Genomic DNA, 288,358 nt, shown 5'->3' with positions numbered 1-288,358 from the left:
ATCCTCATTCCGCTGACATTATTAACCAAGACAAACGTGGCCCTGCAGCTTTATTTCATGGGGCAGATAACCTATTAAACCAAGAACAATATCATTGTCTTTTGCAGCACTTCCAAAATTGTTTCCTGTCTCTAAGAGGTTTCCTGGGGTTTTTTCCTTTACCATCAAAATAGACACCATCCATCTCCTATATGCTGTTAAATGGCCAAGGTCTGTTTTGCATTTCCCAGTTTATTCCCACAATACTCACTCAGGTAAAAGGCGTGCAACAGTTGTAAAATGAAATCATTATGAAATCGTCAACATGCTCTTTAGCAATCTCATTTAGATACGTACAGAGTGAATCAGTCCCTTAAGATGCCCAAAATTTATCAGGCTATTTTTTCCCTCTGACCAAACATGCACGGGTCAGGATCCATTAGTGAAATTTATCACAGAACTTGAGAGTGTGCTCCCTTAATCTGGAGAAAAAGATCAAATCTCAGAGAGTATGAGTGATCGAACCAAGAGGATGTGGATATATGTGACTGGACAGAGACTGAAACTGAGGTCATCTACACATATTCTCACCTGTTTAGTTAGGGGAAATGGCTACTCTTTTTGAAACAAGAATGCAGATCATTATTTGCTATGTGGGTGATGAACTAAAATTCAAACACCTTCATTGAGCTTATGAGTTAGGCTGATTTTTACATGACACTTTTCCTCATTTAATTATACCTTTCTTACCTCAATTAATTCACTGAGTAAATGTAAATATCATTTCCACACTCCATGTGCCTTAGATTTATTTAAATCTGATAATGTTCCCTTCCTGTCAAAAGGGGAACAAATCCCCTGTAAGCATTGATGTCCCTAGAACTGGCATTAGTGACTATTTTTTTGATGGAGTCTTGGGTGCACTGAGAATTATAATATACAAACCTAGACAGAAATAGTTACGGTAATCATTCAACAGCATCCTCTGTTCTCTTGTGAATGGTAACCTCAAGAGTCAGGGTCCAACAAGAAGTTCAGGACAATCTCATCCTTAAGAAAAGGGAAATAGCTTTTAGGTTTTGTGAAACGCCACATAATGAAGTCTGTCCAAGGAGATTCGCCATATGGTTTGGGCTTTTGCACGCTTTTTCTTGAATTTTCTTCCCTAATAAAATACACAGACGTGTCACTGTTGAACAACAAGAAAATAGCAGGACTCAACGTTTCACTGACATCAAGGTCGAGAGCTTGAGCTGCAAGGGCCTCTGTGGTCTGTCTCTCCCGTGGCCTCCACTTTGGCGCGACAACCAGGCCGATGGCAGAAGAGATGAGTGGAGGCAGAGCCCTGTTGTCTCCGTGGTTTCTCTGGTCTGTGGGCAGTCGGACTGATGCAGGGCCAGACCTGGCTCCCCAGCTCTTTGCCTTTTGGCGACCAGCCACCTGGAGTCTGTTCAAATGAACAAGCTGCCTTTTCTTCCTACATATTGGTTTCTCCTCCATTTGAAAACAAAACTCTTCCCCATCTGCTTGCTTCTGGGATCGCCATAATTGCATGGAGGATAATTGGCGGCAACTCAATCTGAGGAAAACCCTGTTGATTCGAAGCACAGTCTCAATAAACGTTTGTGTTTCATCGTTTAGCTAAATGGAGCCTGCATCTCAGCCAGCTCTGCTAACGCAAAAGTGGAAATTAATAGGAGGCATATGAGAAGGAGGGGAAGCATTAAACAATGCTCTGCCATGACCTCTTTGTTTCTAAGGAGCCTGTATTATCAGGGGATCCATTGATTTGTCTGGATTACGTCCCCCAGACCCATAAAACACCAAACTAAATGATGCACCCATAAAACCAATGAGACTGTCAAGAGTAGGACCATTTTCCTGACTCTATGTACTAAGCTATGGCTCTGGATCAGAGAATTGTGCCAGTCAACCCCCACACATAGGAAAAGAGCATTGCTTCCATACCTGACATTTGCCTTCTAAAATGGTCATTGCTTGCTATGAAAGAAGCCACTAGAGTTTGTGCACAATTTACGAGCTGAGTGCATTGAAGCAAGAGAGCAAGCTTGTCATTCACATACCTGGGTTCGAGTCCTACCTCTGATACTTACTAGTTATGTAACCTTGAACACGTCCTTCAATCTCTTTCAGCTTTAGTGTCTCATCTCTGACATGCGGATGAAGAATCAAACACTGTGCCAGGCTGGCAGGGTGGAGTGGTGGAAAGTTCCCTGAACTTTTAGTCAAAAGAACCAAGAATGAGCTGGGCTCTGCCACCCACCAGCTGTGTCACTTTGATCAGGCACTCAACAATCAGCCTCAGTTTCCTCATCTGTGAAATACAGGGATTCTTACCAAACTCATAGAATGGTGAAGCTAATACACATGAAAACTCTTCTGTGAACTTCAACATTATATTGGAATATAGGAAAGTATTTCTAAACAGAGAGCTGGAACAGATGCTTCTGCTGTTCTTGATGTCCCCAGCCCAACCATAAGGGCTGACTGGGATTCATTCTGTTTGAGTTTCTGTATCGGTTTCCTATAGCCATGGTAACAAATTTCACAATTCTCTCACAGTTCTGGAAGCTACAATCCCAATATTGAGATGTGAACAGAACCAAGCTTCTTCCAAATCCTCTAGGGAAGAATCCTTCCTTGCCTCTTGGAGTTTCCATAAGTTCCAGGTGTTCCCTGGCTTTTAGCAGCATGATGCCAGCCTTGGCTCCATCTTCCCAAGGCCACCTTCCTGTGTGTCTGTGTGTCTCTGTAGCTTCACCTGACATTCCTCTTTCTATTTCTCTGGTTTCTCTTCTTAATGGGACATCCGTTATATTGGATCAGGGTCCACCCTAATTAAGGATGATCTCATCTTCACTTGATTACATCTGCAAAAAGTCTATTTCTAAATAAGGGCACCAAATACCAAAAGTTAAGACATTGGCCAGGCACAGTGGCTCATGCCTGTAATTCCAGCACTTTGGGAGGCTGAGGCAGGCAGATCACTTGAGTCCAGGAGTTCAAGATCACCCTGGGTAACATGGCAACACCCTTCTCTACAAAAAATACAAAATTTAGCCAGGGATGGTGGCATGCACCTGTAGTCCTAGCTACATAGGAAGCTGGGGTGGGAGGATAACCTGAGCCCGAGAGGAGGAGGTTGTAGTGAGCCAAGACTGTGCCACTACACTCCAGCCAGTGTGGCAGAGTGAGACCCCGTCTCAAAAAACAAACAAACAAAACAAAGTTAGGAATTTAACATTTCTCTTTGGGCAGAAGTATTCAGATATTTAGATCTGTACTGCCCTGGTGTCTTGCTAAAGAGAAGAGCAATAACCAGTTTTAAGTTTCAGGAGGTGTCTTGGCAAAAGGGCAAAATCAAGAATCCAAAGGATAGAATCATAAGGAGATGGGATGAGATGGGCTAAGTATTATGTTGAAACCTAAAATTAAGCTGGAGCCATCTGGTGGCCCCAGGATGCGAGGTTCAAGGTGGAAGAAATATGGAAAGAAGAGATCAGAGAACAAGTCATCACTGGTATTGGGAAATAAGGTATTAAACTGGTACTACTAGGAGCAGTGGGGGCAGTGGTAGTGCTGTTGGCACACACAATGGATACTGCCTGGGCATTTCATTTGCCCAGCAAAGAGTAGGTTGCCCAATAAGAAACAAAGGAAATGATTCAAAGAAAGTAGGTTTCACGTTCTGCGGGTTCTTAATTGAGCACAGGTGGAAGCCCTAAAGAAATTAGGTGGTAAGTCACTCCGAATCATTTGTGTGTTTGACAGTGGCTCAGCCCGGCAGATAGCCACATTCCCAGGCAGACAAGTTGAAGAATTAGAAGTATCTTCTTTTGTTGGTTTCCTTTTTGTTTGTTTTAATAAAACTTCAATTTAAACCTTTCATTAATATATAATTTTATAAAACAGAGATAGTAGGTAATAATTCCAAATTCTTAACAGTTTTCTTCCTTAGCTAGAGGAGGGACTCTAATCCTGGGATTAATCAGGTACACTTAAAAAAATAATACTCAAATGGAGCTTTGTGGGATGTCATCTGAAAGAAATTAATTCAAAGAATGTTGAATTTTGTGTAGAAAGGAAATAATCAGAATATTCTCTTTCCACAAGAAATCATAGTGGTTTCCAGGGATCAAAGCAGAAGGCAAATCAATATCCTAGAGCTGGTGAAATGAAATGTGGACTTCGAATCCATAACGTGGAACTGATAGTGCTTCTTTTATGGCATCAAGTACTGCTACGTGAATTTCACTATATACTATTTCCCTCACATACGTCACATAAAACCACATTAGCAGACATGCATTAGCACCAACCCTGTGCTGCACTCTTAGAGATATATAAATATGTTAACGTAGTTGTGTGTCTCTGAGTTTATATATTTACTCATTTAGCACCCACACTTGGCTGAAAGCACCCCAAAATCAGGGACTCTTTTTCATGTCCATATCTGTGGACCATTGTGTAATCATAGCCCCCAAAATATATGTATCTAAGATACAAATAGCTCACTTTTCCTTAAATCTATGAGGAAAAGAACTCTCTGGGTGAGTGACATTTGAACAGAAGCTAGACAGAAGAATAGAAGGGCATTCTAAGCAGAGAAAATGAATGCATGAAAGTAGGGAGTCATTCAGAAAAAAATTAGAAAATGGCAATTTTGATGGTAAGTTTAAAGTTAGCTGGAGCCACATGGTAGCCCCAAGAGAATGATCTCAACTCTCCTTTCCGGAACTCAGTGCCAGTCAGGGTTTAATCTAGAAAGAGAAATAACACCAGGTATTCACTTAGGAAGATATTTAATATAGGTAATTGGGAGCCTAGAGAATTTCAGGAGCTGCTGAAGAGATGGTTCCAGGCTGATCCTCCAGGAACAGCTGGATCAGCATAGAATTGAGCCACCAGGAGAGCTACTGCATCAGAGAGCAGTGGGGCTGTGCCAGGATCAAGAAGGCACTCATTTCTGATGTCCCACAATAATGGCCTCCAGATGTCCAGGAAGCTGACAGTGGACAATGGATGCAGCTGCAGAAACACCTACCTATCCATGCCTTTGGCCCAAGAAGAAGGACAGAAAGATGCCCTCCACTTCATTGGCACCTCCCAGATATTACACAAAACCACTCATTGGTGGAAGCCAATTCAAATCCAGAGCCCAATCTAGAAAGAATCCTGGGAAACACAGTTTAAGGTAGTTTTCACCTTTTTAACGTCTCCAACTAGAAAGGAGGTGTAGGTTTAAATTATTCAAACCAAAATATCCACAAAAACTGTATTATAGAATGAAAGTGAAGACGATAAATGTGATGGTTTGGGAATTTTCACCTGACTGTCATATGTGCAAGGAATTAAGCAGAGTCTGAAAACAGAGAAACCAATGTAAACAAATGAAAGAGTTTAATTTATATTGTCAATAAATATTAAACAGATATTTTATTAGTTACCAAAAATGTTTTAATATTTTTTTCCTGCTTTGGAGAGTGTGTGTGTGTGTGTGTGTGTGTGTGTGTGTGTGTGTGTATTTTAAGAAAACTGCTTTGTGACTGATAAGGGCATTTATCAGTAGGGAACAATGAAATACTGATAAGGAAAAAGCATCTCTGGGCTCAGAAGAGCTAGCCACAGTTGTCATCTTACACTGTGCCTTGTTGAATCTTGGAGCCATCCACGGGATTTCTTGAATTAATTTGGCATTTTAAACATTAGCTGCAGTTTTAGGTCAAGCAGTGGTTTATATTTCTGTGGGGCTGGTTCAGTACGGTGCCTTAGGTTTGGGTATTGGCAAACTATCATTATAATTGTGTATCTAATTTGATGTGACTTCAGTATGTACCTTACACTAAAACCACCCATGCAGCTTTCAGAATCCCTTATTAGTTTAGGGGGAAAATAAAATCTCCATTAAAAGAAAGAAATATCATGCCTGTAATCCCAGCACTTTGGGAGGCTCAGGCGGGCAGATCACAAGGTCAGGAGATTGAGACCAGCCTGACCAACATGATGAAACCCCGTCTCTGCTAAAAAATACAAAAATTAGCCAAGTGTAGTGGCATGCGCCTGTAATCCCAGCTACTCAGGAAGCTGAGGCAGGAGAATCTCTTGAACCTGGGAGACGGAGGTTGCAGTGAACCGAGATCGCACCACTGCATTCCAGCCTCGGTGACAGAGTGGCATTCCATCTCAAAAACTAAATTAATTAATTAATTAAATGGCCACATTAGGCCATTAGTAAGGCTGTCAAGATATGTGACTGTGAGAAAACAAAGCTTCAATCACTTTTTTTTTTTTTTTTTTGAGACGGAGTTTCGCTCTTGTTACCCAGGCTGGAGCGCAATGGCGCGATCTCGGCTCACCGCAATCTCCGCCTCCTGGGTTCAGGCAATTCTCCTGCCTCAGCCTCCTGAGTAGCTGGGATTACAGGCACGCGCCACCGTGCCCAGCTAATTTTTTGTATTAGTAGAGACGGGGTTTCACCATGTTGACCAGGATGGTCTCGATCTCTTGACCTCGTGATCCACCCGCCTCGGCCTCCCAAAGTGCTGGGATTACAGGCTTGAGCCACCGCGCCCGGCCAGCTTCAATCACTTTATGGCTACTAACTAAGCTTCTCTCTAATGTACCATTAAGGCAACAAGGACATATGTATTCAAACTGAGCCAAATCCAGGTTCTGTTCCTTATGAGCTGTGTGACCTTGAGCTAGTTATTTAACAATTCTAAATCTCAGTTTCATTGTCTGTGAAATGGACACTTGATAAAGTGGTTGAAGAACTTCATAAGATATTAATTTCTGGGTCGAGGCACAGTAGCTTACACCTGTAATCCCAGCGTTTGGAAGGCTGAGGCAGTTGGATGGCCTGAGGCCAGGAGTTCAGGACCAGCCTGCGCAACATAGCAAGACCCTGTCTCTAAAAAAATAATGATAATTTTAAAAAGAGATATAATTTCTGGCCTATGGTATAGTTCTAATAGATGTTACTTCTCTCTCTCTCTCTCTCTCTTCTCTTTCTTTCACATTTTCTACTCAAGCATATGTTTAAGAAGCATACCTTGTGTCTTCTGTTCCTTATACCTATGTGTTTACCTGGCACATAGTAGGTTCTCAATAACTGTTTTTTTGGATAATGAATGAATGCCAGGATGGGTTGATGAATTGATGGATGTGTGCATTGTTCATAATGCCACTCTTACTATGATCTATTGCTGGATGATAACCTGGGCTGGGCTCACAGTTCTGTAATGCCGTGTTGAGGTTACACTGCACACGCTAGCCGATACTGTGCAGTAAAAGCAACAGTCATTTTCACTCCTGAATAAAACCGAATGGGACCCACCCTCTTACTGCCACGGGAGACTTGACTTGCATTTGAGGATCCAGGAGTAATTGTCCTTTCCAAGGGGCTTATTTCACAGTCGATTATGCTGTGACAGCCCCAGACATACCATTTTAAACATGGATAGCATGTCCTTGAAGAGCTCAATTGCTTCGACAAGATGCAGTCACTCAAAATATTAAATATCACTCAATCTTCAAAGCAACTTATCATATCGGCGCACCCCTCCTGTGGCAGGATTTGCCATTGTCACAACATAAAATAAAATAAAAATAGCCTGACTTAAATACTAGGCTTGGAGATGCAGTCAGTCAATTATTGAGCCACAGTATCCACAATGCCAGACACTATCAAGGAAACATCACCTGGTGAAAGGCTCAGCATGGCTGTTTGTCCGGCAACAATCAAGCAAGTCCTCAAAACCAGGTGAATGTAGGGCTCCGGTTTTCTGCAGGCCTGAAGGACATCAGTGTGCCACCTCATCCTCTGGTGATCTCATCTCTCAGTCCCTCCACGTTCTGTTGTTGTTGTTGTTTAGATGGAGTCTCTCTCTGTCACTCAGGCTGGAGTACAGTGGTGTGATCTTGGCTCACTGCAACCTCCGCCTCCCAGGTTCAAGGGATTCTCCTGCCTCAGCCTCCCAAGTAGCTGGGACTACAGGCGTGTGTCACCACACCTAGCCAATTTTTTTGTATTTTTAGTAGAAACAGGGTTTCACCATGTTAGCCAGGAGGGTCTCCATCTCCTGACCTCATGATCCACCCGCCTTGGCCTCCCAACAAGCTGGAATTACAGGTATAAGTCACCTAGCTGGGCCTCCAAGTAGTTTTTTATCTCGGCTGCCTAAGCCACTGCTGGTATTATTAGTGACTGCAGGAAGAAACACCAAGTCTCTTCCTTGCTTCTAACTCATTGTGGACAATAGAGGCAGAGTGATTTGGATAACTCCTGAAAAGCAGGCTGCTAGCAGAGGCTTTCTCTCCCCGTGAGAAGTGAAATTATATGAGCCTTTGATCTCTCTTTTATTTTCCTTCTCTGAAGTGAATTTTAGGCCTGTGGAAAGGTTGTACTTGCCAATGAGAGAGGTCAGAGAGCAAAAGGAATCCAGCCCTTAAAGGTCAATTTTGTCCTCCAGTGTCCAGGGTGTTTAGGAGACAGCAGTCCAAGAATCTGATTGTTTCTTGTCTCTGCTGCAGTCTAATTTGAAAGCTTAGTAGACTTCCTTGCTCTGCCTTGGTCTTCCCTTCTGTTGAGTGGGCAGGGTCATGAGATCCCTTTTTCTTCATCAGACAGAGATTTGAGAGTAAAGGTGTTTGCAGATCTGCAATGCTTCTGAGCTTACCAGACTCTAAGCATGATTCAATCAAGTCCATCAACTGAGAACCAACGCAACTGGGCAATGATGAATATGCAAGTGCTTGTAAAGTTTCCACCATGCCCTCCAGACTGTGCCGACCTCTGTGTGAAGCAGATAGAGATGCAGAATGGGATCACACCCTCACTCAAGCATTACCTCTGCAGTTTCTGGATTTCTCTGGCAATGAAAACACAGAACTATTCAGGAAAACAAAAGCAAGCCAATGTATAATTGAGTTTTTTTAAAAAATGTAAAACTGACCACAGCCACTTCTGCCTTCTAAAGGAGTGGAGAGTGGGGAGAGATTTAGTGTAACTTAGTAACTGTAAAGTATCATGGAAGTGTCAAGTGCACCAAGGGTCTACCACCTCTAGGACTGGGAAAATTAAGGGGGAAAGTTGACATCATTAAAACAAAACAGTGGAAGATACAGGGGAGCTGAAACTCAGACTTTGGAGGAGGGGGTGCTACTTGGCTGAGGGTACATAAGGAGGGTGTTCTTGCAACTGAAGGCATGTTGGAAAAACTTCAACACGCCTTCAGCTGCTGGGGTGAAGAAGCATCCCCTGAGTGATACTGACATGAACTGGAAGTTGAATAAGCAAAGGAGAAAGAAATAGGAAGAAGCGAATCCCTTCTCCCCTCCTCCATAGCTCCAATCTCTCTCTAGCATCTCCTCTTGGCAGGACTTAGGGAGCAGCAGGCAAAGCCAAAGGTGGTGGCTGAGTCCAGGTCCAGCCCCAGCATCACAAAAAGGAATAGAGAAGGGTCAGTTTGGAGTGGAGAGAAAATTACTTAATAACTGACACGGGGTGGAGAGTATCATCAAGGAGAGATAAAGGTGTGTACCATGTTGGAGCTAGTGCTATAAAGATACAAGGTAGAGAATAAAACTCGAGGGAAGCAGAAAACTGAAATGAGAGGTGAGTAGTTTAAAAAAAAATTGCAAGTCCTTGGAATTTACAAGCAAAATTTGAAATAGGATTAAACATAACACAGACCACAAAATCAGGGTGAGGCAGTTGGGGTGCTGGGGGCAGGTGGTAGTGAGCCAGAGCATAGACTTTGACTTAAATACAAGTTCTACTAATGGCTCGGTGTATGACCTTGGGCAACTTGCTTCAACCTTTTTTATTTATTTGTTTTGAGACAGAGTTTTGGTCTTGTTGCCCAGGCTTGAATGCAATGGCATGCAACCTCGGCTCACTGCAACCTCTGCCTCCCAGATTCAAGTGATTCTTCTGCCTCAGCATCCTGAGTAGCTGGGATTACTGGTGTCTGCCACCACATCCAGCTAATTTTTTTTTTAACTTTTAGTAGAAATGGAGTTTCACCATGTTGGCCAGGATGGTCTTGAATTCCTGACCTCAGGTAATCCACCCGCCTCCATCTCCCAACTGCTGGGATTATAGACGTGAGCCACCACACCTGGTCAACTTGCTCGAACTCCTCAGGCTTTATTGTCCACATTTGTGAAGTGGGATCTATAATGTTCTCTATGTCGTAAGGTTATTGTGATGAGTAATTCAGATAATTTTGTAAAAGAGCTTAGTGAAATGCCTGCATAAAACAAATACTAAATTTTTAAAATCCTTTCAAGTCTGTTTATATGTACTATTTATACTTATTAATGATGCTATGGCAGAAACTTATTTGCTCCCCAGTATCTGCTTTTACTTTCAAGCACAATAGTGGAAATTTTAGCTGGGCATACAGCTGCAAAGTAAATACTTTATTTCCCAGCTATCCTTGTCCTTATAGCCAGGTGACTAAGTTGTGACCAATAAGATATTAAGCCAAGTAATGTGTGGAACTTCTGGGTGGTACCTTTAAAAGGAAGTTGCCTCCTCTGCTTCCCCCACCTCTTTCCTGCAGGTTGGGATGCAGACACTGGGGGGAACCATCTTGGATTTATGGATGAGGACAGAACCCCATGGATGGCAAAGCAACATGATAAGAGAAATCAGTTCACATGACAATATCACAGAGCCATCACAGGAGCCCAGATTGTGTGTAAGAATGAAAAAAATTTCCATCATGTTGAAGTCACTATAATTTGGAGCGACCTAAACTTAATCTCTGCCCTCATGGAGCTTATATTCTAAGAAAACAAAAGTGTAATTTTTAGAAAGATATATCCAATAGAATGTTTTTGGTTTCAAGAAACACTTTAACAAAAAAACCAAGAGACTTTGAGATAAACGTTTGCTTGTCTCACATTTAAAAAAAGGCTGGGTGTATGCAGGCTTCATTCAACAGCTCAGTAATACCAAGGCTCTGTGTCAGCTTCTCTGTGATGCTCTTGGATCCTCATCCTCATGGTCTAATGATAGTTGCCATAACTTCAAGCATCACAGCCTCTGACACGGTTTTGCTCTGTGTCCCCACACCAATCGCATGTTGAGTTGTAATCCCCAATACTGGGGGAAGGACCTGGTGGGAGGTATTAGTTAGGGTTCTCTAGAGGGACATAACTAATAAGATATATGTATATATGAAAGGGAGTTTAGTTTTTTATTTTTTGAGACAGAGTTTCACTCCTGTTGCCCAGGCTGGAGTGTAATGGTGTGCTCTCGGCTCACTGCTACCTCCACCTACCAGTTTTAAGCAATTCTCCTGCCTCAGCCTCCCTAGTATCTGGGATTACAGGTACTTATCACCACACCCAGCTAATTTTTTGTATTTTTAGTAGAGACAGGTTTCACCATGTTGGCCAGGCTGGTCTCGAACTCCCCACTTCAGGTGGTCCAACCACCTCAGCCTCCCAAAGTGCTGGAATTACAGGCATGAGCCACTGTGCCTGGCTGAAAGGAATTTATCAAGGAAAGTTGACTCACACGATCACAAGGTGAAGCCCTATAGTAGGTCATCTGCAAGTTGAGGAGCAAGAAATCAGTGGCGGATCAGTCTGAGTCCCAAAACCTCAAAAGTCAAGAAGTCAACAGTGCAGCCTTCAGTCTGTGGCTAAAGGCCCAACAGCCTCTGGTAAACCACTGGTGTAAGTTCAAGAGTCCAAAAGCTAAAGAACTTGAAGTCTGATGTTCAAGGGCAGGAAGCATCCAGCACTGGAGAAAGATGAAGAATGGAAGACAGCAAGTTCGCTCTTCCATGTTCTCCTGCCTGCTTTATTCTAGCTCTGCTGGCAGCTGATTAGAAGGTACCCGCTCAGACTGAAGGTGGGTCTGCCACTCCCAGTCTACTGATTCAAATATTAATCTCTGGCACTCTGGAAGAGTTTTGTTCCTTGGTAACGGGGCTCTGAGTTCAGTTTCTGTCTCCTTTGTTCTGTCTCCTCTGCTGCAGAAGCTCCTAGGTGTCTCTACCACAGCCCCTGTTATCCTGTGACCTGCAGGTACTGGGATATCCTTAGGGAGGATGTGGGAACATCCAGAGGCTGGAAAATTACCATATGAAACCCCACATTTAGGTACAGTTGAAAAGAAGACCAGTGGAGACAGCCAAATAGGAACAGCTGCAACGTGCAACTCCTGGCGAGAGATGCAGAAGGCTAGTGATCTCTGCATTTTCAACTGAGATCAGGAGATCTCTGCCAGGCTGAAAAGTGCCACGAATTACCAACAGATTTGAGCAGCAGCTCCAGCAGACACCACGGGTTGTCGGCACAGATCAGGGCAAACATTTTGACTAGCACCCAGAGCGCCTGCAGGATGGAGCTATCTGCTCCCCAGAAAGAGAGGGAGCTGAAAGCAGGGAGATAGGTGATATGGCTGAGTGGGTCCCACCCTACAAAGACCAGCAAGCTGAAGCCCTCTTGCTTGAGAGTTTCACAGCCAGCACATCAGTTCGAGCTGGACCAGGGACAATCGAACTCGGTGGAGGGAAGGATGTCTGCCATAGCTGATCTTACCTGTGTAGACAAAAGCTAAAGGAAGCTTACACAGCAGGTGAACTGAGTCCGTGACAGCCCAGCAGCTCCTCTGCAGGCAAACGAGGGACAGACTGCATCCTCAAGCAGCTCCCTGACCCCTGTATAACCAAAAAGACACCTCATACAGGAGAGCTCTGACTGCCACTGGGATGAAGCTACCAGAGGAAAGATGAGGCAGCAATACTTGCTGTTCTGCAACCCCCACAGGTGATTCCCAGGCAAACAAAGTCTAGAGTGGACCTCCAGCAGTCCTACAGCAGAGGAATCTGACTGTTAGAAGGAAAACTGAAAAACAAAAAGAAATCACTTCACATCAACAGAAAGAATGTCTACTCAGAGACCCCCAACCGAAATTGCCAACTTCAAAGATCAAAGGTAGATAAATCCTATGAAGATGGGAAGAAACCATTGCAAAAAGGATGAAACCATCAAAAGCCAGAATGCCTCTCCTCCTCCAAGGGATCACAACTCCTCACCCGCAAGGAAACAAAACAGGATGGAGAATGAGTTTGACAAATTGACAGAAGCAGACTTCAGAAGGTGGGTAATAACAAACTTCTCTGAGCTAAAGAAACATGTTCTAACCCAATGCAAAGAAACTAAAAACCTTGAAAAAAGGTTAGACAAAATGCTAACTAGAATAACCAGCTTAGAGAAGAACATAAATGACTTGATGGAGCTGAAAAACACAGCATGAGAACTTCATGAAGCATACACAAGTTTCAATAGCCTAATCCATCAAGCAGAAGAAAGGATAACAGAGATTGAAGATGAACTCAATGAAATAAAATGAGAAGGCAAGATTAGAGAAAAAAGAGTGAAAAGAAATGAACAAAGACTCCAAGAAATATATGATTATGTGAAAAGACCTAATCTATGCTTGATCGGTGTACCTGAATGTGATGGGGAGAATGAATCCAAGCTGGAAAACACTCTTCAGGATATTATCCAGGAGAACTGCCCCAACCTAGCAAGGCAGGCTGACATTCAAATCCAGGAAATACAGAGAACACCACAAAGACACTCCTCAAGAAGAGCAACCCCAAGGCACATGATAGTCAGATTCATCAGGGTTGAAATGAATGAAAAAATGCTAAGGGCAGCAGAGAGAAAGGCTGGGTCACCCACAAAGGGAAGCCCATCAGACTCACGGTGGATCTCTTGGCAGAAACCCTACAAGCCAGAAGGGAGTAGGGACCAATATTCAACATCCTTAAAGAAAAGGACTTCCAACACAGAATTTCATATCCAGCCAAACTAAGCTTCATAAGTGAAGGAGAAATAAAAATTCTTTATGGACAAGCAAGTGCTGAGAGATTTTGCTACCACCAGGTCTGCCTTACAAGAGGTTCAAAAGGAAACACTAAACATGGAAAGGAACAACCAGTACCAGCCACTGCAAAAAACGTACCAAATGGTAAAGACCAATGATGCAATAAAGAAACTGAGTCAACTAACAGGCAAAACAACCAGCCAGTAACAAAATGGCAGGATCAAATTCACACATAACAATATTAACATTAAATGTAAATGGTCTAAATGCCCCAATCATAAGACACAGACTGGCAAATTAGGTAAAAAGTCAAAACCTATCTGTATGCTGTATTCAGGAGACCCATCTCACATGCAAGGACACATATAAACTCAAAATAGAGGGATGGAAGAAGATTTACCAAGTAAATAGAGAGCAAAAAGAAGGAGGGGTTCCAATCCTAGTCTCTGATAAAATAGACTTTAAACTAACAAAGATCAAAGAAACAAAGAAGGGTACTACATAATGGTAAAAGGACCAATGCAACAAGAAGAGCAAATGATCATAAACATATATGCACCCAATACAAGAGCACCCAGATACATAAAGCAAGTTCTTAATGATTTCAAAAGAGACATAGACTCCCACACAACAATAGTTGGAGACTTTAACACCCCACTGTCAATATTAGACAGATCAACAAGACAGAAAATCAACAAGGATATCCAGGACTTGAACACAGATCTGGACCAGGTGGACCTAATAGACATCTACAGAACAATGCACACCAAATCCAAATATATACATTCTTTTCAGCACCACATCACACTTACTCTAAAATTGACCACATAATTGGAAGTAAATCACTCCTCAGCAAATGCAAAAGAATGGAAAGCATAACAGTCTCTCAGACCACAGTGCAATCAAATTAGAACTCAGGATTAAGAAACTCACCCAAAACTGCACAACTACATGGAAACTGAACAACTGGCTCCTGAATGATGACTGGATAAAAAATGAAATGAAGACAGAAATAAAGAAGTTCTTCAAAACCAATGAGAATGAAAACACAACATACCAGAATCTCTGGGACACATTTAAAGCCGTGTCTAAAGGGAAATTTATAGCAATAAATGCCCACATGAGAAGTGAGGAAAGATCTAAAATTGACACCCTATCATCAAAATTGAAAGAGCTAGAGGAGCAAGATGAAAAAAACTCAAAAGCTAGCAGAAGACAAGAAATAACTAAGATCAGAGCAGAACTGAAGGTGATAGAGATACAAAAAAACACTTTAAAAAATCAACAAATCCAAGAGCTGATTTTTTTTAAAAAAAATCAACAAAATAGACAGAATGCTAGCCAGACTAATTAAAAAAGAGAGAGAGAGAGAAGAATCAGATATATGCAAGAAAAAGTGGTGTAGGGGATATCATCACTACTGATTCCACAGAATTACAAACTACTATCAGAGATTACTACAAACAACTCTATGCACATAAACCAGTAAACCTGGAAGAAATGGATAAACTCCTGGACACTTACATATTCTCAATACTAAACCAGGAAGAAGTTGAAACCCTGAATAGACCAGTAACAAGGACTGAAGTTGAGACAGCAATTAATAGCCTACCAACCAAAAGAAGTCCAGGTCCAGATGGCTTTACAGCTGAATGCTACCAGATGTACAAAGAGGAGCTAGTACCATTTCTTCTGAAACTGTTCCAAACAATATAAAAAGAGGGAATCCTCCCTAACTCATTTTATGAGACCAACATCATCCTGATACCAAAATCTGGCAGAGACACAACTAAAAATGAAATCTTCAGGTCAATATCCATGATGAACATAAATGCAAAAATCTTCAACAAAATACTGACAAACTGATTGCAACAGCACATCAAAAAGCTTATCCATCATGATCAAGTAGGCTTCAACCCAGTGATACAAGTCTGGTTCAACATATGCAAGTCTATAAATGTAATCTACCACATAAACAGAACCAAAGACAAAATCCACATGATTATCTCAAAAGATACAGAGATGGTCTTCAACAAAATTCAACAGCCCTTTATGCTAAAAATTCTGAAGAAACTACATATCAACAGAATATATCTCAAAATAATAAAAGCTATTTAGGACAAACCCACAGCCAATATCTTACCGAATGGGCAAAAACTGGAATCATTCTCTTTGAAATCTGGCACTAGACAAGGATTCCCTCTCTCACCACTCCTATTCAATATAGTATGGGACGTTCTAGCTGGAGCAATCAGGCAAGAAAAAGAAATAAAGGGTATTCAATTAGGAAAAGAAGAAGTCAAATTGTCTCTATTTGCAGACGACATGATAGTGTATTTAGAAGGCCCCATCATCTCAGCCCAAAATCTCCTTAAACTGATAAGCAACTTCAACAAAGTGTCAGGATACAAAATCAATGTGCAGAAATCACAAGCATTCCTATACACCAATACCAGACTACATAAGAGAGCCAAATCATGTACAAACTCCCATTCACAATTGCTACAAAGAGAATAAAGTACTTAGAAATACAACTAACAAAGGATGTGAAAGACCTCTTCAAGGCGAGCTATAAACCACTGCTCAAGGAAATAAGAGAAGACACAAACAGATGGAAAAACATCCCATGCTTATGGTTAGGAAGAACCAATATCATGAAAATGGCCATACTGCCCTAAGTAATTTATAGATTCAACACTATCCCCATTAAGCTACCATTGACCTTCTTCACAGAACTGGGAAAAAAAACACCTTAAACTTCATATGGAACCAAAAGAGAGCCCACATAGCCAAGACATTCCTAAGCAAAAAGAACAAAGCTAGAGGCGTCAAGCTACCTGACTTCAAAATATACCAAAAGGCTACAGTAATCAAAACAGCATGGCATTGGTACCAAAACAGAGATATAGACCAATGGAACAGAACAGAGACCTTGGAAGCAACACCACATATCTACAACCATCTGATCTTTGACAAACCTGACAAAAACAAGCAATGGGGAAAGGATTCCCTGTTTAATAAATGGTGTTGAAAAAACTGGCTAGCCATGTGCAGAAAGCAGAAACTGGACCCTTTCCTGACACCTTACACTAAAATTAACTCCAGATGTATTAAAGATTTAAACATAAAACCTAACATTATAAAAACGCTAGAAGAAAACCTAGGCAAAACCATTCAGGACATAGCAAGGACTTCATGACTAAAACACCAAAAGCAATGGCAACAAAAGCCAAAATAGACAAATGGGATCAAATTAAACTCCAGAGTTTCTGCACAGCAAAAGAAACAATCATCAGAGTCAACTGGCAACCAATAGAATGGGAAAAAATTTTTGCAAGCTACCCATCTGACAAAGGCCTAATATCCAGAATGTACAAAGAACTAAAACAGATTTACAAGACAAAAAACAAACAAATCCATTCAAAAATGGGTGAAAGATATGAACAGATACTTTTCAAAAGAAGACATATATGAGACCAACAAACATATGAATAAATGCTCATCATCATTGGTCATTAGAGAAATGCAAATCAAAACCATATTGAGATACCATCTCACACCAGTTAGAATGGAGATCATTAAAAAATCTGTAGACAACAGATACTGAAGAGGATGTAGAGAAATATGAACACTTTTACACTGTTGGTGGGAGTATAAATTAGTTCAACCATGTGGAAGATGGTGTGATGATTCCTCAGGGATCTAGAAATAGAAATTCCATTTTACCCAGCAAACCCCTTACTGGGTATATACCCAAAGGATTATAAATTTTTCTATTATAAAGACACATGCACACATATGTTCATTGTGGCACTCTTTACAATAGCAAAGACCTGGAACCAACACAAATGCTCATTGATGATAGACTGGACAAAGAAAATGTGGCACATATACACCATTGAATACTATGCAGCCATTAAAAAAGGATAAGTTCATGTCCTTTGTAGGGACATGGATGAATCTGGAAATCATCATTCTCAGCAAACTGACACAAAATCAGAAAACCAAACACTGCATGTTCTCACTCATAGACTGGTGTTGAACAATGAGAACACATGGGCACAGGGAGGGGAACATCATACACTGGGGTCTGTTGGGAGATGGGGGGCTAGGGGAGGGATTGCAGGGGGTGGGGAGGTTGGGGAGGGATAACATTGGGAGAAATGCCTGATGTAGGTGACGGGGGATGGAGACAGCAAACCATCATGACATGTGTGTACCTATGCAACAATCCTGCAAAATCTGCACGTGTACACCAGCACTTACAGTAAAATTTTAAAAAATCTTCTTTGGCAACACCCTCACAGAGATACCCAGGAACAATACTTTGCATCCTTCAATGCAATCACGTTGACACTCAATATTAACTATCACAGGGTGGATTTCCCTTATGCTGTTCTCGTGGTAGTGAATCAGTTCTCATGAGATCTGATGGTTTACAAGTGTCTGGCAGGTTCCCCTTCACTCTCTCTCCTGCCACCGTGAAAGACATACTTTGCTTACCACCATGCCATGCCTCTCCTTCCGCCATGATTGCAGGTTTCCTGAGGCCTCCCCAGTCATGCTTTTGGTACAGTATGCAGAACCACGAACTAATTAAATTTTTTCATAAATTACCCAGTCTCAGGTAGAAATTACTCAGTCTCAGTTAGTTCTTTCTTTTTCTGAGATGGAGTTTCACTCTTGTTGCCCAGGCTGGAGTGCAATGGAATGGCATCGGCTCACCGTAACCTCTGCCACCTGGTTCAAGTGATTCTCCTGCCTCAGCCTCCTGAGTAGCTGGGATTACAGGCATGTGCCACCATGCCCCACTAATTATGTATCGTTAGTAGATAGACATGGGGTTTCTCCATGCTGGTCAGGCTGATCTCGAACTCCTAACCTCAGGTGATCCACCTGCCTCAGCCAACCAAAGTGCTGGAATTACAGGCATGAGCCACCATGCGCAGCCCTCAGGTAGTTTTTTATTGCAATGTGAGAACAGCCTAATACACCCTTACACACATACAAAAATATGAAAAAGCAGGGAAAATGGAAAAAGCTGTGTTCCCTGTTTGTCTTTCTTTTATATTAGGATGGAAAGTCTTTGACAATCTTGTCAACTGGTTTGGTCTTAGGTGCTACTGGTCAGGATTTGAACACAAGCCAATGCCCTGGCAGCAAGGGAGGCCAGGTAAGCAAGGAACTGGCATTTCAGTCTCTGTAGGCTTTGGAAGGGCGGCTGTACAGGATAGGAAGGAGGTTGGCGATGTTGTTGGGTAGGCTCCAGTCTTTTCAGGAGCCCTCCTTCACTTTCTGTAATTTTCATGTGGTCATGTTAGTGCTGAAATTCTTCTCCAAACATACATATTTAACTCCTGACTTCCTGTTGAATTGTCACTTTGTATTACAGAGGTAGTAGGATAAGGTTAATTATTTTTTAGAAAACATAGTTGTAACTACTATTTAAATTCTACCGAGTGTCAGGTTCTGTGTTGAGTACCTGATATACATTATACTATTTAATAAAGCATTGTTTCTGAAAATTGCTGATGATCGTCTTGTTACCTTCCAAAGCACTGCATTTTAGTATGAATAAAAATAAAGCTGGATGATAGAAGCCACTGTGAATCAATTTTCAATATGCTCAAGAATCAACATTACAGAAAGCAGACATCTTATTATCTTAGCCAAACTACATAAAGTGTTGGCTTAGCTTTTAGCTATGTCTTCAAATCGATTCTGATAATGGTGACAGAAAACACAATGGAAAACTAAAACATATCTGGCATTTTCCTGTCAAATGAAGCAAACACTCCTTGGGAAATGAAACATTGGTCAAGAATTTAGATAAATTCACCAGGACTGTTCCAAGACTTATCGAAATCTCTCCAACTTCTTCTAATTTGCTTAAATATTTGCTGCAGAAGTTGTGCACTCTGCCAGTTATCTGTAATGCATAAATTGCTGTATTTTCTACTTTGGAACATGGGCTTGCCTGTAAATCTGCTGAGCTTACGGAATTAATATTTGGAAACTTTACTAAAACTGCCACCACCCTCAAGCAAATGGCCAGACTACAGATACAATAGAAGCTACTGTGGATGTAGTAAAGAAAGTTATTGAGGCCGGGCGCAGTGGCTCACGCCTATAATCCTAGCACGTTGGGAGGCTGAGGCAGGTGGATCACGAGGTCAAGAGATCAAGACCATCCTGCTCAACATGGTGAAATCCCGTCTCTACTAAAAAATACAAAAATTAGCTGGGCGTGGTGGTGTGTGCCTGTAGTCCCAGCTACTCAGGAGGCTGAGGCAGGAGAATTGCTTGAACCCAGGAGGTGGAGGTTGTGGTGAGCCGAGATCGCGCCATTGCACTCCAGTCTGGGTAACAAGAGTGAAACTCTGTCTCAAAAAAAAAAAAAAAAGAAAGTTATTGAAAGAATTGTCCAATGAAACTAGACAGATGCCACATCACACACATGGCCAGAGATGGAGTCAGGTCTGTTCTTTAACCAATTGTGCAGGATTTCTCAATACTTGGCGACATCTATGCTTCTAGATGTATAGGCTCAGCAGACTATAGTATCATTTGTTATCAAACTTGGGTGGCCAAATAAATAACATAAGGAGCCTGTGAAAAATAAAGCTTCTTGTAATTTTTTTCAAAATGTCTAGTCAATTGATCCACGTTAAAGTAAACAAATCTACATTTTTAACCCATCTCCATGTCCTTTTGATGTAGATAGTCCACAAACCACAATTTGAGGAACATTAGCCTAGATGCTGCTTGCTTGACGTTTGCTTTGCAACTTTAAGTTATAAAATTTTGTCTTTTCAAGTAATAATGAATTTGGCCTAAAAGAGGACTCTTTTAAAACTGAGAGTACAGAGGCTAAGTTATACAATAGTCAAAAATCAGATAAATGAAGGTGACATTACCATGTTGACTGGCATGAGGTTTGTATCTACATGTACACACACACCAGCCAGGTGACTTAACGGAGGCAGAGGCTTGTATTTGTCCATATTCACATTGCTAATACACACTTGAGACTGGGAAGAAAAAGAGGTTTAATTGGTGTTACAGTTTCACACGGCTGAGGAGCCCTCAGAATCATGGTGGGAGACGAAAGGCACTTCTTCTGTGGTGGCAGCAAGAGAAAATGAAGAAGAAGCAAAAACAGAAACCACTGATAAACCCATCAGATCTCGTGAGATTTATTCACTATCATGAGAATAGCATGGGCAAGACCGGCCCCCATGATTCAATTACCTCCCCGTGGATCCCTCTCACAATGTGTGAATTCTGGGAGATACAATTCAAGTTGAGTTTTGGATGGGGACACAGCCAAACCATATCAGGCTTTAAGAAAAATTTCAGCTTCATCACTTAGCAAATGAATTATCCAATGTAAAAGAGACACAGTTTAAAGAAAATTATACCTACCTTAATACCACCCCAAACTTCTGTAATCAAGCCACCTAATGGTTCTTTACCTACTGGCGTAGCAAAGATAAACTGAAGGTACTCTCTTTCAGAACATTTTATATTAATGTTAGGGTAAATGTTGAATAGCCAGGGACTTAAGAATGCTTATATATTGCCCTGACAAATAACCCTGTCTTCCCATAAGATTTCCAAGAAAGATATGCTTACACATTGCCCTGACAAACAACCCTGTCTTTCCGTAAGATTTCCAAGAAAGATACATGCAAAATAGAGGAGGAGGATGCTTGGAATAAAAGAATCACTAAGTTAATGGCAGCATGAGAGCCTCATTCCATTTCACTCTGTTACATGACAGAACAGGAACAAGTATGCTTTTGTCTGGAGACATAAACTGGACATTCAGTTCCCTTCCTGTAAATAAAAAATGTTGAGACAATTATATTTGCTAAATGCATAAGGGGAGGGAGGGAGGAAGAGATGGAAGACGGAGAGGAGGTTACAGAGAAGAGAGAAAATGAATGAGTGGTAAAATGGAGAGCAGGCCCTGACCTGAAATACTCGCCCTAGTCTAGGGGAAATTGAAAAATAAGGAACCTAATTATTTAGGATGGCAGGCTCTTCCTAGAATAAATCTACTTAGTATATAAAGAGAAATCACAGGGGAGAGGGGCAGATGCCATTTCCACCTTTAAGGACTTTAGCCATGCCTGTAACAACAGTATGGCCCAAGGAGAACATTAGAATCTCAACAGTCTTATCAGCACCTGTCTATTGGCAGCAAGTTCAAAAGAATTGGAAAGTGGAAGAGAAGTGCAAGTTTGTTCCTGTTATGGTTTTCTTGATAATTGGTTTTGACATTGAGAGGGAATGTCCCATCTCTTTCTTCACCTCTATTCACCTTTCTAAAACATATCCATCTTTAAAGGTTCAACTCAAACCCCTTATCCTACCTGACATGTTCATACACTTTTTTCCAGCCTGATTTTATGGCACACATCTATGCCACTCATTTGCCAGCTCACCATTGGACAGATTTTGAGCATTATACTTCTGTCAAAGCAATCTAACCCTTGTATGAATTCACAGGACAATCAGAAGAGGATCTTGGAAATGTTATTATGTCTTGTCTCTTAACTGAAGTCTCTATTTCTTAAACAGGGCAACTATGCTTTGAATATTTTGGTCATCTTTGTGTCACCCATAATGTATAGTTTAGAGATTTCCTTTCTTATGAACATTCAATTTACAAACTTTCATAGTCAGAAAGGTTCTCATGAAAAGTGAAGGAATTTGCCAACCAACCACAGCTCTTTGGGTGTGTTCTCCTGAGATGTGACCATCAAGTCTCTTATTAAATTATAGCATATCTAAAGTATGATCACATTGCAACTTACTTGTGATCGTAAAAAATGAAAAAGAAAGAATATTTAGAAATGTCTCAGAGGATTAAAAATCAGAAATTTCAAATAGTCACAGTTCTTTTACAAGATTTATCTTTATATAAATTGGCTCATAAAGATTGCTTGTAAAGTATTCCAAAACATTTTAATTTAATTTTCTTAAATTTTCATTTATTTATTTCTGAGACAGCGTCTCCCTCTGTCACCCAGGCTGGAGCGCAGTAGTGCAATCTGTGTTCACTGCAACCTCTGCCTCTTGGGTTCAAGTGATTCTCGGGCAACAGCCTTCTAAGTAGCTAGGGCTGCAAGCACACGCCACCATGCCTGACTAAGTTTTGTATTTTTAATAGGGACAAGGTTTTGCCATGTTGGCCAGGCCGATCTTGACCTCCTAGCCTCAAAAGATCCAACCACCTCAGCCTCCCAAACTGTTGGGATTACAGGAGTGAGCCACTACCCCTGACCTCAGTATTCCAGGACTTTTTAATAAACAAACTAAAAACTAGCCATTTGGATCCTAATTGGACCACAAGTTAATGAATATTTAGTACCCTGTACTCCATACAATAATTACTCAGTGCATTTAATTTGATTTTAACTGCTTTGACTCTACAACCACATTTTAATATTTTCAAACCTAAGCATCACATTCCCTGTTCCTTTTATAAACCCCTCAAAAGACCAAGCCCTGTGCTAAACAACATTGTCAGCCTTGGACAGAAAACCAGTTAACAAATCAGCATCTAAACAAGCCCACAGCACATACATGTGTGTGTGACCCTACATGTGAATGCAAACATTCAGATTGGTATTTAACACATTTCAATAGTCCTGAAAATTCAGATTGGTCCTTAATGCAATTCACAAGTCTGAGTGCTGCAAATAGCCACCACCTTTTGGGGCCATTTGGAGACCCAGAGTATCAGGTAAGCAGCAGAATCTCGTACAGATTGGTGTTTCTGGAAACACCTTGTCATAAGGAACAGGAAAGCAATGTTGAGTGGCCAATACTTCTGAGAAAGCATTCTGGGAAAAGGGAAGGAACAAACTTTGTGAAGACCCTCGGGCACTTGAATGCAGCAGAATGTGCAGGTTCAGATCCAACAACCCGGATTATTCAGCTAGAGGCACCCAGGAAGTGCATCACTTTGGGTACGTACCCTAGACTCTCTGTGCCTCAGTTTATTATGTTTATTCTGTTTTTGTGACTTTCTGTGCTTCAGTTTACTCTACTATGAAATGGGGGTGACAAGAATAGCAAGACCTATCTCGTACAGACACTCTGAGGCTTAAGAGTGTTCGTGCATTCGAAGTGTGCAGAGCTTTGTCTGTCACCTAGCAAATGCTCGGTGTCAGCTATTGTTTTTGTGGTGCTGGGTCTAGACTCTAGTCCTGGTTCCGCTGATATGGTGCCTTGTGACTGTATTTTACCTCATCTGAGAAATGAAAATATTTAAACTAGATGAACTCTAGTGCTAATTCTAACTTGGGTTGTTCAAAAAAGACAATACATATGGTACTTGGGAGAAGAATACAGGTAAGAAAAAAACCAGAGCAGAATAGATTAATTGACAGAAACGATCCTGCTTCCCTTTCCATAGCCAAAATGCACAGCAACTAAGAGAGGGAATAGGATACAGGAAGGGTTAGTAACAATATAAAAAGAAAGAAGAGGCCATACTTCATTTAGGGCTCTATTACTTTTATTAACAGGGAGACAAATTCACTCAGAACTTTTAATTCTTCAAATAGTAAGAGCATCATAAACACCATTATCTGTTTGCTTGTGCCTGTATCATTTGCTGTAATTCCTTAGATTAAAACAACAGCCTCTAACATTACAGGAAAAAGATGGAGTGAGAAAGACTTAATGCAATGCAAGATATTCAAAGGTAAAAAGCTGCAAATGAAAATTATCACAATGAGCAAGAGTAAAATTATTATAAAGCTGTCACATTTCTAAAATTTCATATCACTTCTGACCATAAGCTCTGCAGCTATAAAAGCAATATCTTTTCCTCCCCAGTGTGCAGCAGTGATGGTTTGCATTCTTCAAGGCTTATGATGTTAAAATGCCTTTAATTATGTTCTGGATAGCTATTCGTAAGGCATTCTTAAACCTCTCCAAGGTCAGTGTCTTTCTTCTCACTGATTCTCAGATCATCACTCTATGATTCTAGCTTCACTGACACAGTTTTGATTTTATCCCTGGGAAAGACACAATTGCTGAATTGGTCACACTGGCATCCGGGACGGGAGCAACTATTGTCCCGAAAGGTTGCTTTGCTGGGCACTTGATGTCTGCATTGGTCTCCTCTGTCATTCTTTAGAGGTCAGCCAAATAGAAAATTCAGATTGGTACTTAATGCAATTCAAAAGTCCAAGCGCTGCAAACAGCCACCACCTTTTGGGGCCATTTGGAGACCCTGAGTATCAAGCAGATGGTAAGCGGCAGAGTCCCTTACAGATTTGCGTTCTGGCGACTCCTTGTAATGCGGAATGGGAAAGCAATGCCAATCACAATGCTTGTTAGGCACCTTGAAAACTGAAAGTGTAACTCTATCCATAGTTTATTCTGAATTTAAACAATTGCTAGCTATGCTGCATACAGTAATAGACTTTACTCTCTCAAACCATTAATTTAAATGCTCAGGCACCAAAACCCAAAAAAGAATCAACTTCATGGATCGCTGGCCTTGTTAGCAAGTAGAAAATGGGATAAGTTATATTTCAGAAGCACTGGCATACCAAGTTCTGTGATAAGTCAGGGATTTCCTTTTTATTCACTTACACACACACACACACGACCCATACATCTGTTTTCCCTGCGTGAAATTTCTGAAAGGCTGTGAAAAGCTCAAAGTCACACAGAAAAACCATGTACAGAGTGGGGTATAGATGCATCATTTCCAGGGGCTACCGAGGTAGTAAGGAACGACTTCTTTTTCTTTTAGTAATTTTTAATAATAATCATAATGTGATTTTTCTGATTAAGAAAAGTTTATGCTGACTATAGGAAATTTAGAAAATACAGAAATATTATGGAATAAGTTCTTCTACCCAGAAACCCCCCGATAACCTTCCGATTTATCTTTAAGGAGTCACTTTTCTAAGTGTTGCTGCATTGTTAATTTGTTTTACACCTGTTCATTTCTAGCCTAGCTCTAATAATAACTATTAATTACTTTGCTTATTTATTTGTTGGTTGTCTGTTACCCAGCCCTGTCCCAAAACCCTCTTCCTTCACTAGAATATACACTCCCAAGAGGAAAAGAGTTTGGTCCTATTCCTTGATTTCACAGAACCAGGAACATATCTGGCACTCAATAGATTACTGAATGTATGAATTAATTGAGATACTATTGAGCATGTAACCTCAGCTCTTAGCTTTCCCTCACAACATTGTAACAATATAATGAGTGCATCTTGGAATTAATGGAGAATCTACATCAGTCCACTATCCCATCAATCTCACCACTAACTCCAAGCACTGCAAGAGTGGCCTGTTCCATGCAAGTTTTGATGGGCTTCAGGCAGGCACAGTTGGAGAGGGTCTCATGCAGACTTTTGCTTCCAGCCTGAAGGCTTCTCTGATTCTACAAACAGGGGCACTCATGGGGACCCTATGTACAACCTGGAGTTGTGCACATGAGGCCACTCTCGACCAAAGAGAGGCAGGATCTCCCCATTTTGTTACTGAGAAAGATACTTACGACCTCTGTTTTATAAGACCCCTCTGAAGGTCCTGCTGGGTTTGAACTCCAGTCAGCCATGAACAACACAAAAACACATCCTTTTGTTGGCTATTTCTCTGTCACTCTCTTGTGTTCTCCATACCTGCACCATGGAATCTCACCCTAAAAAACAAAGACCTGCACACAAGCCATCATCTCAGATTCTCCTTCCAAAAGGACCAGCCTAAGAAAAATAGCATTTTACATATTATGATAAGTTATTCTAAGCATAATTTAGATGGATGTATAGTATTCTACTAATAAGAATTACTATAGTCTATGTAATCATATTTTAATATTTCTGGACATTTAGGTGGTCGATGGCTTCTTAAAAATAAAGCTGTGATGATCATCTTCATATGTAAAGACTTTTCTTCATTTAGAAAAGTAAGTCAGCAGTAAGAATGCTTTTTCAGCTTTTGATTACATTGACAAATTACTTTCGAACAAAGACTGTCCGACTTTATGGTCTCAGTAGCAAAAAGGAGCTTGTTCCTTTCATTGCACCCTTGCCAGGACCAAGTACTGCCTTAATTTTATTTCTGATAAAGTGGGAGATAGAAATAATTTTTATTTTAATTTTCACTGCTTTTATTCCTATTATTTCTCACTTAGTAATTCTGTTGTCTCTTCTCAAAGAACAATACTTTTAGAAATTTGTGAGACTCGGATTTAGACATACTCTATGACTTGAGCCACATCACCTAAGAGATGACCATCAGAGTACCTGAGCGTTGGAGATGAAATCTGAGGGAAGTTGTAGGTTGCAACAAAAATGAGAAAAGAGTTCTTCGATGTAATAAATACAGATGCCTACTGCATGCTGAGCATATTGGGAGATGTTAGAGATCCACAGGTGAAAAATGCACAAAACTGTCATTTTGAAGCTAATAGTCTAATGATCATGCTGAAGAGAGAACTGGATGTCTGAATCAAAATCATTTTAGAGGAAAATTACAGAGGAGCTTTCATTGTGTTTGGTTTGACTGGATAGGGGAAAAACTAGTCCACAATCTGCCCCCCAATCCTAGTAGATTAGAAAAAGTGGATTTTCCGTTTCCATTTAGTTTAGCATTGGAAGAAATTAGATAATGTTGGTGGTTTAGAGCTGGATATAGCTGAAGCTTAAGTGATAACAAAAAGGATAGACAGCAATGTGATATTATAATAGGAAAGCATGAGCATAGGAGTCAGGCAGTTCTGGTTTCAAGGCAAAATTTAACCACTTCTAGCTTATGGCCTTGGGCAAGTTAATTTCTCTAGTTTTCAGTTTTCTTATCTGTGAAATGAAAATTATAATACCTTCCTGCTAAGGTTGTTATGAGGCTTTAAATAAGATATTATGTGGAAAAGACTGGCAAATTATGTCACAAAATAACCAATAAAAACCATTAAGAAAAACAGTTAATTTTTTGAATCAAAGACAAAAAATTCCTCCTAAGATTATGGACTGCCAGGAAACTGGCTAGCCATATGCAGAAAGCTGAAATTGGATCCCTTCTTTACACCTTATACAAAAATTAACTCCAGATGGATTAAAGGTTTAAACATAAGACCTAACACCATAAAAACCCTAGAAGAAAACCTAGGCAATACCATTTAGGACATAGGCATAGGCAAGGACTTCATGACTAAAATATCAAAAGCAATGGCAACAAAAACCAAAATAGACAAATGGGATCTAATTAAACTTAAGAGCTTCTGCACAGAAAAGAAAACAAAAACCTACCATTAGAGTGAACTGACAACCAATAGAATGGGAAAAATTTTTTGCAATCTGCCCATCTGACAACGGGCTAATATCTAGAATCTAAAAAGAACTTAAACAAATTTACAAGAAAAAACAAACCCCATCAAAAAGTGGGCAAAGGATATGAACAGACACTTCTCAAAAAAAGATATTTATGCAGCCAACAAACCTATGAACAAAAGCTCATCATCACTGATCGTCAGAGAAATGCAAATCAAAACCACATTGAGCTACCATCTAACTCCAATTAGAATGGCGATCATTGAAAAAATCAGGAGACAACAGATGCTGGAGAGGATGTCGAGAAATAGGAACACTTTTATACTGTTGGTGGGAGTGTAAATTAGTTCAACCATTGTGGAAGACAGTATGGCGATTCCTCAAGGACCTAGAACTAGAAATATCATTTGGCCCAGCAATCCCATTACTGGGTATATACCCAAAGAACTATAAAACATTCAACCAAACACATGCACATGTATGTTTATTGCGGCACTGTTCACAATAGCAAAGACTTGGAACCAACGCAAATGCCCATCAAAGATAGAGTGGATAAAGAAAATGTGGCACATATACACCAGGGAATACTATTAGCCATAAAAAAAAGATGATTTCACGTCCTTTGCAGGGACATGGATGAAGCTGGAAACCATCATTTTCAGCAAACTGACACAGAAACAGAAAATCAAACACCACATGTTCTCATTCATAAGTGGGAGTTGAACAATGAGAATACATGGACGCAGGGAGGGGAACATCACACACTGAGGCCTGATGGGGGGGTACGGGAGCTAGGGGAGGGATATCAGCGGGTGGGGGGATTGGGGAGGGCTAACATTAGGAGAAATACCTAATGTATACGATTGGGGGATGGATGTAACAAACCACCATGGCACGTATATACCTACGTAACAAACCTGCACATTCTGCACATCGGGAGACAACAGATGCTGGAGAGGATGAGCTTAAAGTATAATACCCCAGAACTTAAAGTATAATTTAAAAAAATAGATCAATACCATATTTAGTATAAGAAAATAGACCTAAATCCAGAGTCTAAAAGATGGGGGAAAGGCTGCAGAAGACAGAAGCAATGAAGAAGGTAAGAAGTAGAAACAGAATTAAAAAGGGTTGACTAAAGAGAAATTACCCAACAACTTTTTCAAGAATGAAAGATGTAAAACAGCCACTTAAAAGTTATATGCTTGGCAATGCTGAGATATAACCCTGCCTTCTTATCCCAAACTACAACAAAATTAACACCTCCAAAAAATATTCTATATATGTCATGTACTGTAAGTTAACTAAAAGGTACACATAGATTGAAGGTGATTAGAAGATCCCTTTTCTTCCACAGTCAGGACCAGTTCACTGAAAAATGTGTTTTATTGAGTAATTATAAAAGTGATGCATACATACCTAAGATATCAGTAGCTACACATCTTTGGATGTGAATCAATGTCTTCTCTTCAAATTAAGTTTCTCAAGTTGACTTCCTTGTCATCTCTCTTACATAAACAATACTGGTAATGCAGCATTAACTTCCATTCTGGTTTCCTCAAAGAGCTTATAGAAAGTTGAAATCCAAGCATTGTTTTAAATGCTAGAAGCATATATTTTTTTAAATCCAGGTTCATATTTCCTTTGCCAATAAAAGTTTCCTACAAATTTAATAAACTTCCGATTTATTTGCATCTAGTCATTTACTTGTGCTGATAATGATATCATAAGTACTCTTAGAAACTTTGTTTTCAGATATAATTTACTTCTTTGTTTTCTTGCCCCCCCCATGTCTCTCTCTCTCAGTTTAATGGTAGACACTTTAATATTATCTGGAACAATGAATGTGGTGGCCACACATTAATGTGATTTTTATCCTGAGTCATTTTATCTATTGACAGGCTTTGCTAGTTGCTGCTTTTAGATCTTTTGTCTTTCCCAGTTCTGCAATGTTATGAGTTTCTAGAACCTCTATATTCCCTTTTATTGTGCTTTGAAGGTAATCCTATCTCTCTTGAACAAATTGTATTTTTTTAAATATTGTCATAGGCCTCCGCCTACCTAGAGGAGAACTGGGCCCTGGAAGGAAGAAGGATGAGGAAGAAGAAAGACCATATGATAGGCCACAAAATAAGTCTCAGTAAATTTTAGAAAATCAAAATTATATCAAGTACTCTCTCAGACCACAGTGAAATAAAATTGGAAATCAAATCCTCTTCAAAGAAGGCAATCAGATATGCATTTATCTCTGTGAGCAGAGGGGTGACTTTGAATAGCATGGGAGGCAGGTTGGCCATAAACAGTTCCTAGCTTGACTTTTCCATTTAGTTTAGTGATTTGGGAGCCCCATGATTTATTTTCCTTTCACAGTATACGCATCTATCTGGATGCGTTCTCTCTGAGCAGGAGAGGAGAGAAGAGAAGACCTAGTAGAATTGAGTGCTCCTGATTTGATTTCTTGTAGGCTGCTCTGGATCTTGGATATGGATTTGTCTGACAGCAATGCCTGCATTGTTAAGAGTGTATGTGTTAACTGCCTTAGTACTTGTGAGCACACAAAATTTCATTCTTTATGGGCTATATCTCTTCCCATACAGCATTTTCCACCATGAAAAGCAAAGCAACAGGTTACTTTTTAACAAAAAGATGAGAGTTAATAAGGCTTGCATTTATTTTAAAGTTGCCTGAATAGTGTCTGCTCAGCTCCCTGAAGAAAGTAGGATAAAATAATGGTATACTGTTTAATAAAATATGCAATGAGTTAAAACATTAAAATTGCTATTATCAGTATTACCATTATCAGTAGGGAAGTTGTATACCTAATTCTCCACACATTATGTAAAAAAATTAAAGCATTATGTGTAATACAATGTCAAAGACAATGTTAATAAAAAAATTAACTACAGGAAATTGAAAAAGTGAAAGAATGGAATTCTACAAGGACAGATTTGAAAGATGGTAGCAAGCAATAAAATATTGTCAGCTTCTAGAATTAATACCGAGTTCTCTACTATAGAGATCTGAAAATTTTCATTCATGGAAATTCTACCTATGGTCATTTGCATTTTCATAAGTGATATGTAAAATGACCAGTTTTTAAAATGGAAGTTTGTCTTTAGCTTGATGACAAATCAACAAGTAAGAGATGTCCAAAGACGTATTCATGCAAATGATCACAACTTGCCAGACACTCTACTGGGCCAAAGAGAAATATAAGAACAAAATGATGAGGATTCCTGCTCGGCTGGATGAGTGAGGGAAGTAAGTAAAGAGGTTCTATGTTTGCATAGTGAGTCTTTGTCCTCAGTTTGTCTCATATTACTTGCACAATGAAATTTTAGTTGAATGATGACTATGAGGTTGATGGGTCCAAGTATTTTTTGAAATACCAAGGAGTAGGTAATATCTGAGCTAAATATTGAAGAAAAAAATGAAGGCATTTCCAAGTGGAGAAATATTTATGTAACCGGGATGAAAGAAGAGAAAGATTGCTTTCTCCACTGAAAATTTAAGGTAACACATGAGTTATGGATACGTAAATCCTGAGAAGTTCCGAGTGCCTGCAATGAGGGTGGAGATCAGACTTGGAGGTAGATTGAGACATATTATGAAAGATATCTATTCCAAAATGAAGAGCTTGCATTTTCTCCTACAGAAGATCCTGAGCCTTCAGGGGTTTTTTTTTGCAGGGACATGCTTGATGCAGGTTTGTTTCTATCAGGAGGAGAGCTCATGTGGCAGCCTGGAGGATGAATTGGGAGAAGGGTACCACATCCCAGGCCCTGTGTTTGTAGCCACAGAAGGAAAAGACACGGTCACTGCCTTCTAGGTACTTACAGCCTAGTGGAAGAAGCAGGTAAAATCAGAGGACAAAAAAAAAAAAGTGTTATGATAAAGGTATGCACAGTAGTGCTTTGGAGCTACGGATGAGAAACACCTACCTTCTTCTTTTTACTTTTTTTGTTAAAATCATTTTTTTATTGTACTTTAGGTTCTGGGCTACATGTGCAGATCATGCAGGATTGTTGCGTAGGTACATATATGGCAAGGTGGTTTGCTGCCTCCATCCCCCCATCACCTATACCTGGCATTTCTCCCCACTTTATCCCTCTGCACCCTCCCCACCCCCCACTGTCTGTCCCCTAGCCTCCCCCCACAGATCCCAGTGTGTGATGCTCCCCACCTTGTGTCCACGTGTTCTCATTGTTCAACAACACCCACCCATGAGTGAGAACATGTGTTGGAGAAACACCTACCTTCTAATGGAGAAGTTGTGGAGGGCTTCCAGGAGAAAACGTCAACTAAACTGCATCTTGGAATTTAAATAAGGGCATATATGATGGACTTTAATTTACTACTCCAGCCACACCAGGGGTTTAAGAGATCATAACTGAATTGTATTGAACTGCATGCATTTTTTGGAATATAGCAGGGTATAAATACAAGAATAATTAATTTAATACATGATTAAAGTCACAAGAACAGTATTTAATCTTGTTAAACACGGGAATGCTTAATTGTTAGTCATGCACAGCAAGTGCTTATCAAGGTCTGGACACCAAAGAAACTTCAAGAGAATTAACAGAAGTGCCTGAACTGTGGCAGGTGGAAGTCCCACATTGGGAAAATGGTTAGAATGGGTGATATATCTCTAAGCCCCTTTGAGTGCTGATACCTTCCAACTCAAGAAGCTTATAGCTTAATTGGTGAAGCAGATTTTTCATGCCAGAAAAAACTAAAGGACTAAAGCAAGGTTCAAAAACAGCAGGAATAGGTGGGTTGGTACAAACTGAAACTTCCATGAGGGTTCTGAGAAACAAACCTAGAAATATAAGCCAAAGGGTTTTGGGCAGAGAGAACAGTCTGTACTGAAGATAATGAAACAAGCTAAAGCATGGTTTCTCTTTTTCTCCCTCCTTTTATTCCTTCTTTCCTTCCAATTGATATTCACTGAGCTTAGAAATTTTTTAAAAAAATCGAAACATAATTTCTTCCCTGGAAGTGTTTGCAGTTGAGTGAAAGAACACCAAAGGGAAATCTTCCTTCCCCTCTTAAGTCTCATTCTACCTTCTGGAGGCAGGGATAGGGGTCGATCAGGGAATACATCCCAAAAGATGTAATGCCCAAGCTAAATCCTGAAGGAGCTTAGAAAGTATTCCAGACAGAAAAATAGCTTATGCCAAAGCAGGATCCAGAGTGTGGTGTCTTCAAGAAACTGCAAGGATTTGCCTATAGCAGAAACTTGGAGTGTGTTGGAGAGGGACGAGGGGTAACATCAGAGGGGCGTTCTAATGATAACTCTCAAGACAGGGCACTGACCTGGCTTGTATGAGAGAACAGTAGGAAATCAGGTTGAATAGGTCATTTAAGGTCATGCTAGCTAGAGGACAGCAGATGGACTTTACATAAAAATGATTCCTGATAGTCCTTCAGAACTGTGTTTGCTAAGCAATTTTGCACACTTGAAAGCAATCTGGGTACATTTAAGCCTTCCGACTATAGTTCGTGTTACCTGTAATTATTATTAATTAATGCAGAGGCTCGTGTATATGAAAGGAGTCTGAAAATCTACAGGGTTCATTTTTGTATTTGTCAACTTTTATTTGAAAACAGCAGGTGAAATTCTGATTTGAGCAATGTTTAGCCTCAAACTATCATGCAGATTGTTTTGGTAACTATGTAATTGCAAAAGACTGCTTTGGTCGAAGCTCCTGAACACTTTTTATTGCTAATTTTGGCAATAAACCTGTTAATTAGTTAATTGTAAAACATTAGTGAATCAAGCAAAAAGAATCCATCTGTTTATAAAATTTCAAAGATCTCTTCTGGGCATAACATTTAAAAACAAGAGCTGGCTTGCACCGTATTGCCTACTAACTGCAAACCATCGCTTTGGAATATTTGCACAGTCTCCTCCTAGGGCTAAAAGGTGATATTTTAATGCAATCATTTGCTGTACTTCAAGGTAATTTTGTAGGCTCATGGTGCTGCATACAATTTGTTCGGGGACTGTTGGAAACTGGAAAATTGGTAAGAGATATACAACTTTTTCATCTATTTCCCAAGCTGAAACGAGAAATAATTAGTCAAGCAGAAAGGAAGCAGGAGGGCATTCAACATAGAGAAAAAACAATTTTAAAAGAAAGGAGAAAAAAAGTCAAAGAACTGTACAAATTCCTAAGCAAATAGTACGTCCATCTAGGAGAAGGACAAGAGAAGGCAGGTGAGCCTGGTAGGAACCAGACTGTGAAAAAGTGAAATTTCCATACAAAAACTAGTTGGGTGTGGTGTCAGGCGCTGGTATTTCCAGTTACTCAGGAGGCTGAGGCAGGAGAATTGCTTGAACCTGGGAGGTGGAGGTTGCAGTGAGCCAAGAGAGCACCACTGCACTCCAGCCTAGGCGACCGAGTGAGACTCCATCTCAAATTAATTAATTAATTAATTAAATATAGATTAGACTTCTGAACAGCAGCATCCAAGGGTTGAAAACCTTTAAACATCCCACCTCTTATTCATGCTTTCCCTTTCTGTGGACCTTTTTGTGTCTTAACGCCACCACTCGTGTCAACACCGTGGGGGACTGAGTCATCACTAACTCCCAGGTTCATATCTCTGACTTTACTAATGCAGACCTACCTACAAGTTGTGGGTCAAAATTATATTTATTTCATGATTTTAAGGTCTTTTTTGCTTTAATATTCCTACTGGGGTTCCAAATGGGCAATTACTAAGAACTGTGATCTGTTCACAAAGTTCTCACTTAACTACTCAGGAAAACTTAAGAAAGAAGAGGTACCATGATGTGATGAGTTGGAAAGAGCACTGAGTTGGGAGTCAGGAAATCTAGCCTCTAGCAAGTATTGAGAGCCATGCAGCTTTTAATTTTATTTAATGTCTTTAAGTCCTAGTAACTTCAACTATGAAAACAGAGAGTCGGGCGAGATATCATTTTAGGTTTCTTCCAGTTGAAGTATTCTGGATTTTATTTCCCAGGTTGCTTTGCGGGCATCATTTGCTTCCAGCCCAGGCAAGCAGAGGCCAATGCTATTATGACTTGACAGCTGGAGCAATAGACAAAGAATTAAAGCTTCCCTAAGTGCTCTTGATCCTCCTTTTTTTGTAAATAAATGAAAAGACTTCATTTTCCAAAGCAAATCCTAAGTCGCAGATGTCATTTTTTCTTTCATGGGAAGGTTAAAAAAATAGCATTTAAAAATATATCAGCATGTAACATTCATTTGTTTCCATACTGTCTGATTTAAGGATAAAGATCTTATTTCAACATTGAAAGCAAAACCTCCTAAATTCATCTAGCTTACAGGATCATTTACATATCCAATGAAACATTTATTTTATCTGACCAGAAATGAAGATGATACAACATTCTTGGTTGAGATTAAAAATATATAAGGATGGAATATTGATGGCAATACACAATATAGAGAAGAACAGCCCAGATGAAGCACTGTGGATGCTGATAAGAATGAAATGCTTCCTAGCTAAAGTGAAATGATAACCTCAAAAGATATAGATTAATGACAGTAGTCTCCAAGATTGAAAAAGGAGACGCAAGGATAAAAGAGGAATAAATTTAAGCATTTCAACAAAGGATGGAGAAATTTAAAGGATAATGTTAATTGAATTATGTGTTGTAACCAGATAATACTCTATTATACAAAGATGAAAGCCACAGTCATATCAAACCATCTAGTGGAAAGACGTCAACTTGAATCCACAAGGGTTATTTTTAAAGTGGCAGACTCTAATATAAGTCTGAATTTCAGAAGAACAATTCTAGTTTAATCTCCTTAATTTATAATGGTAATAAACTTAGTTTGATTGCTCAGGAACATGTATCTAGATTTATGGCAACATTGGGAAAACTGATTGTATTGTTGCTTTTCATCCAGAATTCATTGAGTCACTCTCTCTCTTCATATATATTTGGGATTATAAACTCAGAGGGAAATTCTCTCTCCCCATGAGAGAAAGAGAGAGAGAGTCAGAGACAAACAGAGATAATTCTCGTCTGTGTCCATAATCCGAAATGGCTCAAAGGATTCAAACAGCTCTGTTTTGCTTGGCCTTCATTCATTCAATAAATTGTTCCTGAATACTTTCTATGTGAGAAGCACTGTGCTAAAGTTCAGAGACTAGGAGAAATCAATATGCTTTTTGAGGACATGAGCTATAACACCTTTACCTTTCCATGCCTAGCGAGAGTGCACAGCCTCATGCATGTACTTGGTAAATGTCTGTTAAAATCAACTAAACATTGTAGGGAGATAGACATATATGAAAATATTAACCGTTAGTTAATGAAACCACATACCATCTTACATGTCTAGAATCATTAACCCCAAAAGTCAGAAGAGATCTTACATATCAGTTAATCTGTTGTTTCCTAACTTTGTTCCATGGAACAAAAGTAAGGATGCTACTAAAACCAAAGGGAATGGGAGATTCCTTGGTCAGACAAGGTTGGAGAAAACAAAATTAAACACGTTTTCTTACTTCTCAGAGACTTTGATATGCTAATCATTTGTGTTTCTCTCAAAATGAAATACAGTAAATAAATTTCCAGCTTTGTTTATCCAGAAGGTACTTTTATTGAGTCATATCTTTTGAAACTCATTATCTGGGAAAACTCAACTGGTACCTTTTTTTCTTGCTGTGTCTCTCAATTCTAACTATCCTTCATCCAGTGTAAGAGAACTAGATAAGTCTGCTTCAATAATCCTGTGGATAAGGGAATCATCTTATTTTGGGGACTAACTAGTTCTATCATTAGATAGCCTTAATTGTTAGAGTTCTTTTGAATTCTGAGCTAAAATTTGCCTCACAGTCCACTAGAACAGGTATTGCCAAACTATGGTCTCTGGATAAATCTGGCCTGTTCCCTAATTTTGTTTGGCTTTCAAGCTAAGAATGATTTTATGTTTTTTATAGGCTGTTAAAAATATATTCAACAGAGACTACATGTGGTCCATAAAGCCTAAATATTTATAATGTGGACTTTTACAGAAAAGAGGGAGCCAATTTATCCCCTAGGGAAGGGGTCTCCAGACTTTTTGATTACTTGCTGTGTGGTGAGCAGCCTCAAAAATATTCATCAATATAAAGATGAGGCCTGGTGTGGTGACTCACTTCTGTAATCCCAGCACTTTGGGAAGCCGAGGTGGGAAGATCACTTGAGGTCAGGATTTCGAGACCAGCCTGGCCAACATGGCAAAAATACTAAACGTGTTTACTAAAAATACAAAAATTAGCTGGGTATGGTGGTGAGCACCTGTGGTCCAAGATACTCAGGAGGTTGAGGCATGAGAATCACTTGAACCCGGGAGGTGAAGGTTGCAGTAAGCTGAGATTGTACCACTGCACTCCAGGCTGGGTGACAGAGTGAGATCCTGTCTTACAACAAAACCAAAAAAGATGAATCCATCCTTTTATTCACACCCTTGTATAATCCACTTCCCTCGAGCATGGGCTGGGTTTAGTGACACATAAACCCAATAGAATAATTATTCTATCCCATCCCATCCCATCCCATCCCATCCCATCCCATCCCATCCCATCCCATCCCATCCCATCCCATCTTACTCTATTTCTATTCAAATTGCTTCTATTTGATTCTGCTGAATAGAATATGACAAACGTGATGTATGCCTCTTCTAAGATTAGTTATTAAAAGACTTCAGCTTGTGAGTTGGATGCACGCTCTCATTCTCTCTCTCTCTCTCCTCTCTTTTACTCACCCACTCTGAGGGAAGCCAGCTGCCATATTGTAAGCTGCCCTATAAAAAGGCAAGGAAAGGGGGAAGGCCTCCAGCCAATACCAGTGAAGAACTGAGGTTCTCAGTCTCATCAACAACCAGGTGGGTGAACTTGAAACAGATCCTCCCTGATTGAGCCTTCAGTGTGACCACAGCCCTGGCCAGGATTTTATGAGAAGCACTGAGCTGGAGGCAGCCAACTAAACTGCATTCAGAGTCCCGACCAGTAGAAACTGTGAGATAATACCTGCTGTTTGTAAGCTGTTACGTGGAGTCAGGGGGCGGTGGGGCAGCAATTGTTATACAGCAATAGATAACTAATACATATTCCCAACAGTAAAAATTTTTGGAGTATTCATTTTCCCTCCTTCATTCTGTCTCTCTTTATATATATGTTTGTGAATTAAATATGTGCTAAATATTCAAACTAAATATTAGTAAAACTTGCATCTTTTCTTACTCTTGTTTTGTTCAGCTCTATTAAGGTCCATTTGGAAAATAAAATTGTGTAAATTTAAAGTGTACAATGCGATGATTCGATATATGTATATATTGTGAAAAGATTGCCACAATAAAATTAGCACATCTACTACTTAATTTAATTACCATTGTGTTTGTGTGCATTAAGAACATTTTGGATCTACTCTTTTAGCATATTTCAAGCATATAATACAGTATTGTGACTACAGTTATTGATGCTGTACGTTAGATCCTCAGAACCCTTTCAATCTTGTAACTGTAAATTTGTACCCATTTCCTCCAACCCCCATCCCCTGGAAAACCACCATTCTACATAGTTTCTGTGAGTTTCACTTTCTTATATTCCACATTAAATCGTTTATTGTGAAGTATTTGTCTTTCTCAGTCTATGTCACTTCACTTAGCATAATGTCCTCGAGGTTCATCCACGTTGCAAATGGCAGGATTTCTGTCTTGTTTCCTTTGGATATATATATATATACACCCACAAGTGGGATTGCTGTATCATATGGCAGTCATATTTTTAATATTTTGAGGAACTGCCATACATTTTTGCATAATGGCTGTACCAATTTGCACTCTTGCCAGCAGTGGACAAGGGTTCCTTTTTCTCCACATCCTCACCAACACTTGTTGTCTCTTGTCTTTTTGATAATAGGCATTCTAACAGGTACAAGGTGATATCTCATTGTGGTTTTCACTTGCATTTCAGTAATGATTAGTGATGTTGAGCACTCTTTCATACACCTGTTGGGCATTTGCATATCTTCATTTTTAAAAAGTCAGTTCAAGTTATTTTCCCATATTTTAATTAGATTTTTTTCTGCTATTGAGTTGTATAAGTTACTTACTATTTTCTTAATTATTAGATAAAAATGAATATAGAGAGATGTTTTAATAACTTGTTCTCATATCCACTAAATTGCTTTGTCCATCCCCTGATGTAACCACATTTTACTTTGGAGAACACTGTGACAGAGAAACATACAAAATTATAACACCCAACCTGGAGTGCAGTGGTACAATCTCAGCTTACTGCAACCTCCACCTCCTGGGTTCAAGAGATTATCATGCCTCTTGGAAAAAATTGTAAACATAGGATAATCTTATTTATCTGATTACTATAGCCTTCCAATAGAGTCAGATCTCTTTGTCTGAAATACTTTATTTGTTCAGAAGTGTTAGCTCTTCATTTATATTAATCAATGAACAACTTATCACAGATGTCTCCTTGGAAGCCTATACTTAGGTCTGCAGAAAATTTTCAGATGTCTCAGAGAGTTTCTTTCTGTCTTAAGGGTTGCTTGGCTACTGAAGAGAAATGTTAACAGCTGTGGGAGAAGCAATTAGTGTCCATTCTGTCCTGATTGACAATTCTGTAAAATGCCCAGTAGCATTTTCTCTGGTTTTACAAAATGGCGACCTTCTGTTTCAGAGTGCTGGGTAGCTATTGAGTTCTGGTATAGTTATCATCACGCGGATGCCCCATGTGGCTCCCAATTAGGGAATCAGGCTTAATTTCACTCCCCGACCATATTGAAATATAAAAGAGAAAGATAAGACCTTCATAGTGAGGTATGAACAGAGATTTCTGGCAAGCAGAATACATGAATATAAACTTTTAGGGGCATTCAATTAAAAATGCAAAGGCAGAGCTCTCTGAGAAACTGGGAGGCACTGGATGAAAGGAGAGAGATTAGTGAGAACCCAGCAATGAATGCACTGTTTTCACACAATGCCTTAATCAGGAGGACAAGTAGTAGTTATTATGAAGCCGTAAGATTCAGAACAATGCCTTTCCTGGGAAAGCAGTCACCACAAAACAAGGGCTACAGTCACTGCAAAACAAGACAACACTCACTTGAAGACATGAAAGAGAATAATTCCTTAAAGACGTTATGCCTGACATGTGCTGAGCCTCCTCAGCCCAGAAACAAAAATAGTAAGAACTGGAAAATAGTGGGTTATTTTTCCTTTGGCTTCCAGACTTTCTACCTTTCTATGTATTTCATATTATCCCAATTATCTTCGTTAGTGTATTAATATAGAAACACTATGGTTTTCTATTTTCCCTAATTAAGACTATTAGGAAGACATTTATGCTCTTATTTTTTAATGAAATTCAATTTAAAGTCACTGTATCAGATCTTATTAACAACTACATTATAATATATAATATTTCATTGGGGGCAAAGTGCCTAAATCAAAAATTAGATCCAAACTTCAAGAATATAAACTATGATAGTGACATAGCCATGGTGCTTTGCATGTATTTTACCCTGTATAAAATAAAAACTTCGCTCAAGTCAACTTTTAATCAAGTATGTCTACAGGAAATACTAAGATGTGGAAGGCCTGTGAAGAAATTCTGCCATTTTATTTTTTAAATCCAAGGGAGTCCAAATTAAAAGTTGCATAATATATTTTAGGGGAGAATGAGAAGTGAATAAAGGAGTTGACCCACATTGTACCATTTTATTTTAAAGAAGCTAAATTAGAAGTGTTTATGCAATTAATTAATCAAGTATATGTAAACCATGCTGACCATGGAACTATTCATACTGGGATGGCGTAGGTAGTTGGAGGCAGATAGCCCTAGTCTCCAGCACATTGTAACTTTTTCAAACAATATGTATTAATAAATGGACAAAGACCTTGTTCTCTTCTTTAAAGGAATAATCTATTTGAAACTAACAGAATCTTCATCATACATATGTGAGGAAGGAAATATTTTAAGCTAATTTTGTAAAGGAGGAAACTGAGGCTCTGAAAGTTTATTTACTCGCAGTCAGAGAACTAGAGAGCGACAGAACAAAGAATTCAGCCCCATCTGTCTGACTCTAGAGTCCCAGTATTGATTTAGACTTGCATCTTACAGTTGCTGATGGGTCTCTGTTCTAAGATCTGGAGACTGCTTTCAAGGATCTCCTGTTAGTCCTTCAGTCCTGTACCCTTTTAAATATGTTTTCTTCCTTTATCTGTTATTCTCCCCTAGAAATGCTATTGAACAACAATTCAGCCTCCTATGGGAAATCTTCCAGCTATAATTATGAAAACACAAGAAAGCATGTACCCGCAAAGCTTGAGGGAAAGCCATATTTCAAGTCAAACCTTGAGGACTACCTGGCAAGCCATTTGGCATGCACCCAGGGCTCAGAAAAGCCATGACCAAGACAACCAATATGCAGGGATGTTTTCCTTGTCATTGCTGGACAGCAGAAACCTCTCTCAATGATTTTCTGTCACCACTTGAAATGATAAGTGTTATGAACAGTTTAACGGCCAAATAAAGGATTTCAGGATACCCCATGGAAGGGATTCTCAATTTTGCAGTTCTCCCAGGACATTTCACAGATTTGCTTCGAGGACACATTGATGTTCCAATTCTCACCAGGGTTCAGAGTTGCCCATTTCTCCCAGAACAGCTCAAGTCCGGGAGGGCCCAGCTGAGACTAGAGATAAAACACATTAGATAGTTGATAGTCAATAAAATATGGGACCTTGATTTTAGCTGATGATAATAGAAAGATTCTTGGTATACAGTTTAATTGTTTTTCAAAACCCAAATACATTTGGATAAAAGTAACTGTACAGTAGATAAATATACCAGAAAATAAGAATGGCAACTGGTATTTTTAAAGCTCATCAGTAAAAGTGAGTTGTTTCACAAAGTCAAAATAACTTGCGATTTGTTTTTGTTCTTGTTTTTGTTTTTACATCATTTAACACTTAAACAATACCATTCTTTCTTAATACCCTATCATGCTTGTAGGATGTTCGATCATACTTGGCCAGGAGGCTTCATCCATTCACCTGAACTTGGATCAGACAGCTCTGATTTCTAAAAAAAGAAAAAAACTGACATATTTCCAAAAGCAACAATGACAGGAGCTTCCGGAAGCACCACAGAATTGGTCACACGTAAATTTTTCAGGAATGTCTAATTCGTAGCATATCAACAGTCACTGCAGTCCTCCTGTTACCCTGCCTATTGGAGATCAGAGATTTACTCTTGCAGCCCTCTAGGACACCCCCAATTTTTGAACAATTGTTCATGACAGACACTATTCAATCATATGATCATGATGAAAGCTAAGAAAAAGGTTTTAATCTCATAGGTTTTTTTTTAAGTTTACAAAACACTTACAGACATATTGTATAATTTAGCCCTTATATATACAACTTGTTTAATGACAAGTTTTTATAAAACATGTATCCTACAGTTGAGGGAAGACATTTGGAGAAATTTAATGACAAGATTAAGATTGTCAAGACATTTATACAGTGGAGCTTAAATCTCTACTCAGGTCTTCTGATTTTTAGGGCGATCCTCTTTCACCTCTCATGATTAGAGTTACTTGACTCATTGGCATATACCAAGGACTCTCAAATGGGCAGAAACAGCAGCAGCAGCACCTGGGAACTTAGACATGCAAATCCTCAGGCCCCACTCCAGACCTCGTGAATCAAAAACTCCTGGTGGGCCCAGTGATCCATGTTTTAACAAGCCCTCCAAGTGACACTGATTCCCACTGGAACTGAAGACCATGGCATATGCTAAATGCAGTAGCTTAGAGCATACTGTGATTGACACACAATTTTGAGGACCCTCTAATATCTTCCTGCTTTGGTACCATGAAGCTATCATAGAAATAGTTCCTATAATCAAGCCTCCCAAGACCTCAAAGTCACAAGGAGTAAAATGTTCCAAGCTTATCCATACAATGTGAAGTGGCCATTGCCTGCAGCTTCTCTTCCCTATATTCCTACCAATGGAAGGGAAAGGAAATAATTTTTCCTTCTTAAAATTAAGATGTCCAACTCTTCAATTTTTTTAGAGTAAAACATCTTTATCATATCCAAGTCCTGTTTCAAGGGCTTTCAATTTTTTGTTCAGTTCACGGGCAGCCAGATGGGGTGATTCCTACCCCTAACCCTTCACGCAGATCAGGCTTCTGAACACCAACTCTTTCAAGAGCTTTCTTGCACTACAGCTAAAAATGTGTAGGTCTTGGACTTCATACAGAAAAGGAAAGGAATGTTAGGGTTCTCTTGTCATATGTCCCATAGCACTCTGTATTTCTCCGTTACAGTACTCATCACACTTCTAATTACTTGTTCAATGTCACTGTCTAATTGCTTGTTCCCCACATGTTCTCTGTTAAGACTTTAGAGGCCCTAAGCTCTGACAAGATAATGGTGTGTCTCTTCCAACACCAGATGGATTTTGAAATTTTTTAAAAAATCAAAACTTTAGAATGAGTTTAAGAAATCCAATAAGGTTTCAATTTTACCCATCGTGAGTGTTTCTCTGCTTTGCTCCAAATATCGTATGGTAAACTTTAATTTTTAAAATAAATTTTAGTGTGTGTAATTGACATATCACATTATGTTATAAGCTATGCATAGATAGTAAAAAGGTTACTATCATGAAGCAAGTTAACATATCCATCATCTCACAGTTACCCATTTTTAAAAATTTAATGGCAAAGAGCAGCTACAACCTACTCATTTAGTGTGAATCCCATACGCGATACAATTTTATTACCTGTGGTCCCCATGCTGCATATTTGATTTCTAGACTTTTTCATGCCATGTGCCAGCTACTTTGTATTCTCTGACCTTCATCTCTCCATTTCTTCTCCTCATCCCCCACTCCTAGCATTTTTTTTTTTTTTTTTTTTTTTTTTTTTTTAGATTTCACATATAAATTTGAGACCATCATGAAATAGTTTTATTTCCGGATCTGGGTTATTTCACTCAGCAAAATGTCCTCCAGGTTTATCCATGTTGTGGCAAATAGCAAGATTTTATCTTTTAAGGCCTGAATAATATTCCATTATGTATACATGTACTACAGTTTCTTTATCCATTTGTCTATTGGCAGATACTTAGGTTGTTTCTATATCTCGGCTATTATGAACAATGCCACAATAAATATGAGAGTGAAGGTATTTTTATGAAGGGGTGATTTCATTTCCTTTGGGTATATTCCCAGAAGAGAGATTACTGGATCATATGGTTGTTCTGTTTTTAATTTCTTTAGTCTATGCTATTTTCCATAATGGCTGTAACAATCTACATTCCTACGGACAGTAGATAAGTGTTCCCCTTTACACTCTCGCCAACATTTATTATCTTTTGACTTTTTGTTAATAGTCATTCTAAAGAGTATGAGGTTGTATTTCATAGTGTTTTTTGACTTGCATTTCCCTGATGATTAATGATGAGGAGCATCTTTTTATATATGTTGGTCATTTGCATGTCCTCTTGGTAGAAACTTCTATTCAGGTCTTTTGCCCATTTTTTATCCATGTTATTTGTTTCTTGACTATTGGGTTGAGTTCTATGAGTTTTTGATAAATTCTGGATGTTAACCCCTTATAAGATACATGGTTTGCAAATATGTATTTTTTCAGTTCATAGGCTAATGTTTTATTTCATTAATAGTTTATTTTTCTGTGCAGAAGCTTTTTGGTTCAATATAGTCCCATTTATTTACTTTTGCTTTTGTGGCCTGAGCTTTTTGTAATGACATCCGAAGTATCATTGCCAAGGCCAATGTCCAGGAGCAGGAGTTTTATAGATTTTGGTCTTATATTTAGCTCATTTATTTATTTTTTGATTTAATTTTTGTGTATGGTATAAAGGTCCAATTTCATTCTTTTGCTTGTAAAAATTCAGTTTTCCCAGCAGCTTCCATTGAAGAGACACTATCTTTTTCTCATTGTGTCCATTTGGTATCTTTGTCAAAATTAGTTAACATTTTCATTTTTGGGTTCTCCATCCTGTTCCATTAGTCTATGTGTCTGTTTTTATGCCACTACCATTCTGTTTTAATTACTATAGCTTTGTGATGTAATTTTAAATCAAGAACTGTAATGACTCCAACTTTGTTTTTCTTTCTCAGATTATTTTGGCTATTTATGGTGTTTTATGCAGTAATACAATTTTAGAATTGTTTTTTATATTTTTGTGAAGAATGCTACTTGGATTTTGATAGGGATTGTATTAAATCTGTATATTGCTTTGGCTGTATAAACATTTTAAAAATACCAATTCTAATCCATAAGCCATGAATTTTTTCATTTCTGTTTCTTCTTCGATTTTTTTCCATCCATGTTTTATTGTGCTCAATGCATGGATCTTTCACTTCTTTGGTTAAATTTACTCCTAGGAGATTTTTTTTTATACTATCATAAATAGGATTGATTTTTTGATTTATTTTTTAGTTAGATATTTCTGTATTAATGCTATTGGTTATTGTATATTTATTTTTTATCCTACTATTTACAGAATTTATTTTTCAGTTCTAAAATTTTTCGTGGAATATTTAGGTTTTTTGTGTATAGAATTCTGTCATCTACAAATAGAGGTGATTTCATTTCTTCCTTTCCAATTTGTATACTTTTCATTTCTTTTTCTTGTCTGATTTTAGTGAGTATAGTTGACACCTGAACAACACAGGTTTGAACTGCACAGATCCACTTATATGTGTGTTTCCCACTTCTGCCACCCCGAGACAGCAAAATCAACCTCTATTCTTTCTCTTCCTCCTCAGCTTACTCTATGAAAGATGACAAGTATAAAGACTTTTATGGTGATATATTTCATTTAATATGTAGCAAGTATACTTTTTCTTCCTTATCATTGTCTCAATAATGTATTCTTTTCTCTAGCTTACATTATTGTAAGATGTATATAACATATATATATAACATACAAAATATGTGCTAATCAACCATTTATATTATCTGTAAAGCTTCCAGTTAACAGTAAGCTATTACTAGTTAAGTATGTGTGAAGTCAAAAGTTATATATGGATTTTCAACTGTATGGAAATTTGTGCCTATAACCTTGACATTGTTTAAAAGTCAACTGTCTACTTCCAGCACTATGTTGAATAGAAATAGTGAGAGTGGGTATACTTCACTTCTACCAGATCTTAGTGGAAAGCTTCTAATTTTTTCCCCATTTATTTTAATACTTGCTATGGATTTTTTCATAAATGACCTTTCTTATATTGAGAAACTTTTCTTCTATACCTAAACTGTTGAGAAATTTTATCAAGAATGGGTGATGGGCTTTGTCTAATGTTTTTTCTGCATTGATTGGAATGATAAGTGAATTTAAAAATTCTATTAAAATGATGAATCACATTAACAGAATGAATCTCATTTGGTCATGATGTACAATCTTTTTAATGTGTTGTTGGATTCAGTTTGCTAATATTTTATTGAGAATTTTACATCAATGTCCATTAAAGAAATTAGCCTACAGTTTTCATTTCTTACTTCATTCCTTATTTCATTTCATTTCTTATGGTATCTTTGTCTGTCTTAAGCATTGATATAGTTCGGATATTTGTCCCCACCCAATCTCATGCTGAATTATAATCTCCAGTGCTGGATGTGGGGTCTAGTGGGAGGTGTTTGGATCATGGGAGCAGATCCATTGGGACTTGGTGTTGTATTCATGATAGTGAGTTCTCACAAGATCTGGTCATTTAAAAGTGTATGGCACCTCTCCTCTACTCTTTCTGTCTTGCTCCGGCTTTTGTCATGAGACATGTCTGTTTCCTCTTTGCCTTCTGCTGGAATTGAAGGCTCCCTAAAGCTTAACCAGATATTGAGCAGATGCCAGCACCATGCTTCTTGTACAGCCTACTAAACCATGAGCCAATTTCACCTCTTTATTTACAAACTACCGAGTCTCAGGTATTTCTTTATAGCCATGCAAGAATGGACTAATACAGGCATCAAGGTGATACTGGCCTTGTAACTATGTTTAGAAGTCTTTTCTTTAACTCCATTTTTCAAAAGAGTTTGAGAATTGGTGTCAATTCTTTGAATTTTTGGGAGATTTTTACTACTTCTTTAATCTCTTTTATTTGTTATTGGTCTCTTTTTTTTTTTTTTTTTTTTTGAGATGGAGTCTCGCTCTGACACCAGGCTGGAGTGCAGTTGTGCAATCTGCAACCTCCAGGATAACTTTTGTATTTTTTAGTAGAGACAGGGTTTCACCATCTTGGTCAGGATGGTTTCGATCTCTTGACCTCGTGATCCACCCGCCTCAGGCCTCCCAAAGTGCTGGAATTACAGGCGTGAGCCACTGCGCCTGGCCTGTCATTGGTCTCTTCAGGCTTTCTGTTTATTCCTGACTCAATCTTGGTAGGCTGTATTTTTCTAGGAATTTATCCATTCTCTCTTAGTTAGCTGATTTGTTAGCATATGCTTATTTGTAATAGTCCCTAATAATCCACTTACTTCTCAGGTGTCTGCTGTAACATCTTCATCTTCATTTTTGCTTTATTTATTTTGGTCACTCTTTTTTTCTTAGGATAATTGAAGTTTTGTCAGTTTTATTTATTTTATAGAAATAACTCAGTTTTATCAATTCTTTCTATGGTTTTTCCATTATTTGATTTGTTTCTGTTCTAATGCTTATTATTTCCTTCCTTCAACTAATTTTTGGCTTAGTTTTTTCTTTTTATATTTTCTTGAGGCATAATGTTGGACTATTTATTTGGAATTTTTATTATTTTCTAATATAGGCATTAATTGCAATAAACTGTCCCTTTAGAACTCTTTTTGCTGCATTATAGAAGTTTTTATTCATTGCTATTTGTCTCAAGTTATTTTTTAATTTCTCTTTTGATTTTTTAATCCACTGATTGTTTGGAAGCATGTTGTTTAATTTCTGCATATTTGTAAACTTAAGATTTCTCCTGTTATTGATTTCCATAACATTGTGGTCTGAAACAACAGTAGGTATGGTTTCAATTTTCTTAAATTTGTTAAAACTTGTTTTGTGAACTAGCATGTAGTATATTCTGAAGAACATTCCATGTACACTGGAGAAAAATATTCATTCTACTGCTATTGAATGTAAAGATTTTTTATATATCTGTTAGGTCCATTTGGTCAAAAGTGAAATTTAAGTTCTGTGTTTTCTTATTAATGTTCCATCTAGTTGATCTATTCATTGTTGACAGTGGAGTATTGAAGTCTCCTATTATTGTATTGCTCTCTATTTCTCCCTTCATTCCCTTAGTATTTCTTGATGTATTTTGGTACCCCAATGTTGGGTGCATACATATTTACAATGGTTATTCTCTCTTGATAACACAACCCCTTTATTATCAAATAATAACCTTCTTTGCTTCTTGTGAAGTTTTTGACTTAAAGTCTATCTCATGAGATATAAGCATAGTCAATCCTACTCTTTTTTGGTTACTATTTGCACAGAATATCTTCTTCTATTCCTTCACTTTAAGTCTGTGTGTTCCCGTACAGCTTAAACGGATCTCTAGTAGACAGCATATAATTATATCTACTGTTTTTGTTCATTTGGCCACTCTATGTCTTTTGATTAAATAATTTAATGTATTTACATTCAAGGTTATTATTGATAGATAAGGACTTACTATTCCATTTTGCTGATTGTTTTGACGTTGTTTTTTACTTTATTTCAACTTAATTTCTGAATCACATCTTTGCTGAATATAATACTCTTGGTTGGCAGTTTTCTTCTTTCAGCATTTTGAATATATTATCACATTCTCTAGTGGTCTGCAAGATTTTTACTGAAAAATCTACTGATAGTGTAATGAAGATTTCCTTATATGTAACTTGATACTTTTACTTCTTTAAAAATTCTCTTTCCCTTTGACTTCGGACAATTTATTAAAATCTACCTTAGAGAAGATCTTTTTGGGTTGAATTTATTTGTGGACCTACAGACTTCATGGATCTGGGTCTTCATATCTGTTTCCAAACCTAAGAAGCTTTCAATAATTATTTTACTAAATAAGCTATGTTTTACTTTCTCTCTTTTCCTCATAAAATTATTATAATGCAAAATTTGCTTGATTAATGGTGTTTCAGAAGTACTGTAGGGTGTCTTCATTCTTTTTCATTCCTTTTTTCTTTTTTATCTTCTAACTGAATCATTTTGAAAGACCTGTCTTCAAGTTCATAGATCCTTTCATATGCTTGATCTTGTCTGTTGAAGTTCTCTTTTTATTTAGTTAATTGAATTCCTCAGTTCTAACATTTGCTCTTGTTTCTTTTTTATTATATTCATTTCTTTGTTGAATTTCAGTCAGATCATGAATTGTTTTCCTGACTTTACTGAATCGTCTGTTTGTACTCTCTTGTGTCTCACTGAGTTTCGTCGAGATTATTATTTTGAATTTCTCTTCAGGCAATTCATAAAGTTTCATTTTTTTGAGGTCAGTTACTAGAAAATTACTTTATTCTTTTGGTGGTATTATATTTCCTTACATTTTTGCTTTTCTTGTGTCCTTGTATTAATGTCTGTACATCTGGTGGTGTGGTCACCTCTTTCAAACTTTACAAAGTGGCTTTCATAGAGGAAGACTCCCCTGAAGATGAGCCTGAGGGTGCTGATCTGGCAGGGTGCAGTGGCTCTGGTTCTATGTGGGCATAGTGGTGTAGTCTCTATGCAGCTTCTTCAGTTGGGATCAACATTAGTCATGACTGTGGGAGTGTCAGTGGTCTAGGCTGTAGGAGCTGTGGCTGTGACAGTAGCTACATAGGTTATTAGGGTAAGGTCTTTAGGGATCTTTTTGTTTTTATTTCCTCACAGTGAAGCATCTTAGCTGATGATACGTCTCTTTGTGTTGAGTCTGACACAGCTTGAGGGAAAGTGTTCTTTTTCCAGGTCCACAAGGGGGCATAGTTTTAAGGGCAAGAACTTCCCAGTGCCATGCCCCCCTCCCATCTCTCTCCATCCAGGAGATTTAACTGTCTTTGTTTAAATTTTCGCCAGCCCGGGAAGGTGTCAAAAGTCAATCACTCCAGTGAAAGTTCTAAGGAACTTCTTTCATTGGCCAAGGGACTTGGAGATGGAGGGAATTCCTCTCAGGTTAAAAGTCCTCTTCTTCCACACCCCTTTGGGACTCTATGTTTGGACCCCATTCCATGAATACTCCCTTCATGGAAGCTTTCTTTCTCTTTCCTGGGTTTCCCCTCTGGGGTTCCCTTCCACATATTCTCTCTCGTGGAAGCTTTCTCTCTTCTTCCCCCTTTTCTCTTTCTCTACCTAAATAAATCACTTTTCTGCAAAAACTTTTTGAATCTGATATTTTCTTTACAAATGCACCTGCTGTGGTCCCCTTTCTCATTCTTGAGAGAGCAGGAGACCAAAAACCTTGGAGAAACATCCTCTCAGGGGAGCTAAGGGCTCCCCTGAACCCCTGAACCTGGAAACAAGCTCATAGGGAGCTACATGAGTACCAGAATCCAGGGCACAGGTGCTCAGAGCAGCTGCAGAGTCAGGTTCCTGGGCTCAGAGTCTTGTGAAACTATTGTTATATCTGGGACTTGAAGCATAGTTTTGCTTTCCAAGGCACAAATGGGTGCAATTCAACCACTAAGTTAGGGTCTGTTGCTCTAAGGCACATTGCAGCAGCTTAGACCCGGGGGGCAAGAATGCAGCTGTAGTTCTAACTCTGGGGTCAGGACACATCATTGGCATGACTCCTGGGTGTAAGGGGTGTTCCAGAGGCTCAAGCCACAGGGAGTAGAGCACAACTACAATTCAGGACCCAAAACCAACAGGGCACAGCAGTAGCTCAGGCTCCAGGGAATAATAAACCATGTAGTGGTGACTCCAGACTCTGGGATGATGGGATGCAGAAGTAGTCCAGGTTCTGTGAGGTCAGGGGCAATAGCAGCAAGGACCCTGAAACAGCATGATCCCATTGTGGCTTGGACTTCAAGGGGCAGAAAGCAGTGCAACAATGACTCAAATCCCCAGAAAGGCAGGTGGCTTTCTTCAATAGCTTGGACCGCAGGCGACTAGTTAAGTTCCATATAGAAAAGGAACATGGATGTTTGGCCTAGAGGCCAGGGTGGCACAGCTCACCCATCTCTGATTTCCCAGAATGTAAGGCACTGCATCTGTTTGGCCATACAAAGTGCAGCTACATGGGTCAGCAGAGCCTCTGGATCCTTTGGGGGTGGAGGGGGGCATCATGTAAGCTGTGGTGTTAGGAGGTGCAAGTGCTTAGGTGTGCCAGAATATCAGAGCCCTGAAGGGGTGGAGGAATAGGGTGTTACTTTGACTGTGGTACCAGGGGCATGGCTGCTCCAGTAATTTGAGGCTCTGGATCCCTGGGAGCAGGGCACCATTTCAGCTTGGCCCTAGTGGGAGGGTGTACTAGTGACTGGGATGGGAAAATGAAGCATGGGAAAATGAAGGGGATGGGGATAGCAGTAGCTCTCCTTGGAAATGATGTGTTTGGGTGGGTGTAGTGAGGCAACGGCTGCATCTCAGGGGTGGATGGACGGATGCAATGGGTCCTCATCCTCAGTCAGGATGCACTGTAACAGTGGATCCTCTTGCAAGATGGTCATGGGCTGCAAGCATGTGGGGCACAGCTTCAGCTCTTTCTCTGGGGGTAGCTCAACATGTTGAATCAAGAGAGCTCTCTTAGATGGGCTCCAAGTCTCTGAGGACTGTAGGATTCTCCAGTAGCAAAGATTGCAGGTGTCCGCAGTGGTGATGGGAGCTCCTGGGGTCCTCTTGTTTACCTTTTCTCTACAGGGAGAAGTTCCTCCCGGTTCTGAGCTGCCGTGATTAGGGGAAAGAAGTGGTAGAGGCATGATGCTTCCTCCTCTTCTCCATGCAGCCATCCTGGGTTTCTGTGGTCTTCGGAATTTTGCTGCCTCCTTGCTGTTCTCCGGTGCTCTCCTTTAGTTATTTTGATCAAAATGTAGTTTTTTAATTTTTTTTTTTGTTTTTTTTTTTTGTTTTGGCAGTGAGGGAAGGGGGGCAGGGAGAGCACTACTGGGAACTTCTAGCGGACCTTCTTGCTAACACTTTCAAAGTTAATTTTTAACACATGAGAGAAGAATGGATACTTTTTTGCTATTACTGTAAGCACAGGCTTGGTCTTCCTACTGGACAGTCCAGCAATGTTTTCACATAAATTGTAAGTTTCATGAGGACTGAAACTATTTCAGTCTTTTAGAGATGGAGTTTCACTCTTGTTGCCCAGGCTGGAGTGCAATGGCGTGATTTTGGGTCACCGCAACCTCTGCCTCCTGGGTTCAAGCGATTTTCCTGCCTCAGCCCCTGAGTAGCTCAGATTATAGGCATGCACCACAATGCCTGGTTAATTTTGTATTTTTAGTAGAGATGGGATTTCTCCATGTTGGTCAGGCTGGTCTCGAACTCCCGACCTCAGGTGATCCACCCACCTTGGCCCAAAGTGCTGAAATTACAGGCATGAGCCACCACGTCTGGCCAACTATTTCAGTCTTAGTCACAATGTATTATCAGTGCCAGCACAATGTCTGAACCAAGATGGGTTCTTAAATAAATGTCTGATTAAAGAATGAGTGGGTGAGTGGATGGAGAGAAATAGAATGAGTAAAAAAGATAAAGTAATGGAGAAGAAAGGGAAAAGAGAAGAAAAAGAGAGGAGAGATAAAAGTAAAGAAGGAGGGAGAGAGGAAAAGCAGGAGAAAATAAACCAGTTGGGGCTGGGTGTGGTGGCTCATACCTGTAATCCCAGCACTTTTGGAGGCCAAGGTGGGCAGATCACTATCAAGTGACAGGAGTTCGAGACCAGACCAGCCAATCTTGTGGAACCCCATCTTTACTAAAAATACAAAAATTAGCTGGGCACGGTGGCAGATGCCTGTAATCCCAGCTACTGGGGAGGTCAAGACAGAATTGCTTGAACCCGGGAGATGGAGGTAGCAGTGAGCAAAGATTGCACCACTGCACTCCAGCCCAGCCTGGGTGATAGAGCGAGACTCAGTATCAAAAAAAAAAAAAAAAGTTGGTTACTATCTTAATTTTGCTATAGGTTAGGAAAGAGATGTGTTGGTCTTAAACTTCTTGGTTCATTGCTAGAGCTCAAAGAATCATCTGTTTTATTATTGCTTAATTCTGGAATAAATGTCGCCATCATCCTTTTGTGGAATTGTGAACTGGATCTTTATTTACTTACATGACATCATTTGCAAATACATGAGAGCCCATTGCTCATGTTGTCTTTTTCATGGAATTAGGAAAATGTAGCCTAAGTCTTAAACTTGCAGCTGCCATCCAGTGAATGAGTAAGGCCTGCTTTGTGGCTAGGGCTGTGATATGTGACATTAGCTACCCAACCGTTATAATCCTTGGGACTTCTGAATTCTGTCACCCTAGAAAATGAACATCATTTGTGCTGACAGCTTTTTTTCTCCCTACTCAGCCCTTTCTAATGAATCTATTCTAAACTAAGGTATGTATTTAAGTACATTTTATATAGTATATTGAAACAGCTATATTAACTTGTGCCTACAAAATCCCACACAAATTACAGGAAGCTTACACATTTGAAAAAATTTAGCCAAAATGGAGCTTTTAGATGGCATCAATCTTATAAGGTGCCAATAAATGACATTGATGCAGACCTTATTTTCTACTTTCTTGATAAGAAATAACACAATGCTTTGACATAACATCCAAATTCATAAAATAAGCAGCCAAGAATAGATTTATCTCATAGGCTGAAGTAGAGAAAAGAAGGCTCACATGCTGTGAAAACAACAACAATTACAATGAACAAAAAAAAACTCCTCCTATATCTTTAGGTCCCCAGATCCTAATGTGACAAGGATATTATTATCCACTGGAGTCATAAAGCCTTTTATAGAGATATTTCCTGCCTTAGTCCTGTTATTTTAATTTGTGCACAGATTTTAACACAGGCAATTTCCCTCTGCAAGGGCTTTTCGCTAATAGAATTATACTGTCTAAGCTCAAAATGGCCTTTGGTTCTTAGTCCACTGGGCTCAAAAGATTATTTTCTTGTGGTGGAGAGCTCTCCACACTGCCTGGGAGCCCACTATTATCTGCACTGAGAACCCCAATCCTCTACATCCTTCAAGAGGCTACACAGCTGGACTCAGCATGAAAATGACAAGCATTAGAAAGCTCCAAGAGTTTATTTTCCTCTGGCTGGGCATCACGGCTTCTGGATTCCTGTCAATGCCATCACAATTCATGCCTTTCAATAAGAAGTGATCCTAACAGGATTAAATGTAATTTAGAGTCAATAAGGAGAAGTTTGCCATCAGGCAGAATTATAATAGACAGTATGATCAGAAGGTAGAGAATCTGGAAGGTTTTCAGGGATGCATTCTATTGTAAAAATATGAAACACAGAGGGGAAAATATGTTCATGCTCAGCCAAACCTTTCACTAGTTTCCTCTTGCACACAAATCCATTCACGGTTTGTGTTACTCCATTCTCACACTGCTATAAAGAAATACCCAAGACTGGGTCATCTATAAAGGAAAGAGGTTTAATTGACTCAATGTTCAGCATGGCTGGGAGGCCTCAGGAAACTTATAATCATGGTAGAAGGGGAAGCAAACATGTCCTTCTTCACGTGGCAGCAAGAGAGACAAGCCCAAAGACAAGGGGAGAAAGCCCCTTATTAAACCATCAGATCTTGTGAAAACTCACTCACTATCAAGAGAACAGCATGGGGTACTGCCCCCATGATCTAATCACCTCCCACAAGTTCCCTCCCCCAACACATGGGGATTACAATTAAGATTACAATTAAAGATTAGATTTGGGTGGGTACACAGAGCCAAACCATTTCTCAGTCTATTTCAGTAATAAGAACTGTGTATTGCACTTACAGAGAGGAAAAAGGGAGAAAGGCATTTGAAGGAAAAGGAAGAACACAGTGTGATTTCGCTAGAGTCGTCTTCATTGCTATACAAATGCTAAATAAAATGTTTTCACTTTTGCATGTTGTGGAACTCAAACCCACAAAAGGCACATGGAGCCCACTACAGAATTATACTTCATTTAGGATAGCTCTTAAATCATCACTCAACAGGCAGTAGCTTTGGGAGGTGGCCACTCTTCTGGAAGGCAGCTCTCCACCTTCTGGGCAGAGTGGATCTGAAAAAGTAGCAGAGGGATTGAGAAACTCTAATCCAAGGAAGAACAAGCCCACACTGCAAGAAGAATAAGATGCTTTCGTGGAGCTACCAGTGAATGTCCTTCACTGGAGTCAATTGCTCTGTAATAATGCAATGGATAAGAAAGTTAGGTGGGCGTGTAGCAAGAGTTGGTTGTCTATGATTAGTTCCATAATGTTAGAGGCTTTACAATAAAATTAATGGGAAATAATTCCAGAATCTACAAAGAACTAAAACAGATTTACAAGAAACAAACACACAAGCCCATTCAAAGTGGGCAAAGGATATGAACAGACATTTTACAAAAGAAGACATACATGAGGCCAACAAACATATGAAAAAATGCTCATCATCACTGGTCATTAGAGAAATGCAAATCAAAACTACATTGAGATACCATCTTACGCCAGTTAGAATGGCGATCATTAAAAAATCTGGAGACAACAGATGCTGGAGAGGATGTGGAAAAATAGGAAGACTTTTACACTGTTGGTGGGAGTGTAAATTGTTTGACCACTGTGGAAGACAGTGTGGTGATTCCTCAAGGACCTAGAAATAGAAATTCCATTTGACTCAGCAATCCCACTACTGGGTATATATCCAAAGGATAAGGACACATGCACACGAATGTTCATTGCAGCACTGTTTACAATAGCAAAGACTTGGAACCAACCCAAATGCCCATCGATGATAGACTGGACAGGGAAAATGTGGCACATATACACCATGGAATACTATGCAGCCATAAAAAACAATGAGTTTGTGTCCTTTGTAGGGACATGGATGAACCTGGAAACCATCATTCTCAGCAAACTGACACAAGAACAGAAAATCAAACACCGCATGTTCTCACTCATAGGTGGGTGTTGAACAATGAGAACACATGGACACAGAGAGGGGAGCATCATACACTGGGGTCTGTCGGGGGGAACTAGGGGAGGGACAGTGGGGAGTGGGGAGTTGAGGAGGGATAACATGGGGAGAAATACCAGATATAGGTGATGGGGAGGAAGGCAGCAAACCACATTGCCATGTATGTACCTATGCAACAATCTTGCAGGTTCTTCACATGTACCCCAAAGACTAAAACACAATAAAATTATATATATATATACACACACACATATATATGTATATATAGACAAATGAATGGGAAATAATAATAGCTACCACTCAATAGGCATTATAACGAGCATTTAGTGGACAACGTTCTAAGTTATTTTACGTATATCATCTCATTTAATTCTTACTGCAGTTTTATAAAGTATTGTTTTTTAACTCTCACTTTACAAATGGTGAAAATAAAAGCAAAGATATGAGTAAGTTACTTGAGGTCACATGTTCCATGAGATGTGGCGCTACAATCACATCCTGGGTTATGTGATACTATCTTTGTGCTTAACCATCTGTTCAACTGGTGACTGGAAATGCAAAGCTTTAATCATGGGGATAATTTTAGTTTGGTCCATATCATTGCTGGGAAGAGTAACGAGCTTATTAGAAGACAAGATTCAAAAACCGAATGGCCTGGGTGAAGGTAGAAACAAAGAAAATAATTTTTGACGTGGACAATTGTAATCTTAGGAGAAAAGAAACTATACCTCCACTACTCTGTGAAATGACTAGCTGTGAGGTATAGAAAATTGGCTGAAGTTTCAGAGACATAGCATCTTATGTTGCAGTGTGGCTGTCTCAGGGCAGCCCACTGAAAATAACCGGAGGTCAAGCCCTGGTTCCAGGCCTGGTTCTGCCACAACCTTGTGGGGAAAGAATACAAGGCAGCATATTAATGTCTATAGTTAGAGTGTATGGATCTCAGTACTGGCTTGCCACTTCCCAGCTCCATGGTTGACACAAGTTACTAATTTCTGCTCTGCCTCAATTTACACATCTATAAAATAGGGAAAATAATTGTAGAATTTACCTTATAAAGTTTTTGTGAGGTTTAAGTGAATCAATCCACATCTTAAGTTTCTGTTGCAAATAAGAACTTGACTACTTAATATCTACTCCATCAATGGCTTAATATGCATTTATAAATTACTTAGATATGCCAAATATTGTGCTAGGTACTGGAAATACAAATATGAATATGACTTCAAGTTGTTCATTTGGAAGAACAAAGTATCTCAAAGCCACAAAAACATTGAAAACATTATGTGTGTATCATGTTACACATGTAAGAATGGTTATTATCTAAAAGACAAAACATAAGTGCTGGTGAGGATGGGAAGGGAAGGAAACCCTTACCCACTGTTGTTGGAAATGTAAGTTAGTACAGCTATTCTGGAAAACGGCATGGGGATTTCTCAAAAATTAAAAATAGAACTGCTATATGATCCAGCAATCCCACTACTGGGCATATATCCAAAGAAAATGAAATCAGAAGCTCAAAGGAACATATGCACTCCCATGCTCCTTATAACATTATTCACAACAGCCAGGATATGGAATCAAGCTAGGTGTCTATCAACAGATGAACAAATAAATAAAACGTAGGAAATACAGACACATATATATGTATGAATATATGTATATATATGGATGAACTATATGTAAACTAATATATGTATATACATAAAAATACACACAATAGAATACTATTCAGCCTTTAAAAAGAACAAAATTCTGTCATTTGGGCAACATGAATGCCTGACAGGTTAATGGAAATATGTCAGGCATAGAAACACAAATACCAAGTTATCTCACTTATATGTTGAATCTAGACAAGTGGGTCTCATAGAAGTAGAAAGTAAAATGGTGGTTACCCGGGACTGGGGTGAGAGTAGGAAGAGTTGGGGAGATGTTGAATAAAAAGAATTATGTGTGACAGAAATATAAATTAGTGATTATAGACTAGAGGAAGGAGTTAATTTTTAAGTATCTCAAAACTGTAACAAGTACTTTTAAAATATGTTACAAAGAAAAGATAAATGTGTGAGGTAATGGATACTCCATGACCTGAATTTGGTCATTGCATATTGTATTATATGGGTATCAAAATATCACATGTACTAAAAATTACAATTATTGCATATCAATTTAAAAATTATTAAAATGGAAAAAAATATCTGTTGTCTTAATGTGCACCTGGATGAAGTAATGTATATACTGGCCAATTTCTATCAATGTTATCATTGTTTGTATTCAGATCCATTGCTGACCTATCCATTTCCATTCTCCAAATATCCAGTAAATTTTCTTGACCACTGAAGTTTGTCTTTAAATGTGTTTTTCTAATAGTAAAAGAAAACAGAAGCTAAGTATGAAAAACATGGGAATAAATTATAAAGAAGAAAGAAAAATTAACTATAACACCACAACCTAGAAAATGACCAAAAATATCTAGATATTCATAGTGGTTATTTCTTTCCATCTGTTCTCTTTGTCTGTCTATCTATCTATCTATCTACCTAGATAGATAGATAGATAGAGAGATAGAGATAGAGAGAGAGAGAGCAATTATAATATATATCCTATATGTAAAGTATTGCATGAATATATTATTAACTCTTCCATATATGTTTTTAATTTTTCATTTTGAGAAATTTTGAGATAATTTTGTATTTACAGCAGATTTTCAAGAGAGTACACAGACTTCTATATATTCTGCACCAAACATTCCCTAATGGTAACTGTCATATATTTATCAAAACTAATGAGTTAACACTGATAAAGCAGTATTAATCAAACTGCAGGCTTTATCTGGATTTCCCAGTTTTTCCACTAATGTCCTTTCTTCTGTTCCAGGATCTAATCCAAAAAGCCATCTTGCATTTCAGTTCCCATGTACTTGAGATACATTAATTACAATTATAAATTAGCTTTCCATGTATGTATTTCCCACCCCACATAGGGCTCTGCCATAGAAGCTTTAAATCTGGTTCCTATATCCCACTTCCTTTACTATTCCTCAAAATCTTACTTTTAAATAATCACCATCCTGCTCAGAAACCTTCAACCTTACTCTGAGAGAAAAACGGAGGTTCTTTGGAGAATGTTAGAGACTCTCCACATTCAAGTCCCAGCCTGCCTGCTCTCTTTCCTGAGGGGAACTGGCCTGGGCATTGCCCGCAGGCTTTATGCTTTCTACTTCCATATTTTCACATATATTACTTGTATTATTACTCAGATTATTTTTTAATTGTATTATTTTCCCTTGCCCACGAAAGCCATCCCCACCCACCTCATTCTCCTCTGCTTATACACAGTCATGCATCCCTTAATGACAAGGATACATTCTGAGAAATGCATTGTTAGGTGATGTCATCACTGTGCAAACTTACACAAATCTAGGTGGTGTAGCCTACCACACACCTAGGCTTTGTGGGGAGCCAATTGCTCCTAGCCTACAAACCTGTACAGCATGTGACTGTACTCTAGGCAATTGGAACACAAGACCAAGTTTTTATGGGGCTAAACATATCTAAGCACAGAAAAGATATGGGAAACATACAGTATAAAAGATTTTTTTTAAAGACAAAAAATGATAGGACACTTACCACGAATAGATCTTGCAAGATTGGAAGTTGCTCTGGGTGAGTGAGTGAGTGAGTGAGTAATGAGTGAAAGAGAAGGCCTAGGACATTACTGTACACTAAGACTTTACAAACACTGTACACTCAGGTTATACTCAATTTAGAAAAAGAAATTTTCTTTCTTCAATCATAAATTAATCTCAGCTTAAAATAATTAATTTCCTTAATTTTTGACTCTCGTAATAACAGCTAAAAACACAAATAACTTTTACAGATGTGCAAGAATATTTTTCTATCCTTTTTCTGTGAGCGTTTTTCTATTTTTATTTATTTTATTTGACTTTTTTTCAATTTTTTGTTAAAAACTGTGACACAAACACACTCATTGGCCTAGGCCTACACAGTGTCAGGATCATCAATATCACTGTCTTCCATCTCCACACCTTGTACCACTGGAAGGTTTTCAGGGGCCATGAGAGGCATGGAAATGTCATCTCCTGTGATAACAATGTCTTCTTCTGGAAGACCTCCTAACGAATCCTCCAGAGGCTATTTTACAGTTAACTTTTTTTCATAATGAGCACACTTAAAAAATGATTAAAAGTATAGTAAACACATAAAACCATATCAGTCGGTTATGATCATTAGCAAATATTATGTATCATACATACTTGTATATGCTAGAGTTTTATGCAACTGGTAGCACAGTAGGTTTTACACGAGCATCACCACAAACACATCTTAGCACAATGATGGCTGTGGTGTCATGAGGTGATAGGGATTTTTCAGCTCTATTACAATTTTATGGGACCATCACCATGTATGTGGTTTGTCATTGACCTAAATGTTGTTATGTGACACATAACTGTAGAATTCTGATTCTCTGAAAATTGACTCAGCATTGTTTGCTATCATTTTAGTCTCTATCCTACTTCCCCAACCAGTTCATGATCTTCTTTGGAGAACTGTCTTGCCTTCAGTATTGCACTCTATAAAGTATTGCACAATTTGGTTCAATCAATATGTACTGATTCAGCAGCTGGACAACTTCAACTCTAATGATATAAATAATGCCATCTCTCGATGTCCAGTCCAGCACTTAAGGAGCTTGGAAGTTGTCACTCCCATCATTTAAGGAGCTCAGAACTTGTCACTCTCATCCTAACACAAGCAAAAAAGCCAAAAAGAAAATTAACATCTCCTTTTAGAGGCATCATAGAATTAAGTCATAGAAGAAACCACTGCCACCAAAATTAGAGGCACAGACAGGCAAAACAGTGAGTCTCAACTTAGCAGAACAGAAACTCACAGTTACCTCTGCGGGAACTAGAGATAGTCCCAGAACAGGAAAACCAAAACTATCACTGATAAATTGCTAGGGACTCAGTTTGGGCAAGTTTGAGAGTTTAAAATAATAGCTCGACACTGACTGTGCCTTTACCATGCTCCAGGATATAAACATATTATATGTATCAGCTTAATCAACACTGACAACAGTCTTATAAGGAAGTCTGGTGCAGCAGGTGGGGAAAGGCTCTTAAGATAGGATTTTGTGTCACCTCCTCATTCCATCACTAGATACCCTCCACTACATCTATTCTAATGTGTATTAGTATATATGTGTTTAGAAAATAATATTTATATTGCAAATATATAGCCATATGTGGGTGCATCAAGTTACCCTCTTCAAATTATTTGGACCCTGTTCATTAGAAATAAGTCCCTGTATTTGAGAACCTGATAAATTAATAATTATGTAGACTCAAAAAAAAAAAAAAAAGGAAGTCTATCTCCATTTTACAGATAGGGAAACTGAGGCATGGGAAACTTCAGTAAGGTACTTAACGTCACTTGGATAATAAACACGGAACCAGGGTTTGAATTCAGGCAAGTTGGCTCAGGAGCCCAGATTCTTTTTTTTTTTTTTTTTTTTTTTTTTGAGACAGGGTCTGGCTCTGTCGCCCAGGCTGGAGTGTAGTGGTGCGATCTTGGCTCACTGCGGCCTCCGCCTCCTGCATTCAAGCGATTCTCCTGCCTCAGTCTCCGGAGTAGCTGCGATCACAGGCACAGGCCACCATGCTTGGCTAATTTTTGTGTTTTTAGTAGAGACGGGGTTTCACCATGTTGGCCATACTGGTCTTGATTTCCTGACCTCGTGATCCACCCTCCCAAAGTGCTGGGATTACAGGCATGCGCCACCACGCCCGGCTGAGCCCACACTCTTAATGATGACATTGCATTTGCCTGATACCAGACAGAAACAACCACTCTGGCAAGGTCATGTAAGTCGGTTGTTGGTCAGGTATCACATTCAGACACTGGGAAAGCCTGGGATCAAAGGCCTTGTCTACTCTCTTCAAGACGTACTCAGCAACTCACACAGTTGGGGGTTGTTTTTTCCTATGGCTGGCCCTAACCAGGCACTTCAACCTCCACCTCCCCGTCTTACCTACTGCCTCAGTTAATAAGGTTTATTCTCTCTTCCCATTGCCATAGCCCATATTATGAAAGATCATCATCAAATGCCTCTATGCCAGTTTTTTTTCTAATTTCATTCTTTTGGGCTCATCGTGCTTTGTACTCTCTACCATGTCCCTTCTAGGACAACAAGAGCCTAAAATATTCTGATCGGTGATGAACATGTGTTCTCCAGGTGAGGCGTATTGCTAGTAACTAAACATTATTAATTCTACCAGCTTCAATTATACTCTGCTCTCTCAGTAACAAGGGTCAGTATTCTATTTTCATTCTGCCTAGTATTGAGTAATAGAATTGGTGTTTAAGAATTATCATATAAATCTACTTTTTGGTCAGCCAATGTTAGAGATTTTTTTTTCAATATATTACAAATGTATTCATTATTCCCTAGTTCATAAAAATAATTAAAAGCCACAGGCCAAACACAAATTCCCAGAATGCAAAAACCTGACTGGCATTCCACTGCCAAACACCAAGGTTGCCAGCTTCTGGAGTTTATGGGTTTCTTAATGAGAAATTCTACCTCCTCATTCGATAATGGGCTTAGGTGGACAATTCCTCCTGGTGTTCCTAGCATAATTCCTGGCATAACCAGGAGCTATAAAACTGAAACCCTACACATCTAAAATGAAACAGGGCTACGGTTATTTTTATATATGTTTTTAGAAATTCAGAAACGACTTGCCCTAAAATAAAAACTGTCAAAAAAAAATCTCTTAACAGTGATTCCCAGAATGTAAATAACATGTGTTCCTACTCTTCTGAAAAAGAAAGGAGGGAAATAATAGAGAAATACAAATAGATCCAATTCATCGTTGTGATATCTAAGCTTCTCCTTAGATAAAACAGACATAAAACGTGCTTTACAAGTCTCAGTTGACCTTCAAGACATCTAAGTACAGTATCTGTGAATTTTTAAGTGTAATTAACAACTCTTATTTTTCTATTTAAAGAATTTTAGTTCTGTTTCCTTGACAGGCAAAAGTCAATCAATCTTGTTCTCAAATGCTAATGCAAGCAATTAAAAATAACATTAATTGAAATACTGCAGGGGCTGTTAGGTTTTCGGATGGTGAGTTATTTTTTTTTCCATCTTAACCTATGGCAATACTAATTTATAAGACCAATTAGGGAAGCACCCTTTGTATGATCCATCTCTAGGACAAAGAGCTGGCCTTTAAAACCCAGCAAAGAACTGCAGAAGGCCACCGCACTGTGAGTAAGCTTGGACGCTAGCAGCTAGAACGTTTATTTCACCTGATAGACCAAACATGACAGATCATCTTATTTACAGTGTGAATATTAATTTTTTGGTTTTGGTAACGAAAATACAGTGCTCATTTGTATTGCTGGAAAACTTGTAAATATGCCCTGTAGGATAAGTAATATTCACAGCAACATCCTAATTAAAAGGAAAACTCAGTTGTCTTGCAAGATAATATAAAAGGGCACATAAATTGTAAATAAGATACATGGTAAAAATGAAAAAGACAGCCTGGATAGGAGAGGAATGAAATAAGATTTGGAAATGTGCTTCTTAAATGAACACAAATTGTGAGATAATGTCTCATTGAACAATAAAAATAACAAACCAGTGGCAAAGATGTAATAGAATTTCCTCTGTATACCATTTTAATCTTAATATAATTTTCCCCAGTGCATCCACATTTATTGAACTACTACATCCGTTTCTTTCTCACTCTGTCCAAAGTTAGTGAGAGTGTGTTTTTCTGCTGTAAATAATTCCCTGATTATGAACGTGAAAACGATCCAGAAATTGACCACAGTTTATAAAAGAAAAAAATGACAGAGCAGCTGCTCAGGGCCAAAAGCCTTAAGAGAATGCCAAAAGCCTGTGCAGTTTCCTCCAGGAAGCAGAGGCTGAATGCAAAAAACCATCTTCCCTTCCTCCTGCATAAGGCAACTCCACACCTCTGTTCCTTTGTTCCTCTCTTCAAAAAATGCAGAGAAGACTTCCATGGTACCTCAAATTACAGTTTGCCTCAATGTGAGAATAGGGCTGATGCCAAGGAAGTGCCAAGTCCAGTTAATCAGAACCAAAATGGCTTGAGAAAGATGCACATCAGTATGGCCTCAGTTTCTCAGTCTGCAAAATGGGGTTGATCATAGTTAAATCTCTTAACTTCGAGTCTAATATGTAAGTGGGTGCCTAGTATGTACTACTCAAATATGGATGTGAGAGGCCAAACTCCACATATGTGAAAGGTTTGCTGGAGGGGAAACACAGAGTCCAAAAGGAGCCCTGCATCTCCTCCTGACCCCTGCCTTAGGAAGTTCAGCAAAATCTCCAACTCTAGTCAACCCCATACTAATCTTAGATGTTTCAACTACCAGGGTAATAAATCCCCACCCCACCTTTGCTTACACTGAGGTTGCTCATTCACTTTATGTATTTTTTCACAGGGTTCTTAAGGTTCTAAAATTTAAAGAAATATTCAAAAGTGGAGATTATGCCCCGCTTATCACTAGGCTTTTAATTCGGCACCACTCTGCAGTCGGAATCTGTTTTTGACTGAACAGCAACACTCAAATACTTTTTCTGCCATTTAAAGTCTAATTTATTCTATTATTTTATTATATTTCAAAAGTTCATTGAGCAAGAGGGAGATGTACTTGTTCAAACACATAAAATACATTTCCAATATATTAACAAATAGATTATCAATTCACTCTTTTGTTGAACAGAATGTATAACTGTATAATGTGACTAACTTTTAACTTTGATTTTTTTATGTAGAAAATTATGGATCACATGACAGTGGATCTTCTAAGCCAAAAATAGCTTATGGAACCAGAATAAGTAAGTTCACAAACAAGTACTCTTATAATAAGTGGTCTGCGGTTACAGCTGCAAATCATGCGCATGTTATCTTTATAAACTTTGCATTATTTTTTCCTAGGAAAATGTCTAAGGATTTAAATTTATGTTTCCAGGTCTATCTGATTTTGTAATATAAAAATCAAGGTTAGTGGTTTTCTCTTCTACTTCTTTTTAAAAACCTCAATGATCCAAATACAAATAAAGTAAAGACCACGATTAAATACTTCACCAGGCATTACATAGTCAGACTTTATAATCACAGATCCACTGATATTAGATGTTGAGTACAGAAGTAAGTAGAGATTGCCTGAAAGATCATCAGCAAAGCAGATTTCCTTTCCAAAAGCAGAGGCCTCTCCTGTATTTCTCAGCCATTTTACCTATAGATGTTCTTCTAGGCCATTGTTTCGGATGATCTTGGCATATTCCTTGGCCGATGTGTAAGGGACTCGGGGTCTAGCTGGGTCTTCAAAATCGACGTGGAAGAGACCAAATCTGCTGCTGTATCCTTGGTTCCACTCAAAGTTATCCAGAAGAGACCATGCACAGTATACTTGAAGATTGACTTTATCAAGTTGGATCGCTGAAATTAAAAAAAAGAAAACCATCATTTCTGGGAAGGTCTTATGAGAACACAGACAAAATTACTGATGAGCAGTCTGTGTCTCTTTCTCCTTCTCTGCAGGAGACCACAGTGGGAGAAGACAAAACCTGTTTTCCATCCCCTTTTCCACAAAAAAAGAAATAAGTGCATAAGATAATGCATGCTAATTAGCTTGATACAGCCATTCTACAACGCTGTACTTATTTCCAAGCATCATGTTGTACACCTTAAATATATCCGATTTTTATTTGTCAATTTTAAAATCCTCTTTTCCAGTTTTCTGCTTGAATCAAGCAGGGGCTTAATTCGATAAGTTATTATATTCTATTCCAATTATTTGGCTATTCATTCATTTTGAATGTGTTTTATTCATTTATTTACTCAATGAACAATTTTTCAGTACCTATCACTGTTCAGGCACAAAGACACACGTACAAGTTCCTCTCTGGTACCCAGAAGGGTATTCAGTAAAGACGCTGTGCAGTTTCTAAGTACAGCCTCCAGATGTTACAGAAAGTCCATTAGAAAATTGGAAGAGAAAATAGTAGCATGCCTCAGGAAGTCTCAGAGCTCACCTGTTGTCCCCCCATGGCCAAACTGAGACATGTCTCACAATTCTGGTGACAGAGCCTCCAAAATGAAAAGGATCAAGAGTCAGCACGCAGCTTTAGCCATGACTGTATCCTATACCGAGTGAGTACAGAAATGCTACGACATCCTTTCTTAGTCTGATAGAGTAGCTATAATAGCACACCATACACTTGGTGGCTTATAAAGAGAAAAAAAATATTTCTGATAGTTCTGAAGGCTGAAAAGTCCAAGATCAAGGTGGCAACAGATTTGGTGTCTTGTGAGGGACTGCATCCTGTTCATAGATGAGTGTCTTCTTGCTGTGCCCTCATATGGCAGAAGGGACCAGGGAGCTCTTTCATATCACTAATCCCATTTATGAGAACTCCATCCACATGACTTAATCACCACCCAAAGGCCCCATCTTTGGGATTCTGGGAGCTAGGATGTCAATATGAATTTGTGGGGGGTGGGGGTTGGGGACAAAACTTTTCATCTATAGCATATCCCCTTTACCCCATGTCTAAACTCAGAATGGTGCTTACGCCCTATAAAAGCCAAAGCAACAGAATATCTCTCCCCTAAGCGTATCCATATATAAATATTCAGTATGATTTTATTTGTGGATGCTCAGAAGCCCATCCACAGACTCCATGTTAAGATATCAAAATGTGGATTCCATGCATATAACTATTCTCCACATAGTTTTACACTGATTTCCATCACTTTAATCAGGGAATTTAGCTTACATTTTCTTAGTATTTTAAGCTTGGCAAAGCTCTGAGGTCTTGTTAGTCTTTGCATTGTGCATTTTCTTTTTTAAAACCAGAATAAATAATTCCAACCTATGGGATACACTTCCAAAAACACCAAATATCCATTTCTCAGTGCAGAAATTAAATGAAAAGGCCAGTTGCTTTACAAGGGGGATATGTTTCTAAATAAGCTGGGCAAGAATAAACATTCATATGCTAAATCATATTTTAATTGTTTCAGAGATTGCTTTCAACCAAAATAACTCCTCATGCGAAATATTCAGCTAAGCAACACCTAACCTTTAATTTTTTCATTTGTGTCCATTTTGTCTTTCAGGTCTCTTAAAAGCTCTACATCTATATTCCACCACACATGTGTTGGTCTCCAAATATTCTTGGGATATTTTTCTATGGATATTTCATAGACAAAAGACCCCTCCACATTTGTCCATGGAGGTGGAGGATTTGCTTTGCTTAGAATTTTTTATAAATATCCTTGAGCCAGAAATTAAGCCAAGCTGAGTTGACTCCTTTAATATTTTTTAATTTTTAATTTTTGTGAGTGTGCAGTAGGCGTATATATTTATGCAGTACATGAGAGACTTTGATATAGCCATGCAATGTGTAATAATGACATCATGGTAAGTGGGCCAGGGCACACCATCAGCCATAAGGCTGTCCTCACTGTGACACCAACCATGACGACATGGTAAATGATGTGATTTACCATGATGCTGTTATTACACATTGCATGCCTATGTCAAAGTATCTCATGTATCCATCTCCTTAAGCATTTATGTTTTATGTTATAAACAACTCAATTATACTTTTATTTTTAAATGTACAATTATATTTTTATTGACTATTGTCACCCCATTGTGCTATAAAATACTAGGTTTTATACATTCTTTCTAACTAATTTTTATACCCATTAACCATTGCCACTTTTCCTCCCCTACAAACCCTGCATTACCCTTCACAGCCTCTGGTAACTATCATTCTACTCTCTATCTCCATGAGTTCAATTGTTTTAATTTTTAGCTCCCAAATATAAGCGAGAACATGTGAAGTCTGTCTTTTTGGGCCTGGCTTATTTCACTTAATATAATGTCCTCCAGTTCCATCCATGTTTTTGCAAGTAACAGGATCTCATCTTTTTTACGGCTGAATAGTACTCCATTTGTATATGTACCACATTTTCTTTAACCATTCATTGGTTGACAAACACTTGGTTGCTTCCAAATCTTGGCTATTGTGAACAGTGTTATAACAAACACGGGAGTGCATATATCCCTTCAATACACTGATTTATTTTCTTTAAAGCATATACCCAGCAATGGGATGACTGGATGATAGCTCTATTTTTAGCTTTTTAAAGAACCTCTGTGCTGTCCTCCATAATGATTGTACTAATTTACATATTGTCTCTTTTAAAATAAATATTGTTGATAAATAAGAAATATAGCAATAAGCACATTACTCTGTGCAGGAATAAAAACATTATTAGATATCCCTTTTTCCCCTACCTGTCCACATCTGCTATGTGTGCCTCCTCCCCACTCTGTCTGTTATAATCTGGAAAATCCATTTTTTATATAATTTATTTTTAAGGGCCCAGTTTAACTACTGTATCACATATCTCTAAGGATCAAAATGATCTGGCCAGTTGCAGTGGTGACTCATGCTTTAATCCCAGCACTTTGGGAGGCCGAGGTGGGCAGATCACCTGAGGTCAGGAGTTTGAGACCAACCTGGCCAACATGGTGAAACCCCATCTTTACAAAAAATACAAAAATTAGCTGGGTGTGGCGGTAGGCACCTGTGGTCTTAGCTACTTGAGAGGTTGAGGCAAAAGAATTGCTTTTACGTGGGAGGCAGATGTTGCAGTGAGCCAAGATTGCACCACTGTACTCCAGCCTGGGCAACAGAGCAAGATTCCATCTCAAAACAACAAAAAAGATCAAAGCCAAATACCAGGCCAGAAAACAATAGTCTCTTTTGCCTTGTAATTCAACCTGGAGACATGTGAGAATCTGCATATTTTCTTTCTCATTTGTAGAACTACTGCCCAACAAGAAAGCCTGCCAGGTATAAAGCCAGACAGTTTCTGAAAACACACATGGTCCCACTGATCACATATAAAAGGATTGATTCATGTGCTAAACCACTGGACAAAAATGATGCCTTGCATGCTTGGAAGGGAACAAAAAGGAAATCTTGACAATTTCATTGTTAACTGCCAGGATTTCCGCAGCAGGCACTAAACTGCCCGAGTGACACTGGTGAACGTCTGTGCATTTTCATTGCAGGAACATTCAAGTAGAGAATTACCTAGTTAGGACTGAGGAACTAGCCTGCTGGAATCCTCCTCACTGTGCCACCACTGGGAAAAAATTACAAAACCACATTGGAACCTGCACGCCTCTCTTCTTCCAATCTCTTCAAGAACCAAAAGAGACCATCATTACATTTCTTGCCACCATGATTTATGAGGTCCTAAATCTTGCCAGGGGAAAAAAAAACTACTTCTATGAGTTCACTTTCTGTTTCCAGAGTTGAAGTCAAAATAAACACAGGAGACTTGGATGAGTATGGAGCACACTAGGATAAAAATGACACACATCACAAAGTCAGGGTGTAGGTTTGGACCACAAGACCAGTGGAAAACGTCTCACAGTAAGCAGGCTGGATATAAAAATGTAAGAAGAGAAGTACCTAAGCCTTACTAATATGTCCTAGCTTCCTTCAGGCTGTTCTAATTATAAAAGCCCTATGCTGGCTGGGCACAGTGGCTCACACCTGTAATCCCAGCACTTTGGGAGCCTGAGGCGGGAGGGCCACCTGAGGTCAGGAGTTCGAGACCAGCCTGGTCAACATGTCAAAACCTCATCTCTACTAAAAATACAAAAATTAGCTGGGCATGATAGCACATGCCTGTAGTCCCAGCAACATGGGAGGCTGAGGCAGGAGAATCGCTTGAACCCAGGAGGAGGAGGTTGCAGTCAGCCGAGATCACACCATTACACTCTAGCCTGGGCAACAGAGCAAGACTCCATCTCAAAAACAAGCAAAAATTTATGCTAGTGTTGTACTCTACATATACACATACATATACACTCTCACAAACACACATGCACACATAAACACACTGCCTACTTAACCAGCCTGAAAAGGTTGAGGGCATAACATCAGCCATAAGACTGTCCTGACTGTGATGTCAACCACAAGATCAAGGTTTGCCAAAACCTCCCTCAGTTTTGGTAATTTGCTAAAAAGACTCACACAATTCACAGAAAGCTGTTATATTCGCAGGTCTGATTTATTACAGGAAAAGATAGAGATTGGTCAAAAAAAAAGAAATGCATAGCACAGGATCTGAGGGCTTTCAAACATGAAGTTTCCGTATCCTCTCCCCTGGGAGTCAGATGTTCTGTCTTCCTGGTAGTAACATGCACAGTATACACAGAGAATTGCCAACCAGGAAAGCACACCTGAGATTCAGTGTCCAGAAGTTTTATTGGGGGTTGTATTAGTCAGGGCTCTCTTAGAGGAACAGAACTAATAGGAGATATATGTGTATGTGTATATATACACACACACACACACACACACACACACATATATATATACACACACACACATTCCCCTTTATATATAAAGTATTAACTTACACAATCACAAGGTCCCACAAAAGGCTGTCTGCAAGCTGAGAAGCAAGAAGAAAGAGCCAGTCTGAGTTCCAAAACTGAAGAATGTAGAGTCTGATGTTTGAGGGCAGGAAGCATCCAACATGGGAGAAAGATGTAGGCTGGAAGGCTAGGTCTGTCTTGTCTTTTCACCTTTTTCTGCCTGCTTTATATTCGCTGACAGCTGATTAGATGGTGCTAGCCCAATTAAGGGTGGGTCTGCCATCTCCAGCCCATTGACTCAAATGTTAATCTCCTTTGACAACACCCTCACAGACACACCCAGGATCAATATTGCATTCTTTGGTTCAATCAAGTAGACACTCAGTATTTACCATCACAGGGGCTTTATTGCAAAGGCATGATTAATCAATTGATTGCCCAAGTACATTAACTCAGTTTCCTGTTAACTGATGCCAGGAACCTAAAGCCCCCACATTAAATGTGATTGGTCTTCCTGATGTGATGAGCTCCCACCCTAAACAAAGAGATTTTATCAATTAAGACACACATTGCCTCTTAGAAGCTGAGTGTAAAAACCAAAGCACTCTTTGCCAAAATTTAATTCTTCACCACATGTGTGTATACACACAAACATTATTTTAGAAATTCATTATTTTATGATGGGGCAGAATCTTTTCAAGTTACTGGTTTATGAAACATCCTCATTATGCCTTTGTTTGTCACATCATAAAATTCTAAAAATTGGAAGCTCAGCATCAGTGGAATTTAGTTTTCCACAATTTATAAACAGAGATAGTCTATTTTCAGGATGGTCTAGGACTTATACAAGATACCCATGGATGTGACGAAACTATCAAGCTATCAGAAAACTCACTCATCCATAGACCCAAGCTGCCATGTCAAGAATCAATGGAAAAATTCAGGACAGTGCAAAAAGCAGTCACTTCACAAAGGAAAAAAGGAGAGAGCAGTAAAGTCCCAGGAATGAGCAAGGAAAAAAAAATAGATAGGCCTCTATATTTTTGTGTTCAGCTAATGGCAAGCTATAATATTCAAGGAAACCTTCCTAAGGAAAACTAGTAAAGAATGCTGAACACAGTTTTGAAGAAATAGACCTTCTTCAAAACAATGGAAAGCTGACAAGTTAGTAGAGAATTAACAGGTCAATTTAAAAGTGGAAATCAAGGTCGGTAGACATGGGAGCTACTTTTGCCTGATGGAATTTTCCAATCTTAGAAAATCTAAATCTTTTTCTGTTTCCTGGGGTAAAGCTAGATGTCAAAACTCAGAGTCATAGCAGGTGGGAGGTCTAGTATAAGACCCCAGCCAGAGAAGACCATAAACCCAAAAGACGAAACCCTCAGTGTAATGATGAGAGAGAGCCAGAGGCAAACTAGTCATTGGAAAGTCTTGAGTTAACCCCTGGTGGTTCAACAAGTGGTCAAGTCTGGATCTTGGTTTCAGGTGATGCAACACTGTATAGTACCCCCAAGTACCCAGCAGATAGACATTCAAATTATTTTTGAAAAGAGGAACCTATATATTCTAAACCTCTGATTATTATTATAATATTTTAAGTATAATCATCATCAGCATATAATCAAATATAACCAGATAGACATGGAAAATTATGACATAAAGAAAAAGAAATAACCAGAATCAACAGACAACAGAAACAAACCCACAAAGCACTCAGTTATTAGACTTGTCATACAGACTGTACAATAGCCACATTCACTGTGCTTACAGAAAAGAAACAAACTTGAAATATCTTCAAGGTTTAGGAACCCAGAAAAGCTGAGGTGATATGTTTGGAAAGGGAACCTCTATAGGCTTGAATTTTAATCCCAGCTGTACCAGTTGCTAGCTAGAAGGAGCCCCTCATTTCTCATGAATACAATGGAAACGCTATTATCTACTCCTAGTGCTGTTAAAAAGATTAAACGAAATAATAAAGAAGGCAGAACCCAAGGTAAAATAAAAACCAGGAAGGCACATGGACAGAGGAAAGACCATGTGAAGACACAGCCAGAAGATAGCCTCGGCTGACAAATGCCATATCTCCTTCCAGAAGTGTATGGAGATCACTCAGAAATTAAGAAGATGCTGTAGGCTCAGCAGGGCCAAATGCCTTTTTAGCCCACTGCTTAGTTGAAATCCAGCTTCATCCCCAGTGGATCAGGAAAGGTTCTCTCAATTTACAATGTGTGTGGGTTATGGTGCCCCTACAAAGGACAAATCTGTCTACCCAAAACTTGTGAATGTGACCTTATTTGGAAAAAAGGTCTCTGAGAATGTAATTCAATTAAGGATCTCAAAGTGAGATCATCCTGGAAGACAGTGTGCCCTAAATCCAATGGCAAGTGTCCTTAGAAGATAAGAGAAAGGGCAAAGACATGCAGGAAAGACAACGTGAAGACAGAGGCAGAGACTGGAGTGATACATCTGCAAGCCAAGAACACCAAGGGTTGCCAGCAGCCACCAGAAGCCAGTATAGAAGCAGGGAATAAATTTTCCCTTAGACCCTCCAGAAGGAACCGGTCCTGCTGACTCCTTAATTTTAGACTTCTGGCCTCCACAACTGTGAGAGAATAAATTTCTGTTGTTTCAAGCCACCAGGTTTGTGGTAATCTCTTGCGGCAGCCACGGGAAACTAATGCACCATGCTCTTTTAGAGTGGTTGCCAACTGGGCTCTGAGTCCCAAGCCACCCACCTGATCTTGCTGGGGGCTTATGAGAACCTCTCTCAGGACCTGTCAAAGCTGGAGAAAGAAAGCCTTCTGGGGACTCAGCTTGAAGCCAATTTTCTGGCAATTGCACCCACATTCACTTTGAAAATGTTTCTTTGGTTGAAATGCACAAGAGCATTACAATTGGAGGGCATCTCTAGCTGGATAACAGATTTGCAAGAAAACTGGTATGCTGGTTGTTTTCCCTTTTCACTGGAAAAAAAATAAAACAACATCAGGAAGATCTAAACATAGAAAACGCATCATAAGCCCCCCGCTCCAACTCCAGCTGAATATCAGAGGATGGACAACATCTGTGAAAATGCCCAAATAATCCCAGTGCAGGAAGCCCCACCTGCAGATGGGAACTCTTAATAGCAAAAACTGTGACTTTCTGAAAAGAGAGTCTTTGAAAACTAAAAGCTAATTTTTAAATATTTTATGGGAAAATGTTAATTAACTGAAAAAAAAACTGCACAGATTTCTTAATTATCAGTATTATTTCTACTACTTACATTAGACTTTGGAAGGAAAAGCCTGCAAATGGCAAGTCGTTGAAAGGAATTATATTTTAAAAATCTAAATATTAAAACTGCTCTGAGTCTAGGTACATGTTTTGGGTCATTGTCTATAACTTCTCTATCAATATTATTTTTATAGTATCTTATGCTCCAGTAGAGAAGTTTCTCTTATGGGAACCAAATTTCTTCTCAGTAAGGGAAGTTCTCTTCTATTGGAAAAGCTGCCTTCCTTACCGAGTTTCCTCCCTTTCTCTCTACTTTCCTTCCTTTCTTTTGTTTTTCCCCTCTGGGGCTTACTTTCCTCTTCTGCAAAATGGGCTTATAGTACATTTTTCATAGGTGCGTGGTATTAAATAATGAATAATGCCTAGTAAACACCCAATATAAACTACTTTGTTGTTGCTATTGTTTTTAATTCTCTCAGAGTCTGGGAGGGCAATGAATGAAATCTGTTTTATCTCTTTCTCCCATCTGGCTTCAAACAGCTTTCAAAGGGTATAGAGTCAGCACAAAATAATCGGTGCTGAGAAGCAGAGAAATCAGGCCATAGAGGGAAAGTTCAGCATCTGGGACAAGGTTTGTGCACTGTGAGAATGGGTCATTTGTGGGTCATGAAAAATAATCAGCAGAAACGAGCAGGTTGGGGTGATTCTGCCAGGAACACTGGATACTGCTGAAGCTCCCCTGCTTTAGTGTGCTGGGATATGGGGACGGTATCACTTGAGGTTTTGGGGATCCTGCAACATCTATCCTACATCCATTAATTAAATATACGTTGCGCTAGGTACTCGGAATACAATGATGAACAAAATAAGCAACTCTTCATTTACAGCTTATGTGGAAGGCATATCTAAATCAAATGATCACCCTGTGAGTACTGAATTACAGTCTGTGAAAAGTAGTATGAAAAGAAAGAAGTGGGTAATATGAGAAAGATAACATATTAGCTAACATTGACGGAACATTTGGTTACCAATTTAAGGATTTCATGTATGCATTCATCCATTTGGTCTTTACAACCAACTTATGAGTTAGATAGTTGTTATCACTGTCTGTATTTTACAGGTAAGGAAATTGATACACAGAGCGGTTAGGTAACCTTTGCAAAATTCATACATCAAATAAGTAGGAGAGTTGAGATAGAAACTCAGGCAGGGTAACAACAGCAGCAGCAGGCCGAGCCACTATGCCATACTGGGTCTTGACAGCACACGAGCGTGGAAGATCTGCCTAATCAGCAAAAGTGGGAGAACGAGGCTAGTGGAGCAGTTTCCTGGGGTAAACCAGAGCTGAATGCCCACGAATGAGTTGCAGTTACCAGCACTAACCACCAGGGCTCTTCAGCAGAAGCTGAAGTTGGCTATTGAAGGAAGCATAGGAAGGATTGGGCTGAAGAAATAGGCTCAAATAAAGCTCTCAGGAACAGTGCTCAGAAGCACACCACAGAACTAGCTGGTTAAAGAAACTGCCTCAGTTGCTAATGACCCAGTGAGCATGAGCTTCTGTAGTTCATGTGGCTGCCCAAATTCAACTTTCTTGCAATCCTAGTAGCCACCAACATCTTGGCAATTTCTGTACCAGAAACTAGACTTTACAAGGACTGTCATTCTCAAAAGCTGGATGTTTTTCTGTCATCCTTACCAGCACAATAGGTTCTGCCTTTGTCAAGCTGTTCACTTTTGAATTAAATTTACACATGGATGAGTCCGATTGGTGGGACACATGTCTGTGCCCTTGCTTCAGAGAAACCTGGGGAATCTCATTCTCTACCTTGGCTAGACAAAACTCATAATGCTGGATATCTTTCAAATGTAACCAATGTGTTCAACAAACTCTAGACAGCAGAAAACATGACAGATGTCTACTGCACTAGGCAAAGAACAACAAGAGCAATCCGAGAAAAAAGAACAGCGCATTTGAAAGCTCGGATATGGGAAGGGCTCCCAGCACATGTAAGGAACTTAAAGAAGACAGTTCAGCAGGATGAGTTATAAAAAATCATGGGGAGAAAGTCACAAGGTAGTGCCTAAGACATGCAGGTCCCTATAAAGGTTTTTAAATTTTTGATCTTTATCCCAACAACAACAACAAATCGAAGGATTTCAAGCAGGGAAGTTGCCTTAACTAATTTGTTTTTTTTTTTTTTCAGGTTTTTTATTTTATTTTATTTTACTTTAGGTTCTGGGGTACATGTGTAGTCATGCAGCGTTGTTGCATAGGTGCAGACATAACCAGTTGGTTTGCTGCCTCTATTCCCCCTTTATCTATATCTGGCATTTCTCTCCATGTTATCCCTCCCAACCCTCCCCAGCCCCTGTGCTAATTTGTATTTTTAAAAGATTACTGTGACCTCTGTGGAAAATAGATTTGAATGTAGCAAGAACGGAATCAAAGAGAGCATTTAGGAGTGATTGCAGTAAATCACAAGGGAGATGATGAGAGATTGGTCTTGGATGGCCTAAGTGAAGATGGAGAAAACAAGATGGATTCAACAGAGGAGATATTCAGATAAAAATCAACGAGATTTAGCAATTCACTGGCTATCAGTGCAGAAGGAGATAAGAAAGCAAAGTTAGCACAATTTAATGAATGTTGGCAATGTCTGAGTTAGAAAATATTGGACATAGATAAGTTTTAGGGGAGTGGCAGGGAAGATAATGAATCAAACTTTGGTTATGATGACTTTACATTGCCTTATTTTGACCTCCAAAGAAAGAGTTGAAAAAGTAATTGGACAAACAGATAAAGAGCTCAAAGTGGAGTCTGAGATGGCAATGGAAATTTTGGACCATGATGAGAAGATGCTAATTGAAATCATGGATGGTGAACAGAATTTAGAGAGTAAGAAAACAAGACTTTGGTACAAGCCTTACAGCATTCCAGCATTTAAAGACAGCCTGGAAAAGGGAGACAAAGAAAGAGGGCCAGAAATAAACCCAGACCCTTAAACTGATAAAATCCTAAGAGATGCTTTCTGGGGATGTGGTTTTACAGAAGTCACGCAGCCAATACAAGAAGAACTTGAAGATAGAACCAAAGACTGTCTGACTCCAAAGCCCATGATCTTTCCATATGGATAACATTTTGCAAATTTAGAACACAAGGACTGGAAGTGACAAGCAAAAGTCAAAGCCACTATGGAAAGAACAATGCTAGACCACGCGGAGAGCATGAAGTGGGTGGAAGTGGAAGAAACACCTGGAACACCAGACCCCTAATAACCAAAATCCTTCTATGGCCCTCAGGGTCCTAGATGATGAGGCCCTGCCCTCTACTTGCCATTTGCCAGGCACACTGAGATTCTTTTTCTTCTTGGAAGGTGCTAGCTCCTGACCATCTCACAGCTTTACACCAGCTTTTCCATCTGCCTAAATCATTCTCCTAAGTCTTCACTTTATGAGTCTTCATTGCCATGAAAGTCTTAGTTTCAATTCAACCCCATAAGAAGTCTTTCATAACTCTCCAATTTAAAATTTTATTCCCAACCAATGCATTCTCTCCCATATCATCATGTATTGTTTTCTTTGTGGCCCTTATGATTAAAATAAAATGTTTTCTTCATGTATTTACTTATTTTGTATTGTTTATTTACCCTCAGAAGATTAAAAGGCTCATGAGAAAAAAAGACTATCTTCATCTTTTTTTTTTTTTTTTTTTGAGACGGAGTCTCACTCTGTCGCCAGGCTGGAGTGCAATGGCGCAATCTCGGCTCACGGCAACCTCCGCCTCCCAGGTTCAAGCAATTCTCCTGCCTCAGACTCCTGAGTAACTAGGACTACAGGTGCATGCCACCACGCCTAGCTAATTTTTGTATTTTTAGTAGAGACGGGTTTCACCATGTTGGCCAGGATGGGCTCGATCTCTTGATCTCGTGATCCACCCGCCTCGGCCTCCCAAAGTGCTGGGATTACAGGCATGAGCCACTGCGCCAAGCCCATCTATTCTTTTTAATATGCCCCACCCTGAGAACAATAAGTAGCACATAGTAGATGCTAAGTATACACTTGCTGAAGGAACAAGTGGGAGAGGTAGGGAAAGAGATATGAGAGGAGAAGGAATGAAAGAAGGGAGGGAAAGAGAGAGGGAGGAAGGAGGAGAAGGAATAAAAGGGGATCATCTTAACATGACTTTAATAGGACTCTGGTCTCACTATTCCCATCTGGGTGGTGGAATCACAGCATCTCCATGCTGAACAACAAAGATTTCAATGATCATTTATTTCAAGTCTTCATCCAGCATCTCAATCTCTGTTGCAGCACTGCTGATAGTCTGTCTCCCATACATCCAGCCTCTGCTTCCAGTCCCAACCGGACGATTTCAACTCTCCAACCACTCAGGCCAAATATTCCCCATCACTTCCCACTGTCTTTCTACTCTGTGACACTGTCTAAAATCTCCTCCACTATCTCTCTGGCTGCTACCACATTTCCAACTCTGATTCCCAGTGCTTCTCAAGAACTCCCTATTCAGCCCCTGGCTGCACTTCTGGGCAGTCCTCTTGAGTGCTTCCTCTTGATCTGTTAACTTTGAAAGCTTCCGATATTCTGGGGTAATAGCACCACACTCTTCTGGGGCACAGCATGAAACTTGAATGGTGTCTCTCTGGTCCTGGAAATCCCTTAGGTTACCATAGCACAGATGTAAGAAAACATTTTCCATCATAGGATTTTATTCCTAGGCCTAAGATACACACTTTGAAATGCTATCACTTTTTAGTCCATAAGAATGTTGATCTACTTGTATATAGAAATAGCTCATTTCTACCAACCAAAGACCTAAGAATATCCCCCAAAGAAAGTAACAGATACTCTGAAGAGAAAGATCGGAGTCTTATAGTTCTGTACTGAAGTAAAAGGTTAAGTTCTAGGTTCTATGACTCTAGAAATGGAAAAGTAGTTATCATGGGTAAGTTTTAAAATGACAACACTGAATGTGGGGGCAAAAGAAAAATATGTAGCTTTACTGTAAAACTAATTCAGGGCTTTCAAATTATAATTCGTTAACTGGTATCTTGAATGAATGGAATAATCTGAACACTTCCTTCTTCTTACTTGCATTCCTCCATTACATCCACAAATTTTTATTAAGTAATGATATGGTTTTAACGTGTTCCCCAAAAAGCATTTTTTGGAAACGTGATCCACAATGCCTCAGTATTGGGAGAGGGGCCTAATGAGAAGTATTTATATCATTCTCCTCTTTCTCTCTCTCTCTGTCTCTCTCTCCCCCTCTCTCTCTTTCTCTCTCTCTCACTACATGATGGCTTCTGCCATGTTATGAAATAGCAAGAAGGTCCTCAGTCTTGGACTTCCCATCCACCAGAACTGTAAGAAATAAATCTCTACTCTATACATTAAGCAGTCTGATGCATTCTGTTATAACAGCAGAAAATGAACTAAAATATGCATCTAGTACTATATACAAGTTATTGTTTCAGGCAGAATGAGTCCTTATATAGGAGGAAAGAAATCTGACGTAAATTTTTCCTTTAAGGCAAGTAGAATCCAAAGACCACACATAGGTTTTCTTGCTACGTACATTCATTCAATATCTTTCACTTTTTGTAACATACATAAGACATATAATTAACTGTATGTTCAATGTCTGTCTTCTACTTTAGATTCTAAGTTCCAGGAGGGCAAGAATCCTGGGGATCTTGCATTCTCAAGTCTTAGCACAATAGCTAGTAAAGGACAGGTGCTTAATGAATATTGTTCAAATGAGCAAATGGCTACAAATATATATAATATTGAATATAATGTCACCAATATAAAAGTGGAGAAAAGACAGTGCCAAAATCGGCAAGATATTTTCCTTGGCCAAGATGACAAAATTCAACTTCAAGTTCAACTTTTCCAAATAACCATAAAGAGATATGAGATTTAATCTTCTCCCATTATGATCAACTCACTGCCCATTTTGTATGTTAGGAACCAGAACATCTTGTGATCACTGGACTTCAAAACCAAGTCTCTTGTCAATAACTGCTATTTGTATAAATATGCAATAAATGATGAATAAATCATACTAAATCCCTTAAAAAGACATTCTCAGAGGAGTCAATGCCACCCTGTGATACAAAGGGAGATCCCGTGTTAGCATTGTTCTCACCGCTACACCACAGAAACACCTCAAGTGCTTATGGACAGCAGTCACAGCAATTGCCTAGAGTTGAGAGAGACAGGAAAATGAATGCAGTTAAGAAGAAAGAACAGTGACACCTCTTTAAAATGCTACCGTGTAAGTTTTCATATTGCTGGCACCAAGTTCAAGCCCAGGTGGGCACACCTCACCCAGACTGTCCATCCTGACCTAATGTACAAGTCTCGCTAGTCTGCTTTTTAAGGACAAGGAAGGACACTGCTTGGTGATCTGGCCACAAGCTGTTCAGGGAAGAGGCTTTGCTCAGCACATTTCAGCCACTGAGCAGGGCTGGGCTCATTTCAGAGAGCCACATAAAATAAATAATCATGCAAAAGCAGATTTGTTCTGATAGGGCTCTGACAGCTGCTCCAAGAGGTGGGTCCTTGCAAGCCCATCTTTCAACAATGAACTGACCCAAAGATCCAGGAAAGCTCCAGACAGGACCATATGGCCTGGAATAAAAACATATTTCAAACTCTGTTTATTATGCATATCTTTCAAAGGTTCACTACTCTGTGATGAAACATTGCACCTGCAAGGCTTTAATAAGCTCACCAACCAAGTACAATTATAAAATCGCAGGCACCTGAAGAATTTGTCTTCTCTTAGACTTAGCCATGCACTGCCCACCAATGACTGGTCTCATTATTTTTAATTATATGGGTTTGCAGTATTTTGTAGGCTGCGATCAATACTTATTCAGAAAATAAAACTCCTTATAGACCTCAGTATGAGAGCTATGATATATCTCTCCTCCTAAACTTTGGAGACTCCATCGTTGTATACAAAACCGTCTGGTCTTCTTGAAAAGAAAAAGAAGCAATGCAACTGTGCATCCCTGCGAAGACTGGAGAGCATTTGACATAAATTTAGGCTGGACATTATTCATCAGGAATGTCAGGGGCATTTCCTTCATAAGTGAGCCCTGTGACTCCACATCTGGTCCAAATATGTGAGAAGCACAGTTTGTTCATTATCACTCCACAAATATCCATTGAACAGTTATTATGTGCCAGACTCCAGGCTAAGGGTGATGATTTAGAGATAAATAGTACGTAGTTTCTGCCCTCAGGTATAAATGCTCTCATAGGAAAAGCAGACCCAAAAGAACTGGTCTGGAATCACAGAGAAACATGAGCTATAAACGAACTTGAGGTACAAAGGAGGGGATCACTTAACCCTTCTGGGAAGTTCATGGACAACTTTCCAAAGGAAAAGGGATTTGAATAGAAACTTGAAAAGTAAATAAGGGCCTGTCAGCTAGTCATGAAAGAGAAGGTATGAGCCACATCGGGGTTGAAACTATGTTCACGTGTCATTTTCACAAACCTCTCCCAAGGCCCTGAGCAGTGTGATACACTTTGATGCCCCAAGTGTTTCCATCTCAGTGTTTAATGAGCTTATCCATGAACCAGATGTGTGTGTCTGTGAGTGTTCACGTGATTAAATGACTGGTTTGGAATGGATGATTATTATAGATCCGCTGCACTCAAGTCTCTTCCCAAATGAAGAGTCTGCATAGAATTTGAAACTCTTTTATTTATCTACCCCAAAACAGTGTACAGTGGTACCTGTTAGCATTTTAAGAATGGATTTTATATAAGATGGCTTAGCCTAACCATTATGCACAATGATAGAGTGGCTGAGTCTTGCCTGCTAAGATTCTTTCTCCCCTAAAGCCCTTGTTCAAGGATTATATCATACTTATACTATGAAATGAAGAATATAGAACCAATAGTAAGAGATGAAATGAAGATTTCAACTACAAAATTACATGGTAGACATGGAGACACATAAAATAAGTAACTGTCCCTTCCTAGAGGGTCTAATGATGGCATCAATAACATGCAAAGAGATGAGCCTCTTTGACCAAGGGTTGTTAATTGGGAAACATATTGAGGAGAAGGAAGGGAGGAAGGAAGGAAGGAAGGGAGGAAGGAAGGGAGGAAGGAATGGAGGAAGGGACAGAGGGAGGGATGGAGGAAGGGACAGAGGGAGGGATGGAGGAAGGGACAGAGGGAGGGATGGAGGAAGGGAGGAAAGGAGGAGGGAGGGAGGGAGGAGGATTAGAAGGAGGCAGGGAGGGAACAGTTGGAAGCAGGGAAAAACATTTACTTACACAATCAACAGTATTTCTAAACTCTTTTTATCTCTAAGCTCTCAACAAATATGTGGCCATGATATTATCTTTCAATGCTTTTCAGATTCAAGGAGAACATCAGAAGACTGCCAAAGATGGTACCTGATACTTCTCTTGCACATAGGAGAAAGAACAGCTCTTATTTATTGCTAAAACTCATGCTATTTACAACAACCCTTAAAGAGTGATGCTGTTAAGTCCATTATTTGGACACAGAAAATGAAGTTCAAAGAAAGTAAGTATGTTCAAAGTGATTAAGAAAAGCGGTAGAGAGAGGATTGAAACACAGATGTCTGCCTCCAAAATCCATGCTCTTTCCAAGACCCTATCTTGCCCTTTTGCTGATTAATCTTCATCAGAGTTCATGCCCCAGTTTAAGATGTAAAGATTCACCGGTATTTTATTTATTGTACTTACGCTTTGAAAGACTGTTGATCAGAGCACTGCAGGTGGCCATGGCAAATGAGGTGACACAGGAACTCTAGACAGGTGCCTTGCACTGAGCATGTGACTGACAGTGATATGCCAACTAGCATCTCTCCTTATTTGACCTCCCTATCTTTTATATATCAGTTATTCTTTTCTCGGTTTGAATATTAAGAAGACAAAAATATTCCTAAAGGAATCAGCAGAAAGGGAGAAAGATTAGAGAATGTGCATGTGAATTAAAGACCTTGTATTTCACTGTGAACTGCAGGGTAGAGAAAACCATCAGACAAAGGGAGAGGAGATAAACAATTTCTTTTTTCTGGGTCATGCCAGGATCCTTTAAGTCTGTGAGTTCCATCATTTTACCTTATATTTACTTTGCTGGATTTTAGTAAATGCATTCTATTGTGAGCTACTTCCGTGAGGTCAAGGGAATCCATAGACCAGCTCTCCCACCAACTTCATTGACCACCTCTAATAGCAACTATCTTGAGTGAAGGATGGAGTAAGTTTACTCCCATTTTGGAGCTAATAAGACAGTAGAAATTCACATTCACTGGGTATTTAAAGGACACCAATAACTGCTTTAAAAGTTTAATATGCATATTTCATTTAGGCTTTCCAACAATAAGGAAGGCAGATACTATCCTATAAGGTAGATACTATTTTTATTCCCATTTTACAAGTTGAGAAAACCTATGCAGAGAGAGTCTGTGTCATTTGCTCAGTCATTCATTTAGTAATAAATCTCAAGTATGGTCTCTTCTTGTTGAGAAGAGTGAATTAGCAATTTGGACTTAGTTCTTGAAAGGCAACTACATCATCCTATTTTTTATTAATTATAATGTTTATTATTTCATTCAATCAATGATTGTTTTTTGTCCAACCTACTAGGAATCCAGAAATAAGTAGGTTGAAAATCCTGAAGGTTTCCTCCATAAAGGACAGAAGCATAAAGGAGTAGCTATGGTACCACATGATCATCAGAGCAAATACGGACTGCAATGGGAGCAAAGAGGAGGGACATTGAACTCAGCAAGGGTGCTGAAAGGGACTGTCAGAGAAGGTTTCTTTAGAGTACATGTTAGATGTAAGATGCTGGAGTAATTCTGAAGGGTAAGTAGGAGAGGATGGGAAGGAAAAGACTAGTAAGCACAACAAAGAGACAAGGACACTGTGTTAGCCAGGGTTCCCCAGAAAAATGAAACCAATAGGAAATACACATGAAGGAGAGAGAGATTTTTAATAAGGAATTCGCTCCTGTGATTATAGAGGCTGAGAAATCACAAGATCTGCAGTCAGCAAGCTGCAGACCCAGGGGAGCCGATGGGAAAGGTCTAGTCTGAAGGCAAGGGCAAGAGAAGATGGATGTCACCAACTCAGAGACAGTAAGGCGGGAAGAGCAATTTCTCCTTTACTCAGGCTTTTTATTCCATTGGTGCCTTGGACAAATTAGATGAGGTCCACCCACACTGGGGAGGCAATCTGCTAGACTCAGTCCACAACTCAAATGTTTACCTTGTCCAGAAACACACTCACAGACACACCCGAATAATGTTTAGCAAAATATATGGGCATCTCACGGCCTAGTCAAGTGGACACATGACGTGAACCATCAAAGATACATTCTGGGAACCATGTTTAATTTGGTGTGACAAAGACCAAAAGGTAACAGTGACACTAAGGAAGTTAATGGAAGCCATGACATGGAAGGCCTTGCTTGCCATGCTAAGAAATCAGAATTTTACACTGAGGCAATGAGAGACCACAAGGGAGTTTTAAGTAAGGGAATGACAAGACTGAATTTGTACTTTTGAACAATCATCCTGCTAGCAGACTAGAGACTGGAGGCAGGAGGCCAATTAGGAGACTGCTAAACGCTTATCTTAGTTGCAATGAAATAGGAAGAAGTGGCCAGATGCTAGAGATATCAACAAATCTTAAGGGCCAACTAATTGGAAAAAAAGAGCTCAAGATGATTCCTAGTTCACTAGCTGTGTCATTAGACTAATACAAAAGAGAATTCAATAGAAGAACCAGGTTTGGGGAATTAATGATGATAATGAACAAGAAGCTTTACAGTTTGCAAATGAAATTGATAGATATTAATTATTTTGTGACTATTCCTTTAAACAGCCCTATGAATTTGGTGTTTTTCTCTTTTGGAATGAGAACACTAAGCTGAAGGAGTAAGTGACTTGCCCAAGCTCCCAATCATAGCAAATGGAATAATCAGAACCTGAACTTTTTCCAAAGCCCATTTTTCCCACTGCACAATCCGACACAAATAATAATAGTAGCAAAATAGTCATGAGATAGCTAATATGTGTTGAATGCCTACTGTGGCCTCGCCATTCTTCTAGGTACTTTATTTCTGTCAATTCTTTACACTCACAACAACCCCATAGGGTAGGTATTATTGGGTATTATTGTTAGCCCCATTTTATAGATGAAACAAATCGGCACAAAAAGGTGACAGCAATAAATGGTGTCACTTGGGACAAATAATCTACATGTTACAGTTTCCCCTTTGGACAGGATCTAGGATAATGGTGAGTAGAACAACAGAGTGGTAAAGCTCAGTGACTTGACCCCTTTCACAGGAGGCCATGCTTCCTTCAGAGCATGTGAGCTGAGGAAAAACCCAGAAACAAGCCCCCACTGTTTTCACTCACAAGTGAAACGTGAGAACTATTTCCCCCATCCCACCCCCAACTTAAAAGCTTACACCCTAACACCCAGGACCACCTTGCTGGCCTCCTAGTGCTGAGTTGAAAAACTATGTATTGGCCATTTGCTCACTACCTGGATGACAGGATCATTCATACCCCAAACCTCATGACACACAATCTACCTATGTGACAAACCTGCACATGTACCCCTTGAACCTAAAATAAAAATTGAGAAAAAAAAGAAAGAAAGCTAGAGCCAGGCTCTGTTAATCCAGTTTGAGTTTTAAATAGAGAATCATTTTCCAGCAGCATTAATGTGCTGGGCTCCGTGATCCTGGAGTGGGATAAACAACCGCAGGCTTGACTGCCTGATATGTCAGGCCTGGAAAATAGCCCTCTGGAGGACACCACTCACCCCAAGCCCATTAGCCAATTACTCAGAGCCCTTTTAGTAAATGAGCTCTTTCAGTGTACTAATTGGAGCCCTGTGAAAGTAAACTTGCAGCAAGAAAGAAGCTGGCTTTCTGTGGTCAGATTTCCCTCTCTGGTACACCACAGGATCAGGCGGGCTGGACGGGCAGAATGGGGTGGTGGCACAGACCACTGGCGCTAAGCCTGGACCACCTAGGCTCAAACCTCAGCTCTGATGCTTGCCAGATGTGCAGACTTCAACAAGATATTCTGTTCCAGTTTCCTCATCTGTGAAATGGGTATAATTTCAGGAGATTTAGGGGTCTCAAATGAAGTGATAAACCTGTGCCCACATATAGGAACAATTCAATAAATGTGAACCGATATTATTTACTGTTCTTGCTTATTTATGTGCAACAGCCCACCTTAACCTAATAAATGGGATTAAAAAAAATGTCAGGAGAGAAAATAAATTTACTCAGGTGTTGAATAAACAAATTTACTCAGGGCATTTGTTGTATCCCCTACTCCCTCAATCAGCAATTAAGTTATATTTTATTATTTGTTTGTATTACTGTGTAGCTAAGCAAATTATCATATGCTTGAGCATTAGGTAAGTCTTAGATATAATTATCTCATCAATTTAATTTTATGCTCCTTGAAGACAGGTTCCATGTATACTTTCATAGCCACCAGGAACATTCATTTAACAGATATTTGTTTGTTGATTGACATTCTTGATTTCTGTCATTCCTGATAAGAATCAGCTAGACTGAATATTGGTGAGTTAACTCTAGTACCCACGAGTACTAACTCTTCGAGATTGAATAATTCCAACCATTTAAGATCTAGTCAAGTTTTGGTATTCAATTAGACAAACATGCAGTCATATCCTACCTTAGTCCATTCATGCAGCTATAACAAAATACCCAAGACTAGGTAAGTTATAAAACACAGAACTTTATTTCCTATGGCTCTGGATCTGGGAAGTCTAAGATCTAGGTGCCAGGAGTTGTCTAGTGAAGGCTTTCTTGCCATGTCCTCACATGGCAGAAGAAAGAACCAGCAAAAAAAGACCTAGGTAGTTCCCTCCAGCCCTTTTGAAAGGTTGTTAACACCATTTATGAGGGTGGAGCCCTCCTACCTTAATCACCTCCTAAAGGCCCACTTCTTAATACCATCACATTGGGTCTTAGGTTCCAGTGTAATGTAGGGGGGACACATACAATTAAACCCTAACAGATCTTTAGAACAAACTAGTAATTTTAAAAAGCCAAGAAAAAAGCCTACCTTACTCCTGAGCCAAAGGTGGTTTATTTTATGAGGACTTCAAAATAAAATCAAAGTGTATGAATACTAAAGCCTTCACGATCTTAACTCCACTAGAGTTGGGCAACAGTTAGCCTAAGAAGTAGAATAGACTCTGAAAAGTAAATTAAAATCCTGCCTGAATTAACTGTAATTATCACTGAAGCTGTCCAAGCTTGATCAAATAATTTTGTGGTCTACAAAAATTTAAGTCTATTTTAGTATATAAGAATACTACACATTTAGTATTATTGAAAAAGCATCACCCCGTAACCATTTTACAAGTTTAAGTACTTGATGATCATTGATTGAAAATTATAATTGTCAGGGCAAATATTGAAGATAATGGTTTTATAATGCAATACAAGCCAATTTTTAATTTATATTCAATCTCTTTTAAAAGAATAAAAATAAGTCTGTTTAAAGAAAAAATAGAAAACATATTACATCTTCTGTTTAGCAATACGTAGCAATTAAACAGAAAAGTCAGAAGTGGATATCTTCAGACTTGTTATTCAAACACACTTCCAGAAAGAGTTAAGTTGCTTCTCATTAAGAAGTTCCTAAAGAAATATTTTTGTACTTTAAAAAAAGATTTTTTTTAAAAAAACACCTTGAAATAGCTTCTCTTCTTTAGTTTGGTCATTTTCCTGATTCCACAAGCAGAAGCAAATACAATATGACTAGCTAATTCCCAGCTGCGTAAAAATTTAAATCCATGTCTGAAAACTGAACAGTCAAATTATGTAGTAGCACAGTAGCCAGAAATAAACCCAATACATAGGGTTTATTTCTGGCTACTGTTTGAATGCTGTTTATTCAACATTATTAACACAAATAAAATTTACACCTACAGTCCTGTGCATTAAAAATAACTTCTCCCACATCAAATGGCAACATTTTCTTCTGCCAATCAAAGTAAACCACTAGAAACATATGGAAAGAAATCAATTATATAACAAACCTTTGAACAGTATGGCATTTATCATGTTCAAGACAGGTTAATTTTAGCTCTAAATAAACTTTCTCCTTCCAAGTTGGGGCTTTTATTTTGCTTCCTTTCCTTTTTTTTGCTGGAAATGTACTCAACCCAAACATTCTGTTATTCCAGCCATAAAATCTTTTTTCTCCCACGCTACATAAATTAAAAGGGAAAAAACAACACACACCCACACACACAAATAATTCTATTAGACCCAGACAAATATAAGTGTATTGATTTTAGGCAAAAGTGTAAAAAAATCTTATGCCATGAATGAAAGGCTAAAAATTCTGGTGAAAAATGTTTACAGAAAAAGTCCTGTCCCCTGTTTCCTGTCAACAACCTCAGAGACTAACTGAAAAATCACCTCTGCAAATCTCCTTGACTAAAGGGAAAGAAGCCATTTTTAATAGCCTTCAGAACCTTAAACTCCACACAGCTCTACAGATGAAAACTGATTGCCTCAAGTAGCACCTTAGTCTGAACAATAAGTGCATATCCACACTACCTGAACGATATTCTTAAATTAGCGGCTTCTCCAGCCACCATTGACTCAGACTTGAAAGACATAGTCAAGATCGGTCTTCCATATCATGTCCGACAATAGCTTCATCTGCAAGTTATGAGCAGGCGAACAATACAGATGAGGCGAAAAGGAACAATGTCTGCACTAAATGCACACAGCGTGGAATGGAAGGAAAAGAAATGCACAGGGTATACATTTTTGACCAAAAAGAGATCTTACCAGTTATCTAGTCTGGTTTTGTAGCTTCCATCACACGAGCATGTGGGAGTAAAATGTGGAATGCAGTAACAGCCCCACCGGCAAAGAAGAAATGAATGTATGGTGCCAAGTGCCCACAGGGCTTCTCACCATTTGTGCAGCTCCCTAGTTATTCCTTACAAAAATGGAAACAGTCAAAACTATTGTGTCAAAATTAAGAGAGGAACTGGCTTTTCTGTCGGGGATTTGAAATATGCATTTGGTTAAAACCAGTCAACTGGAACTTTGAAATAAGTTTCTTTGTTTTGTCTCAATTTTACTATACCCGTTCTGAATTTATTCATCTGTCATTGACTTATTAAGTCAACAAGTATTTACTTACTAAGAGCTACCAATTGTCAGGTGCCACCCTGACTGCAAGAGTATAGCAATTAACCAAACAGGAAAAGTGCCTGGGAGAAAACTGTCAATAAACAGGTACAGATACATATGTATCTGGTGGTGATAAATGATATAAAGAAAAAGGAAAATAACTGAGACTGTCAGAAGAGGCTACTTTGTATGAAATGTTCAAGATAGACCTCACTGATGAAGTGTCATCTGGGATAAAAGTTATAAAAAAATAAAAATAAAAGGAACAAATTCTGAGAATATGTGGTAAGAGCATTCTAGGCAGAGGGAACAGAAAATGCAAAGGCCCTTAGGTGAGAAGTATTTTCAACATGTACTAGAACAAGAATCCCAGGTTAGATATAAGTGAGCAGAGGAAGAATGAAAGAGCAGGTAGGAGAGAGGTAGTGAGGACCAGATCAGTTAAGGGTCTTGAAGGCCATAGCAATGATTTTGGATCTGATTCTGAGAGTGCAATGAAAAGCCATTAAAGTGTTGTGAGAAGAGAAATAACATAATCTGACTTGGCTGCCATGCAAAGACTGGAGGACTAGGAGGCAAAAGCAGGTAGATTAGTTAGGATGCTATTTCAATGGTCCAAACAAAAGATGATGCTGAGGTGAAAGGGTAGTACTAATGGAGATAGTGAGGATTCTGGACAGATTTAGGAGAAACTGAAGTGAAGTATGATATAAAGTTAAGAGTCAGTAATAGCTCCACGATTCTTAGCCTGAGCAACTAGAAGTATCACTTATTTGGGCAGAGAAGATTGTGAGACAATTCTTCAAATTCCTTGAGAACACATTACAATTTGAGATGTTTATTAGGACTCCAAGTATGAACATTGGGTAAGAAGTTGAATGTACAAGTCTGGAGTTCAAGGAAGAGTTTTTCATGGAGTTATAGAAATGAGAATCATCAGCTTATAGAGTTACCTAAAGCCATGAGACTGGCTGAGATTCTCTTGGGAATGAACGCGCATAAAGAAAATTTCTGGAGACTGAATCCTGATGTAATTCAGTGTTTAGAGATCAAGAAGAAGAGAAAGATACACTGAAGAAGCTGAGAAGGAGCTGCCTGTGATGTAGGAGGAGAACTAAGAGCGAGTGAATTGTGACTTGGAGGCCAAAGAAAGAAAGTCTATTAAGTAAAAGGGGAACAACTATGTCAATTGCTGCCTACAGATAAAGTAACACGGGACTCAGGAATCACCATTTTATTGGGCAATTAGAGGTCACTGGTTTTCTTGTAAGAAACGCTATATTGAAGTAGTGGGTACAAAGGCCCAACAGAATGGGTTCACAGACAGAATGAGGCACAATTATGAATATCTAAGTGTTTTGAAGAAGCTTCCCATACACAATTAACCTGGAAATAATAAATTCTTGGACATACATTGCAATGCTAGCTTCAAAGGAGATCCAAAGAACACATCCCCACTCTGTCATATACACAAATGAGAACTGAGCAGACAGAAGAGGCTGCAGGAACTGTGATGGCCATTTTGGGAGTTCTCAGGACACAGGCTGGAATGTCCAGAACCTAATCCAAAATGCCAATAGCAAGGCCATACAAATAAAGAGTCAGAATTAGAACAGCAGGAAGAAAAAACAAAGTAGCAAGCCAGGCTGGCTTGACCTACCAGTGGGATTAGCCTGAGACTGAGATACTAAAGTTTCATCATGACCCTTGAAATAGTAACAGGAAAAAGAAGATGAGTCTGAGACTGCATCTTGAGACAAAACTCTGTGAAGGAGGCTGAGATATTTCAGGAAAAAAGGGGATCCTCAACTGCCAGCAGAGGCAAAGCCTTCTCCTTCCAGATGCCTAACTAACCAGCCAAGCCCTTTATCACTGCTCATGAGCCTGCACACACTTTATTTCAGGCCACTCCTCTTTCCTCTTTCCACACCAAGCAGAGGGCCAGGTAGACCACCCAAAGCTCTGCCAATTGGGTAGATTTTCCTCTCTCCACATGGCTTCTTCTAGGGTCACTCCTAGAGTGGGGCTGTAGTGAAGCAGCCATCGATTTCCATTTGCATCTATACATCCAGACTATTGCATACACTCAACTTTGCTCAGATTTGGCATCTAGGAGACCAAAGCTAGAATAAACACTCCTATTTGAGACCCTTTCTGGGATATTACCCTTGATAACTGAGTTGGAATCTCTTAGCCTTTCATTTCCTTTGTAAACCATTTCAAGGACTACAGTATGACAATCAGGCTTATGTTATTGTTGGTTGGTACTCACAAATAAATTCACTAGATGGTGAGATCCTTGAAGGCAAAAGCTATGTCTTTATTCCTATTTTTCAGGAAATATTATTGTAAATATAGAGAAAATAGGCTCTGACTCCCAAATTCGTTGGATATAAAGTTATGAAACCTCTCTATGCTTCCATTGCCACGTCATTAAAATATTAAAAATACTCATCTTGCAGTTTAGATTTAAGAATTCACAGTAATATTTATACAACATGAGTACATGGCCTTAGAGAAAGCCCAATAGATGGGCCCTAATGTTGTTTTATATGATTTAAATCACTAGAACCTAGCCCAGCACTTGGCTCATAGGTTACAGGCATGAATTAATATTTATTGCACTAAATCAAAAGGAGAAACATCACTTAAAATACCACATATGGGGAGATATTGACAAATGTGTACAATTCTGAAGGAAAAACTTGGCAGGCAGAGAGTAAATTCTTTAAGTTTATTTGACAAAAGTTTATTTGACAAAATTGTCATCACTTTAAGGAGTGTTTAGACTTGCTCACTTCATCTACACAGGACTTGTATGGTAGGATGAGGTTAGGTGCAATGTGGAATCTCATTTTTGCAGCAATCCTAGTTAAAACCAAAAAGACACCGATTCCTCCACTTTCTAAGTTTAAAGAACTGTCAGGAGTCAAAGGCAGCTACTTCCCCACGATCTTCCTTCATTCTGGGGCTTTGTTTATCACCCGCCACCATGATCACCACCAACTCCATCCAACTTGGTAGATCTGACTAGAATAACAGGTGTAGAGAGGTCACCTTATAACTGTTTTTTGGAGCAGTTGACATCCTTTCTTCTTGGACTTCTTCTCCACTCCCTTCTATAATATTGAGGGGACCCAAATGTTCTCCCCACCTCCACTAAGTCAGGGACTGGTGATCATTTCTTGCCTCAAGGGCTGAGCAATGGGATCCTTAGAGTGCTTAATGCTGCAAATATGTAGGGAAAAAATGCAGGAGTTGAACAACAGAGGTACGGCAGGCACCCCACAATTAACCATGGCAATCATATGGGGATTTTCCTATATGTTGATCAGATGTCAGTGTACGGATGGATTTAAGCACTCACAAAAGGGCCACTCAGTGAATGAGGGGACCCTGTAGCAAGGGGAGACATGGTGGGTGTTTTTCCAGCTGTGGGCTGAAGCTGACAGGCAGAGGTCAAAACTGAGCCATGGTTCTGGGTCAGCAGACTGTTTAGGGCAAGTGTGAAGAGGGCTGTACTATGAGTGCCCAAGAGGCAGCCCATTGGGAACCTGCCACACAGAAGAGTGACAGCCAGTCAGTGAAGAGAAGCAGATTACAGGACTCTGTAAAAGCCTGCAAGAAGCCTCTCACCCTAAAACTATTGCCTTTTATGTAATAATAATGTAATTCCAGTGATAGGTCATCAAAGAATTTGCAAAAGTAGCTGTTCATACATACAAACTAAACTGTCAAAACAACCCAGTGAAAATTTTCTGCATTAAAAATGTCATAATGGAGTGGAGTCCTCTTCATGTCCTCCCTAACTCATTCTATGAAGCCAGAATCACTTTGATACCAAAACCTGGCAAAGGGACAACAGAAAAAGACAACTACAGGCCAATATCCCAGATGAACATAGCAGCAAAACTCCTCAGTAAAATACTAGCAAACCAAATCTAGCAGCACATCAAAAAGTTAATTCACCACGATCAAGTGGGCTTTATTTCTGGGATGCAAGGTTGGCTCAACATATGCAAATCAATAAATGTGATTCACCACACAAACAGAAATAAAAACAAAAGCCATATGATCATCTCAGTGGACAAGAGAAAACTTTTGATAAAATCCAACATCCCTTCATGATTTGAAAAAAAAACCCTCAACAGACTAGGCATTGAAGGAACAGACCTCAAAATCATAAAAGCTATCTATGACAACCCCACAGCCAACATCATACTGAATGGGCATAAGCTGAAACCATTCCCCTTAAGAACTGGAACAAGATAAAGACGCCAATTCTCACCACTTCTATGCAACATAATTCTGTAAGTCTTAGCCAGAGCAATCAGGCAAGAAGAAGAAATAAAAGGCATCCAAATAGGATGAGAAGAAGTCAGATTATCTCTCTTTGCTGATATGATTCTATACCTAGAAAACCTTAAAGACTCTGCCAAAAGGCTCCTGGAACTGATAAACAACTTCAGTGAAGTTCCAGGATAAAAAACATACAAAAATCAACATACAACATCAATCGTGAGAAAAATCAACATACGAAAAATCAGTGGCATTTCCATACACCAATAATGTGCAAGCTCAGAGCCAAATCAAGGACGTAATCTCATTCAAAATAGTCACAAAAAGAATAAAATACCTAGGAATACATCTAACCAATTAGGGGAAAGATCTCTCCACAAGAAGAACTACAAAACACTGCTGAAGGAAGTTAGAGATGACATGCAAAAATGGAAAAACATTCCATGCCTATGAATTGGAATAATTAATATCATATAAATGATCATACTTCCCAAAGCAATCTACAGATTTGATGCTATTCCTCTCAAACTAACATCATTTTTCACAGAATTAGAAAATCTATTCCAAAATTCCTATGGAACCAAAAAAGAACCCAAACAGCCAAAGAAATCCTGTGCAAAAGAAACAAAGCCAGAGGCATTACATTATCCAACTTCAAACTGTAGTCTGCAGTAATCAAAACAGCATGGCACTAGTATGAAAACAGACACATAGACCAGTGGAACAGATTAGAGAACTCAGAAATAAAGCAGTACACCTACAATAAGCTGCTCTTTGACAAAATAAACAAAAATAAGCAAGGGGAAAGAACACTCTATTCAGTAAATGGTGTCGGGATAACTGGCTACTCATAAGCAGAAGAATGAAACTGAACCCTTGCCTTTCAAAATGCACAAAAATTAACTCAAGACAAATTACAGATTGAAATGTAAGACTTCAAACTATAAATATCTTAGAAGAAATACCATTCTGGGAACTATCATTCTGGACATCAGATTTGATGAAGAATTTATGACTAAATCCTCAAGGGCAATTGCAACTAAAACAAAAATTGACAAATCGGATCTAATTAAGCTAAAGCACTTTGGTACAGGAATGTGCAAAACTGTGCTTACTCAATAGAGTAAGCAGACAACTTACAGAATGAGAGAAATATTAGCAAACTATGCACCTGACAAAGGTCTAAGATCAGAATCTATAAGAAACTTAAACAACTAAACAAGCAAAAACAAATGACTCCATTAAAAAGTGGGCAAAGGACATGAACAGACACTTCACAAAAGAATACATACAAGGGGACAATAAACATACACAAAAATGCTCAATATCACTAATTGTATTAGTCTTTTCTCACACTACTAATAAAGATATATCCAAGACTGGGCAATTTATAAAGAGAGGTTTAACTGACTCACAGTTCCGCATGGCTAGGGAGGCCTCAGGAAATTTATAGTCATGGCAGAAGGGGAAGTGAACACGTCTTTCTCCACATGAAAGCAGCAAGAAGAAGTACAGAGGGAAGTGGTGGAAAAAACCATTTATAAAATCATCAGATTTCATGAGAACTCATTCATTATCACAAGAACAGCATGGAAGTAACTGCCCCCATAATTCAATTACCTCCCACCAGGTCCCACTCACAACACATGGGGATTGTGGGAACTACAGTTCAAGCTGAGATTTGAGTGGGAACACAACCAAACCATGTCACTAGTCATCAGAGAAATACAAATCAAAACCACAATGAGATACCATCTCACATCAGTCATAATGGCTATTAGTAATAAGTCATAAAATAACAGATGTTGGTGAGGCTATGGAGAAAAGGGAAGGCTTACACACTGTTGGTGGGAATGTAAATTAATCCAGCAATTGTGGAAAGCAGGTTGGAGGTTTCACAAAGAACTAAAAACGGAACTACCATTCAACTCAGCAATCCCATTACTGAGCATGTACCCTAAGGAAAATAAATCATTCTACCAAAAAGACAAATGCACTTATATTCATCACAGCACTACTCACAATAGTAAAGGCATAGAATCAACCTAAGTGCTCATCAAAAGTGTATTGGATAAAGAAAACATGGTACATATGCACCATGAATGCTGCATAGCCATAAAAAAGAATGAAATGATGTCCTTTGCTGCAAGTTGGTTGTAGCTGGAGGCCATCATCCTAAGCAAATTAACACAGGAAGAGAAAACCAAATACCACCTGTTCTGACTTATGAGTGCAAGCTAAACACTGAGTACTTATGGACATAAAGATGAGAACAATAGAAGTTGGTAACTACTAGAAGAGGGAGGGGAGAGAGGGGCAAGGGCTTAAAAACTACCTATCAGATATATGCTATCCATACCTGGGTGATAGGATCATTTGTATCTCAAACCTTAGTGTCACACAATATACCCAGACAACAAATCTGCACATGTACTCTCTGAATCTAAAATAAAAGTTAAAACTATTTAAAAAATGACATTATCAGAAATTCTGATTAAATAGGAATAGCATATGTTTTCCCTTGACAGAATTAAATTAAAATAATTCAACAGAATTTTTATGACAGTTCTCATTATATATACACACACATATAGAAAGAGAGAGCGTGAATACGAGTATTTGCTTACTTTATTTTTGTGTTTTTTTAATCATCCAAATTTTTAAAATTAGGCAAAACTATCACTTTCAAAAATTTATAATTTTTTTTTTGTCATATAGATGAATAACCTAAGAAATGTCCTTGTCTGTTAGAGGATAATTAGATTGGTGTTAACTTGTCTCTACTTTTTTAACTGTGATTCCATAGGCATGCCACTTAGATTTTCTGAGGCTCTATCTTCATGAAAAAGTTTGAATATAAACAGGGGGTCCTAATCCATAGACTTACAGTCTTCCGGGGAGAGTTCTTCCTTACATCTTCTCCTTCCCATTCTGTAATTACCAGAAGATATCCTGGAATTCACTGGTGACTGTCTCACAGGCATACACTGATTTTTGTACCTTATATCTATCTTCCACTAGCCACTCCATATTCTCTAGAAAAAACATTCTGTTCACACTCAGTACACATAATTTCAATGGGCTCTGAGTCCAGGTATGGATGCAAACCCTTTTTCAGTTCAATCACTCTTTTCTAAAACTAAAGTCAGAGTGATTGCTTCAAAGATGGACTTCTGACTCAAGTTGTCTAATCAGAGGTAAGCCAAGGATTGGCTGGAAAGTGATAGGAAGTTTTTCACTTTTCTCTGGTCTTGAACTTAGAAGATCTAAGCCCGGATCTGCTAACAGCCACACAGATAGAGCCTAGGAGTTGAAAATCCACAGAAAACTGAGCCAAGAGATGGAAAAGAAACATCCCTTTGAGCCTCTGAGTCCTGCTAATTTGAAGAATTATTCTTGGACTTTTCAGTCACTTGAGCAAATAAATTTTCTTGTTTCTTAAAACAGATTCTAAGTTTTTGTAACTGAAAGAGCTGTATCTAATATATGCAGTCTATAGGTTGATTATTCAGTCTAGTACAAAGATGTTCAAAAATTTTTAAAATATGTAGATAATGTAATAAAATAAATAAAATATAAATTGATATAAAATTTTTACGTGTTTCTATTGGGATTTTCTCAACAATATATAGTACAGGTATAACTAAAAAATTTTAGCAGTCCCTTCAAATTCTAAAACTCTATGATGTTTAAGAGATTTTGCATTACATAAATCAAGGTATAAACCTGCATATAAAATGGTACAGAGGACATTTGTCCGCAGAGATTAATCAATAAGCAGCGGTGTTCCTTTGCATGATATTGTGAAATGCAGTAACTTTGAGAGAATGATGTTACATTTTGGGATCTGCAGATTAGAGACATGGAAATAAGGTTGAGAATTCTAAGTAAGACCAAAAATAATTTAAAAATCCAAAAGATGCCTTTTTAAAAATACTTCTTTCGGTACTAATGGAGATTTCACACTGGGTAATATAAATCACCAACATGCTAATTAAGCTGTATTTTTCACTTTAAGGCTTTTTTGTGCTTCCCTGAAAGTGATAACAAATGGAACATGATCATTTTCTTGAGATCTGAGATCAAAATGTCCACAAGCAATACACTGTTGTAGTGACACAATAGCAAGCAAAAAACTAAAATAAAATAAAAGCTCTAAATATCACCTACCACAAAACTTGGAATATAAAATGTGAAATCTGCAGAGGCATGACTAATGTAGTGATTTCTATTTTTTCAGCAGCGGAATAACCAGTCCATGAACCAAGCACATATAATACTTAGAAAACAGTCTTAGAGAAAACTGACAGATATATAGGGTATTTTATCTTGTATTATGTGATTTGTAGAAGTAATCTCAACTGGAAGTACTTCAAAGGAAGGCATTAAACAAGTGTAAAATAACTAATCTACAAGTATTTATTAAGCGTTTGCTATGTAGCCAGCCAAATCCAAGGTGATTGAAGAGAAAGTAAGAAAGGGAAATCTAAGGACCCTGTTGAGAGTAACCTGCTAACTATGTCCCCCTCTTTCAGCCTCTTCTGCTTCAAACCACCAGACCCATGGCTGCCAGGCTAATTGGCTGAAAGCGCAGCTTGCTTCCCTTTGATCTTCTACGCAAGCATCTTTAGTGGTCCCTCGCTGTACTACGCACATTCTCTCCATCTCTTAGGTAGGCATAACATAGTCCCAACCTTATCTTCCAGCCTTATCTCCCAGTATTGCCCTTTGAGTGACAATAGATGCCAGTTGGCATTTTTATTTAAAAAGAAATTGGTTCTAGAACGGCTATCACAATGATAACAGCGGGGATGAAGAAGAGAAGGAGAAAGAGGAGACCAACATTCTTCTATTGGTTACCATGTGCTGAGTATTAGGCATATACTAAGTATTTAACATCCATAGTCTCATTATAACCCTATAAACTGAGTACTATTATCATCTCCATCTTTTTCTGTTAAGGTGAAATTCACCCGACATAAAATTAACCATTTCGAAGTAAATTAATTAGTGTATTTACAATGCTGTGCAACCACCACCTCTATCTAGTTTCCAAATGTTTTTATTGTTCCAAAAGGAAATCTCATACCCATTAAGCAGTTAATTCTTAACTGCTCATTTTTCCCTTCACTCAGCCCATAGCAACAGCAAATTTGTCCTCTGTCTCTTTATCATCCCCATTTTACACATGGGGGTAATGCAGTGTAAGAGGTTAGGCTACCTTTCCAAAGTCTCACTGCTAAACGTAATAGATCTTGGGTTCTTCTCCTTCCTCAAAATAACTAAGGTATGTGTATTAGGGTTCTCTAAAGAAACAACTAGTAAGACAGACGTACATATGAAAGGGAGTTTATTAAGGAGAATTGACCCACATGATCACAAGATGAAGTCCCACAATAGGACAAGTTGAGGAACAAGGAAACTAGTGGTGGATCAGCCAGAGTCCCAAAACCTCAAAAGTAGGGAAGCAGACAGTGCAGCCTTCAGTCTGTGGTCAAAGGCCTGAGAAGCCCTGGAAAACCACTGGTGTAAGTCCAAGAGTCCAAAAGCTGAAGAATTTCAAGTTTGATGTTTAAGGCCAGGAAGCATCCAGCACTGGAGAAAGATGGAGGCCAGAAGACTCAGTAAGTCTTCTCCTGCCTGCTTTCTTCTAGCCATGCTGGCAGCTGATTAGATGGCACCCACCCAGATTGAGGCCTGCTCTGTCTCTCCCAGACCACTGACTCAAATGTTAATCTCTTTTGGCAACATCCTCACAGACACACCCAGGAACATGCTCTTCCTCATTATTCCCTGTGAGTAAATGCTATTATTGTCTCTAGTTTACAGATGAGGAAACTGAGGGACAGAAGGAGTGTTAACAATTACCTTGCCTTTGCTAACTAGCGCCGAAGTGGGGAGACCAGGAGTTGAATCCAGGCAGTCTTACTCTAAGTTCGCTTTCTTAACTATTCCTCTAGGCTACATCTCTGGCTGTTTTTGAGGAGAGAAGGAAATGTCACTTTCTGAGTAAACAGTACATCAGCCAGGGCCATGCAGTAGAGTTTTGTACACTGTTTCTCTTTTTTAAATTGATAATAAAAACTTTACCTATTTATGGTATACAACACGTTTTGATATATCTGTACATTGTGGAATGGCTAAATCAAGCTGATTAACATATGCATTCCATCATACTTTTCATTTTTATGAAGAGAACACTTAAAATCTACTCTCTTAGTGATTTCCAAGAACACAATGGATTAACTAGGTCATCATGTTAATCAATAAATTTATTTAACTTATTTCTCCTAATTAATTTTGTATCCTTTGACCAATATCTCCAATCCCCACTCCACCCCCCTGCCCCTGGTAACTACTCTTCTACTCTCTTCAAGATATTGGTATGCTCAGTGATTGCAGATTGTGGTATCCGAGAACAAGAGTGTACTGAGAATGTTAGTCTAGATGAGTGTTGTGTGTTGTGGGGTGAGCATATTGCATCTCATTGTATCTCTTGAAGTGGGTAATTTGTAGAGCCGGAAAATGCAAAGATCAAGTGTCGTATGTCACCCACGAGCATCCAAAGTTACAAGGCACAACAAGAGGAGCAAGGCAGAAAAATGCAGGAAAGAAAAAGAGGTTTTGCTTACTGGACAATTTTCCCTTCTCAGCGAAGCATGAGCCATAGGATGGGCAGGCTAGAAAATGAAAAGAGATAGAGTCTGCAAAAACAAGCATACATTATAGCAATCCTCAGATGGGATGATCCTCCTGAGGATTTTGCCATGTTCTAGCTAATTAGCTAAATAGATAATTCATTTTACTCTTGAGAATCAAGTTTTCCCTTAGGGGGTAAATATTCAAGGTCTGCAAAAAGAGAGTTGAAGACTACTGCAAGTGTTAACTAAACACCAAACATCCATCCTTCGAGGTTTGAGCCCAGCAAGGACAAAGCAAAGGCGAATTATCTGTCTTTGGGACTAGCCACTCCCCTCAGACTTCCCTTCATCCCCTTCCATCTAATTTTCCATTCCCTCCCTCAGCATTTAGGCCTGGAGATAACTCATGCTTTGGGAATGCAGATCCTGAAGAGAATTCCTTTTGCTACTGCCAAAATATTCATACAGCAGGGAGAATCGTGCAGTATGTCATGTGTGGAACACAGACAAGGGGAACAAAAGGCATGCCCAGAACTCAGTGAATTAGAAAAGCATCAACCATATAAAAGTAAGTGAGAACAGACAACTGCAGAAATCTTCTTGAACAGCACTTTCTTCCAGTACAGCAGAGCTGACCAGAGCCAATATAAAGGTACGACTACACCTAAAGACAGGGTGTACCAAGAGAAAGGATCCGTTCTGCCATAAAAACAGGAATCCATGCAATTTGTCAATATGTATACAGCACATCCAGAGACTGGACACCCTGGGCAACTAATACAATATTGTGTGCCCTCAAGTAGAAATAACCATTAAATAGAGACGGGTGCATCTGACTACAAGATTAAAATGCTCTTAGTCTTTGCCCTGCCATGATCATCTGGCCATTTTTTAAGCTTGACTTCCGCTCATGTATAGATGTCTTCCAGAAAGATATGCCACCTAATTGACATAAATGTCTTATGTCCTTGACAATTGTATTTTAAATCGTAAATTTATAAATTGACATTTTGGATTATATATCATTGCCTTGAAAGTTGCTAGATATGAGTCTATTTCATGAGAAACCAATATTCTCTAAGAATGTTGAGAGAACTTTAGTTTCTGAGCAAACAAAGCCGAGGATCATGGCTATGGCCAGTTCCAATAATGCCTCCAAAGGGCATTGTCCAACTGTCTGGCTGGACTCTCTAGGTGTCATTCCTTTTGCTCATGTCCTTCAAACTACCACAGCCATGCAGGTCATCAGGTTAACTTTATTGCAAAGAATCACCTTCCACTCTAGTCAGAAGCATAGAAGAGTCCTTTATAGGTTGAGATATTGTGATTCCTTCATTCAAAGTAGCCAAAAGTCAAAACACTATATAGAATTTAAGAGCTGAAATGAGCCCCTATTTCACAAGTGATGACAAAATGGTCTCAAATGACTTGTTTGTGGTCACATCTTTTTGGCCTAGGATTTTTGGGTTAAATTTAAGTTTCTTTTCATTGCATCACAATGGTCCCCTAAGACCACAAAGATTATCACCATTCCACAAAAAAAATCATGTTTCTAACATTTTTCGCATACACAGTTATACTTAAGTGATTTGAATTTCAAAACATAGTCAATTTCAGTCTGCATCCTCCCTCCACCACATAGTGTACATATTGTTAGTGCATTTTCAAAGTGAAAAATGCCCTGTTCTCACTTAGAAGGGGAGCTAAATAATGGGTATGCATGTACATAAACATAGAAATAATAGACACGAGGCACTCCAAAAGTGGGGAGGGGAGAGAGAGTGGAAAACTTACTGATCAGGTGCAATGTTCACTCTTTGGGTAATGCGTACACTAGAAGCCCAATTCCTACCTCACATGGTGGGATTTCCGTGACCACCTTCGATAACCAAAGAATCACCTGTCTTTAGTTTTGCACTTTTGTTTCAAATCTATTGAATTTCATATAGCAGTTTTCTTTGAAGTGTTCTCTACTCCCATATGAAAGCAAGTAGACAGACTATAACACACCCATTTAAATTATTACAGGAGCTAGCTTGTGGTGTACTTGTAGTGCATAAACCACTTTTTTTTTTTTTTTTTTTTTTTTTTGAGACATAGTCTCACTTTGTCACCCAGGCTGGAGTGCAGTGGTGTGATCTCAGCTCACTGCAACCTCCACCTCCCAGGTTCAAGTGATTCTCCTACTTCAGCCTCCCGAGTAGTTGGAATTTCAGGCATGTGGCACAATTTCCAGTTAATTTTTGTATTTTTAGTAGAGACAGTTTTCACCATGTTGGCCAGGCTAGTCTTGAACTCTTGACCTCAACTAATCCACCTGCCTCAGCCTCCCTAAGTGCTGGGATTACAGGCGTAAGCCATGGCACCTTTCCCACCTTTTTTTTTTTAATTTCAACTTTTATTTTAGATAGACAGTGTACATGTGCAGGTTTGTTACATGGATATATTGCACGATGCTGAGGTTTGGGGTACAGGTCCCATCACCCAATGAGCATAGTACCAAATAGGTACTTTTCAACCCAACCCCCCACCCTCCCTTCCCCTTCTCATGGTCTTCAGTGTCTGTGTTCCCATGTGTGATGGCTAATACTGAGTGTCAGCTTGATTGGATTGAAGGATAAAAGTATTGATTCTGGGTGTGTCTGTGAGGGTGCTGCCAAAGGAGGTTAACATTTGAGTCCGTGGACTAGGAGAGGCAAACTCACCTTCTGGGTGGGCACCATATAATCAGCAGCCAGCATAAGTAGAATATAAGCAGGTAGAAAAATGTGAAAAAAGAGACTGACCCAGTCTCCCAGCCTACACCTTTCTCCCATGCTGGATGCTTCCTGCCCTTGAACATCGGACTTGAAGTTCTTCAGTTTTGGAACTCAGACTTGCTCTCCTTGCTTCTCAGCCTGCAGATGGCCTATTGTGGGACCTTGTAATTGTGTGAGTTAATAATAAACTCCCCTTTACATATATATGTATGTATACATATATATGTGTATACATATATATACACACAAACATATATATATATTCCATTAGTTCTGTCTCATATATATGTGTATATATATGCACGTATACACATATATATATTCCATTAGTTCTGTCCCTCTAGAGAACCCTGACTAATCCACCATGTTTGTGTCCATGTGTGCTCAGTATTTAGCTCCCATTTATAAGTGAGCATATGCGTATTTGTTTTTTTTCTGTTCCTGCCACAAACTATCTTCTTTAAAAATCTGCCTCTCCTCACCCGGGGCAGTTGTCTGGGTGCAGTGTTGAGAAAGAACTGCAGGAAGAACAGCAGCAAGGCAAGTGTGACTGGAGTGGGGTGTAAGAAAGAGCAACAGAAGATGAAGTCAAAAAGTTTGAAGAAGAAGGGGACTGTGCAGGACTTAAGGGTTTGACTATTACTCTATGTGAGATGGATAGCCTTTGAAGAGTTCTAAGCAGAACATTTATAAGATATGACTTATGCTTTAAGAGAATAACTCTGGCTGCTGAAAAATGGACAAATGGGAGACCAGGTAAGAGCAAATTCCATGAATCCAAAAAAAGATGATGGTGGCTTGAAACTAGGAGTTTGCAGATTAATTTTCTGAGAGCATACTATAAAAAAAAAAAAAGACGAGACAAAAATGACTCCAAGATTTTAAACTCAAGTAATTGGAAGTTGGAGCTGTCATTGAATGAGATGCTTTACAAAGGCACTGGGCCATACAGAGATTGCCAAGACATGGTGGCTCTAAGAAATCACAGTCTAGGAAGAGAGATGGACAAGTAAAAGAATATCAGTAAAAAAAAATTCCATTTATTGGACACCTATTTGGTGACATTTAGTTTCAAACACTGAACTAACTATTTTGCAAACATGACATAATTCAATTCTCATAAACACTTAATTTGGTGGATATAATTAGCCGTCTTTTACCAGTAAGAAACTGAAGCTTGGCAGAGTGAAGTGGCTTATTCAAGATCTAAGAGCTGAAAGAAGACCAGTCTGCATCCACACCTGTTTAACCTCAAATCTGTGCTCTTAACTGTTATACTTTAGTCTAACTCTAGCTAAACTTAGTCTGAGGAAATAAGGTAGGCAGGATATATGAAGCAAGCCCCAGAGTACACAGAGCAGTTTACCTATGATAGAATGATTGCACAATCACTATTAATCCATAAAACAAGAAGGATGGACTCTACGATTTCCATGGCTCCTTCTAGCTCTAAAAGCCTATAATTTTAAAACATGGTGCTGCTTCTTTTCACTAAAGTAAAAATTATTTTTATCCCTTTAGATTGAATAGCATATAACACAATTCTCTTATTTATACAAAACGATTCCAAGTCAGGCTGAATGGTGCATTACAGATAAAAGAATACCGGTGAACAAAGAAGGGTCAATGAGGAAAAGGAAAGGTCATATCAAGGAAAGGAAGGCACCATCATGAATCAGCAAAAAATAAATAAATAAATAAATAAAGTGAGGCTAAAAAAATCATTTTCCCGAGAACTGAAGAATTTTTATATCTATCTTTTATACTGAGATATATTTAGTGCTGACTATAAAGCTCAGTGGCAGCTGAAAACATATCTTTTCCATTAACAGAAACTTTAATTTTCAGTCTCTTTTGCTCCAAATTCTGGTGTATAACATCACATCTTCAATTTATCACAATTGCAATATCGTATGAACATATTTGTACCCAGAGAGGACATAAATCATGCACCTCTAGGAAAAGATAATATAATGTATTTATGTCTACCTTCTCTTTGGGACATGTTTGTGAAATTAAAGTGTGGCCTAGATTTAAGGACTCATAAAAGCATCTTTGGTTTTAATTAGGATGCAATAAGCAGCATATTTCTCTGCATCATCATTGCTAAATTCATAACGAATGTCCATTTTATATATAAGCATGTGTGTATGTATGTAAGCAATAAGCAGTTATGGGGATTTGCTGATGCTGAAGACAAATGAAGTTACAGGAAAATGATACCTAAGTGTTTGATGAGCATGAACAGAAAAGAAAGCTCTAAACTCTGGTGTTTAAATGGTGCCTCATGAAACTGGAGTATTATAGTTGAGAGGGCAGAAATCTGAGCCCCTGTCCTTCACTTCATTCTCATTTAGCTGTCTTCATATGATTTCATTCATATAATAACATCTTAAAACTATTAAAAAAGTGTGTAAAACTGCAATCAGGATTATAATAAATGGATTTAATATTTTAAAATAAAAATTGAAGACTTTGTTTCACATATTAGAATCATCATTGTCTCTAAATAACTTCCTGGGGGTTGCTAGGTGAAATGGCATTCATTTAGTATAATGGATATTGTTTTTTATAAAAATATACATTAAACACACAAACCAGGCTAGAATGTTCAAATAACATGGACAGACACCTGACAGAAGAAATTCAAATAAACTAATAAATAAAAGATTTTGCCTTCTACGTAATTAAATGTAAATAAAAATAACAAAAGTATACTTGTAAATATATATATCATGCCAAATTAGCAAAGTGTGTGTTGTGTGCCTATGTGTTTTAAAAAGAACATTCAGTATTGGTGATAATGTGTGATATGGTTTGGCTGTGTCCCCACCCAAATGTTATCTTGAACTGTAGCTCCTATAATTCTCATGTGTCATGGGAGAGACCTGATGGGAGGGAATTGAATCATGGGGGCAGGTCTTTCCCATGCTGTTCCCATGATAGTGAATAAGTCTCATGAGATCTGATATGGTTTTATAAAGGGTTGTTCCCCTGCACATGCTCTTTTTGCCTGCCACCACGTAAGACTAAGACGTACCTTTACTCCTTATTCACCTTCCACCATGATGGTGAGGCCTCCTCAGTCATCTGAAACTGTGACTCAATTAAACATCTTTCCTTTATAAATTATGCAGTCTCAGGTATGTCTTTATTTGCAGTGTGAGAACAAACTAATACAATGTGGCAAAATGAATATCCTAACAAGTGTGAAGAGAAAAATTTCTAGAAATCAATTTGAAAGTGTATATCTAAGTGATTTTAAAAGTATATACTCTTTGAAACAGACAACCCATAGAATGGCAGCAAATATTTGTAAACTGTGCATCTGACAAAGGACTAGTATCTAAAACCTACAAGGAACTCAGACAAATCAGCAAGAAATAAAACAAATAATCTCATTTAAAAATACACAAATTAGATGAACAGATATTTTTCAAAAGAATATATACAAATGGTCATCATACTTATAAAACTGCTCAACATCATTAATCATCAGGGACATGCAAACTAAAACCTCCATGAGATATGACCATACTTGTGCAAGAATGGTCATTATTAAAAAGTCAAAAAACAATACATGTTTGTGTGGATGTGGTGAAAGGGAATGCTTATATACCATGGGTGGGAATGTAAATTAGTATGGAGATTGCTTAAAGAACTAGAAATAGATCTACCATTTGATCCAACAATTCCACTACTGGGTATCTACCCAAAGGAAAAGAAGTCTTTATATAAGACACCTGCATATGTATGTTTATTGCATCACAATTCACAAATTGCAAAGATATAGAACCAACTTACACGCCCATCAACCAATGAGTGGATAAATTAAATGTGGTGTATATATATACACACACTGTGGAATACTACTCAGCAGTAAAAATGATGAAATAATGTATTTTGTAACAACTTCAATGGAGTTGGAAGTCATTATTCTAAGTAGGGTAACTCAGGAATAGAAAATTAAATACCATATGTGCTAAGCTATGATTATGCAGAGGCATACAGAGTGATATAATGGACATTAGAGACTTACAAGGGAGAGGGAGGGAGGGAGGGAGGCTAGAAATTTTAAAAACTACACATTAGGTACAATGTACACTACTTGGGTGATGGGTGCACTGAAATCTCAGACTTCACCACTGTATAATTCATCCATGTAACCAAAAACCACTTGTACCCCAAAAGCTATCAAAATTTTTAAAAATTAAAAAATAAACATAAAATACAAAAAATAAAAGTGTACATTCTTTGACATAAATGTAAGCTGGGTCAAAATATTTCTCCAAAGATTTATCATAATTATAGATAAACTATTATTGTGAAAACAAGTAGCTAATTCTCCCAATTTCCATATTCCCAAGGAACATTTTTAAATATATAGTAAGTAAAACCTGTAATACCTCTGAAAGCCATAAAAGATATGCTCCATTTGCCAAAAAATGTAGTTTCTGGTTTGTCCTGCTTGAGAGAGGATAGATGGCACCAGGGTGAAGGAAGAATAGAGGATAGCTCAGTGTGGACAGGAAGTAGAGAAAACTCATGTGAAAAGTAGGCATCATCAGCAGGAAAATCAGAGCCTGGATCCCTCTCAAATGAAGAAAAAACAATTAGACCCTTGAAAAGATACTGCCTCTCATAAGAAAAAAAAAAAACTCCAAAAACTTACAGAAAATAATTGGATCTTGTATTAGTTTGTTTTCATGCTGCTGATAAAGACATAACCAAGACTGGGCAATTTACAAAAAAAAAAAAAAAAAGAGGTTTATTGGACTCACAGTTTCATGTGGCTGGGAAGGCCTCACAATCATGGCAGAAGGTGAAAGGCATGTCTTACATGGTGGCAGACAAGAGAAGAGAGTTTGTGCAGGGAAACCCCCATTTTTAAAACTATCAAATCTCATGAGACTTATTCACTATCATGAGAACAGTGCAGGAAAGACCCACCCTCATAGTTCAATCACCTCCCCAATGCATGTGGAAATTGTGGAAGTTACAATCAAGATGAGATTTGGGTGGGGTCACAGCCAAACCATATAAACTCTGAAAGGGACTTATCGCGGGAAAAGGATGCATGTTTAGAAAATTTTTGCCACTTTGTCTCAACAATATGTGAAACTCTTATAGTATTTATGAAACTAGAGTAACTAGTCACAAGATCAGGAAAGAACACATGGAGAAAATAAATTTCTCAATTAAAAATCACTGTGATGGTGGTAGAGATCAGAAAATTGGGCATAGCTGAAAATCAAATCAGTAAAGTCGAAGACAGGGTTGGTAATCTGCCCAAATCTCAGAGAATGGTAAAAAGATTTAAATATAAGAGAAAAAATAGACATGGAGACTAAATTTAAAAATCCAATAACCTATATGTAAAAATTAGTTCTCAGTTGAAGTACAGATGAGGATGATCTGATTATTATAGACATGACGGCATAATTTTTTTCTGAAATTACAAAAACCCTGAAACTATTGATGCAAATGGCTTACTGACAGATCAAATAAATAAAAAGACAGAGATCATCTGTATGTATTTCAAGGATAAACAAATATAAGCATTCATGAAGACACTTGATCACTTACAAAGAAATGAAATCAGTCTGTCTACAGACTTCTCTTCCACAAACTAATGTTCAGAAGAAAATGAAGCAAGAATTTAATTAGAAGGAAACAAAAGAAGGAGGAAGAAGAGAAGTATATTTCTGCACAGAGTATTGGATTTTCTGAATCTGTTCTTCATGTCTTTTATTTTTTGTCTTTAAATCTTTGTGACCTCCTGTGAGGAGAAGGAAGAAGAGGAAGAAATGAAGAAGAAAAATAATTTCAGACACATATATATATATATATTGCATTTTCAAACAATGCAATCTAGAAATGCTCTGAAAACATTATACCTGTTAAAAACTCTTCCTGAAGTCTTTTTTAGAAAAGTTATCTACTGTCTCACAATGGCCAACATAAGTGAGAACACCTAATGAATTATCTCTTAAAAAATGAGGCTTTTTCAACTCTTACATTCACAGGCAGTCTAGGTTACATGCAAATAATGCGTCACAAAAAATAACACAGAAATTTTTAGATTTCTTTTTAATATTAGAAGATCAAAGCCCTCAAATCAATGATTCTTCACATTCTCTGTATATTAGAATCTACTGTAGAACTTGTAAAACCCAGGCAGCACCCAGACATTAAGACATTTAAATGTCCAGCTGGGGATGGAACTCAAATGAAAGTATATTTTTAATCTTTCTGGGTGATTACAATGTGCAGCCAAGATTAAGAAGCAGTGCTACACAATGAGATACCATCACATGTCAGAATGGTGATCATTAAAAAGTCGGGAAACAAAAGAGGCTGGAGAGGATGTGGAGAAATAGGAACGCTTTTACATTGTTGGTGAGTGTGTAAATTAGTTCAACCATTGTGGAAGATGGTGTGGTATTTCCTCAAGGATCTAGAACCAGAAATATCATTTGACCCAGCAATCTCATTACTAGGTATATACTCAAAGGATTATAAATCATCTACCATAAAGAAACATGCACATGTATGTTTATTGCAGCACTATTTGCAATAGCAAAGACTTGGAACCAACCCAAATGCCAATCGATGATAGACTGGATAAAGAAAATGTGACACATATACACTATAGAATACTATGCAGCCATAACAAAGAATGAGTTCACGTCCTTTGCAAGGACAAGGTTGAAACGGGAAACCATCCTCAGCAAACTAACACAGGAACAGAAAACCAAACACCACATGTTCTCACTCATAAGTGGGAGTTGAACAGTGAGAACACAGGGAGAGGAACATCACACACTGGGTCCTGCCCAGGCGGGTGTAGAGGGAAAGGGGAGGGAGAGCATTAGGATAGATACCTAACACATGTGGTGCTCAAAACCTAGATGATGGGTTGACAGGTGCAGCAAACCACCATGGCACATGTATACCTATGTAACAAACCTGAACATTCTGCACACGTATCCCAGAACAAAGTTAAATAAAATTTTTTTAAAAAAGAAGCAGTGCTACAAATCTTTACTGTGCACACAGAAGAAAACACAACAAAAAAAGGAACAATGTGAGGGCACTGCTTTCTCCCTAGCCAGGAGGTACAACTTTCATTCTAATATTTTTAATTTGTCAGATATATTGCTTTTCCAGCTAAGAACCTTTTAAAATACTTGCATGCCATACTAAATGAACACTTTGGGCTTTGCTGGCTGATCACCCTTAGCAGCTCCAGAGCAATGGCTTGGGAAAGTTGTTTTCATGAAAGACTACCTCTGTACTACAGTTCTTCCTCAAAACAGGATTATCAGAACTACATTTGGAGAGCATAATTTTAAACTGGATTAATTTCAGGGTCCACAAATGAAAAGTTGACACACCCAAAGAAACTTCAGCCAATAGAAGAAAGAGCTAGGGCCCCAGACGATATAGCAAATGAATAGTTTAAAAGACCACTCAAGTATTTTGTATATTTATGAATATATTAATGAAAGCAAGTATTGAATATCTTGGGTTTTAGTTTACTCTGGGTCAAAGTGGTTTCAATGTGATATTAAGTAGCCTAAGGAGTGGACACCTTAACTCTTCAGGTCACTGTGATAGCATGTGCATCCGTGAGCTGCAGGAGGCATTATGTGCATTAACGGGACTCTAACACACTTGTTTCTGAAGTGTGTGAAAGGCAGAGAGGCCATATCCACGTCTTCAGCATAGGCCAGAGAATTCAGACCAAAATGTTAGGTTCGTAATATAATATCCAGATTTAATCTCAAAACTGTTCCATACATTTATTTATTTAAATTCTCTACTGGACTAAAGGAGGTTTCCAAGTCAAACACTTCGTGATTGAGGCAGACTTGACTTTAAAGAATTAAGTGTATTTACTTATAATTCCATAAAGTCTCCACTTTGTAATTCATACTTTTGTCATGAATGGAAATTACAGAGATTCAATTCCAATGCAAAGATATTTATCTTGACAGAGTTTGACTAAATAAGGCTGACACACGTCATCTGGGGCTCAGAAGTTATATTAACTTTCAAGACCAGAAGAGAAGTGAACCAGAGAAAAGAAACTAATTTTAATATGCTGAGATCTTTCATGTCACAAAAGCCAAGCCAAAGCTGAAATCCAGAGACAAAAGCAGGACTTAGCTATGAAGTGGTGTTCTGCACCATATCCTTCCTACTGGGAGTAAGGTTAAACATTACCACTAGGCTAGTCGTGTTATGAGACCTCATTACTTCAGACTGCTCTAATGTGGAATTTGTGAAAATTTCATCAGGGCCCTGGCTAAAACTCCCTGGGATTCACAGAATTTAGGATTGGAAGATGATCACATCCAGACAGCAGCTGTGCCTACAACTTTCTCTATCCCCGACAAAAGCAAGTGCATGGTGGGTACTCAATAAATAGCAGGTGATTGCACACACTTGTGGAATGACCCTCCCACATGGAGCAGACATCCTCCCAACAGCATCTTTTTGGCAGATGGGAGTCTGGCATCTGCTTTTCTGCCATCTATTTATCAGGTCTCTAATGATCTCCCGAGGACACTCATTCTCTTACTCAGCCACTCTAATTGTTGGAAAGTTCTGTCTTAATGTTGAACTAAAACCGGTCTTTGGGTAATGGTTCCCCACTAGCATGAGTTCTGCCCTTTACAACAACATAAAATGAATCTTTTTAGTCTTCTACCTGATCATTCTTAAAAGAATTAGCAGAAGTTAACAGTCTTCTCCACACACACGATCATCCCAGTTCCTGTCTTCTGGGTATAATTTAGATTGTGAATCTTAATGTTCATACCCAAGAAGATAGTATCACAGATATAAACAGAGAGTGATGTTATTAAGTCTTAATTTAGGCAAGTTTTTAATGACCACCACATATATGATTACTTCCATGAAGAATATCCATCATTTTCCACCAGGCTCCTAGTCTTGAGGACTTCCAAATTTAATTTCTAAGGTCAGTTTCCAAAGCAGGAAAGAATTTGTCCCCTACTAACTTTCATAAATAATAGAGAATGGTTTTGCCTAGATTTTCTTCTGTGGTTTTTGACATTGCATTGCCCAGTGTGGAGTTGTTTCCCTACCCAGGCAAAGCTTTCAGTGTATTGGGACTTAGAGCATCAGCCTTCCTGGGAGGTTCACTCCCTCCTCTGGATGCAATTCAAACTTTCCTTCCCAGAGCAACGGCATATTTGTCTTCCCTTGGCAACTTGCCTTCATTAGTAGCACACTGGTTTGCTAGCAGATGGAGGCTGGTAGAAGCCTGCACTGTGTACATATCTACATAGACAGTCCTGAGGGCTGAATTCTGGAAAGGGGGAAACTGATGAATAAGGCCTCCCTTACAGCATCAGTTGGGCCTGCCATTGGCCTTGTAACCTGGGAAAAATCAAAAGCCTTCCACACCCTCCTAGTGTTCTTTACTTGCAACATATCAATTCTGAAGAAAACAATTTCCCTAGCCCCTGCATTTAGTTAGAAAAACCTCATAGAAAGGTTAACCACACGTCTCTTATTTAGATTAGCCTCTAACCTGTTAAACGTACCAGTTCACCCAAACTCTTTCTACCCTACAGGTTTTCATGGTAGCATCCCCTACATACAGGACTATTGCTTTTCTTAAATGTCAAAACTTTAAAGAACACTGTCGATACAAAGGTATTGTAGGTTCGTATAGTCTTTGCAACTATATTCTTAACAATGTAATGTTTTTGAGGAAGGGAACCTTCATTTTAATGGTACAAAGACATCATGTGGGCTAGCAGTAGGGCTGCTTCATAAACTCTCATGTAAGAAACGCATTTTAAGCTTATGAGCCACTCAAGGATAGCCAGTGCAGCACTGTGGATAAAAATGAAAAAAAAAAGGAAAGACCCACATACATCCATCAGCAGAAGAATGGATAAATAAATGTGGTCTATTCATCCGAATACTATAGATTCATTAAAAAGAATGAATTGGAGCTAAAAAGATCAACGTGGATAAATTTCAAAGAATATAACGTTGAAAATATCTATATGTATAGTGTGACGACACCATTTGTGTAAATGGTAAAATGCAAAAAACATTATACAAATAGGCCATAGATGTATAAATTTGTAGCAAACTGTGTAGTGCACACACTTCAACTTCAAGATCAGAGTTAGCCCAAGTAAGGGAAGAAGGAAAGCAGATACAGAAAAGATATAAAGACACTTCATCTGGGCCTTTCATGCAAAATGTGTATAATAAAATATTAGCATTTGTTAAATCTAAGCCATAGTTTTATGAGTACCCGTATTTTTCTGTATGTTTGAAATAACTCATTTTTTTAAGTGAAAGAGAAAGAAAGTTGGGCTTTATTTCCCCAAAGGAGCTACTATGTTTCTTCTCCTCTGATAATGAGGTCCCTATTATTCAGTGGTTTTCCAATTTTTCTTTTTTTAGCACCAGAGCTTTACTTTCAAATGAAATTTTTTATGAATTCCTAATAGACACAACCAATAAAAGCAGAGGTGCCCTGGAGCTCTGATTTTCCTCCTTCCCTCTGTGCACCTAACTGAGTCCCCAGAGATATCTCCACGGATCAGAAAGCTCCAGAGAGCACAATTTGAAAACCAATGGTGAAACCCTTTTGACCTGAATGCCAGGAAGCTACAAGCCAGTGTTCACGCTTTATGTCAACAACTACGGTTAGGATATTTACATCCTCCCACTTCCCTCCCTGGCACTGGCTTATGAGCTGGCATTTCTTTTTATCAAGAACCTGAATGTAATAAAATGGTCCATCTTCAATAATTGACAAAAATTAATACCTCTCAACAATTTAAAATGACATTCCTTAATTGTCGTCCTACCATTATTATGAATCACAAAGGTTTTACAGTACAGTAGTTCCCTGTAGCCACAAGGGACACGTTCCAAGGCTCCCAGTGAATGCCTAAAACCATGGATAGTACCGAAACGTATATACACTATAAATGAATTTATTTTTCCTTCTTCACAATTTCACAGATAGAAGATTCATTGTTACCATAGATCTGAGCAATGTCAGCATACAATTTCTATACAATTTCTTTTCTTTCCTTACTAATTTGAGAGCTTTCACTTGTTCCCTTAAAGGAAGGACTTTATGCTTTTCTTTGGAATATCCAAATTGCCAGTATCACTACACTTGCACTTTAGGACCATTATTAAGTAAAATAAGGGTTACTTCAACACAAGCACTGTGATACTGCAACGGAGGATCCAATGACCCAGGTGACTCCTAAGTGACTCATGGGCAGGAAGCACAGACCACATGGATATGCTGGATAGGAGGATGATTCATGTCCCGGGAGGAGGGAGTGAGACTGTGTGAGATTTCACCACGCTACTCAAAATGGTGAACAATTTAAAACTTGTGAATTGCTTTTTTCTGGAATTTCCCACTGATTATTCTGGCATTGCGGTTGACCTCAGGTAATGCAATTTTTGCGTTAACACAAACATAGTAGCTTCCCCTTAACCATGGTTTCACTTTCTGTGGTTTCAGAAAATATTTTTAAAAATAGTTTTTTAAAATGGAAATACAAAAGGAACATTTTCTTAATAAAATAAAATATCCCTTAAACAAACAAAAAAAAAGCACTGCATGATTTAGAGTAAATGTAGTTACACAAATTCATGAGAATCCAGCATTGGAAATGTCAAAATTTAAAGAATATGGTATATAAATGGCCTTCAACTACTATCTCACACATTTTTTTTATTTCCAGACTCTATGAGCTAGTTTATTTGGGACCCCATGAAAATGATTTTCTTTTCTTTTTTCAATTTTTATTTTAGGTTTGTGGGTACATATGAAAGTTTACTACATAAACAGGTGTCATGGAGGTTTGTTGTACATATTATTACATCACTCAGGTATTAAGCACAGCACCCAATAGTTATCTTTTCTGCTCCTCTCCCGCCTTCCCTCCTGTCTTCTCAAGTAGACCCCAGTGTCTGTTGTCTCCTTCTTGTAACACGCTTATTAATATGGCATTTTTTCCTTTTTTTCCTTTTTTTTTTTTTTTTGAGACAGAGTCTCACTCTGTCACCCAGGCTGGAGCGCAGTGGTGCGATCTCAGCTCACTGCAACCTCTGCCTCCCAGGTTCAAGCAATTCTCATGCCTCAACCTCCCAATCAGCTAGGATTACAGATGCGCACCACCACACCCAGCTAATTTTTTATATTTCTAGTAGAGACAGGTTTTCACCATATCGGCCAGGCTGATCTCAAACTCCTGGCCTCAAGTGATCCCCCTGCCTCAGCCTCCCAAAGTGCTGGCATTACACAGGTATGAGACACGGCGCCCAGCCTAATATGACATGCCTGTGACCAATAATGTATCCATACAGAAAGATAGTATATAGATACTTTCACTTCGATTTTGTGAATGTTCTGAGATTGTCACACATTCTGTTGATACACATTTATTTTTTTCTGCCAGGTGATTTTATGCTACATTTATGAAAATGTCACATTTTTAAAAGAAAAAGCATTGCAATTGACCATTCAAACATATCAAAGTTCAAAATCATAGTTCCCAGAAAATTCAAAAAAGCCCAATAATATACATATGGCTTGCCAAACATGAAACGTATTTGCAGTAACTAAATAGAGGTGTGCTACAGCTGGAGGAACAGTGACCACTTTACCATCGAGTTACTGACTTTTAATATATGTCTATATGATGAAAAATATCACTTTGAGGAGAAATTACACACAGTAGCAGTAACAGGCAACTTGCCTGGCCAACTGAACTACACCTACCCAGTGAGCTCCATATCAGAGAAATCACAGAATTAGAGTAGAATGCTAATTGTTGCTGCCTGGCTAGGCATCCAAGCTTCCAGTTCTCACCGGGCACCCACCCAGACATGACCAAAGAAGCCTTCTGCATTTCGACAGGAGAATCCTAATCAATCCTGCCCTCACACCAGGGCCAAGAGCGGCCAGAACTTAGAGTGCAAAATTATTTCTTTATCAGCTGTTTTTCCCTTCAGCCTCACTCTCCCTCTAAGGGAAACAAGCAGTCTCTGCCTTACTTCATTCACTGGGTAAGTATTAGGGATGTCAGCTGGGATATGAAGGACATTATGAAAAAGGAGAGTGTCAGGTTGCAAAGCGGGACCTTGGGGTATGGCAGATATTTAAAGGAAGGCAGAATAAGGGAGATGAAAAGGAACTGATGAATCCTACACCCTGTGTTCATCCATCGAACCACAAAAATCAACCCGCTTGCCTGAAAATGTACCATAATCAAGATCACCACGGAACAATAATATGAATGCATTTTTGAAGAGATGCTTTTTAACACAAATCAGGTGTTAAGGCACCTTTTCCAGCAACGTATGACGTTGGCATGTTGCAGAAATAAAATGAGAAAAAATGTGGCAAGTTCAAAGAACCACAAAAATGATCAAATGCATAGTGAAGTTTTCATCAGAAAGGTTATATAGCCTACAAAGCTTAGTGAAAACAAGCCCAAAACATGATTGGATAAGCGTGGAGGCTGATGAAACACCCAGATAGATTGATTACTAAAGTCAGCTGAGATGTTCATCTCCAGAAATTCATAGGAAAAGAACAGACAACCTCAGAGCTAGAAGAGTTAAGTACTCACCTGCACCAAATTAGACATGATGACCAGGACTAGGACCCTGTGATCAAAATAACACACGAAAAGCACCTGGTATAGATTTTAAGACTGTTGTTCAAGGATACAAAAAGATTATTTCTAAAATATCCAACAGTCAACACATTGGCTCTGAGAATGGATAGAAGACTGGTGTGAAGAGACTCCATCCAGCAAATGCCCAGTGTATGCATGGGGCAAAGTTTGAGCTCCAACAATCTGCAATAAACTCCCTATTAGCTTGATAGTCAGGGAATATGGTGCCCCAGCTAATCAAATGTTTTTTGTTAATTGTTGCCACATGCAGAAGGATTACAAATTTTTAAAGAATGGGAATAAATTAAAATACACTTAACACTGCAACTAAACTGATTATAATTTAATCTTTCTCTAATTATTCAGAATGCATTCCGGGGTCATCAAGAGAAGCATAAATTATCAGTGCTTGATGACTGTGCAGGAAGTCACAGTTTTTCTAAAATCCTGGTTACTAGATGCTGGTAACGAATAATTCACTGCAAAAGTTATCATTTAGAGGATTTATGTGGTAGGCATTTCTCTAGTATACGAAGTATGTCATTAATCTGTACCAAAAATAAATTTTCAGAGATGATGAACTAATATTCATAGAGATAGAATAATGTACCCAAAGTTGACAACATGAAAGATTATCAGAGCCAGATTTTGAACACAGATCTGTCTTTAAAGAATTTGCTCTTTCTGAAATCGTGTTTTTCGCAGCAGCATAGATGAAGCTGGAGGCCATTATCCTAAGTGAAATCACTCAGAAACAGAAAATGAAATGCTGTATGTTCTTACTTATAAGTGGAAGCTGAACAACAGTACACATGGACACATTAGAAGGAAATAAAATAGACACCAGATATTCCAAAAGTGGGAATAGTTAGAAGATGGATGAAAACTGAAAATTACCTACTGGGTGAAATGTTCACTGTTTGGGTGACAGGTACACAAGAAGCCCAAACCTCGCCATTATGCAATATATCCATGTACATCCTGCACATGTGCCCCCCTGAATCTGTCTAAATCAACCAATCAAGGCATATGCTCTTTCACTATGTCAAACAAGCAAATCCTTGTGGCGTAAGAGTATTCATAAAGCTCTCTGCCTGTCTGTACCAAACTTGTACACAATCAAGGGGTCAGGCTATTTATCTTTCTAGAAATGCAAAAGGATTTTTCTGAGTCATTCTCGACATTGTTACCATCTATTCATGAGGACAGCAAACTTTGGTCATGAAATATTTTTGAAGCTTCCTTTTTTTTTTTTTTTAAGGCCAACTTGTTATTCAAAGTATCAAGAACATACCCTGAACATCTTTGGGGGAAAAATATTTTAAGGGAATAAATCCACAAAGCCTCAACCACATAAAAATGACCTACTAATAAATGTATACACTTAAAGTAGACTCATTTACTTTATGTGCTGATCTAATTTTTTATTGTTCTGCTAATTTGTAACATATTTGACTTTACTACTCATAAAAGAACATGTCATTTAAAATTATTTAAGACTTTGAGCTGTGTCTACATCTATTAAAGAAATGAATTCCACTTGTTGCCAGGAGAGTAAAAAAGGTTATTTCATCAGCAAATGTTAAAGATTCCTCTTCCTACCCTACTCCTATTAGCTATTGTGTAGTCCCGACTCATTAATGTTTTCACCTGAAACGCTGATGGCTTCCTGTTCACCTTCACTCACCAGCACCAATTAAAATTCTTCAGGCTTCGAACACCTTCTCTTCCTCCACCCACCACAATAGTTTCACTTATTTTTAAAGCAGGCAGTGATTCCCATAATGGACTTTCACAAACAAGGGGCGAAATGTGGCTGAACTTTAGAATAGCACAAACTAATCTCAGGCCGTGATACTGTTTCATTAGCTAATCTCAATCACAGACAGGAGACTTTGCTGTGGATGAGATGACCCTTTTCAATGAGACGGTCCTCCCTTCCCCACCTCTGCACATAGCCTTTTCAGATAAGCCTTAAGAATGACTTTCTAAAAGAAACCATTTTCATCTCCAGCACCAGGCTGATAGTTTCACTGTATTGAAGAAAATGCTACCTAAATAGTAACTTGGGGTAAAAGCAGCACTGATTATCATAATCTCTATGCTCAAAAGTCAGAATAGAAAAACAGACTTGCCTATGTGAAGTCTCTGCACAGACTTAGGATGAGACTGTAATTCTGAAAATGCTGCAACGTGATCCCTCCTTCTAATTCAGGATCTTGCCCAGAAACAAAAGTTGAGTGCTCAAGTTAAATATAAGGAAAGTTCAAATTACTGTGCTAATTGAGTTAAATTATCATTTATGGCAAAGTTCAAAAACTCACACTTATCTTAAAACTTAATAGATGAGGAGCCTCTTGCCATAATCGTGTTGTGAAATGTGATTTTACTGCTGGTGATTGTAACCGCTGTGAAGTTGTTCAGCTGGGGATTTTACACTAATGCTTTGAGATGAGTTGGTTCATCCAGTTTCCTCTCTGAGATTTTATGCTCTGTACAGTAACTTCGTTAAACTTGAGTCTGAAGTGCCCTTCTGACTCTGTGAACTCTGAAGGAAAACTTTCTCAGGCAAAGAAAGGTGAGGTTCATTTTCAATGTGAATGAATAGAAGAGGAAACATTCAGATAGAAGTTCAAGAAAATCTGGAACCTGAATCAATATCTATAGAAACAGCGCATTGAAGAGCAAGGTCTAATTTTATGCCCATATAAGAAAGGTATTAAATTTCAAATTAGGTAGCTGGATAAGAAGAATGAAGAGAGGGGTTTTTTTTTTTTTTGTATAAAAAAGACCATTAATTATAATTCCTTGGACTAAATTTTATAGCTTAAGAAATTATCAAGAGTTCTAATAAAATGTGATCCGTGACATATTTCTGCAGAAGGAGTATCTAGAAGGTCAAAAAATTCTTAGGCTGGCAGTATCCCAAAAGATCAGCTAGTTCAACCCTTTTATTTTTCAATTAAAGAAACTGAGGCACAGAGCGCTTAAGAGATTTTATACACGATAGCTTTAAAACTCTAGTGTATATTTAAATTATTGTTGCCCCAAACAGCAGTTTAATGTCGAAAGGATATAATTAGCATTCATGCATATTCCAATGCATACAAATTGTTTATAATAGAATAAGCAGTCTGCCACTTCTTCAGAAGTCAAAAAAGCACAATGTTGGTATAAGTCTATATTTCATTGAAATTCCCAGAAGTAAGTAATTCAGTTTTTCTGCTAATCTAGGCTCAATCTCCTTATCAGTTATTAAACTGAGCAGTAATAACCTTATCAGTTATTATTTACTGAGCACTTACTGAGTGCTGAGTGTATACCTCAAAACTTCAAAATTTTATTCTGGCAACAATTTTGTCTGTATGTACATTTCTTCTGCCTATGAGTTCTTATACCTTTTAATAACTGTCATTGTCTCCTAAAAATGGTTTTCTTCTTTTTTTTCAAGGATTATCATGAATATTGTCTTCAAGAATCAAAGTATCTCTCAAGTTCCATATGTTCAATTTTCTTATTCAACAAGTATTTGTTACAACACTGCAGTTAGAAGCCGATGAAGTGGTCATTGCATCAATGTTTAATGTTTTTAATCACAATATTGCTGCTTTCTGTCTACATTGTATCAGGCTCACTATTGAAAAAAATAAGATAGGATGTAGTGAAGCGGTAATTCACACAATTAGGAGTCTGTGAAAGTTGGAAGAAACAATAATTATATCACTGTAGAGCAACTGACCAATATAAACAACATTGAAGCTCTAAAAAGGTAAGATGAAAGACTACAGAGAAGAAGCTTATAGAGCTGGTGAGGTCAGCACCACCTAAGGCCTGATAATCAGCACTGCAAATCCACCATTTCCTTTCTTTTCACTGCACCCAGAACTAATCCCTACTAACAAATAAGATCTTTATTTACAAAACCTAATGTCAATGTTTTAATTTACAATGAGGAATATATCTTTCCAAACATTGGAAAACTCATGTTAAGTTTCCTGAGCTGAAATAGCTAACATTTGACCATCTACTTCTTTGGATTCTTTCCATGAGCCCATAGCTATCCAATAGAATCCTTAACACAGTTATCCAGGCAATGCCTGTGAATCACACTAAAGTTGAACTCTACTGGCCTCATTCAAAGGCAGTGCTTTTTCACTCCCAAGATGACTAAGAGGCAGATGGTAATCTGGTTATTCTGGAGATCCGGGAATAAGAGCTAATGTAGACAGACGCTTGAGGACCACTTTATCTACACTCTGGGGGAAACCTAAGAAATTCACTTTGCTTCAATTCTAGTAGCCCTCTAATCACTTGAATATTCCAACATGGCTCTCTCCTGAAACAGTTTTTAAAAATCATTATTGAATCCTCCCTGAAGCTATCTAGGGAATAGAAAAAATAGATACATCAATAAATAATAAAAATCATTATTGAATTCTTTCTCTTCTCCCCCTTCCCCTTTTTCTAGTTTCCATTCAGCCAACTCTTCCCATTGGAAAGGCTACTTTTTTTTAGATAAATTATATTTCAATTGTTTTCCTTATTGGTCTTTTTCACAGTTATGAAAACAAAAACTGAGCTTCCACTTACTGTTAGACTACACATTTCCATGAAAAGAAAATGAAAGGTTAGTTTGAAATCACCTGAATTTTTTTAAAGGCTCTATGTATTCTTAAAATTCACTGGACCTGAGGTGGTAGGAGACCTTAAGTAATTATCACTTCAGAGTAGTTGAAACTGAATTTAAAAGCCCAAAGGGAAGTCCACCAGTTGGGGCACAGCATATATATTGGAATACTACAGACAGAGAATATAGTGGTTTCCAGTTAAAAAGCACAAGGGAAGATTCTCTGAGGTGTGATTGAACTGCTTCTCACATGGCAACTCCCTGAAACCTGTTCTTGCAAAACAGGTACACTAGGTTCTATGTTTCTAAGAGAATGTGTCTGATAAATGGTTTAGGTTTCTAAACACATCAATATGTGCCTCACCAGACAAGTGTGGTGAAATAACTTGTCAAAAAACTTACATAAACTTACATAGATAGATAATACACAGACAAATAGATGGATACATACATATATACATATATTTCTGTCTCTGTGTGTGTGTATGTGTGATTCTGGACTTTATTAAGCACTACATTAATCACTTGGTCATAGTTCTCTAAAAACCCTTAATTTATCACACTTTTATAGCAGTAAAGATAATGCAGGAAAATAAATTCATAAAATCTGAGAATCTAGATTTTGAAAAGACCCAAATAATGAGCACCAACCCCTTTCCTTGGCAGTGGAGAGTGTTGAGGTCCAGATGATGTATTTTGACCAGAATGATGGATGTGTTCATAGCATATGTAGGTATAAATGATCTCATTTTATTTTCACAACTGACCTTGGGTTAGTTGGGTTAATCAGAACAGAAGTTAAGATTAGTCCCATTTTACAGATGAGGAAATTGACATTTAGAGAGTACTAATGATGACTTACCCAAAGGAACACCACTAAAACAGAATTCTGTTCATCTTCCCTCTCCAAACCCTGCAGACTTTCTACCTGGATGACACTACCATGCTTCTCAGTGGGAAGGAAGGGCAAATGCCGCTGATGGAAGTAGTAGGGAAAAATAAGTGAGAAGGGCATCTGGCATATCTCTCTTTAAGGTTAACTCTGTAACCTCTGGCTGTCTGAGTCTAAGTGTGATCTACATATGTAGACTAGTGGGACACAAACATAAGAAATTATTTTCTTCATGACTTTTCAAATTCCACAAATAAAACTACCATATATCCAAGGGAAATGAAATCAGTGTGTTAAACAGATACCTGCATTCCCATGTTCATTGCACCATTATTCACAATAGCCAGGAAATGGGATCAACCTAGGTGTCTACAATGGATGAATGGATAAAGGAAATGGGGAATACAATGTCGTTTTTCACAGATTTAGAAAAAAAAATTCTAAAATTCAAATGAAACAAACAAAAAAAAAAACAGCCCAAGTAGCCAAAGCAACCTTAAGCAAAAGATCAAAGCCAGAGAAATCACATTACCCAACTTTAAACTATGCTGCAAGGCTATAGTAACCAAAGTGGCATGGCACTACTACAAAAACAAGCATACAATGAAACAGAATAGAGAACCCAGAAATAAAGTTGCACATCTACAGCCATCTAATCTTCAATAAAGTCAGCAAAAATAAGCAATGGGGAAGGCACTTCCTATTCAATAAATGACGCTGAGATAACTTGCTAGCCATATGCAGAAGAATGAAACTGGACCTCAGCCTTTCACCATATACAAAAAAAATTAACAACTCAAGATGGATTAAAGATTTAAATGTAAGCTCTCTCAAAGTATAGAAATTCTAGAAGAAAACCTAGGAAATACCATTCTTAACGTTGGCCTTAGCAAATAATTTATGACTAATTCTCAAATGCAATTGCAACAAAAACAAGAATGGATAAGTGTGAACTCATTAACAAAAGAGCTTTTGAACGGTAAAAAAAAAAAAAAAAAAAAAAAAAAAAAAAAAAAAAAAAAAACAAAGAAACAAACCAACAGGTCGGTCGCAGTGGCTCACACCTGTAATCCCAGAACTTTAGAAGGCCAAGGGGGGCAGATCATGAGGTCAGGAGATCAAGACCATCCTGGCCAACATGGTGAAACCCCGTCTCTACTAAAAATACAAACATTAGCTGGGCATGGTGGTGAGTGTCTGTAATCCCAGCTACTTGGGAGGCTGAGGCAGGAGAACCAATTGAACCAGGGAGTTGAAGGTTGCAGTGAGCCAAGATTGTGCCACCGCACTTCAACCTGGCGACAGAGGAAGACTTTGACTCAGAAAAACAAACAAACAAAAAAAAAACAAAGCAAAATAAAACACAAAACAGAAAAAAAAAAAACTATCAACAAAGTAGACACCCTACAGAATGCGAGAAAATATTTGCAACTATACATCTGACAAAAGTCTAATATCCAGAATCTAAAAGAAGCTTAATTCAATAAGCAAAAAACACATAAACCCATTAAAAAGTAGGCAAAGGACACGAACAGACATATCTCAGAAAAAGATACACAGGCAGTCAACAAATATGAAAAAACGTTCGACAATCACTAATCATCGGAGAAATGCAAATCAAAACTACAAAGTGATACCATCTCACATCAGTCAAAATGGTTGTTATCAAGAAGTAAAAAAATAACAGATGTTGTCACCACTATGGAGAAAAGGAACACTTACACACTGTTGGTGGAAATGTAAATTAGTCCAGCCACTATGAAGAACAGTTTGGAAGTTTCTCAAAGTATGTAAAACAGGACTACCATATAACCGAGTGATTTTATTACTAGGTACATATCCAGAAGAAAACAAATTGTTCTCTCAAGTATGCATATCACAAAATACAATTCAACATTAAAAAGAATAAAATCCTGTGATCTGCAACACGGATGAACCTATCAGACATTATGTTAAGTGAAAGAAACCAGGCACAGAAAGACCAATACCGCATGATCTCACTTACATGTGGTCTCTAAAAAAGTGGATCTCATAGAAGCAGAGAGTAGAATGGTGAGAATAACATCCAACATTTTAAGGCATTCAGAGCATATGTAGACATAAATGATCTCATTTATGGGGCTGGGGGCAGGAGGATTCAGGAGACGTTATTTCAAAAGATGGAACCTTTCAGTTAGATAGGAGGCACAAATTCCAGAGATTCATCCTACACAATGGTGACTATAATTAATAGCAATGTGCTATATTCTGTTAAATTGCTAAAAGAGTAGATGATAAGTGTACCCACCAAGCACAAAAAGATGATAATATGTGAGGTAATGCATGTGTTTAGGCATTTTGGATTGTATTCATGTTTCAAAACAACATGTTGTACATAATTAATACAATTTTTGCCAATTTAAAAAATTGAAAAACAAAAATTGCCCACTCTGTATACTAGCACCCACTAGTCATTCTCATGCTCAGCCTTTGAACCTCGTTCTTTCTCTGTGTTCCGACCTGGACCCTTGTGGCTAGCAGCCATCCACTGCAGCCAGGAGCAGCCTTACTAGCAGTGCGGAGTCCATCCAAATCCCACCCCACATGGCCCCAAAGCCATACAGTTATATGTAACACAAGTTACAAGATGGACTGCTTCCTAGGGGCCAAGGTGAAAAAGATGTCCTCTGAGAAGCGATTAAACAATAGATACAAAGTGAGAATCTATATTCAAGTATTTGGGTCTCTCTTCTGAGCTTGCAATGGATTTTTAATTGGTTGGTGTTTCTAAAAGGTCAGCGTATAAACCTTTGAGATCTTTCCCTAATGCTTAGGATTTTTTTCCAATGCACATTTAGAAAAACACAGGTGCTTAACACATTTTGTCCAGTTAAATGGGCCTCTGTGATCTGAAATTGGCGTAGGCAGGTGGCTGCCAGGTCTGCACTACTTTGGGAAATGGATGTATTTCTCCTTTACCTGCTCTCCGTGGGAAGGGAAAGACGTAGGGGGAGGGAGAATGCCGACAGACAACAGCAGGGTGATTCTGTGCTCAGCATCTTGTCTCGGCGGTATATCCAAGCTGCAAGATTTATAACCTTCTTGTTACAATGTATCAGCTTCAACACTTTCAGTGAAGTCTTCAATAACTTCGATGACATCTTGCTGAGGGGTTTTGTCATTAAAAGCCGAAAGCTGGTCATTAACAAACCTTCTCTGCAATCATCTACCGCTGTGCTAACTCAGGCATGGATCTGCCTGGAAAGTTGGACTGGCTCAGAAACTTTTCAGAAGGCTGCATTTTTTTTTTAAATGTGTGGGGTATATTTCTTCAGGGAAAGAAAATATGCCTCCTAATCATTTAGTCATTTATTTTTCATTATTCATTATCTAGCCTTTCCATGATAGAACCAAATTCAACAAATATGTGTAGAACACGTACAGCAGTCATGGTGCTTAGAGCTAAAGATACAATTATAAAAAACAGACACAGCTCTGGTTCTCAGAGAATTCACAGCACTGCCACCCCCAAAAGAATTAGTCATCATCTTTATAGAATCCTTAGTAAATGTGCCAGACTCCTTTTAGGCAACATAAGCACTATCTTGATCATTTTTTACCACTCTTTAAAAGAATCAATGTTCTTATTATCCCCATTTTAGAGATTAGATGACTGATGTGGTAGCCTGTTTCAGAATTTTCCCAAAGTTTTTGGGCTCATGAGGGGCAGAACCAGGGTCTCAAACCCATGTTCTCTCTGACTACAAGCACTCTCATCTACTTCAAACAGGATTGGTCCAGGAAGAAAACAAAGAGGATGGCATTCCAGGTGGAAGAAGGATCACAAGCCAGACTGAAAGCACACATGTGCTGGGTAGGTATGAGGAACAGGTTGCAAACCGCTCAGATCCCCTTTCAAGAGAATTTAGATGATGGGGGCAGTATCAGCCATTGGAGCAATAACCTCTGCCTCCCTATCCTTCCTCATCTCCATGAAAGCATTTAGACTGGACAGGTATCCATTTGTGTGCATCTACGTATGAAGCCAAAATTGCCCATTGACTCTGGAGTATAGAGACTGGTGTAACTGTTACTAAGGTAATAAAAATTCCTATGATATGAGAAAAGTTTAACCATTTGAACATCATTGAATCCCAAACTTACACAAAGATTCATGTGGCAGAACAATTCCCAGTTGCTTGACAGCAGTTTCTGCTGTCAACGATTTGACTTTTCACCTAATCTGGTCACCTCCCAGAGGGAAATAATAAATGGGCCTGCTGCTTTCTCCTCCATGCAATTCAGAACAGAAAAAGCCAAAGGATCAATGTTATAACATACATCCGGAAGTTCCTCAAAAAGAAAGAGAAACACACAAATATGGGAAAATAGTCTGCTATAATTTGTGGTGGGGAATAGAAAAATAACAAGTCTTGGAATGGCATTTTTGTGTGTGTGTGTGTGTGTGTGTGTGTGTGTGTGTGTTTCTTTTTTCCTTTTTTTAATTTTTAAAGAAAAGAGGTTTAATTGGCTCACAGTTCTGCAGTCTGTATAGAAACCATAACACAGGCATCCACTTCTGAGGAGGCCTCAGAAAGCTTACAATCATGGCATAAAGTGAAGGTGAGGAGCAGGCATCTCACATGGTTGGTGCAGGGCCAAGAGAGTGCAAGGTGCCACACACCTTTAAACAACCAGATCTCACAAGAATTCACTCATCATGAGGACAGCAACAAAGGATGGGGCTAAACCATTCATGAGAAATTTACCCCCATGATCCAGTCACTTCCCACCAGGTCCCACTGCCAACATTGGGGATTATATTTCAACATGAGATTTGGGTGGGGACAAGTATCCAAACTATAATACCTGGTTATTCTCAAAGTGATGAACATATTCATCCTTATATGTCCTCTTATAGACCTACATGAAAATTTCTTTGGGCTCATTTTCAGGAATAGAATTACTGAGTTGTAGGATACATATTTTTTACTTTGATTAAGTAGTACCAGATTACCCTTCTGAATGACCTCCATCTGTCTATAACTCCCTGGTTGTAGTGGATGAGGATTTCTATATGCCTTCAACCTTATCAACACTTGGGAATGGCATTTTTTTTAATAACAAGAAGAATAACTTGGAGGTAATAGATATGTTTTTAAGAGTGCACATTTTGTAGTAATAATAATTGTGACCATTGATTAAGGAGCTACTATGTGTCAGGCAGTTGCTAAGGTAATTTTGCACATTAGCTCATGAAATGGAACCTCTATATAACAACCCTCCTAGAAAAAGAAATAAACAACCATTATCCCCATTTTTACAGATAAGCAAACTGAGGATGAGACAGGTTGAGTACTTTGCTAAAGATCTTTTATTGAATAATTTGCAGAACTAGAATGCAAATCTAGTTATATATTATTTCAAGTTTTTGGTACCCTTTACTCTTATCTGTATCTACAGCAATTAAAATATAACCTATTTAAAGGTGTTTAATCCAATTAAACAATGCAAAGATTAAAAAGGCACTAGCTGATTTCTTTTTATTCTTAAAATGACATTTTTTTCTCTTTTTTTTCATATCCCAAAAAGAAACAGAAACATTATCATGCCTTTTAATGCTCGATTAATTGCTGTGGGATTCTACCTGAAGAGATCAGTAAGACCCCCAAGCAGACCCCACTGATCAACTCTAGAGTCATTATGTGCCTGTCCGTATGTGTAATGTCGGAGGAAAGGCTTTGTTTTTGGGAATCACAGAGCCGTCATCCATCTGACTCTCCCGATTTTGGTGAGTTCTCACCTGCAGCGCTTCCCAGGAATAGCTTCCTTGGACTGTTATTATTTTGAATTGCTCACAGGGTGCCTCTTACTAGCAAAGTTTTTGCCAACCAAGATTATCAGCACTATCTTGGAGGAGTCTCAGAAAATTGATTAGGAAGTTCAGCTCTGCTCTTTTGATGAGAACTAGGATATGGGGCATCTGAGTTGTGCTCAAGGTCACAGAACCTGTCAGCTCTTTCACAGACAGCATGAAGCACTTTCAAATAATACATGCAAGCCCAAAGTAACCAAACATAATGAAAAGTTTCTGTGTGGTGGGACAAATTAGCACTTTAACTCAGAGAGCCCTGAGCTCACAGATTATATCTAACACCGAATAATTAATAATAATAATAATATACATATATTCGGCCTCATTCTAGGAAATACTACTTAGTACCTTTATGATTGTAAGCAAATAATGTAGCCTCTTTGAAATTCAGTTTCCTCATCTATAAAGTAGGAGTAATGACCTCATATCATTGTTTTGAGGAGGAATAAGATGATGGTATAAATTAAAACTCTTTTTGTTCAAGAAATAGAAGCCCAATTAGAATAAGATTAAGTGCAAAGAGCACTTTATTACAATGAAAGTAATGTCTCTTAAGAACTTGTGTGCAGACAGATCTCAGGATAAACGAAAAGCAGAGGCTCTAGTGATGTCTGGAAGTTCTCCATGTTTCCTTTCTCTTCCCTTAATGCATGGATATCTTCCCTTCTCAGTGTGCCTAAGCTTACAGGGTAGAACCCAGTCACTGGTAGATCACAAAGCAACATACATCCACCCAAGCCAGTCCGAGAGATTAAGAAACTAATTGGTCACATTCTAAGTCCCAGGGAAGAACTGAAATTGTCCAGCTCATGTCCCGTGCCTACCTTTGGACCAGTCAATTTTCTGCTGACAAGGAGGAGGATTGTATTCCACTTACATGGCTGTGCCTATGGTAAGCGTGTGGATGGGGAGATGAGTATTTCTTAGAAGAAAGGGGAAAGAGAGTTTCATCACAGCAGAAATCATTGCTGTCTACTACGAGAATACATTAAAAAGTTACCAAACCACTATACCTAGTCCAGAACAAATACATTTATGCATATGTTTTTCTTCTCAATATATACATTTCTACAATTTAAAAAGTCTACAATTTTTTTAAAAAAAGCAAAACACTGTGTCAATTACAGTGAATGTAGCTGACCTACTGTTAAGATTCAGAAGAGAACATAGATGCTGTAAATAGTAAATGTTTTATATGCCTAATAAATTTCTCATCAAGTAATTTGAAGACAAACTAGAATTTCAACAAATTAAAAAACTGACTTTTTTGGTCCTAACCCTATTCTCCTTTCCTGTCTGTTAGAAAACCAAATCTTCTCACATTTTCCACTCCTCTGTTATTTTTCTATCCTTAAATCACCTTAGTTTGGGAGTCCATCATTGAGTATTTAGCAATAAAGATCTAAAGGATGGTATAAAGTACTTGAAACTATTTGAACAAACAATGAAATGCCTCTATATGATTAGCACTGAACAGAGTACCAGACTGGGAATGGGAAAAAAAAAAAGGCTATTTCTATTTACCTCTCTTTTCCTAAAAATACACAGAGCAATTTTAGGCAAGTCATTTGTGTTCCCTGTAGCCATCCATAAATCTGTCTGGTAGTAACTAACCTATTTGTTCTTCAGGATAAAGCCTGAAAATATCAATAGATTAACTATGAACAGGACCCATCTACAAGAAGAAGCAGAGTGGAATCTCAGGAAACTAGAGATTTTCCTCTCTTATCAGAAGATGAACTCCTACCTGGAAGAATCTATTTTGGGTGTAATACAAAATAATTCCTTCACTTGGGTCAAATTGTAAAGATCCAATTGCTCTCTGCCAGTAAGCTCCAGGCCTGAGTGAAGGATCCAGTCAATAAATTTCAGGTTTTGGAAAAGGATCACTTTGCATTACTTTCCAGAATCCCTTATGGTTATTACCAGTGTAATACTGAATAATTTTGGAAAGAATAATGTCAGAACCTCTCAATTAGAATGGTAAGAAATAAGTGTGGCTATCAAGGTTTTAAAAAAAAAGGAAATTTAAAGTCTCAATTTACATTGGATTTTGTTGCTATGACATGATTCCTTTTTAAGAAGGAGGAACTGGGCTGGGCGTGGTGGCTCATGCTTGTAATCCCAGCACTTTGGGAGGATGAGGCAGGTGGATCACAAGGTCAAGAGTTCAAGACTAGCCTGGCCAGCATGGTGAAACCCCGTCTCTACTAAAAAAAAAATACAAAAATTAGCCGGGCGTGGTGGCAGGCGCCTGTAGTCCCAGCTACTCGGGAGACTCAGGCAGGAGAATTGCTTGAACCCAGGAGGTGGAGGTTGCAATAAGTCAAGATTGCGCCATTGACTCCAGCCTGGGCAAGAGAGCGAGACGCCATCTCAAAAACAAAAAGGAAAAAAAAGAAGAAGGAATTAAATTTGAGAAGCAGTAAATAATGGGAGAGGAGTTGCTAACTGGTCTAAAAATGTGTGTTACAAGTTAAAGCTTATTCCTTCATGACTGTTTTCAAATATGATAAGAATTCATATGAAAAGAATTCCACGGAGGGAAAAGAGGCACTAAATAATAACCTTATCTTAAAATACAACTCACATTTTCCATATGACAATAAAAATGTTTCTAACTGGGCTGCATGGTTACAGCTTAAATGCAATATACATTGATGGAAGACTCATGCCATTTTGAAGTTTATTGCACAGATGCTTAATTTGGGTTCTTTAAAAATCCTGTCATTTCATTTTTTGGTAGTTAGGATATTAAAATATGCAAATAACCATGTTATAGTTGATCAGTGCTAATCTTTTATGTAATAACTGATGTTCTCTCTCCCAACAGCCACCACTCCTTCTGTTCTTGTCACCTTCACCCAGGAGTCACAAAATGCTGAAGACAGTCGCTTGTGATTTGATTCAATTTCAGGAGGTTGTAGCTAGGCCAAAATCCTCCCCTTCCTCTTTCCTAAACACTTTTTTTCCCCTTTCCTAATTACATGGCTTTACATTGATTTACATGGATTTCAGCTTTCAAAAATCATTGGTCTTTGCTGAATGCAAATAAGCAAATGAGGAAATTATATTAAGACTGCACGATTGATCTTTCATCATCTCAAATGGTACCTTTGAGCAGTTCCTGAAATGTCTGTCTGAAATGCTCCCAGCGTTGAGTGTCATCAAGAGGTGCTGGGTCACTCTGGGGAAACCCATTCTCAGTAATATAAATTACAGGGTTATTATATGTATCCTAGAATAAGAGAACAGAAGTTTAATTCCAAACAGATGTTTAAAAAAAAAGAAAGCTCATAAAATCAGGTGCATTACCCTCTATCTTCTGTAAGTTACAACCCCAAAACTTGTTTTCATCAAATTGCACTGACCCTATTAACTTAATTTTCCATGCACTGACCTTTTATAACTAACAACGGAAACGCAAAACTGTGCAAATGTCCATGAAGACAGTCCAATGACTCTTATTATAATGAGAAGACAGAAATATCTTTCTTCCATCAGTATCTGTTGATTGTCACTGCTCCTGAACCCCTCAGTCCTGCCAGCAGCTACATTCTACATCCCCCACAGGAGGGGTCCTGAAAACCTGTACTTGAAATTTTAATTTCAGCTAACTGGATATCATCCAATATAGCTGAGACTCAAAAAAAAAAAGATCCAGCTATCACAATCCTTAAAATGTCTTTCAGTAATCACAGTTGTGACACCAGATTGAAAAATATGTCCAAACTACTTTCATATGCAAAACTAACTTTAACAACAAATCCTAGACTTTGACCACTGTGTTTGAAGCCTCTACCAGCTAGTTACCCCTCACCAACTCAAATCCAAATCTGCTCTTCCCAGGCCAGCAAATGTATACGCTATTAACTTAAAATAATTCTTTATCTGGTCCATATATACATATACATATGCCTGTCTTGCCCACCTTCACGTATTTGAGTGCATATGGACACACAAAAAAATCATGCATTTACCTTAATATATTTCAGTAGTTTACGTATTCCCCATGGTACCACATAGATCCAGTCCACATTTTTCCAAGATGGATCTGGAAAATATTCAATCTCCACATCCTGGAGAATGCCTAGTTCTCCTTTCTTGTTCTCCTGGTACTTGATTAAGCGAGTTGTATAATATTGCACAGCAAAAAAATCAGCAGTGCCTTTGATCATTTTCTTCTCTTCTTCTGTGAATTCCGGAAGCCTTGATGATGGATATCCTTGCCTTTGACTCATAGAGGCAATCTTAGATTTGACAACTTCAGGATAATCACCATCAATGAATATGGGTTTAGCAAATAAATCCAGATGGAAAGTGATGGCTCTTTTAGCAGCTTCCTGGTCAGACACTGAGTTGGGATCTGCTGGTTCCAACCAGGTCGCAAAAAGTGATATGGACACCATACCTTTCTGCTCTTTTCGAAATAAGGAATCATAGCTGTGCCAGGATCTGGCATGAGCCTTAATCAAATTATGAGCTGCCTGATAACCTCCAGTTCCACAGTGAGGGATACCTGGAGGAAAGATACCTAAGTCATATGCCATCAGGGAAAGAATATTAGCTTCATTTATGGTGATCCACTGCTTAACACGATCCCCAAAGGTACTGAAGCAAAACTGAGCATATTTGTCAAATGATTCAATGATTGCCTCTGACAACCAACCTCCTTGGTCTTCTAAAGCCTGAGGTAAATCAAAGTGGTAGAGTGTCACAATGGGAGTAACCCCATTTGTTAACAAATCGTCGATGATCTTGTTGTAGTAATCAATTCCTAGGAAGAAGAAAAAAGGCACACTAAGAAGAAAAGCTATTTATAGTATGTTGGCAATAAGTTTTAAAAAGGGATAAGATCAAGAACAATTTTCTGAGTGACTTTCATTCAAAACAAGTTTATTAATTCCTCCATATAATCAATAAAAGACTGAGAGGAAACATTGAGAATTCTGAAGAAGAGTAGTTGATCAAGAAATAAGAGTGTAATAGGATGACATGACTGAGACATAAACGTATTGAAATGGATACATTTAGGCAGATCATTGATATCTAACTTTGTGTTATTTTCATACTTATTGAAATGATTTCATGCATTTCTATGTATACTCATTTTGTCTCTTAGTCCCACTAGACTACAAGCCCCATGATAGCAGGGGGCTTGCTTAATCCACCTCTGGATCTTCAAACCTTGGAACAGTACCAGAAATTTAGAGGTTAATAAATATTTGTTTAATAAATGCATAGATCTCAATGGTATTAAGTATAGAGTAAAGGAATTGATCCAGATGACTGCTTTAATGCTTTTCCATACAAGTCTAGGAAAAGAGACTTACTGAGAATGAATGAGAGCTCTCAAGGGCAGACAGCCAGAATCTGGGTTACAAGGGCAGACAGCCAGAGGCTTAGCACACTAAGAGTACCCGGTTGAAGTTTGCTCTAAAACCTTAACATAGTCCATGAGGATACGTAGCCAACCACCTCTGGCTCTCATCTGATTCTTCCAGGAATGTGAGTGTGTAAGAGACAGTTTTTAGGCTTGCCGCAGAGTTCAGAAGAATGTTACTAACTTGAAGATGGCCTGGTTCAGAATTTATGCCAAGAATTCATTGAGTCTATCTCAATGATGACGCTTAGCTTGGAAGAGACTTTCTGGGGAGAGGCTGATGTTAGTACTTCATGTCGTTTTATATTTGAAGGTATGGGGGCAACCTAAGCTTAGACAAGAGAGGTTGACTGTTTTAAGAAGTTGTTTCCTGGATAAAGATTATGAAGTCATACATAGAAGTGTGTTGCATTGAAAGTTTGCCTAAGGAAAAGGTCCCTTTCTTTTTTCTTAACCTAGGATTCTTCCATTTTTAAAAATAACAATTCAGACTTTCCTATGTACTTCATTCATTCATCATTTGTTTGTTAATTCCTTAAAAACACATTTATAGAGAAACTACTATATGCTTGACATGCAAATATAAGCAAAACAAACACAAGCAAAACAAACACCACCCTTGTCCTCAGGGAGCTTATTAGCAGAAACTATAGAAAAATTCATGAACAATTACAACAGAGTACCAGATAAAGTACAGAGTCCTACTTAAAATATGGGAAAGGGTATCCATCCTAAACTCAGGATGTTTGAAAATATTCTGAAAGCAATGTAGCATAATGGTTTTGAGAGTAAATTATGGTGCCAGACCACCTAAATTCTGTCCTAACTCTTTCACCTACTATCTCTGCAACCTTGGGCAAGTTCCTTAACCTCTCTGAATTATCTTTTCCTGCATGCAAAATGTGGATAATAATAGAAACCTTCTTCAATTAATTGTTGTGAGTTTAATGAGTTGATACATTAAACATGTTTGGAACAGTTCTTGGCATAAGGTGAGGGCTCAGTACAGGTTAGCTATCATCGAAATAATAATTATTGTTATTAGGACATCTAAGCTGATATTTAAAATTTGATACAAATTACCCATGTAAGGTAAGGAGAAAAATGTGATTCTGGAAGAGAAATAGAGGAAAAAAATACGAAAAAAAAAGGGAAATGTTAAAATAAAGGCCACTCAAACGAGAAAAACAGAAAACAGACTATTTACTCAGAGTTTGCTGTAGCAAGAGTCAGCCACCAATACTTGCATTTGGCAGGTATCCAAATGCAGTCGAGAGAGAGGACAAGCTTTATAGTGGAAAAAAGAGAATCCTTGAGTGTGCCCCGATTAAAGGTTGTTGGCATGGGGAAGCTATAGGAGAGCTAACTAGAAGCAGGGCATCTTTTGTGATTAGTTTAGGGGCACATGTGGTCTTCTCTGGTTGCTCCTGAGTTGGAAGCAGGGAGCAGGGGGCAGAAAATAAAGAAGGTATCAGTTGACCAAGCTGTGACTATTCTGGGCTGATTGCTGCAAAGGCTGTGGTTTGGCTTCCTGGGCTTCCTTTGTCAATCAGAGTTTTATTATCAGATATGGCCTGGCCAATGTTTGTACATTGACTCTCTTTTTGGGAACTTAAAGTTCAGTGTAACGAGAGTTATCAAAAGAGGAATAAGAATGGTGAGAGATGAGCAAGGTAAGCAGAAGCCAAATTATGTACAATCATGTGTTTTCTCTCTGTCTGGGTAAGTGGTTATCTTTGACACCAGCTCATTTACTTTGCAAACTGGAATGTACTGTGAAGCATGCATAACAACTCCATATTTGGAAGACACACTTTTGTGCTATTTCTCACTTAGTAGCAGAATAACTCCTCCTCCCCGGCCAGAGATGTTCATTCTTTAATCCATGAAACGGGTCAACGTGTTACCTTATATGGCAAAAGGGACTTGGCAGTTGCAATTAAGGTATGGACCTTTAATTGTGAAGAGTTCCCCAGAGTGTCCAGATGGAACCAATGTAACCATATGAGTTTTTAAAAATGGAAGAGTACGACAGAAAAGTGAGTCAGAGAGATGCAACAATGGAAGAAAAGGCGGAGAAGTGTCAGCTTGAGAGAAACTCAACCCACTATTGCTGGCTTTGAAAATGGAGGAAGGGGACCACAAGCCAAGGAATGCAGATGGCCTCTTGAAGCTGAGAACGGTCCGTAGCTGATAGCCATCAAGGTAATAGAGACCTTGGTTCTACAATCACAAGAAACTGAATTCTGCCAACAGCCTGAATGCATCAAAAGATAGATTCTTCCAAAGATCCTTCAGAAAGAAATTCAGCCTTGAAGGTATCTTGATTTCAGCCTCACAGAGACCCATGCCAAACTTCTGACCTACAGAACTCTAAGGTTTTAAGCAATTAATATGTGATAATTTGTTACAGTGGCAGTAAAACTAATACACTCATCAAAATTTATAACTTTTCCTTTCTCTCTCTCAATGAAAGAGTATTTCACCATCCCATCCCTGGGCCCCTGTAAACTCACATTTCTACATTTGTAAATGAGATATCTAGAGATAGTATGATAAAATAATCTGGGTATTGGTATGTGTGAGGGTTTTTATAGCCAACTCTTTCCATTGACTTTGAACATGAAAATAATATTAGCTTTTATTTATTGAGCTCATACCATATGTACAAGATGTCATACATTTTGCTAAATCCAAACAGTAAGCTCTAGAGATGGGTGTTTTTATTCCCATTTAAAAATGAGAAAACTGAGATTCAGGGAGTCTCAATGTTGATAAGTTGCATGGCCCACGTTTAATGCCAGTCTGTCCCACTACAAAGACTGAGCTGTTCTCAATATGACATCCCACTTCTCATGCTCCTGAACCAGAAATATGTGACTCTATTTTACCAGCCTTCATGGTCACCTACTTCAGACCTGATCACAATATCAAATTCCTTTTTTCCCCTTTTGTGGAGAAGTCATTAATAATGGTCAATCAATGTAATTCAAACAACATGATAACTGTCCATTGAAATAAAGATAAGTAAATTTTAAGAAATTTTTTTCTCAGCCCAGCAGAGAAACAGAGCATAATTAATATTCACTATCCCAGAATTAAGCACTTTACTTCTTGGTCATACAGTTTATTCAATGTTGTAACAAAACTTTTCCACAAAGCAGTGGAGTTGGATTTTTAGGAGGAGAGCCCCAGACTCAGAAAATTCAGCCATAGGATCTTGGACAAATCACTTGGTCTGTCTACACCTCAGTATCCTCATCTGTAAAATGGGAAAGTTAATACTGCCACCTTATGAGTGTGTGAGTATTGAATAAGAATAAATTTGTCAAAGGGTTATTTAACTTTGTTTTTCAGAATGGTGTAAGTCACTGATAAACAAATTCTCTGAATAAATGTGCATTTTTTAAATGATCACCTGTTACCAATCTAGGAATTTGGAAACTGATATGTCATCTGGATCCCATTCTGCTTCTGGATATTTAGAAAAAAATTGATTATTTTTAGGATTAAAACTTCTATAGCTTTCTTTCATAGTCAACGTCTTCTCTGTTTTAATTAAACCCATTTCTGTTTATTTAATCTTAGAAAATATGAAATATGTCTGAGGTAGAGGTCTTTTGGATATCAGAAAAATAAACCAGATGAACTCAAATACACAGGTGGCACTGGGGGCAGTCGGGTAGTAGATGTAGATGCAGTGGACATTATTTGAAATGACAGAAATAGAACAGGGATGCAATGACAGAAAATAACAGCAAGTGAAACTCAAAAGAATTGAAGCTGGGAGCTGAGAATATCTTTGCTTCTCAAGGAAAACTGGTCTCTTCCATTCCAGTTTCTTTCATCACATTGTTCCATTTCTTTTCTTCCTTCAGAAACAGTTTTCCCTTCTGATTCAAGCAGCAGAGATAAAACCAAAAATATATATTTAAGAAAGAACCAGTTTTCTTTACACATCCAATCTGCCCTGATCTCAAAATGGCCATCCCACCTGCCGAAGCTACTTCTGCGCCCCAGTGCCAACCAGCAACCAACTCAGCCTCTCAGTACCTCTATTCCAAACATCCTTGAGGGAGGAAAACAATGGGGCAAGCTTATATTCTTCAATGAGGTCACAGTTCATTATACATTACAGGGAAAAAATGCTTTCCTTTATCCTGTCAGCTGTGACCTGGAGTCAAGCAGGATTATGTGAAACAAAGATATGAGGGAATTCCCTTAGAAGAGGGTGTGGCTGGAATTTGCAAAGATGATGTCTCAAATTTAAAAAAATTTTTGATCTAGAATCCGCTTTCAACAAACAAAGTAATGTAGAATTCACTTTGGTCTCCAGCCTACCATGCATCAAGTTTACAACGCTCTTTGGTTCACACCTTTCTAGATTCACACCATCAGTTTCTTTAACTGCCCTGTGTTCTCCTGCCACACTGCCTGTATCAGTTTCCTATTGCTGCTAAAAACAGATTAACACAAACTTAGCGGCAGGACCAACACAAATGCATTATGTTACAGTTCCTGGACCAGATGTCCCGCTCACTGGGCTAAAATCAAGATGTCAGCAAGGCTGCATTCCTTCTGGAGGCTCTCAGGTAGAATCCATCCTTCTACCTTTTCCAGGTAGTAGAGGCAACCTGCATTCCCTCCCTCATGGCTTCTCCCATCCTCACCCTCACCTCTTCTCTTCAACCTCTGTTTTAATCTTTATCCTTTTTATCTCTTCTCTCTGACTCTGATCCTTCTACCTCTCTCTTTTAAGGACCCAGGTAATTACACTGGGACCACACAGATAGTCCAGAACAATCTCCTCATCTCAAAACCCTTCCCTTAATCACATCTGTAAAGTTTGTTTTACCCTGAAAGCTAATATACCTGCAATTCCTAAGAATCAGAACATGAACACTTTTGGAGGGCCATTTTCAGTCTATTATAGTGCCCAACACAGAATACAAGATTAATGTTTGTTTAGTTAATTTATTTAAACCATTCCTGCTAAGTGCACTCATATTTTAAATCTTAAAGTGAGCAAGAAATTCTGCATAAATATTCCCTCTTTTTTTATTTCCAATGCTTGGGCTTCCCACTAATCGCCTGAAATTTACATTTGTAGCAGATATGAAAATGTACTTGAACAGTTGAGAAATACAGGAATATGTGATTTCAGTTGCCAACTCAATCTTTTCTTGTTAAACCTTGAAAAACCAACATTTGAAAGAGACAGACTGTGTAACAATTCCACTTCATAAAAATATTCTTCTAGTTTGGGGACATAGAATTTTGCAAGTTTCCAAATGTCCTGTAATCAAGCTTTGAAACGGATAGTCAAAAACAAAAGGGGTTCCTTGGGAAAAACAGCGACAGGGATTTTCTAACTCTTTGCATGTTTTTTGAGAAAATGTTTAAACGGGGGAAAAAAAAGATGGCCTTTCCAAGTTAAAACCATTCCAACTGCTTCAACAGATCACTGCACAAGAATGAGCAACTGCTTATTGAAATTCCACCTCCTGGATGCACCTCCAGTGCCCTCTTGTTCAAAGCAAAGTCTGTAATATTAATCAACTATGGTTTTACCAAAGCTAGGGCCAAACACAAAAAGCTCAGTGCTATGGGCATGTGATCCCCACATGAGATCTGCATGAGCAATTTCTCCACAATATTCAGGCGGCTTCCTTGACTCCAGTACCGCCACCTCCACTCTCCAGAGGCTTCTGTTTCTTTGCTCTTGGACTGCTGATCTACAATGTGCCTCCATAAACTTCTGAGAATCTCAAGTTGGTTTTCAAAGCTTAGTATGTTGACATATTGGTACAAGTCCACAATCTTTTATCTAAAAATCTTAGGGGCATATGAGTTCAGAATTTTTGAGTTTTAGAAAGGAAACACAGAACATATACCAAATATTAACACTTCCAGTGAATCTGAGTCAGTATCTTTCAATATTTCTGCAAATAGATAAATATTCCCACCAAATAGAATAAACCAAGAATATTTTAAATATTCACAATTCAAGTCAGCTTTTGCTGCCAATTTCATTTTAGAAAGATTTCATAATAAAAGGCTTTTGGAGTTTAGAACTTCAGATGTGGCATTGAGGACCAATACTACAAGTTGGTGGGTTTTTGGTGGTGGTGGTTGTTTACTACCCAAATGGAAGCTCAGCAAAAACTCCAAACTCCTGGAATGAGTGCAAGGAGTTTTAGTGCCATGGCGCCTCTACTTCATTTAACCAACGGGGAAACTGTAGCACAGAGAATTCAAGTGGTTTGGCCAGACTGAGATCTAGACTGGATATGAGATTTTTATGTCAGACAAACCTGGATTGAACCTAACTAAATTTGTCATCTTGGCAAATTTATGCCTAACCTTACCTCCCATATTAGCATTATTCCTTCTGTTTAGAGATGCCCCTCACTCAGAGGGCTGTTATGAACATTAAATCAACAAAATTAAGTGCAATGTTTGCATGGTGAGCTGCGTATAATCTATGCTCAATGAAAGGTAAGCATTACTATCCTTAGGGTGATTTTTATGATTTTTATTAATCTAATTCAACTGAATTCAGTAATTGTTACTGTATCCCTCCATGGATGGTGCTGGACTAGATTACAAGGGTAACAGGGCAGAATCATCTACCCATTACACTGTAAGCAATTCCAGGGATTCTCTAATATGCATGTTATGACTACTTAGCACAGTCCCTGACACAAGAGACATTCAGCACACATTGGTTGAATTGAATTCAACCTAAGGCACCCATAGTCTAACATGGGATATGGTAACAGTTAACAATGAAGAAGGTGAGAAATATTCTAAGAGCTTTGCAAAGTGCCATGAGAATAAAAAGAGAGAGAGAGAGATTTTTTCTGGCTTAGGATAGAGAAAGACTTTAAAGAAGAAGGCAATTGTGCTAGACCTGAACAGCAGCGCAGGCCTTCAGTACGTATAGCTGGAGTTAAAGAAAGCCCATTCCAGGCAGAAGAAAAAGCTTCAGAAAATTTCTACAAGGTGGAAAAATGCATGGTATGTTTAGTAAGTAGTGGGTTACTTATACTTACAGATAAAAGATTATAGACCTGTACCAATATGTGTTTGGGATATTGCATGATCATATGCATAGGAGAGTTTTAGCATGCAAAGTTTTGGAGGTGATTAAGTCTAAGTCAAATAGAGCCTGGAATCATATATGAAGAAGAATGGACTATATATTGAGGCTTTGGGTGACTAAATTATTTTTTTTAATCTTGGCTCATTTTTATCAGGAGATGATCCAAACCAATACAATATGGGTCAAGCTTTAGAAAAATTGCTATGATGGCATCTTATAGAAAGTAAAGGACAGAGAGAGGGGGAAAACAGATAGATCCATCAAGGTTATATCAAAAAGCCATGTGATAATGATAAATGCCTAAACTATGGCAGGCGCAAAAAGAGCGGTTAGAAGATAGGTTAAAAAGTCATAATTAGAATGGACTATATTCAGCAATGCATTAGAGGAAGGAAGAAAAGACAAGAGAGAATTCAAAGGTTACTTTCAGTTTTTAGAGTTTGGAGTATGGTGGTGCCAGAAAGAAGGGAGAACACCGAAGTTGGATTAGGAAGATTGAAGATTATGAGTTCACTTTTAAACTAAACAACAAATTACGTCTCTTTCAATGTAAAATATAAAACTGATGGCAAATAGTAGACGTTCAATCAGCAGCAACGGGTCATGGGCCAATGTCTTAGAGTAAGAAATAGGTCTGCTGATCCTGAACTGTCCCTATTTGGGGGAAGCTACGCTAAGGCTGATGCTACATGTGAGTTCATGAGTTGCAATTCTATTTCATGCGAAGATTACCCCACCTTAAATAAATGAGCTTTTCAAGCGCACAGGCTCATCTGGGAATTGTCATCAAGGGTTGTTCTATATAGACAATCACGTAAGTTATTCATGAATAATGCCTTTGTATTAATGAAGGTTCTTGGGGTGGGAAGTATGGCAAGGCAAGCAGGTGCTCTCTTAGGTCATGCAAGCAATCAGCCACCCTGCATTTAAGAAGCTCTCCTTAAATTGTATGCTGTAGGCATCTCCTTGCTTCATCTAGTCCCAGCCCTATGGACGGTGTAAAATCTTTTCCAAGACAAAGCAGTAATAAAGTATCTTTATTAAAAAGCCATATATTGTAGCACAAGCGTTGGCAAACTTTTCCTGTAAAGGACCAGATAGCAAATATTTGAGACTGCAGGCCATATAGTCTCTGCCCCAACTACCCAATTCTGCCATTATAGTGGAAAAGTAACCTTAGATGATGTGTAATGAACAGGCACGGCTATGTTTCAATTAAACTTTATTTACAAAAATAGGTGACAGGCCACATTTGGCCTTTGGGTCATAGTTTTCCAACCACGTTTTGTGGAATGAGCTACCTAGACCTTAGGTTTAAACTCCAGCTCTACCATTTGCCAAATATGTGGATTTGGACATACACTTCTGTAAAATATGATCACTATGCCTTCCTTACTGTTGGTAAGGATTAAAGAAAATGGGTGTAAAATGCCTCATAAATAACAGGCATTCAATACAGCAGTGAGTGGCATTTTTATTTACAAGGCATAATAAGAATAATAGCTGCACTTTGGGAGGCCGGGGCGGGTGGATCACGAGGTCAAGAGATCGAGACCATCCTGGTCAACATGGTGAAACCCTGTCTCTACTAAAAATACAAAAAATTAGCTGGGCATGGTGGCGCGTGCCTGTAATCCCAGCTACTCAAGAGGCTGAGGCAGGAGAATTGCCTGAACCCAGGAGGCAGAGGTTGCAGTGAGCCGAGATCGCGCCATTGCACTCCAGCCTGGGTAACAAGAGTGAAACTTCGTCTCAAAAAAAAAAAAAAGAATAATAGCTAACACTTACTAAATGCTTATGAAATGTTAGCTACTGTGTTAAGCACTTTACAAAGATTGTTTCATTTAACCTTCCAGCAACTGTCTGAATTAGTCACTATTACAGCATTCTTTTGTATTCATGGGGAAACTGAGGCACTGAGAGATGCCCAAGAGATGTTCATACAGATAGCAAGTGATGTAGCTGGCACTCAAGCTTAAGTAAGCAAACTCCGGGGGCCTTGATGCTAGCCCCTATGCTAGTTAACTAGCTCCACTAATTCAGCCCTAATTGAAGTGCTTAGAATCATCTCAAGTTCTTCAGGACTTTGCGTAACTCATCACAGGGTTACACAACTTAAAATAGTTTAATACAAATTTTTTAAATTTGCCTTCAGATTAACACTCATGTTACATAATAAAACGTTTATTCTAACCTCCCTCGCACTCACCACCCCCCATCTCCACCCAGAAAAGATCTCAACAGTCAAAGGAAACCAAAATATTACTGTGAGAACTAATGCAAATCCATTTCAAAAAATTTATCCTATAATCACTCTAAAAACTTGCAATTTCAAAGCTACATTGCAGAATAGCATACTGGATTAATTATGCCAGACTGCAGCAATAACCTTGAATTAAAGCTGCAACCTTCTATTTTTAAGAAACACTTGCCTTTCTGGTTGATGAAACCTGTCGTCCCATCAGGTAACAGACGTGACCAGGAAAGAGAGAAGCGGTAATGAGTCAATCCAAGCTGTTTGATACATTTCAAATCTTCCTCCCACAGAGTGTAGCTGCCACAAGCTACATCGCCAGTCTGGTTCTTGAAAACTCTCTCTCCTCCCTGATGAGTAAATGTGTCCCAGACACAAGGGCCTTTTCCATCTGCATCCCAGCCTCCTGAGAAAAAGAAGAAAATGAAACAGTTACACTCTTGACATCAAGAGGCATATGTGGAATGTAAATATTTGTCACCAAAAGAACATACCTCATTAACTCAATGTACCATATTTATAACTTTAAAATATGCCTTTAAAATAACATGCATGAGCGGGTTATGTGTTTAGCTGTCCTTGATCCCTGAAGCTGACTGGTGGCAAATGAAAAATTATTGCATAGCGCTGCTGCATAGCAGGCGTTCATGGTTCATTATCTGAAGATCTCCCAGCTGGTAAACAGAGGCAGGCCCCGGCTTATGAATATCTGAGTTGAAAACATCTCCTCTTTGCAAACATTCCCCCTGGCCATGACTGACACGCTTTGTCCGCATGCCTGACAGAATCTTGGTACTTTCTGCGTCGCCCTCGACATTTAAACCCTATTCTCCTGACACTGGAGGCTGTGATAGTCCAGTCCATCTCTGGAGTGGAGGGAGCCCTAGTTTCCACCATTGTTGATATGATATTGCTGTCTGAATTTCATTCATTCATATCGCCCTTGATTCAATAAATGTTATGTGTCAGGCCCGATACCAAGTCAGGCGATTCCAGAATGAACTATGCCATGTCTCATGTTCTTAGGGAACTTATGTAACAGCCATTGCAAAGGCCCTTTCTTTTTCAGAAACCAGGGAAAGGCATTTATCCAAGTATGAACTGGAGTGGGAAGAGGTCTCTTTGTGCTCAATTTTTCTGTAAGCCTAAAACTGATCTAAAATATAAAGTCCGTTAATTTAATAAAAGAACATATCCAGTATGTTTATGATGTTTTATGTATTTAAAAATATGTAAACAATCCATGTATGTTCTGAGCATATACATGTGAGGTAGAAATATATCACATGCCTGCGAATGGTCAACTCAGATGAGTGGTTACCACTGAGGAGAAAGAAGAGGAAATGGAACCAGGGAGGGGTCTACAGGGCCTTCAAATGCATCTCTTATGTTTCATTCATTAAACAAGGTAGAAGGTATATGAGGGGCTGTTTATTACATTATTCACAATCCCTTTTTATAAGTCTAATGTATAATATTTTATCATAATTACTAGGTAAGAAAAGAGGTCACAGCTAAAATAGATGAAAACAATTACAGGAAAGGACTTTTCCTCCAGATCCTCGTTGAGCATCTATATACTTATATTTTGTACACAGATCTGAAAGGATTAGGCATGGTCTGCAGTTCCAACCTCAGGACAGCAGGAATGATAAGAAGTCATGGACAGCACCATGAGGAAAGAGAAGAGACTGCTAGAAGAATACTAAATATCTATACAAAAAGCTATGAATATTAAAAAGTATTTTACTTTGGAGCCATGTAATTATAGAAGCAAATAGTTTTACACATTTCAATGACTCTCAAGTTATGCCTACATATGGGGTTTAGAGGAATGGGGGAAAAGAATAGTGGTATTCGTAGAATGAAATAGGAACAATCACAAAACTAACATTTTTAAAAGTATGGTGCTCATAGTTTTGAATGATTGATTTAATAAATGAAAATAATATCAGAGAGCTTAAGTAGTGGTGTATTGGTATATGTTTAACTGGCTATATGTTTCAAAATAAGTACAGATCTATATGTATATATGTTTATCCTCAATTTTGCCGGTATAAAGTATGCATGATGCACAATTTATAAATAATATAGGAAGTTCTTTTAGATTTTTGGCAATGTCATATTGGTAGTTGTATTATTCCGTTGTTACACTGCTATAAAGATACTACCAGAGACTGGGTAATTTAAAAACAAAGGAGGTTTAATTGACTCACAGTTCTGCATGGCCGGGGAGGCCTCAGGAAATTTACAATTACAGCAGAAGAGGAAGTAGGCACCTTCTTCACAAGGTGGCAAAAAAGAAAGAAGTAGTGACGAGGGACACTTCCTTTCAAACACTTATAAAACCATCAGATTTTCTGAGAACTCATTTACCACCACAAGAACAACGTGGAAAACCACCCCAGGATCCAATCACCTCTCTCCCTTGATGTGTGGGGATTACAGGTCCCTCCCTCAACACATGGGCATTACAATTCAAGATGAGATTTGGGGGGCACACAAAGCCGCCAACCTACAGTTGTAATTTGACAAATGTGTGTAGTTATTATATGACTGGTGGTTAATATTTTTGCTTCTATTCACAGGCAGAAGGAAAAGCAAACAAAAGATGTGCCAGAACTTCACTTTTTACCAGTGACACAAGGGACTTCTTTGCTGAATCAGGTAACAGTTTTCAAACACTGGAAACCATCTCTTCAAATTTTGGTGCTACTCACAGTGTCACAGCCACAGACATGACACGCTATTAAGTTTAATCAGTATTATTAACATGTTCCCTATCACTTTCTAAGGTCTAGACGACTAGCAAAACAATAAATCAAGTACTGACTTCCAGCACCAGCCAATTTCTGCAACTGTGATATCACTGAAGGCAGAGCTGGGAAAAGATGAGCATTAGCAGCACACCTTATTATAGTGCTTCTCCTATTCAGATCCCAGAGATCTAAATTACCTCAAAGGCATAGAAAACAGTGAAATATAGTTATTAGTTAAGTAATGATAATGATCTGGAGTATTTACTACCTTTGGTTTTGGTATACATTATTTACCTATAAGCTTTAATAAAGCCTGTGTTAAAGAATCAGCTCACACAAACTCAATAGGCTCTTGAGAGCCAGCACAAGCTGGCTTCACCACATCACTTACAAGCAACTTGACTCAGATCACACCGCTAGTAAGTAGCAGTGCCAAGATTTGTATTCAGATCTTAGAAGTCTAAGATTCTGCCACTGGACCATGCTGCTCTTAGTAATAATTACTCAGAGTGATGAAAAAAAGTCAACTGATGACCAAACTCCTTCATTTATCAGGCTAAGAAGTGTAAAACATAATGTATACATTTTGGAAAGGAGTCCCAATAAGGTAACTAAAACAAGTTTTGACAATTTTAAGAGGTCAATGTCACTTAGCAAAATGTCAGTTAGAAAATTTACTGATGTGAATTTGCTCATTCTACACATGTACTAGCTAGACAAAGCATAACCAAACAACATTGTTTCTACAAAAAACTAAGCTTCCAATTGAAAATTAACATTTACAGGCTGGCATTGGCTGTTCACACCTGTAATCCCAGCACTTTGGGAGGCCAAGGCGGGCAGATCACCTGAGATCGGGAGTCCGAGACCAGCCTGACCAACACAGAGAAACCCTGTCTCTACTAAAAATACAAAAAGAAAAAGAAAAAACAAAGCATCAGCAGGGCATGATGGTGCATGCTGCTTGGGAGGCTGAGGCAGGAGAATCATTTGAACCCAGGAGGCAGAGGCTGCAGTAAGCCAAGATAGCATCATTGCATTCCAGCCTGGGCAACAGAGCAAAAGTCCATGAAAGAAAGAAAGAAAAGAAAAGAAAAGAAAGAAAGAAAGAAGAAGGAATGAAGGAAGGGAAGAAAGAAGAGTAAGAGAGGAAGGGAGGGAAGAAAGGAAGGAAGGAAGAAAGGGAAGGAAGGAAAAAAGGGAGGGAAGGAAGGAAGGAAGGAAATGAACAACTAGAACTGAAACTGGATAAAAATCATATAAAAGCCAATATTTGTTAGTACTTTTACCATAAATCTTACTGTATGAATGATATTAATAACTCATTTGTTCATTAGAAATTTTCTCCTGTTACAATTATGCCCACATTCTAAAAGTATGATGTCCTTTATGATTAATGAAACTACTGTTTCCAGGTGGACTGCATACTCACAGCCATCCTCCATACAATTATTATAGTTGTATTACACATAGAAAATACACTTTTTAATACTTTGTTAATTTAACAGGAGGTTAGGTGACCCAAAAATAAAGTGAGAGGGTAATTCAGAGGAATAAGTGAGTAGGGATGCAGGTTTTTGTACTCGGAGTGTTTGCCAAGTTCAGACTATCTGAGCTTTTATTTTAATGGCTTGTAGAACAAGGGAAAAACGAGACAAAGTCTAAGATGCACCAAAGATGAAAAGTATAAATAGAGATGGTTACAAAAAGCTGGTATGCAAGGACTTTATATCCTGTGCAAGAAAAAATGAGAGACAAACCCAACCCACAGAAAGAGAGAACAAAAAACTTAGCTTGATTCAAACTTGGGTGGAGAGGAGAAATTACTCCTCAATATTTGTAACCACAGTTCAGCTATCAAACCATTAAGTATGAGAATGGGAAAAATATATTTTCAGATATATGAGCTCTCAAAAACTTTTCTTCCTTTGGATATTACTGGAGGATAAATTTTACTACAACAATGATGTAAATCAAGAAAGATATAGATCTAGGGTACAGGAAACAAGAAATTCAGGAGAGGAAATTGATAAAGAAAATTACTGAGTGATACTGTATTATTTCGTTCTCACGCTGCTATTAAAGACATACCTGAGACTGGTTAATTTATAATGGAAAGAGGTTTAATTGACTCACAGTTCTTCAGGACTGGAGAGGCTTCAGTAAATTCACAATCATGGTGGAAGGGGAAGCAAGCATGCCCTTTCTTACATGACAGCATCAAGGAGAAGTGCAGAGTGAAGACAGGTGAACTCACTCACTATCATGAAAACAGCATGGAGATAACTGCCCCCATGTTTCGATTACCACCCACTGTGTCTCTCTCATGACACGTGGGGATTACGGGAACTAGAGTTCAAAGTGAAATTTGGGTGGGGACACAGACAAACCATATCAGATATAAACTAAATTGTGGCCCCTCAAAATTTGTATATTGAAGCTCTAACCCCCAATGTGATTAGATTTGGAGATAGGGTCTTTAAGGAGGTAATGATGGTTAAATGAGGTTATAAGAGTAAGGGTCTAATCCAATATGACTAGTGTCCTTATAAAAAGAGGGAAAGAGAGAGAGAGAGAGATCAGGGATGTGTGAACACAGACAAAAGGTATTTTGTTATGGCAGTCCTAGCAAATTCATACAGGAGTATAATGGCAAAGGGAAACTTCCAGGATGATAGCTATGCAGCAGACACAGGGAGTAACCAGTCTGAGCAGGTAACTGGCTGTGAGAGCTATTTTCTTGAGAAGATGATACAAATAGAGTACCTAGTGTACTGTATCCGTCTGGATAATCCAGAGAAACAAAACCAATAAGGTATAGATACATTTTTCTATTATGGTAATTGTCTCACTCAATTTTGAAAACCAAGAAGTCCCACAGTCTTCTATCTGCAATCTGGAAAACCAGGAAAGCAGTTAAGCTGGTGGTATAACTGAATCTGAAAGTCCGAGAATCCGTAATGCCAATGAATGAGAGCGAGGCATAAGTGTCCAGCTCAGAGCAAATTTTCCCTTCCTTGCCTTTCGTTCTATTCAAACCAACTGATTAGATGGTGCCCACCCACATTGATGAGAGTAATCTTCTCTACTCAGTCTACCAATTCCAATGCTAATCTATTTCAGAAACGCCCTCACGGACACATTAAGAAATAATATTTCACCAGTATGTAGGCATCTCTTAGCTCAGTAAAATTGACATATAAAATTAACCATTACATAATTTTTATTAAAAAAATAAATTATCATGGGACTTTCAACAGTTGCAAAAGAACATTTTGTCTTTTTTTGTCTGAATCCACCCAAGCTTCCTCATTCAATCTGTAAACAGTTTAAGGTGTATCTTGAACCAATAAAAATATTTTTCTAATCGTTGTAAAATACACAACATAAAATTTATCATCTTAACCACTTTTAGGTGTATAGTTCTGTGACATGAAATATATTCATAGTTTGGCAACCATCAACACTGTCCTTTCTCTAGAGTATTTTTTAACATTCGAAACTATAACCTTGCAAAAATTAAACAATTGCTCAGCATTCCTTCCTCCTCCCAGCCCCTAGTAACCACCATTCTACTTTCTGTTTTTGACTACTCTAGATACATCAAATAAGTAAAATTATGCAGTATTTGTCTTGTCGCAATTGATTTATTTCACACAGCATAACGTCCTCAAGTTTCATTCATGCTGTAGCATGTCAGAATTTTCTTCCTTTTTAAGGCTTGATGAAACTTCATCATATGTATGTACCTCATTTTGCTGATCCACCATTTGTCAATAGACACTGGGTTATTTCCAGTTTATTCTGAATAATGCTGCTATGTACATATTATGCAAATATCTCTTCAAGACTCTGCTTACAGACCTTTGGGGTATATACCCAGAAGTAGAATGGCTAAATCATGTGGTAATTCTCTTTTTAATTTTTTGGAGACCCACCATAGTGTCTACACCATTTTACATTCCCACCAACAGGGCACAAGATTTCTCATTTTTTCATATTCTAGCTGACACTTGAAATTTTCTGTTTTTTTTTTCTTCTTAATAGTAGTCATCATATTAGGTATGAAGCAATGTCTTATTGTGGCTTTGATTTGCATTTCTCTAATGATTAGTACTGATTAGTACATGAAAGATTTTACATCACTAATCACTAGGGCTATCTAGTATGTTAGAATGAGAGATAATGTATAGAAACACAAAAATATTAGATTTCAGTAGCAATAAATGCACAGACAACAAAATGAACAAATAAAAGACAAATATTAACTTTGTGTGAAAATATTGTTCTGGAAAATAAAAATAATGATAGTTTACTATGTGGTTCAGGTGTAAATAAGTTTCATTGGTTACAATAAGGTAAAACCTGACTACTGATCTAAATACAATTAAAATATGATTATTTGGGAGGATTATGGTGTTGGAATCTTGCACGGAGTAGTGAAAGTAGGAAGGTAGAAGGAAAAACAACTAACAAAGAGATAAATCCTCATCTTTCACAATGAGAAGTTAACAGATTATGCCTACAGTAGAAAACATCAAGAACTAGTAATACTAGCATGTTAATTTAAAACACAGAAGTCAGTGTCAAAAAGATAAATTGAAAGAGAGTCAAAAGAGTTTTCCTATAGAGAAGGGGACATGAAAGGGGCAAGATACTGATGGTTTCAGAAACAATCTTGTTTTGATTATTTAAGTCATTTTATTGTATAAAATTTAGCATGAAAATAAATTTAGAAAGAACCTTATATTAAACCTTAGAAAAGACAGAATAGTAAAAAAAAAAAAAAAAAAGAAAAAAAAAAGTAAATTCATTAATAATCTAAACAAACTGTTTATAAAGCAATAATATAATTTCTATTCTGTGAGAATTAAAAAGAATAACAAGTTTGTTATTCTTTTAAACTAAAACTAAAATGCTATAGCAAAAAAGAAAAACCCTAGAAATGAAACAGTAAAAAATTAGAGTTAAAGTGTTCTCAAGCATTTATAAAGAAGAGGAAAAAAGATATTGATTAACATTTTACTTTGTTACATTTTGTATTTAGGTCAAAATTTATAGTAAAGCACGCTTAGAAATGAAATTTGTAGTTTTTAAAGAAGAGCCAAACACATCTATAGCAACTTCTGTGCCAGGCTCCATTCTAGCATTTTATATATATTAACTCCTCACAACAACATTAAAAAGTAACTGCCATCCTTATCCCCATTTTTAGAAAAAGAAACAGAAATAGAAAGGTTAAGTAACTTGCCCAGATTAGTAAATGTGCTAAAGCTGAGATTCTTTTTTTTTTTTTTTTTTTTTGAGACAGAGTCTCATTCTGTTGTCCAGGCTGGAGTGCAGCGGCACTGAAAAGAGAGTCAGATAGTAGCAGAGTTGATTTAATTGATATACATAACATTGCAAAATAATAAACACCATAATTGAAGAATACATACTTTTCAAGCAGACAAAAAACACTATGAAACTTGTACACAAATTGTTCCATAAATAAACTCTTCTTTCGGACCAATTAAGTTAGAATTCAAAAGTTCAGAAATATGGAAGTGCACATATGAAGAACTTAAGAGAAAAAGAAGGAATAAATAATAGTAGTTCCCAAACAATAATAAAAACTAAATAACACAAAATATTAAAACATTGTGTCATCTGGTTTAAGTGGTACTTAAATAGAAAGGCTTAAAAAAATAGAAAGCCTTAATGTATGTATTAGAAAAGAAGCAAACCTCAAAGTTATTGAGCTAATCACTTAAAGGACAAGGAGGAAATGGAAAAATAAAAGAAGGAAGAGAAAGATCGTCAAAAAAAAAAAAAACAGAAGGAGAAACTAAGAAACAGAAAGAGAAAAACTAATGTAAGATTAAGAAATAATCAGAAAAAACCCAGAATAGAGATTAACGGAAGCAAAGGATGGTTTTTACAAACGTCTAAGGAAATGAGAAGCCCTCTGAGGTGTGTATTTTTTTAAATAAGGAGGTAGAAACAAGTATTAGAAATGGAAAAGGCAACATAGCTAAAGAAGCTGCAGAGATTAAACTGACGGCATCTATGTTATTTCACAAACTTTACAAAACACATTTGAAAAGTTAGACGGAAATAAATTCTAGAAACTTATAACTTATCAAGATTGGCTCAAATAGAAATGAGAAACTTAAAATTTTTTTGACAATTTAAGAAATTAAATCAGTACTAATTATTGGTAGAAAAATCTTCCACAAAGAAAACACCAGACCAGCTGGTTTTACAACTGAGTTCCATCAAACATTTAAAACTTGAAACAAAAAATTTTACTCTTGTGCAAAATCTCCCAGAAAATAAAAAATAAAAAATAAATCATCTCTTCATTTTACATGACTAGTATAAACTTGATACCAAACCAGAAAATGGTACTACAATAAAGGGAAAATTAAAAGCCAATCTCACTCATGAACACAGTTGCAAACGTGCTAAATAAAATAATAGGTTGCCAAATTGAACAGGTATAAAAAAGAAGTTTTACAAATCTGAGTTATTGTCAGTGTGCAAGACTAGTTTATCATTAGAAAATTCATTAATGTAATTAAACACTGATTAAAGGATTAAAAACCCATGTGGTCATCTTAATTCATACAAATGTTAAAATTATATAGGTATTCATAAATAAAAGTGTTAGTAAATTGGAAATAAAAGCAATCTCCTGTTGTAGTAACCAATAGTTAGAAAAAACCTACATGCTAAAAAACATTCTTTTTAAGATCAAGAAAAAGTCAAGGATTTCTGCTGTAATCAATTCTATTCAACATTACATGAGACTTGTTAATTAAAGGTACAATGAAATAAAACTAACTAAATAGTATAAGCCCTAGAGAGGAAAAAAACAAAACAATCACTTGTTAACTGTAAGATTAGCTATGTAAAACCTCCAAAAAATATAAGGATGAATTATTTTACATCAATGACAGACTGGATAAAGAAAATATGGTACCTATACACTATGGAATACTATGCAGCCATAAAAAGGAAAGAGATCATAGACACAGGGAGGGAAACAATACACACTGGGGCCCATGTGGGGCAGGTGATGTGGGGGGAGGCACAGCATCAAGAAAAATAGCTAATGCATGTGGGGCTTAATACCTGGGTGATGGATTGATAGATGCAGCAAATCACCATGGCACATGTTTACTTATGTAACAAATATGTACATTCTGTACATGTACCCCAGAACTTAAAATAAAATAAAATTTATAAACAAACGAAAGAATAAGAGTTTAACTCAGTAAACTTGCTTGATATAAAATTAATAAAAGTTAATGCATTCTATACACAGTAACAGTTTTAAAACATAACATTCATATAAATAGCAGCAAAATACCTAGATGTATATGTAATAAATGAAATGTAAGCAGATTATCTCCAAAATTATAAAATTTTATTGAAAGATGAGAAAGGCAAAATTTTCTTTCAAGAATATCTAAATAGATGAAGGAGTACAATGTTTATGAATGGAAAGATTCAATGTCATCAAAATTCTGAATCTCCTAATAGTGATGTATAGATTCTCTGCTATTTCAAACCATCCTAACAGTATTTTTAAGGAACTTGGTAAGTCAATTTTAAAATTTGTATGAAATATAAATGGGCCAAGAGTATTTAAAAATCTCTGAAATAAAAGTATAAAAGTTGTCTTAAAATATACTAAGATTTTGAATAAATTTATAATAAGTAGCTTAGCATGGCACTGGCATAGGCCTACATAAATAGATCAATGGACTTAATAGAGAGCTCAGAATAATACCATGTATATATACAATTCAGTATAAAAAGAAGTGGCCTTCTAGTCAGTAAAGAGGCACTTTTCAGTAAATAGTGCTGGGAAAATAGGTTTAAATATATTTAGTGAAATTGGATTCCCACCTTACTACACATATACACAATAAACTGGGGGATTAAATATGAAAACTCTAAAACATTTAGAAGACAACATAGAATATTTTTGTAACCTCAGGTTAGAGAATAAGATCTTTAAAAGACCCAAAGAACTTAGGCCTAAAGGGGGAAAACTCATAAATTCAACTACATTAAGAAATCTTATTTACAAAAAGAAAACATTAAGGAAATTAAAATACAAGGCACCAAGTAAGAGGATGCATTTGCAACATATATGACTAATAATAAACTTTTATCTAGAACACATAAAGAACTCCTAAGAATCAATACAAAGGACGTGAATTTCTTCACCCAGCCTAGATGTAGTAACAGGGTCTAGATTTACTGTCTCACCTAAAACAACTGAAAACCAAACAAAATATAGGACTTTAGTGAATTTAAGACATGTGGCCTCAGACAACAAAGAACAGCGATCATCCACAACCAGAGAACAAATGAGCCCTACAACTGCTCTATCATGTTACCTTTGAAGTTTCCAGGACATAGTGCAGAGAAGAGAAACCCAGTCTGGCAGACTTCTTAAACTGAGGAGGCAAAGCTGAGACTCTAGGGAGACCATGATGTCTAGAATTCTCAGGGCAGAGCACCAAAAAGGAAAGAATTCCAAAGAGAGAGACCATGGAAGTTTGCACTTGAGCATGTAGAATACTGATCCAGGCACATGTGTGAAGAAACCGTCTGAGTTTGATGGAAAAATCACCCAAAGGATTAGAGGTGACAGTATTCAGAACTCACATAGGAGTAGTGCCATAGCAATCCTAAATGTTTATGCACAAAATAACAGTTTCAATATACATGCAGCAAAACTTACAGAACTGCAAGAAATTGACGAGTCCACAATTGCATTTGGATATTTCCCTTTAAAAGGCCAACAAGGCTATAGAAAAATGGATAAAAGACGTGAACAGTTTCTTCGCAGGAGGGAAAACACATGGCTCGTAAACATTTCTTTAAAAAGGCAAGAGAGTGTTAAAAATTTGGAAAATGCAAATGAAAGCCACAATGAGATACCATTCTACACCTACTCGGCACACACTTAAAAGCTGGGCAGTATCCAACATAGGAGAGATTGCTGCTCTGCAGGAATGTGTATATGGTGCTGGTGGGAGAATGACATGGAAACATCTACTAAAATTGAAGAAGCACATATGCCAAAACCCAGTAATTCACACACCATTGTATACCCTGCTTCTACAATGGACCAGGAGACATATATATCCATGACTGCAATAGTCAGGGGGGAAAAAGAAGAAGAAGAAGAAAAAAGAAAACCATTGAAAAACAACTAAAATTTCCTTTGTTGGGACAATAAATTAATAAACTATAGTGTATTTAGATAATAAAAGACTGTATAGGAGTAAGAATGAAGTAATTCTCATACAGATCAATACGCATAAATCTCCCAAATATAATATTGAGAAGGAAAAAGCAAGTTGCAAAAAACACACATAATACATTGCCATTTGTATAGTGTCCCAAATTATGTAAAACTAAATAATAAATTATAGAGCTATACATTCTCATATAGCAAGACCATATAAGCAAAAATTTGATAAATGCAAAATTCATTTTCATGGATACCACTGGGCAGAGGGCTAGAGAGACAATATTGGAGGAGGTTCTGGAAATGTGGTGAGTACGTGAATATCATTTTTAATACTATATACAGACATTATAAATATTATTTTATCTACTGTGTATCTAACAAAACCAATTTTATAATTTCATTGTTCATAGTAAAGGCTATTTATTGAGCACTAGTTTTCTGTCCACACTATACCGACAACTTACTTCAGCCATCCCATTTTTTCCCTCATTCCAACCTTTTGAAAATGCACTGTGATTATTCCAAATAAGTACTAAAGGAAACGAAGGAATGTAAATATTGAGTTGATTTCCTGTGATCACATAACTGATAACTGAACAGAAAACATGACACCCTTACAATCTTATCCTTATCAACACCAATTGATTAACCTCCTTGAAGACTATTAATACTTACAACTTAGGTGAGTCTTGAACAAAATGAAAACTTTTTATGAATTAATGTTTTGTTCAACATTTATACATTTCACAACTTAATTATTGCATATCCACTGTCCATTAAGGGTCTCACAATCTAGTTGATATTATATAAAGAAATGCTTAGACTATATTTGGCATGGTGGCTTATGCCTGTACCAGCATTTTTGGGAGGCTGAGGTGAGCAGATCACGAGGTCAGGAAACAGACCATCCTGGCTAACATGGTGAAACCTCATCTCTACTAAAAATACAAAAAATTAGCTGGAAGCGGTGGCATGCACTTGTAGTCCCAGCTACTCAGGAGGCTGAGGCAGAAGAATCATTTGAATTTGGGAGGCAGAAGTTGCATGAGCTGAGATTGTGCCACTGCACTCCAGCCTGGGTGACAGAGCGAGACTCTGTCTCAAAAAAATAAAGAGTTGTGTTAAAAAAAAAAAAAAAAAAGTGGGAAAATTAATGACAGGCACTCAATAATTAATTCTGTTGTTGGGAGTCACGTATACTTGCCCAAGAGAAAATATTTTAAGGCAGGGTGTTCAAAGATGAGTAAGAGTTCTCATCAGGGAAAGCAAGTGCATAATTCACTAGCCGTGCGTGGGTGATTGGAGAAAGGAGGCACAGAGACCCAAACACCAGCTAGCTATGTTGCAATATGTTTGGCAAGAAATGATAAGATCCTGTGTTTTATTTTTAGTAATTTGGAGGAAAATAAAATTGTGTTTGAAATTCCCATCCTATTAGAACATAGAAGGGATTTCCACAAAATGTAAAATACTGATATTTTATCAAATATCAAAGACTTCCCAGGCTGCAGAGGATTATGAAAAGAGCATAGGCTCTGGAGGCAAGTATAAATGAGTTTACATCTTGTCTCTACCCCTTACTTTTTACATGACTTCTCTGTGTGTAAAATAGAAAGATAGTATCTACTTCATAGGCTTCTAGTAGCCAAAGCAAAAATGCTTAGTAGTATACATGATGGATACTTAATAATATGTGCTCAATTGCTTTACAGACACGTGCAGAAGTTATCTTCATCATGCTTTTAAGTAATGGAAAATTCTTTGTTTGAAAGGTGAAATGTGACTAAAAGTTAACCAAATGCCAGTATAAGTTGTGATCTGGTGCTCTTCCAGAAGAAAATATTTGTTTATACAACTAACGTTCATTAAGTGTATTACGTATAAGTACTGTATGGAAAGCTTTGAGGCTGTGGTAAGCAAAAATGTCTTCATCTAGAAGCAGCACTCTATGCCCTAAACGAATCCTGACAGGACAAGAGCTCCCAAAGTCACAAGGGAAACCACCACATCACATGGAAACACATTTTATTATCGTGTCACAGGAGGATGGAAGTTTCCAGAAGGATCCCTCCAAGGAAAGAAAAAGAAACTGAGAAAGTATCTGACATGTTTGAGTAAATCAAGACACAATTTACATTTCTGGCAGACAGTGGGCAAAAAAATAGAAAAGGATCAAATAAAAGGAAGACAACAAAAGCAAAGGCAATTATTAACTCAGACCAAACAAAAACTCTACCAAAAAAATTAGTCTTAGGACATTTGTGGCTCTGTTGTGCACAATATTTACATTAAAAATGATGTAAGAACTAACAATTTAAACAAAATGTTAAATAACCAAATTAGAAAAATGGAGAAGAAAATGTTTACTTTGTATAATGTTTTATTCAGACTAGAAAAAAAAATAATCGTATATAATAGGAAGTCAATATGTCATGTTTTCAACTAGAAAAATTAAATAACTATTTATGCATGTATTACGTAGAAGTAAATACAATTAAGTGTTGGCATCCAAGAACATAAGAAGTAGAGAAGAGTGGTAAGAAAGATCATTCTTTGCTAGTGAGTGGTATGACTCTCAATGTTCTATTTCAGTTTTTAAACCATGCACATATATTACAGAGACAAAACTAAACATTCAGTTAGAAAAATAAAGATAACCACCAGAGAAGAGAAATCATAGACTTTCAGATCCCAAAGTAGTGACCACCTATTTGCAGTTCAGAGAGGTATGACATCCCTCGGAGGCAGGTGGAAAGGACCAAGTGCCGTTTGATTGTCCAGATGACTGGGATGCTACTAATATTTAGTGGCACAGCCAATAATAAGGTGGACAGCAGCCAACACAACAAGAAACGGCCATGTTGAAGGTCAGTAGCAGCTCTCCCAGGAAACACTGCACTAGATGGGAAAAAGAGTAAAGCAAAACATAATGACGGCGGGAAAAGGTAGAAGAGGGGAAAGAAAATACAAAAAGAAGCTATAGCATTAAAAAATATACCATAGTTCACGTCCTTTGTAGGGACATGGATGAACATGGAAGCCATCATTCTGAGCAAACTGACACAAGAACACAAAATCAAACACCGCATGTTCTCACTCATAGGCGGGTGTTGAACAATGAGAACACATGGACAGAGGGAGGGGAGCATCACACACTGGGGTCTGTTGGGGGGAAATAGGGGAGGGACAGCGGGGGGTGGGGAGTTGGGGAGAGATAGCATGGGGAGAAATGCCAGATATAGGTGAAGGGGAGGAAGGCAGCAAATCACACTGCCACGTATGCACCTATGCAACAATCTTGCATGTTCTTCATATGTACCCCAAAACCTAAAATGCAATAAATATATATATATATTTTTATGGTGTACATATATATATATATGTATATATGGTGTATATGTATATATATATATGTATATATGGTGTATATGTATATATATATATGTACACTATAGGCCAGGCGCAGTGACTCACACCTGTAATCCCAGCACTTTGGGAGGCCGAGGCAGGCGGATCACGAGGTCAAGAGATCGAGACCATCCTGGCCAACATGGTGAAACCCCGTCTCTACTAAAAATACAAAAATTAGCTGGGCGTGGTGGTGCACGCCAGTAGTCTCAGCTACTGGAGAGGCTGAGGCAGCAGAATTTGCTTGAACCCGGAGGCGGAGGTTGCAGTGAGCCGAGATCACACCACTGCACTCCAGCCTGGCGCCTCGCAACGGAGCAAGATTCTGTCTCAAAATAATAATAATAATAATAATATAGCTAAAAAAAGTTGAAACATATTGGTAAGCACACAAATTACCAATTCATTAAATATTCCTGCTTGATCAAAGGTAACGGTTAAGAGAAAAAAAATTACCATACAAATATTTTAAAAATACAGTTCCCAATATTAATAATATTTTAAATTAATACAATTAGAAAGCATTAAATTGAATGAATACTAATATTTTCATATTAAAAGTTACAGTGTACCAAAACTATATAGTAATAACTTTTATGCATCTAACAATCAAGTTTTGAAATCTACATGTAGAAACCTCTCTAAATGCAGGAATATGTTGAAAACTCCACCAACACAATGAAAGACTCTCTCAGAAATTGAAAAAGAAAAAGAGAATTTGATTAAAATAGTTTGTAAAGTTATTCTCTGTGGTACACACATATGTGTATATATGCCTATGCATATTTATATGTGTATGTATGTGTACATTTACACATACAAATGATATACCCACACATATGAAAGAATGAGAGACAGAAATTCATACTCAACAACAATAAAATTATTTCCAAACACCCATATATAATTCAGAGGCTACACACATGTGTATATATGTCTATGTATATTTATATATGTATGTATGCATATACACATATACAAATGACACACTCACATGAAAGAATGAGAGAGATAGAAATCCATACTCAACAATAAAATTATTGTAAAATTGTGTGGCACACACATATGTGTATATGTGTCTTATGTATATTTATATGTGTATGTGTGCATATATACACATACAAATAATACACACATACATATGAAAGAATTAAAGAGACAGAAATTTATACTCAATAATAACAATAAAATTACTTTCGAACAGCCATATGTAATTCATACAGGCTACATTATTTGACAACCAATCAGAAAAGAGGAAAAAAAGCAGAGTTGGAAGGAAAAACAAAAGAAAAAAAGGAAGGAGGAGAGAAGGGAGAGAGGATGGGAAGGAGAAAGTAGGAAGAAAGATTAACAACAAAAAAATAAGTCTATGCGCCACTTTCTCCAATCTATCTGCTTGGAATTTTAATAAATTCTAACTAAATCTTAGATTAAACAGGTAATAAAAGCAGAATGATTTTTAGGAAAAATGTGTTATAACATTGTTTTAAGAAAATAAACATCTTTAATGCAGCTAAATGCTTTAAAATGAACTTTTCCAAATTGGAGGGTTTACTGTCCAGATTTTCAGAAATTTCTACCTTAGAAAAATAGGTAAGAGTTTGACTATGCACGATATTGTGTGTGTTAGGTTATCTCATTCACAAAGACACAGTGAAACCCTAAAATCAACTCAGCATTTCAAGACCTTCACACCAGGAATGGTCTAGACAAACGACATGCCTCAAGATTTCTCTGCTAAGAAATAAAGTTCCCCAGTCCTCCTAAGACCAGTATCTCTAGGACTTGAGAAGTAAATTACATTCCCAGGCTAAGAGACTCAAGCTCAGTCATACTTGCTTTTATCTCAGTGTGGAACTTAACAGATGGAAGGAGTTGGAATTCAGTTTTGTCACTAAGTTCAATTATTTCTTCAAGGTATGGGTGACAAGGTGATCGTCTGTGAAATCAGACAACCTACATAGTTACTTCATGAGATATAAGTGTCCAAACTTGTCTTAAATATTTTGAGAGTATTGACTTGATGGTCTTTTTGTTTAAGATTGGCCTTTCCCTGTTCTGCCTACCAGGACATTCCCTCCCAGTACCCTCACCAACACACACACACATACACACTCACACACACACACACACGCACACACACACACACACATCATATTCCCTCTGTAGACATAGCTACAACCTAAGTTCATTTTTAAAAAGGATCACTAAAAACGACCAAACTAAAATAAATACATTTTTTTTTCCTCTTTTTTTGAGACGGAGTTTCTCTCTTGTTACTCAGGCTGGAGTGCAATGGCGCGATCTCGGCTTACCGCAACCTCCGCCTCCAGGGTTCAGGCAATTCTCCTGCCTCAGCCTCTCGAGTAGGGTTCAAGCAATTCTCCTGCCTCAGCCTCTCGAGTAGCTGGGACTACAGGTGCGCGCCACCACGCCCAGCTAATTTTTGTATTTTTTAGTAGAGATGGGGTTTCGCCACGTTGGTCTCGATCTCTTCACCTTGTGATCCACCCGCGTCGGCCTACCAAAGTGCTGGGATTACAGGCGTGAGCCACTGCACCCAGCTTGTATTCGTGTCGTAATGCTGCTGTAACAAATCACTACATGCTTGGTGACTGAAGACAATTCAAATGTATTCTTTCATAGCTGTAGAGCTCAGAAGTCTGAAATCAAGATGTTGGCGGGGCTGGATCCTTCTGCAGACGCTGAAGTAGGAATTGATCCCAAGCCTTTTTTCCACCTGCTGCTGCAATTCTTGGCATTTCTTGGCTGCTTGAGGCATCACTCCAGTCTCCGCCATTGTCTTCTACTGTCCTTCCCCTTTGTGTGTCTCTGTGTCTTCTTTTTTTCTCTCTCTCATAAAGGACGTTTATTGAATTTAGGGCCCCTTCTAAATCCAGGGAAATTTCATCTCAAGATCTTTATCTTGATTATATCTGCAAAAATCCTATTTCCAAAGAAGGTCACTTTCATGGAGACGAAGGATTAAGACTCAGACATATCTCGTGGGGATCACTCTTTAAACCACTGCAGACTTCAATGAATGGAAGCGAGGGTAAATGGCTAAATGTGCCACAGACAGAGAAAGTGACGAACTAAAGAACACAGTATCACCTGCATCTAAGATACTAGAGGAATTATCAGCAGTGGGCCACACAAATGTTTGTACAAAAAAAGAATCAATTCTAAATATCTACGGAAATCAGAGCGTGTGATGACACCTTGAGAACTTCCCATTTTATTACTTCTCCTGCAACTAGGTCAGAAACCATGGTAAACAGGCAGAAATAAGAGGAGCAGAGAAAGAACCATGGTCTCGCTCCCTCTTCTAATAGAGCTAAAAAAGACTTAATTCTAAATTTGATTTGGAGTTTTAACTACTTCTTAGTCAGATTATTCTAAGCATCAAAATGAGACTGTATTTTGCAACTTAAAGTGTCCATATGCATCAGCCAGGGTCCTGGCAGGAAACAGATGGCACTCAGACTGGGTCATTGAGGAAAGCTTAAGAAAAAGACTTCACCATGGTGTGAGCAGGGTTCAAGGAAAGCAACAAGGGATGGTGCAGGCGCTCCGGGTTTGCAACAGGAGGAAGTCATTGCTGCCCATGAAAGGGCTGGGGTAGAACTGGTTTCCAAAACCTGCAGAGAGTAGCAGTTTGCCAAAGGCTGCCGAGCAGGAGAGGAAGCCTTAGGTGTGGGATGCAGCTAACTCACTGCAGTCCAGCAGGGAGGAAACAGGAGGGTAAAGACTTTGGTTTTTCGCTCTCCTCCCGCTTACCTTCCTATCTCTTGCTAATGTTTCCCATTGATCAACTCCAAATGGAAGATAAAGGACGATGGAACCCATTGATGCCAACCATGTGGGTTAGCCTCCGAGGCCCAGAGCAAGGAAAAGTAGAGGTGGATATGGATAGGCAAATAGAAAATATCCAGTACTCAATAAAATTTAAGGTGACCAGAGGAACCGAGCCTACCTATGTTTTCTTCTAAATGGAAGGGAAGAGCTATCCCCACTAAGCAATTGTAAAAGGATATTACAGAAACAAAGCTACTTTTATAAGTGTTTCCTAAAAGTTCCACTCGTTGACCTAACCAGTATAATACATAACAGAATGTGATTATAATTCAACTACTGACATGGTAATTTCGAGAAGTGACAAATTCTTACAGGAATATATCAGTCTTGGTTCTGGGACTTGTTCTTCTGGATTCCGACCGTGCACTCACGATGTTGTTTATTTTCTCATGATCATTTACTAAAAGACTTCTCAAACTCCATTTACTTTAGTTCTGTTTAAGACATGCAGCTTTTTGTCATAGCTGCTTTTGCCTCTGCTATTCTACAGCAAATATTCTTTTATCTTTCAATTACGTCTCTTTGCATTCCATTATTTATGCGTTGAATCGCACTTTCCAGTGAAAGACTCTTTCCTCTGTCTTTGCAACAAAACCTTGACTCTTCTTTCTATCCACCAGAGCATTGCATTGCTCTATGCTGGCTTCAGCTTCTGATTGTCACTATGCTAAACTGAGCTCCATTTGGAAGGATGGAATGGAATCGTGGAAAAAACATAATGAGAGTAATAGTTGCTATCATTTATTGAGCCCTTATAATGGGGTAAGCACTTTGTCAAACACTTTACATGCTTCATAACTACTCACGTTCCCTCCGTCCCATTTAAATATGAGGAATCTGAAGTTTCCTTCAGTTCAAGGGTTTGGAGAAGGTCATAGATCTAGCGGTTGACAGAAGTAAAATTGTAACTCAGATGTGACTGAGCAAAGCCTGTGCTCTCCAGTCTTTCAATCAATATTTTCTATACATTGATTTACCTCTGTAGCTTACTATCTCTGTGATCTTAGGAAATTCACTCAACCTCTCTGTGTCTCAGTTGCCTCATATGTAAAATAAGAATGAGAATAGCACCTGGTCTTCCTGTTTGGCAGAGTTATTGAGAAAATTTATTGAATTTAAAACTGACTTGCTGGGAGGCAGTATATAAATGTCATTGTTATTAACAGTTTCTATACCTACTATACTAGGCTATATTTGCTCATGGTCTGCCTCCCCTTAGAAGAGATCTCAGAGTAACTAGTCCTTGAAATAATCCACCCTTATCTAGCTAGCCTTCCGAAGACTACAGTCCTGGTTTCTTTTTCTAGACTAGCTGGTGGCCTGGCTGCAATGCCTTGCCAGGCCAGGGATCTCTCGGACCTGTGGGTGTACCCACTGAATCTTGCCCATACATCTCTGTGTTCCTTCTGATGCATGTAGTCAGTCATTACTCTGAGCTCTAAGAACCTTGAGAAGGACATTCATCATGTTCCAGAGCTTGTGGACAGGAGAGAATGACTCCTGTACAAAAATGCACTGCAAAATCTGTCCCCAAGGGCAGCAAGTATTTTTCTCAGTAGACCTTCTTTTTTCTGTTTCTCTTTTAAAAAAAAAAAAAAAAAAAAAAAAAAGTTGTCTTATTACATAACTGTAGGACAAGAGTTCAAACGTTAATACTTAAAATGCAAAAGATGTCCTACATTCAAACCTCTGTTGCCCAGAAGAAGCACCCTTTGCAACACTTAAATCCTTTACCTCCTTCATCCCTCTGCTACATGAACATTACAAAGTTTTATTGATCCATAACTTCTTGGTGACGTCATGTGAACCATAAAATATCCCAAGAAACTTCAACTCTGAGGAATTTGCCTGGCTTGATTCCAAAAGCAAAACAATTCAAGAATTTTATAAGCACTAACTCGATTTTCACTATTTTCTTATCATTTACAAGTTGAAGGTTTTCTTTGCACAAACAATTAAGCACAAAAATTGACTCCCCGAATCTATTCTATGAATTAGGCAGACTAGATTGATTCTGTTTGTCAGTTAAATATGAATATCTTATTTAAAATTATTTAATTTTGATATATGTTTTCTAGAATACATATATTCATAGAAATGGGCTAATTCCATCCTCTTCTGACTAATGAATATCAGAACATTAGGGACAATTATATCTTTGTTTTATCAGTTCAACTAATATTTATGAAGCACTACAGTGCTGCAGATACCAAAGCATAACTCTGACGTTTAAATCCTGGTTTCTATTTCTCAAGAGAAGAAAGAAGGGCTGGGAGCAGGTAGATTTGAAGAACTGTACATGAAGAGATATGGGTTACAGCCTGATATTAGCCCCTGAAAAAATTCTAAACCCATCAACTAATGAGGCAAGAATTCCTGACTTGCCTAAGCAGGAATGTGGATTTGTGGAGTATTTTGTGTAATTACATAAAATTTTTACATCTTCCACATAGTAATTCATCCTGGACAACTTTACTTCTTTGAGTCTGTGTCCTCCCCTATAAAAAGATAATAATTATCTCCACCTTGCAAGGTTTTTGTAAAGATGTGTGTACAATGTGTGGCATAGTGACTGGCAAATAATAGTTATTTTATTAAAAGGCAGCTATTGTTATTATTCTCATCGTTATCATGATGGCAAGCTTTTTCTATGTGTGATTTTTATGTTTTCAAATACATCATTAAACTTGCAGTATATTTTGATCCATGCAATATATCCAAATGCATTTAATGACAGGCTATGTCACAAAGCAACTCTGGTATAGTTTTTGTCTTTTAGAAAAATGCTGTTCAGAATCAATGTATCATAGAAGTTAAAAGCCCAACTTGAGGCATTATTGTGTCATAGTCCATTGCTTGAGAGCAGAACCATCCATCCTTCATGGACAGGTCTGCGTTTGGTACAGATGGGTTGCACTAGATTTGTATGTGCTATAAGTTTTGTTATACTTGAAATGGTTAATTAGAAGAGGTAGGGGAATCTGAAATGTCACAGCAAGTTCCTCTTGGCCCACTGTCACGTTTCATGAATTCTTTTGCTGAACCCATTTGTATTAAGCAGTGACCCAATCCAAACAAATTGCTTTTGTGCCTCCTATCTCCTATACCTATTTATGTTCCAATATAGCTGCATGGTGTGGCTCAGTAAGATCCACTAAGTCCTTGGGCAGTGTTTACGGCTGATTTTTTTTTCTTCTTTGAGGCTCTGATCTCTCACAATACCGTGATAGAAAACTATTGTGCAAAAGTGAAATACTTTTTTAGCAGAAAGGGAAAGAAGAAGTATAACATATGCAACTTCAGCCTGGGAATTCTCAGAACAACCCTGTGGACGAGAGACAATCATTTCTTGCAGATTTTAGGTAAAGATATAATTTAACTTTATTTGCAGACACAAAACTCTAAGAAAACATTGCTTGCCATCAATGCCTCTGGCTTTAAAAATATTTATGAGGTTGAAATAGTTACCTGGAGGAAGACATTTCATTTCAATGTCATAGGTCAGGTACATTGGCTAACACCCCAGATAATATTTATGTACCTTCAAATTTTAAAATAACATTTATACCATTTATTTATTTATTCATATATAGAGCACCCATCCTGAAGTATCTGGGACACTGAACAAGGTTTACATAAATCTGACTGTTTTTTCCTCTGGACCATTTGGCTCAGTCTGGTAGACCATAAATATTCAATAATACTTTACAATGACAAAGCATCTTTTATGCAAACATCTCTAAGCACATTATTCACTAATATTACAATCTCCTTTTTAACCTACTGGTAAAGTCACAGAAACTAATTGACTTTCTTCAAGGTCCCAGCACAAATTGTTTATTTTGTAGATTAGAGTACAGGTGTCCCGATTCTAGTTATAACTAAAGGGAGAAACAAACAAATAAACACATTTTTTAGGTGCTTAAGCTGATGACCTACACTAAATATTTCTAAATCGAATCTATTAGGCAACATATCTTTCTTAAAGATGTTAAATGTTGTGATGCATCCGACTGAATTTTATAACTTTTGTTCTCATTTGCCTAAGGCTAGTTACCATTTTCAGAGCCCCAAGAATGACCTAGTTTAATTGAATCCTGTTACAAACACTTAAACTTTCACACTCTAATCAAATCAGGTTTCTAAATAGAAATTAAAGTTGAAACAAAAAAATAAAACTTTTCGTGAAAAGGTGTAGTTGAAGTAATAGCAAAGCTGTACCAGAATATTCAAGCAAATTAAAAAGCTGAACCGTTACTGTGAGACTTGGGCAAGTCTCAAAGAGTTAATGTCACCCAAGCAAAAGGAAATATTTTTAATTATTTATTTTACTTCTTCCCTCAAATATTAAATAATGCAGGTTAAATAGATATAATTAACAAAATACCAAAAAAATGGGATATTTTTAAATCACCCACAATTTTGTCTGTGACACCTATAAAAACACACCACACAAACCTACCTACCCCCTCGGGGACTATAACTGACTGAGCCCTTAGACACTGAGCATTGAAACATGTCCCAACATCTCTACTGACACCACAGTTCCCCAGGCTGATCTCAGCCATTGCTGAGTGTGGCAAAGCTAAGAAAGTAGGCCTGTTCCTGGAGGATGGAGGATGTGGGGCTCTTCTGACAGATGACTTTGGATCAAGGACTGTCCAAAGATCTTGATGAACTTCCCTTTGAATTGTACTATAGTCTAAATGGTTCACCCCAACTCCCTTTCTTCCTCTTCTCTCTCCTTCACTTGTCAGACATGCATGACAGCCTTTCCTGGCTCCCTCCCTGTTTTCTCTCATGGTCATTTCCCTTAATAAATTTCCTGCAAGTTGAATATCATCTTGGTATCTGCTTCTCAGAGGATCCAAACTAACATACCACCTGATGGCAATAATGATGAGGATGATGAGCAGGATGATGACGGTGATGATGATGATGGTGATAACAGTGGTGGTCACAGTGGTGATAAAAATTATGGTGATAAAAGTTAACATTTATTAAAGTTATTTTTTAAAAGCCAAGCCCTGTGTTAAGAGATTGCCTAAATTATTTTATGTTGCACTGCCAATAAACTGCCACCTGAGAAAAGTAAGCCTTAAAGATACTAAATAACAAGAAGGAGACCACATTGCTTTTGAATATAAGATGTCAGATTAGAAATTTTGATTTTTAGTAGAGTGTAGAAGTACTAATACCAAAAACCTCTGCTTTATATTACCTCTCTGTATTAGTATTTTGCAGTATAATCTTCCAGTGATTTTCCTGGATAGTTATTATGTAATTATAGTTATCTCAAAATAACAGAAGTAATAAGTAAAGCCTATTTTGCAAGAAATTGAATTGTGATCTTATTTTGGGTTTTGCCAATGTTTTTGTCCTTAGATTCAGAGGAAATCTTTGCTTCTTTGTTACATGGGTATTATATGCATAATGGTGGAAATTGAGCTTCTAGTGTACCCAGCACCCAAATATTGAACACTGCACCCAGTAGTAATTTTTTAGCCCTCGTCCCATCCCACTCCCCAGAAATTTAACTTTCACTTGAACTTTTTGATTCTTCTAAAATTTGCAGTTATCAACTTCACTTTCATTGTATAGACCTAATCCAATCATTCAGATACTACTAGTAAACTTATTCTAATAAAGTGTTTTCAGATTTGTATCACATATACCAAGAGCCACTATATCAACTCTGTACAGTTTGGAGGAAATTTTCCAGACCATTAAAACAGACAAAGGTCAAGCAAATAAGCCAAGGCTAAGCAACTTAGACAGTTGAGATCATTAAAGCATCTAAAATAACAATGCCTGGTCTCCCGTTTCAGAATTTATTGACACTATTAAATAGATCACTTAATAATAAACCAATGGACTTTTTCAAAATGAAACAATTGGTACAATGAAATGCACTTAAAAAGATTTACATCCCATAGCATATTTCTAAGAAGGAACATTGGCTTGGAACTTGTAGCAACTTATTAAATTAAGTACAGAACTCTCTGGTGGCAGCAATGCCATTTAGGATAATTTGAGGTACCTTTGACTCAAAAATGAATTGACTTTCCTCAAGGTACCTCAGGAGTCATTGGGTCGGTCTTTAGTCTTGGCAGATTTTTTTCCAGTGTATCAAAATGGCTCCCTGAATGCAGTTCATGCTAAACACTGATAACAGTAACTACATACGGTTGCTGCTGTGTATCTATCAGCAGCATAAAGAAAGGTTCCATCAGCAATGTTTCAGAAAACCTCCTTAAATAAATATGTGTTTTACCAAGAAGAATGTTCTTGTTTTCCAAAGATGACTTTAAGATATGCTACCCAGATACTACTTGCCAAATAAGTTGCCTTTCCAAAGCCCTTCCTACAAGGAAAAAGACTGGGCTTCATTCTAGCTCATCAACACGCCCCTCCATCAAACTTCTAATGCTACTGGAACTGGGATTGGGGTCTGAGTAGTAATTGTGACATTACCTAGATCAGAAAAGCCTTAATTTTGTAGATGTTGGAAAGATCCATTTTCTAACTTTCTCCAATGTAATACAAACCTCTAACTCTGACTTTTAAAAGGGTAAGAAAGTGAATCCCTGAGTATTTCCTTAGCTTCTCAAAACCTACCACCTCTACAACAGCTTTCCTAAATATTACAACTCAGGATGTTAACTCTGTCTTTTGAAGCCCCATATTGTTTGCACCACTCATTTTGGCTATGAGTTCCACATTGCCTTTTGTTGCTTTGTTTTCTATGAAGCTTATCACATCAACATGCTCTCTTTCTGCCTCTAATGAGTTGTGTAGCATTGATCATGTCAACCAACTTCTCCAGCTTCTATAAAACAAAGAAAGCATATTGATGTTTTAAAAGCCATACTCCCTGGAGGAGAGTCAAGAGTTGCCACATAGGGAAGGAGCAATAAAGAAGGGAATACTTGTCAGAAAGGCACAAGTTCTTCCACCCTTCCCCTTCAACCAGAGAAATGCCATCTGTATCTTTTAGATTTTTAGAGTTTTTAGTCAGATTTGCTTGAAAACCTGGTTTTGCTACATCAAAAACACATTTAAAAGCCACTGGACTAGAAATTTTCTAAAGTTATTTCCAGTCACTCTAAGGTTCTGTAAGAATGTCAGTTCTATGTGAGTTTCCGCTGAGACTTTCGAATTCTTCTATGGAACTTAATCCAGACCTTGCAACCTTGCTCATCTTTGCTTCTCCTGTTTCCCTCTATCACCCTTTTTCAAGCATTCTCTTTCATTATGACTTTCACCATCAGCTGTGGTTGTCTACCAGAAAATTCAACCTGAAATGGAGACAGAAATTTTCAGTTGCCTCCCAGACAATTTTCTGTGAATACCCTAAGGAATCTCAAATCCACATTGAGCCTATTAAATTTCTACCACACGACCAAGTCTGTTCCTTCTCTGTGCATTTTACTTCTCTTCATGGCATCTTCAGGCAGTTACCTAAACCATAATCACAAAAGTCACCTTAGTATTACTCCTATTTCTCTTATGCCCTAAGTTGCATTCATGAACATGTCCTTCTGGTTTTCCCTCAATGTTTCTTTACTCTTTTTTTCTCCATTCTGTTCTCCATGCTGTTGCTGACCCCCAAATCGGGTCTTCATCATCTGCCTCGTCTATGGCAATAACCTGACAACTTTTCCCAAGCCTCCGTATCCCCTTTTGGTTTATTCTCTGCACTGCCATCAAAACTCCTTCAAATATACAGACCTGACTGTACTACTCCCTTTGCTTAAGAATATTTTATGGCTGCCAAATAGCTAATGCACATGATACTAACACTGATTCCTTAGCCTGGTACTTTATGTGCCTCACAACATAAAGCTTCAGGTTCTGCCATTAACCCTATCATCAGAAAACACAGCCTATGACAGACTTTATCAAAGCACGAGCAATCTAAAAGACAATCATATAGGCACTTACAGAAAATATGAATTCCTGGCCCCCATCTGTGAACACTGTTACGATCATCTCCTATGAGGCCTCCAAATCTATATTTCAACTAGAACTCCAAGTGATTCTAATACATTCTAAAGTATTAGAATTCTAACCCATGTACCTACTTAATTGAACATGACTACACCATTCCCAAAATACAACAGAAGTATTCATGCTTTTATGCCTTATGACCAAATATTTTTTTCTGCTGATATGCCTTTTCTTGTCTTTCCCTGAAAACAAAACAAATAAAACAGATAACATGTCTTCATAAAACGCAATTTAGATGCCCCAACTAATCTCACACACTTTATTCTTATTTCCTCATCCTGCCCACCTTTGCCACAAAACACCCCAAAACACCCTTTTGTCTGTTCTACTGTTAGGGATGTCACATCCTGCTGTAGTCAGGTACCTGCCTCTCTCCTCACCCAGAATGTTGGATTCAAGTGATTTTTTTCACCTTTATATCCCCAGGCTTTAGTACCCGCAGTAGACAAATTTCTAATTAGGATTAACTACTAGCTCTATAAAAAATAGAGTTTAATTTAATTATTCATTTCATGCTAGGGAGACCAGGTCTCCAAATACAGCGTGGGACAGAACTTCAAATTCTAGAGGACTTAATCCAGACATTGCACTCTTGCTCATCTTTGCAGATGAGCATCTTTGGACTAGAACTTTTCTGGATCTTCTTACATAATTTTCTCCAAGCATGAGAAAAGTCATTATCCAGCAACAAGCCAGCCACATCATGGCTTTAGTATGGTTGCATCTGGTCTTTTTTTCGGCCATGGAAAGAGTACTAGGATGACCTTAGGGGGATATTTGGCCTCAGCTGTATAATATCTATGCTGAGAACCTCTCAGTTCTCCCTTCATCAAACCAGTCGGGCAATAAGAATTTATGTGTACCTACATTTGCCAAGTTCTCAGCACTATAAGGAACCAAAGGATACACTATAGTCAGTCCCCATTACCCCATTACCTCCAGCACTGCATCCTGTTCTTCACACAAACACAATAGGGAATGAGCAAAGCCCCTCTGTGATATTTCACCCTGTGAAAGAGCCTGACTCTTCAGCACCATTACAGAGTGGCTAATGTGCAGCTCTAACCTGGGTCTGCAATCTAGTTCTGGGTAATAACTTAGAAGATAAATGAAGGAATGGACCATCAAGAGAAAATGTTGCTTTTTCAAAGATCCCCAAGTATGTATCTGCATGATGGACTACAATGACTCCAAGGAAGATTATTGTCTTTAGAGTAAATAATATGCTTTTTTCCCCAAGTCTCAAAGCCTATATTTAAATGATTATTCATAGGCGTTGTGGGAGACGTTAAGTCTGAGCTTGGCAATTCCCAACGTAAAAATGGGTAGTGTTTCAAAAACCTTGTTTATGAGTCACCTGCCCAGAAATTCACCATTGCCTTTGTTCCAAATTCCCAGGCTGACCCTGAAATCTATTTATCCTCATTACACACCTGAAGAGTATTTAGTGACACCTATCCCCATTTACAGCATTGTTCCTTTGGGAAAATGTCCTCTCAGTTCCCAGTCAAGTGGCATGCAAATACATTTCTACCTGCATTTGGAGGGGCATGGGGCATGGGGAAAGATCAAATAATGAGAATGAGAAATGAATTTGATCATATATTTCCAGAAATCAGAATTCTGTTAATATTATGCATACATTTTTTAAATGTCTGTCTCTAAATGACTATCTTTCATTAAGAGCAAAGAATTGCAGCCTCGACTATCAAGAGAGTGATTTTCAGAGTTTTGAAGTGGCTCCTACCCTCTCTGTGTTATCTCGATGAAATATAAACATGGTTTTAAGAAGATTTGACATTGAATCCAAAACTTCCAACCTCTCATCTGTATTTTTCATTTTTCCTTTAACTCCATTAAGTTCATATTATAATTAGTATACATTTTAAATAGGTTTTAAATGGGTGCATCATAGAAAATATTTTCCTACTTTGAAGTAATTTAAAGCCAAATATATTTGCAGTTTTAAAATACAAAATAAGCTCTTTCAGATTAAAAAAAAAAAAAACACCTTTTTTTCTATTATGAAAATGTAAAGGATTTTTAAAATCTCATTTATTTTGTCAATTGGTTCTGCTTAACATTCTTCAGCCCAGTCCACTCTCAATTATCCACGCTAAGGAAGGGGGATCAGTGGCCTGGATAATCTAAAACAGCAGACAATTTTAAAAGCCCTTGTATTTGGCCTGGGCATACTTTACAATCAAATTCTGATTATCCACGCTAATGAAAGGAAGAGCAGGCACCTTGAGAAAGATCCAAAGCCAGTACAGACCTGCTCATCTAGTTGAGGGTGCCCCAAGGAGGAGGGCCACATCGGAGAGCAGAAGGAAAGCAGCAGGGCCACAGCAGCTGCTGATGGCACCACCCACAACACGCAAAACACACACATAGCTGCAGTATTCATATCAACACTTCTCATGATGTTATCATCTTTAGATACATGGAGTTATGTTCAAATGCTCCCAGGTAAAAAGGCATATTATCCATGCTGTTCCAAATGGATAATATAATAATATTTGGTCATATATACTAAAAACCTCTTTTAGGGGTTTCCTTTGCCCCATTAGTCACTGAGTCCTTTACTACCACTGCCAAGTTCACAGTAACACACTTGGGAGAGCAGCATAAAAGACAAAGATGAAAGAGGCAGTGTGCTGGAGTAGCTGAAGCTCCAGCCTAGAGGTGAGATAGGCTGGATCTTTGTCACCTTTTGATCTCTGTTGCTGCCAATAGTCATGCATGTTCAAGCAAAGGGAACAGCATGTGCAAAGGTACAGAGGCATGAGGGACATGGCACATTTAGCAAATTGCATATGCTTTATTTTGGTCAAAGAGTAGGATACATATAGAGAAGAAGTAACAGGAGAAACTGGAGTTATAGTCAGAGAGAAAATTGCAGAGTTATCCACTGTCAATATTAGATCAACGAGACACAAAATTAACAAAGATGTCCAGGACTTGAACACAGATCTGGACCAAGCAAACCTAATAGACATCTACAGAACTCTCCACCACAAATCCACAATATACACATTCTTCTCAGCACCACATCGCACCGACTCTAAAATTGACCACATAATTGGAAGTAAATCACTCCTCAGCAAATGCAAAAGAATGGAATAAATAACAGTCTCTCAGACCACAGTGCAATGAAATTAGAACTCAGGATTAAGAAACTAACTCAGAACTGCACAACTTCATGGAAACTGAAAAACTGGCTCTTGAATGTTGACTGGATAAACAATGAAATGAAGGTAGAAATAAAGATATTCTTCAAAGCCAGCGAGAACAAAGACACAATGTACCAGAATCTCTGGGACGCATTTAAAGCAGCGTCTAGAGTGAAATTTATAGCAATAAATGCCCACGTGAGAAACAAGGAAAGATCTAAAATCAACACCCTATTCTCAAAATAGAAAGAACTAGAGGAGAAAGATCAAAAAAACACAAAAGCTTGCAGAAGACAAGAAATAACTAAGATCAGAGCAGAACTTAAGGAGATAGAGACACAAAAAACCCTTCAAAAAATCAATAAATCTAGGAGCTGATTTTTTTAAAAGATCAATAAAATAGACTGCTAGCCAGATTAATAAAAAAGAAAAGAGAGAAGAATCAAATAGATGCAATAAAAAATGATAAATGGGATATTATCACCAATTACTCAGAAATACAAACCACCATCAGAGATTACTAAAAATAATTCTATGCACATAAACCAGTAAACTTGGAAGAAATGGATAGATTCCTGGACACTTGCACCCTCCCGAGCCTAAACCAGGAAGAAGTCGAAACCCTGAATAGGCCAACAACAAGGACTGAAGTTGAGGCAGCAATTAAGAGCCTACCAACCAAAAAAAGCCCAGGTCCAGGTGGGTTCACAGCCGAATTCTATGAGACATACAAAGAGGAGCTGGTACCACTCCAACTGAAACTATTCCAAACAATCCAAAAAGAGAGAATCCTTCCTAAATCATTTTATGAGACCAACATCATCCTGATACCAAAACCCGGCAGAGACTCAACAAGAAAAGAAAACTACAGGCCAATATCCATGATGAACATAGATGCAAAAATCTTCAGTAAAATACTGGCAAACCAATTGCGACAACACATCACAAAGCTTATCCATCATGATCAAGTAGGTTTCATCTCGAGGATGCAAGGCTGGTTCAACATACGCAAGTCTATAAATGTAATCCATCACATAAACAGAACCAAAGACAAAAACCACATGATTATCTCAATAGATGCAGAAAAGGCCTTCGATAAAATTTAACAGCCCTTTATGCTAAAGACCCTCAATAAACATGGCATCAATGGTATGTATCGCAAAATAATAAAAGCTATTTACAACAAACCCACAGCCAATATCATACCGAATGGGCAAAAGCTGGAAGCATTCCCTTTGAAATCTGGCACTAGACAAGGATACCCTCTCTAATCATTCCTATTCAATATAGTATTGGAAGTTCTAGCCAGAGCAATCAGGCAAGAAAAAAGAAATAAAGGTTATTTAATTAGGAAAGGAGGAAGCCAAATTGTCTCTATTTGCAGACAACATGATTGTATATTTAGAAAACCCCATCGTCTCAGCCCAAAATCTCCTGATAAGGAACTTCAGCTAAGTCACAGGATACAAAATCAATGTGCAGAAATCACAAGCATTCCTATACACCAGTAACAGACTAAAAGAGAGCCAAATCAAGAACAAACTGCCATTCACAATTGCTACAAAGAGAATAAAATAGCTAGGAATACAACTAACAAAGGATGTAAAGAACCTCTTCAAGGAGAACTATAAACCACTGCTCAAGGAAATAAGAGAGGACACAAACAGATGGAGAAACATTCCATGCTCATGGTTAGGAAGAATTAATATCATGAAAATGGTCATACTGCCCAAAGTAATTTATAGATTCAATGCTATCCCCACCAAGCTACCTATGACCTTCTTCACAGAACTGGAAAAAACCACCTTAAACTTCATATGGAACAAAAAGAGAGCCCGCATAGCCAAGACAATCCTAAGCAAAAAGAACAAAGCTGGAGGCATTATGCTACCTGACTTCAAACTATACTACAAGGCTACAGTAATAAATACAGCATGGTACTGGTACCAAAACAGAGTTATAGACCAATGGAGAACAGAGGCCTCAGAGGTAATGCCACACATCTACAAACATCTGATCTTTGACAAATCTGACAGAAACAAGCAATGTGGAAAGGATTCTCTGTTTAATAAATGGTGTTGGGAAAACTGGATAACCATGTGCAGAAAGCAGAAACTGGACCCCTTCCTGAAACCTTACACTAAAATTAACTCCAGATGGATTAAAGACTTAAATAATAAGACCTAACACCATAAAAACCCTAGAAGAAAACCTAGGCAAAACCATTCAGGACATAGGCATAGGCAAGGACTTCATGACTAAACACCAAAAGCATTGGCAACAAAAGCCAAAATAGACTAAAAGGATCTAATTAAACTCAGAGCTTCTGTACAACAAAAGAATCAACCATTAGAGTGAACCAACAACCAACAGAATGGGAAAAAAATTTTGCAATCTACCTATCTGACAAAGGGCTAATATCCAGAATCTACAAAGAACTAAAAGAAATTTTCAAGAAAAAAATCAAACAAACCCATTCAAAAGTAGGGGAAGGACATGGACAGACACTTTTCAAAAGAAGATATATATGAGGCCAACAAACATGAAAAAATGCTCATCATCACAGGTCATTAGGGAAATACAAATCAAAACCACATTGATGATGATAGACTGGACAGGGAAAATGTGGTACATATACACCATGGAATATTATGCAGCCATCAAAAACGATGAGTTCATGTCCTTTGTAGAGACATGGATGAACCTGGAAACCATCATTTTCAGCAAACTGACACAAGAACAGAAAATCAAACACCGCATGTTCTCACTCATAGGCAGTGTTGAACAATGAGAACACATGGACACAGGGAGGGGAACACTACACACTGGGGTCTGTTGGGGGGAAATAGGGGAGGGACAGCAGGGGGTGGGGAGGGTGGGGAGAGATAGCATGGGGAGAAATGCCCAATATAGGTGATGGGGAGGAAGGCAGCAAATCACACTGCCACTTGTGTACCTATGCAACAATTTTGTATGTTCTTCACATGTATCCCAAAACCTAAAATACAATTAAAAAAAATAATAATAACCACATTGAGATACCATCTCATGCCAGTTAGAATGGCGATCATTAAAATATCTGGAGACAACAGATGCTGAAGAGGATGTGGAGAAATAGGAACACTTTTACATTGTTGATGGGAGTGTAAATTAGTTCAACCATTGTGGAAGACAGTGTGGTGCTTCCTCAAGGACCTAGAAATAGAAATTCCATCTGACCCAGCAATCCCATTACTGGGTATATACCCAAAGGATTATAAATCGTTCTATTGTAAAGACACATGCACACGTATGTTCATCGCGGCACTGTTTACAATAGCAAAGACCGGGAACCAACCCAAATGCCCATCAATGATAGACTGGACAAAGAAAATGTGGCACATATACACCATGGAATACTATGCAGCCATAAAAAACGATGAGTTCATGTTATCTGTAGGGACATGGATGAACCTGGGAACCATCATTCTCAGCAAACTGACACAAGAACACAAAATCAAACACTGCATGTTCTCACTCGTATGTGGGTGTTGAAGAATGAGAACACATGGACACACGGAGGGGAGCATCACACACTGGGGTCAGTTGCGGGGAATAGGGGAGGGACAGCGGGGGATAGGGAGGTTGGGGAAGGATAATATGGAGAGAAATGCCAGATATAGATGATGGGGACGGAGGCAGCAAATCACATTGCCATGTATGTACCCATGCAACAATCCTGCATGTTCTGCACATGTACCCCAGAACCTAAAGTGCAATAATATATATATATAATTATTTGGCTACTCTAGGTCCTTTGAATTTTCATATAAATTTTAGAATCAGTTGGTCAATTTCTGTATTTTAAAAAAGGCCTAGTGTTAAGAGTTTGATCAGAATTACCTTGACTCTATAGATCAATTTTAGGAAAACTCAATATCAACACTATATTGAATCTTCCAGTCCCTGTGCATGTTACAACTCTTCTTTTCATTATATTTAAAAATTTATCAATATTTTGTAGTGCCCAGGTCTCATACATATTTTGTTAATACTTTGTATTTTTGATGTTTCTACAAATGGTGTTTTAAAATTACATTTTTCAATTGTTGATTGCCAGTACATAAAAATGTCATTGACTTTTGTATACTGACCTTGTATTTTGAGATTTTGCTAAACTCATTGATTAGTTCTAGTACTTAATGGAGATTCCTTAAGATTTTTTATGTATACAACCATGCTGAGAATAAAGATGGTTTTATTTCTTCCTTAAAAGAAAAAAAGAAAGAAAAAGAAAATTGAAGGGTTTTTTTGTGCTAGGAAAGAATTTCAGAAATTATCCTGTAGAAGGTCAGAAGACATCTCAAGTTTTTAAATAACTGTTGAAATGTATTGAACAGTTAAGATTTGCACAGCATTGTTCTATGCACTTGATTCTTAGGGACACATTTATATTTACAACAATCCCAAGATAGGCACTATCATCATTCTCATTTTACCAATAAGGAAACTGAACCCTGCAAAGCTGAGATATCTTCCCAGATTATACAATTGGTAAGTGGTGGAGTCAGGGTTTAAACTAGTCTGTTTGATTTCAGAGCTCATCCTCTCTCTCAGAAAATGGAATAATGTGGTCAGAATTGTAAAAGACCATGCTAGAAGTATTATGCAAGGGAAACGGGGGGAGAGTGGAGAGGAGAGAAGGAGACTTTAAGAAGACAAGAAATGCTAAGCTCCAGAACTAAAGGAAAGGTAGTAGCAATGAAGAAGATGGGTATCATCAAGAGGTTTAGAGGAGATAGAATAAAAAGTAATTGGTAAAATAAAGGAAGGAGTAAGATGAACAGTCTAAAGTATTTCTGATTTGGGCACTTGTGTGACGGTCTAATAATTTTTAAAGATTCATTTAACCTTGTGCACCAGTGAATTTAGCTAGGAAGCAACACCTACCAGATGGGCAAGCCGAGAAAGGAACGGCACAACTATCACCTTATTTCCTCCAGTACAAAGCTGGCACATATTTACTCGAGTAAACAAATGTCCTCTCTTAACCGACTAATTTAGTAGTGACAAAAAAATTCATGTATGACTATGTGGTCCAAGAGATAGAGCCCATACACCAAACAAATTATTAAGATACAGTTATTTTTATCTTGTTTCTCAAGGTTAAATATTATCAACTCACTTTTAGCTTTCTGTGTAACATCCATGTGCACTGTAGAAAGATAAGGGAGCGAGGAAACAGGAAGAGGAGAAAAGATGCAGAGACATGTTATAGTTTATCAAGATGTTTCTAAGTGTGTTAAGAAAGCCACAATCATTTACAGAATGCTCTTATCAGAGAAATAGGTGTATATGTACATGTAAGTCTGTGAATGCATAGAAAAATACAAAAAATACATATTCAAATATTTTAAATAGCTATTGGCTGATTATTTTATTTTTGGCTTGTTTTTATCTTTTAAATGTTCTAAAATTATCTTGTATTCCTTTCATAATACAAAAAATACTTCTAAACATATGTGATTAACATCCACTATACTCAGAACTTTGCTGATACAAAGGAATATACAGCCAGGCACAGTGGCTCACGCCTGTAATCCCAGCACTTTAGGAGGCCAAGGCAGGCAGATCATTTGAGGTCAAGAGTTCAAGACTAGTCTGGCCAACATGGTGAAACCCTGTCTCTACTAAAAATACAAAAATTAGCCAGACGTGGTGGCATGCACTTTAATCCCAGCTACTTGGGAGACTGAGGCAGGAGAATCACTTGAACCCAGGAGGTAGAGGTTGCAGTGAGCCAAAATCATGCCACTTTACTCCAGCCTGGGTGACAGAGTGAGATTCCATCTCGAAATAAATAAATAAATCTTGTAAAAAAAAATAGAATATACAAACAGGCAGGCCAGCTCTTATCAATAAAAAACTTACATATACACATAGTGAGGGCAGAAGATACTTTTCAGCACTGACCATGAAGCCAACTGAGGTACTAGAAAACTTGGTAAATGCAGAATCTGTGTTCAAAAATTGAAGGAAGTAATAAATTATGAAACATGCAAATGGCTCAGATCAGCAACATCACAAGCGGATGCCTAGGCATGTGGTCTTTCTCGGTCATAGTCACCCCCAATCCACTATTACTTTTCTTAACAGCATCTGAATAGTTTGCTTTCTCTTGTTATTCTGTCTGAAATTCCATTAATTCCACATTAGCTCATTTTCTTAGTCCATTCTGGCTGGTATAACAGAATGCCATACACCGGCTGGCTTATGAAGAACAGAAATTGTTCAATTCCCACTTATGAGGGATAATGTGCAGTGTTTGGTTTTCTGTCCCTGTGTTAGTTTTCTGAGAATGATGGTTTCCAGCTTCATCCATGTCCCTGAAAAGAACATGAACTCATTTTTTTATGACTGCATACTATTCCATGGTATATATATGTGTCACATTTTCTTTATCCAGTCTATTTTTGTTGGGTGTTTGAGTTGGTTCCAAGTCTTTGCTATTGTAAATAGTGCTGCAATAAACACACATGTGTGTGTGTCTTTATAGTACAATGATTTATAATCCTTTGGGTATACCCAGTAATGGGATTGCTGGGTCAGATGGTATTTCTGGTTCTAGATTCTTGAGGAATTGCCACACTGTCTTCGGGGAAGGGAATACCACACACCGGGGCCTGTCAGGGGATAGGGGGAAAGGAGAGCATTAGGACAAACACCTCATGCATGCGGGGCTTAAAACCTAGATGACAGGTTGATAGGTGCAGCAAACTACCATGGCACATATATACGTATGTAACAAACCTGCATGTTCAGCACATGTATCCCAGAACTTGAAGTAAAATTTAAAAAAAAAAGAACAGAAATGTATTCCTCACATTTCTGGAGACTGGAAGTCTAAGATCAAGGTGCCAGTACAGTCAGGTTCTGGTGAGGGCTCCTTCCTGGTTGATAAATGGCTTCTTGCTGCATTCCCACATGGCTAGGATCCCTTTTATTTACTATGAGGCAGAATTCGCATTCATGAGAACTCTGCCTTCCTGACTGTACTAGTCTTTCATGCTGCTAATAAAGACATACCTGAGACTGGGTAATTTATAAAGAAAAAGAGATTTAATGGACTCAGAGTTCCACGTGGCTGGGAGGCCTCACAATCACGGTGGAAGGTGAAAGGTATGTATTATATAGCAGCAGGCAAGAGAGAATGAGGACCAAGTGAAAGGGGAAACCCCTTATCAAAGCATCAGATCTTGTGAGACTTATTCGTTTCCATGAGAACAGTATGGGGGAAACTGCCCCCATAATTCAATTTTCTCCTACTGGGTCCCTCACACAACATGTGGGAATTATAGGATCTTTAATTCAAGATGAGATTTGGGTGGGGACACAGCCAAACCGTGTCACTGACTAATCACCTATCAAAGGCCCCACCTCCAAATACCATCACATATAAGGATTAGGGTTTCAACCTATGAACCCGAGGGGAACACACACATTGAGTGTATAGTACTCATCTTCTTTATTTAAAAAGCATAGGACTAGAAAATTTCTAGAAACTGGATATATTAATGATGACAAGGAGGATGATAGTGGTAAAAGGGTGGAGGAGAATTCATTCATTAACTTTGAATAGTACCTCATGATTTATGAGAAACTTCCAAATATTAATGCATGTTAATAAAGACTTCTACATAAGTTAATATTATATTAAAGTCTATACTTGCATTACTAAAGATTTCCAGTTCCAGGTGAGGAGTACAGTGAACATATTTAATTCCTTTTCTTCTCACAACCCCATTGCAATAACAGTAAATAAGAGAAGAAATCCATAACTGAGCTGAAAACAAAAGAACAGAAATGGTCCCAGAATACCACATTTACTAAAGTACTTTTCTGGGCTAACCAATGGGGAGAGAAGACTAGGCCTCAGAGCAATCATTATGGTAATGAAAAGATTATCTGTCTTACAGCTGATTTGATGAGTTTTTCTTATCCATAAACTGGGTCGTTGGTTCTGCCTTTACCCCATGTTGAATTCCTAAGAAATGCTTCATAAAAATGAGAGGTGTGACTGGGTAGGACTCCTATCATGGGTACTGAGGCCACAGAAAAAAGCAGAACACACTCTAGAGCTAAAAACATGACCTTGAAAGGGCATGCGAAGAAACACAGAAGTTAAAATCAAACGTACTCTTCTTTCAAAGTCCTTGTTATCTGTCAGTTATCAAGGTCTAAATTTTGGCTGTCTCCCTTTATGCCCATAATCATTTGTGAGACAACTGACTGTCAATAGATCCCACCAACTTATACAGAATTCTATTGCTTATGGAGTGGTCCCTGACTCAGTTAATAGAACTATCTAACTTCAAAGGAAGTCTAAATCAGTTAGTGGTATTATCAATATAATCATTCATTCATAAACATCATAAGGCATTTGACAAAAAACAAGTAACCTGAAAAATAAGGACCAAAATTCTTTTTATGATACATGCAAAAAAAAGAGAAATTAATTTTTAAAGCTTTTATTCTAAATTGATCATTTATAATTGTGTATATTTAGAAGGTATGAAGTAATGTTATTATTTATGAATACAAATTTTTAAAATTAAATCAAGTTAGCTAACATATTCATCATCTAAAATACTTAACATTTTTTTGGTGGGATAATTTGAAATCTACTCTCTTAACAATTTTCAAATGTACTATATTATTAACCATATTCACTACCCTATGCAATAGGTCTCAAAAAAAAATTCTCCTGTCTAACTGAGGTTTTTTACCCTCTGGTCATCATCTCCCAAGATTCCCCCCACCCGCTAGCTATGTAACCACTATTCTGTTCTCTGCTTCTATGGGTTTGATTGTTTTAGATTCTACATGTAAGTGAGAACATGCAGTATTTGTCTTTCTGTTCCTGCCTTATTTCACTTAGCATAATGTCCTCCAGGCTCATCCATATTGTCTCAAAGGACAGAATTTCCTTTTTTATAAGCCTGAATAGTTTTCATTGTGTATATATTCCACATATTCTTTATCCATTCATCTGTATATGGACAGTTAGTTTGATTCCAATAAAGATATAGTGAATAATGCTGAAATGAATATGGAAATGCAGACATCGCTTTTACGTACTGATTTCAAATCTTTGGGGTAAATACCCAGAAGCGAGATTGCTGGATCAGGAATTTAATTTTTAAAATTAGCATTATTAAAGAGATTTGAGAGGTGACAACATCCAGAAAATAAAACATGACTTCCTAAAACAGAAGTAAATAAATAATTAATTCCTAAAAGTTCAAAATATGATTTTCAAAAATAAATATTCAAGAGAAGAGTTGAAAAATAGAATGAATTCAGCTGAAGTCCTAACATAGCTAAAGTATTAAAGGAATTAACCTAGATCCAAAGAAGTGCAAAATGTAAGAAAAAGGTCTCCAATATTCATCCAATGAAATTTTTTAAAAAGAGAGAGATCAGCATTAGGAATTTGCAAGTGAGAAATTGGAGACTTGGAGAAGTGATTCAACTCTCCAGTAATAGTCTGTAAAAGGAGTTCGACATATTTCAGATATGTCCCCCTCCTAAGCACAAGGCTGAAATTCAATGAATACATCTAAACGTGGCCTCAGTAGTTGTTTATGGCTGACATCCACTCTGACCGGCCAACGCAAATGCCAGTCTAGTCTATGCCTACTGTTTACAGTTGGCATCTGATGGGTGAGCATGGTGGTATATCTGTTGATTAATATTTGAATATCATCCCGTTCTAAGTTATAATCTTTGAATGATGCCTACATCATTAATTTCATGGTACAATGAAAAAGGAGGAAAATATTTGATATTTTGTGAATTTCAAACTTTTTGCTGTTGTTGTTTTTGAGACAGACTCTTCCTCTGTCACCAGGCGCTGGGCTCTAGTGCAGTGGTGCAATCTCGGCTCACTGCAATATCCACCTCCTGGGTTCAAGCAATTCTCCTGCCTTAGCCTCCCAAGTAGCTGGGACTACAGGCATGCACCACCATGCCCACCAATTTTTGTATTTTTTACTAGAGACGGGTTTTCACCATGTTGACCAGGATGGTCTCGATGTCTTGACCTTGTGATCTGCCCACCTTGGCCTCCCAAAGTGCTGGGATTACAGGCATGAGCCACTGCGCTCTGCCTTGAATTTCAAACTTGAAACTTGGGGAAAAAAATAAGAAAATTTCATTGGTAAATGTCCACTTCTCTGCTCCCTGTTTCCTTACATACCAAGAAATAAATGACCAAGCTTTAAATCTGCCTCCCTTTCTTCTTTCTTAGGTGATCCAGAAAAGGAGCAGATCTATATGGATATTCCTATTCTGGAAGAATACCAAGGGCAGCCAAGAGATCAAGTCTCAAACTGTGATGCTTATTTAATCCATGAGGTTTAGCAGAAAACAGAGACAAAGACACACAGTTAAAATCTGTTGAGTGAAGAAAGCAAACAGGAAGTGGTCTTAGAGAAATATAGGGCCTGTGCTGACATTTACAACAAGTAGAGGAAGTGTGCCTCCAGCTCAGGTTTGTGTGGATCAGTTGAGTTTTTTTTTTTTTTTATAAGGACCAAATAAAAAACAGCCTATATAGAAACACCATAAACTCAACTTAAAACCAAAAACTACAAGTGCCATGTTTATTTTCCAATGTTTTAAGAGAAAAAAAAAACATCCAAATGTCTTAACTATAAGAATCTACCTTTAACATATCATGGCAAACAGAGTTGGCCCAAACCTGAGGCAACCCCCAATTTCTGCCACCATAAAACCAAAGTCAAACTTAAAATCAACTATTATATTAGCACCAAGTGCAACATCAAGGATTCACAATAACATTCATAAAACTGAGGCCTTTGGCTCCTTAAGAACCACAAACTCAGATCCTACTAGGAAGCATTAACACAGTAGTTTAGACTTTGCTTAGGATTTGTGGGATTTTGCAAAGCATGTTCACCCCTTAAGAGCCTTTCCTGAAATCACTGGGAGTTATAAGCTCATAAGATCTGTAGAATTGGGTCCTAAATGTCATTTTCATAGCTCCTCGGTGGCCAACCATCAAAGTAAACAAAATGCCACAGAGCTACTTAGTGTTTTTGTGACTCACATTCCCTCCAGCCAAAAACAGAGGACAGAGTCCACTTTACAAGGGGTTAATAATCATGGGAATTTTTCTGTACTTAAATATATTGCGGGAGACTCACTTCTGTAGGTACAATGATTTTTGCACTCTCTTCCCTGCCTCTTAGTCTAACAGACACATTTTATAGGTTTTACACGGTTCTTTACAACTCACCTAAAACACATAATTTTCCTCCTGCTTATATCATTTGTTATTTATTTATTAGATTTATATTGTGCTTTCCTCCAAAAGGCTCAAGGCACCATGCAGTCAACTCTTAGATAATAAACATTAAACTCTTTCTTAAGACCATAAACAGTGAAATAGCCAGAAGAGAGATAGAAGGGATCTGAACAAGGACGGAACAAAGGAAAGGCGGTGATTCTGGCAAAATACCCAACCAAGGAGTCAATGTGTTAGGAGACCCAGTGATAAGGCCCAGTCCCTGCCCCTCTCAGCGAGCCCCACCTGCAAAGACCCCAACAGTATTTTCTATATGGAGACAAAATATTTCCATTTTTGCAATGAGAGTGAGGGAAGGTACGCTAGTTATTCTTCAGGGAATTCAAGAGAGTATCTCAAAACAAATATGTGGATACAGACAACAGTATTTTGAAATAAGGTGGAAAGTGAGACAATAGAAAGAGATATATGGCAATGTTTTATAAGAAAACTTCAAAGTGTTAGATTTTTTTTTACAAATACGATTCATGCTCAGTCCTCAGTTCTGCTGCGTGCCTCTGAGTTCCAAAGGATCTACAGACCTTCAGAGGCCAGGGCGGCACAAAGTGCAAAGATTATCAAAATCAAAAAGAGACAGGCTGTCCTCAGCTTTAAAATCCAAGCCATGCTGATCTGATAAAGCCACGAGTTAACTTCCTGCACTGTAATCCAGTCGACGGTGGGAGACATGGTTAAACAGTAACTCTCCTGGCAACTGCTGGTGAACTAGCCAAGCATGAGCAAGGAGGGAATAGATTCTAATTAGCAATCAAAACAAAAATGACCATTTTCACTAAATGGAGTAGACAGTGTAACTCTCCTTCTCTCAGAGCACGACAGAATTCAGCCAGGAGAAAGAAAAATAATAATAGTATAGGCATTAATATTAGTATTTGGTGAGTACTACATGCCGGGCACTCTTACACCACGGTTGCATATGCTTACCTCTTCGATCCCCAGAACAAATCTAGAAAATGAGGATGACTACTTTTCAAATATCACAAATAAGGAAACTGAGGCTTAAATACATTATTTGCCCAAAGTCACTCTGCTAGTAAGTGCTGGCTAAAATTCAAACACAGCACAAAAGGATCAGTAAGGGCTCCTAGGTTAGAAAACAAGCAGACATGCAAAAGTTGCTCTGTGAGTTGACAAAGATAGCAGACTGATGGCTCTTGGCAGAGCACGCTGGATCAGGTACCCTACCCAGGAAGCTACAGATAGAAAGTTAATGGCAGGCCGGAGGCTGCAAATAAAGACCTCAAAATATGGCAGGAACAAGCCCAAATCCAAAGAGGATAGGACAAGCTGGCTCCAAGTAGACAGAAGAGATGCAACACCATTGAGATCATGTGAGGAGAGAAGCTCAGAATGCACCAGTTAAGGTTACCTCCAGGTCCTAAGTGGGCAGGAACCGAACGCTGGTAGTTGAAACCCACTCTATTGTCTTGTATAACTAATTGCATATTTATGCCAAGTTAACTGTTGAGTTCCACAGTGAATCATTCTTTGTAATCCTTTTGTGATCTCTCCAAGTATGAATATCACACATTGAACACTTACTAAATGCCAAGCACTTAACACACATTATCTTATTTAAACCTCATAGCTGTGCTACACAGGAGACTCCATAAGAATCTCCATCTGACAGGTGACGAGGCATAGAGAAGATGAGTCATTTGGTCAAAGTCACAAATCTAGTAAAAGGAGAGACTCCAAATCTAACGAGTCTTGCCCCAAAGCTCATCTTCATAATCACCAGTGTTTTGTTGCTTTTAGAATCTGATTCTATTTACTCCATTCCGGTGCTCTACCATGCTTTCTCTAATTTTTCTGACCTCTCTTCTAAGAAGGAAACTCACCAAGATCATTGCTTTTGTTTTTATTCCTAGAGGGTCAGCCTATTCAGTCACCCTCCGCCACAAAGTGAAAATTATCAGGAAGAAGACGAAAGAAGATCCCATATAGCGAGAAAGGTAGCGTGGAAGCCGAGCTAACCAGGACATTGTCAGATGTCCTTTTAAAAGAGCTGTGCTATAAGAAAAATAAAAATAAAATAAAATATAAAGCAAACAATTCAGAGTTCACATATACAAGAAAAAAGAGCTTTGTATCACAGATCATATATGTGTAATAATATACATAATCACTCAGCGGGAGATGTCTTCTACATGGCAGTTATCACGACTGTGTAGTAGAGATTCCTCATTCCCATTCTACAGGATGGGGAAACAGCTCTCGAAGCTTGGAATCACAACCAGCATGGGTCATACTGAGATCAACTTGTCTTGTTTCTTTGTCTAGAAAGCCCTCCCCATATTCAAATGGCACTCTCCTCTTCACCCCTTAAGTTTAGATGGAATAATGCTAGTTCACAGCGATCCTCCTTGATGACCCATCCTGAAGAACTGGTTTCCACATGACCCTTTCCCACAACATCCTATCATCACCGCAGCACTTACCAGAACAGCCATTATTTCATTGATTGATTAACCTGTTTTTCTTGGTGTATAAGTTTTCTAGGGGTGCTGTAACAAAGAGCCACAAAATGAAAGGCTTAAACAACAGAAATGTATTCTCTCACAGTTCTAGAGGCTGCAAGTCCAAAATCAAGTGTCTGCAGACCCATGCCCCACCAAGACTGTAGGTAAAATCCTTCTTGCCTTTTTCTAATTTCTGCTGGTGGCCATTGCTCTTTAGCTTACAGTAACATTCCAATCTCTCTCTCTGGTCCCATGATGTTCTCCTTGCTCTGTGTCCACATTTTCTTCTTTCTTTCTTTTCTTTTTTTTTTTTTTTTTTTCTTGAGACAGAGTTTCAGTCTTGTTACCCAGGCTGGAGTGCAATGGCACAATCTCAGCTCACCGCAACCTCTGCCTCCTGGGTTCAAGCAATTCTCCTGCCTCAGCCTCCCTAGTAGCTGGGACTACAAGCACGTGCCACCATGCCCAGCTAATTTTTTTGTATTTTTAGTAGAGACAGGGTTTCACCGTGTTGACCAGGATGGTCTCTATCTCTTGACCTCGTGATCCACCCTCCTCAGCCTCCCAAAGTGCTCGGATTATAGGCGTGAGCCACCGTGCCCGGCACACAGTTTCTTCTTTCAAATTTCCAAATGTCTTGGTGTCCAAATTTCCTTCTTCTTAGGACACCAGTCATATTGGATTACAGTTCTGCCCTACGCCAGTACGATCTCATCTTAACCTGGCCAATTACATCCTCCAGTGGCCAGTTCTGGCCTCCAGACTGTAAGATGATAATTTATATTGTTTAAGCCCCACAGTTCATAATAATTTATTACAGCAATCCTAGGAAACTACTGCAATAACTCACTCAGCTTTGTTTAATCCAGGGTTTCACATACTTATTTGACCAAATAAACATTTTCCCCGTGGTAGCTATTAACAATCTCTAACTCCCTTGGGTGGGGGAATATATGTGTTTTAGAAAAGCAAAGCTAATCTTCCTATTTCACAGGTGAAGAAACTGAGACTTTAGGAGGACAAAGAATCCACACACTCGTGTGAGGAATGATGAGGACTAGAATTCGGGTTCCAAGGCTACTCTGCATGCTTTTTGCCATTTGCTTCCATTTACTTCTCAGCTGCCCCAGGAAATAGGGCGGCATACAAGATTAGGCTTGGGGCTCACTAAGAATAGAACAGGGAACTTTTCCCAATTAATGAAGGGCTCTTTGAAAACATTGACTCAATATTTTCCCAGCCAGTAGAAGAAATGGTTCTCCTTTGTAGAGGAGTTGGGGCAAATGGGTTCTAGAAACCAATTATAAAAGCAGCTGATCCAATGTAAACTGATGTCTCAGCTGAGTTTGGACTGAGTGAAATTCCAGCCACAGCTTAGTTTTCACCTCTTCCTCACTCCACCCTGCTGTCTAAAGAAAGAGACAAGAGAATGTGAGCCTCCACCACCGACATGTTTGAAAAGGGAAACAAATTCATTGGGGACTTGATAACATTGTGAGCTGTTCAATTCCTTGCTGCTTTTCTTCCTGCCTCTTTACCCCACCATCTTCCTCAGGTACACAGAACACACCAGAAATAAAGCATTCCCACCCCAGTGAAGGGGAGAGAGTGTCCCCTACCTTCCACTTGATAAGCTGCGGTGGCCGCTGCCCATCCAAATCCCTCAGGGAAAGCCATGGTTTAGAAGCTGTCTACCAGAATCCTCAGCTGCCAGAAGCAGAGTACCCTATGGCCAGAGGAGCCAGGCAATTGTGCAAACAGAAAATGAACTCTCACCCCAGACTGGAGCCTCAGAAGGCAAATATTGACGCAAACAAGAAGGAGGCAGGACAAAGGATACTTGATAGCCACAGCCTTGATAAGAGTCCAAGACATTTTGTACAAGGCCATCAATTATACTTTCTTCTCCCAGCACTCCCTGATTCCTAACACAGTTGATAACCCTGGGTGCTAAGTCCCTCATTTGGCAGGGCACCTATTTACCTTTTAAAGTAACATGAACATTGTTTTAAAAAGTCATATAATCCTATAGAATTTTCCCTTAGTTCATTCATCCTAATTCTTGATCCCTACTCTGTAGAGGTAACCACTTTCAACGATTTCTTCTGGAATTTAATCCCACGCTGTTTAAAGAATAGGCTATTGCTTCTTATTTTTTTTCAATTTTAGGTAAGTATTGACCTCTGAGTAAAGGGCAGAGATGTAGCGTTCTCTCTCTCTCTCTCTCTCTCTCTCTCTCTTCCCCCTCTTCTACCTTCCCCCATCTACATCTAGCCAGCATGGTAAAACTACCTTTCCATTTAAATGAATTCAATATTTATATTACTATTAGTCTGTACCTGGCTCAAAGCTGAGCCATGTAGTATACATACCTTGCTCACATGCAACTTTCAATTTTCTCTGGGGTTAATCCACTGCCTGATCTTTATGTTTATTTAATTTTCTCTATACCTATTACTAATTCATCCCCAAACACTCTGACAGAAGAATACATCTCTGACTTATTCAAACAACTCTGTGTTCCTGCTCCATTCCACACTGTTTATTTTTTAGGCCACCATGGAGCTTTGATCCACTGTCTCCTTCAAGTCATTCAGAGGCTCCTTCACTCTCCCCTGGTCTTTCTCTTTCTTTGTTTCTTCTCCCTCTTTAGAGAAGCACATCCTCGAATAACTGTCTGATAAAGGGGCCTGGTACATAAATATTTCAAAACTCTGTAGTTGCTCTGAAATTATCTTTAGTCTAACATTGCTCTTAATATGCAGTTTTGTGCAGGATTTTGTGATGAAAATAATATTCACCCCGAATTTTGAAGGAATTGGTTCCTTGTTTTATAGTATGGCTACTGAGAAATTTGATGACAATCCAAGTCCTGTTCTTTTATGAGTAACCTTTTTTGTTCCCCCAGCCCACCCTCACTGACTCCCAGGTTTCTATTTCTGAAATTTCAGTGGTGTTCATTGGCATGGGACTTCTGTCCACTGTGCCAGGCACCCAGTGGGTGTGGCTTTCTACAGAAGTATAGATGCTGACAGTCAGGGAAACTGGGTGAGGGGGCCTTGGGGACTCCCTGCACTATCTCTGAAGCTTCTGTGTAAATCTAAAATTGATCCAAAATAAAAAGTTTATTTTTAAAAAAAAATGACTATGGATTGGGAGGCCAAGGTGGACAGATCACTTGAGGCCAGGAGTTCGAGACCAGCCTGGCCAACATGGTGAAACCCCATCTCTACTAAAAATACAAAAATTAGCCGGGCGTGATGGTAGGCACCTGTAATCCCAGCTACTCAGGAGGCTGAAGCAGGAGAATCATTTGAACCCAGGAGGTGGAGGTGGAGGTGAGCTGAGATTGCACCACTGCTCTCCAGCCTGGGCGACAGAGCAAGACTCCATTTCAAAAAAGAAAAGACTATTGAAAGAGGAGGTAGGTATAATCAAAGTGAGGTAAGTTACTTATCCAGTTTCCCTACATTCCCACTAAATCATTCTACATTTTAATGACAGGAACATGAAGTTTGGAACAAGGTTTAAGTAAGTTGAAATCCTACTTTCTCCAGTTATCCTAACCCTAAGAAGAGAGAAGAGATTATATACAAAAAGAAATGGGAAAGACATTGAGGATATTTAAAGGTACATGTTTGGTGAAATAACCTAAAAAATGCGTGGCAGACTATTAAATTTGACATAGGTAGTCATTCAATTCTGAAGCAATTGTAAATTGAGGGAAAAAATAAATATTAAAATATGTTCAAGTTCAAGATAGAACACTAGATGGCAGTATTGCAACTTTTTTAGGTTTGCAAGTTGCAGTATACAGCAGTATTAAAATTCAGTTATTTCACTAATGGCTGTCTACACCAGTCGCCCTTGGCTAATTACTACTGCTCTTGTCCAGGAGAAACAATCTGTCTTCTCAGTGCTTAACATACTCTGAAGTTATTAGTCCACAAGTGGTAGAACTGATTTCTCTCGACACTGATTGGGTCCTCTAATCCAACATTCTCAAGCTTTTTGGTGTCAGGATCTCTTTACACTCTTAAAATTGTGGTTCCTAAAGAATTTTTTTTCTTTCATGTGGGTCATATCTATTAATATTTACTGTATTGGAAATTAAAACTGAGATTTAAAAATATATATTTATTGTTGACTTCATTTTAAACAGCAATGAAAAGCATGTTAACAGAAGTTACATATTTTAGGAAACATAACCATATAACCCCAAACAAAATAATATTTAGTGAGAAGGGTGTCACTGTTTTACGTTTTTACAAATCTCTTGCATGCCTGGTTTACTAGAAGACAGCTAACGCTCCTATCTGCTTCTTATTCACTTTGTTGTCTCTGGAAAACTCCACTGTACACTCATAGAAGAATGAGAGACAAGCATGGAAAAGGCAAATCGTATCTTAGCATCATTATTAAAAGAGTTTTGACCTGGTAGACACCCAAACGGGTCGTGAGGACCTCAAGGAGTCCACAGAACACATTTTCATAACCGTAGCCCTCCTAGAACTTTCTTTCCACCTCTCTCCCAAGACCTTGCATTGCAACCCAGCACCCCATGTGTCTTTCTCACGTTTCTGAGAGCTCATTTCACTCAGGTTCCCTGCACTAAGGCCCTAATGGCTCTAGGCATGAATTTGCAGCCATCTTCTCAGGTAAGAAAGAGTTACTGTATTTCAGATTTTTCTGTATACAAAAAATAGTCTGACTTCATGGCCCCATCCAGGAAGATTGGCTGGTAATTTAATTTGTCATTACTGTATTTGGGTTCCCTCCACTTCATTTTAGGGCCATACAGGAAAATTTGGGTCTTATGAAGACCAATTTTTTTTTAATACCTGGTGTTTCTATTCCTCTACCTCCCAGTGTTGGTCTGTACTAGTTAATGCCAAGGTGCCCACTCTCCAGTTCTACTATAGTCTCTTCAAGTCCACTGATTCTCTGGGCTCAAGCCTTCTCCAAGGGTGAAGCTCTGAGGTTCTAAGTTCAACTGCCCCTCATCACAACCACACAGTAGATCCTCTGACTTCCTGCCACCTTCCAAAGGTACTGCCTCAGAACAGCACAACAAACCTTTTTATTCATGAGAGCCACCAACCTCTGTTTACTCCCCAAGCTGAAAGCAAACATAAGTTACTTGCATTATAGTTTTGTCTACAGGTGTGTTCTCTCTAGAAGTCCCAGGACTGCTAAGTATTTTTATCGATTCTCATACTGCTGTAACGAACTACCTCAGACTAGGTAATTTATGAAGCAAAGAGGTTAAATTGACTCACAGTTCTGTAGGATATACAGGAAGCAGGGCTGAGAGGCCTCAGAAGACTTACAATCCTGGTGAGAGGATGAAGGACAAGTAAGCATGTCTTCATGTGACAGCAAGAGAGAGCAAGCAAAGGAGGACTACACACTTTTTAACAACCAGATCTCGTGAGAACTCACTCACTACCATGAGAACAGCAAGGGGGAAATCCACCCCCATGATCTAACCAACTTCCATCAGGCCCCTCCTCCAACACTGAAGATCATAATTCGACATGAGATTTGGGTAGAGACACAGAGCCAAGCCATATCATGAAGAGACTAAATTCAAAGACATCTAGGTAACAAGAAACAAAAATCTTGCAGAAAACTTTATTTGTTAACTGTGAAACAAACTGTTCTTTAATAAGAATTCAGCCCTATTAGTCATAATCTTGACCCTTCCAATTTGAATTGCTGAGATTCAAAAACTCTGGCATTCGAAATATTCCTGTGTACCTGTGTAGGGGAAAAAGTAAGATTCTGAATGAACATTTGTCTATCTGTAGCAAAGATGCCTGTGTGTTCTAGCCAATCTCGTTTCTCTTTCCATCTGGGCACACTTTTGGACTACATTTTTCAGCTCCTTTGCAGATGGCTGTGGCCGCATGACTACGTGTCCTGGCTAGTGGAATGTAGGCAGAAGTAATGTGTACCACTGCCAGTGGGACACTAAAATCTGCCTACATAATCATTCATGTTTCAGCCATGTATCATTATTCTTCTTTCATCTACTGGCTGGATATACAGGCTCCACTGGAAGACTCCAAGGCCCTAGGGACTTAGATGGAAGGAGCCTGGTTCTCTGTATCACAGCACGGAGCAGAGCCCCGTAACAGCCCACAAACAATCCACTTTAAACTATGGTGTAAATAAGAAATAAACTTTTGTTTTTCTAAACTACTGAAAGTGGAGAGTTGCTGATAAATATACTCTCTGAAAACAAACTGCTTCTTTGAGCTTTTTTTTTTTACATAGTTAAATGATTTTAAAGTATTTTCTTCCAGAGGAGAGCCTCCTCAGTGAAATCATGCCATTGGAGAAGAAGGGAAATGGAAGGGAATGTGAAGGAGGGCCAGGTGCAAAGGACACATCTACTTGCAATGGTTTGTACAATGGATTATTCATCATGATTTTCTGCATTTACCAAGAAAGTGATAGCCAAATTTTGACCTAAGAAGGCACATTTTACAAAATTGCTTCCCAAAAAGGCCCCTGACTCCTGCAAATAATCTGCTATTTTAAGGTTTCAATAATTCTAATGACAATTGTACATTTACTTCCTGTAAGGTCTTCCAGGGTACTTAAAACATCAATTGTGTTGCTTTAATATTGGCTGGAATTACATAAACTCATTGTGGTAATACCAGCTTCTCGCCCATGAAAGTGCAAAAATGAATTATTATACTATTGCTCTCAGTTTCTTGGTAGATAGAATCTGTCAAAACATGATGTGTAGAAAGTAATACAGTAACAAAGGGAATCTTTGACTGTGGAAATCCTGACAACCATGTTGTGCATGTGTGTACATGTGCAGGACCCAGGGGTGGGAACATTTAATAACATGAGCCACCAGGATTCAGCCAACCTACCTCTTGGTAACAGAATTTGATTTTCTGTTGGATACCTGCCTTTTACCCTATGCAGCCTAAATGGTTCTGGAAAATCTGACCCTGGGCCCCACATAATAACCCATCAGCTCCAGGGATTCATTTAAGGCCATCTTCATATTTCATCTCATTGGTTACAGGGATTAAATTAGTGATGGGCTTGAAACCCAATTCCAACTATAAGAAATGAGAGGTCTGTTAAGGTTTCTGAGAAAAAAGCTTCCTCACTTTTCCACAGAAGCTATCCAAAAAGACATACTCTTCCTGCTACACCTCAATATGGAAGTCTTTAGCAGACATTTCACAAACATAAAGAGGACCAATTTGGGGATAACAGGGAGTGGAATAACCTTGGCATTGCTTTTATGGTTTAAGCGTAATTGAGTTTCCTTTCTTGTTACTTGCAACCAAACAATTCAAATACAGTAAACCTGTGAGTGTGCATATATATATAAAGATGTGTGTGACACACGTATATGTGCATGTGTTATGTGTATCCATACATGTATTATGCAGATGTAGATGTGTGTAGACATGAAAGTAGATGTGTGCATACATGCATGTATACGTGTATGGTTCACATGTGTCTATGTATCATAAATCCCTCCGTATAAAGACACTTCAAAACCTGTACTGGATATTTTTTCTAGCTATCTTGAATGCTGGCCCACATCACCAGCCTGGAAATGAAGATATATGTGAGATAATTAATGGCAGGCTCAAGAGGGATTCAGTTGCATTATTTCTATTTATTTATTGAAGGCTATACACCGCATAAGATTTAGCATGAAAGAAATCTAAAACAACAGCAGTACATCACTCAACTTTTCAAAAAGCCATACTGCTGTATAATTAAGGATTTGCTATTGAGTAATTTTCAAAACAAACAAGAAATGTTCTGCCCTTCAAGGTGTTGACAGGCTGACACTAACAATGGCAAACAAGTAATCACAAAACCCACTCAATACCACGCAAAGCTCAACCGTTGAGCCTAGTGCTTTAAGAATAAAAGGCAGTCAGTAGAGGCAGGGCCCTTGGAATCCCTTTTGGGCACCTTCCAACAAACACCCACAGCTGTGGAGTCGAATTCCAACAGCAGCATCTTTCAGGACATTGTTACCAGTGCAGCTGCTAGAAACTCTCCACTTCATCGATGTGATTCAGATTCCTCAGATATGTTATTTCCACAAACTTGGACTTAGCCAATCATCTTCCCAATAAAAATGCCTCCCTCAAAACAAGCAAACTCCACTGTATTCCTACAGAGTATCTGGAGAAGTGTTCAGCTGAACTGAGATTAAGGTGAGACAAGAAAGGCACCTCAGGGGCATAATTTAGGGAACTGCACACTCTCACTGCAGCTCCAGGGTTAAATACCAGCAAGAGAATACTCAAGCTTAAAGGCCTTGCTGTAGACATGAACTGGTGTTATTTCTGAACTGTTTGTGGCAACGCACAGGTGTGCCACATGCCTCAGGACTAGGCTGTAGCTAATCCACCTAAGTCCCATGAGGATTTGCACACTGGAGAGGATCTTTGATTATTAATCTTGCTTCAGGGATTGGGTTTGGAACTTCAAAAGCACTTTCCTCCCACAGTAAATCAAGCAAGGCATTGGAGACCCATGATCTGGAAATGAAGCACAAAAGAACAAAATCAAGCCAAATAAAGAAAAAAAAAGTGAAACAAAACAATTTCGGTGATGGTAAAATTATTTTAGATCGACTAGATTGGAAAGCCAGCACAGCTTTAGAACTGGGAGAACCTGCCCAGACCTTTCTCTCTTGGGTCCATAATTAAAGACTGCTGCAGAGCCTGGATGCCATCTGAACCCTTCATTTATCCTCCTCCTGCTTCCTGCCACCTGCGGCCCCTTACAAACACTGTGGACTCTGATTCTTTGACATGTCTTGTGTATGTCAATTTACCTTCGTTTCTGTGCCCTCTTCTCTAACCAAAATCAATAGAAACCCTTTCGGGGCTGGAGACGTCTAAAAAGGCTCCCAACATCCAGTTTTGCTCCATTCCAACATACTCTCCTGCAGCCCGAGCCCTTCCCAAAACACACATTGTTCAGTGATTGCCTCTGTCCCTGAAGTTCAGACTTCTTGATATCAACAAGGCCTGTATGATCAGTTTCCTGTCTCCTTCTGTTTACATGAACACCAGTGTTCCTCTCATAAGCTGATTTAACTTTTCTCAGCTTTTCGAATCTACTACGATCCATGCTCTTTCTTGGTGCTGACTCTTCACAAATGATGTTTCCTTGTCTGGAACTTGTCTCTTCCTTATCTTGGCTGATTTTTACTTATCTTCCTTTGACCAGTTCAAAGTTACTTCTTAGAGAACACACCGCCCAGGACAAGCCAGGTTCCCCAGCATGGTGTTTCCATTGTCCCTTTCATGCCTCTTTGCATAACACTCATATAACATTTTGTTTTAAAACTTGTTTAGTCACCTGTCTTCCTCGTTAACTCACAACTTCTCTGAGAGTAGGGATTGTCTTAATCAGACAAGTTAAGAATTAAAGACTCATTGGGTCTTTTTTCTTTTTTTCATCAATTCATTCACCAAAAATATATGGAGCATTTACTATGGAGCCAGCCACCATGCTTAACTCTAGAAAGATGATGGTGAACCAAGCAGATCCAGTTAGTCCCTGAACATATGGTCCACATTTAACTTCTCCTACGGTCTGCTAATTGAAGTTCCCCAGCTTTGTTTTAATATCCTCCCATTTTTACTCCTTGTTACTTGGGGAAGAATCTAAGAGTAAGTAGACAATTATCTCTAGTTTTCTAGAGGTAATTCCTCCTCCCTACACCTTATAGACTCAGAATTGAGAAACAAAATGGAGAGGCAGAGGGAAGAGTATACCGAAAACTATGGGATGTTGCCTTGCGCTATTGTGTTCATCAGGTCATTAATGGGGAAAGGAAACCTCTGAGAGCACTGACTGAAGTGAAATCAAGATTTAAGCTCAGGGAGCAGGCAAGGATGCTCCTCAGCGGACTTCATCAGAAAAAATGGAAGGTTTCTAATCTTAGTGTAGTTGGTGCAAAGCTCCATCCGCCCGCTGTGGTGTTCTGATGGTGAGGGGCATCTCTCTGGCTCTGCACCCAACAGAAAGCCTCTTCTCTCCATCTTCTGTAAGGCAACATTGTACGATACTCACATTCTCTTTTTTGGGGGGGATTCTGAATTGACCAATGGTACACGGCACAGTAAGAGCCCTGAACTTAACGTTTCTACCCATAACATTTGGAGTTACAATATAATCTGTCCATTTTAAGTGGTTATAAAAGATTATTATATTCTCATCTCATGTGTGTTTTATGTGTTTGCATTCTTACTAATGATTTTTTTGCATTGCAATGTTCATATACAATAATCAAAATTCACGCAGGATAAACAATATATTTGTTTTCTTCCTGAAATCAAGGGGAGGTCATAAAATAGGCAGCAGCAGTCAAAAATCAGTGGGAGGAAGCTTGTGACAAATGTGGATTATCTTGAAACCTTTGTTTTATGGCAAGCCTCTCATGTGATTAGTGGTTCATTGAAAAGACAGACATTGCTCACACCAATGAAAAGAGAAAACACAAAGTCATTACAACTAGGATAAAAACAAAAATTCTAGCTTCTTATAATGACAGAGCTTGATGATGGCAGATTTACCCTGTTGCCAACTTCAATTGCAAACTAAAATGTAACACCTAGAACAACTTTTTGAAGGACCTGAAGATTGTGCAAAAGTGGGTAGAAGCTGGAGAAGTTTCAAACCATGGAAGAAGGGTTGACGTTTTTTAATTGGGAAAGTGATTTGAATATTGTGTTAGTATTTGCAAAAAATTACAGGTGACACTCTTTTCTAGAATAATGAGGAGTAGAGGCATAGACTTGGGTATCAACCGAGAAGCCAGACATGAGGCACAGTTTGGCTGTTTTCTAGATATGACAAGCTTGGTGCATTTCTTGACCATCTTGATGCATTTATTGATGCATTTCTTGACCATCCTAAACCAAAGTGTTTATGTCTGTAAAACAGTGATCATCACAGGAATGTTGTGGAAATTAAATGAGATGATACATGTGAATCCCTGAGAATAATGCCAGACCCATAGCTGGTACCTTTTCAAAAATAGCCATGGGTAGGCCCTTGCTATTTACTCAAAGTAGTAGCTTGGCTTTCAGAGGATTCTTAAGAGAGCATAATCTGGGTTCATCAGGGATTATTTTCCTAAGAATACAACATCTAATATAAGCCAGCTGACAACAGGGTATGATCCAATGGTAATAAACTAGGGGAAGATTAGCAAGTCCTGTTTGTTCACATTTTTTCTCCCTGTTCCTGAATCTTCTGAGACAAGGATTTTTTTTTCTCTTGGTATTGGGAGGGTGTCCCCACATGAGGGCCTTATGACCTACTTCAGGGAAGAAGTGCTGAAAAGGTCAGAGAGTGACCTTCCCAGATTCTATGACCTGCTTCAGGGGAGATAAGTGAGGGGAAGGTGAGAGTGCCTTTCCTGTGTCTCCTGTTTTCTCCAATGTCAACGTATTGTATTTTGGCGTAATATTGTCCTGAAATTCCATCATAACCTAAAACAAACAAACAAAAAACACTCAACCCTTGCCATCGTTCATTTTCATATTCCAAACAATATTTGCCCTGAAGGGTGACAGGATGTGCCACCCCAGAGTATGCCACTTTGGCTTAAGGATTATTTTGAGCTCAAGGAGCTTAAAAAATAGCAGAAACACAAAGGACAGTCTGCCCTCTCTGTACCAAGAAAAAGGAAATATTCTTGTCACCAGAGACAGGAGAGAAGGCCCATGTGAAAGATGCCTACTTTATATTAGGAGAGAAGAAACATTTTTGTCACAAGAGACAGGCAGTCAAGGCTGAGAAAAATCTGTACAAACGTATCTTGCTATAACTCTTACCTTCAGCCTCCCCATATATTTTAGTCAGTTTTCCACAATTGCCATTTTTTGTTCTACCTAGTATATAAGCACTCAGGTTTTGCCACATCTCTGGGTCTTTGTTTCCTTACAGGGGCTCCCATGGACATGTAAAAATCTGCATGTTTTCCTCCTGTTAATCTATCTTATGTCAGTTTAATTCTCAGGCCCAGCCGGAACCCTAAGAGAGTAGAGGTAGACTTTGTCTCCATGCACTACACTTGCTGCAATTAAATTTCAGCCCTATAGTACAGGTTGAGACGTTCTTTCCGTGGTTTTGTCATGGAGTTTTCCTTATATTCTTTAGTGAGGACATCTAAGCTCTGAAAATGAGGGAAGAGATAGGGAATATTCAGGAGGAGGTCTGACCCCTTCTATTCTGATGCATTCAGATATTATTTTGGAAAAGACAAAAGACCCCTATGTGTTGTCACACTTATTTCTGGATCACTTCCCCCAGCTTGAAGGCAGCTTTTGTTTTATTTCTGCCTCTGCTGTTCAGAAATGTCCAAGCTTCAACTAAAAATTGTTTCATGGCATAAATGTTAATGCATAAAGCTAATATTTAGTTTGAAGGGTTTTTTTCCCTCAAACCAATTGACTACTAAATCAATTTTTTAAAGATAATTTGATTGTCAATTATTAAATGACAAACATTGTTGGCTAAGCACGGTGGCTCACACTTGTAATCCCAGCACTTTGGGAGACTGAAGCTAGCAGATCCTTTGAGGTCAGGAGACTGAGACAAGCCTGGCCAACATGGCGAAAACCTATCTCTACTAAAAATACAAAAATTAACCAGGCATAATGACGTGCACTTGTGATCTCAGCTGCTCGGGAGGCTGAGGCACGAGAATCACTTGAACCTGGGAGGCAGAGGTCACAGTGAGCTGAGATCACACCAGTGCACTCCAGCCTGGGTAACAGAGTGAGGTTCCATCTCAAAAAAAAAAGTAAAATATAAAATAAATAAACAAATAAATAAATGACAAACATTATTAAACTTCTTCAAATTGTCTTCTTTTCCCCACAATGTTAATTTATTTCATTTTGTCTCCGGTTTATTGAGCTATGTCCATGATATTCTTTCTTTCCAGTTCTCTCTTGTGGTGGCCTTTTCTCTTCTTGTGCACACACATCTAGACTTCTAAAAACTCTAGGAACTGGAATTTTGTGGTAGCAGAAAGCAGGGCACTCACCAAAGATCTTTCTCCTTCACGCCAACCACCCATATACATTTCCACTAAAAATAAAAAGCCTCACACGTTTAAAAGAACTGTGATTATTTTACCTAATTTTTTGATGCCTTAAGCAGAACTGTCAATTTTGTCAGGCAGAGGAAAAAAAATATTTTTATTTGCAATATTGTCCACAGATACCCTATGTATGGCTTTTATAGTTTAAAATGCATCTTCTCCTCCAAGTGTAAATATTTTCTTGGGATGAGAAATCCAATAAAACCACAGATCCCTAGCCTTTGTGGTTGATAAGAAAACACCCTGCTTTTTGAACTTTCAGTCTCCAAATGTGACAGCCGCAGATTTTATTTTAAAGGTTACTCTTTGCATTTTTAAAAAATGTGTTTGCAAGAATTATTCATCTGTGGTTAAATGCTTCCATGTCTCTGAAGTCACCTGCTCAGATCGGCCCCACTTTACATATGGGAAATCATTTATGGGAAGTGAACAATATTTCCTTTGTAGCTTTAACCACAAGCTGGCTCAGCCTCACCTTCACAATTAACTGAGTTTCCAAAATTATTTTCCTGGTGTGCACTGTGATTCTTTTCTTCCCTAAGAAATAGAGAACAAAATTGCCTTATCCCAAGCCCATGCTGTAGCTTTTAAATGTCAACAACACTTTCACTCTTCTGAAATGCTTAGCTGAGCCCCTGAGGAAGTGCGCTCTAGTATAAAGAATCTGCAGATGCAGCAAAGGTTACTTCTCCAGGTCTCGATTTCCATATGTATGCATTTCCTACCACCCTTTCCCCCTTGGCCTTTTACAATATATATTTCCAAAATGTGGTTATGTCTTGGTGTTGAAGTTATGACAATATTTATTTTCATTTACATCTGTGTTTTTACAAATGTCTTACAATAAGTAGGCATTATATGTAAGTAAGGGGAAAGCAATTTTCTTGAAATAAGACCACATGAAGGGTAGATGAATGCTACAGAACCATCAACAGACCCTGATTCTAACCACTAATATTTTTTGAAAGCAGGTTATATGTGCATTCCTCCTCACCCAACTGGAAGAGAGAAGAAAAATAGCTACACAGGCGTACTGTTCTCTCTAGAGCACTTGCAACAACTGTTTGGAATGGCAACATAGATGCATTGAGCAATAAAGTCACAACTGGCTGCCAATCACTTTGGGCTAAATAAAGCTAACATTCCAGAAGTTCTTGCCCTTCTACTAGTTAGTCTTTTTTTGTGCACTTCAGCACAACATTTTTCTTTTTTGTAGGAAGGAGAAGTGTTTGTAGTGCAGCTGTTCTTTGTGCCGTATGACAGAGCAGTTAACAACCCACAGTCTCTTGCCAGAACTCTGTTCTCCTTTTCTACAGTGGTCCCAGGAAAGGAAGACCTTCATTCAGAATCATTAAACATAGAACTGAAAAGGCTCTGTTCATGGAGTTTGGAGAGCAATTCTCAGTTGAATCATGGAGCTTTCTGAGATGGAAATGATATTAAGGGTTATTTAGTAAGGCACAACATTTATAAAAGAAGAGAACCAGAGAATTGCCCGAAGGAGCTCTATAATAAGTCAGCAAAGCCAGCACTCAAGTCCAACTTTTTTCATTCCAAGTCCTGTCTTTCTTTCCAGCATTTTAATTCCATTCAAAGACAGAGTCTATTATTATTCTAGAAGGCAGAGCATATTTCTACCATAGAGTTCATATATCAAAGAGCTTTGCCCAAATTTTCTTTGCTATCTTAGTATGCTAGGACATCAGAGAATTCTATGCTTCTTTTTATAGACACATTCACTTGGTAGTTCCACTTTCCAATAGGCATATTTCCAACAATAACCAAGGGATCACAAAAATTCCACTCCTGGCCAAAGTCGATTCACTCCATTCCTATTTTTTAATTTGTTTTTGAAACCAAGTCTCACTCTGTCACCCAGGTTGGAGTGCAGTGACATGATCTCAGGTCACTGCAACATCCAGTTCCCAGGTTCAAGCGATTCTCCTGCCTCTGAGCCTCCCAAGTAGCTCGGACTCTAGGAGTGCTCCACCATGCCCAGCTATTTTTTTTTTTTTTTTTTTTTTTTGTATTTTTAATAGAGATGGAGTTACACCATGTTGGCCAGGCCGAACTTGAACTCCTGACTTCAGGTGCTCTACCCGCCTTGGCCTCCCAACCTGCTGGGATTAGAGTCGTGAGCCGCTGTGCCAGGCCACTCCATTCCAAGAAGAAGAAAGAAAGCCAGGAGGAGGAGGAAGAGGAAGAAGGAGAATAAGGAGAGGAGGAAGAAGAACAACAACAAGAAGAAAAAGAAGAAGGAAGAGGAAGAGGAGGAGGAGGAGGAGAAATTACCACCTCTACTCTTTCCATGTCTCTGGTATAAAATTAAAAGTGGCAAAGAGAGAAACAACTCTGGAAATAGGTGTTGATATATGCTTGGCACTGGATTTAATAACCACAGTAAAGAAAACCCGTGACATTGTGGCTCACTCAAAAATAATTGGTAGCATATTGACTAGAAAACACTAAATCAGGTTTCCAAACCAAGAAGATTTCAAGTGAATGCCATATTTTGCACAAGTATCTCTTGCCAGGGTCAACATACTACCAGAATTCTGGCACTCCATTTCCTTGGATCAGCACTATACTCAAAGAAGAGAACACTCCCAAAATGCTTTTTTCCCATGTTTTAAATGATGTTATAAAAAGAAGACAAAGAATCTACATGGGTTAATTTACGTAGCTTAGAATAATACTTTTTGAAGGTAGCTTGCCTTTGACAAGGTGTTTGGAATGGTGTGATACCTTTTCTACCCCATCAAAGAGTCGTGACTGCCAATCCTATAACAAAAGACAGATTAAATGGATGGAACTGGAGGGACATTATGTTAAGTGAATTAAGCCAGAAACAGAAAGTTAAACACTGCATGTTCTTACTCATATGTGGAAGTTAAAAAAAGTTAATCTTATGGAAGTAAAAAGTAGAACAGAGGATACTAGAGGCTGGGAAGAGTAGAAAGAAGAGGTGGGGAATTGAGAGAGAATTGTTAAAGAATAAAAAATTCGACTGGGTGCGGTGGCTCACACCTGTAATCCCAGCACTTTGGGAGGCTGAGGTGGGTGGATCACGAGGTGAGGAGTTCAAGACCAGCCTGCCCAATGTGGGGAAACCCCATCCCTCCTAAAAAATACAAAAATTAGCTGGGCATGGTGGCACACACTTGTGTCCCAGCTACTCAGGAGGCTGAGGCAGAAAAATCGCTTGAACCTGAGAGGCAGAAGTTGTAGTGGGTCAAGACTGAGCCATTGCGCTCCAGCCTGTGACAGAGCGAGACTCTGTTTCAAAAAAAAAAAAGAAAAATTTTAGCTAGATAGGATAAATTAGTTATAGTATTCTATAGAACTGTAGGATGACTATACTTAACAATAATATATAGTCTCAAATAGCTAGAATGAGGACGTTGAATGTTCCCCAAAGAAATGATAAATGTTTGAGATCGTATATATGCTAATTGATCTGATCACTATACATTACACCTATCAAAACATCACTGTGTACCTCAAATATATACAAATGTTATGTGTCAATTTTAAAAGCTTATTTTAAAAGACAGGTTAATAAAAGTATAACAAATTTATTTAATCAAAGTTTTATGTGACACAGGAGCAGGAGCCCTCAGATATGAAGACCCAAAGACCCAGGAAAAATTGTGTTGTTTTTTATGCTTAGGTTAAATGAAGACTGGACAGCCATGTAGAAATATTACTGGACAAAAGGGTATGCTCTGATGGTAATGGGGGAAACCCAGCAAGGCCAGAGTATTCAGATACTGTTTGGCCTCCCTATGTAGCATTTTTTCCTCCTGGGCATGAGACAAGATCTGTCTGAAATGATTCTCTTCAAAGGAAAAGAGGAAGTGTGACTTTTTTAGGTTTTGTGGCTTGCTTTGGGGAAGATGAGTTTTTATGACCCACCTTAAGGGAAAAGAATATTACTTTCTCTGTTTATTTGAGATCGTGTCTCACTCTGTCTGTCGCCCAGGCTGAAATGCAGTGGCGCAATCTTGGCTCACTGCAACCTCCGCCTCCAGGGTTCAAGCCATTCTCTTGCCTCAGCGTCCTGAGTAGCTGGGATTACAGGCACATGTCACCACGCCCAGCTAATTTTTGTATTTTTAGCAGAGACGGGACTCACCGTAGGTGAATAGGGTATATTAGGTAGGCTGGTCTCGAACTCCTGACCTCAGGTGATCCACCCGTCTTGGCCTCCCAAAGTGCTGGGATTACAGACATGAGTCACCATGCCCAGCCAAGAATATTGGTTTCTATGAATCAGTTCCAAGGGAGAAAGAATAGAGACAGGAGGATGAATAAAAAGGCGGAAAGACTTTGCTTCTGAGGCCCTTCGAATCTATTTTAGTTTTTCAAAGTACTCAGTGCGCAAAGGTGACATAGTTTGTGTATCATTTCCTGAGCCCCAAAAACATTCATGCAACAACAGGCAGGAAAAAAGTCAGCTCGAGTCAGCTCCAGCGCTTGAGATTTACACCTCAGCTTAATGCCACAGCCTGAGTCTAGAGACCTGCTCTACAGGGTCAGTTTTGGATAAAAGAGTAGATTTTCCAAGCCAAGACTTGGTCATTTACATCTCTTCTTCTTTAGCACCTAATTCATAGATAAACTATAGATGATTTGAAGAAAAAAGAGAGGTCAGAAAAACAGACAGGCAGATATGTCATTCTTTCAGTAACTGCTGACAATATGTATGGGGCTTGGGTTCACAATGCCCAGGCCTGGGGCAGGTTTCACCTTCAGTTTATCTTAAGGCTTTTCTCATTCTTCATAATGAAACCAGGTATTCATGAGGGAGGCAGAAGGGAACCAAGTGTGACCAGGCATTATTCTATCCACTTTGCAAAGCTGATTTAACTCCTCTTCACAGCAATCCTAAAGGCCTCAAAGTCTTATTTTCTTTTTACAGATTTAGAAATGGGGGTTTATCAAGGGTAAGCAATCTGATGAATTCAAAGCTAAAAAGGAGTGGAATAGGGATTTATTTGACAGTAAAATCTACTGGCTTTGGCCCAAATCATGACTCTTCCTTAAACCACTAAACACTCAAAAGCTAATCTCCAACATGTGAAGAGGGTGTGAAGATTTAGGCTCTTCACTCAGCAAGAGGACAACTGCTGCAGCCCCACCCATTCTGCTTTCTGTGAGGCTAGATTTTTTTTAAATTATCATTTTCCATTTAGGCAAAATCCAGACTTTTCCAAACCAAAAGTGACTGAGAAGGAAGAGGCTTCCCATAGAAGTAAGATTGTTTATTTACATCAATAGATGAAAGGAAAGTTATTTGAAATGTGGGAAATGTGGTTTTACTGTGTGGGAATCACTGGAGATTAAGACCCAAGTGCCATCCTCCTTTTCTTTAGGACACTCACAGAAGCATGAATCATCTTTGTTTGGGGCTCTGACTTCTAACGTCCCAGACTGTTATCACCTTTATTTAAAAGATTATACTAACAGACTGTTTCCTTTGTCTAAAAGAGGCTTGCAGTTTCCTTTCATAGATAGATTTTAATGTCCTTGAGTACTTGGGCCCTATGTTATCTATCGTGATATCTACAAAGAACCTGTCCTTGTCTTCCCAGTATTTTCATCAAAGAAGGGAAGCAAGGAGGGAAGGAAGCATTAGGGGGAAAAGGTAAGGTTTGCTGAAAGAAGAAAGAAAGAGAGAAAGAGAAAGAGAAAGAACGAAAGAAAAAAGAAAGAAAGAAAGAAAGAGGAAGAGAGTAAGGGAGGGAGGAAGTGAGGGAAATTGACTCAAACCCGGCTTTCTACAGCTCTGTCACATCTTTGCATGTCCATCTTCCATGAATCATCTTGGTCATACTTTCACATCTTGAGGCCTCCCTTAATCTCTTTAAAACCCATAAATTGAATAAACCATTGCTTACTTGTGGTTCAAATATACTCTATTAGCAAAATTTAATTTTCTGTTTGTGAACAAGCCCAGGCCTACGACCTCACAATTTGTGACCTGTTCGTAATTTATAAGTCACTCCAATAAAATAGTTGCACCAGCTGCATCTGATACCCATGGCAAGCATCACAACAGCAGGTGGAAGTACCTTTTGATGCAATGATATGAAGACAAAGCAAAGAAAGGTAAAATGTTGATTGTTGTTACTTCATATCAGAAAAAGCTTCTTAGAGTGTATTTCCACTTGACTTCGTTTATAAATAAGAAATGTAAGACATCAATTGACAGTTATAAGATCCATGGGAATTGGTCCCAGAATTAATTGCCTTCTACTTGCTCTTAACATGAACAAAGCTAGGTTGGCTGGAGGGTGTTCATAAAGGGATTAGAATGCTACAAAGATCATCTTAACAGCCACTGGGAAGACTGTAAATTTGAATTATCACTTTCACATAAATCACTGTGTAGATTTGCATTGTGATTGTTATTACAAAGCATTGTTATAGATATCCAGTCAAGCCCAGAAATAATTCTGTTATCTTAAAAATGTCACTTACTTTGCATTTATATTAACTGTTAAAATAATTAATTGGGAGGCCATTAGGCTGAGACAACTTCAGTGCCTTTCATTCCTACTAAACAGACCAAAACCTGAAACATGCCAGGGCCAGCAATGAGGATACCCAGAAAATTCCAAGCCCAGAGTCAGATCCGAATAACCATTAGGAACAAAGTGGGCTTGGGAACATTTCCTAAGATGTATTTCTCAAGGTTCCTCATCCGCCTGCCACCATTATTGTTTAAGGATCACATAAATCCTACAACCTGTTATAAAATAAAAAACATGATACAAAAGTAAAATTGGGTTATTGGTTTTAGTGTTGATTTTGACAACATTAATCTAACAATACTTTTTATTAAAGTCTGTTATAGATTCATTCTATATCAACTTCCAACCATTTAAAACACACTTTTGATTATGGGTTCTCTATCAGGGAATCCTCGAAGTAAAACAAAATTCCTTAGCCTGGAAGTCAAGGCTTTCCTGGATTTGGCAGAGCACATTTTCCCAGACTTATATATGTAAGTCTGGACAAACTGAACGACAATTCATGATTTATCTTCACAGACTGAATATTTATTCCTTTTCTAATGCTATTTCTGCCATGTGGAATACTTTTTCTTCTGCATCTTCATTTGTCCAATTCTTACTCATCCTTCGAAGTTCGAACATCATTCCTATGAGGGGCTAATTTCCCTAGAGTCAACATTTTTTTTCATCTTCTGAACTAGTGTTTTACTTATAATATGGGAAATCAAATTCATCTGACATGTCACTTCATGTCAGCAACCATAGCAAATGACTCTCTCTTTCCCAAATCGGCTCTGCTTTTCTCTCCCAGGTGTGTTTGCATATTCTGTCTCTACAATCTATGATATCCTCTATCTTTTAATTCACTTGGTGAGCTTCTCATCCTTCAAGCCTCAGTCCAAGTGCCACCTTGTCAGCCAAGACTCCTGTGGGCAGGTGAAGTAAATTTTCCTCACCATATCGTACCACCAAACTGACTTCAAGAAGTGGTAGAAAAACATATCGTTATTTTGAGTATGTGTGAGGGTGTGTGTGTGTGTGTGTGTGTGTGTGTGTGTGTGTGTGTGTTTTATTTTGAGATAGGTTCTTGCTATATTGCCCAGGCAGGAGTGCAGTGGCTACTCACAGGTGCAATCAGAGAATACAACAGCCTCAAACTCCTCACTTCACTAGATCCTCTTGCCACAACTTCCTGTAGCTAGCACAAGTGCATGCCACCACACCCAACTAAGAAGTTGTATTTTTTAACACATGAAAACCCTGTATTTCAATCCTAGCTTAGTCACTCACTAATCTAATTATGTAGGTTAAATCTACTCTAAATTCCAATTTTCTCCATTAAAAACTAAGGAGAGGTAGAGAATACCAAATTATTTTGAATTATTTGGTATAATTCAAAATAATTATTTTGAATTCAAATTATTTTAAATTATTTGGTATTCTCTACCAAATAATTCATTAAAATCATTAATGATTTTAATGAATTATTAGGTATTCTCTACCTGATAATTCATAAAAATCATTAATGATTTTAATGAATTATTTGGTAGAGAAGCTACAATAGCTTACAAAATCATGAGAATGTATGAATAAAATACCTGAATAATTGAGGGAATAAATAAGCCACAAATATATCCACATGACTCTACGTTCATTCCTATCATAATACATAACAATTACTTTTATATTGATGCTCTCTCTGGACCATGGGCCCCTGGAAGGTAGCTCTCCTAAGAAGCATGGAGCTTTGGAACTTGATAAACACCTGGGTTTGAATCAGTTCTGTTGCTTACAGACTGTGGGAACAATAAACAAGATACTTCATCTCTTTATGCCTCAATGTTACCACTCATAATATGCATGTACTAAAATTGGGTGGGTTGTTGTAAGAATGAGGAAGGTATAAATAAGCTCAGGAAAAAAAGTCTAGCAAAATAAAACTTCTCAAAATTTAATTTATTATATTAGTAATTGCAGTCGCTAATTATAGAACATAGAAGATGCTAAATAAATGTTTCATGAATGAAGAAATGAGAAGACTATAAAGCACTATGCAAATATTAAGAATTATTTTGACTATTGACTTGATGTGATTATTTTGACTTTAAGATCCAGTTCTCCACTAGTATGGTAATTTGTTTATGTCTGTGTTTAGCCTGTAAAAGGCTGCTCCTCATGCTACTAAAGTGAAGCTCTCTGAACCTCTTCTAGTTTTGAGTGCTGCCCAATTCATGAATTTTTATGTGAAAATAAACTCTATTCAATGTAGTTTGTGTAAAGTTTTTCTTTAAATAAAACCAAGCCCCCCAAACACCCTTGCTCTTGAACAAAAAAAAAAAAAAAAAAAAAAAAAAAAAAAAAAAACCAGGAAGGTGTACTGGTTACAAGCATGTGCTCTATTCCAGGAGTTGAAATTCGGGCTCTGATATTCAATAGCTGTAAGTACTTAAAGTCAAACTTTGTTTCAATATTTCCAAATACAAAACAGAGACAGTACATACTTTTGACAGTTATTACAATTAACTTATTTCATTCACAGGGAACATTTAGAACTTTTTCTGATATGTAATCATCATGAGTGATTATATATACATTTATCTCATATGTATAAATTCACCATATATAATGCTTAAATATGATTTCACTAATACTCCAAATCATTGTGAATTTAACCCCAGGATCCAGATAAAATATATTTCATCTCTCTTTGAAATGTTCTGGAAAATATCCTTACATGAATGGTCAAAGTTTATTTTTGTGCAATGAAATAATCTACCTAAGAGACCAAAGCATTCTTCAGCAGGCTTCTGTGAGTCAAAATAAAGAATTTCGAATTTTTATCTTCCAGAGATTCTTGTTTTCTAGATACCCTTCTCAATCCCTACAACCAACAAACAGACATTAGTTGAGAGTCTAATATTTGGCATTTGTAAAACAAGAGGCTTGGGGCTAACTAAACTTCTAAGATTCCTTTAAGGTCTAAGGTGCTCAGCTCCTTGCTGCATTCCATGAACAGATGACAAAGTATGAGGCATGTTCTTTCTTAGCAACAGAAAGCACGTAGTAAGCGAGAAAATATTTTTAAATTAAATAAGAAAGAAAGAAGAGCTACTGAGTAGAATAAAAGCCTATTTATTCTTGGCTTAAAACTGAAAACACAACATATTCTTACTCTGGGCTATTTGTGTGTGTGTGATCTGAATCTTCTGATTCTCCATCATTGTATACATTGCAATATATCATGTATACAATTAAACACCCAGTTTTACAGCAAAGGCATTTTCCATAAGTCATCTCTTGACTGCTTCTAGTTTATCTCATGCACGCTTCTGACAGCCTAACAGCATCACCTTTCTGAGATGTTTCACTCTCTTCAAGTTCTCATGTCTTTCCCAGCATCCACTTTATCTTGGACATGTGTCTGTTCACTCACTTCAAATATGTCACCAGTAAAGGTGACAGTGAGTTTTGGTGCCAAAAATAGGGAAATGAAGCATATTTTTTACTCTCATTGAGTTTTTAAAATCATTTACTTTTAAAGTTTATGAGCTGTAAGAATTACCCATTTTACAGAATTTATGCCACTATGTGACTTCCTTAAAATTTTCTTAAGTAACTGATTTCTTTGTATCCCTTTCATTTTTGTTATTATTTTACTGGTATAATTCTAATTTAATATGTACTATTTTAAATGATTTGTACATTTATCCTATCTCCTCTAAAAACAGCCAACAGTTTTAAGTGCTTAGTATGTATTAGGCACTGTTCAATGTCATTTAATCCTCCAAAAACAACTACCTAAGAAAGGTATTATTATTAATCCCATATTACAGATAAGAAAATAGAGGTTAAGTAAGAGCATATAATTTTCCCAGAGACTTATAGCCAGGAAATAGAAGAGCAGGATTGGAACTCAGTTTTTCTGACTCCAAGTCCTGAATCTTTCATTTCTGTCTTAGCAGCTTCTCCAGCAGTTTGAGCTTCCTTTAGAACAGAAGTAGTGTATTGCTCTAATTTGTGTATCTCTTCCTAACACTCAGCACAGAGTCTCTTGCACAGTAACTTCTTACTAAATAATTGAGAAAAAGAAGGAAGAAGAAGAAGCACAAGAGAAGGAGGAGGAAGAAGAGGAGAAGAAATGAAAGAAGGAGAAGGAAGGAAGAAAAGAGAAAGGAAATGGATTCCAAGAATGGTATAATGACTGTAAGAAAACTTCTTCTTTCTTAAAGATATTTTCCTGCTTCACAAAACCTTAAGCTCTAGCCAACAGCACCCACTCGCCATTCCCAGCTTCCTGTGTAGGGGATAATAATGGGAGGTGAATGGGAAATGTGTTTCCAATTTTCTGCATGGATGCCTTAGTTACTATTAAGATATTGTCAAAGAGAAGTAATTTCAAAGAGAAGCTAGCCTGATTAAGAAATTCGATTAAGATTTACTTTTGAGAAAATATTAAAAGCTCAGAGGAAAAAAAAAATATTAAAATTAGGATCCATTAAAGGAACCCCTCAGATATCAAAATGGCAGAAGACAACTGCTCATTGGCATAGCACAAAGCCTTTATATTGACATCTTTTATGATAGCAATCACAAGCATGCATTGTCAGCGTGTCCAAGGCCAGGCATACCCATATTAGGTGAGATTCTAATAAGCTTCATGTTTCACTTCAAAGCCTGGAGGTCCTCTGTTTAATCATACAAGCCTCCCTGCCTTCTCTTGCTGGGCCACTAAGGATTTACCTCCTAATCTTAGCACATGAAATTAGCCTAGTCTCGCCCCTCAATATCCTGTGAATTACTTTTTTTCTCTTCTTAGAGATTTGCTGAGACCAAAATAACTACCCTAACCACCTCTTAATAAGAGATCATTACTTTTAACCAAGAATCACATTATATGTCAAACTCTTTGCCTGTGGAGTCCTCCTCAAGCCATCAAATCTTTCAAAACACCCTTCTCTTCCTGCCAGAGCTATTCTGTCGTTGATGATCTGGCATTTGGCCTCAGGAGCATAGCCAAGAAGGGATGTCAGAGGCTGGTCTTCTAGGGAGATCTCAGAGATGGGTCCTCTGATAACAGCTGACATCCATATTCCTGACCTTTACAAATCCTACCTGTTGCTACTTCTGGATTTTATATCTGCTGCAGAATTTGAAAGCTGCCAAACTCACTCAAAATGGGCTCTAGCCACTCATTTTCTGGCCAGTTCAAATATTCTCTCACTTGGTGCTTCTAACACTAGCTAAGTGAGGAGAAAGTTGTCAAGGTGACCACTGGCAGAACAGCAGCCAGTAAGGAATGTCTCAAGTCTACAATTGAAACATTTGAAATCCCTGGGAAAGACAAGGGATGAGAAATTAAAATTACCAGGGAAATGGAGGGTCCTTTTAATTTTTTTTTCTAATATTCCTTCAGGGTAAGAAGTAAGGTCCTGAATTTCAAAAGCCCACACTTCTATAGATTAAAAAAAAATAGTGATATTGCCACCCAAGGATTTTATAAGACAAATGAAAGTTTTCGTGTTATTGTACACATGTGTGTGCTGAACATTTATAGAGTATCTCACTTAGTGAGGCAGAACAATGTCTTTCTCATTTTACAGGAAGAAATGTGAAACTGAAAGTGACAACAGTTTGAAACTTCCCACTTCCCACCAAGATCTATGTAATAATATTCTAGTTTAGACACCCCAAAGTGTATATATATTTGAGGAATGCAGGGATGTGCAAAACAAAAAAAACAAAAGAAAACAACATGCCTTGGAATTAGACATTAGAATTAGGTTATGTTCTAATGTTACATCTCCTTTTCTCAATTCAGTAAACTCCCAAGAATTGTGAAATAATTCTATCATAATACTTTTGGGTTCTTTTGTATGTAAATTGTATTCCATTTAAAATAATTTTTACTTTTTTGTTTCTAAAATAATGAAGAATTATTGCAGATGCATTGGAAAGATTAGAGAAGCAAAAATAAGAGAATAGGAATCACGCTCCCAGAGGTAATTAACATTTAACATCTTGAAGTACATCCTATCAGTTAGTGTGTTACGTTTTGTTGTTTTAAACATGAGAACCCCTTTTTATTACACAATTCTTCACAATGTTCTTCTGTAAGACAGAAAACGGCTATTTTAAACCAGTTTTTAATATCTGTAGAGAAGAACTAAGGGGGCAGAAAGATGTGGCATAGCATCTTTGTGTATTTTCATGTGCATAAAATCCAAGAAAACTTGTTAAAGCTAAATCCTACTTAAAATTAAATATGGTTAAATGAATACTACTTTACGCTGCATTGAATCCACCCTTCTTTCTAATAATCTGTTAAAATAACAATGTAAGGATAAATTGACAAACAGAATAAGAAGAGATAACAACAAAGTGTGAAAAATTAGAAAGCAATTGGACAAGTATTAACAGATTTAGCAAAAGAGAGAAAAACAAAACCAAAGCTACCAGTGGGAGACAGCGCAGAAGCAAGCTGGCAAGCTGACTTAGCCCTTGGAATTCCAAAATGCAAAAATGATATTGCAGGTAGAGTTGAGCACTGAAGTATTTATCAAAAATATGTCTTATATACAGTAAGATAAGATCCAATGCTGTGCTGGTAACCAGCTCTCTACTCCACCCCAAACCCAGGAAAAAGCCCTGTTTGCCAATTTTCATGATGAATATTTCCAACATGGCTAATTTCAAGCTACCAATATAATGTTACTCAACACAGAACTGGAAAGACATGAACATATGTCTTCCATAGAGCTGGCTCAAGCCAGCTCCAGCACACCTCTTGTTTGACCCTATTAAGCAATAGAGGAGTTATCCTTTTTTTTCTGCAACCAAAGAATGACTGTTTATTTTCTGAAGAATTGTCAGAGACACAGGACTTAGAGACATGAGGTTTAATTAAGAAAAAGTTACAGCATGAAAAGGCTGACTACACGGAAATGTATTTATGGTACAGCCACTTTCTTTTCCTGCTTTCCAGAACTGTCTACTGGCTGGAAATTGGAAAATCTCTTTATGGGGGAAGTGAAAACAGAAGAAAAATCAAGGAATAATGGTACTTGAAGGTTCCTTAATGAAACCGCCCAGCCACATCACACCAAAGTGGAGCCCCAACCTGAGAGGCTCTTACCCAGAGGTTCCAATCGGCATTTCAGTGGATCACTTTTAAAAATAAACAGTAATGTAGCTAGGTGCGGTGGCTCAGACCCGCAATCCCAGCACTTTGGGAGGCCGAGGCAGGTGGATCACGAGGTCAAGAGATTGAGACCATCCTGCCAACATGTAAAACCTTGTCTCTCCTAAGAATACAAAAATTAGCTGGGCGTGAGGGCGTGCGCCTGTAGTCTCAGCTACTTGGGAGGCTGAGGCAGGAGAATCGCTTGAACCCGGGAGGCAGAGGTTGTAGTGAGCCAAGATTGCACCACTGCACTTCAGCCTGGCAACAGAGCAAGACTCCATCTCAAAAAAATTAAAAAATTGTGATGGAGTGAAGGAAATGCTACCCCCAAAATATGACACCTTGGAATACTGACTATTTTAAGTTGAAGGAAATTAAGAAAATTGCAGAAGCAGAAATGTCCTTATGATCTTCTCTTTCTCTGACTTCTCCTACCTTTATCTCCTGAGGTCATGAAAATAATTTTCTGACCTACTTCCCCTGAAAGTATGTGATATGATCTGATACAATCCTCATTCCGGAGGAGTTCTGCCTTATACCTGGAGGCAAAGAAGAATCTGAACAAATAGGCCTTGCTAAGTTCCCCCTAGTTTATTACCATTAGATCATATCTTTTTGTCCTCCAGTCACAATTCTGCACAGATCCATAACAATATTCAGTTTTCCCTGGGTCTTTAGATCATTTCTGAAGGCTCTTGTGCCATGTAAAATGTTGATGAAATGAATTTGTTATGCTTTTCTCTTGTTAATCTGTCTGTTTTTAGAGGAATGTCAGTCTTAAATCTTGTGATGGGTGAGAAAAGGAAAATCCATTTTCTCCTCTACAATGGAAAATTATATTGGTGCTAGTAATAATAATATTATTATTACTGAGACAGGATCTCACTCTGTCACCAAGGCTGGAGTACAGTGGTATGATCTCTACTCACTGCAGCCTTTGCCTGTTGGGCTCAAGTAATCCTCCCACCTTAGCCTCCCAAGTAGGTGGGAGAACCAGAAAAGAACACCATAAAATTAGCCACCATGCCCTGCTAATTTTGTATTTTTTGAAGTTATGGGGTTTCACCATGTTGCCCAGGTGGGTCCCAAACTCCTGGGCTCAAGTGATCCTCCTGCCCCGGCCTCCTAAAGACTTCAACCCTCACATGCATAGCCAATTGATTTTTGTCAAAGATGTCAATGACTTGTCATTTTTGAGAAAAGGCAAATGTCAAGAAAATTGGATTTTCATACACCAAAAATATAAACTTTAATTCAGACCTCACACCATCTACAAAAATTAACTCAAAAATAGATTATGGACTTAAATATCAGAGCTAAAACTACTAAATGTCTAGAAAAAACAGAAGATAATCCTCATGACCTTTAAACAAATATTTCTCGGATATGACACCAAAAGCAAAATGCATTAAATGAAAAAATAACAAATTGGATATCTTTGATAAATTTCATCAAAATTAAAATCTTTTTCTCTTCAAAATATGTAACTTAATAATGAAAAGGCAGGACACTGAAGGGGCTAAAATATTTACAACATACATACCTAAGACTTGCACTCATGATAAAAAATATTTTTTATAACTCAGTAAGAAGCCAAACAATCCATTTTTTTAAGAAGGGCAAAAGATTTGAATAGACATAAAGAAAGATACAAACATGATTGAGAAACGCATGAAAAGACGTTCAACATGAGTAATCATCAGGAAAAGTCAAACTAAAATCACAATGAGATACTACTACACAGTGACCAGAAATGCTAGAATCAAAAAGAATGACAATATCAAATATTGGCCGGGATATGAAAAAACTAGATCCTCCTATCTTGGCTAATAGAACACCTTGAAATTTGGGAAATCAATATGACTATTTCTTAAAAACGTAAACATAAACTTACCACACAACATAGCAATTCTATCCCAGGCATTTAATTGAGAGAAAACTGATGCCCACCAAAAATGTGAATGATCATGGTAGCATTATTTATTATAGCCAAAAAAAAGAAGCCACTCAAACAGCCAACAACTGGTGAAAAGATAAGCAAAATGTGATACATCCATACAGTAAGACAGTAGTCAGTAACCAAAAGGAATGAATTATCACTTTTCACATATTACAGCATGGGTGAGCCTCAAAAATGTTACATTTAGTGAAAGAAGCCCAACACAAATGATTGCAAATACTGTATTATTTATATGGAATTTTCAGGAAAGCAAATCAGAGATAGAAAGCAGATCAGTGCTTGCCTGGGGCTGGGATTGGACATGATGATCACCTGCAGGGGAACCCTTTGAGTTAACAGAAAGGTTCAAAGGCTGGATTGCAGTGCTGGCTGCACAACTTTGTAAATTCACTAAAATTTACTGAATTCTGCAGTGATAATGGGCGAATTTTACGGTATGTAAATTTTATGGTATGTAAATTACACCTCAATAAAGCCGTTTTAAAAAAGAGAGATTCACAAGGCTTATTTAAAAAGTGAGCAAGACTGAACTTTGTTGTCTCTCATGCACACTTTGGTGGCGAGTCTACAAAGAATCAAAAGGAAGTGATTATTACCTCACCTTTCATTTTCTATTTATCCTAGATTACCTTAATGTTCATCATCCCAAGGGTAAAAGCGATATGCTAACAGATGGTCCAAATTTCCTAATTTTAGAACTGTTTCTGTGGGATTTCCTGTTTCCTATAAACTCTTCAATAGCTAATTCTAGAAGTCCATAAAAGTGTCTCACTGGGTTCATAAACTGAACTCTCAGCCCAGATTATCTCATGGGATCAACTATGTTCTTCCTCCTGTTGTCCAACTCCTTTTGTTGATATGCATAGATAAGCTATAAAATAAAAATTACATAATTTTTGTGATTCCACATGTGAACTAAATGCTCTTATAGTTGCATTTAAAATTGGCATTGCACAGTATAAAGACAAATAAAAAGGACTATGTTAATAATTAACTTCTTTAAGTTAGGATGACATGAAATGGAAAATAACCATAAAAGTTAGAGAGAGCCTGTAGAAGAACGAAAACAACTTTATATTTAAGCATCTTAATACTTTTTTTTTCAGTTTTTTTCAAAATGGGTCTTACATTTTAATTTTACACTGGACTCCAGAAATTCAGAGCTGGCTTTCACCCAAAGGGAGCATTTTGATTTAGACAATGACGCTTAGGTATGACAAGTTAGGTCAGACACTGATAATTAGAGAGGCTGTACAAATATTTTGGTTTTTTCCTAAGACCTGGGACTTATGCACAGGCCTGCTCCCTACACTGGCAGAGTGCAGGACAATAGCAAAAATGGAGAGTCACATGCAATATGGCTAAATATCAGAAATATAAGTCATGTTAACAAACTCTTAAATAAAATAAAATACATTCTGCTCTTTCACCTTGAAAAAAATTATTCCTATGTTACAACTGGAAGGCCAGACACAAATTTAGAAGTTTAAGAGTTCTAGAATTCTGTTTCAGAATGTGAAAATGTGGGGCTTGCCATCCCTGACCCTCAAGCCCCGGCTGTGCCATGCTCCCATTTTCTCTCCACCTCTTGCTTCATCCCATACCAAATGGGCCTCATGCTGTGTGCAGACACCAGAGCCCACACATTCAAACTCTACCTTGTATTAGTCCATTTTCACGCTGCTGCTAAAGACATATCTGAGACTGGGTAAGATAAAAAGAAAAAGTGCTTTAATAGACTCACAATCATGGGAAAGGCGAAAAGCTCACAGAGCAGTGGGAAAAGAGAATGAGAGTCAACCATAAGGGGTTTTGCCTTATAAAACCATGAGATCTCGTGGGTCTTGTTCATTACCACTACAACAGTGTGGAGGAAACAGGCCCCATGATTCAATTATCTCCCACCAGTTTCCTCCCACAACAAGTAGGAATTATGGGAGTTACAATTCAAGATGAGATTTGGGTGGTGACACAGCCAAACTATATCGATCATATCTACACCCTCAAACAGCCATCCCTTGCCTTCTTCACAGACCTAAACGCAAAGAGACTGGATATAGAAACAGACAATGGCTAGATCATGTATAATGGTAGAACTTTGACACACAACTTACAGCAGCCTTTTCAGGAAGCCAACTCCCTTATCGACAAAAAACAGCCTAGGAAGTCAGCCTGCTATAAACCAGACTTGCAGGAAGCCAGATCACTATCTCTAGTGAAAATCTGAGAAGCCAAACAATAACTCCTTTAACACTCAGCCCAAAACATCCAGGACCTGATTAAAAACTGACAGCTTCCTTAATTTTTGTCCCTGCTTCCAACTTAAGGCCAACCAAAAAAAGCCAAATACGCACCCCTAACCGATCACAAAGGACAACGCTTCTATTTAGCTGTCTTCAGCTTCCCCAGGTCAACAGCCTTTCATCAGGGCACACCTGAAACCTTCCATTTTAGCCACTATGAAGCTTTTCCACACTTCTGCCTGCCTTTAAGTCTCTATGGTGGCTGACTCCCCTGTGATAGCAACCTCTGGAAGAAGAGCTTTTGCTTTTATGCTTGATTGGTGTTTGTTTAATCCCACAACGTACACTGGGAATATAGCCTATCATTAGGCAGACTGATCCAGAGGAGAGGCCTGCCAAGTCAGCAAACCAGGGTGGGCAGCTCTGGAGTCCTCCATGTATACAGCCTGTCTACAAAACGAAAACTTGGGATCCAAGTGGGGGAATCTCAGCTCAGGACACTTGGTAGCCACCTCTATCTTCCCCATGCCAGCAAGATATTCAGACACAGCAGAAGGATACCAGAGTGAGGCCTTTTAAAACTCAGGCCCAGGGCAGGAGCTCCTTTTCCCTAGGTATATGAGAGATAAGAGATTGGATTTCTTCTAAGACCAGATGGATAGGAAATTGATGTCAAAATTAAATTGACTTAAAAAAATAAACAGTTTTAAATTTTTTTTTTATTTCTACAGGTTATTGGGGATCAGGTGGAGTTTGGTTACATAAGTAAGTTCTTTAATAGTAATTAGTAAGAGTTTGGTGCACCCATCACCTGAGTAGTATACACTGCACCCAATTTTTAGTCTTTTATTCCTTACTCCCTTTCCATTCTTTCCCCAAGTCCCCAAAGTCCATTATGTCATTCTTATGCCTTTGCATCCTCATAGATTAGCTCCCCGTCATGAGTGAGAACATATGATGTTTGGTTTTCCATTGCTGAGTTACTTCATTTACACTAATAGTCTCCAGTCTCATCCAGGTTGCTGCAAATGTCGTGAGTTCATTCCTTTTTATGGCTGAGTAGTACTCCATCACATATATACATATATATAAGACAGTTTCTTTATCCATTTGTTGATTGATGGGCATTTGGGTTGGTTCCACATTTTTGCAATTGTGAATTGTGCTGTTATAAACATGTGTTTACAAGTATATTTTTCATAAAATGACTGCCTTACAAAAAAATAATTTTTTATACACAACTCCCTAGAGTGCTTCGGAATCTACCTGCATTTTTGTTGTGCTTCTCAGGATCATCTCTTCCTGTGACCTAGAAAAACCTTCTAGCAATGATTGCTTCTGAGTCTAAGCAGCACTCCTCCACTGATAATCTTCTCTGCTGCCGGGGTGAGCTGGGCCCAGCCTCAGTTTGTGAGCAGAGCAAGGGTGCTTCATACCAAGTCCTGGGCCTGCTGCTCGGCACACAGGGCCTACCATTCTACCTCCAGTACCACTTATGACTTTGTAGAGGAAGGGGAGACTGAGTTGTTAGCAGCTTCAAATCTCTGCCCTAGCCCTTCTGGACACCTTTAAGGACCCTCCCTCAACACTGGACTTGCCAGTGCCTCTCTCATAGAACCACAGCGTTAGCCCAATGGGTGCAAGCTTTAGTTCAGTTCTCAAGCCCTATGGGACTGCAAGTATGTTTTAAAAAATTAATCAGACACTTGCTAGAGATGGAAAGGCAGACAGACTTCAGTTAAGAGGGATAACTGCAGTGGGGATTTTGCAGTATGAGACAGAGATAAAGCTCAACTTTGACTACAAGTCGTCAAAGACAGAGATGGAGATTTATAGCCAAGGAGTAGAATGGGGGGTCCGTGGATGGAAAATTACTAAGAGAAAACTTCAAGCCTAGGGGGATTCTTGCTAGACTGACCCAAAAAAGGATTACTGCTGAAATTAGACTAAGCAGGCCAAGAGCAGAGCTCCCAGATTCTGAACCTAGTCAGAAAGAGGACTCAAAGGAGCTTGACTCAAGTTTGGTCAAGGAACAAGGCTTTCTCAGGTAGACATCACTCTTTTCCCACTTTGTTGTGCATTAGGGTTGTGAAACTGCCCCACAGCTATTGCAGCCAAGGGCAGTCTCTTCCTCTCACCTCCATGGTGAGGGAAATGCTTAGGGCTTGATGGTAGGAAGATCAGAGTTTGAGTCTGGGATCTTGTGCAAATCACTTATCCTGTTTAATAAATATTTATTTCCTTGTGTATAAAAATTGAAATAATACCTGCTTGAATATCATTGGAACAAGGCTTATATTGGAGATAATATAAGTATAGTATGTGGTATATAGTGTCCTATAAATACTACTACTACTATTACTGTTACTTACTACTAATACTGGCACTATCACTATTGTAGTTAGAGTTTTCTGTCCATCCTTTTCATATTAGGTCATTCTCACATTGCTACAAATAGCTGACTCTGTGTAATTTACAAGAAAAGAGGTCTAACTGTTTCACGATTCTGCAGGCTGTACAGGAATTATGGTGGTCTCTGGTTCTGGAGAGGCCTCAGGGAGATTTTATTCCTGGCAGAAAGCAAAGCAGGAACAGGCCAATCACATGGGCAAAAGCAGGAGCAAAGAGAGAGTGAGGGGGCAAATACTACATACTTTTAGACAACCGGATCTCTCGAGAGCTTACTGTCATGAGAACAGCACCAAGTGAACAGTGCTAAACCATTTACGAGAAATCCACTCCCATGAGCCGGTCACCTCCTACCAGGCCACACCTCCAACACTGGGGATTACATTTCAACATAAGATTTAGGTAGGGCAGCATCCAAACTATATCACTTTTCCTCAGCATTCTATTACTTCTATCTAAACGAGAGTATCAAATTGCTTATTTATATAGCTGAAGGAGAATTCTAACACACGCACACACAGACACACACACACACTGCATTTCAGAGAATAATCTTGTCTTGAGAGAAAGAAAGATAATGATACCCAATGGGTCTTTTCCATTTCTAATTTCAGTCACTCCATGGTCTTGCAATTATTACAGCCAACTAATCAACTAAACATAATTATGCACAATTCCAAACATATTATGAAGTAATAAGGCCTTCATTTTTCATGGTACCCTGAATCCTTATATCAGTTGTGAAAACAAAATATAATTTGGGCCTACAAAATGGAAAGTCAAAAGGATGAAAGGGAAGATAAGAAGGCCTAGGTTTTTTTTTTTTTTTTTCTCTCTCTCTCTTTAGCTTAGAAGTATCTAAACACCTAGATAATATTTTAATAGCGTATTAATAGCCTCACAGCTGCCAGATTATGCATAAGACTCACCTTATTCAAGTCAATATTGTAGGAATTTTATCATTGAATTCTTTAATGACACCTGTAAATAAGTATTGGAAGTCTCTGATAGAATTAAAATGATCAAATGTGTCCCGGAAGAACTGAACACTTCTGTGTTCAAATCATCTGACGTGTTCGAATTGTCTCACAGGCTGGCAAATGTGTCTAACTCTGTGGGTTTCTAAGGTCAGACTTGTATGTGAAAACTAAAAATTTGATTTCAGAAGTATATTAATAAAAAGCAAGGAGGAGCATAGGTTTCACAAAGTAGTTATATAACTTCTGTAGCATATCATTAAGAGACATAGGAAATGCCATCATGTTTTGTAACGTATAAAGTGGTGGATTAGGTAGAATCATTATTATTTCCAGTGACAAAACCCCAATAAGATTCTCACAATTAGCCACACAGAACCAAGTTATGCATCTTGTAAATACAGTCTGATAGCTACCAGTATATGCTCTGAAGAGGAAACCAAGCAAAACAATAAAGAAAAGAAGAGAAAATCTCACAATTATTTAGGAAATTGTTTTAACCATTAAGTATTAGAAGTGGAAATATGATAATACCAAGCCCAATCTCCAAAAAATCAACAAAACTATAAGTTATTTTAAATTCTAGATGTGTTAGATGTCACTGTTTCTCTTGCAACCTCTCTAATTTTAATCAATACAACACAAGAGTTTGAGCTGTGTCCTTTCAGGTCTCTTTTTATATTTGTTAAATAAATTTCCTTAGAAAAGACTGAGCATAACTAAAAGTTCACCATTCTCTAGGTAAAACCACATATCACTGTGGATTTGAAATTCTGTCCCTTCTCTTTTCCCCTATAGGGACATACATGAAAATCCTAGCTGACTTCATGAGAGTACTGTCATGAATAAGATAGAAAAAATTACAGTATTTAAATCCAACTAGTTGGAGCTGACATTTCAGAACTCAGGAGGTAACACGTCATATTCATCTCCTCAGCTCTTTACTTTTATGTATCTTCTATTCCCTTAGAAGTTAGAAGAAGAATTTTGAGCTTAATATTGAAGACAGATTATCCTTTAAAAGAAACATTTATCAGAAAAAAAACATTAATTGGTTACTGGAAAGCACGGCTATGAGAACAAAGGAATCTGGAATGAAGTGAGAGATAAAAGCTGGAAAACACAGCTAACAAAGAATGGAATTTCCTTTTATGCATGTGGGAGCTTGCAGGCATGTGTTCCTTTTTCCCAAATATCTAAGATGTTTAGATGAGCAACAACATGCCGTTCACATCGCCAGGCAAGTTTTACCTTTGCCTTTTCCAGTTTCTGTGATAGGAGACCTTTTCTCCCCTTATCCTCTTGACAAATTTTGTATAAATTCTGCTCCATGTTGCAGAAGGCCCACACTACCACTTATGCTCAGACAATTGCAAACTGGGGATACAGAGGAGTGAGATACCCCACATACACACTTGTGAACTGGTGGAAGATGCAGGAAGAGAAGCAAAAAAGCATGAAGACCGCTTTTTGCCCTTCCAGGAGGGAACAGTCTCCAGACAGCATACATAGGAGTTTCAGCTGGGAGTTTCACACTGGAACCGTACACACAATAGTACCCATGTAAGAGTGGAGTGGGGTTGGGTGCGTACAGACTGGAAGGACAGTGGCCTGTTGGAAGTTATCGGGAAGATGGGGCAGAAAGATGAATGTTAGCAATCCTTCTTGCTTATTAATTTCTGATCCATTGCTTAATAACCACCCCCTCCAAAGGGATTAGGGATCAAATAATCAGACACGAAAGAAGTGAGATAAATTACTTCCTTTACTCTAGCGTTTCCCAATTTTTTCAGCACCAGAGACCGGTTTCACAGAAGACAGTTTTTCCGTGGATGAGGAATGGTTTCAGGATGATTCAAGTCCATTACATTTATTCTGCACTTTATTTATAGTATTATTACATTGTAATATATAATGAAATAATTCTACAACTCACCATGATGTAGAATTTGTGGGAACTCTGAGCTTGCTTTCCTACAACTAGACAGTCATCTAGGGATGATGGAAGATAGTGACAGATCATCAGCCATCAGCTTCTCATAAGGAGCACACAACCTAGCTCCCTTGCATGCACAGTTCGCAATAGCATTCACACTCCTATAAGAATCTCATGCCGCCACTGATCTGACAGGAGGCAGAGCTCAGGCGGTAATGCAAGTGATTGGGAGCAGCTGTAAATACAAACGATGCTTTGCTCGCGAGCTCCCCACTCACCTTCTGCTGTACAGCCTGGTTCCTAATAGGCCATGGACTGGTACCAGTCCCTGACCCAGGGGATGGGGACCCTCGCTTTACTCTATCCCTACCTTTGCCAAATTTTGGATCATCCTAATTCATTTCTTTTCTTTTTTGAGATGGAGTCTTGCCTTCTCGTCCAGGCTGGAGTGCAGTGGCACAATCTCAGCTCACTGCAACCTCCATCTCCTGGGTTCAAGTGATTCTCCTGCCTCAGTGCCCTGAGTAGCTGGGATTACAGGTGCATGCCACCACACCTGGCTAATTTTTTGTAACTTTAGTAGAGATGGGTTTCACCATATTGGCCAGCCTGGTCTCGAACTCTTGATCTGGTGATCTGCCCTCCTCGGCCTTCCAAAGTGCTGGGATTATAGGCATGAGCCACCGCACCTGGCTGCATCCTAATTATTTTCTGCCCTTTACAACTCCCTTCAAAACATACACATACTGATAGCGTTTTGGGATACAAGGTTATTCAACAGACCTTTCCCTTGCCAATTCTCCCACTTTCCAGCATTCCTCTCACCTAAATTTGAGAGGTTTCATGCCCCAGAGGTCTTTTCTTTGATATCGATAATAATAATACCTAACACTTATTGAACACTTAGTATGCATTAAGCACTACACTTGGGGTCCTTTACTCTTTTAAATCACACATCCCAACAACGCTGTGAAGTACATACTATAATTGCCATGGTTTTAATGTTTGTGTCCCTCAAAATTCATATGTTGAAATTGTAACCCCCAAGGTGATGGTGTTAAAAGGTGGGAACTTTGGGGAGCTGATAAGGTCACGAGGCTGGAACCCTCATGGTTGAGATCAGTGCCCTGATACAAGAGGCTCCAGGGAACTTCTTTGTCCTCATCTACCATGCGAGGACACTATGAGAGGTGCCATCTATGAACGAGAAAGTGAGCTGTCACAGATACTAAATCTGCTGGCATTTTGATCTTGAACTTCCCAGCCTCAGAATCAATTTCTATTGTTTATAAGCTACCAACTCTATGGTTTTTTGTTCTCACAAAACAGACTCTATAATTATCATGCCCATTTTAAAGATGAGAAAACTGAGGCTTAGAGAGCTTTTGAGCAAATTGTCTGTGATAATAGAGCTTACATGTTGTGAGACAAAGATCTGAACCCCAATCTCCTGACTCCAGAATGCACAGTTTTAATAATTACTTGTTATCAATATTCTTATCCCTATTATCTCATAAAAACTTAATGTCCTATCAGCTATCATAAATGAAACTACTTATGTAAAGCTCCTAGACTGTCTGCCAATACTTGGTCTCTGTTAATATCAGGGTCCCTTCCCCTTTCCTTATTCTCAACAGTAGATTATAATATGAACCGGCCTAGACATCTTGTTCAATTGCTCAACATCCCCAAAATAACAGTGCGCTAAATCCTTAAAGAATGGAAAAGATACTGAAAGTCTCAGGCAACTTGAGAGTTGGAAGGAGGGATTCTTTTAGAGCCCCAGTCTAGTCCTGGTTATAAACTTTAGTGGAGGGGTGAACACTGCATTGCAACGGGGAATGTCAAATGACTGTGAAACCGAAGCTGTGTTTTCCTACTACAGAGGTATCATTGTTACAGTGGAAGCTTAGTTCAGGACCTCTATTCAAGCAAAAGATGCTAGGTACCAGGATTTTTTAATGAACAAAACATACCACCTGTGCTCAAGTGATGTTTCAGGGGAGCTAGATAATTAAGAAAGCAGTATGATGAAGTCCTAATAAAATATCACCTCTCAAACTATATTACTGTGTTGCAGCATTGATGTCAACATTACATAAATTAAAATAAAGACCAAGGGCAATTCTTTGAAGTTTCTGAAACAGTTCTAGCTAGTCAAGTAAAGAGAAAACAGAAATTTTTAGAAAAAGAAGGGGGAAAAGTATATATATCGTGAGGTAGGAGAAATGACGGCATGTTTAGAAATAAGGAAAAATCCAGTGAGATTACTGTGTGAAATATCTATCTTTATAGAGAGAACAGCTCCAGAGAAAGCTAATAAACTGTTTATTTAAAGGACTTAGATTTGGGACCTAAAACATACTGCAGCTTCTTTCTAAAGAAGTAATACTCCAGGCATGAGACCTGCAGTAACTTGTCTCGCCCATACATGTAATGTATGGAAAGAGACATCACAGCAAGATGTCCTCCTATTCTTGCTAACAATGCAGGGTTAGGGGTCCTGACCTCCTATACAGTCAAAAATTTGGGTATAACTTTTGACTCACTAAAATCTTAACCACTAATAGACTACTGTTGACTGGAAGCCTTACTGATACCATAAACTGTCAAATAACACATATTTTGCATTATATATATATAGATATACTAGGTACTGTATTCTCATAAGATAAGCTAGAAAAAAGAAAATGTTATTAAGAAAATTGTAAGGAAGAGAGAATATACTTACTATTCATTAATAGGAAGCAGATCACTATAAAGTCCTATATCCTCGTCTTCATGTTGTGAAAGCTGAGAAGGAAGAAGAAAAGGAGGGGTTGGTCTTGTTATTTCAGGGGTGGCAGAGGCCGAAGGAAATCTTCATACATGTGGAACTGTGCAATTCAAACCCACAGTCTTCTAGGCTCAACTGTAATATGGCCCTTTAGAACGAATGTCAAGAACACATATCAGAGAGAACAAGGGTATGGAATATTTCCAACACTGTAAGTCTTCCTTGAAACTAGTCAAGAAATAAAGGAGCTAGAATAGGCTTAGACCTCAGCAAGGGGGATTGCTAGCCCGAACCCAGTACTTTCTAGGGACCCCTCATATCATATGCTCACCCTTACAATAATGTGTAAAAGAACATATGGTTCATCAAAATTTTTAAGTTATCTTTATCATAAAATAGAATTTTTAAAAATGAAAAGCATGTCAGAGTAAGAGAAAATGTATGTTATATATGCACACATATATAATACATATATATGCATATACACATTATATATGTACATATGTGTTTATGTATATATAATGCATATATATACTATATGTGTATTTATGTATAATGTATACGTCTATATGTATATGTGTGTATATATACATAATGCCCAAAATATATAAAGAATTCCTATGAATCAATAGTAAATGACAAGTAGCCGAATTATTTTTAAATGGGCAACAGGCATGAACAAGTATTTCACAAAATAAGATAAACAAATGGCCAAAAAGCATATTGTAAGGTGCTCGATGTCAGTAATCATAATGGAAATGAACATTAAAAGTAAAATAAAACATTACTTTTTATCCAGAAGATTAGCCAACATTTTTTAAATGTAATTTCAAGGGCCCACAAAGATGAGGTGCAATGGGCACTCTCATACAAAAATGATACAATCACTTTGGAAAACTATTTGAAAGTTTTTTTTAATAATGATAAACATGTTTCTACCCTATTACTTAACAATTCTACTTTTAGGTATTTATCAAAAAGAAACATATGTCTTATTGGAACATAGTCTCATCCATCTGTTTCCATATTGTCCATAGCTGCCTTAGTGCTATAAGGGCAGAATTGACCTGTTGTAACACAGACAATATAGCTGGAAAAACCTAAAATATTCAGTAACTACTTCATTAAGATGTTTGCTATCCCTTACTTTATGTTATTCCTGCCAAGAAAACACAAATTATGTAAAATTTTGATGACAACATAATTAGTGATTCTGCTGAAATGTAGGCAACATATTTTATAAACTAAAAATACAACATATATATTCTATACATACTTATCATTTATCCGTAAATCTTTGATCCATCAATAGAACATCTAACCATTTGCAAAATAATAAAATCAGTCATCTTTGATACATTTTGCCAACTTTCAGTCATCTGAAATTCATAGTTTTACACATATTTTCCATTTTGTCATTATGAAAGCACATTTTTTCCAGGTAGGGAATAACTACATGTTGTATTTAATGATTTATTATTTGATTTCTAACGTTCAAACAATTAGACAAATGGTATTTAGGTCTACATTTTTTCTTGTGCCCCAGGCTCTGCACATGTTAAAAAAAAAGATAAACACTCTCATATGCCTGTAACCCAGAAATAAGCCTCTCTACCGCAGATTTCCCTTGGTAGAGAATTTATACAATAATCTAGTGTTTGCCTTCACAGGATAGGCCTTGATCTCTTTCTTGCCTCTAGACTAGTGTAAGGTGAGAGGATAACTCTTCATTCTTCCTACAGGCTTCTGGTCTCCCACGACCAACGCAAATACTTGCTGAGAGGAGATGGAAATGGAGCTGAGAAGAGGAGTACTTTTATTTTTTAATTCACTTTATGCCTTTTTTCACTCAAGTAATCAAATAACTTATTGCATGATAAAGACAATTACTTATAGAGTAAGTGAATCTCCAAAGGTTTCCCAGCCCAGAATGGAGATATTTTCCATCATTATGCAAACTTTCACTTCTCATTTTTTCCTCTTCCTTCTTCAGCCCAAATGAAGGGTTCAGAGCTAGAAGGAGGATATTAATATTCCCAACACAAAGAAGTGGTCAGTGTTTGAGACAATGGAAGGGCTAATTACCCTGATGTGATCACTATATATTATATGTATCAAAACATCACTATGTACCCCATGAGTATGTACAATTATTAGTCAACTTAAAAATAAGAAAGAAATTGAGATCCTTACAATGACTTTCCCTCTACTTTTCCTCATCATTCTTAATTCTAGAAAGCCTCAAGAGAAGCTTAGAAACTTGCTTTTTCTTCTATTTTAGTCTGCATCAAATTTTTAGGCAAGATTTCTACCTACCGACGTTCTTTGTGACTGGGAGTAGGGAAACTGTACACAGATTTATTTTCTTGCTTTTTATAAATCATTACAGATTTTGTCTAGTTTTTCTAAATTAGTTTAATCCAACCAGAAGGAACAGGGTTTTTGTTTGTTTTGTTTTGTTTTGTTTTTTGTTTTTCTCTTACTGCCTACAATTCTAGCCCACTAGATCTACATAATCCTGCTACTGGTCTAATGCTGTTTGAGGTTTGCAAATTCACTATTTCTTGTGGGGCAAAACGTTGCCTTGAACAGAATGGGTGCCTGCTAGAAGATCTACTGTGAATCTGGATTTACTGGGAGCTGATGAAGTTGACACGCATGTCTATTTCAAAAGCCTGGGAAAGCCCTGGCCATCTATCAATATAAATAAGCTGTTGCTAATTTCCCACTGAAAGAACTTTTGCCTACTATGCAAACCCACCCAGCATGATAAGGTCATGGGCAGTAGACTGCATCGTGGTATGACAGTGTCATAATTTGTATTTTTGGTCATTCATAGTGAGTAGTTATTAAATGCTTACATATCAAATTTTACATGCATAATTTGTATTCTTTATCTTAAAGAATGTCTCCCATAATATATATACTTCTGACCCCATAAACCCAGATTCCTCCCAGAATTTTGTTGCCAAATGCTAGGGGTTTTGCCTAGGCCTGGTTTCTCACTGCACAGAAAACCAATCACTGAGTTAACAAGTTGATATGGTTTGGCTGTGTCCCCACCCAAATCTCATCTTGAATTCCCATGTGTTGTGGGAGGCACTGGTGGGAGGTAATTGAATCTTGGGGACAAGTCTTTCCCATACTGTACTAGTGATAGTGAATAAGTCTCATGAATTATTCACGACCACAGGAACAGCATGGGAAAGAACAGAAGGTTTTATAAAGAGCAGTTCCCCTGCACAATTTTCTCTTTGCCTGCCGCCATCCACATAAGACATGACTTGCTCCTCTTTGCCTTCCTCCATGATTGTGAGGCCTCCTAGCCATGTGGAACTGTAAGTCCATTAAATCTCTGTTTTTTGTAAATTTCTCAGTCTTGGATATGTCTTTATCAGCAGCATGAGAACAGATTAATACACAAGTATTAGCAAGGAAGAAGGCTTTATTGCAAGTGACATCAAAATTAAGATAATTTTGTCCCCAGAAAATGCGGACAAGTTTCAAATCCATTCTTAATGGATATTTAGTAAATGTTGGGTGCAAGAATGAATAACCTTCAACAATCAGATAAATTTCAATTAAATTTCGATTTATCTGATATAATATCTTAAAGTTCAATTTGCCTGAAACAATATATCAATTTTATTTAAAATGTAAGATAGCTAAATGAAATGCCTGAATCTTTAAAAAACAATAATATATTGGAAAGAGGTCAGTAAAAGCATGCACTTTAGAGTCAGATAGAAATGGACTTACATCCTTCCTGCTGGTAGTCTAAACCTGATCAATTTGTTTAATTTCCTTGAGCCTCATTTTTCCCATCTGTAAAATGATGATGATACACTTCTTTTGCAGAAACGTGCTGGGGATTAAATGAGATGATATATGTGTACCATCAAATCAGACTGCTGAATATGCAGAAGGTATGTGAGGAGCATTAGGAGGCATAGTGCGGAGGTTGAACACACAGTCTCTGAAATCAGATGACCTAGTTTAAATCCTCACTCTTCAGCTAGTTAGCTACACAATCTGGGACAAATTGTTTAACCTCTCTGTGCCTTCCTGTCCTCATCTTTAAAATGGGAATAAAAGTGATATCAATATTAGAAGGTGGTTATGAAGATTAAATGAGTTAAGATTTCTGAAGCACCAAGAACTTGCCTTTGGCATCTAGGATGCTATATAAGTATATATTACATTGTGAGCTGTTTATTTATTGAAAATCTTTATGCCACTAGACCAGAACTGTTCTATTAGGTACATGCTATAGAAGAATAACCATAGAATTATCTCTGAAAATGTGGGAAGTTTGTTCTAATTAAATCCACATTTCATTGTTTGGGTTTCTTGTAGCTGCAGATTTATAGACAACTTCTTGAAAAGCCAATGTTTTGAACCTATGGTAGCATGCTTTATCTTGTTTCTATGCATCCAGACTCCAATTATACTACTTGATTACTACCTTCAAAAGTATTTTTGGTAACAGTTGAAGAAAAAGAGTTCCAAATATATATATATATATATATATATATATATATATATATATATATTCACACATGTATGTGTGTGTATATATATATTGTTTTCTCTGGAATCCAAGAGAGTTTAATTAAAACCCCAACATGATCAAGCACGCTAGGAATGTTTCCTAATTATTTCAGTTAAGAGTCAGTAGGATTTGATTAATATTATCCTAAGTGCTTGGGGCTCTGGAAGATCTGTATATTTTCATTTCGTTATTTATCTCTAGTATATCCTATTAATTATCTTTCTTTCTCTCTGCCTTTTTCTTCAATAAAATCATTTTTTTAAATAGCCTCCAAAGCTTATTCCTTAAAATAGTAAGAATTATTTTAAGTGTTACAGTCAATTTTAGTCAAAACTTTGACTACTATTTGAGTTAATTCATATCTCAGATTCTTCGTATAAAAGGAATATGTGTTTTAAAAAATAGAGCTTTCCCAAGCTTGAGATAATTTACTATGTAATTCAGTGTCTACCAGAGAATTAAAATGATTATTTATGTTCCCCAGACTCAGAGCATTAGGAAAACATTGAACTGTGCGGATTTCTTAAAACACACAGTTGAAATTGTTTAGTAATGCTTCATTTATATGCAGAAAGTCCAACACATATTAAAATAGGTATGCAAATTCTGTGTTGATTTCAAGGAAATGAAGGGGAGCCCGTTTATCATCAAAGCTCATATATTCAATACCCACGCAGAAATTACATAAATGCAGTGCCCCGTTTGAAATATTAAATAGACAGAAGTCTAAAATTCAAAGTTACATCTTCCAAAGAAATGATCACTTATTCTTTATGTATTTGAAATACTAAATTTCTGGCCTAATATGTAAGTCTGAGTAGGTATATGAAATGGTTTCCTTTGGGAAGATACCTAGGTAGTGCTCTTTTTCAACCTGGTAATTGTGTTGGTATTTTAAAATACGTTATTATACCCAGAGGTTTTGGAAATGGCCATAGGTTTTATAAAAATATGAATAAATGTGAGATAGAATTATGCTGTAATTTCTGTGAAAATTATAATTCTGAATTGAATGCCTTTTGTGTTTTCAAACCTCACCTTCATGAAGATGAAAATAAAATGTGAGTTTTAAAAAGAAGGGTATCTGTAATTCTTTTATGTAGTTAGTTTCATGCTTATTTGTGTATATATGCACACTCACATACACACAATTTTTTATTTCTTTATTAAAAAAACTCTTTAAAAGTTACAATAACGTTAAGACAATTTATTAAACATAATTATATAAAGAGTTCCTGCTTTTTATCCTTGGCTTAGTTTCTTTCTCCTCTCTATCTCTAGTTTCCTTATTTAAAATTTTGAAAGAGACAAAAATACGCACATACTCTTTCTCCTATATCCACTACCATTGCAGCTGGAAGCTACCGCACCTGGCTCCTTTCTTCCTCCAGGTATCAGTTTATGTTCCTGGAAGGTAGCGTTCTTAATGGCGCTTTTATACACAAAACGCTCTTTCAACTTCACTTACCTAGGCTGCATTAAAGTAAAAGATGAGAAGAATTATTATGATTATAATTACTATAATTCTACATAATAAAAAGCCTTAATTTATCCAGCTTTTTATTGATGGTGTAAAGAGGGAAATTCTAAGTGATGAAATATATCTTTTATAAAAAATAAAAAATTAATGCTCTTAAGTGAAAGAAAAATCTATCCATGAAGAGAATCCAATGCAGCATTCTGATTCATTCTTTGATGACAAAAAGAAAAAAATGTGATTTGGTGATACTATAATCATTTTATTGCAAAATCAATGAGAAGCTGTCACTAACTGTGTTCTATACTAATTGTCTTTACTGTGCTAGTCATTCTTTACTTCATTTCAGGTTTAAAGTTAAGTGAACAAAGTATACTTCTTTCTGGGTTGGTGACAGGCCTCAGTGAAATAATTTGCATAAAATATTTAGTTAATGCCTATATACAGCAGATGCTCAGCAAATGGTTATATTTATTTCAAAACCAGATTTTTTAATTACTTTTTTTTAACCATCTCTATCTATTGACACCTTTTCTCTTTCAAACTTTTACTTTAACAATTAACAAAGAGAAGAGACAACCCACAGAATGGGAGAAAATATTTGCAAACCATACATCTGATAAGGGGTTAATATCCAAAATATATAAGAAACTCAAACAACTCAATAGCAAGAAAATTAAAAATCTAATTCAAAAATGGGCAAGGAAGTCAGGCACAATGGCTTACGCTTGTATAATCCTAACACTTTGGGAGGCTAAGGCAGGTAAATTGCTTGAGCCCAGGTGTTCTAGACCAGCCTGGGCAACATGATGAGGCCCCGTCTCTACAAAAAATGAAAAAACAAAATTAGCCAAGTGTGGTGGCTGCTGCCTGTGGTCCCAGCTATTCAGGAAGCTGAGATGGGAGAATCGCTTGAGCCTGGGAGGTCAAAGCTGCAGTAAGCTGAATTTAAGCCACTGCACTCCAGCACTCTAGCCTGGGTAACAGAACAAGACTCTCTCTTTCTCTAAAAACAAAAACAAAAATCTAAACAAACATTTCTGAAAAAAAGACATACAAATGACCAACAGTATCACTGATCATTAGGGAAATGGAAATCAAAAATACAGTGAGATATTACCTCATGCCTATTAGAATAGCTTTTATCAAAAAGATACCAGATAAGAAGCGTTAGCAAAGATGCAGAGAAGAGGGAACTCGTACACTGTTGGTGGAAATGTAAATTAGTACAGCCCTTATGGAAAATGGTATGGAGGTTCTTCAAATAAATAAAAATAGAACTACCATAGGATCTAACATGACCACTTCTGGGTATATATCCAAAGGAATCAAAATCAATATGTTGAAGAGATATCTGCACTCCCATGTTCATTGAAGCACTATTCACAATACACAAGGTATAGAATCAACCTAAGTGTCCATCAATGGATGAATGTTTAGAGAAAATACGGTATACATACATGACAGAATACAATTCAGCTTTTAACAAGAAGAAAATTCTGTTATTTCAGAAAATGTAGGTAAGCTTGGAAGACATTGTGCTAAGTGAAGTAAGACAGACACAGAAAGACAAATACCATACAACCTCATGCACATGTGGAATATAAAATTGCTGATCTCATAGAAGCATAGAGTAGAAGGATGGTTACCAGAGTCTGGGGAGGGCAGTGAGGAGCAAGAAAATGGGAAGTTATTTGTCAAAGGGTACAAAGTTTCAGATAGGAGGAATAAGCTTTGAGATCTATTGCATGCAGGGTGACTATAGTCAATAATAATATTTTGCATATTTCAAAATAACTAGGAAAGTAAATTTCAAATGCCTCACCACAAAAAAGAAAAATAATAATAATAATAACAAGCAAGTAAGGGCCAGGCAAGGTGACTCATGCCTATAACCCCAACACTTTGAGGGGAAGAGGCCGGTGGACCACCTGAGGTCAGGAGTTCAAGACCAGCCTGGCCAACATGGTGAAACTCCATCTCTACTAAAAATACAAAAAATTAACCCAGAGTGGTGGTGGGTGCCTGTAATTCCAGCTACTCTGGAGGCTAAGGCAGAAGAATTGCTTAAACCCAGGAGGCAGAGATTGCAGTGAGCCAAGATTGCACCACTGCACTCCAGCCTGGGCAAGAAGAGAGAAATTCTGTCTCAAAAAAAATCAAAAACAACAACAACAAAAATAGGCAAGTAAGGAAATGGACATGTTAATTAGCTTGATTTAATTATTCCACATCATATACATATACCAGAACAATACATTATACTTAATAATGAATACCTTTATGATTTGTCAATTAAAAATAATCTTAATTTTCTAAAACGCATACCTTACTCCCATGCTTACAATACACAACAGTGTTTCTTAATAGAATATAAGTATTTTTCCACGATTCCTTTAAATTTTACTGTTCACTTGCTTTTAAATTTGTTCTTATAAAAAGTACCCTTTTCTTTCCATGATGAAACAGGTTCTTATACACTAAATGTGTTTTGAAATCAAGCTCCCCTAAATATGAAGTCTTTACCATTTGCAAATTGTTTTGTAGTTGAGGAATTGGAATCTCCTCCCATTTTATTTTATCAATAGCTGCTACATCTACAAATGACAAAAGCATTAAACCACCATTTTTCCTTAACCATGAATTATTGACAACATGAAAAGGTTACATAATTTAAGTTTCTTTACAGATTCTTAACAATTTTGTTTCTAAGAAATAAACATTTTGTAGCAGAGCCTCCTGAACACTCAAACAATTAAGTTAAAACTCAGACACTCATTTTGGAAAGAAAATAAAATTATGTTTAAATTTCAATGTTACTTGGAATTAAGAACGAGAGAAAGAAAATTTGAAAGTAACAATTGGTTGAACTTTACCGCATCTCATCTTTGTCCCTTTATGAGGGTGCTTAATTTTAACTACATAAATTGCATTCAGGATGCATCAGCTCCTTTATCTAATTACAGGCTGCCAAGAATCTGTTTAGACATTCACCTGGGTTAATACTCATATTATTGTTTTTCAGTTTGGAAAATGAAGCTTCAGACAGAATCCATTATCTGTGTGTGTTGGTTTGCCTGAGCAATTGTTTCCCAAATGCATATTAATTTTAATTTTATTATTTTTAGCTCTACTCCATCTGGGTCTTTGTGTCCTGAGCCATAGCTCAGTCCTTGGATAAAAATATCTGTGACAAGTTGTGGGGGCTTGAGATGGGTTTCCAGTGTCTCAGACTGTGTAACCTTGAGAGATGTTGACCTTCCAGTGAGTCATACTGGGCAGCAATCAATGGAGGCCTTCCAAATGTCTCCTCATCATCCAGTGAGTTCCCACAAGCCTTGTTTCCCAAAATGCTTAAAAATAAGAGCAACCTGTGGTCAAAAAATTGGGAAAAACTGTATACCACAACCCCAGTGGAGAGACAAATTGTACATTAGTGATCATATTAAGCTCCTGAAAAAGCATAAAAAAGTCTAATTTTGTTTAACCCCACACATCCTAAATGTATTTGACCATGCAACCCTTTAAAGAAAGCAGTCAGAAAGACTTTTTCCTTTTTACTTTCATCTGTTTTCCAAGTTTTCTGCAATAAAAAATAACTATTACTAACAAAGAAAGCAACAAATGCGTGGAAAATGAAACAGTTAAAATTGACATATTAATAGACTAGAATGCCTGTGCGCAGTCTGTAAGACCTTGATTTTCCTCACCACATTTTTTCCATACCTGAAGCACAACAAAAAGCATAATTCTGACCTATTTGTTGTTGGAGCAGCATTTTTCAAAGTAGATTCTATAGACCATTAGTTCCCAGAGATATTAGTGAATGTTTCACAAAAAAGAATTTCAGCGTAAAAAAAAAACCCGGAATGTGCAAAGTTGTGACTAGACTTCTCAGAAACTTTGATATTGTAATGTACACAGTGCATTTTCCAAAGGGATAAATTGACTGTGCTTTATCAAATTTATTTGACCCTTTTGTTAGTAACACCTTGAGGTACTTTTTTCTATCAAATGCATTATGGAGAACACTGATTTAAAATTTTAGCTCAAGAAATGTTTGAAGACACGGGGATAACATGGATTAAAATGCTTTTCAGCAGTTGACCTAAGACCTTGGCTGAGCTCTGAGGTTTTGCCAATGGAAAAAATACGTAAAAATTTTTCCATTCCTTGTCAGAGATAGCTTGGAAATGTGGGGACTTTGATTTTAAATGTTAAGGAAAGACAGGTAAATTAGACAGATAGATAGACAGATAGATACATAGATAGATACATAGCTAGATACATAGATACACAGATACATAGATTATCATAATGATAGTGAATTTTTCACATGTATAACCAAAATTTATGTTCCTGACTAAATGAAATGTTGTGTGTGTACTTGCGCACATTTCCTTTCATTTGGTTAAGCAATATTTATTCAGCATCAATTCTGTTCCAAAAATAAATGCCATACTAAACATACAAAAGTGTTCAGGTAAGTCCATGACCTCTGAAAGTTTAGTCTCATTGACAAGGAAGCCACGCAAATAAACCCAAGAATACTGTGACAACTGTAAGGACAGAGCTACATCTAGAGAACCATGGGAGCCTAGAAAGGGGCACAAAGCTTACAGAGACGAGGCTCAGGAAGGGTTTCTTAGAAGAGCAAATTCCTGAGCTAAGACCTCTAACTCCTGTTCCACCCAGTTCCCACCATTGCTTCCATTTGAAGATCTTATAAAGCATGAAACTGCATCCTATATGTTTAATTTTCTCTTTGTAGCTCTGACAACAGTTTGATGACAAATGGCAATCTTTTCAAATTTTCATTGAAAGCTGTGTTTACACAGTGGAAATAAAAGTGTCATTAAAATAATGAATGTGACGTACTGTGCTTAATATAGAATAAGAAATTATCACTAATGAAGATAAAAAAATAATATTAGCTCCAAGAATGAGGTGGAACTATCATTCAGATCATCCGTGTTGAAGAAACACTGAAAATCCTCTTTTTTTGCTGACTAATCTGCTACTGAACTGATACTTTGAACCATGGAGTCATTAATTTTTAAAAATCACATTTTGCCAGCCAATTACTCAGCATTCCATGACATGATCAATGATGTTAAAGGTTTTCAGCTCATTGTATTAATCAATTAAGCACATAATATAAACAAAAAACAACTGTCAGCTGATCTGGATCCACTGCAGATGAACTGCTATTTAAAACAATTAATAATGAAATAATGCTTGAAAACTAAGGGCAAAGGCCTAATTAATTTTTCAAAAGCAAGAACACTCTAAATGCTCAATTAGTTAATCATTTGCCTACTAATTGATTTCTTCAAGGTGTCTGACTGGCAAAATTGAGAAAGATCCTATAATCACTACCCTTCTACAAAAAGCCTGTTTCTAGGCATCTATGAAGGTTAGAAGATCAGTTTAGACTCCCATTAATATTGCAGAAAACTTTCTCCAGGATAAAAAAGCTGCTATCACCAACAAAGAAATTATCAACTAATAAAACTCTGGGGAGCACTTCATGAAACCAACTAATTTCACGAAGAATACTAGTAAATTAAATAGGAAAAAAAATGAGAAAATGGTGCAAATATCTATTAGAAATAACAGACATTTACCAAATGCAAAAGGACAGGTTTGAGACTGTGAGACTTGTGATTAAAACACTTTTAATTACAGGTAATGAACTAAATAAAGAGAAACGAACATACAATGATGCCAAGAATTCTTCAAATTACATTGTATTCCCTAATTCTGTATTTTCACTTGTTAAGTCAAGTTTGGCCTAAAGCTGTCTCCTTACAATATTTTAAGTTCAGTCTAAAGGTTTCTCTGTACACAGTGAATCATAACCTAAATAATGTTATAAACAGACTGCAGCCTATGCTTGTGCCAATCACCGAGTTTTGGGCAAAGGTGGGGGACCAACTGTTCCAACTGGGTTCAAATAAGGCAACGGCTGAGCTGTAACCTACTCAGCTGTTTCTGTATCTCACTTCCATTTTCTCTACCTCACTTTCCTTTTCCTATCCGTAAATCTCCTTCCACCATGTGGCTGTACTGGAGTCTCTTTGAGCCTACTCTGGTTAAGGAGGCTGCAGAATCAGCCAATTGTTCTTTGCTCAGTTAAACTCTGTTAAATTTAATTTGGCCAAGGATTTTCTTTTAACGCACTGTACAGGCAGGTTACGTGACCTTTGGTAATGGAACCTGATGAATGTCATGTAGATGATACAATAGAGGTGATATAGTTCAGATGTTGCGCCACCCAAAACTCATGTTGAAATGTAATCCCCGGTGTTGGAGGTGGGGCCTGATGGGAGGTGACTGGGTCATGGGGCAGATTTCTCATGAATGGTTTAGTCCCATCTTTTTGGTACTGTCCTCGGGATAGTGACTTAGTTCTCCTGAGATCTGGTTGTTTACAAGTGTGTGGCACCTCCCCCTCTCTCTTGATCCTGCTTTCACCTTGTCATGTGGCTGCTCCCCCTTCACCTTCCACCATGATTATAAGTTTCCTGAGGCCTCTCCTGAAGCCAAGCAGATGATGGAGCGATGCTTCCTGAGAAGCACGCAGAATGGTGAGCTAATTCAACCTTTCTCTTACAAATGACCCAGTCTCAGGTAATTTCTTTACAGCAATGCAAGAACAGACTAATACCATAAATTATAGATGCTAAAAGGAATCGGAAAACATCTAGAGAGTAGATTACAATGCTCACAGTATGAATATTAGTAGCTAACATTTATTGGACACTTTCTATTAGCCACTTCACTAAGCATTTTACATGCATTAACTCATTTAATCCTCAGAAATTTCTGTGAGAAGCAAAATGTCTTTCCAGCTGGTAAACAGTATGCCTAGTATTTGAATCCAGACAATCTGGTTGCAGGATCCGTGTTCCCAACTTCTTTATTATCCTTTCTCAAACCATGCCCTGTTTTAGCACTTTGCATAGGTTTTCTTACTTAATCTCACTGCAATCCTATTGTTAGATACTCTGTATTAGACACTAGATTCTGACAAAAAATTCTAATTGAATAATTTGCTCAAGGGCCACTGGGCCAGTATAGAGTCACTTAGAAACTTACAGGACTGATATCAGAGTACATGGTCTTTGGGCACAGGTATCAACAGACAGATTGAGGTCCTCCCACTCAGTAGCTGGTGACCTTTGATTTTCCATTGCTCCTCACCACTATGCTTTTCCCCCTCCCTTCTCCCCCAGTTCTAACCCAGCCACCTGATTTCACTTGTCTTTCAGGCGTGCTATAAAAAGATTTTTCATAAGCACAAATTGAACATAAAATGATTAAGTAGGAAGATATTTGCGTTAGTAAAAATATACATATACATTTATGTGTTTAAATAGTCTAAGTTCAGTAGTATAAGTTGTCTTAGATGAGGACCAAAAATCTAACAACAACAAAAAAAAGAGTTAGCTAAAAATATCAAGCATACATTAGTTGCTCAGCTAATGACCAGGAAATAATTTCCACTTAAAAAACCACCTGGCAAGTTGGGATCCAGTGGACCAAGAAGCTGGAGAGAGGAGGCAGATTGGAGTTCACTCTAAGTGTAGGAATCAGACCTGAGACCAAGATCTCAGGCTTTGGTTTCTAATTTCATAGTCACCCTTAGTGGGGAGCAGTTTCTCCAATCAACACCAAATGATCCAAAGCCCTGCCAGAAGATTGCAAGCTTTTCCTTCTGCCCTTTCCTATCTTTTTGTTTATCCCTTGAGTAAATAGAGATGCAGGTAGAGTAAAGCAATGAACAGAGTTTAAAGAATCAGGAGTACCACCTTTCGTCTTGGTTTATTCCTAAATAATCTTGACTTGAAATTGTATGATATTGACAAAAGATATGATGCTTAATCAAGTTTTTAAGATTCTAACCCCAGGTCCTATTTTTTCCTTATTACAAAATTGGAAATCAACATTCTCACCACTTTCTGTCAATGTGAGGATCAATCAGATAATGTATCCAATGTGCTCAGACCTGGTAGGTGTCAGTGCATGTTGAACCTCCTTCCTTCCTGTCCATTCCCCATAGCACCGTCAGCTCTCTTTTCCACTTACATCCTCGTTGCGTGGCAGAGAAAATTATGGTACCCAAGTGTTGAAAGCCAGTCGTCCCTCCCCATGCTCAAGTCCCAGCCATACAAGTTAAATCCTCCAAGGTACACTTTTTCTCAACTTCTCTTCTCCTCCCCATCTGCAGTTATATTTGGGTCACCCAGGCCTGAGTAAAAACCTAGAGTTCATTATTTTTTTTTTTCCCTTTAACTCTACCATAGTGCAGTGAGCTATACGCATTGTTTGAGAGAAGGGATTACACCAAATAGAGAGAACAAAGAGTTAACTGGCTCTGGAGTACCAAAATTGTTCCTGAACCTCATAGTTTTAGCAGTTAACTTATAAACACCTAGATTTTTTTCTTTTTTCCTTTTGTCTCTCTTTATATTTAAAAAAAAAAAAAGTTGGATTTTGTGTATGCAAAGCCAAGCTTCAAAGGAATTGAGTCACAAAATGTATGTCCAAACAAAAGGCTGGGGACTAAATAGTTGAGGAACCAAAATGCAATCTAGATTACTAAATGAAGGTTTTCTTCTGAGAGAAGTATGCATTTCTAAAAACAGTGTGGCAGGCAATGAAGGGGAGGTAGATAGGAAGTATGCTGAATTTAGGAGAAATCCAAGAGCAGAGGGGCTTCAGCCAATAAAATTCAGTTTGTAGAGAATCTTAGAAAGACGTCACCAAGACAACCAGTGGCAGCACCAATACCATGAAGCAGCATCGGGAACATTGGGATGATGTATGCAGGCAGACAGAACCTGAGCCAACACTCTGGGCTTTCATCAGCTCCAAGGAATGTGAAAAAACCATCCAGAAGTGTTTCATGATCTTGAGAGGACCAGGGAAGTATATGAGAGGAGACACCCAACCAGAAAAGACCTTTCACTGGATAAAGAAGATCCTCAGTAAGTGCGTCAATCTGTTACTAGCAATGATGGAGAACTACGTTGATTTTTTTTCATGTAGAATGGCAGTTCAGGACAGTGTTCATACAGAGTCATTTTTTTCCTTTAAAAATTTTTTTTATGTTGCCAACAATTATATGAAAAACAGCTTAACATCACTGATCATTAGAGAAATGCAAATTGAAACCATGATGAGATACCATCTAACACCAGTCAGAATGGCCATTAAAAAGTCAAAAAAAAAAAAAAATAGCAGATGCTGGTGAGGTTGTGGGGAAATTAGGAACACTTACACACTGTTAATGGGAATGCAAATTAGTTCAACCATTGTGGAAGACAGTGTGGTGATTCCTCAAGACGGAAATACCATGCGACCCAGGAATCCCATTATTGAGTACATGCCCAAAGGACTATAAATCATTCTGTTATAAAGACACATGCATGCATATGTTCATTCCAGCACTATTCAAGTCAGCAAAGACATGGAATCAATCCAAATATCCATCAATCATAGACTGGATAAAGAAAATGTGGTATATACACACCATGGAATACTATGTAGCCATAAAAAAGAATGAGATCAAGTCCTTGCAGGGACATGGATGGAGCTGGAGGCCATTATTCATAGCAAACTAACACAGGAACAGAAAACTAAATACCACATGTTGTCACTTTTAAGTGGGAGCTAAATGATGAGAGTACAGGGACACATAGAGGGGCCTATCAGAGGGTGGGGAGTGGGAAGAGGGAGAGGATCAAGAAAAATAACTAATAGGTACTAGGCTTATTACCTGGGTGATGAAATAATCTGTACAACAAACCCCCATGACACAAGTTTGCATAAGTAACAAACCTTCACCTGCATCCCATAACTTGAAATAAAAGTTAAAAAAAGTGTTTTTATACCTAAGTTTATGGTTTATAAACAATTATGCCCTCCACAGTGTAGAGGGTTTAATTCAATAGCTGCTTAAGCCCTTCCAGATCCACCAAAATGAATTGGAAATGTTGTTACAATGAATTACAAAATAATCCATCTGCCTGCTATAACAAAGTAACATAAACTGAGTCAACAAATTTATTTCTCACAGCTCTGGAGGCTTGGAAATCCAAGGCTGGTAAGTCAGATGTAAGTGTATCTGATAAGGGCCTGCTTTCTGATTAATAGATGGTGCTGTTGAGCTGTGTCCTCAGAAGGTAGAACAGGGGAATGAGCTCCTTCGGGTTCTTCTTTTTTTTTTTTTCAGGCTGGAGTGCAGTGGCACAATCTTGGCTCACTGCAACCTCCGCCTCCTGGGTTCAAGCAATCCTCCTGCCTTAGCTCCTGAGTAGCTGGGATTACAGGTGCACACCACTACACCAGCTAATTTTTGTATTTTTTTAGTAGAGACAGGGTTTCACCATGTTTCACCATGTTGACCTTGTGATCCACCCATATTAGCCTCCCAAAGTGCTGGGAATACTGGTGTGAGTCACGGTGCCCTGCAGGGGCTCTTTCAGAAGGGCACCAATTCCATTTATGAAAGTTCCGCCCTCATGATTTAATCACCTCCCAAGCTCCATCTTCTAATATCTTCACCTTAGATGTTAGGATTTCAACATATAATTTTTGAGGGCTCATAAACGTTCAAACCATACCAGTGACTAACACTGATGTCAACTTGTATATTTTAGAATGTCAAAATAAAAATATTTTGTAAAGCACATCCATGTTTGTAATAGTATTGTTCATGATAGCCAAAAAGATGGAAGCAACCTATTTTTATGAATGAATAAGTAAAATATTCATTGCTGTTTCAGAAATGTCCTTTCCTTTTCAGATAGAATAAGATTTCATTGCATGTATTCATATATTCCATTGTATATATGCAATGTATCAATATATAACATCCATATACAATCCACATAGAATGGAATATGATTCCCTCTGAAAAAGAAAGGAAATTCTGACACATTCTACAGTATAGATGAACCTTGAGGACATTACGCTAAGTGAAATTAGCCAGTCATAAAATGACAAATACTCTATGAGTCACTTGTATCGGGTGTCTAGAGTCTAGAGTAGTAAAATTCTTAGAGACGAGAGAGTAGAATGGTGGTTGCCAAGGTTAGGAGTAGCAGGGAATAAGGAGTTATTTAATGTTTAATGGATATAGAATAGAGAGTTATTTAGTGTTTAAGGGCTAAGGAGTCTCGCTGCTGCACAATAGGAGTACTGTGGGTGGATGGTTGTGATGGTAGCACAATGTGAGTGTGCTTACATACTCACATTGTTAAAGTACACTTCAAAAGGCTAAGATAGTAACTTTTATTTTATCATAATTTTTAAAAGAATTAAGGCAGGCAAATATTTTGTGGAAATACAAGGAACTTCTTTTGTCTCTTATCTACACAGCTTCTTAATATAAATATTTAAAATATAACACTACCCTATGCAAGTAAGTTATAAGACTACCCAAGGCTGTATAACTGACAAATTCAAATCCAGTTCTTCTGAGTTCAAACCTGGTGTTCTCTCATTGCACTCTAATAAACGTACCCTTGAGTATGTATGAGTAAATAGCACATACACAGTCCCACAAATAAAAGTACTATATATATATATATATATATATATATGATTAATTCCAAGGATTTGATCTTATGCAGCGTGTGTAGTTCTTACCAGCAGACAAAACAATAAACACACTTTGCTGAGCATTTTAATATTACCTTCAATTTGTGAATTTCAGAACAATTTATTTATAAATAAAACATATTTTCAGTGTCTTTGATGCTCAATTTTTCTACTAAGTCTACTTACAGACTTTGTTCTTTGAAATAGTAAATCAGTTTACTAAGTATTTAAAACTAAGTGGTTTGTTTTTATTCTATCTAACTCTAAACCAAAAGAAATGTATCCTTGTCTGCTTCTTAAAAAGTATATATGAATTTTATGTGCTGCCCATTCTTATTGAAGCCTAATAAAAAATCTATTTGTTTTATGTATATATAAAATTGGTTGTCATTAAAATTAAAAATTATTTTGATATTATAGAATATTTGGACATTATTGAAAAGGACTCATAAGTTCCAACAAACTAAAAGTTTATATTTAAAGTGACACAATGAATAAATACGTATTTATGATTGTTTATTTAAGAGCTTATTTTATTACATTTTGTATTCATTTGAGGTTTTCTTTTACTGTGGACTTTAAAGGGAATAGAATTTTTCTTCCCCTCAGTCATACTTGAAAGAGGAGCAGCATTTTTATGGTAGAAAGAGTATTGGCATGGAAATTGGGCATTCAGGTACTTCCGCTATGCAAATTTGAACAGGTCATTTCACCTCCCTTTAACTCATTTTTCTCCCCAATAAGGTAACGAACTGAGAGTAGCTGGACTCTCAGCTTTTCTAACTTTTATATTTCAAGGCTCAATGCTTCTGAGACTTTGATGTGCTTCTGGACTTACGTATCCAACACACCTCATACCCACAGTCAACTTATTATCCTTCCTTTAACCAACTTGCACTAAACCAGCTTGAATCTATTTATAATTCCTGAGGGATTTATTAATGATGATGACGATGATGATGATGACAACAGTTAAGATTTCTTGAGCACACACTCTGTGCCAGGCAGCATTTGCACTACCTTGGTCTTAAAACCAATGTTTTTGTAATTATCCAACAAAATTTTGTAATTATCCAAATTATCCAACCTCCAACTTAATACCCAGACTCTTTGCAGTTCCCCGAATTATGAGGTGGAGTCTATCTCCCCCCTTTTTGAATCTGGGCTGGCTTTGTGGCATGCTTTTGTCAGCCTAATGGTGCGCCAGCTCTTAGCCTGGGGCTCCATGCTTGCTCTTGGAACTCTGCCACCACCATGAAAGTAAGCACAGGGTATCCTGCAAGAGATCAAAGAACACATGAAGGAGAGGCTTTTTCTAATCAACGATCCAGACATGGGAGAATGTCCAACCATGATTAGCAGAGCTTCCTAACTGGACCCCAGCTGGCCAGAGATGCATGAGTAAGCCCAGTGAAGCTCAGCTCATTTCAGCAGAACCACCAAGCAGAAGTAATAAATGGTTCTTGTTCTAAGCCACAAGTTTTGGTGTGGCGCGTAATGCAGCATTCTTCTGTCAACAGATAACTGTCACCCTGCTCTAAACACATCATATAGTTTGCTCATTTACTCCTCCTGACAGCCTTATACAAGAGGCACTATCATCCCACTTTAGAGATGAGGAAATGAAGGCACAGAGAGATTGATAAATTTGCCCAAGATCACAAAGTTACTATATTTTACAAATGATAAAATACCATTGATTATAATATGCACCATTATATATCACTAAGAAAGAAAAACAATGACACTTAAAAAAATGCATACTAATTTGTTATATCAAAAATGTGGGGGAAAACGCACATCTTAGAACAGATGAAATATGGGAGTAAGTGGGCCAGGGCTTTGGGTTGAGAAGTTTCATGTATTTGTAATAATTTGAAATACTTAAGCATTTAACTGATAGTGTTGAGACTACAGGCATCTTTTACAGTTTTCTAGAATGTCAGATGATGTACAAGGAACTTGCTTGTCTTAAAAATTGTTGTTAGTTTGGCTGGGCATGGTGGCTCATGCCTGTAGTCCCAGCAATATGAGAGGCCAAGGCAGGTGGATCACCTGAGTTCAAGAGTTCAAGACCAGCCGGGCGCGGTGGCTCAAGCCTGTAATCCCAGCACTTTGGGAGGCCGAGGCGGGTGGATCACGAGGTCAAGAGATCAAGACCATCCTGGTCAACATGGTGAAACCCCGTCTCTACTAAAAATACAAAAAATTAGCTGGGCATGGTGGCGCGTGCCTGTAATCCCAGCTACTCAGGAGGCTGAGGCAGGAGAATTGCCTGAACCCAGGAGGCGGAGGAGGTTGTGGTGAGCCGAGATCGCGCCATTGCACTCCAGCCTGGGTAACAAGAGCGAAACTCCGTCTCAAAAAAAAAAAAAAAAAAAAAAGAGTTCAAGACCAGCCTGACCAACATGGTGAAACCTCGTCTCTACTAAAAATACAAAAAATTAGCTGGGTGTGGTGGTGGGCACCTGTAATCCCAGCTACTCGGGAAGCTGAGGCAGGAGAATCACTTGGACTCGGGAGGGGCAGGTTGCAGTGAGCTAAGATCACGCCATTGCACTCCAGCCTGGACAACAAGAGCTAAACTCTGTTTCAAAAAAAAATTTTTTTAAATTGTTTTAGTGTTCTGGGCTTTTATGTCTTTCTCTGCCCACTTCTGTGCATAGTGCTAAATCCCTTACGCTCTAACTGGAACTCCTCTTCTTTGCCATATACTTCATTGCTTGCATTATTTCATTAACAATTTCTCTTCCTAAATCCCTCTCTGGTTGGTTGGTCTTCTAAAAATTCCTCCAATTTATCTATGTCTCTTAAAAGAAATTAGATGCTCACTTACTAAATATAGTATTAATGAGACCTAATCACTAGTGCTGAATTAGATTAATTACCTTGCTTGTTTTGAATGTGACACTCATCCATCAATTAATATTTCACATATGTGTGATTGCCCCATTGTATTTCTGAAGACAGATTAATCTGACCATGCCTTTTGGAGGTAGATAGACCAAGATCAAATATCGCTTCCTTCTGCCACTTGCTATTTATATAACCTTGGACAAGTTACTTAGTATCTTTGAGATCGAGTGTCCTCATATAAAAATGGATATGAGCACATTCCAGTCTGTATCATTCAGGATTTGTTCTCAGAAGGTGAATCAGTGGATAAGGGCAAGGAGAGAGAGGATTGTATATATGATTAATTCCAAAGATTTGATCTTAAGCAGTTGTGAGAGCCAATTAGATCATCAAGGTGAGGCTGAGTTTGGGCTATAGCGTGAAGTCATCTGGGCCAGCACTCCAGAAGGAGAGATGAACATGAAGGACAAATTGTAACCTGCAATGCTAAATAGAATCAACTAGAATGTTCTGGAAACCATATAGGTGTCACTATCTCCCAGCTCCAGTATGAATAATAGGAGTATCCTTCTGGGTAAGTTGCTCCCTCCATCACAGAGCTACACACACACACCTGGCCGAAGCTGAAGGCCTTCCGAACCCGAAGGATATGGCAATCGCTGGAGGTGCTCTAGACCTGGCTCCTTCCTGGGGCTGAAAGATGAACCACTTATCCACGGCGACATGTGTGGCAACACTCAGTGTTGCCAGTTTCAGCAAATAAAAACAGAGAATGTCCAGCTACATTTACATTTCAGATAAACAGCAAATAATTTTTAGGCAAGTATAAATGTGTCCCAAATATTGCATACCAATATTCTTTTTTTTTTTTTTGAGACAGAGTCTCACTCTGTTGCCAGGAGCCAAACTGGAGTGCAGTGGCAACACCTCGGCTCACTGCAATCTCCACCTCCTGAATTCAAGCAGTTCTCCTGCCTCAGCCTCCCGAGTAGCTGGGGCTACAGGCGCGCGCCACCATGCCCAGCTAGTTTTTGTATTTTTTAGTACAGACAGGGTTTCACCATGTTGGCCAGTATGGTCTTGATCTCTTGACCTCGTGATCCGCCCACCTTGGCCTCCCGAAGTACTAGGATTACAGGCGTGAGCCACCACTGCACCCGGCATATTCTTTTAACATAACTATGTGTCATGCAGTATTGAGACATACTTATACTAAAAAAAATTATTTTTGTTTATCTCCATTCAAACTTAATTAGGCATTCTGTATTTTATTGGCAACCCTAACTGCTTTGGCTTTCATGAAAAGATGATGGCTTCCACTTTATGTCTGACTTCCAATTCATGTAGAAAAATTGTCTATGGGCAAATCAAGACCACAGTGACATATTATCTCAAGCCCATTAGGATGGCTGCTATCAATAGAGAACAAGTATCAACAAGAATCCAGAGAAATTGGAAGCCTTGTGCACTGTTGATGGGAGGTAAAATGGTTCAGCCGCTATAGAAAATAGAATGGAGGGTCCTAAAAAAAAATTAGAATGGAATTACCGTAAGGTCCAGCAATCTCACTCCTGGATATGTAGTTTCATATGAAGTAGAATTTGCTCTCCTAACAGTTCCAGAACCCTTCTTAGTAAATAAACTCTTTGGGAAAATATCTTGTAATAAGAATCAAAGCGATAGTAGAACATGACCAAATCTCAGAAGAATTGAGTATTAAATGATTCTACATAAAATAAAAAGAAAAACTTGACTGTTTTGGAAAACAAGGGAATGAAAAGTAAAGTGGGGACAGAAACAAGGGGAAAAAGAGAGAAGTCAGCAAGATTAAAAAATTCTAGAGAAGAGGGAGGCTGGGGTAGGAGAGCTGAATGTCCTTCTCAGAGTCATGCTGTCTGACATTCCATTTGAATTTCCGTTTCTTAGTCAAAATAGACTCTTTCTCTGTTTCCTCCACCATTCACTAACATCCTACCTACACAAGTCACAGGCTTTGGTTTTGCCTATATTCTCATGAATGGAGAGAGGGAATTGTTATTGCAGTTGTGAGTGCTTAGAAAGAAGCTGGGTGTCACGTTTGTGCACAAAACAGAGAGAGTATAAATTCAAAGTAAGAAGCAGCCATGAGAATATAAATTACCTGGGAATTCAAACAAACCTAGAATAAGGTAATGGAGTTTGCCGCACAGATTTAAGTCAAGCTTAAGATAAATTTATCCAGTCTTCAAGGAGTTGGAAGAATCCAGCTGAGAGCTGGATTACATTTTTTTTTTTTTTTGGTGTTAAAATGGTCTCTCTTCAGTAAAATGGTGGTCACAGCTGTTCCTTTTAAACTGCCATTCTAATGTAGTCTCCCAATTTAAAAACAATTGTCATAATGCTTTCTAGAAATACACACACACACACACACACACACACACACACTTAGAAAATATATTGTGGGAGAATTATATACCAGATTGCTCACACTGATTATGTGAAAATACAAGGTCAATTTACTCTTAACATGAATATACTTTTGTATTTTTGTAACTATAACTGAGTTTTTATACCTAATATGTATTGCTGTATAGTTGGAAAATAATAAAGATTTGTAAATCTGTAAAAAGATTTTTGTTTTCTTTTATCAAGTTATAAAGGAAAATTTACAACTAAGTACCTCATCACAGTGAGAAATTTTAACATATTCCATCTTAGTAATTGACAACTAAAACAGACACACACACAAAAAAAGCTGTATAGATAGAGGGCATTTAAACAATTAGCAAATTTGATCTAAGAAATACATGTAAAACACTGCACTTGACAAGTACAGAAGACACTGAATGTTTGTTTATAAAAATTTCAACACGTACTAGACCTTAAAGCAAATATGTACAATTTTTTAAATAACAAGTATCACACAGATCACATTCCTTGATATAATTAAGATGTAATTCAATGACAAAAAAATTTCAGTAACCCGTAAGAACAAATAAATCATTGAAATTAATAAACAAAATGTTCACAATAAACATATTACATATAAAACATCTCCTACTGGCAGGGGGGATACCATGATCACAGGGCGAGGCTTATCCATTGCACTCTGGATGTGCTGACCCCTGCGATTTCCCCAAATGTGGGAAACTCCACTGCATAATTTGTGGTAGTGGGGACTGCATTTGCACTTTCCCCTGGTAAAAAAATTAAAATATATGAATAAATAAAATAAAATAACATTGTGGGAGATAAAGTGGTGTTTACAGGGAGGATTTATAGCCTCTTATGTATATATACAGGTTGTGTGTTCCTTATCCAAAATGCCTGAGACCAGAACTGATTCAGAATTTAATTTTTTTCACATTTGGGAATATTTGCATTACATACTTACTAGTTGAGCATTCTTAAACCAAAAATCTGAAATCCAAAATGCTCCAATGAGCACTTTCTTTCAGTGTTATGTCAGTACTCAAAAAAGTTTCAGATTTTGAGCGTTTCCGATTTTGGATTTTTACATTAGGGATACTCAATCTGTATTAAAAACAAACAAACAAACAAACAAACAAACAAACAAACAAAAAAACAAAGAACTTGAAAATTAAGCTGTAAGCATCCAAATTAAGAAGGTAAAGAAAGAACTATAATAAGTGCAAAAGGATAAAAAGAAAATAACAAAGACAGGAAATGAAATTAATGAAATAGAAAACAAGTATACTGATATTCAATCCAGCCAAATGTAAGTTATATGAAAACAAAACTAACAAAATTATGAACCACTGGAAAGATGAATCAGGAAAAAAAGAAAGCAACATGAAACAATACTAGAAATTTAAAGGAAACACAACTAAAGATGCATTAGGGATGAAAACACCAAGAGATTTTTTAAACTCTTGGCCAATAAATTTTAAAACTTAAGTGAGAGGACAAACTCCTAGAAAAATACTGAATTACTGGAGCTGACAAAAAAAGAAATAAAAAAACGTAAATGATTCATGACATAAAAACCATTCATTTTAACTATTTCTACAAAGAAGCACCATGTTCATTTTACAGTCATAATCTGTCACATTCTAATTTTAATATTATACAATTTCTATAAAAGAATAAAAGGTGTGGAAACAATTCCCAAGTCATTTTCCAAGATTAATATAACATTGATACAACTACTAGACAAGGACTGTGCAAGTACGGAAAATTATAGACACGTCTCACATATGAACACAGATGCAAAACCCCCAAAATAATAGCATCATCGCAAACTGAATACAGCAATGAGTTAAAAAAAAACTGGTAATAGGTCATAATCAGTTTGGGTTTCTTATAAGATAGGAGTCTGATTCAACTTTAGAAAATCTTGTAATGAACTGTTTCTGGTAATACGGTAGGCTGAGTTCCCATACTGACCCTTCCACTAAAACCAACAAAATTTCAGAATAAGTCTGGGTGCAGTGGCTCATGCCTGTAATGCCAGTGCTTTGATAGGCCGAGGCGGGCAGATCAGCTGAGGTCAGAAGTTCAAGACCAGACTAGCCAAAATGTTGAAACCCCATGTCTACTAAAAATACAAAAATTAGCCAGGCATGGTGGTGCACGCCTGTAGTCCCAGCTACTCAGGGACTGAGGCAGGGGAGTTGCTTGAACATGGAAGGCACAGGTTGCAGTGAGTCACTGTACTCCAGCCTGGGTGACACAGCGAGATCCTGTCTCAAAAAAAAAAAAAATTCAAAATAACATTTTTTAAAAGTCATCTTACAAGCATCAAAGGACTGGCTAGAAAGTAAGTAATGGTTTGACCAGAGATCAAAGGGAGGTGGATAACCCAGAGAGCAGAGGAGCACTTTAACATGTGATGATCTTCAGCGTGAAGGCATTAGTTGAATCCTGGAAAATTAATCCTCAGTTTGTCACACCTCTGCAAGCACAGGAGACAAGACCTAAAGTGGAAACAAATACAGGAGACAAGGCCACCCGAAGTGAGGAATATAATAGGAAACCCTCTCCTTCAAAGCAAGGATGCCAAAGGAAAAATTATTCAATGGCACTTGTGAAAGCATGGTAAGGCAGACTTTACTAAGGATCACTATGAAAGGTATAAGCCCCCTGCAATGGGATTTTTCAGTGGAGAAGAGAGATTGGGCTCAATTCTGAATACAGCCTGGGCAAGTGGGAATTTATAGCCAAGGAGCAAGGAAGGGGTCAGTGGATGGAAAATTACTAAGAGAAAACATTAGGGATAAGGAGGATTCTAGTTAAACCCGCCTACCAGGATTTCTGCAGAAGGCAGCTCAAGCGATCTGATGTTACCCCAGGACTTGGGTGGAGGATGAGGGATATGATCACATATCAAGAATGATCAGACATTGGGGGTTGGAGGGTTCTTGCTAAACTGATCTAGTAGGGTTCTTTGCTAAAACTAGATTTTATAAGAAAGTGCACAGACAGGCCTAAGAAAAAGTTCAGAAGCCTGACTGAAGTTTGGCCACGCAAAGAATCTTTGCCAGGACTTGTCTTCAAAATAAGGGTAAGCTAGAAAGAAAACTTTCATTCTACACCCTCAGACGTCTATTAGTAGTAGCTGTCTAAAGTCTATCCCATAATAAAGGAGAAAAACATTCGGAAGAAGTTTTAATCACAACCAGTTCTCACATTGATCTGCAGTCTGAGTTAGCAGAAACTGGGTCGTCCAAACACCCCAAGCAGAGAATTCTGTTTACAAGTGTCCTAGGAATGGGCAGAAGCGTCAAAACGGCGGTAGTTAGAGATAAAGGACTTCATAGTGACTTATATAACCACAGGTTGGGAGGAAAATATGGAAAAAGAAGAAACAACCATGTCATCAAAAGACAGAGGAAGAGTTAGAGAAGGATGAATTTGAGAGGCAAAGTCTACAAACAAATGGAGAGTAGGATGAAGAGAGGCAAGAAAGGAAGACCTTTCTCCTAGCAGCCACAAAATTAATCAAGTGGTTTTATAGTTCAAAGCTGTGGCCCTGAGGTTGTTTGTCCCTCATCTCCCAGATACTTAAGATTATGTTGTTGCCGGGCATGGTGGCTCACGCCTGTAATCTCAGCACTTTGGGAGGCCGAGGTAGGTGAATCACCTGAGGTCAGGAGTTTGAGACCAGCCTGGCCAATGTAGTGAAACCCCATTTCTACTAAAAATACAAAAATTAGCTGGACATGCTGGCTGGCACCTGTAATCCCAGCTACTCCAGAGGCTGAGGGAGAAGAAATGCTTGAACCTGGGAGGCAGAGGTTGCAATGAGCCAAAATTGTGCAATTGCACTCCAGCCTAAGTGACAAGAGTGAAACTCAGGCTCAAAAAAAAAAAAAAAAAGATTATGTTGTGGACTTCCCTTAGCCAGTGGCTAATGCCCCAAGGCAATTGCGTTTTCCCATTTTAAATCTTAGGCTGCCACAAAGTGGTAAAAACTAGGAGTCCCTTTCTGGGCTTTTCAATTCTTCAGTGGTATCTGTAAAGTATAGAATTCCCCCTTGCTTTCATGATTATTTTGATATAGTTAAGACATAGAATTTGCATGTCCTTGGTTAGCTTGCAGGAAGACTTAACAATGAGACAGGTGCATACTTAACAGTGATATTAAGCACAGTTCAGCCATGGGATTGACAGAATTTCACAGGGCACAGTCCACCCAGGTACAAGGCAGTTTTAGTTCAAAATTCCTTTACACAGACCATCTCTAGCTGGAAAGAATTCATTGGTATAGAATATATTATTGAACTGGTAGCCCATGTGTATAGAGAAAAGGAAATGTAGTCAGAACAAGTATTTGTAAATGGCATTACCGTGTTCTCTGTTGTGTAAATGGCATTACTGTGATACTCTGTGATGGAAGAACACTTAGCAGTTGGAGCACCTCAAGCATTTGCCTTTTAAATACTACAGTTGGCTAACATAGGAAATAAAATTTTCCTGGGTATTCAATAATTCTTATAAATTCAATGAGCAATGCTTATAAATAATGTAAACCTAATGTTTTCTTAGGTAAGATAAAACTGTATATGATTACTTCCTACAGTCACAAATTAAATACTGCATATTATTTAGATAACCATTTCAAATTATTTAAGACTGTGACTCTATGGTCAATAACATGTTTACTTGCATATAAAATATCAGCAAGGCAGAGCTTCCTTCTTAACATAAAAATATTAATTCTAACTGATTGTCTTAAACATTTCTGTACTTAGTTATAAATATTCTCAGGTTGAAAAATATGCTAATCCACATGAAGGAAACAATTCCCATGCCTGTTAATTGACATTATTGAGAGAAATTTACCTCACAAGGATGCTATTTGTTACTATGGTTGCTGAACCCAATTTTTGTTACACCAGTGATTCACAACTCTAAGAGGATCAGGTAGCCTACTTCCATGGATTCAGGTTATCTGTATGATCTAATTATTTAGTCTAGTAAGAGTTCTTTCCCTCAAGCTGGAAAACTTCAAGTAATAGAAATGTGATTCCTCTCCTAATCATGAAGGCCTTTGCCCTTGATGGGCTCCTGAGAAATATAACTTTAAATCTTTGGGCTTGATGACTCTTGAAATTTTTTTATTCTTAAAACTATAAAACTACACAAAAAACACAAAAAAACACAATTACTTTTGCACCAACCTAATACATATATATTAGTATATGTACTCATATATTATTGGTAATATATAATACATTACATTGACATATGTTAATATATGTTAATATGATATTAACATATATCATGATATATTAATATATAATCATGATATATCAATATATATCATTATATATTGACATATAATGATATATATTATATAGAAAAAATGAAGCAGGACACACGATGAGATACTGTTATTTGAGAAAATCAAAGCAGCCTTCTCTTATTGTTATTACTTTATTATCCCCCCGTGTGTCACTTCATAAAATTATTATATATCATTATATATTAATATATATCATTATATGTTACCAATAATTTATTAGAACATATGGTAATATGTGTGTATTAGATTGGTGCAAAAGTCATTGTGGTTTTTGCTTTTTTTCTTTTAAATGGCAAAGACCACAGCTACTTTTGCACCAATCTAATGTGTATATATACACAATCTAATTTGAATATTTCATGTCTGATTTAAGGTCACAACTTATGGTATCATTTTACTCATATTCCCTTTGAGTCAGAAAATGCATTGAGCTGACGCATCTACACTTTTTGTTTCTATACTCTTCGGTCATACAGTAAATTAGTTAATACCACTAATATGATTGAATAACAAGACTCAACTCTTCAGTCATTTTTTTTTCTCTTTTGCACATTATTATGAACTAATAGTTTTTCAGATTTACAGTGTGTCAACTGACCAAAACCCTTATCCTCCTTTTGCTGCTCAAATTGTCTCAAGTACACCTTAAATTGGTTTCTGTGGTCTTTTGACATCACACCATTAATCTTCAAAAGCTTCCCTGCTTCCTGGCACAACCTGATGGTAGAGTTTCACATGGTCCTTTCCAGCCCATACATGGAATCAACCATTTTCTAAGAGGTCCAGTGCTCTTGAACACTAGAGTAGATCACAGAACGACCTTGCCCTGGACTGTGCCAGTGAACAGGGCTAAAAATAACGTTTCCTACCCCTGGAACAGCACAAATTTATATTAATCTTTCCAATTCACTTCCAATAATGCAGCATTCTTATTTAAACTATTGATTCAGTTACAACATCTCCTTTTTCTTACACTGAAATTGTTGACTTGCAATGAAACGAATTACTTACTTGCTTGCTTTACCAACAATACCAAAGAAAAGTTCTAAAGTAACAATTTAAATTTAATCCAAATGTAAAAATAGCTACCAAAGTTCACATGCTTTGTTTCTTTTGTTTTTAGACTGTGTTCCAGGAAGCTTCTGATGTCAAATTAATTTGCTCTAGATTCCCTCAGAATTCTTCATTTTCTGTGGTTATAGAAGCACTTATCTGATGGATAGTTTGGTTTGACTATTTTAGTTAACTTTCACTTTGGGAGTATTGGCATTCAAATGGCTATACTGGAAAACTCCGTAAAAGTGGAGGTTTTCCAGCACTCCCCTTTTCTTGGAGATTGTTGGTAAAAGGAGAAAGAAAGTCCTCTCTACCAGTCCACTGTGAAATAATGGGAAACCTCAGCTCAGTTTCCAAACTTCTCATGTACAGAAGTTTTATTTCACCACTGGGTTATCCATCTAAAGTGAGTATTAAAGACCATCCATATAATTTATATATATACAAGATATAAATATATGTGTATAAATAATGTATACATGCATATATTGAATGACCAGATTTTTAAAAATTGCTTCTTCTATGTTTTTATTTTCTAGCAATAGGAACCTACATATTTTCATATATTCAATTCATTTTTGTTAACTCTACAAACTCCCATCTTGATCTTAAAACTTTCAAATTTATTTTCTTTCCTTATGAGAACAACAAGCTCTTCTTTGTTCTATGGTATGCTGCTTTCGCTTACCAATATAATCATGCTATCAATTGTTATATCAAAGTTTACAACATACAAATTCAAGTTAGATTGCAATATTGAATCTCAATGGGAAGTAACTTATACTGTTTTCCTGCCCGAGTAGTAGCCAAACATCTTTTAAAAAAATCATAATGCTGAATTTATTCATTACAGCAAGATCATCGTGCTGAATTCAGTCATTACAGCTGGTCCTACTTTGACTCTTTCAGCTATTGCTAAATCCTCAAGGTTGTAAGTTGGCAGTTCATAGGCTGTTCCGGCTCACCAAAATGTTTGGTTCAGGTAGTGTTAGCCTGCAAAATAATTTTTAATCATGATAAAGTACATGTAACACAAAATTTATCCTCTTAATTATTTTTTATTATTTTATCTTATTTTTGAGACAGAATCTCATTCTGTTGCCCAGGCTGGAGTGCAGTGGTGTGATATCAGCTCATTGCAACCTCCACCTCCAAGATCCAAGAGATTCTTATACCTCAGCCTCCCAAGTCGCCGGGATTACAGACACCCACCACCATGCCCAGTCATTTTTTGTATTTTTAGTAGAGACAGGGTTTCACCATGTTGGCCAGGCTGGTCTCAAACTCCTGACCTCAAGTCATCCATCTGCTTCGGCCCCCAAAATGCTAGGATTATGGGCATGACCCATGGCACCTGGCCATCTTAATCATTTTTAAATGTACAGTTCAGTGGTATTAAGCACATTCGGATTGTTGTGCAACCATCACCAGAGAACTCTTTTCATCTTGCAAAACTGAAACTCTATATCCATTCAAAAATTCCTCATTTTCTCCTCCCCACCTCCGCCTCTGGCAACTACCATTTCACTTTTGGTCTCTATGAATGTCACTGCTCTAGGTACCTCATATAAGTGGAATTACACAGTATTTCTCTTTTGGTGAGTAGCTTATCCCACCTAGCTTAATGTCCTCGAGATTCATTCATATTGTAGCATGTGTCAGAATTTCCTTTCTTTTTAAGGTCAAATAATGCTTATATACATATAAATGTACTACATGTATATACCACATTTCATTTAACTACTCATCTGCTGATAGAAGGTTGAGTGGTTTCCACCTTCCGGCTATTAGAAATAATACTGCTATGAACATAGTTGTACAAATATCTCTTAGAGACTCTACTTTTAATTATTTGGGGTTTATACCCAGAAGCAAAATTGCTTGATCATATAGTAATTCTAGTTTTGATTTTTAAGGGAACTGCCATATTATTTTCCATAGCACTTACACTATTTTACATTTCCACCAACAGAGTACAAAAGTTCCAATTTCTCTACATCTTCACCATCACTTGTTATTTTCTTTTTTATATATAATAGTCATCATAATGAATCTGATATGGCATCTCATTGTGATTTTGATTTGTACTTCCCTACTGATTAATGACATTGAATATACTTTCATGTGCTCTTTGGTCATTTGTATATCTTTTTGGGTGAAATATCTACTCAAAATAGCACAATATTTTTAATTGGTTTGAGCTAGGAACTCTAGAGTAGGCTTAGGGCAGAGACATCTACTAAAAGATCAGAGCTTTGACATCAAGGCTTCGAAGATTGTCAATTCTGGCAGGTTATGAGGGAGAGAGGCATGTGAGGAACTCACTGAGGGATATGAGCCACCCTCTGCCCCAGGTGGTCTGCAAATTTGAAAGGATTACTGTCTCAACTGCCCCCCTTGCCCTAACCTTAACTTCATGTGTATCAGCTCCATTCGTTTTAAAGAATATTTTGGCCTAAGGCAAATGAGAACACTGGAGAGCAGTTTGAGGATAATCTTTCCGAGCCCTGCCTAATCTAGAAAAAACTATCAATGCCTACCACCACATGTTTTTACGTGTATTTCCCTACTCCCTCCCACTAAGCTCAGTAGCAACTGCTCCTTTTAAAAGAGGCTTTTTTGCTCTACTTTAAGGCTCTGTCCACCATTCTTAATTGTATTCTCTACTGCTTGCCCTGTTATAGTTCAAAATTTGGTCTGCATATTAGTCTGCTTGGGCTGCCATAATAGCATACAGAAGTCTGGGTATCTTAAAAGACAGATATTATTTTCTCACAATTGTGGAGCCTAGAAGTTCATGGTCAAGGTGCTGACAAGCTCACTTTCCGGTCAAGGCTCTCTTCCTGACTTGCTGACTGCCACCTTCTTGCTGTGTCTTCACATCACCTTTCTTCTTTGTGATGCAGATCTCTCTCTCTGTCTTTCTTTTTCTATAGGGCTATTATTCTTATCAGGTTAGGGCCCCATTCTTATAACTTTTTTCACCTGAATTATCTCCAAAAGATACTACGTTCAAACACATTTACATGGGGGATTAAGGGGGTGAAATTTTAGGGAGCACAATTTAGTCCAGAACAGCCTGCATCCTAATTTATGTTTGCTGCCTAGCCTCTGTAGGCTGTTACTTTATAACTTCTGAAATACAGAGTCCCATTGTACTATTCACACTACTATATATTATACTTTGGAATCATCCATTTACTAGCTGTGACGATTTCTTTGCCTATCCATTTGGTTACCTTTTATCATTTGCTGCTGCTCATCAGTATCTATGAGTCATTTTCTTTAGTCGCTTTCTGCCTTTCCAATAATAAACTAGTGGTTAGGTTTTCAATCCCTTCATTTTTATTTAGGTGAGCCTCTGGGAAAATCCTGAAAAATTTAAGGATCTTTAGCCACAAACTCCAGAACTCAGCATACTCATCTTTATGTCCAGTTTCAATAAATGTGCTAATGCTTTGTTCCTGATATCTGATACATATCTTTTACTCTAATCAGAATGAGATCTCTACCTTGGCCTTTTCACTACATTCTCATTATGAAAAATATCTCAGTATTCTGAAACTTCTAGAACAAGAGTTCTGCTTGCTTGTCTAAGCGGCCAACAGCTAGGACCTTATTCCCTGTTGATAGACTTTCTGGTTGCTTGCCCTCTGCTTGCCCAATTCCTAAGCCCTCCAAGGCCAGGAACTGCATTGTGTCTGCCCTGGTCTCACTAGGGCTTCAGTCCCCAGAGTATAGTGATCCTCAAATATCTGTTTAATTAATTGTCTCTTTCATTTCTGAATATCACCAGTTTTTTATTCCCCTATTGGAACACCTAATTATTAAACAGTGAACTGTAGACCAACTAATGTGTAAAACCACAACCTGTTATCTGTTGGCATACTTCCTGGTTATAATTAACTGTTCTATTTTCTAGATTTCCTATCAGCATCAATAGCAATGATTCCTGGGTCTATTTCAATTGCACAATTTTATTTGCAGAAACTGGGCTATTCTTTACTAGATCCAAAGCATGACACTAGCCACAGTGTGATTGTAGCAATTTATTTGATCTCTATCTCTAGATCCTGGCTTCTTCATCTTTTGAGGGAAAATGTGAGACTAGGTAATCTCTATATTGCCTCCTCCTCTTCAATCTGGGCCCAAGGACTGTTTCGACCAATAGAATATAACAAAAGTGACAACGTGCAGACCTTTAGACCTAGAAATTGACAGCTTCCACTTCTGACTCTTGGAACATTTACTCTTTGAGCCCTGAGTGATGATGTTAGGAAATACAATGATTCTGCTGGAGAGATCATAAAGCTGGGCTCTGAGACTGTATAGACAGATAGAACAAATCAACTGAGTTGAGACTTCCAGCTGTCCTTGCCAAGGCACCAGAAATGTGAGTGAAACCTTCTTGGACCTCCAAACCAGGTAAGTCTCCAGCTGAAAAACACAAATGAACCTGCCGATGACATATAGAGCAGAAGAATTACCCAGCTGAGCCCTGTTCAAATTCTTAACCCACAGATCATAAACATAATCAATTGATTGTTCTTACATATCCTAAGTTTGTAATATTTGTTATACAGAGATAGATAACCAGAAAAGGTGGATAGAGGTTTAGAAATTTAAAATGGGAACTCTGCTTCTGGAAATATTACAGTCTATGTATCCTTGAAATCTTTCCATTACAAAACACTTTAAAACTCTAGATAAACATTTTTTTCAAAATTATTTTAAATGCATACTTAAGCTCACAAGAGAATAAGAAAGTATTCAGAAGTGAAGGATCCCAGAATGAATCTAGACTAGTAAGCAGGCGCTAAAGTTGGCAGCTACCCCAAGGGCATTGGCTGACCTCCAAAAAGCAAGAGACTTGGGTTTTAATAGCTAAGAGTCTTACGCCTTCACAAAATAGGGAACTGAAGTTGAAATGCTGAATAAAGCCAAGAGCCTAAAGGGTTACACTCTGAATGGGAGGCTGAATAGAAAAATATTAGCCTTGCAAAAGGCTATAACCAGGAAACTATTTTTTGGCCTTGAGTGAAGGAAAATGCAAAAAGAACATCTCCTCTGAGAATCTGTTAACAGAAGCAATCCTCCCACAATGTATATACATATCAAAATATCACATTGTAACTTATAAATATATACAATTACAATTATTGCTGTCAATTAAAAAAATAAAAATATAACAACAAAAAAAGAAGCAGTCCTCAAATAAAGTTGTGGATCCAACTCAAAACTCTCTGCATGCTCCAGAAGAGCTAAGAAATTAATATAAAATGATCTGACATTGGGAACAGTTCCAGGTACCCAACAAAAGCAAAGTCAAATTCCCTCTAAAGAATGGATTCTCAATCCTAATGTAGTAGGATTTCTACAGATAAAGGTTGTGGTGGTCTGGAGCTGTCTCATGAAGACTTACTTGAGAGAGTCAATTGTGTGCACCTCTTTTCAACTTCACATTCAGTGATGTCAAACTGGTGGTACTAACTGACACATAGGATCAAAATTGACTATCGTGGGAACATTTACACCATAGACATTGGCAAACAAATTTGACTTTTTATAATGGGAACCAGTTTATTAGCACAACACTAGATAAAGGCCCCATATATATATTTATATATATATATATATAAGCTTACTACTAGAAACAATACAAACAAGAGTCGTTAGAAAGATATTTTAAAAACAACATAATTAAACCCCTAAAGGATTCCTGTGTTAACTTATAAGATAAAGAATATAAAGTAGGAGGCTGGGTGTGGTGGCTCACGCCTGTAATCCTAGCACTTTTGAGAGGTCAGGAGTTCGAAACCAGTCTGGTCAACATAGTGAAACCCTGTCTCTACTAAAAATACAAAAAATTAGCCATCTGTGGAGGTGGGCACTTGTAATCCCAGCTACTTGGAAGGCTGAGGCAGGAAAATTGCTTGAACCCAGGAGGCAGAGATTGCAGTGAGCCAAGATCGTGCTATTGCACTCCAGCTTGGGTGACAGAGCAAGACTGTGTCTCAAAAAAATATATACGTGTGTGTATGTGTGTGTGTGTGTGTGTGTGTGTGTATATATATAAAGTAAGTATAAAGTAAGAATCTTACATATGCTTACACAAAAGAGAAAAACATAGCCATGGACAAAGAATAAGAGATGGCATATAGTGTTACTCAAATACTTGTTTATTTGATCTGTTTATTTGGTACTCAAGTATCTGTCCAGAGAAGTGATGGGAAACACCTAAAGCAAGGAAGGAGAAAGAAACAAGGCAGCCTGATCATCTGGGATGTTCTAAGAGCCTAGGGAGACTCCTTAATGTAGGTAAAGAGTGAGTGGCCCTCAGTGATCCACATTCCCACCGTGGACTCCTATAACCCTAGCCATAGGAGAACTCAGGATACTAGCAGGCCCCAAAACTTACCTAGAGAGCTGCCTGGAGACCGCAGGAAGGCATTGTTCCTGAAAGGGAGCTCACGCTGGATTTCACATACCCCTGAGCCCTAAGCAGCTACAGCAAGATACCCTATGGAAAGCCCAACCCCCACCAGACTACTTCCTGGCTGAAGATCCCAACAGCTACTGCATCTCCACATTGTTGGAGCATCATTGACATTCCCAGCCTGTAGTCACTGCCATGGCTAGCTGCTTCAGCCACGGCTGAAGTGTGAGCCATTGGCAGTTCCTTGCTGCCAGTTGCCAACTGTGCATTTTACATATCCCACCAGCAGCAACTGCCACTGTGACCTACCACCACCTTGAAAAAACAAGAGAAAAACAAGTATTCCCCATGCACCTAAATATAGCTGCTGCCACTGAAAGCAGCCCCAGTCTTGCAAGCAGCAGGACTAGAGTACAGTCACTGCTATCCAACCCAAGCATTTTGCCAGGGGCCTGGAGATCTCCCCCTGACTATCACAGTGCCTGCACACACCACCATGGGGCTTGAGGACAGGTCTTCCTGGCCCATCTTTGATTTTCCAGTGCCTAAGCACACCATTGAAGGGCCTGAGGACCACACAGAGCAATCCATCACCATAAACACCTGAGCATTCCTTTTGAAGGTGTGACGTTTGTCCCACCCAACTTGCCGCTACCACCACAGCCACCCACACACACCACCAAGCCTGGGAATTGGCTCACCCAGCCCATCACGGCCACCACCAACACCAGCACAAATTGCTTGGGTTCCAGAGAGTTATCCTGCCACTGCTACTAACATTACCAAGACCATACCTGTTGTCCAGTGGCACAAGAACCTGCCCACCCACCTAGCCCATGGCTGCCACTACTGGCACCAGAGTAAGTCTCCTTGAGGCCCAAGAATCAGCTTGAACTTGGAACACTAGTGGCAATATACAACATACTTGGGCCCAAGGACAAGAATGTGTGACCCATTGCTGCCACCACTGGGGCTCAAGGAGAGGCCAACCTGGTGTCCAAGTCCCTAACAAAACTTCACCACAGCCTCCACTAATCACCACACTTTAAGCCACTGAGGAAATTGTACAGACATTATTGATGCCATTTACAGCTAAGAAATCATATGGAGACCATACCACTGCATACATCCAGAATCAAAGCCAAGTACCCTACCCAATCAACACCAGAGATACATTTTCAGGAAAAAAGTCCTGCCCTATGATAGCAAAATCAGAAAATTGAAAGAAGCAACTGTTATACCAAATGTGCAGATATCAATGTAGGGACACAGGAAATTTTAAAAGCGAGGAAATAAGATGCCTTCAAAGAAACACAGTAATTCTTCAGCAATAGGACCCAATTGAAAAACAATTTTGAAATCCCAGAATAATTCAAAATAATATTAGAGAAACTCAGTGAAATCTAAGAGAATTCAGAAAAACAATACAAAGAAATCAGAAAAATAATTCAAGAAATGAATGAGAAACCTACCAAAAAGATATTATTTTTTAAAACTAGAAAAAAAAATTGGAAAGGAATAATTTATTAAATCATATATAAAATACATTCAAAAGTTCCAAGAATAGGGTAAATCAAGTAGAAGAAAACATTTCAGAACTTGAAGATAGGTCTTCTGAAATAGCATAGTCAGATAAAAAAATTTTTTTTAATTGAAGAAATGAACAAAGCCTATGGGAGTATGGGACATCATAAAATGTTCAAATTTCCAGTGTCCAAGAAGGCAAGAAGAAAACAAAAAGGATAGAAAAATTATTTAATGCATTAATGGCTGAAACCTTTCTAAGTCTAGAAAGAAATTTAGATATCCTGATACAAGAAGCTCAGAGATCTCCAAACAGATACAATTCAAAAAGGTCTTATTCATGGCACTTTATAGTCAAAGATAAGGGAATTCTAAAAACAGTAAGAGAAAGTTATCTAGTTATTTATAAGGAAACTCGTGTCAGAATAACAGCAGATTTCTCAGCAGAAACCTTACAAGCCAGGAGAGAACGGTGTGTTGTATTCAAAGTGCTGAAATAAAAACACTAAATGTCATTCAAGGATACTATACCCAGCAAAGTTAACATTCAGAAATGAAGGAGAAATAAAAATCTTTCTTTCCCAAAAAAAGCAAAAGCTGTAAGAATTCATTACCACTAGACTGGTCCCATAATAAATGCTTAAGGGAATTCCACAGCTGTAAGCAAAAATACAGTATCTATTATCATGAAAACACATGAAAGTAAAAAATCCGTCATAGAGCAATCATACAAATAAGAAAGAGAAAGGACTCAAATGCTACCAATATGGAAAAACACCAAACAACAATATTAAACAATTTCTGTTAGATGCTATCACTACATAATACCACCAGTAATGGTAAGCAAACTCAAATTGTCCCTTTTTGCACCTGACATAATCTTTTATCTAGAAAAACGTAAACAAATCCAAACAAGAAACTTTTTGATATAATACATAAATGTAGTAATTATTCTCATGAATAATGAACTGGCTGAGAAAGAAATTAAGAAGGTAGGCTGTCTGCAATGGCTCATCCCTGTAATCCCAGCACTTTACGAGGCTGAGGGAGGTAGATCACCTGAGGTGAGGCCAACATGGCGAAACCCTGTCTCTACTAAAAATATAAAAATTAACCAGATGTGGTGATGGGCACCTATAACCCCAGCTACTCAGGAGGCTGAGGCAGGAGAATTGCTTGAATCTGGGAGGTTGGTGTTCCAGTGAGCCAAGATCATGCCACTGCACTCCAGCCTGGACAACAAGAGCAAAACTCCATCAAAAAAAAAAACAAAAACCCAGAAATTAAGAGGTAAATGTTATTTATGATAACTATAAAAATAAAAATAAAATACCTAGGAATAAATTTAACCAAGGAAGTGAAAGACTTTTCTATAAGGAAAACTACAAAATACTAATGAAAGAAATTGAAGAGAACACAAACAAACAGAAAGACATCCCATGCTCATGAATCAGGAGCTGTGATGTATGGCTGCTATGATATCTCACTAGGCGATAAGAATTTTTCAGTTTCATTATTTTATATATATATATACACACACACACACATGAGATGAAGTCTCACTCTGTCGCCCAGGCTGGAGTGCAGTGGCACAATCTCGACTCACTGAAGCTTCCACCTCCCAGGTGCAAGCATTCTCATGCCTCAGCCTCCCGAGTAGCTGAGACTACAGGTGCCCATCACCATGCTCAGCTAATTTTTTGTATTTTTAGTAGAGACGGGGTTTCACTATGTTGGCTGGGCTAGAAAATATTTTTTCCGGGTTCATGGCCTTTTATTTTCTTAATGTTATCTTTCAAAGAGCAAAAGGTTTAATCTTTATGAAGCCCAATTAATTTGCCAGGTATTTTTTCTTCTGTAGCTCACGTTTTTTTGTGGTCTACCTAAAATATTTTGCCTATCCCAAGACCAGGAAGTTTTTCTCCTATTATCTTAATTTTATAGCTTTCTAAATATTCACTTTATTTATATTGATAACTTTATATGTTATGCTTCATTTCAAGTAAATATTTGAGTATGGCATGATATAAAGGTTGGGTTTCATTTTTTTTTCTTATGGATATCTGGTTATTTCTAGCACCATTTGTTGAGAAGACTATTCTTCCTCCATGATTCCTTGGCACCTCATTTAAAATTGGTTAAATGTGTGTGTGTAGGTGTGTGTTTACATATTTCTGAACTCTCTATTCTACTCAATTAATGTATTTTTACATTCTAATGTTAGAATCTCATTGTCTTGATTACTATAGTAAATCTTCACATTGGATAATATTAAGTCCTGAAATGTTGCTCTTTCTCAAAATTCTTTGTGACTATTCTAACTTCTTTGCATATACACTCTTTTTTTTTTTTTTTTTTTTTTTTTTAGATAGAGTCTTATTCCCTTGCCCAGGCTGGAGTGTAGTAGCACAATCTCCACTCACTGCAGCCTCAACCTCCTCCTGGGCTCAAGTGATTTTCTCATCTCAGCCTCCTTAGTAACTGGAACTACAGGCACTCACCACCATGTCCAGCTAATTTTTGGATATTTTGTAGAGATGGGGTTTTTGCCATGTTGTGCAGACTGGTCTTGAACCCATGAGCTCAGGTAATTCTCCTGCCTGGGTCTCTCAAAGTGCTGAGATTATAGGTATGAGCCACCATGCCAGCCACGATGTTTAATACATTTTTTCATTTCACTAAAAAAAATTTTCAATTTTTTTGTGTGATTTATTATTTAACCCATGGACTGAATTTCCATATTTGGGGATTTTCCACATGTCTTCTGTTATTGGCTTCTAATTTAATTTTGTGTGGTCAAGGAAGATAATATGCATGGACTCTTTTACTCACAATACTTCTGACACTGAACATCTGCCCCATACCAACCAATTCTCCAACCCTCTAGACACCAACTAGGTATCCTACAATTTAATTCCATTCTGACTTTATACACCAGAGTTATAGCAGACCCCACAAGACTGCCCCCACCTCAGATGCCAGTTGAAATCCAGAGCCTCCTATACTTTTGAGCAGCCAGCTATAAATCAGGGGTTTCTATGACCCCTCTTTGGATTTGATAATTTATTTGAACAGCTCACAGACTTGAGGAAAACACTTTATTTAGTATTACCAGTTTATTGTAAAGGATATAACTCAGAAACACCAAAATGGAAGACACACATAGGACAACGTATAGAGGGCATGGGGTGTGGCTCAGAGCTTCCATGACCTCTCTGGGCATGCCACCATCCCAGCACCTAGATATGTTCGCCAACCCACATGCTCTCAAAACCACATCGCTTAGGGGTTTTATGGAGGTTTCATTAAGTAGGCATGATTGGTTAAATAATTGAGCATAAGTGATTAACTCAATCTCCAGGCCATCTCCTTTCCCTGATGTCAGGGTGTGGAGCTGAAATTTCCAACTCTCTAATCATGCCTTGGTCTTTCTAGTGACCAGTCACCATCCTGGAGCTATCTAGATGTTCACAACCACCAATCATCTCATTTACATATTAAAGACACTCTTATCATTCCAAAGATTCTAAAGATTTTAGGAGCTATGTGTCAGGAACTGAGGACAAAGATCAAATATTTATTTTTCATTATGTTACAATGTATAATTTCAGTTAAGATGTATTCACACCTGTTTTATGAACCAGTTTATGACACATTTTAGTGAATGTTTTGTGTATTCAAAAAACATTTGTGTTTTGATTTTTTTGGATGAAGTCTTCCACAAACGTTCAATAGTTTAGTTTGATAATCAGTGGTTAACAGTTCACATCTTCCGTATGCTTCCTGACTTTTTGCTTCTTGCTCCATCAACTAGTGTAAGTAGATCCACAGAACCTCCAGTTACAATTATGGATTTGTCTATTTCTCCTTTCGCTTCTGACAGTTATTACTGTGTGTATTTTAAAGCTCTCTTACTGATGTATATTCACTGAGGATTTTTATGTCTTTTTGATGGATGAATCCATTTATTATATTTATAAACTGTCACTTTTCATGCCTGGTAGTATTCCTTGTTCTGAAATCTATTTTATGTGATATTCACATACAGGCTTCTGTTTTCTAATCTTAATGTTTGCGTGACAGATCTTTTGTTCATTTGTTTCCTTTAAATTCATATATGTCTTTATATGGAAACTGAGTTTCTTGGATACACCATATAATCAGGTCTTGTTTTTTTCCTCTAGTCTGATAATTAATATCTTATAATTGGAGTGTATTGAACATTTACATATAAAGTAAGTATTGATATGGTTTGGTTTGTATTTACTACTTTGTTATTTGTGTTTTCCTTTATTCATCTGGTTTTTACACATTTTATTCTTTTTCAGTAACTTCATTTGAGATTGTGTATGTTTTTATTCTTATGTACATATTTTTTTCTTCATTTCTTCTAAAAAAAATGGGATACATGTGCAAAATGTGCAGGATTGTTACATAGGTATACGTGTGCCATGGCGGTCTGCTGTACCTATTGACTTGCCCTCTAAGTTCCCTTTCCTCACCCCCCATCCCCCAACAGGCCCTGGTGTGTGTTGTTTCCCTCTCCATGTCCATGAGACACAAAGTGTCTAGACACATGTTCCTATTTCTCCACAGACTCACCAGCATTTATTGTTTCCTAATTTCGTTTTGATTTGCATTTCTCTGATGATTAGTGATGTTGAGCTTTTTTTCATATGTTCATTGGCTGTGTAGCTGTCTTCTTTTAAGAAGTATCTCTTCATATCCTTTACCCACCTTTTGATGGGATTGTGTTTTTCTTGTAAATATGTTTAAATTACATGTAAATTCTGTATATTAGACCTTTGTCAGATGGGTAGATTGCAGCATTGAGAACTCACTGTTCTAACTTTCATTTATGAGTGAGAACTTGCAGTGTTTGGTTTTCTGTTCCTGTGTTAGTTTGCTGAGGATGATGGCTTCCAGCTTCATCTATGTCCCTGCAAAGGACATGATCTCATTCCTTTTTATGTCTACATAGTATTCCATGGCATATATGTACCACATTTTCTTTATCCAGTCTATTATTGATGGGCCTTTGGGTTGGTTCCATTTATTTGCTATTGTATATAGTGCTGCAATAAACATACATGCACATGTTTCTTTATAGTAGAATGATTTGTAATTCTTTGGGTATATACCCAGTAATACAATTGCTGAGTCAAATGGTATTTCTGGTTCTAGATCCTTGAGGAGTTACCATACTGTCTCCCACAATGGTTGAACTAATTTGCATTCCCACCAACAGTGTAAAAGCATTCCTATTTCTCCACAGCCTCGCCAGCATCTATTGTTCCTAACTTTTTAATAATCACCATTCTGACTAGTGTGAGATTGTATCTCATTATGGTTTTGATTCTCGTTTCTCTGATAATTAGTGACGTTGAGCTTTTTTCATATGTCTGTTGGCTACATAACTGTCTTCCTTTGACAAGTATCTCTTTATATCTTTTGCCCAATTTTTAATGGGGTTGTTTGTTTTTTTCTTGTAAGTATGTTTAAGTTCCATGTAAATTCTGGATATTAGACCTTTGTCAGATGGATAGATTACAAGAATTCTCTCCCATATTTTTATTTTCCATTTTATCTCCACTGTAGGCTTATTAGTTAATAACTATATCTTTGTTTTTATTTTTTAATGGTTGCTATAGGGTTTTAAATAAGCATGTTTATTGCAACTCAACTTCAAATAATACTATATTACTCTCATGTATAGTGACTTACAATGATATACTTCTATTTCCCCAGTTCTACATTTTGTGCTATTGTTGTCATGTCTTGTATCAAAATCTATATACATTCTTGAATGTTGTGCTATGTACATAAAAATAATAATTCTATGTACATTCTATGCCCCATATGTTGTTATCCTTTAAATAGTTTATTATATTTTACAGAAATTTTAAAATTAGAAAAAGTATTTGTTTACTTGCATATTTATCACTTCCAGTGCTGTTTAGATACTAATTTCTACCAGACACCATTTTTTTCTTTCACCTAAAAAAATGGGTAATTTAATATTTCTTCTAGTGCAGAGTTGTCTGTATTCTGCAGACAACTGAATTCTTTCAGCTTTGTTTATTCAAAAATAATTTTATTTGCCTTCATTTTCAAAGGATATTTTCATTAAATATAGACTTCTAGATTGAAATTTTCTGTCAATGCTTTAAAGATGCCAATTTATTTTCTTCTACCTTGCATAGTTTCTGATGATAAATCTTTAACAACTCTTATTTTTGCTCTACTGAATAGACTGTTCCTTTTCCGCTTGTACCACTTTTAGGATTTTCCCTTTACCACTAGTTTTCAGCAATTTGAATATGATATGCTTTGGTATAAGGGAGTTGATGGAGTGTTTTTATGTTTCTTGGGGTTCATTGAATTTTTTTGTAGCTGTGTAGTTATACTATTCATCATATTTAGACTATCTCAGTCACTATTTCTTTAAGTATGTTTACTGTCACATCCTCCTTCTAAGATTCCAATTAATAAAGATTAGACTGGTTGACCCTCTGCATTTATATATATGCAACCAGAACATTACAGTCACTTTCTTCAAGTGTCCTTGTATTAGTTTCCTAAGGCTGCCATAATAAATACCACAGGCTAGATGGCTTAAACAACAGACATTTATTTTTTCACAGTTCTAGAGGCTAGAAATTCAAGATCAAGATGTTAACAAGTTTCAGCCAAGCATGATGGCTCATACCTGTAATCCTAGGACTTTAGAGGCCAAGGTGGGTGGATCACCTGAGGTCAGGAGTTCAAGTCCAGCCTGGCCAACATGGTAAAACTTTATCTCTAATAAAAATATACAAATTAGCTAGTCATGGTGGCAGGTGGCTGTAATCTCCTTGAACCCAGGAGGTGAAGAGGAGATCACACCTCTGCACTCCAGCCTGGGCAACAGAGCAAGACTCCATCTCAAAAACAAAAAGCTGTTAGCAGGCTTTGTTTCTCCTAAGGCCTCTCTTCCTGGCTTGCAGATCACCAACTTCTCACTGTGGCTTCACATGGCTTTTTCTCTGTGTAGACACATATCTAGGACCTCTTTAAGGCCATCAGTAATACTGCATTAGGGACCCAGCCTTATATCTTTATTCAATTTTAATTATCACTCTAAAGGCCCTAACTCCTAATACAGTTCCATTGGAGTTCAGGAATTTAACATATAGAGATGGAAATCTAAGCTCAGAAAACTGGGTTTATGATGCCAGAGCAAAATTAATTTCCAAACTAGTGAACAAAATAGCCCCCCAAAAGATCCCTATTTCAGATGTTAATGCTAGAGTAGCTAATTCTTGTTATATAAAATAAAATTACTATAAGCTTACAATAAATATACACTAAGAACTTAATGTTTTGGGAGTACATCAGAATATATAACTTGGAAAAGCATCCTTGCTCTATGTGCAACATTGTGTTCTTATGCACATGAAAAATAATCAGCTAATACATAGTGAACATCGTCTGTCTTCCTTCATCTTTCATTCTCCAACAAGAAGCACTGATTTCTAACTAGACACTCTGCTATGCCTACAAGAAAAAAAAAGAAAAGAAAGAAAAATTAATTTCATGGTCTACAAGATTTATTGCACTAAAAATTTAAGTCAAATTGTAAGCTTAAAAAATTATAATAAGGTTCATAAACCTATTATTACCCTGAGTTATTGCTCTGAAGCCTCAAATTTTACTATCTAAAAATCTGTGAGGAAAGAGGGATATTTTCAAAAACAATCTTAGTTTGTTTATAATTTTTAATGTATATGTTGTATATATCCTAGAATTACTCATTGTTTTGCCAATTATTCATTTATGCTTTCCTAATATTGGCATGCCCTGAAGGCTGATATTAGCTCTCTGATCTTTGTGAACCTCTGCAAATATCATTTTCAATAGAGATTGTCTTTTAAATAAATGTATAATTTCTATTATGACCAGGTAATGCCATTGCTTAAGCATGAGAAGATAAAAACAACTCTTAATGTATCTATTAAAAGCAAAGCTTGGGAATACATTATTTCAAAGTCATTTCAAGAAGCTAGTAACCACAATTTTTAAATTAAGTAAATTTACATAGTCTAACATATATTTTCATTTCTTAAAGGAGTTCTATTTTTAAAAATGGACTCTGGAGAATATCGGGCTTTAGACAACCATTTAAATTAATGTTCCATTAATCACAATTAATCTTATTTAGAAGATTAGCTCATATAATGAGTTTACATACACATTATTGGAACAATAAAAAGCTCTCAGTTATGTAGTTGTTCATAATTAGAATATTAAGTTACTGTTCTAGTTTTTTAAATTTCCAAACAAGTTGTCTAATAATTATTTGGTATTTACTCAGCTTATGTTTGTATTGCTAAACTTGGATTTCTACTTCCAAAGCTCAAACATGATTTGTTTAATAGGAGGAAGAAGATAAAACATTTAGGTAAATGTCAGTATAGTTGATTATGTAAATTTTGGAAATAGATGCAAAAGATTCCAATCCTTCTGACAGCACCCTAAAACCTGAAATAGAAAAAAAAAATCGTATCATCTTAAAGGTGTTATCCATGCAGAACAGAGCCTTATTAGCGTTTTGTTTGAATCTGACTTTAAAATCTATGGTAATTCTAAACCATTTGTCTCTGACAGTCATATCCCCAGTGAAGAATTAATCTATCAGAGTTGCTGTCTCTTTCTCTTCTTTCTCTACTTTGTCTACTGCTCTTGTTTATTCTCTGTCTCTCCCACCTTTTCATTTTCTTTTCCTTTTTCTTTCTTTCTCTCCCAATGCAACAAAAGTTTACTTAATCAAACCATAGCTAATACACCTGACATCCCTAGAATTCCATTATTATAAGCATTTCTTTTATAGAATTATCTGTCCTAACCATGGCAAAGAATAATGGGTCTTAGAATACATGGCAGTTGGTTCTCATCCAGACTGCTTCTAGCCTCAAACAAAAAAATTTCAAATTTGCAAAAATTTGTATTTTATCTTATTTTATGAATAAGAATTAAATACTGTAAATATGGAAATACCATTTTCAAGTTTGCTATTTTAAAGCTTCTTTCATTTTTTAAAATTTATTTATTACACTTTAAGTTCTGGGGTACATGTGCAGATCGTGCAGGTTTGTTACATAGGTATGCACGTGACATGGTGGTTGTTTGCTGCACCCAAAAGCTTCTTTCAAGGCTTTACCTGGAAGCTACAGAAAATAATTTGATTCACTTTTCAGAAGGTACCTGTTTGGGTTGAATTCATATGTTGAAGTCCTAACCTTGAGGAACTCAGAAAGTGGCCTTATTTGGAGATAGAATCTTCATAGAGAAAATCAAGTTAAAACACAGTCATTAAAGTGAGCTCTAATCTAACATCCACTGATGTCCTCATAAAAAGGAGAATTTGGACACAGAAAGCACTATGTGAAGCTGGAGGCAGATATTGGAGTGAAGCCGAAAAATACCAAAGATATACTTATAGGGGAGAGGCATGAAACAGATTCTTTCTCACAACTCTCAGGAGGGACCTACTCTGTTAACATCTTGAGCTCAGATTTTTGGCCCCCAGAACTGTGAGACAACACATTTCTCTTGTTTAAGCTACTCAGTTTGTGGTACTTTGCTACAGCAGCCTTAGCAAACTGATGCAGTAGCCAACTTTTACGTGATTTAAATTTTTAACTTTGGGGATTATAATTCTCATGTTTTTATTTGAGTTGAAAATTCATTGTTATGGGAGTAAAAAAAAATGAAATGAGAACACAAGTAGGAAAATAAATCTCAACTCACAGTTAGAATATTAAGGTATATCAAGTCTTCAGATTGAAAAACCTCAAAATCCAAGCATTATAGAATTGGTTCTACACTATTATAACAAGCTATCTGGCATTATTAATATATTTCAGCATTATGTGTCAAAAGAACACTGAATTTTAAAACAAGATTTGCCTCAGAATGCAAGGTTAACAAAACATCCAAAAGTTAATTAACATACTACACCATCCACATGAATAGAACAAAGAATAAGATTATCTCCACAGATGTAGAAAAAACACTAACAAAACAACTTTTTCTTGATAAAAAGTATCAACAAACTAGGAATAAAGAAAACCTTTCTTAACTTAAAGGGCATCTACAAAAAACCACAGCTACCATCGTACTTAGTGTTAGAAGACTGAATGCTTACACTCACACTTTACAAATTCAAACTTACTACAAAGCTACAGTCATCAAGACAGTGTGGTAATACAACAACAGACACATAAGTTCTTGGAATAGAATAGAGAGTCCAGAAACAAATACTCATATTTACAGTCAATTGATTTTTGATGAAGGTGTCAAGATAATTCAATGGGCAATGAGAAGTCTTATGAACCAATGATGCTGGTAAAACTAGATATCTACATATAAAGAATAAAGTTGGAATTATTTCTCACAGTATACACAAAAATTAACTCAAAAAGGACCATAATCTTAATAAGAGCTCAAACTATAAAACTTTTAAAAGAAAATATAGGCATAAATCTTCATGACTGTGGGTTATGCAAAGCATTGTTATATATGACACCAAAATTATAAATAACAAAATAAAAAATAAGTTATATTGTATAATTCAGGGTTCTCCAGATAACTAGAACCAACAGGATGCATATAAAAAGAGATTAATTATAGTAAATTGGCTGATTATGGAGTCTGAGAAGTTTCAAGATCTGCAGTCAGCAAGCTGAAGACCCAGGAGAGAGTCATTGGTATAAATTCCAGTCTGAAAATCAAGAAGCTTGAATCTCAAGAAAGCTGATGTTCCAGTTCAAGTGCAAAGGTAGGAAAAGACCAACATCATTGCTCAATAAGCCAGGGCAGAGAGATGGTTCCCTCTTAGAATCAGCCTTTTAATTTTAGTTTGGCCTTCAGCTAATTGAATGGGGGTCCCCCACATTAGGGAGGGCAATCTGTTTTGCTTGGTATATCAATTCAAATATAAATCTCACCCAAAAACATTTTCACAGACACACCAAGAATAATGTTTGACCAAATATTGGCACCCTGCAACCCAGTAAAATTGGCATATAAAATTAACCACACCACATAAACTTTATCAAAATTAAAAACTGTTGTGCTGGAAACATTATAATCAGGAAAGTGAAACATAACCCACAAAATGGGAGAAAATATTTCCAAATCATATACCTAATAAAAAATTCATATCCAGTAAAGAACTGTTAGAACTCAATAATAAAAGATAAATAATCTAATTTAATAATAAGAAAAAGATCTGAATAGGCTTTTTTCCCAAGGAAGATATGCAAGTGGCCAATAAGCATATGAAAAAAAAAGATCATCATTTTAGCTTATTTTATGTTTCTGTAATAAAATGCCACAGATTAGCTAACTTAAAAGGAAGAGAAATATATTTGCCTCATGGTTCTGGAGGCTGAGAAGTCCAAGAGCATGGCACCAGTATCTGGTGAGGGCTTATTGTGCTGCATCATTCCATGGCAGAAGGTGGAAGATCAAGAGAGCAAGATAGCAAGAAAGCAAGCAAGCAAGAGAGGGCCGCACACACTGTTATAAAAACCTGCTCTCAGAATAAGAAACTTACTTCCCTAATAAGGGCAGAGCTCTCCTGGACTAATGGAGAGCTAATGATTCCACCATTTAATACTATGACAAAGGCAATTAAATTTCAAAATGAGTTTTGAAGGGGACATTCAAACCATACCATTCTTCCCCTGGACCCCTAAAACTCATGTCTATTTCACTTACAGAATACATTCATTGCATCCCAATAACCCTAAAAGTCTTACCTTGTTCAAGCATCAACTCAAAAGTTCAAAGTCTAGAGTCTCATCTAAATCAGATATGGATGAAACTCAAGATACAGTTTATTCTGAGGTAGATTTATCTTCAGCTGTGAGCCTTTGAAATTAGCATATTACATGTTTCCAAAATACAATGGTGAGACAGGCATAGGACAGACATTCCAATTGGAAAAGGAAGATATATACAATAAAAAAGGAGTAACAGGCCCCAAGTGAGTTCAAAATCTCAAGAAGGAAAACAGCATTAAACTTCAGAATGCCAGAATAATTTTTCTTGGACTTTGCCTCCCTTCTGGGCACATTAAGTTGCAAGTTGGGCCTCTATGGCCTCAAGCAATCTTAAGTGCACCCAGGAGCTCTCACAGGTTGGAGTTTCTGACTACCGCTCTCCCAGGCTAGTGTTGCATGGTGATAGCTCTACAGTTCTGCCGTCTTGGTGGCGGTTCTGGCACTGCTACAGAGCTCCACTAGGCGTTGTCCCAGTGTGGGCTTTCTGCAGTGGCTCTATCCTTGTGGCAAGTTTCTGCCTGGGCCCCCAAGCTGTCCTTAATACTCTCTGAAATCTAGGTGGAGGCTGCCACAATGCCACAGCTCATGAACTCTGTGTGTCCTCAGAGTCAGCACCATATTGACACTGCCACGGCATATAGCCTGAAGCCTTTGGAGCTGCAGCATGAGCCATACCTGGGCATGCTTAAGCCATCCCCAAACCAGCCCTGGATAGCAAATGCTGAGGTCCAACATGACCTCTCTGGAAACCTTGCCCTCAAGGTTCTAACATGCCTCCAAGATCTCTGAAATGCCTTCAGAGTTATTTTTCTATTATTTTGATGAATAGTACCTGGCTCTCTTCTATTACAAATTTCTTTAGCAAGCAGTCACTGGACCCCACCTTTGGTTTGCTCTCATAAACACACCTTTTTACTCTTTATATGGCCAGGCTGTGAATTTTCCAAATCTTTCTATTTTGTTTCTAATTATACATTTTATTTTTAAATATTTTTTGCTCTGCTTGAATATTGCTGTATGCAATTAAAATGCATGGAGGTTCTCCAATATTTTGCTTAAATATTTCTTCTGCCAGATATCCCAGTTTATAACTCTTTAACTCTATCTACCATAAAGCCCTCAAGCATGGACACAACTCAGTCAAGTCCTATGAGACTTTGTAATAAAGATAGCCTTATTCAGTTTTCAATTCCTCATTTCTCCCTGAGACCTCATCAGAATGGCCTTTACTGTCTTACCTTTATTCTAACCAGGATTCTTACCATGATCTTAATTGATCTTAAAAAAGTTTCAAATGTTTCCTAAGCCTTTCTCTTTCTTTAAACCCTCACTGGAATTGCTCTTAATGCTCCATTCATAGGAATCTATGCTTTCTAGTCCGCTCCTTCAAATTCTTTCAGCCTCTACCTGTTACCCAGTTCTAAAGCCCTTTCTACATTTTGAGGTATTTGTTATAGCAATGCCCACCCTTTGGTAACAATTTTCTGTCTTCATTCATTTTGTAGTCTTATAACAGAATACTACAGATTGGGTAATTTATTTTTTAATTACTTCCCACAGTTCTGGAAGAAATGGGAAGTCCAATATCAAGGTGCCAGCATGTGGTGAGAGCCTTCTTGCTGCATCATCCATGGCAGAAGGTAGAAGAGCAGAGTGTGCAAGAGCAAGAGGGAGCTGAACCTGCTTTAATAACAACCCACTCTCATAACAACAAATCCACTCCCTCAATATTAGCATTAATCCACTCAGAGCTCTCAAAGTCTACTCACCTCTTAAGAGTCCCACCTCTTAATACCTTCATAATGGCAATTAAATTTCAACATGAGTTTGGTGAAAATATTCAAACCATAGCAACATCATTAGCCATTAGGAAAACACTAATCAAAATTGTCTCATAGACACAAAGATGGCTATAATAATAATGAAAGGCAATAAGAAGTGTTAGAGATGTGAAGACATTGGAACCTTCACTGTTGAGAATGCCTAATGGCGACACTGCTTTAGAAAACAGTTTGGCACTATTCAAAATTTTAAACATAGAGTTATCACATGACAGCAGTTCTACTCCTTTGTACATCCATACAAAAATTTGTACACAAGTGTTTATAGGAGTATTATTTGTAATAGCCAGAAATGAAAACGATACAATTTACATCAACTGATGAATGTATAAATAAATGTATCCACACAATACAATATTATTCAGTAATAAACAAAAATGGATTTGTGCATGCTACAACACAGAGGAATCTTGTAAACATGTTAAGTGAAAGAAGCCAGACACAAAAAGGTCATGTATTGTCTAATTCTATTCATATGAAATGTCTAGAATAGATAAATCTATAAGGACAGGAAATGAATTATGATTGCAGGGCTGGGTGAATTGGAGGGGGGAATGGGGAGTGATTGTTATTGGGTAAGAGTTTTCCTTTGGGGGCAATGGAAGCACTGATAATGCTTTAGAGTGCAGAAAGAATTTGAAGAGTTGAAATGCTTTATGAGCATCAACAAATTGATTTACCAGATTTTTATTCTCAGGTAGCATAAATGCCATAGATTCGTGCTTAAGTATCTTTTACTGTCAGTATGTCGACATGTAGTTCAGGAGGTATTCAGGAATTAATTAGCATATTTATAATATTGCACACTGCAGCTGGTGGATATTTTGTAATAGTGATGAATATTATCTCAAATGTGTATTATGTTATCTTAGACATAATATGTGTGAAGTTTAATGACAACTTTACATTAGCAATTTGATGGATGAGGAATACAAGGAATGTAAATAGTTTTATTTTTGTAAATGTATTTAAAAATAAATGAATTTCAGGTTTAATTAGTAATTTTGAGTTAAAATTTTGATGTCTGTTATCCATATTTATACTTCAAGCAATGGGGTAGAAATGACTTTTTGAAAAGAATTTTGACTTTTTAATATTTTATATTTAATTTGTATTTTAATGAAAACATACTGAAATCATATATTTAGGATAAAATGGAAATTTTTACTCTTTTAGATAATTGCTAAATGGAGTATAACATGGGAAAAATATTGAGTATAATATAATTACTGATATTGCTGAAATGGAGAAAAGATAATTTTAGGAAACATATACATTAAAATTTATAAATTTATATTTTATCACTCATCCAAACATTACCATTTTATCAAGAAAACAGTCAGGCAAATGCAATTAATAATTAAATTGAGTCATCTTTATTATTTTGCTACCAATCATATAAAAACCATAGTTTCACACATATGTTTGTGTTTTGTATTGTGAAGGTGTATATTTCAAAGCAGGCAATTAGTATATCTTTTATATAACAGTTTGTTGGTTTTGTATTTATAACCTTCAGATATTTAGGCTTTTAGTAAATAGGCCTCCATTTGCACTTTTTCTCCAGAGCCCACAAATGTTTTGGGTAAGCCTATTTACTTCTAGTTTGGACAACTTGAAGGTCAGATTTGATTTGTACCTTGTTTGGGTGGTGGTTGTAATGTGACTAGACTCATTGACCATGGGTCTCTGGTTCATTATGCAGAGCAGACATTCAATGAGATGTGTTTATCTAAGGTCATAGGCTATTGGGCTGTACAGTTATGGCGGTTCATAGGCCAAGTCAGCTGGGTGCAAGGCAGGTATTTCATTGGAATTACTTTATGTAGACTCTGGATGCAGATATATATTGATACAAAGTCTTATTGGCTGCCTCAGACCCATGATGAAAATGAACTTGGAATGGCAGTGCATCTTTGACGATGACAGCAACCTGTCCGCCAGATGTGGGAGGGAAACAGTGGAAATATGAACTGCAAATTTCATGGCCCATCTAGTAATAATTCCATATGTTCTAAGCCCCATAGTTCTTTAAATTCCAGTTCCCATGTTCACTATGGTAACTGAAAGTACTTCAGTCCTCTTAGAGTTTGTTTTCTTGCAAAGGTACTGTGGTACTTTCCTAAGGTGACTGTAATGAATTAGCACAAACAGTGGCCTCAGACAACAAGACTTTGGAGAACTAACAGAGCTAGAATTCACTCATTACTACAAAGGGACCTCACTCATATGAGGTCACTGTGAAAAGGTGCCATCTATGAGCCAGGAAGTCAACCCTACCTTGATCTTGGACAGTACCCGGACAGTACCTTGAGCTTACAGTATCTTGATCTTGGACTTACAGACTCCAGAACCTTAGGAAATAAATTTTGATTGTTTATAAGTCACTCAGTTTAAGGTATTTCGTTATAGCAGTCCAAACAGACTAAGACATCCCCTTAATTAGTATTATCTTGCCCCAAAAGCAGTGTGCTAGATTTAAATATTTCTATAAAGGCTTCCATTCTTCTTCCTTTAAAAGTTGGAGTTTAACTCCCTTGTGCTTGTCAAGCCTGAACTTAGTGATTGACTTATAGCAAATAGAATATGGTAGAGTGATGCTGTGTGACTTCTAAGACTAGACTGGGCTTCCAAGGAATTGTGGCTTTCTGCCGGCTATGCCTTGGCTCACTTGCTCTGGAGGATGTTAACTGACATGTTGAGCTGATACTCAAGCAACTCTATGGAGAGGTTCGCATGGCCCTGAGACCTCCTGCCATCAGCAGTGAAGAACAAGGCATCCAGCCAACAGCTTCTTGAGTGAACCGTTTGGAAATGGATCTTCCAGCTTCTGTCAAACCTGCAGATGACTGTAGGTCTGATATGTTAACAGTGAAATGAATGACTCTGAGCCAAAACCACCCACTTAAGCTGATCCAGATTTCTGACTCTCAGAAACTGTGTGAGATAACGAGTGTTTCCACTTTTGGCCTAATATCTGGGGTAATTTGTTATGCAGTCATAACTAATATAACCAATTAAAATCTTCAAGATTTTCTGAGGGGAAATCAGTGTGTACCTTGCATCTTATAATTACATATGATTAACAGAAAACAATTCATGTAAATACATGTGAGCTGTTAAGACTTTGGCTGAAATATTGTTTGACGCAAAATCAAATGTAGGACTTAATGTATATAATCAGTATCATTATTTTAATCATAAATAAATCAAATATAGAATTAAGAAGACACTGAATATATACAAATATTTATTGTTTTATGTCATACAAATTCATACTTGCCACTAAAATAATGTTATAATGTTAGATAATATTAACCACACTATATCAAAACAAAACACTGCTCCTCAGATATCATTGTTACATTCAATAACATATCACTTTAACACGGAAAAGAAAAAAAAAAAAATCTCTTCCCGGCTGTGGCCACTGTCTATATGTAGTTTGCACATTCTCCCCACGTTTGTGGGTTTTCTCCAGGCACTCTGGTTTCCTCCCACATCCCAAAGCTGTGAACACTGGGTAACTCAGCATGTCTAAATGGTTCCAGTCTGAGTGACGGTAGATATGAGTACGTGTGCTAGTTTGCCCTCTGATGGGATGGTGTCCTGTCCAGGGCTCACTCCTGCCTTGTACCCTGAGCTGCCTAGACAGGTTCCAAGTACCAGCAACCCTAATCTGAAATAAAAGTTGGGTAAATAGCAATCATACTTGTTTTTATTAATCATTCTTAAGTATATGCACAGCACACATTTATTTTAATGTTTACTATTAGAAGTGTTTTGATCTTTATTGAGGAGTTTGGTAATGTTTTTGTGACCAGAAATACACCATAAAAGCTTAACTCTTACTTATAATCACCTCGCATATAGCAAAATCGGCTTTGTGATACGTTATTTTGCTTAAAGTCACTGTTCCCAAGAGGCCATTGATGACTTTAAGTGACTTACTATACAATTAAACTTTTGAGAGTTGGATATTATGTGAGATATACTTTCATACCGACCTGTTTTGTGCACCATTGTGCCCTTCTCCTCCCCCAAAATTCACATGTTGAAGCACAAACCCCCAGTATCTCAGAATGTGACTATATTTGGAGATATGACCTTAAAAGAGATAATGAAGGTTAAATGAGGTCATGAGGGTGGGCCCTAATACTATCTGACTGATGTCCTCATCTGAAGAGAAAATATGGACTTAAAAAAGAGAAATCAGAGATGCATCTGCACAGAGGGCAGGCCATGCAAGGACAGAGAGAAGGCGTCTGTCTGCAAGCCAAGGAGAGAGGCCTCAAAAGAAGTCAAACCCGCTAACTCCTTGATCTTGGACTTCCAGCCCCCCAGAACAGTGAGAAAATTAATTTCTGCTGTCTAAACCACCCAGTTCATGGCATTTTGTTAAGGCAGTACCAACAAACCAAGAAAGGTCAAGAGGACACATCTCTATTCATTATTCATTTTTCCAGATTACTTGGGTGCTGCCCAAAATATTTTATATAAAGAATTAATTTTAGGCTGAGCATGGTGGCTCAAGCCTGTAATCCCAGCACTTTGGGAGGCCAAGATGGGTAGATCATGAGGTCAGGAGATCGAGACCATCCTGGCCAACATGGTGAAACCCCGTCTCTCCTAAAAATACAAAAATCAGCTGGGTGTGGTGGTGCACAGCTGTAGTCCCAGCTACTCTGGAGGCTGAGGCAGGAGAATCTCTTGAACCCAGGAGGTGGAGGTTGCAGTGAGCTGAGATTGCACCACTACACTCCAGCCTGGTAACAGAGCAAGACTGTATCTCAAAAAAAGAAAAGAAAGAAAAAAGGAATTAATTGTAGGACAAAATTTTCAAATATTTCATGGACTCAAATATACAGTGTCCCAATACACAACATCACATTTTGTAATAACTGTACTTACCACTACAGAACTGATGAATTTCCCAACTTTTGAAATCACAGTTTGAAACATAAAAAATTTATTTTAAAAAATCTTCCAATTTGGACTATTTGCTGTGGAAAATAAATGAGATTTAAAAATGAGTCTTTCAACCAAGAAGGAAGTTGTTAGTTTGTTTTAACTTTCCCCTTCTTACTGTGCACCATTATCTTAGTAAAATCAGGAATTTTACTATTAAGCAAAGTGGGTTTTTTTGTTTTTGAGATGGAGTCTCGCTCTGTCACCCAGACTGGCGTGTAGTGGTGCGATCTCGGCTCACTGCAACCTCCACCTTCCAGGTTCAAGCAATTCTCCTGCCTCAGCCTCCCGAGTAGCTGGGACTACAGGCACTCACCACCACACCGGCTAATTTTTGTATTTTTATTAGAGGCCGGGTTTTACCATATTGGCCAGGCTGGTCTCAAACTCCTGACCTTGTGATCCTCCCGCCTTGCCCTACCAAAGTGCTGGGATTATAGATGTGAGTCACTACGCCCGGCCCCCTATTAAGCAAAGTTTTAAAGACAACTTTTTCTTTCCTTTTAGGGCCCTCCCTTAAGGTCAAATCTTTATCAATTAATTGGCTTACGGTTTGTTCTTAGCAGCCCCAAATTAAATGTATTATGTGAGTTTAAAATTCAGTAAGAAAAAAAAAAACTGTCTTGTTTTAAAAACTCTTTCGTTCTTGTACTTTTTGGTAATACAGAGACACTAAGATTTATATCATGTGTGCACTCATCTTATGTCCTAGAGTTAGTTAAGTGCTGCTATTCTCAGGTCTGGGTGGCTCTACATTTCACCACACGTACACCAGATTGTTGTAGGAAAAGAACACAGGCTCACTATGCAGTGTCAAAAGACAAAATTACAACAGATTTAAAGATCTTAATTGGCTTTGTGATTCTATAATCGGGCAACACTTCATTCTATAGAATAAGTGTTCCAATGAGCTGAGCAGAGAAGGTTGGTCTTATAGGCAGAAAAGCGCTTAAGAAAGCAGAAACACAGAACAAAAAGTAAACTGATCATCTCAAAGTTACTTTCTCTGTAAAGGTTAAGGCAGAGGGTACTTTCTTATTATGCCAGCTAAAACTGGCCTGTTTGGGGATTTGGCTACTACATCTTGCTCTCCTGATTTCTTGGAAGGTCAGAGAAACCACTAAGTTCTGCCTTGGTGACATAGAATTTTAATGTGAGTGATTTCATTTTGGCTTGGTCTCTTAGGCCTGGAGCAAGAGTTCATCCAAACCAATGGCCTCCTACAAATTTTATTTAACATGGTATATAAAAACAATACTATAAGAAAAAATATTTTTACCAGACAGGGGTTGGATATCCGCCAATGTCCATGACACTCCAATTTAAATCATCAAAATTAAAAGCTTTTTTAATACTCAGTGTACCCCAAAAATCCCACTCCCTTTATCATTTCCCTTGTGCTCAGCAGAGAAGATCCTATAACCCTCAAGAAAACTGAGTTATTGTGGCATTCATCAAGGTATCGGGAAAGTAGAACTTATTGTGAGTTGGTAAACTTCAAAAAAACATTTAAAAAGCCATTGGCAGACAGTGCAGTGGCTCATGCCTGTCATCCCAACACTTTGGGAGGCTGAGGCGGGCGAATCACTTAAGGCCAGCAGTTTGAGATCAGCCTGGCCAAAATGGTGAAATCCTGTCTCTACTAGAAATACAAATATTGCCCCAGCAGGGTGGTGCATGCCTGTAATCCCAGCTACTCAGGAGTCTGAGGCAGGAGAATCCCTTGAACCCAGAAGGTAGAGGTTGCAGTGAGCCAGGATTACACCACTGCACTCCAGCCTGGACAACAGAGCAAGACTGACCCTCAGGGGGAAAAAAAAAGCCATTGAGGTTATATGAATTTGGAAGAGTTTGAAAATGCATGTCACGTGTAACATTTAGGATCTAGAAAGTATTACAGAATTTATCTTCAGAAATAAAATGTTGCCCGGGGAGCAGTGGCTATGCCTGTAATCCCAACACTTTGGGAGGCCGAGGCAGGCAGATTACGAGGTCAGGAGTTCAAGACAAGCCTGATCAACATGGTGAAACCTCCTCTCTACTAAAAATACAAAAATTAGCTGGGCCTGGTGGCATGGACCTGAAATCTCAGCTACTCAGGGGGCTGAGGCAGGAGAATTGCTGGAACCAGGAGGCGGAGGTTGCAGTGAGCCAAGGTCATACCACTGAACTCCAGCCTGGGTGACAGAGTGACACTCCATCTCAAACAAAAAGAAAAAAAAAAACGTTGATTATCTATAAAAGAGTCATGTGGTTGTCCAGGGAACAAATCATTAGAGATCTTTATTCTTCTTTGGTATTTTTAAATTACAGAATATGTGATACCAAGTTTTGTTGATTATAGAGCAGCTGATTTCTTGTTGAACGTTGCCTACTGAGTTTTACAATACCATGTAAATTGTATTCCCTTTAAAAGTCTTTGAACCCATGGACTTTCAAAAAGAAAAAGTAAAACCCACAAAAGCAGGAATATTAAACAATGGATAATTTAACCCTGATCCCTGACATAGATCAGGTATTTACATAACACATTAGAAAATGTTCATGAAAATTCTCAGGGATTTGGAATTTAAAAAAAAAAATCTGGCTTTCCTTTTGAGGAGTCTAGTTCCTAGTTGTTAAAAACCAGTGTGTTATTTTTCAAGCCTGACCATAATCTACACATGAGGACCCACATATGGAAAACTGCTCTCCCTACACACCAGACTGGGAGTCTCTGAAAGGAGTTGCAGTCAAAAACCCAGGCTCCGCTAATTAGCCACGTTCTTCACATACTTAATGTTTCTATCCTCCGTGTGTTCATTCCTAAATCTCTTTATCTGAGGTCTTGGGTAGAGGTTCTTTCAAGTGCCTCTTCTGAGATCCATATAAGAGAAGAGAAAGGAAAACTTGCAGACACATTTTCCCACTTTGACTCAGTACCTAGCACTTTTTTACTCTTAGTCCTCCTCTTGACCCTGACCATCACAGGGAGAAGGTGCCATCTTCAAGGTGAGGAGAGAGGCCTCAGAAGAAGCCAAGCCTATAACTCTTTGATCTTGGACTTCTAGCATCCAGAACCACGAGAACATTCATTTCTGCTGCCTAAAACAACCAGTTTGTGGCATTTTGTTATGGCAGCACCAACAAACATACACAAAACCAAGAAAGGTCAAGAGGACCTTTTAAGTATACCAGGGCCCTGAAAAATACCAGAACCTGTTGCTTGTTACTCCCTCAGCAGTAAGAAGACCCCACATCTGTGTGATCTACCTGACCAGTGTGCCATTCTATGGGGAACACAGAACAGGGGAAGCTGTTGTTTTCTCTGACAGCGGTAAGTCAATAATCACTTACCGAGATGGCATAAACAAGGCTTAACTTCTTGTTTATGCCATCTCGGTAAGTGATTATTGACTTAATGCTTTCATTTTTGGCTTATTGCTATAATTGAAAATTTCAATGCTTGGCAGCTCAGCTCTTCCAGCTCAGCTGAGCTTCTGCCATCCCACTGGCACATTTGGGTCATTATATCACAAACAATATAATTAAAGCAACTCTGAAACTGCCTGATTTTGAGTTTACCAAGGATGATTCTTCCTAACAAACAAACCGAAATAAACTCTGATCATAAAAATATGATAGAGGCTGGGCATGGTGACTCGCACCTATAATCCCAGCACTTTGGGAGACTGAAACAGGCAGATTACGAGGTCAGGAATTTGAGACTAGTCTGGCCAACATAGTGAAACCCCATCTCTACTAAAAACACACAAAATAGCCAGGTGCGGTGGTGTATGCCTGTAATCCCAGCTACTTGGGAGACTGAGGCAGGAGAATTGCATGAACCCAGGAGATGGAGGTTGCAGTGAGCTGAGATCATGCCATCGCACTTCAACTGGGTGACAGTGCAAGACTCTGTCTCAAAAAAGAAAAAAGAAAAATAGTGTGATGAACAAACTTTAATGTGTAGCATTTGGAGTCAAGATTTCCTTATATGGCTTTATTACTTATTTTGTAACACTATGCAGCAAACACATTTCTATTCAAACAAGAAAATCAAAATATATTTCTCAAAGTCAAAGAATGTTATCCACCTTGCCGTTCATTCACACATGTATATAGAACGTTTTTGTTTCAAGTAATAGAAAACTCAACACAAAGTAACTAAAGTAATAAAGAAAATTTATTGGTTGCTCTAAATGACAGTCCAGGAAGTAAGGCAACAAGACTAACCCAAGACATATTGTATTCAAACTGTCAAAAATCAAAGAGAAAGAGAAGTTTCTAAATGCAACAAGAAAAAAGAAGCAAATAACATATAAAGAAGTTTGAATATGGCTCACAGCAGAAACCTTACAATCCAGGAGAGAGTGGGATTATATATTCAGAGCACTAAAGAAAAAATAACCTGGCAGCCAAGAATACGATACCCAGCAAAGCTGTCCTTTAGAAATGAAGGAGAGATAAAGACTTTACCCGAAAATAAAAGCTGAAGGAGTTTGTCATTACCACACCTGTCTTACAAGAAATGCTAAAGGAAATTTTTGAAACTAAAATAAAAGGATACTAATAAGTAACATAAAAGTGTCACAGTATAAAACTCATTGGTAAATAAGTAAAATTCAGAACACTATAATAATGTAATGGTAGTGTGTAAATCACTTAAATCTTTAGTATAATGGTTAAAAGACAGAACTATTAATAATAGATACAATCATTTGTTAAGGGACATGTAGTATAAAAAGATGAGAATTGTGACATCAGAGATACAAAATGTTGGAGGAAGAATGAAATAAAAGTGTAGAGACTTTTTTTGTAACCCAAGTTAAGTGGTTATCAATTTAAAATAACCTGTCATAATTACAAGATGCTTTTTGTAAGCCTCAAGGCAACCACAAAGCAAAACTTACAGTTGGTAAACAAAAAATAAAAATCAAGAAATCAAAACATACTACTAAAGAAAATCACTCAGCCACAAAGGAAGATAGGAAAAGAGAAAGAAGGAAACAAGGATCTATGCAACAACTATAAGTCAATGAACAAAAGACAGCAGTAAGCCCTTAGCTACAAATAATTACCTTGAATGTAAATGAATTAAATTATCCAATCAAAAAACAGAGTGTCTAAATGAATTTTTAAAAGACCTAGATATATACTGCTTAGAAGAGATGTTCTTAACCTGTAAGGACACATGTAGACTAAAAGTGAAGGGATGGAAAAAGATATTCCATGCAAATGAAAACCAGAGCAATTGGAAAAGGAAGCAGAGGTAGTGATATAATTGGAGAATGGTTACCAGGGTCTGGCATCAGGGCCTGGGGAGATGTTGGTCAAAAAATACAAAATTTTACTTAGATAGAAGAAATGATTTCAAGAAGCCTATTGTATACAGCATGGTGATGTGAACCCCAAATATCTGGGAGATGTCTCAGTCAATCTGGGAAGTTTATTTTGCAAATTTAAGGGCACACACCTGTGACACAAACTCAGGAGGTCCTGATAACATATGCCAAAGTTGGTTGGGGCACAGCTTGGTTTTATACATTTTAGGAAGACATGAGACATCAATCGATATACGTAAGATGTACATTGGCTCTGTCCAGAAAGGCGGGATAACACAAAGCTTGGAGAGGCTTTCAGGTCACAGGTAAATAAGAGACAAAAGGTTGCATTCTTTGGAGTTTCTCATTAGCTTTTCCAAAGGAAGCAATCAGATCTGCATTTATCTCAGTGAGCAAAGCAATGACTTTGAATAGACTGGGGGGCCGGTTTGCCCTAAGCAGTTCCCAGCTTGACTTTTCCCTTTAGCTTAATGATGTAGGGTCCCAAAATTTATTTTCTCTTCACAGTGAATATAGTCAGTAACAATATATTTTATTCTTGGAAAATGCTAGAAGAATGGATGTTAAGTGTTCTCACCTCAGACATGATAACTATATAAGGTAATGCATATGTTAGCTGGATTTAGTCATTTATACACACACAAACACACATATACATACACGCACACACACTTCAAAACATTATGTTGTGGGCTGGGTACAGTGGCTCACCCCTGTAAACTCCTACACTTTGGGATGCTGAGGGTGGATCACCTGAGGTCAGAAGTTCAAGACCAACCTGGTCAACATGGTGAAACCCTGTCTCTACTAAAAATACAAAAAGTAGCCGGGCATGGTGGCAGGTGCCTGTAATCCAGGCAGAAAAATCACTCAAACCCCAGAGACGTAGGTTGCAGTGAGTCGAGATCATGTTACCACACTCTAGCCTGGGCGACAAGAGTGAAACTCCATCTCAAAAATAAAACACAAACAAATAAATATTATGTTGTGACAACAAATACAT

The 288,358-nt window shown here is 37.9% G+C and overlaps 1 protein-coding gene and 1 pseudogene across 2 annotated transcripts; one reads left to right on the top strand and one right to left on the bottom strand.

Annotated features, from left to right (window-relative positions):
* Positions 1-64,911: 64,911 nt before the first annotated feature.
* Positions 64,912-188,790, bottom strand: LOC105730936 (cytosolic beta-glucosidase). Of its 2 annotated transcripts, XM_064366073.1 has the most exons (5): positions 188,628-188,787; positions 142,893-143,120; positions 131,953-132,749; positions 131,087-131,210; positions 64,912-65,763 (listed from the first exon to the last, which is right to left on the bottom strand). In XM_064366073.1, exons 1-5 carry the CDS (start codon positions 188,683-188,685, stop codon positions 65,561-65,563), a joined length of 1,410 nt encoding a protein of 469 aa, XP_064222143.1. In that variant the 5' UTR covers positions 188,686-188,787; the 3' UTR covers positions 64,912-65,560. The 2 variants fall into 2 exon arrangements, with proteins under 2 accessions (XP_064222143.1, XP_064222144.1); XM_064366074.1 differs by lacking the exons at positions 131,087-131,210; positions 131,953-132,749 and having other exon boundaries at positions 188,628-188,790.
* A 60,877-nt stretch (positions 188,791-249,667) lies between these two features.
* LOC135272197 (U1 spliceosomal RNA) lies at positions 249,668-249,809 on the top strand (annotated as a pseudogene).
* The last annotated feature ends 38,549 nt before the right edge of the window (positions 249,810-288,358 follow it).

This window comes from Aotus nancymaae, unplaced genomic scaffold (genome assembly GCF_030222135.1).
Source record: "Aotus nancymaae isolate 86718 unplaced genomic scaffold, 86718_ANA_hifiasm-v0.15.2.pri h1tg000006l, whole genome shotgun sequence".
NCBI lineage: Eukaryota > Metazoa > Chordata > Mammalia > Primates > Aotidae > Aotus > Aotus nancymaae.
Note: the sequence above shows the minus strand (reverse complement) of the source record. Positions and strands in the feature narration are given on the sequence as shown.

Excerpts from the sequence above, each read along its gene's own strand:
- LOC105730936 (XM_064366073.1), bottom strand. The coding sequence starts at position 188,685 with ATGGCTTTCCCTGAGGGATTTGGATGGGCAGCGGCCACCGCAGCTTAT. Across the intron at positions 132,750-142,892 it reads AGGTTTCATCAACCAGAAAG|GAATTGATTACTACAACAAG; the intron begins GCAAGTGTTTCT and ends TCTTCTTCCTAG. Across the intron at positions 131,211-131,952 it reads AACTACTGAAATATATTAAG|GATACATATAATAACCCTGT; the intron begins GTAAATGCATGA and ends CTCTTATTCTAG.